This window comes from Achroia grisella, unplaced genomic scaffold, assembly GCF_030625045.1.
Source record: "Achroia grisella isolate CSIRO2021 unplaced genomic scaffold, CSIRO_AGI_Agris_v1 utg402, whole genome shotgun sequence".
Classification (NCBI taxonomy): domain Eukaryota; kingdom Metazoa; phylum Arthropoda; class Insecta; order Lepidoptera; family Pyralidae; genus Achroia; species Achroia grisella.
In genome coordinates, this window is record NW_026712841.1 from 5,886,573 (window position 1) to 6,174,930 (window position 288,358).

The window sequence follows — 288,358 nt, forward strand, 5'->3', positions numbered from 1 at the left end:
GGAAAATCTATTTATTTATAGACAACTTAGAAATTTCTCATACATTATTTCTCACCAAACCATCAAAGTGTAAATTATATAAGTATAATTCTTAATAATTGTATATAAATTATGAAAAATATTAAAATTGTTATTTAAACCTTGTATGTATGCAATCGTAAAAGTTCAAAGGTTTATTTAATTGTATGTGTACTTACTGTTTTATTTTACGTGATATACAAACGCAATAAAACTGAAAAACAATATAAACCAGCTGGTTTTATTTGAATAATTTATTTGGTAAATAATACAGCAGTATATATAACAAATAATATAAATAAACGGATATATAATTTTTGCATATATTAACTAAACAGGTTTATTTATTTAAGTTATACAAATACTTAAACATAAATACTACATAAAACAAAATGCAGTATGCATAATAATAGGTAAAAGATTTATATAAAACCAAATAGTTATAAAAAAACTCAGAATTGCAATATATGTATAATAAAACGGTATATATTTATCATCCGTACTAATATTCTAAATGCGGAAGTGTGTCTATGTCTGTTTCTTTGTTACCTTTTCACGACTAACAGCTTGCAATTTTAATTTGAAGACATGAGTATATTGTATATATACAAAGACTATATAGAAAGAAGGAGATTATTAGTAATGTGGACTAATGACCCCATAGCAATGTACCATGTCAGATCGACCTCCACGCGGTTCCCCCTGGAAACCATCGTGATACATTCCCGGTGACTTTGTCACGTTGGGCTAACTGATCTGACTTCATGTTCATCCTATCATCCTCCACTGGTGCCCCGCCAGCTTAAACCGTTAGCGCAGGCAGATGCAACATTCCATTATCATATTTAAAAAAAAAAGACTGACAAAGGCTATCGTTTATCTAAAACAACGGATGAAGTCGCGGATACAAGCTAATATTATTATGAATGCATATCAAAAATTCAGAAATGAATAATCATAGAAAAAAATACTTAGATATTATTAGTGTCAAAACAAAACCTGACTGAATATCAAAAACTATGATATGTAACATTTAATGAACACAGACTTGTTGTAGTTAGTTTATAATTACTATCATTATTAGGTAATAGTGTAGTAAACTTAAACATTATTGTCAAGCATATCTCTAGCTCCAGATATTTCGTATCGTTATCACCTGATCGAGAGAAACTGCCCTGAATAAAATCGTAAATACATTTGCCAATATAACGTCAACGGCCTTGCTTTCGAAAAATACTGCATCCTCTGTACTATAACACAGAACACGGGTTCGTATGAAATATTACGCCAAATGTGCATTGCTGCATGTTTATAAGTTTTAATTCGATAGATAACACTAAACCAGCAATGTATATATTATAATATTTATATTTAGAGTAGCAGATCAAGTTCTTATAGTATTCTAGCATCTATAGATATTTATAACCTGACTGATTTATTCTCGTTGTATTTTGCATTATTGTCAATAACATGACGCAATAGACGTCGACAATGCTATCAAATTAAGAACATAAAAAATGCAGTTGTACCTTTTTCTTTTTCGTATTATTTAAATTGCATTGAAGCAGTTTCAATAGAGAAAGGCGACTTTTATGACTGCTTCAGAACAGTGCTTTTGAATTTTTAAACTAAGTAAGAAACTAATATATCATAATTTAAAAACTGTGAAGCTATAAAACTGTGCTTTTTAATTTTTTTAATTAAATAGTCTATCGTAACATAAATTTTTAAATGTAAACATGCTCATACACTATAGACGTAACTCTAGATTTTAACAATAAATATGCATGTAAGTTTCTCTTTAATGCATGATAATTGAATAAAACTAGTAAATATAGGCAACTTTAACAGGAAACTTTACTAGGATTACTAAGAATTTCTCAGGAAAATTTCTACGAATATTAATTTAATTTAGAAGCGAACCGCGTGGTCATTCTGAAGTAATGCAATAGGCATAAATAAATAAAATTAATCCATATTACCAACAAATTTTCACAAACGTAAGTTAATACTTACATTTGCAATTTGTACAAACACAATTCACTACTCGAATTAGGTGTTATTTTGCGGGAGTACATTTCTCTACTCGATGGATTTATATTATTTTGTTTATTTCCGCTACAATTAACATGTGTGAGACTCCAAATATTCGGGTCAGGTTTCCACACCGAATATTTGTAGTCTCACACATTGTAGCGGAATTAAACAAAATAACAAGCAAAATAACACCTAATTCGATTAAATATAAAGACAATTAAGTTTAATAACTTAATCGTTTTCCTTCTTATAATTACCAATTTATGTTGAATGACTCCTATTAGTTGTATAACGTACTTACGTGTAGTATCAATAATTTGTTATCTTGGACGCTAGTTATTTTGAAACTAGTAGCTATTCCTCGCAGCTTTCCCCATGCAAATCTATTCAATTCCCATGAGAACGACTCATAGCAGTTGTGAAAAAATATTTAATTTTCAGATTAGATTATAATAAGCATAAGGTAATAGTAAGGTAACCTGTGGTATAGAGTATACTATACTACAAAATTCCTTGTTGCATATAAAGACGTTTATATACAAAAAAGTTACAGAACATATGACTTCATATAAAACTATTGCTAAGTTTCACTTCACTCAATTTTATTAAATATTTGCCAGTTTTGAAGTAAGGAATTGAAATTTTAAAGTAAATGGCTCAATTCAGTTCCACTTATTTTTAAAATTTACATCATTTACGTAAGATTACCAGTGATTTCTTACGATATATTACGATACGGCTTAATCTTATTATATTCTGTTGTAATAGACTTCCTATAAATATTCGTACATTAACTTTAATAAAGCTTATTAAATAAGCATGACATTAATTAATACTTTTTTCTATGTCTCGAACTTTGATAACGAAATTATTAATTAATTATATATTTCCTTATAGTAAATTAAACATAATATTACAGACCATTGCGGCTTACTAATAAAGTAAAATTTTCGATTAAAGAAATAAACTAGTAATGTATACTGTCCGATTAAAAGATCACAATGAAACATTAAAGAAGGACAGACTCATCAAAACTAAAAGGTTACATTCCGAAAGCATTCGAGGAAAGGTCATAGGCCCAATTGTCGTGTATACCCGATTAGCAAACGCTGGGGTCGCACAATAAATACATGATATACCTATTAAAGACAATGTTCTAAAATTTCCTGACATTCGCGAGAAACATCTAAAAGAATATACTGAGAATCCATGATAATATAATAATATCTTAGGACAGTTTTAGCACCATCTAATCTCAAACTATGCAGAGCTTATATTATGGGTATAGAGAAGTGATATATAAAGAATTATATTTTTTTTTCTAAATATTATACATAGAAAACACCAATTCAAACAATCATACTTGAATAAAAATGTTTATACCCTGCGAAGAATTGGAATCCGCGACCATCGGAAGTAAAGCAGTATGCTAAACCACCGAGGTGGTCATAATTTAAATGAAATTGAACACTTTTCATAAAGAAACAAAGTGAATAATTGAATAAAACCCTAATTATAAAATTACGATATGTAATATATCGTACACATGAATACAAATACTTGTATCATGCTATAATATATTCTTTACCTTAGGAAGTAGGGAGCTAATTCTCTAGGCCACCGTAGCGTACCTAGGCCAACAGTAGACTGTTACTGCTACATCTTACCTGTACTACTAAAAGAACTAACCAGTTCTTGTAGCTTTTTTGTAAGTAATGTATCGTCTACTATTCCATTTATTTGACGGATTCGGTGGCCTAGAGAATTAGCACCCTACTTCCTAAGGTAAAGAATATATTATAGCATGATACAAGTATTTGTATTCATATCTACGATATTTTACATATATACAAACAGTATTCGTCTGAGTTGTTTCTATGTATTTCTATCAGTTGTTTAGTACTATAGTGTATAGAGCAATAATAGATAGATAAATAAGAATTTCATTTGTTCAGTTGTAAGCAGTATTATATTACATAGTATAAAATAAAGTCGCAGTTGCTGTCTGTCCCTATGTATACTTAAATCTTTAAAACTACGCAACGGATTTTGAAGCGGTTTTTTAATAGATAGAGTGTTTCAAGTCAAAGTATATATAATGCATGTACTCTCGTGTGAAGCCGGGCCGAATAGCTAGTAAATTACAAAGGATTTAGTATATAATTCAATATCGATAACCTGCATTTATATGTCGCAACAATACAAAATACATCCTAACTATCATAGACCTGTCCTTCTTGTGTCTCCTAACCATAGAGATCCTAACTATAAGTTGAAAATTATAGAGTAATAAAACTTAACAGAGTTTGATCCCTGCTATGTAACACAGGCCCATTTAGTCCCAAATTACTTGACTAAATGGCCCTGTATTAATTGTTTTGTGTGATCGTAACTTAGACTAGAGAATCGTAGAGTAATAATAGGCATAGTTTGGCACTGATGGTGCTGTGTTAATTGTTTACTGTAAGTATAGTTATTTTAATATGCTCTAATAAAAAATTAACTAGTCCTTTCGAGTTTGTATTTAAAAAAATATCTGTTCACGCATTGTGCTTTCATAGATCAGTCAGTCAGTCTCTGAGTTAAAACTTACCTTTAAATAACCTGAACTTGAAATAGTTTAAAACCTGCCTAAACGAGCTTAACAAAATGACATCACAAAAAGCGTAGGTCTTAGTCATCGTGATCTTATCAAATTACGAGGTTCCGTTAAATGATGAATTGATCTAAAATGAGAATCGTTGCCTTGTGTTAGTCAGTCTAGTCGTTATATATGTAAATGATCATCCGAATATCTTCACGTTAAAACTTTCATAGATTTCCAAAAGGTAGTTTTTTTATACTACGATAGTAGCAAACAAGCATACGGCCCATCTAATGGTAAATGGTTACCGTAGCCTATAAATGTCTGAGACACCAGGGGTGTCACGTGCGCTTTGCCGACTCTTAAGAAAGCCTAATATACCCTTCTTGAAAAAATCTATACTATACTTATTTATGTTCATTCCACAACCTAAGTGTACGCGGGAGAAAATTTCTCTAAAACCATACTGTCTTACACCGCTTCAGTTCTAACGACATGATGAAACTCCTATCGATAGCGAGTGACACGATGGTAAAAGGTAGCCGTAGACATCATGTCTAACAAGTACCTTGTATATTCGACAGAACACACAAAGCGATACGTAGTCTTACCTCTAAGATGAAATTGAAATAGGATATTAGCTAACGGCCCACATGATGGTAACTGATAACTGTCGCCTACACGTGAACAGCACAACGGACTTACGTCATTATGTGACGCTTGTGGTAGCCCTCATATGTTTTCTCCTTTGGCTCATCTCATTAATTGAGTCATATTGACGGCCTCGGTGGTCTAGTGGTTTAGCCTCCGCTCTACTTCCGGTGGACGCGGGTTCGATTTCTCGAACGACGCAAAAATTTGTGTTCTTGACTATGATTATTTATATTGGTTTGGGTATTTTATATGTATATTATGTTATAAAATAAGTATTTGTATCAATTGTCGAGTACTTATAACACAAGCTCTATTTAGCTTGGAACGAGATGGTGTAGTGTTGATTGAATAACGAAACGTTCTTTAACAATTTAATAACTTATAATATTAGTAAAATGTAGTACTACAAGAACTAGGATATTAAATATATAGATCTCAAAAGTTAAAAAGTTGGAGCTGAAATGAAACCAAAGATAAATTTAACTAGTTACTGGGTTCTCAAGTGTTTTCTATTTATTTACTCACTAAAATATATAGAAAAATATTTTCTATTTTATACTAGTTAATTAATATAATTACTACGTTGATTATGATTCCATTGTCTAATTAATATTGTTAATAACAACTAATAATTGTAAGAATTTATGCTGATGCATAGAGTCACAAGTCTCAATGTTATAATTGCAAAAACGTGTCTGTTCTGTATGTCTTTCTACTTCTTACTTTCTCACAGCTAACCGGCTCAATGAATCTTCATAAAATTAATGGACTTGAAGTTAGATGGGTATGGATATGAACTATCTATCTCAAAAAAGCAGACGAAAACGCAGGCAACAGGTAGTTACCTATAATTGCACCTCTCATCTTATACCTACGTACATGTTCACTAAGTTACTTCACTACGTTATGTATACACTGGAAACCTGTTCGGCGAGCCTGAGTCACGACTCACGGTTCAAATTTCGAGTAGCAGAGGTCCTGAGACTAAATATGTAACTTCGAAACGTAGCCTGGAGAAAAGGTACAAAAACGTACGTGTTTAGTCTGAATTTTATGATTCATAATGATTCTTAAGTTAATGAACTGCTTGTTGAGGCTAATCAGAAGGTTTTTTTAATATATGTAATTACTATGTTACATATAATGAATAGTAATATTTATTATTGAAAATTAAATCGCAGCTTCATTAACATATATATTAATGCAGGACTTTTTAATCATATATTGAAATGAATTTTCTAACATAATACTAATATATTTCCACATACCTATACGAACTTGCAATCTTATTGATTCTCAAAGCGAGATGACAGCAACTACGCTTCAATAGTAAATAAACAGGTAAATTTCCAACAACTATGGAAAATTAAACGAGACATAGATTATAATGCGCATGGAAGCATCTTCGTGTAGAGGAAAGTAATGGAAATGTTTATGGCCAGTAATAGATAGAGTAGCAATGTACTGACAGTACTCGACACTTTATGCTTGTTTTAATAAATAAATGAAAGCGGTAAAAATTATCTGCTATATAGAATAGAAATCATTAGTTATCTTAAGAAGAAATACCAATATCTTTCTACCGAATATCTATTAATCTCTATACTATTGTTTACCTTATCGTCGCTCTTCCTAAAAGATCTGTACGTGTTTAAAGTAATTTAATAGACTTTATGTATATTTATGTTGTGGTAAACAAGCTAACGGCTCTAACAAAGCAAACTCTTGATTAATCATTTGACGTCCATGATACTACTCATAGTTGGTATTCTAATGGAATAAGATTGCTCTTATCCTGTAATTTCCCTATCTTATCTAACCCTTCAAACAAAATGCAGATTACGGCAGCTTATGTAACTGAGACCAAGGTACCCATACATATATATAACTTTTTACAATGACTACCATAGTTAATTGAAATATACATACGTTTGCAATAGAATAATGTGTATATTTATTGAGATACCATAATATAAGTTACCTAATAAATATATTACTAAAAATAAAATAAACATATGTTACGCAGGGAAATGTGGACATGTCAAGAATTGCATTTACAACTATGCGGACAGTTTGACAAAGCTTTTAACTACTCCAACTCTCATAATAGTCGTGATATGTCTTATTAGTATATACGTCATTTACTCGTTAAACATCTATAAAATCATAAGAGATAACAATAAATGTCGTTAAACCAGTTCAACGGATTTGAATCCGTTCACCTTGACATGTTGGCAGTTGCGAGCAAAGATGTTGGCCACATTATTCGAAGCGTTCAAATGGTACGCCATTTGATCGTATCAAATAATTAATTACATAACTATAATAAATATGATATTTCAGAAACTTATTACAATATAGATATCAAATACAACAAGTAACCTGCCTGAAAAATATAAATTCATAAAAAAGTACTGTAACTTAATTTTTTGGATTTTTAAGTATATATGAGATTGACTAATATATCATAAATTTATGAGATGACGTCAGAAACATAATTATCGTAAAAATGTTTTGCGTCTTAAATTCCCATATCTATAGGTGAATAAAACTCTGAAATAACAATTTTTTTCCAAAAGTGACGGTGGGTCACCCAGATAAACCTTGAGTGAAGACATTCACTAGACTTAGACTTAGACTTCTAATACAACATAAAATGACATAATAAGTATTACAGCTGCAATTTTAATTATTATTTCTTAATCAAGGTCTAAGTCTGGGTAATAGGACATAACGGTGCAGGCCACTGGCGGCTGGCGCATGGCGCTTGTAGAACGTGACCTAACACTGACCTTTGATGGGAGACGCAAAAGTTCAACACATTTCTATAAGTTTCCACGGTCTTCTGTAAGCTATTTAAGCAAGTAATCAACATCAACAGAAAACATTGAGATTTTCTATAAACAAACGTGTAATTATACGTATTTAAAAATAAATGTGAATAAACCACATTTATTTTTATTTTATATTTAAAAATAAATGTGAATAAATTACATTTATTTTGTAAACACGCGCTATTTTTCGCTAATGTTACTTAGTAATTGGATTCAAATTGGACTCGAATCAGATATATGTATTTGTTTAATATATGTACATATATTCGTTTTGTTAGCGAAAGGTACTTACTGATAATCGTATTTACACATACGTATATAAATTAAATGGGCGGTTTTTGTAAAAACATTTGTATCACCTCATTCATCGTCTAGAAATGAGGTATAATATAGAACTGGGTTACTTAAAATCTTAATTTTATTTATAAATGGCTGGATTAAATTTGATAAAAAGCAGATTTTTATTTATTAAGATGTATGTTTTTTCCACAACATAAGAACAAAATAAACTATTTATTCACAAAACATAACATTAAAACCGTAGTCAAAGATTCTCGTGTGAAAATCTCATGATTACAGCTCATTATTAATATTGCCATGGCATGCCCGAAGCCAGAAGAAACTGGTACGAAAACAAGGTAAGCTGAAGAAACAGCGTTTAATATTTCGCGGCTTTATTAAAAAACCATCACAACAAACGAGCGCCATAAGATGACGTCATTAACCGTCGACGAATAAACTCTATACTACATATGCGTCATTTCGACTTAAGGGGGTCTTCCTATGTGACGGCCTGTTTTTTAGGGATATTTTAGGATTTTTTTTCTACGACCAGTAAATATTTAGAGCTTCAAGTTTTTTATCATTTATTAACACATATTTGGACAGTATAAATATAAAATTTCAGCTAAAAATATTCAGTCAAACTAGAGTTACAGCGCTCTGAACACCCCCGCCTCGAAAAAAAGAGCTCCCACTTCCTCCACGATTCCGGCTGATCGGCTTATCTGAAAAAAAAAAAAAACGGCGTTTTAATTTGTAGGCTTAAAAGCACGGAATGACCTATAATCAAATGAATATAAAAAAAATTGGATTTTTGATAGACATTTGAAATAAAAGTTGCAAATTAGGCGTTTTTTTTTTTTGTTTTTTGCTATAAAAAAATCGAAGTTTTGAAAATTTTCGATTGATAATAGTTCATTCCATGCGTTTACATATATTGAGTGTGCCCTGTAAATTTCAAGTAATTCGGTCCAGCCGTTTCTGAGATACAATGGAGGAAAGTTTGAAAAACACAGTTTTGAGAAAAACGCGTTTAAAGTTTCAAGTCCGTTAAAAACTATTAAAATATCAACTTACTCTCAATCGGCGATGCCTGGTCCATAGAGTATTCCTTCCTCTTCCTCGTGAAACTCTTTTAAAGCAGATTGTTCAGCTCTTGAGTCAATCCTGGCTTGTTTAACGACATCACTTACGCGCCGCTCAGAGCGTAAGATTCGCTTTTCATCCCGTTTCTCAACATACGCTTGGGCTTCACGACCAACAGGGCATCCCATAATCGACATAACTTTTAAAATACCTTGAAAACCTTCATTAAAGATAATAACTGCTAAGTAGCTAGCAATTTCAACAACTTTGGGACCAGAATGAAGATGTTTAGGAGCGAAAGTCCAAATCAAAGAATTCAAAGATTCGTTATTGTTTTGTGTCTCTGCTCCTAAACAACGAATTAATAATTCGTCTTTCGATAAATCTTCGAAAACCGGTTTGATAGCTTCTTGGACTTGCGGAATTAGAGGTGGTTTATCGTGATGAAATTGGTCCAGTTCATTATTAGCTTCAGCCTTACGCCATTTACACCAACTGTTTCTTTTTTTACTACGACCAGGATGAACATTTCCACTCGTACTTCCTTTCCGTCCACTCATTATGAAAAAAAATAATTTGTAGCTGTTGCTCTCTTCGAAGTTCAACCAAGACTAAAATAACTTCGGTAAAATATTATAACAATAGAAATTTCTGTTTAAGTCTGTAGAAACGTGTCTAAACTTGTATAAACAAATATATTAATAAAAGGGAGGCCAGGTATAAAGCCGACGGTACACAATAGGCCCGGTCTCTAACTGCCAACTCACCGCTCCGAACCGCTCTTTCTTTTACCTGCTGTATCTTTAAAACGACTTCGAATTTTCTAAAATCGCTTTACTACCGTATTCTAGACATGTTAAGGGAGCAATTTATGAAAAAAAAAATCGATTTTTTCAACCCATCACATAGGAAGACCCCCTTAAAGAAAAGAGATAGGAATATTTAACAATAAAGGATAGCAGGTACTACGTAATAAACACGAAAAAGCTCATCGACGGAAAGAATGGTTTGAGCAAGGAATCCTGGAATTATAACTATTGCAGGAATTTAGACTTCGTCATCTTCATTATAAGGTTCGTAGTGCCTTGATTTTTTACTTGTAGACCCCAATGATGACTCATACTCGACCGTGAAGATACCGCTGACGGTTGGGTTTCACGGAGCCGTGGTTTTTATAAACCTTTTTGTAGCAAACCAACGATCCGGTAATGTTTTGTTTATTATTTATTTACCTTTAGCCTTTAACTTTCATTTCATACTCAAAAATTTTATAATAACTCACCAAACAATGAATCTTTGGCACTGTAATATCACCTTCTTTCACATATACTAATTTTGATATTAAAAAATATTTATATCTGTATAAAAATATAATTTTTATTAAAGTAATATAATTTTATTAGATTAATGTATAACTAACAAAAGAGATTAAAAGATTTCAATCGTGACCTCTTGAATACATAATAATCAATAATCATACTTAAAAAAAAAATCATTTCTATCACATATTACATACACATTGATAGATGTAGTCATACAATCTTCAAATTCATTCATGATTCATCGCATTTATTTATTCATAAACTTATTGTGCAAACAAAGCCCGAATGCTTTAAAGGTGATATCATTGAAGATTCGCTCTCAGGCTCCCTACATCCTCACATGCGCTCGGGCATAGAGATATGACATCGGGTTTGTTCATAGGTCGATTGTTTGCATGTCGTGGTTTGAAAATACGCCGTATTTTAATTAAATTATTGTTACAACAGCAGTAATCAACAGAAGCCCTTGGGATTATACATCAGACCATAAGCATATTGAAAAAAACAATATTAAAATTAACACTAAAGTTTCTATTTAATGATAGTTCTCTTTGATTTTAAGGAAAGTATCACATTCGAATGTGGATTATTCTAAGAGCAGTGGAAGGAATGAATGGACTGTGTGAAAGGTGATATGGTAAGAACGGAAATAAATAATGATAAAACTGCGAACAGGAATGAATGAATGGAAAAATAAGGTTCTTCCCATTTATGTATGGTCGGATGATAAATGGTAGTTTTCTGGGATATCAATTATTTCATCTCTTAAGTATTGCAGTATAGATCTACTGTAAATTATTAAAAGTTTCATAGACACTAGTTATTTAAATGACTAAGTGAGTGCATTCTAAACCATAACTATCTTTCGAAATCCTGTATCTATCCTTTGTTCGAAAAGAAAAGAAAAACTCTAATACGCTCTAACTATAGCAAATTGGCAGGCGTAATCGTATTAGAATAGAATAGGAAATTGTTTTTACAAATAAACTTAAATTTAAGCACTTTTGAATAGTCATATATTTTTTTTGGGGTCATTCGGAAAGCTGTAACTTATCCCATATTTTGTTTAGTACTCCTCTTATCCGTTTAAAATTTGAGACTTTTTTCTTTTAGATTGATTATATTTTCATTCTTTTATATTAAAGTGATCTTGCTGGTATCCACACATCTAATTGACCACCTAGCTGCTAGAAGCATATTTTATTGACAGTTTTAGAAACTCACTGTAATAGTGCCAATGTTTGAGGTATGTCAGGTTAGTGCATAAAAGCAAATGTTATTACATCATCAAGTCGTATAACTGATGATGATGACGATGGTGACAAGTGATAAGCATTGTGTAAATTGTACATTGCGTGAGCGGATGGGCTTGAAACTTCGCATTAAAGTCATGTACATGTTCAATAGTTTTTAATATGTAATTGAGTGGATGACATTAAAAAACAAAATATATCGCTTGGAAGACAGAGACAAAACATAGTGTGATACTACTTCTCATGTTATTCATGACCTAGTATAGAACTCGCCTCCCATATCACGTATCTGGTCCGCTCATCGGCAGCGTCTCGACCGCGCTCCACTGAGCACGCGAGCTGACACCCCACTTGTTTACGATCCCTGACACTTCCTGTCACAACTCAGACTACATTGCAACGTCTTCATATTAATGAACTTATAAAGATATTAAAATCATCTACAAGCATATTATAATAATGAGAGTTTTTTCACTTTCTTGTACATGGAAAAAAATCTGAATATGAAGGAACAAAAATTCAAGGTGATCAAAACAGATGCATCAGACTTTTAATGATTTTATGTCTTAACTAGTTAATGATCTTTTTACCCAATGAAGAGATATTTTGATCAAAATCCGAATGTTACAGCATGTCTAGGAATTTTGAAATTATTCAAGTATTTTTTATCCATTACAAATAAATACACAAAAATATCTTATGTTACCTCTTCACGAATAGAAATCTTAATAAAGAGATAACTAACAAAGCCGCTTAACTGATTAATTTAATGGAATCAATTTTACGTCTCACACAATCAGTAATTCATTTTCCACAACCAATCCTCGTTACATCAGTCAATCATAATTACGTACGGTTGCTGATACAGAATTTGAAAGCTTTCCATCATTTACATCATGACTTGCAACAAGAAGCAATTACAGTAATTTAATACATACAAAACATCAATATTTGATAGTCAGGCCCAGCTATACTCGATTACTTGTACAATATCATGATGCCTTAAGCTTCAAGACAACGCATAAGTACTGTACTAGTACTGACGTCCATTCACGATGCTGTTCATGCTCTCTTCATACTTCTTCTTATTCGATACGCTCTTGACAGAACGGTAGTGGTCATTATGTAGTGGAGTTAGAGGCAGATGTCATCCGCCTTACGACAACTCTTCTTATTGGTTGCCATTCTGGTACAATCGTGGAATGGACCGCCTACTTACCAAGTTGGTATTATTTGTATTTGATTCAAGTAGAAATAGGAATTGTTTTCCGTCCAAATATACAGATTCTTGAGGGCAAAACTATAACTGCATGATAGTACATATGCTTCCTATAAAAATACAAGATCTCTATATTTGTATTATCGGATAATGTTGCCGATTTGTCATTTAATCAATAACGTAAAGTAATTAGTAAAGTAACGGAAAGTTTTACGTTTAGATACGTCATATTTCTTCTCTAAGAATTATTTAAATGTATGTACTTAATATGTTTTCCAATTATTCTCACAATTGACGCGTGTCCTGTATCGATTTGCTTTAAAATATCCACTGCGGTCGTCTTTCTAAGTGCATTGTGCTTACTCATACTTATTCATTGAACTGAGGGAAACAAAAGAAATATAGATATAAATAGCCTTTGTCCGATTTGTAAAGAATGCTATAGAATAATATAATGCATTTCCAGAGGTCGTAATCAGGGGCAATTTTATTCTGAGTTGCTGCGGGCGATAACAGCTTACCTGAGCTTTTGCGAGTTAGACGCATAACCCTAACAAATTAGAGAGGTTTCATATAAGTGTCTGTAGACTGACTTTGTGAGGTTATTTTGTTTTATGAAATAAATAAATTATTCCTATATATATGTAACAGCTAGTATATGGTAAATAAAAAAAGGTTATCTAAGAAATTCTTTCATCTATTTCGAAATTCGAAGATGTCACGTGACTTGTATAGTTTTTATAAAATCTAGCAGTACGCAAATAAACTTTATTTAAATAACAATATAATTTAGATTGACATGAAGCTAAATTTAGCGTAAAACTAAATTCCAATAGTAAATCTATGTGTTTTTTATTTTGTTATACTAATAATAATTTCTATCCTATATCTATAAATAATATTTAATTCTAACGAAATGTTGTTTTGAAGACAACGCTGTGTATATCCTTTGGCACTTGTTAATGTGTCCAATCTCCATATACCAATGTAATTACATATGTAATTTTAATACTACCACTTATAACATACTTATTTATATGTATGTATTTAAAAAAAATACACGTATATAATAATAACTTGATTATGTTGCAATGGTATAAGTATAAAGATTTCTAACGAAATTTCTAATTTATATCATTTATTTATATTGCATTCCTACTAGGTGTAAAAATGATGTTGTATGTAATAAATACACACAAAAACACTATAATAATAAATTATAAAAACTAATTTGTATCCATATTTTTACAAATAAAATATTGAGCTGTATTCAATATTTAAATATATTTACTATATTTTGTTTACCGTAATTACGTAAGAATTAAAATTATATAATCTGAATACAATATTCATTGATAGTATAAAAGCTGTGTAAGGTATGATTATAAATAAAATAAAATGTAAACAAAAAACCGATACTAATTGGTATCAATTCAATCATGGTAAAAAACTGCCATTTTTTTTGTCCAACTGTTGTCCTTGTCTCTGGCGAGATTGAAACAAACAAATTCATTCAATATAAATGGATGTTTTCTTATACATATAACAAATTGTCATTTATAGAATTACTTTCAAATTCAATTTAATTAACCTTGAAACGGCAATGGAAGTGTATTTTAATTTAATCTTTATTCCTTTACGGGCTGCACCTTCATTCGTCAACGTAATTTTTATGGTTTACGTGTATGCCCGCAGTACATTCTAAATTATAAGGATTTTTTTCCAACAAAATAGAACGAGTAATTTTAAACGTCAGTAATTATAATAATCCATTGCAACTTTAAATAACAAATTTAGAAATTATTGCATACAGACTTACAAAATATTTTCTGTTTTAAAACTAGTTTTAGTTTTAAATATATTTATTTTTTATAATTTTTGTACAGTTTTAAGAGCAAGAAAGCAAAGAAGCAAGAAACTATACTAAGAAATGCACTAAGGGGCTCAAGACCGGAAAAGGGAAAAAACCCTGTACGCAGTGCACCCAGGTACCTATTTAATTTAGTAAGGTAACAGGTGTCGCTCGACCGGTGGGCGGGCGCACGTGACCGGGCGACATTCGCGCGCGCACCGCGGACGCAACCGCTTCGAATTTTGAACGCGGAACGTTAACCGTTCCATTTTCAAATATTTTAATTATATTTTTTAGTCCTTTTAATTTTCGTACAAAGTGCCAGTGACACGAACTTATTTAAGGATTTTGTGCCTGTGTATTATTTGTTGTCTATATTTTAGACAGGTCAGTATGAATATTACCGTTTATTTTAAATTATTTTGCCGCCACCCTTTTTTTTTATAATTGAATTCGAATTTGTATTTGAAGAAGATGTGTTCGTTAATTATGATCGATTTGTTAAATTTACACTAATGTATGAATTTAACCAAATCACGGAAATTAAATAATTTGGTGAATTCTACATATTCTATGAATGAATAAAACATGTTTTTATATTTTATTTAACTTAAATTTATTACGTCCATAAGTACTATTTTGTAAATACTATTTCTTTTATGGAATATCCTCGAATATCTCTAATTTTATGGATGTATGAAATCCACATCATTATTTATTAATAAAAAATTATTACAAATATTACAAATTAATAAAAAAAAGTATTTATAGCTAGATAATTATATAATATTTTTGCTGTGACTTTGCTATAATAAATAAGTTACACAACGTATAAAAGGAATGCATTCACTAAATTCAGCCTAATCCTTTAGGCAATAATATCAACTCGCAATAAAAGCTCTTAACTGTTTATTACTCGTTTTTTTTTTATTTGACAGAGTAAATGGGAAAATTGAATGGAAGGCATTCAAACCGTAATCCGTTAGTGATTCGATTACATGCCTACTCGATACTTAATAATAACTGTAGTCCAAATCGTTAGTTTCGCTCTAACATTTTTTTGTAATCGATGATATAATATTCTTTACATTGATTTCAATAATTCCGGTCATCATTGTTCGCTCATTCGTTCTTATTTAATATGATTTAACTCGCACACTCTATAGTAAAGAAATACGGAGACTAAAAAATATACAAAGAACAAATAAAGAAAAATATAACGGCTCTAATTAACCGAGAATACTCATTTCTAAGTGCTGCGAGAATTTTCTGTTATTACTTTTTTGACGCTAAATCCTCTTGCAATCATTTACCGTGATACACTATGTACAAAGTCATCATCATGAATAGGTACAGAAATCTCTCTCATATATTTAATCTGTAATATAACTTGGTTTGTAAGTTATGTTAGGTTGAGATATATGAGTGCAATTAGTGGAGGCATAGCACCTTAATCATCGGGAAACGCATGAGGTGCATAAAGTTATATCATCATTCATAATTTCTTTGAAATATATATATTAATTAAAACGTCCGTTTCAGAATGTTCCTCTTTTATTATTCATATATAGAATGCCAAACAAATAAATGCGTTTTCTTTGAAAAAAAGGAATTAATTGTAAAAAGAGGTTTACTTCCGCATCATTCCTTCCACATTAATTTGAAAACCTGGTAACAAAACAATAACAATATAATATGTTTAATGTTTATATACAATGTACACAATAGTAATTAATAATATATATTACTTTGCCAGTCCAGTTACATATAAAACATCGAGAATATCTAATGTTCATTTTGAAAAGTTGCGATAATTTTGAAAATTATTATTCTTTTGACGCTAAAACATTGCAAACTTGCAATATACTAATTAGTTAATATCGGTTTTATGTATCTAGCAATAATATCGCAACTGCAGCAAACTGCGCCTGCGCACGTATAATTGTCGATTTCAGCAATATTTTAAAATTTCCACACATTATCGTTGTATATCAACATGCAGTTGTGTATTAGGTAAGTTTACTTTCTTAACTTATTCATTACCAAATCTTATCGTAATTTTAATATTTAATTTACACATATATCGTCACACCTATCTGTCATTGGGGTAGACAGTGATAACAATTAGTTTTCATACGTATGATTCATACTTATTTTTCTACGTTCATTAAACTGTTTATACATGTTAGTCACATGGAATTTACTCAATAAAACTTAAATGTAAATATTCTTACAAGTTTTTTTGACCGCTGAATCGGAATGCAGATTTAGGTTATGAATCGTACTAATTACTTCAAATATTTTGTTATTAACAATACAGACATGTTTTAATGGACGTTTTTAATGTACATTAAAATATGTGTATATATATTATTGTGTATAAATATAATACGTATAATATTTATACACAATAATATATATGCACTTAAATAGTTACATTTACTTACACTAACGTTTTTTTTATTATTGTTAGAATATAGTCGTGATAAAATAACCGTGTAAATATCCACAGTTCTCGTGCGTAACTCACCCCTTGATTCCGTATTTCCTGTGTTTATTGACAAAATAAATAGATGACAACGGTGACTGTTGTATCCAAGATTAATTAAAAAATAGTCTGTACCGCACCACTTACAACACATTAATATCGTAGGCACGGCTCTCTCTCATAAGAGGAATTAGCCTGACATTATTTTACTTTTTTGTCATAGAGATAGGTATAGTGTTTTAATTAGTATAAATAAAATTTCTTACATAATAAATTAGATTTACTCAGTCTTGTTTAATTCAACAGAATAGTTAATTATTAAAAAATAATAAATTAATAAATATTGAAGACAGTAAGCTAATATTTTCAGACGTATATGAAATATTTAATTTTATGACATAATAATACTCTTAATCCAGAATTTAACCTTTTGTGGATTAAAATCTATTACAACAGCCAGTATCAGATATTTGGATATCTTTTCAAACAGTTGATTACTTTCATATAATTGATAAATTGATATAATATTCCGTATTTAGATATTTTTCTGATTTTTAACCTTAAATGCATATATCAATAGATAGCTGATTTTTTAAATTAATTATTCAAAAAAAAATTGATGTTTTATAATTTGTCAAATTCGAACAATCAAACATGGCGCCCATTCTGGCTAATTATAAGTTTTATAATTCTTGAATATTATTTTAAATATTATACTTTATGAGTGAATCCTACTATATAAAATTTAAGTAATTTTCGAATACCATAGAATTCCGATCATATTTAATGATATGGTAGTATGGTAGGTAGGTAGTTTTATCCCCATATATGAAGTCTATATGAATGCAACACCGGAGACAGCTGCAGTCAGTAATAAAACTGAATGGGTTCTTTCACAAACTACAGGCCATATTAATTTATCTAGACTATTACTATATTTATGGTTCGGTAAATTAAAAAAATTATAATATAAAATTGACGAGAAAAAGTCGATAAAAATGTATGATCATATGAATAATTTTGACTTTGCCTGTTTATAGTTTTTATGTAAGTATATGTCTAATATAGATACATGAAGTAAGTTAATAATGGATATAAAAATATTTTAATTCTTTATATCAATATTACAAATTGCATACAATTTATAAAAATATATTTATAACGAACTATATACCTATATGGACGTATTTTTTCTACGTCATAATAATTCGTGAAGTATTAATTAAAATTAATATAAAGATCAATTTTGCATACCGCCTTCGAACCATTTACTTAATCTATACGTATACTTAAAAGGAATTTCACACACTCATTCACTCATTGAGTGATGACAAAAAAGTACTTGACCTAGGAACAAAGCAGCAGGTAGATCCTTATGGAGCGTTAGCGTCCATTGAGAAAGGATTTACTGAAATTCCCACGGGAACGGACTGATAAAGAACTTGAATGGATGACGGGATTAACCTGCAGAAAACAGATTAGTATTTTTTTAAATATTCAGCTATTTTAAAAATCAATGGCCAGTCAAATAATATATTTATTTAATTAAAAATATATATAATATGTAATGTCTTCAGGGCTTTTATCAAAGATAGGATAATATATAGCTATAGCTATATAATATATAATAATATATAATATCTTCATGACTTTTATCAAGGATAGGATAATATATTGGTATTACCTTTTTGTATAACAAATGTCACTGAAAATGACAGAGCATTTCGTAACTGTAAAGTTATTTTTATTGGATTTTTTAGATTTTTACATTCTAAAGCTGTAATCGATAAATCCTAACTAATATAGATACGAAAGTGTATCTGTCTGTCTGTCTTTTTATTACCTTTTCTTGACTAAACAACCGAACGAATGCGAATGAAATATGACGTCAACATAGATTGTATCCAAAGAACGGATGTAGAATAAATTCTATCACAAAAAGGCAGACGAAGACGCAGGCAACAAGTAGTAATATATAAAATTAACTTCGTTATGAAAATATGATGTAACTAAATGTTTTTGCACCAACCTACCAAGACTCAATTTATTTTGAATCTGAAAAACTGAACGTCTTGAGAGAGATGCATCGAATAATGTCAAAGCTTCGGTTATTTGCCATCATCATCTCCAAAGTCGTTATGCCTTTCGTCATGGGTCCATAAAAGCGACAAGAACAGGTAGACGGAAACAAAGGGTGTATGAGCGAGACGGTTTATCCCGTGGTAGGAGTGGTGCAGTATGCGTTTTTGCTGTAACGTTTCTGCATTCTGAATTGGTGCAAGTCATAAGCGGATCATCTTTTTGAGATATTGGCTCTTTCTCGAATACGTCTATTTTTTTTGGATAAAAGTTAGCATATATCTCAAGTACTCAAGAATCTGACTGTCTATCTTTACATCAAATTTCGTTAATATCCATCCAATTGGTCGTAAAAATTCACAAGTGTAGTAAATTTAGAAGTTTACTATATTCAGTATGGAATACATTAACTAACTCATGACTTAGTCTATATTTTTTTAATAAAATATAACCTATTTCTTCTCATGATACAATCTAATTTCATATCGAATATTTTTACTTTCCTATGAAAATACCAGTCCATGGGTATCGAATGGTAGCATTCTGTAGAGCTGTCGTACATATAATACTAAGTCCCGGTCTGCTTGTGTGATAAATGATCTAGTTATGTTATTGTATGATGAAATCCAAATAAAAAAACAATATGAAAAAATTAATGAAAACAAGCTTCCTAAAAGCCCCGAAATTAAAAGTTACAGTACTTCCAGGCATTTAGTTCTAACAATATCTATCTGTATATGCACAACACAACTTCTGTATTTATAGAAATAGTATAAAGCAAAATGTTGTGGCATATCTGTTACATCTTTTAAGCCACTTAATGGATTTGATGAAATCTATAGTATGATTTCAAGATGTTCAAATTTTTTTACTTCAGTTACCACTTACCATCTAGATTATCAATAATAATATCAATTCAATCTTGTGATTAGTGTGTTTGCCATTCCAGTGACATAAAAAATATACTTATAAACAGCAGCACCGTAATACTTTAATGCCCACTGCAGTCCCCGCTTCATCTCATAACTTGCCTGCAGGCATTAGACAAAAGCACTCGCCTGTCGGCCTTCGAGCGACCGGTCGCCGCTTACTTTCGCCTTGCATGTACACTGAACCACGTATTTCGTGCGCTTTGCCTTATAATAAATACCTTTAAATACTGTAAAATATGTATTACTTATCATATATTATGAGTATAAGGTCGGTAATTATGTGGTTTGATATTGGTAGTGATATTCTATTTGAACGCCGATGCATTCAAAACTCTATTAGATATGAAACTCGTACGTAATCGACTGCAGTCGGTCAAATCCTTGCATTAAATAATGTGAAAGCGAGGCTCTTTATCTATTTTTTGTTGATTTTATATAAACAAAGTAGGGGAGGTGGTGGCAAGATGGGGTATTTAAGCTTTAAAGGTCTGTAATATAAAAAATTACATAGTGAAACAATCATATTTATTTTTTAAATAACAACTAATTAATATTATTCTTATATTTAGTGTCATTAGGAACTTTAGGTAACACATTTGAGAGAAAAAAAATAAAATAAAAAAAAGGTATTTTGCCCCGTCTTGCCCCATGGTGCTGGTAAGATGGGGTACCCCCCTGAGGTAAGATGGGGTGATGAGAATGATCCTATGATCTCTGTAGAACAATGATTATTCGAGCTGGCAGAACACGTAGACATGGATGACTTCATCATCATCATCATCATCTTATTTCTACGCAGCTATTATGAGTCTATCTTCCACTTAATGAGCATGATATTCACCCTTCAATGGAAACGGAACAAACTTCATCACAATACATACATGGTGTGTTCCCCCATCTTCACTTTCATCAGATGTTGAAACTCTTCATTGTTTTGCTGTTTTCGGTGATCGGCTATTCTTCTTTAATTTTTTATTTTGATCTTTTGTAGTAGTAGTAGTAGAAGTTTTCTTCTTTTTTTTTTTTTATATTCATCTTTTCTCTTTTTTGTTTCTATTTTCTATAGTTTTTCTGTTCAGCTCTGTTTTTTTGTGGGCGATGACTTCTAATTCTTTTTTGTAGGAGGCGACGTGATAATTGCTGTGTGTCCACGCTCTTTAGCAACACGAGAGAATTTCCTTAGGAAGCCTTAACTTTTCTCTCTATAACCCATTTTTTCATCCAAAACCGCTTGAACTCTTCGCTTCCCGCATGGATTCTTCGGATCACGACCGACGACGTTAATCGTAGAATCATTATAAAAAGACAAACTCACAAAAACGAACTCATTTTTTGGAAAACAAACTAGAACCGAATTATTCTCATCAGTTACCCCATCTTGCCTGCAGAGCCCTTTTATATAAAAAAATAAATAAAAACAAAACAGTCAATAATATTTAAAGAACACAATGCCTACTTTTTTATAGATTAGTTTAAGCATCAATCACAACAACACCTCACCAGGTAACGTTATTTAACAAACCACAGTCACGTGTTAAGCCAGAAGAAAATGTGATAAGCAACTTGCAATAAAACACTTATTATGCATTTTTTTCGACACTATGCACTTATGAACCACTAAACACACGGCGACTGATAAGTCTCATGGTGGCGCGTCGCACGATGATTGAAAGAGCGTGATTGATCAATTTGAACTGTAAATTTTGGTGGGTACCCCGTCTTACCCACTACCCCATCTTACCTCCATCTCCCCTATGTTATTTAGATTTAAATTTACATACTTTAAATTCTTAGTAACTATCTGATATAATAATAATAATAATTATTAAAACTCATTATATTATAAAGAAAATATGTAATAACTTTTTAATACATATAAGGATAAAAAATATATATCTAATTGTAATAGAGAAACCAAAAATACATGATCGATTTTTTTTCACAAATCGATAACTACAATATCATAGGTTATCTTATACGCGAGCAGTGTCTCGGGAATGAGCTAGTCAATTGAAAATATAGACTATGTGGAATACTCGTATATAGTTATGTCAAATAATATAACCTGTTCTACATAAGCCAAGTAACCATACTTATGTAGCATTGAGAAATTCCGAAGCTTGTCGATTCAGGGTCATGGTCGAAAGTGCCTTGTATTAAGCTACACCCTTCATATTAAATTCGCGTCCTTATACTGCGGTAACCAGTCATACATTTTTTAACATTGTTTGGAATAATGAACCCACACCTAAATGTCTCTACTCGTGGAACACCAGTAAAGATGAAATCAAGTAATCGATGGTGTTGAATTTACTAGGTAGTAATTAATCGCATATTGGCAGTAGTTTTTACGTTGGACAAATGATCATGCGACTAACTTTATGATAAATGATTGCCTTACCACCGCGACACCTGCTACCCTAAAGAATTTCTTTGCAGGTGTGACCAGGCTTAAGAATGTGTATATCTTATTTCTTTAATAGTAGTTATTTTATTTATTATATTATGTTAGTAAACATATATTATATATCTACATACACTATGTAGATAGGTTGCGATTTATATAATAGCAGCTTGAAGTTTGACCGAAGTTGATTGATATTGTTGATTGTTGATACGCAGATGACTTCGTGCTCACGAAATCATCTGCGTATATACCTGTCTCACCTTTTCAGCCTCCAAGCAGATTACTGTGTTAGCTGCTTCCACCAATGGTTACCACTTACCACCAGGTCTACATCCAACGAGTTTTCATCACATTTCTTAAAAAAATTTGGTTAACTATTCAACTTTTGTACGAATATTCATTTAATCACTGTTTCTTGAAACTTTTAGAAGATTCAACTTGTCTTAAAACATTTAACTTTATCTTAAATCGAAATGTCAGTGTCGTGATGGCCCTATGAGGCGTAAACAACATTTTCCACAATGTAAAATAACAAAACGACTAGAGTTTCACTTACCTTCACCTTTCTTAGGTCAAACCTCTCAGATATATGTAAAATCTATCTCCCTATATTTATTTTTTAATACTTTCGTCTTTAATACACATTATTTCAACAGCAAGGTCTTGGCATGAATAATTTTATGGTAAATAAAGTGTTTTAACTGTTTACCATAAAATTCTCCCTAATTTATTAACAAAACTATTACAGTCTCACCCAAAATCCAAGATATATGTTACATTACTATAGCTTTATTTGTAATATATCTAATATTTAATATAGATTTGTTTTCTGTCAGTCAAATTTTAAAAATGTGTAATATTTTTATAATCTATACTATCTATGGAATTACTATTATTAAAAATGGTTCTCGGTAGCTTTATTGTCTATTAAAATCTATATAAGTTAGTTAGTCTAGCGATAATAAAAATATTTACCGGTTGAGTATCCTGCCCATTATTTTTCTTTCTCAACTGAACCAGATTTCCAAAATGGATTAATAAATATTATAAAAAAATTAGGTGCACAATCGGTTAAAATGTAATATTTGATTAGAAAAATTTCAAACTGACTAGGCGTTACAATTATTATACCAGCTAATGTAAGAGTTTTATTGATATTAAATATACATAAATACCGTCATAAAGTTGTCAATTTTATATATGTATATAATATAATATAATGTGACCATAAATGCGTTCTAAATATATTTCGCATAAATGACCGTTAAGGATGTATTTTCATTTGTAATAAGTAGGTACACAACTGACTCAATACACGCTTGTCGTGCTTACTGAACTAGTCTACCTTCCAAACCCACGCATACTACTAACGTCAATATAAAGGCTGTACTACTTTACTACTCTCTATGGCTATTTCATAATATGTTTGTATGTCTTAATAAAATTATTAATGAAGAATTATTGAATAAAATTAATAATATGGCTGTCTGTTCTTGCTAATCTCCTAAACGGCTGGACCGATTTTGACGATACTTTCACTCGCAGATAGCTAATAATATAAGGAGTAACTTATACTACTCTCATTTTAGAAATTTTTGTAATTTTAATATAAAAAAGTTAAAATTCGACACGGACGAAGTCGCAAGTAACAGTTTATCAATATACTGATAAAGAAGAACACAAGTTCAGCGCGATTGAAGAGAATATTTTATTTTTCAACTAGAAATACCAATAAAATGTTATTTCAGTTGTACTTAAACGAGACGTAGATATTTAATTATCTTAGAACAACGTATTATTATGACATAAGGTATTGTGACTGAATACTACGATAAAACATGAAATTTATTTCACATAAATATTCAATTGTACTTTCCTCGTAATAAATTTTATATCGTAGTGAGATGCATACACCATATATTCTTGTTTTAATGACTTTAATATTAAAATATGTGTACCAAAGAGAAACATCCTTTCTTAGATATAGGTTTTATGTTATGTTTACCACATACCTCATGAGTTGCTGTATCAAATATCTAACAGAATATATTCATAAATATAAATTTGAGATTATGTGTATGTACATATCATTTTCATTCTTTATTTTCTCATATAAAGACTTAAAATAATCGAGTAGAAAGATACAAATCAGTTATATACATATATATGTGTCATCATAATGGATAGTTATTTAATTTTAGGTAACTATTGTTAATGTATCTTAAAACATACAGATAAAGTAACAGATACACGCATATCATGTGACATGGGTCATTATAATAAAATTATTTGCGCAAAGTAATGGCATCACACAAAAGTAAAAGAAACAATATCTTTATTCATGTAGTTGTACTAATGCTAAGTAATCCGCAACTTCATTCATATGCAGAGAAAAACTGACACAATCTAGTTAATCTTGTCAAAACATATTGAACATAATAATATGCTAAGGAAACAATTGCTAAAATATATTAAAATAAATAATTCCACGCATATATAACCGCGAGTAACTGCTAGTTTCGAGATCTTTAGCACAATGTCGAAAGAAAATAAACACAAACATTAAATAGACCATCTACTGAATTAGTTATCAGTAATGCCGGACCGCTGCAAGAATCAATAGAAATGGCTGAACAAACATTGCACGTATTTCCTAAATAGTTACGTATTCTGATTATTACGTAAACTGGTTTTCGGTAATTGTCGACGAGCAGGTAGACACCAGGTCATGCATCGAGGCCGACCGCCCGATTGGCATTTACCTATGTATGGATTATGTGATCGAATGTGGCACAGATAAACCAAAACCGATACGGCCTTGTATAATCTATTTTCGTATTAATTCGTTGCGGTGACAGGTTATGTTACTTTTTAATTATATGGACATTCAAGGCCACGGTACACTAATATACGGGTATGTATGTCGTACATCTCTTCTAAATACGTCAAAAATATGTTTATTTGGCAAATCATTGACATCGTATTGTTATCTGTGATTAATTATTGATAGTATTTCGAGCGTCCTTATCATAAAATCTGAATAAATATAAATATTAAATACACTTGTATAAATATACCTAATCATTATATTATTGTAATATACTGAAGTAAATTCAGTACAAATTCGTCTGCTCGTGAACCTCTCTTTACATCTAAGGAGCTTGATTTTTAAGCTTTCTTTCAGTTAAAGTGTGAGGTTTCGCAGTTAAATTACAGGATACGAGGTAATGAAAATTTGGTCCTCTGGGATGCACGATAAGTCACAAGATCGTTATACTATCTAAGTATATAGTCGACGATTTTTTTACGGATTATAATGGAATAATGTATCCGCCTGCGCTAACTGTTTCAGCTTACGGGGCCTCAGTGGAGGATCATAATATAAGCATTAAGTTATGTCAGCTAGCCCGTTGTTGCAAATTCACCAGGAATGTAGCATGATGGTTTCCAGGGAGAACCGCGTAAAGGTTAAACTAACATATTAATTGCTAGCAATAGGGTTATTAGTCTATATAACTCGCAATCTCCTTCCCTCTATAATCGATTGCCATTAACTATTAGCCAGAGACATCACCATACTTACCAATCAAATTATATAAAACACTTTCACAAATCTGACCATAAGGGACTGACTTGTGCCTAAATCACAGGCATCCATTGTCCCTTCATCTAATATGTCAATAAACACTGTGTTCGTCTAAACGGGGTCAATGAAAAATTCAAAGTTTTCTTTCCCGGTCGCTACCAATTTCTCGAGATTTCATATTTAATTATTACATTTAACCGCATACTTCATATCAAACGTTAATAAACCACGATTATTTCCTTAGGTAGAGTTGTTCGATATCAATATAAATTAAACTGCTGTGTTTCTATTTGATATCCTTACAACAAACCCTGGCTACTTAGGTGCACTAGGTACAAATTTCTCAAGATTTGGAAATAATTAATTTATTCGTTGTAATTTTCGTCGGACCAATGAACAACGTGGAATTGTGTAGGTATTGAGCAAAAATTGCAGAGCAATCAATTGCGTACTATGAGCTAGATGCATGCATTCGATTCGGTGATGCGTTACAAATATGTCACTTACCTAATCATCGAGTAATTATGGATTAATGGGATGATCTGCAAGGCACATCTGCTATAACCCAGGAGTAAACATGAGAACACCAAAAAAATTATGGTAGAAATAGAAATTATTTTATAAATAATTTAAACCAATTTTATAAATGCAAATGTGTGTCTGTCCATCTGTTTGCTAGACGTCATTTTACACTGAATAACTGAACGGACTTTATTTGAATTACGTAAAGATGTATCAGGAAGTTTCAGGAATTAGCCAACCTTAGCCACATTAAGTTTCATTATTACTGAAACTTACTTCAACGATTGTACATAAATACGTATCACTTATTATCTTAATAATTAGTTCATATATATTCGTCATTTCAATATACCTACGCACAATTTACAGATGACTGCGACATCTCCATAAATATAAATAAATAACATTAAGAAAAAACTAATTGCCATAATTTCAATGCCTTGCATTTATAATTCAAATTGATAAAATATATATAAGCAATTTTATAGTGTATCTATTTACCATTTCTAATAAGCTATTAGGCCTACTACGACTGTATTTACAACCGGTATCTATGTAATTACTAATATACGCACCACAGAGCAGCTAACGACTATATTCAGTATAGTGTTGATTATACTGAATTCATTAAAATCATTGGTTGTGTAATATGAATTGGTGTACTGGATTTTCAGTTAACACGTATACTGTAACCATCTATTACAAGTGAACCAGAAATAAGTGAACACTATGAGTGTTAGTAAGTGCCCAACTTCAACAGAAAGCTCCATCTATGAAGATTAAGCATTACTACACTACACCACATTCCAAAGGTTTCACCTTCTTAAAACCGAAAATAGGTTTATTTTATACTATCTGACCCGTGATTTCGGACGAGTATAATTTTTTTTTGTAAACCGAACAGATTTAAGGATTGTACAATGTATAAGTGAAAACCATACTCAAATCGGGTAAGCCGTTTCGGGAATATTGCGCACAAACTAACAGACAAAAATTGTAACTTTCATAATCAACTATTCTATTACGTAGATGAAGTACCCCAATAATAGTTTATTTTTCATACAACTATCATGTACAGGCAATAATAAATTACACTTTTATTATATGTTTACAGACGTTAGATGGAAGATAATCGTATTTAGGAATCATATATTACCTACTTCATTCACGCACCGACATAAGCACCCATTATAGGAGCATTGTTATATATTAACAATTTTTTACCATATTGCTACGACTAACCGAATACTGAACATGTAATATAATAATTGTTAAGTTAATATATTTCGACCATCACCTATATTCTATTAATATTTAATACTATTCAAAACGAACGACAAACTAACAGCTAACCTATCGTCTAATTGGTATACCTTAAGTACCGGCAGCGACGATCTAGTGAAGTGTTTACTTACTTAATTAAGAAGGCATGTTTAGTAATTACTATAATTTCCAAATACTCGCTTACTAAGTAATCTATTCTAAACTTGAATTATTACTTAATACACCAATTTAACGGTCAACTAAACAATGTGTAAACCGGACTTAAAAATAACAGAGATCACAGTGAAATCATATTTTTAATAACTCATAATTATATTGACGTCTTATACTAAAAAATAGCAACGTAAACATGCTGATAGACATAATGATTATATTATAGTATTTTAATGTTTATGCCTAATTAATGGCTACGTTCAATAATATGTATGTATTACTACTATGATAACTTAAAGTGGAATTTTTCTACGTTCAACTGTATTTTTATTATCTGTAAAAAAGAAATCATAATTTAGTCATGCGTAACGATCTTTTATATTATCTGGATTAATACATATATGTTTTGAAAATGTCTTCTTTTTTTACTTTATTTAAACCTTCCAATTATTGGACTTCAAGTTTTATATAAGACAGCATGTAAGTCCAACTTAGTTAAATCCAACTCAGGTGTATAAATAACGAGATAAAGCCTCCTCATCAATCGTCAGTTCGTTGATAATACATCCAGTCATTTGTTTTCATTAATGAAACACCCTCGTTTAATTTTATCAATAATCACTGTGAGTGATGAAACACTTTCAATGCGTAATTTAAACATTGAACAAATCTACTATTGGTGACATAAACATACATACTCGTATAATCGTCTGTTAGGTAGTTAAATTGATGTATATAAATTACAAGATATCCTCGTAATTTATTTTATAGTTAACGAAATAAACCACTTAGCCATTGTTAAAGTATAACTTAAAAATTCTAAATTGTTAAATGAACTTACTGTAAAATAGAATTATTTTAAACCCCAAGTTATTTTGGGTACCGTACGCGTAACGTCATTGCAAATGCATAGTAAGTGTCAACATTCATTAAAAATATAACGTTTCAAAAATGTCTTTTAGCAAATCTAATAGAAAAAATATATAAATAAACGTTAATATTCATAGTATTAAAATCGCGGAAACAGCTATAACACGGTGGTCATCCTACTGCGACTGCGCGCCGTGCAATATTGTGCATCAAATGGCGCATTACGTTTGCGCGGGAAAAATATAAAGGACATACTAATTCTCTTGTGCTCCTAATTCTTATTTGTTTTATACTATTGTTTATATCTGAGAGCTAGAGCCTACTAAAATACCTAACAATAATATCTAATATATTTCGTTTTCTTGTTCCAGATTCTTGGTGCTAATATTCGCTGGCTGTGCAGCGTACAATGTAAAAATCCGAACAAATCGACCGAGTTAACTGTGAATTGAAATTGTGCTATAATAACTGTCTATAACGTGCATAGTGGTTTACGCGTCATCACCAAAAACTGGGATAATTACAGTGAAGTGTATTGAAACACGGATATTGGACCGTGATCATCAATTTGGCGGTATAGCCTTGGTAAGTTCCACTTTATTTTTTTACAGCTGTTTTTTTCCAGCCAGTGCGGTTGGATTAGATTTACTGACGTCAAATAACAAGTATATATATATAAATGTCGATAAATAACTCCAAAATCGCAAATTCTGGTAAATTAACTTTAATAATGTTATCTGTATGTCAATTTTCAAAATTATAATTCTTTTAATTAATGCAATTTGTGTTAAATCTGCTATATAATGTCGATAATATAGATTGTTATAGTCCAGTATATATTAAAAATAATTTATTATATTAAATTATTAATTAGTGGCAGGATTGCTTTTTTTTTATTTCGGTTTTTTCGAGTTGGCGTAGAATAGACAAAAATGAAGGGAAGTGAAGAACATTTGCGAAGCAATGAAACAAAACACATTAAGATATAATATTTCTCGATTTCTTTCTTGTGCAAAGAACCAATGTAAGAAATCTATAACATTGACATTTAATAGAAGAATAATAAATATCAACTTAAACAAACTAAGATCCCGCTAAAAATGGAAAGATTAAAGATGCGCTATCGTGTGATTGACAATCGACCTTCCCATTTAAATCGACTGTTTCATAAATTTATATTATCAAATTCGATCTTTGCTACTGATTTAAAAAGTAAATATTAATGTCTTTGGTAAATATCTTAAAAGATATTTGTTGGCAGCGTTTTTACGGTATTATTGACTTGTAAATATCATATTGCCTTTTATAGAGGATGCTTAAGATAACTTAAAAAATTTGGCTAAGCTACACGTCAATAGCTCTAACATTTTTACTAATATTAAAAAATATCCAAATGTATTTTGGCAAAATTTTGCTATTGTACAGTATTTACGCCGTTGCATAATTGTGGCAATGTACTGTTATGTTCCAGACTATAGAATTCTAAGTGGTATAAAACAGACTACAAAGTCCTAAATATAAATTGAGCATCTCTAATTTGTTAGATACACGTGCTACGTGCTTTCTACTTTGTTCTGTTGATTGTGTTGTCTCCAGGCTAACACTATAATGACATGTTATTGAGCAAGCCACTTTCTTTTTAAAACCAATGTTCAGAATGGCCTCACGTACTGTAATTTCAGTATCGTCTTAACTCTACAGGCGTAAATGTTGTCACGACCCACATACTGAGTACGACAACATTAAGAAAACATTTATCTACAAAGGCTTTCTTATTTTTTATTCGGATAAATATTAATAAATGAACACAATATGTTCTAATAAGTACTCCTAAACTTAACAGATTTCATACAGTAGATACTAAATAACTTTCAAACATACATTTATAGTAAGCTAAACTGATATTATGCACATTTTAAAAAAATACTAAATTTATTTTAAAAAAACATTACAGAAACTTTTTGGTATTTATTTATCAATGTTAAAAAACCCCAAATGTATAATATTTAATTTAAGTTTTTTAATTACATAATTAAAAAATACTATATCGTTAATTTATATGCGGTTGAACTAGGAGAGTCCTGTCAAAAACTGCAGCAAGTTAATAGAATTATATCTAGAGCTGCTTATCAGACTCCTACCAAATTTGACTGGCCAGGTAGAGAAATACGAACAGTGAAGTTGAGTGTTAACGTACTCGACATAAGTACAAGGGGCCACTTAACCTATCCAGCTCACAAGTTCCGGGGACTGCTATGAATGTCCATCTCTGCCACAGAATGGACCCGTCTCTCGTACAGTGAATCAATGTAAAGTTAAGAAGTTCGTCACTGGGTGAATATTATATCCAATCGGTACATTGGAACTCATTCAAACTGTTATCATGCGATCTTGATAAATAATCATAAAATTACTTTATCTAAGTTGCAAAGAATGTGGTATTTCTTTGTATAAGGCAGGTGTACTAATCGTTGTGTGCAAAACGCAACTACAACTTTCATTATATTATAGAAGGTAAATAATCTTTAACGACGCAATTTATCCATAGATACTCTCAAAGTCCCTTGTCATTTCCTCATCTAAGATCTTCGTGATTTGCGCAAATTAATCACATATTTTATGGCTATATAGATGTCCTTGAATCATATATTGACATTTCAAAGTCATATGAATACAATATCAAAATAACAACACAATAATTGCACAATCAAATTGTTTGCTCGTTATATACATATATATGAAATTTGCTTCTGTACGTACGTCAACATCACTTACAAATATTTGTGTAATGTATATTTTCGCACACACTTGTTGAGTATACATATAATATATATAATTATGTAATAAGCTATTATAGTAAAAAACAAGGAAACGATGAGGCAGTTAAAGTTATGGTGTATGTTCGAAGCTTTTTTTCTATAACAAAAACGTTCAAAATATAATCAACATAGATTATTTTACATCTCAAATAATATAGACGGTATTCTTTATAATTAGTACTATAATGTAACAAAATTATAGTACTAATTATAATTAGTAGTTTAAAATAATTATATAAAACGTTTATATAAGAATCGAAATTACTGTAATTGCAAATAGATACTGATAATTCATTTCGTCAATTATTATTTTTTAATTATTGCTACATATCGTCTCTATAAAAATAAGTCTAAACAAATAAAATTAATATCTAAGGGCATATAAAGACAGCCTCGGTGGTCTAGTGGTTTAGCACACCGCTTTACTATCCGATGGTTGTGGGTTCGAATCAGTTGTCTAGTACCCATAACACAAGCTCTCCTTAGCTGGGGACTAGAATTGTCCTGAGATATTATTATTATTATATTAGCACCATCTAGTCTCACATGTAACAGAACCTAAAACGAGGTGTCATAACTTCTGTATCATGATGTCTATTCATCCTTAGTATGTTATGAGGATGTTGTATGTCGTACACAATTTTTTTTCTTAGACTAATAGTTCAGGAGAAACGAAAATATGAATGATACAAACAGAATGGTTAAAGATATCATTATCAGCTCTTCTAAAGCCGTCAATTCTCACAATTTGTATTCAACATGGAAAATGGAAATTAAGAATAAATCTCTATACCTAACCGCCTGGCCGATGTAGTAATCAAAGGTTATATAGTTAAATATAGAAAGAAACCAATACCAACAGTGGATAGATAAATGGCTTGTTGATGTGAAATAAAAAAAATGTAGTTACTCGTGTTTTTTTAATGTGATGACTATGTCATGGTGATGGGGCTGTTCCGGTGTCCGCCATCGGATGTTATTATTGCCCTTGTTCGCACAATTATGGTACAATAGTCAAGGTCGTGGACGGATGACAGACGTGATGGCCCACTCTTCTCGTATGTAGCAGTATGACATAAATGACGTTAGATCCTAGTTAGTGTAGACAGATGCATTATTATCATTTCATCTATAGGTAGGTTGAATTAATAAATTCAAAAAATTATTTGAGTTTCTTACCAATTCTTCTCAACTAAAGTCGCTAGCAGAAGACGGTAGATAGGACGGTAAGTATAGTGATAAAAATTTTCATAAGCGCCTAAAAGTGTATGCATGAATGATTTTATATTTTGTTTAGGTTAAAATGTTACTTATGGCATATGGTACAGTCATCTTTATGTCCTGTAATCTGCCCAACATATGTCTGTACAAACTCCTGTTTCACACCTCCCAGATTAATTTTTGATATCGAAGCTAGCCTATATCCCGTAGTGACACAATCGATCTTCGTGTGGAATTATAAATATAATATTAACATCTGTTTAGCCAGTTAGTTGTGAAAATGTAACAAACAGACAGACAGACAGGCATTCATTATTATGAACGCCTGTCTGTCTGTCTGTTTGTATATATAATATACAGTAATAAGTAATAATATATGTACAGTAATATTTTACTGTAGATGCAGTAGTAGGATTATTTAGCTACTTTAATCACCAAACTTTAAATCAGTCCTAAATTTGGAAACCTGAAGCTATGCATCACACGTTACCTATTACTATCATTAAAAATTCGATTAGATATATATGTACTCTGTAACTTTAGTCTTCTAAAGTACCTAACACTCTTGTATTTTATAGTAGACGTCTGTTATTAACAGTTGTCTCTACAAGTGTATTTGTAAAAAAGATATAGGCACCGCTAATTTCAAACATAAGAACGGATGATAGGTATCCAGCTTTAAAGCCTAAATGTTGAATAAAGGAAATTCTTTTATGGATAGGTCTTAAAGTTAAAAAAACGTAACGGATTTATTAAGTATCACCAGATACTACTAAGTTATTATCTTCTAATAAGAATCTTAAAATGTTCGTTGATTCAATTATTTAAATTAGAATCGAATTGAGTAGTACTTTAGTCATCTATTTATAATATAAATAATTTGTATGAATCATGTCCTAAAATAATTATGAAATAATCTTATGTACATATCTACATAGCACACCTCGTGGACACTGACCTCAACAATACACAAGCTACTATAGTTTTCTCATAATTGTAATCAGAATAAATTACACTATATAAAAATATTTTCCACGTAGATCATGAGAAATACAACGTTACGCAAAAAAAAAATTTTGCGTAACGTTGGTATACTTATTAAAAAAATACACGACTATACTTAATACTTCCTTTTGCATAGCATAGTAACTTGAAATGATAATGATAGACTATTCACATTTGGTGCAGACTTCAGAATTCTCCAAAATGATCACATTAAAAATTAAATTGTCTCCTGACGTGACGTGAAAAATTTTTTTAAATTATGAAGTGTTACAATTTTAACTGATATACAGTATTCATATTTTTCTAAAGTTTAAATAAATAAATTACCTTGGACAATTCACACGCCGGCATATAGTCCCATCGTAAGAGGAGCTTGAGTTATGAGTACCAGACAACTGATATAAATACTTAGTAATTTTGTTTCTTAAAGACATACATAATATACACCCATACTCATGAATACAAATGTTGGCACTGTGCGAGGAATCGAACCCGTAACCATCGGAAGTAAAGCGGCTAAACCACTAGACCACTGTGGCCGTCCAAATGGCATAATATACTGAAATTGGTGATCAAAACAAATTACTCATATTAACGATGCTAAGTCGCATTAGGTAGTAAAAACATCACTTGTAAAATACTATATTTACCAGTAATATTAGCACTTATACTTCCATAGAAGTGTTTTCCTTTAAGCATCTATTTTTTATGGTAGGTATCCGTTGTTTGATCACCAACGATGTACCTTTTGGAGCCCCAGCTGGTCAAATAAGATTAATTTTTTCACCAAACGTGTATGGTACAAAATATAATAATCTCACGACAAATCACACAGCGAAATCTAGTTCCAAGTTAAGCTAACTAAAGCTTGCTAAATTCTTATTCGATAAGTTAACTAATAGAGTAAGTAATTTTAAGTTATTACAATTTAAGAACATAAACGTAAGATCTTTTAAAAGATAAATAGGTATAATTAAAAATGTGTGTGTAAAAAATTGGAGACGACAATAAAATCGAAATAATGACGCTGTATAATGTTTACATTATTGTTATTTACATTTTTTTTAATTAACTATAGTACAATTCCATTCCCGAGGGCACAAACCTCGGTGGAAAGCCTGTCGACCTACATCCGAACCTTCCGATTCGAAACTTGTTTCTTTACATAATACCCACTCTCGCACTTCCAAGTATTGATGTTTCTGAATTACAGTATATTTCCAAATACACTGAGAAATGTAATTACGTATACATGTGAAAGGACTAAATGGTATTTTACGACATTACCTGCAATTATTGAGCAGGTTTACGAACTCTTTTAAGTATTTGAAATCGAAAAGTTACTGGTATATAAGAGTTACTCGATTATTTTTTTATATATTTTCATTAAAAATTTCATATAAAATGGTAGATTAATTTGTTTCTGTAGCGTAGTAAATGCACGGTCATTGTAAATAACCTTTAAAAATTTAATGTATAATTTTTTGGTGCGCATGTAATATATTTTTTACTAACTTCGTCTCATTTTCCCCGTTTTTGTAACATTTTACATGTTGTATTATATTTTTACATATTTGTATTATGTATAACAAAAAATATGTTTACATATGTTTTATATGTGTTATTTTGTTAATATGTTTACATATTTGTATTATGTATTACAAAAAAGATTTCTAACATTATGACACAAAAAAGCCTAAGGTTATAACTTGCTTATTCACGCACTTAACTATACATTAACATACATTTCAATTAAACTTATATAGTTAATACATAAAACCGAACGTCACGATTGAACTGCATAATCGTAAAGTTTACGACCGCTTTGCAATCCGTAGATACCAGCACATCAGAAAGTCAAAGCAAAAAGCGGCCGCGCCATATAAGGAATGGCTGCTTTCGTAAAGCACTCGCCTGTTTGCCACCTGCTCACCTGACAGCCAGTAGGCAGGCAACGGGATACTTAGATAGACATACATTTAAAAAAAAAACTTAAATCCCTTCATATAATCCCCCATAATATAATCGTGATTATGATGATCTGTCAGATTGTTTACTTGTGTAAATATTTCACGTAAAAACATCTAGAGGAATTATCATACAGAATGCTGCGAATACCAACCGAAAGGGAGAATAATAAACTTAGGTATATTTTTAAAACACCACCTATGCCATCTCCTCGTTAATGTGTATTTATTTAAAACAACATTTATCTAAAAGAGAACACGCTAGTTTACTGTCCATTCTTCTTGTGATGAGTCTGCGTTCCGAATGAGTGACAGAATCAAAAAACATGACCATTCAAAAGTGCTTATATTAAGCTTATTTGAAGTTAGATTAATAGTAGTAGTCGACATAGCCAGAAGCTGCAGAGCTATATGCATTGTCATTGTCATTTGGTCATTGATCAACACAAAGCTATATCAGCTTTGTGCCCCACATTTTGCTTGGTATATTTAAATCCTACATGGAAGAAAGTGTGCCTATCGCCGTCTCTCGGATTAATATCAGTGTTTCCTTCAATATATCGAATTGAAATAATATCGAAAGTTAATCTAAAATATAAATTGACTAACAGAGTTTTTGTCGTCGCCTGGATTAAAACTATTTTTTAGCATAAGGGACAAACGAGCTTGCGGCTCACCTGAACGTAGGTGATTACCGCCGCCCATGAGTGCTCGCAACATCAGGCAATTTGCAAATGTTTTCCCGTCCTTTTAAGAATAAGCTCTTTTCTTGAAGGTTACAATATCATATCGGTTTGAAAAAACATTACTGGAAGGTGATTCTATAATGTAATTGGGCGTGGAAAGAAGATTCTAAAAAAACGTACAGTGGAAGACCGCCATTCACGATGGAGATGATCAGGATGGGATGCTATACTACTACCAGTACCTATTTTAGTTTCTGGCGTACTACCCGCCAGAAAATAAAATACCAGTTAGTACTGGTAGTAGTAATGCAGGTGGTAATAATCAGAACTTACGATTTCTTGGGTGTAATTCAGGGTAAACCACTGGGCCACGGCGCTCTCTAATATAATATTTTATATTGTTTGTGTTTTTATAATATAGTTATCAGAACATAAGCAGCGTTTAAATCACGATGTACTACATAAGCTGTATAAATTGTAAATATCCGTGTACTTGCACTTAACAAGTTTCACTATCGTAGCATATTGTGACGCAAAATGGTTTTTGTTAGTGAAATCGCAAACAAGCGGCTCTCGTGATAGGGTGTCGTGATCGGCTCATCATCTGTGTCGACATGTTACGTACATGTTACAATATTTAATACTTTAGTACTAAATGACCTGTGCGACTTCAACTGCGCCAAATTCCCTGTTTCTGCAATATTTTTCACACTCCTATTTACTTCTCATTATGTCTGCACTCCTATTGGCCGTAGTGTGGTATTATATATTCAAAATCGGTTCAGTGGATCAAGAGCCAGAGATTACCCCCTACAACCTCACCCTAACGCCCTACAACCTACATCAAAAAAAAAAATTATATTATGAATATTTATATTTAATTAAGTTTGTAAGAAATATTCATAATTAGCAAGACCTAATCTATGGAAACTTCTGGACCAATATGACGCAACTTTCACTCGCTAACACTAACAAACAAATTAAAAAACAAACTTTCGCATTTATTATATTAATATTTATATTTTATATACCTCTTATCCCATCTATTTGAAAATTTTGTACCTATTTTCATTATTATTACTCGACATACATTGGTTTTATTCTCGAAGATATATGTATGTTTGTGTGTATGTGTATTGTGTATCGGTAGAAATAGGTATACAAAAATTAATGTTTGATAGAATTAAATAATTAAAGCTATCGTAGATTATGGATATTTTTTTTGTAACAAAATATGTAACATTCTTCATTGTACTAGTATTTAAGAGTACTTTAGAAGCTTAACTTTTCCCCAGACAGCCTTTAGTTTACAAAAGTATTATCAATCATTGTTTTAGTAAACACACAGTAATGTTTCTGTAAGTCAGAATTTACAAGCAAATTCTGACTTACAGAAACATTACTGTGAAATAGTCAGTAAATATTTAATAGCATATTATGTGACTAATTTTCAATCATCACCAGCAAATTTTATTGAAGATTTCTACTATAAAGTGTTTTTATGTGGTGTCGTTACCTAGACATCCATCAAAGCCGTTTAAAACGAACTTGTAACAAAACGTGGCGATGAGAGCTCGTGTCTAACATATGTATAGCTTACGCAGCGAAAGTGATTGCTCATTAGCAACTTTTACTGAAACCACTCTGTTACATCTGCTCGTTTCAATTGTAGAGAAACCATAGTATATGTGCAAACGTTTTAAACTTATCATTCACTCTTAGTTACTCCTATTTATTTATATACTCTGACAAACAGACAGACGAAAACAACGACTTTGAATTCAATTTTTTTTTTCTACTATTTCAAGCTTTATACTACTTATTTATAATAAAAAATATACATTTATATTATATTACTTATAGGCAGGATACACGAAAAATACTTTTTTTTAAATTACTTTAAATGTCATAAATAAATAACACCATACAGTAATATAACAAAAAATAGTCTAAAGCGAATGATTATTATTCTTAAACGTAAATGTTTATTTTACATATTAAATATTGATTTTTGACAACCCTAAAACCCGGATATACTATTAACTAATCAAAATAAAAGTAAATATGCTCTTAAAAATAATGCATACATATGCATAACTATTTCATTTAATATGCATCAACCGTATCAAACATGCGGTAACTGTAATCAGACGTGATACGTCAATAGTAATTTTTAATATTATCTAATAATAGTTTGAAGTTGATACTCAAAGCTAAGTAGCACTTGTTAAAGAGTGTCGCTCGATAAGGTCAAGCACCTGTTTGTAATATGTAGTAGACGCAGACAAATTTAAATTTACAAATTTAAATTTAAAAACATAAGTATGTTACACAATTGTAACATACTTGTTTTCAAAGGTGTTACTGTAATATTTATAATTTGATTAGTTTTTATCATGATTGCATGGTAAAAAAGAAACCAAATTTTAAATATTACGGTTCGAAATTCAAAAATCATTACTTTGTTTTCGTCAACATTTTTTCAAAAATAGAAGCCATTAAAAGTATGAGAACTATGCTTCTGACACGATCTTGATCGATCTTCGTGCTTCACTAATGTTGATCACAAGTAAATTATTTTTAAGTGCTTATATGCTGTTTTTGTACAGTATATTGATTAGCATAAATCTGACATAATTTAAATATGTAGAATGTATAATGATTATTATTACATTCAGTGTATTTTTTTCTATATTTTCCTCTACAAAATACGTTAGGTATTTTTTAAAAAGTACTTTCATGTAGTCATACAATTTACGTGTTACCTAATTAACAGTTCTACAATTTCGTAACAAGTTCTTAACCTTATTTCCAAATAATTGATATATGCTGAAATATCATATATTTTAGGAAATACTTGAAGGATATATCTTTTAATTTATATGCTGTACCATGTCATCTATAAACATAACGTGTCTGTATCTATTGCTAATATTACGAGCGTATCAGAGATAATAAATTTACAACTACAACAAATCCAATCAAAACGTACGGACGGATAAACGGACGGAAAGAACATAACTATGGTTATAATAGAAAGAAATAAAAAAAAACTTACGGAAGACAAGTAAAAAAAATAAAAAAGACCAATTATTCTCGCTTAAAAATGAGAATAAAATTCCAATTTATTTCAACATTTTCAAAAATGGAACCTCCAATCTTATTAAAGAAACGTATCTTATATTTTCTCAATTCAGTTTATTTTAAACTTAAATAAGATTCTATTATATTGAGAAAATAATTCTCTATTTTTGTTTCGTTTATACTTATACTAGCTACCAGCTACTATATCCGCTTTTTTTTTATAAACACGACGGCATATCTCCATCTAACAATATCTCCATCAACGAAGACGTTATATTATACAATCTATTTTCGCTTTAAGTTTTATTAACATCTGTTCAACGTTTAATTGTGAAAAGATGACAAACAGATAGACACACATTTTCGGATTCGTAATGGAGTATGATAAAAAACGTATTGAGTGAAACGGAAGTGATCGAATTATATTTTTTGCTAGAGTTATGAACTCTGAACGTCTCGCTGCACTGGGTACACCCATTCTCAAATACTTTCTATAAGTCATCTATACACTAATGAACGGCTGTGGTAAGTGGCTCAACTTAATAATTCATTGTTGTTGTGTATTGTTACGCGATCGCGTAATAGTACACTATAAAACAATAGAAATAAAACAGTTATATAATTGAACAATTCTTTTTAAATAAAATTACACCTAATGTCATTATCTTACTCTTGAGATTCGACCATGAAAAAAAAGCAATCAAATTTGGTTTAAAAACCAACAAAAGGATAGGGGTGTTACTTATATACCTCACATAACATATTGATCTTAAATAACATCACAATGTAACGATTATCTTTGAATCTGTAGTATCATAAGATGGACCAATGATGATACGTTTTTTTTGTTTGTAATCTGAAAAGATCTTCTCTTCTCTTCCGCTTGCTGCGCCCAACAGGCTCCATAATTAATCTACTTTGAATTATACCTATTTATCTACTGTAAAATTACGGAATGCAAAGCGTAACTAAATAAATAAGATCGAAATTGTTCTTAGCTATAATTTATGCATATCTCTTCAGACATTCGAAGTCTATCATCTGTTTTGTGAAAGCAGTAAAAATAAAACGAATATATGATGTTAATTGATAAATTACATCCCTGAATACATTACATTCATCATTATATAGTATAAAACAAAGTCGCTGTCGCTGTCTGTCCGTCCCTATGTATGCTTAAATCTTTAAAACTACGCAACTGATTTTGAAGCGGTTTTTTTAAAAAGATAGAGTGATTCAAGAGGAAGGTTAATATGTATAATCCATGCGTTATAGTATAGAACAAGTCGAGAAATTAAAAAAATTGTTATGAATCCGAGCGAAGCCGAGACGGGTCACTAGTAATATACAAAGTCACTAATAATACAAAAAGAACAAACACCCACAAATTATCAGCTTTACAATCAATCAATCAAATGGATTGTATAATGTATCGATTTTATGGTTGCCAATTGTTAATTGTTTATATTAATGTAAGCATATTCAATCATACTATTGTATAGTACTAGTATAAATTGTAGATTATTAGTGGGATACGGGAACCGTTTACTATGAAGGGCCATGTGCTTGTAGGCCGCCATCGTGGGATAAAATTTAAAACGACGTTCTGTTTGATAGATTTTTTAATACATTTTGTATTATCATAGATTACTATTATTGTATTTTTAATTGAAAACAAAAACTATTAAAACATTTGCAGAGACTATGAGATTCACTATAAGTAAATATTAATGATAAATTTTATATGAAAGTTTAGGTTTTAATTAATTATGTGTTAATTTATCCGATTATAAATTAATGAAAACACACAACATTATTAACGATATTATAATCTTTGATTGCATCTTTTGATAAGATATTCTAAGCACATTAATTTATGCGTTATGGATGTATCAATTTTTTTATTTCTTCTAATTGTACAAATAAAAAGTGTACTAAGAAACTACTGTAAAATGTGGTTGCGTCTAATAATAAGATAATAAGCTAAATACCAACCAACCAAATACAATGATGTAAAGAAAAGTATTTAAATAATATTAAATTTATTTGAATAAATATTATATCTATTTCGTAAACACATAGCTAACAACCCTAGGCATAACTAGCATTCGCTTCTGATGTAACACACTTTCTATGTATATATGATAAATATTTTCGTAGATACGCGAATGGGCATGCTCGTAAAACGTAATAGGTCCGTATCGGTACTAATCACGAAATATTCCAAGTGGACATGTGATTGGCCTTAAGCTTCAAACAAATGACTGCCACAAGCTCTATTAATCAATCAATTAATGTAATAATTACAATATTTCTTTATTACGCTACGCTTTTCTCTAAATAACTTCTGTTCGTAGGCCTCGGTGGTCTAGCGGTTTACTTCCGATGGTCGCAGATTCGATTCCTCTCACAGTGCAAACATTTATTCATGACTATTTGTAACGGTCTGAGTGTGTATGTATAATATGCGCGTATTTACGCTGATATAAATATAAATTAAAAAAACTGTGAAGATAATAAACAAAGCTCTAGAGACAGCAGCTAGTTACATATAAGATCACAACCAGCAATAGATTTGAAAGAGCAATCATGACGTTTGTGTAAATGAGTAAAAGTACTACCAAAGTAATAGTTACAAAGATAAATTAGGTAATTGAACTCTAGCGGGCTACAATAAAACAAACTCGATGCTAACAAAGCCACATTGTTCTTATACTGTTACCCAATCATGCTGAAGACTACACTTCGGGCAAATTCTTTACAGTTAAAATATTGACGACTGAAGAAGTTTCAATCTTATTTCATTGTGATAGAGTGCATTTTATCTGTAAATGTAATAACTTAAACATATACACCTAAGAAAGATTATTTTGATATTCAACAAAATTGAAACGAACTAAATTGTATGCAATAAAGTTTTGATTTCACTAATGAGTCATGTAATACGAATAGATTGGGACATTGGTCCATTGAACTGCACTTTTATATTTCATTAAATTACAGAGTATAAATTTTAATATAATGATATTGCATGATGGTCTTTTTATTACCGCTATAAAATAAAATATAATATATTATAATTTTGTGTATTAAGACGAAAAATAACAAAAATATATGAAAAATATGTCAGGAATTTACAACATTAGTAAAGCCAGAGATAAGATAATTGGTAAAGGTTTCAAACAAAATGTATTTTACTTGTAATTAGTACATTTAGTTTGTTTTTTAATTATATTCTTCATATAATAAGTAAACATAGTTTTTTTTACTGTAGTCTTCAAACGCCTTATTAGGAATGTCCATACAAAAGACCTCAACGATATTCGCGCACGGACGTCAGTGACACTGACATTCAAACTAGGCATAATCAAACGAATAAAAACTCGCATATATGGTAAAGATACATAAAAGTGTTTCCTATTATAACTAGTTAATTAAACGTATATTAGTTATAATCCAGTTATGTAAATGGATTGGTGAATCATTTTGGAGTAATTAATTATCACTAAACTAACACTACACTAACATATTTTTTGACATATCCTATATATATATGAATAAAGTAACAGGTAATTATAAACTCTATAAGATTATTCTACTACAATCTTTAGTAGTTATAATAAACCACCTCTCCTAAAGCATTTTCAATCTAGCAGATCTCTGCTTTTCACTTTTGTAGCTTCTGTTCAAACTGATTAGTTCTAATACATGCAAAATTGATATTATTTCTGAAAAATATTTATAGAATAATACTAATACCTCGTAAAAATATTCTTAAAAAATATAATAATAGAAAATAATACACCTGCTATATTGTAATCAAGATCGAACTAATAGGTTGTTGATTATAACAATATAACACCAAAAACCTATAATATAAACATATATAATTTATTTGCAAGTAAAAAAATCTAAATTATAACACTATTAATAATATAACTCGCACAGGAACTTTAAACTCTTCATTATCACTTATATCTGCTGTTTTTTGTATAATTAACCCAACAAATGACTGCGTAAGCTTTAATAAACGCCATTGAAATTAATCATAGGTTACATTCTTAAAGATCGCATAAACTATGTCATTATTGCCAGTTGGCAATGAACAAGTTTCGTAACGAAGTGATACAGAAGGTTACGGGCAAATTGGAGCTGGCGGATTAAAGAACACCTCCTTTATTAACTATGTAAGATTTTCAAAATAGTAGCCTTGATAACTTGATTGTTTCAAAAACGAAAAAATAAAGGAAAAGTATAAGAGAGTATTTTAATAGAAAAAGTAATATCAAATGTTGATTTGCGTAATATTCGTACATATTAAATAAGTACCTACACAAATATATCAGAAACAGATCCTTAAAAAATGTAATCCCATAATAATCTCATCTAAGTCTAATCCCATACTATTATGTTTTAACTGAGTTATATTATTATTATGAGCAAAACTTGGCTACCTAGCATAAGTAAAATTTTATTAGGTTGAACTCTAAAGGTAAAAAAAAAATACAGAGGAAAATATCTATTGATATGCATAGAATAATAATAGAATCAATTTGTAAACCATGTCGTTTTTGGTCTCGTTTGATAAGAACTAACCAGACTAATAGACGACATTTTAAGGTTATAGTTTTGTAACAATTTCTATCATATATTCAACCCACGGATACTCACGGTACAAAATGTAATTTGAAAATGTGCCAAACTGTATGTAATGCTATTAAATTAAACGGTTCGTGATTGAGTAATAAATATATACTTTGTAAATATTCTATTTTTTTTATTTCATTGTAATACAATATGGCTTGCACCAAGAATATAGTTAAATAATTAAGTTGAGCCTAAATACACCAGGTGCTTAATTATATAATATAATTGCGAGCATTTCTTATTGAAACTAACTTAAATCTCCTGCTTTGCGATTATGTACAAACCACTACGTTGCAATTGGAACCATACGACTTAGTTTGTAACTGCAACTGTTTAATGGTTCTTACAAAATCGTAAACCTACATTACATTTAAATCTATCACGATTGAGAATTGATTTACATAATAAGGAAAAAAGTTAACAACAAATTCATAATGAAATAAATAATATAAGGTATAGTTCTCAATTGATATCCATTTATACCTCAAATGGACACAAGTGACTACATATAGTTGGCTAATGTGTACCCATTAGCTAACACACACTGCAACTCTGTCGCAATCATATACATATTTACATCTGTTGACACTCTCCTTGTTTCTTTACAAATAAATAAATCTATCTTGAGTAGTGGGTCAGGTGCTTTTGTAAATAAAATGTCACTTATGTACTTACATATGTCGTTATGTAAATAGTGTAATGATTAATGTACAATTGTTTTATATTTAACTAGTTTGGACCCGCGTCTGCCTCTGTTTATTTAAGATAAAAATAACCTATCGTATGTCCATCCTCGTGATATACTATGTTCTATTTTGACGTCAATTTTCAATTAAAAACGTAATAAATGGATAGACATAAATACTTTCTCATTTAAGATCTAATATCTTATAGACATCATAGATTAAATTGTATGCCCTATCAAAAATGTATAGCGATAAACTTTTATACTCTCAAGTATTTGTACGTATATAGATTCAAATACGGAAGCGACAATATTTTTATATGCTTACTAAATAATACAAGAAAAAGTATAATTCTCTATAATCTCTCAGTGATGATAAATACCCAACTTAATCAAAATGACGGTAAACTTGCTTTCTTAGATAACCGGTGAAATGTAACGAATCACAACTATTAAGACATTATTACTGATTAATGGGACTTATGAAATAACCCATAAGGTATCAAGCATCTTTAGAAGACGCCAATACAGTTCAAAAATAATAGGCGTGACAAAACCTTATAACTTGATACTTGAGCCTTTCTAAATGATCACCAAGCCCGCAGGCGTCGTCTCACGGCCGTCTAGCGCCCAAACGCCTACAACCCACTCTCAGTTTCTATACATCATGCGTATACCTTATTAAGTCACCATTAAAAAAACTACACTCAAATGTTTTACAAATTATACTGTTGCTTTTTCGACATCATAAACTGTCATGAACTTGTATTTAAGAACATTATTATAATGCCGATACCGATACGATATTGAAACCTTCAAGAGTTTTCTTATTCCTTCTTAATAGGCCGGCAACGCACTTGCAATTCCCCAGGTGTTGCACTCATGGGCGGCGGTAATCACTTTACTTTCATTTCACCATCAGGTGAGCCACAAGCTTATTTGTAGCATAGGGGATGCTAGAAAAAAATGCAAAATATTTAGAATAAGGAAAAACACAGTGTAAAATATTATTTTCATAAGAAACGTCCAAAATATCTACTCTAAAATTATTCATACAAGGTTTTGAAAATCTACTTACTCGTATTTAGCCGAGTATATTCGCGGACCAATCAAGTATCTTTCAGAATTGACTTCTAAAACTTATACATAAAAACTATTGTTAGACTACCTGCTCTTACTTTACTTAAATCTCTACATCGTGAGTCTTGCATAATCATTAGAAACGAAGTTCTAAATGAAATACATACCTACTGAAAAATGGCCGCCTATACAAGTATATATGAATGAAAGCACTACTGTCATTTTTACGACGACGAGTTATCACGTGGTATCCATCATACGTTACCATTTCTAAAAACTAATGTGCCTTGCCCTTGCCTTATAGAGCAGGTGAAAACTTCAATATCTGCTCTTTCAAACCAAACTGTAGTGTTTGCATTCGATTAAAAAATCAAAATAAGTTTATGACATTAATTTTTAAGAATTGAACCTTGCGTATTATTCGAGTTCAATTATATTGTAGCAAATTATCATATAAAAGTGAATAAACCGCATCGTCTTGGTGATCACGTCCACTGTATCCGGCGACGGGAAGTAACGGCTCGCTCGTGCGCGAACGCTCTTCATCAAACGCTGTTATTGTTATTAATTTGCAATAAGTTCGGTCCGGTTCGGACACAAAAATGTATACATGTTGGACTTAATACCTAATGGCATTCTCTACCAGTCAACCGTCACGCTGATCTGAGATAATAAGGCGGCGCGATTTAGTAATTGTTATTAAAATATAAAGACGGATAAATAAAGAAAAATAATATATACAAACATACTAATATACCCTTATAAAATATAAAATCACATAATTAAGCAAAAATTATAAGAACATAATTATATTGATATAATGATTACAGAGAGTATTTTAATTATTTTTAGCAATACAGAGGTATTGCAAACAAAAATTAATATTAATATAATATTAATATTAATATATACAAATCTATTTTAAACAAAAGAATAAATGTCAATTTCAAGATTACGAGATCATTTGAAATAATGTTACTTCTTTTAATAAATCTACATCTAAAACATGGACTTCCAAGCCATAAAATACAAAGTAAAAGCCCAATATCTGATATTATTGTTCGATCGACATTCGTTCTAAGCAGCGCAGCGGAAGTAACGGTGCGCGTGCGAGATATCCATCCGTCTCGAGGTCGTTCGAATATCGACGTCCACTCATTGCCATGTAAAAGTTACATTTCCTTATGTAATTTTATACACGTTCAAATTTATTGATTTCATATGCAAATGATCGCAAGATTATCCGTTTATGCCATTTATTATGTTGACTGCTACTAACGAATTTCAAAAAGTAGATAAATATGTTTATTATTACTTGTGCCCTTGGATAGCATTCTTAAAACATGACGATACTTTCATACAACCTTTCATCTTTCCTTTCAATCCTTTTTTCTTTATTTATATTTAATCAACAGCCTAAAAAATAAGTTTCAAGCTTCTAGCTGTAAAATGACGATACTTTCGTGCAATCTTTCATCTCTTACAACTCTTTTTCGCATTAAAGATTAACCTATATCCTTTTTCAGGGTCTACACTATCTGTGTACCAAATTTCATTAAAATCATTTCATTAATTTTGACGTGAAAGCCTGACCGAGAAGCAGAATATTTTCGCATTTATATATATTAGTAAGGATATCTGATATTGCATATTTTGTATGATTTTGTAATCATTTATTTAATAATTATTATATATTATATTAATAATAATAATCTCAGGATAGTTCACACGACGCCATCTAGACCCAACCTTGGCAAGTTAAGCCAAGCTAAAACTTGTGTTATGGATACTAGATAACTGATACAAATACATAGATTTTTTTTCGTAAATACATACCGATACAAACAATCATACTCATGAACACAAATGTTTGTACCGTGCGAGGAATCGAACTCGCGACCATCGGAGGTAACGCGTTGTGTTAAATCGCTAGACCACCGAAGCCAACGTATATATATAGTTAGGTAAGTAGTGTATAAGCGATTACTACTGTAACCAGTTTACAAACATATTCAAATGAGATTGTGTCAGTAAGCGGCAGTGACTGCAGTCACCAGCCAAGCAGGCGTGACTGCCTCCCCGCCCAAATTCTTTACAACTGACAGCTTATTGCAAGTGTCGATTTCATTGATATGTACTTAACTGTAATTAATCATATAAGTACCTTCTATATAAACGATTTTATAAATAGAACAATGATAATAGATATATTGTAGTGATGACACATTTATTGCTAATTTAAGCAGTATGTGTTTATATCTGAACATTAAAAATTGCTATGTGCGGAGTATGAAACATAAGGATTATGTAATAGTAAGTAGTGTATCTTTTTTTGCAATGCAATACATACCTATCTATATAATAATAACAATCGTACTTAGACTGAAATGCCTTGTTTTACACGCGATTTCGTCCGCGTATAATTTATATTCATTATTATAAATTAATAGTATAAAATAAAAGTAGTCTAAGTTCGTCCTTATAGTATTAGCTGTTTGCGAGTGAATTCTAACGGAACTTTCACTATCTGATATCTAATGTTGTAAGGAATGTAATTCCTTACAACTTATACTTCTATTTATTATAATTTCACGCGAACGAAGTCGCGGGTACCACTTAGTTAGTCATAAAAGTGACAGCGAATGAGATATGGCTGTATATTTTATATTGATCATGACTTATATAAAGTGTCAAGTTGTTACTGTCTATATCAATCACTGTTACCATTTAGCGACTAATGCCTTTGCGATTCCCATCACAAACGAAAGAAATGCAACATTATTCTTCAATTAATAACGATCTTGAATTAATTACATTCTATTCAATTGTCATTTTGTCACGGACATTTTGAGTCGAGTTTTTCTTTAGACCATTACTATGATTACAATAAGATTGTTCATTATTTAAAGTATCTATACCTATATTTTAAACTCGAGTTTATGGTCCACCTGATAGAACAAGGCATAAAATTTGACAATACCACAAACCCCACAAATTGAATTTTTATTCTACGGCCATCATCCTGTTTATTAGGATTTTATTTTAGATTCTGGTAGCTACTGCAATTGTGAAATTCAACTTCTGGTCGGAATAAATCCTCAAAACACTCTCCGCGGTAACGGAAAATGAACAGAGACACAATGTCTCTCCGCAAAGCCAATGGATGGAGTTTGTCACAAATACTTTGATTACCAATGACTATGAGAATAGTATTCCATATGCACCTGGATTATTTTGAAACTAAATCTCGTCGTGCTATTTATATATTTTATTCACCAGTATCTAATAATATAAAATAACAAATATTGAAGAAACATTATTCAATAAACTGTGTATTAAAATAGCTCTCTAACAACTTCTCATAAACTGTAGCAAATGATTCGAGGACCTTGCAGAAACAAAGGAAATACCTGATCGCATATAAGGATTTCCTACTATTCACATACCAATAAGGAAAATAAAAGTGTACCTAATTACTATTAAATGGGTCCACTTCAGATCCAATTACTCTTTGTATGGATATAAATAGATAGGTTTGAGATACTCTTCCATATTGATACAGGCTTAAAAAAATTACACATTTCATTACAAGTACTTAGGCTGTTAAAACGTTAAGAGACAACAAACAATATCACTTTTCAATCTATCTATGTATAACCTAAACAGCATGCCTAATATCCTAAGCTTATTACTTTAGGCTGCATATTTGTAATTTTTTTTTTGTTGTGTTTGGTCATGGTTTGTGTAACAAAAAAACTTTTTTAAATCATAGACATAATAACTTAGAAAAGTACCCTGAAAGGATGATTTGGTCTCATTTTCTTAATTATGGTGCACAGTGCAGTATCAGAGCGAATAACTACTTAGCCAGTAAGAATTACTTAGGATTACTAAAATATTGATAGGACTAAATATAGATATAACCACAATTTTTTGTCATCACCTATTCGCCACACATTCTCTCGCAAATAACTCTTTGAGATCGTAAATCTGGAATCTCATTTGGATCGAAATAAAACACGATTGGGTTTGCAAAAGCAATTACCCACTTTTATAGACTCCCACGCAACTAGGTTCGTTTACCTTCAGATGGTACTCATTACGTCTTGTGGAGTCACTGACCATTTTACAGTTACACCACCCAAAATGTCTACTGACACTAAATGACTAAGTGGTGGCAGTAATGACGATAATCAATCATCATTTCGGTGCTTACTTCCATCTTACATGTAACAATAATGTGACTTGCACGTTATTTCTAATTGAATTAACACATGCCACATAGTGTAAACAAATTTGTATAATATAAAATCTTAGTATAGGTGAGTCTAATACATACAAGAAACTAAACTATAGTAGTATTAAGTAGTAAAGTGTGTGAGTTTAGATGTTCGGAGTAGTCTCTGGCTACTACTATTGATCCGATTTTGAAAATTCTATTAGTGTTGGATCGCCAAGTAATTGAGAAAGACTATATTAGATTAGATTATATTCGCTATAGGCAATAGGACCGGAACCGCAATGAAAAATGCAGACAAATCGCGCGGGTTTGCAAGTCTAATATAAACATGAAAATTTGTATATAAGAGGAGTAAATAAAGAAAAATCTTAAACTTAGTTATTGATAGTTAGAAGTGCTCAAAAGCGCATCTGTCATCTGAAAGTTAATTTATTAACAACCTGTGGGTGTCAATACACTGTTTTTATAAGTTTCAATTCTCATTTCATAAACCTAATTTTTTTAATTTCGTATAGTATATTTATGTAATATATAAAAAAAATTGTATCTATTACCTAATACTGTAATGGCAAATATAAATATCTAAATGCGTATTTAAGCCCCGACAGTCACTTAACACAACTACCAACTGGTAACATTATTCATAGAGGAAATGCTTAAAATATCTTAACAATTCAAAAGCTTCATTCAAGGTTCTTTGGTACACAACTTGAACAGGCATTCAGCACAAACGCATACCACCTGACTCATTCGCTCACTCAGCTGCAGCCCATGATAAAGATATCAGATTCATAACACATGTTGTTAATAATAAATGTCATAATCTGTACTAATATTATAAAAAGGGAAAATTTATTTGTAACATATAGTAAAGAGAAAACAATACATTAAAGAACATACATCAGACAATATTGAAAAAGATTAGATTTATAGTATTTAATAGATAAACTAAAACCAGTTATATTTTCAAAATTCTTTCACCTGAAACGCTATATTTGAAGCAAATAACATGAACTTAAATTATTGACAAATTAAATATTCTTACAATAATAAATGAACCCACATAAAGCAGGTGACTTCTAATACTAATAATTCTTCTAATTCTACATTTGTACATAAACCTTATACTTTCCGATAACATGCATAACTTATAATATATTTACTTATACATGATGATTCTTATAGTAAGTACAAGAATCATCATGTATATCTTTAAGGAAATCAGTTAACGATCAAAAATTTCGTTAAACTAACACGATATCAAATCTAAATAGATTAAAATTGTCCAACATTGAATCAGTACATAGAAATTAATAACTTTCTTATCTCGATTAAAATCATTGAAAACTCAAGGGGATACTTATAAAATATCTTGTAATCAACACATCAAAACCGACTACAATTCGACTATTATGGCTTGGACCGGTTTAAAAAGGTTGACTATAATGACTCCTCTCCTATTAATCATGGGTAGTCTAAAACTGGTTCACATATCTAATGATGCATTAAAAACATTATTTTCATCACTTTTTTTTATTTATTACATGATGCCGTTTGTTACATGATTACTATCTCTTAGTATCCATCTACTCACGTAATACATTTCTAGAAATTGTGCCAAATTTCTTTTATTTTTTTCTATTCGCTCTTATTGAGATTTTTAGACTTCAATATTAACCGCAATCTAAATTGAATCGTGACTTCTTTATATTTATTTATTGGAGGTTTATTTTTTGTTAATACGTGCAGTATGATGTTCTACTAATCAGTTACAGAAACAATTTCATGCAGTTAGGATAGTGACTATTTAATATTCAGGAAAAGAAACGCATAAGGGATACCACTAGTATCACGTGTCGACATGATATCTTTGGTGCATAATGGCCTATATATACGACGATTGCACTTTCTTTTTTTATATCATTTAGTTCTTTATAGTTTTCAAATAAAATTCTTTACACGAGTAATCGGCTGTGATGGAATTTTGCGTAACATATTTAAATATAGTCTAATTAAAATAAAATACAATAAAGGTGTTAATGCATAACAAAGGATCGTTTTCAACTGCGGGGGCAATGTGGGTTTAGCTTAGTGATTCAAAGCGCGAACACAATTATGATGCTGATCCCACGCGCGCACGCGCATACCGCACACCCTGAGAAACACATTGCGACCATAGAGTATAAATACGTAATTAAGCTTTTAGTTGGTATGTGATAAAATTCAATTGTTCCCTATTCAATGGATTTCATTTGAGTATTTGTTGGTTGAATTATTTTAGACAATAAAATGAAATAGATTTCCAATTGACGAGTTAACTGTAAATATAATTATTTCTTCTATTATGCCTTATATTATGTTGTATTTATTACAACATAATATAAGGCATAATAGAAGAAAAAAAGCATAATATAATACAAGAAAATACAAGTTATGGCTGCATCACATTTTAGCTCTCAGAAATGATAATGCATTTGAGAATTTGGGAGTATGTATCATATCGGAAGTTCTTAGCAATGCCACATTTTAGTACATGATCCTTACTATTTTGTAAAATTGAAGACCATACGAGACGACGATGAGACGTATGTACAAGATTTTTCGTCTTAGGTAAATTCGGTAATTTCATTTTATGAGATGATGAGGAATTTGTATGAGATTTTGAAATCGAATCACTGTAGTGTACGAGGTTGAGCGCCAAATTGCACTAATGTACGTTCATAATATTTATATTAAAGTAACTTAATACATTCATATTACATGGTATAATTGCTAGAAATCAAACATAAAAGTGCGTTTGTTCATAAACTACATGAATAACTTGTTTTTCCGGTTCCATTAGTTGTAACACTCGTATGTAGACAACGACTGCATATTGCAACCACTTGCAATACCGCAACTATATAATTACAAATTAATAATATTTAATTTCAAAATCGGAAGAAGAATATAATATAAGGAATACAGATATTATGTATTCTATACTATTACCTGAATTTTATTTTTCTATGGGCTTCCAAAATCAGAAAGATAGACTATATTTGTCATACAATTATGAGATACCTTCAGTGACCCTACAGCAATTATGGTAATTATTTAGAATCTGAGTTTAATGTCGATCTGGTATTATTATGTATATAGGGCGACGGTTGCCAGGTGGGCCGTCAACTTGTTTGCTATTCAAGTTACATAAGGAAAAACAGTAGGGCTTTATTGAGTAAATTCAGTTTTTTATTTTATATAACAGTTGTAAGAATTCTCAAGATGTTTTTGAGTTTGTTTACATCTGTGTACTAATTCTCTTAGATCGCTGGTTCAGTCAGTTTTTAAGGAACAAACCCTTCAAATATAGTACCTATTTATAAATGTGTGCTGTATGTTAATAATTGAAGTGTGTGTAATGTTCCTTAAAATAATAAGGATGATCCTTCTCAAAACAATAGTACGTTCCACATTCCATTAGTGTGGTCTTCACACATCCCAAATCAGTTGTTTCGCCGCGCATTCGTGTGGAACTAACTCAGGAGCGATTGTATGTAGATTCCATCCATAACGTGTCGCAACAGACCTTATAGTACGCGATCGGAATTGCCTAATATTGAACAGTGACTGCAACGCTAACTCCTCTGAATCTTTGATAGTATTTGTTCACTTTAAAGTCATTTGTATGAGTGTAAAACCGAGGTTTATGCAAATAGACCTTATGACCTTGATTGGACGCGGTATGATTCACAAGTTGTTGTATACGAAATTGGTTTAATTTTGAATTTCGATTTAACGCGCAACTGGGTTTTCCTTATCTTAACATTGACTATTGTAGTGCATATTTTTCTAAGGATTTAGTTTAATACTACACTTTATACGTATAATTAGTAAAAATCATGGAATCTTACCACGTTTTATGTTTATTGAGGTCCCGATATTTCGATAGTGTTTCAACCGCCTAAATGACGAGTAAACTAAAGAGCAGCGAGTAGGTGGTAAATAAAATCTTTTATGGGCAGATATATTCGTCTACCGTCAATCGACTTCATTTGTGGATACTGTTGAAACTCGATCAATATTCACCTCGGCAAACTATACTCACAGTATCTTCCCATACACTTAATACACTTCCTGATCACGTATTTCAAATGGCCGAAGTACACTTTGTATAAAGTCGTCCTCTCGTCTTCATCTAATCTAGCCGCCAAGTTGGTAACTTCAAGGTATTTTTCTATATGATTGTCGTATATTTCAATATGACAGTAAAATTACTGCGTACACAGGCATGACACCTTAATACTCGAGAACCTATTTTTTTTATTAAGTATAAAAACATACACTTACCCTTAAACAATTTCCAATTCGAAAATCCTTGGAAATTCCTTGATCTTAATAGGTAATCTGGAAAACCCAGTTTTCAGTGCAGCCTTTGTTTCCTTTTGCATCACAACCTTGTTACTCGACATTCGAAACAATAAAATACGATATCCTATTAACCTGTTTATGATTCAAAGATTGTAGTAACCCAAGATCAGGAAAATAATTAAAAATACCTTGATGCATGACATCATTACCATCTATCATATGATTATGCACTTTCCAATTATTTCAACTGAAATTATTTCCAGTTTTCTCAAATCTTCCAATATTTCTACATACATATGTACCTAATAAAAATTCAGAAATAAAAGTCTTCCGAATTAATAATTGTTTATGTTAATTACATTAGTATAACGTAATATTTACCTTTACTAAACATATAGGGTACTTATTTGAAAACGCAATAGCCGAATTACCTGTTCAATCATTTCGATTAGAACTACTTTCCAAACAAAGCGGTTGGAATAAAAAACTGGTGCGTCATTAGCATGAACAAAATGCTCTATTAGTTCATGATATTAAGTAATACCGTTTTTTTTTATCAATTTAATATAATACCCAGACCAATTCAAACAGTCATACTCATGAAGACAAATGTTTGCACCGTGCGAGGAATCGAACCCGCGACCATAGGAAGTAAAGCGGCGTGCTAAACTACTAGACCACCGAGGCCGTAAATGATGTTTATTCATACAAATTGCAGTATCCATTAACGCGAAAATCTCCGATTGGTTAAAGATGTGACTCGATGATGTCATCGGCTTAAACTATTCATAATTTAAAATTTAATCGAACCCGGATACTGTCTCATGAATTCGTCTCGTGAACTAAAACACTCAGCTCTTATAAACATTGGCTTAGTTATGTGTAACTTAAAAATACCCATATTACTCATAAACTGCACTTAAATTTTTGTTATCTAACTTTAAAAGTTCACCAAATGTTCTGCTTATATTACGCGACAGTCAACAATTGCCACTCGATTCTGATGATTATTTTTAAACAACAGGTTTTACATTTGCACGGTGCGCTTGGCTATTATTGTTAGACAAGATCCTAAATTATGAAATATGAAGATTAACCTCTTGAATGAGTATCTATTTAGCAAAACAAGAGTAAACCATAAGTCAAATCTATAAATAATTATAAAACTACTTATTCTTACGGTCTACGAACTACTTATTCTTAGGATTAACCGATTGTCATTTTAATATATATTTTTTATTTAAAAAAAAAAATATTAATAATTAATTTCTTGAATTTCCTTACTGTAGTACTATTAAGAAAATCACGGCTTAAGTCTTTACTGTTTTAAACTGCTTTCGTCAGTTTAAAGCAGTCATTAATCGTCAGTTTTATGAAATTGAGAAATAATCCTTATATATTTAAGATTTACAATACATGAACAACAATGGTACACTTTAAAAACACTAATACAATAAACTTTATTAAATATATGTTATATAGTCTCAAGTTTATTATATTTATATCATTGTCCTAAAGACCCACTTTTCTCAAATATAAAAACATAAATAGACCACAAAAGTATTGAATACAGTTTTCACCATAAAATAAAACCTAGACCGACCTGACTCGTGACCCCTGAACTCATATACCTTTCACTAAAACGGAACAAAATTCATCTTAACAATAAACAGATTTATTATGCTTTCAACATGCAGAAAGACATTATAGTAACATTAGCCGAAATTAAGAGATGTATCCCACAAAACGAATCCGATGGTGATAATTTTCGTTACGTTCATATGTTATATGTATATATATATATGTATTTTTGGGTTTATAATCAGACCAATTCGCTTATTCTCTTTTTAAGGAAATTATAACAAAGTGTTCAAATTTTATATAATATACAAGCTTATATAATGTATATAAGCGACGATTACCACTAATTATCAGATGGACCGCCAACTTAGTCGGTCATTCTTGTTAGCTAAAAACTAAAAAAGATTGTATGAACAATCGGTTATTTTTATTACGTATCTGTGTTTATTATCAATAATGAATAATAGTATTATTAAACTTTATATCAAAATAAATAATTACAATGATATAGTTATAATAATTTTATGCATTTCGGATCAAACAAATATTTGAAGCGAATTGAATAAAATTATGACTTTAGATTAGCCGTGAAATTACTGTCACGTTTAGTTCTAATCTATTCTTTTCAGAAATAATGCTACCTTTTTATACAAAAATGCTATTTATTACAAATATTAAAATTTCATATAGTTCTATAGAAGTAAAAATAAATATTTTTTTTCTCCTATTATTTATTTTTATGTAATGCAAATAAAAGCTATATATTCTAACTATTTGTATCAATTTTATCTATAATTTTTTTGTAATCCTGTACTTTTTTGATATTTTTTTTATTATAATAACAGACTGAGAATTCGGCGTTTCTTAACATCAACAAGAAACGGTTACATGCTCTTATTCATGAATAGCATTTATTGAGCAGCAATTCGTTGCAAAGCTGGCAACGTTACAATGAAATCTTGTACAGCCTTGAAACGTGATTTGTTTAGGTGTTTCATAAAAGTGTGTACTAAGTTAATTGTATACAGTCCAGTCTAGACCCGGCTAATAGGCGAGACAAGTGGTTTCTACTCTGACCAATAGTCAATTACTTAATTAATACTCACAATTATACATTGTTTTATTTTTTAAACGTCGTTTTCATTCAATTAAATTCAGGAATTCTCTTTGTTCTTATCTTTATATATATATATATATATATATATATCTTCTTTACATGTATTATCTTTATGTGTGTCTTCGTAAACTTTAGGTGACAACTTAACTCTTTCATCGGTTAAAACTGTATCCAAATCGGTTAAGCCATTTCTAAGACTAGCGCGTTCAAAGGTACAAAGAGACAAAAAAAATGTCTTGGTTATGTGTTCCTGTTGTTTTAAAGCTCTCTAATAATAGTTTTTCTCCTATGGCTCTCATGCATAGACAGCGATCATTTACATTTTTATTATATGTATACACTTTTGCAGTTCATATATTTTGTTTATTGGACAAGTGACGTAGTACGTCAACGCTAACTCAAAATGCGGTTTTACTGGAATCCAATGCAGGTATACAGCGGACTGCCTTTCACGACCAGATGTCTAGCATTCTTGCCTTACAGAAAATAGGTGCGCCGGTAGTATAGTGGAAACATTTTGTATAGATTCAGATAATTGGACAGTAAAATATAAATAGTATGCATAGACACATTCTTTGTTATGCTTGCTAATACTATAAGAATATGAGTCAGTCATTAAATTTATGACCGGCCAATTTATAAACACCGCCTTCCGACGGTCGCTGGTTCGATTCCTCGCACGAGACAAACATTTGTAATTATGAGTATAATTGTTAGTATTGGTCTGGGTGTTTTCTATGTATAATATGTATGTATTACGAAAAAAAATATCTATTTGTATCAGTTATCTAGTATCCGTAACATAAGCGTTAGCTAGTTTGGGTTTAGATGGCGCTGTGTGAATTGTCTTGAGATTTTTATTATTATATGAAATAGGCATATACAATCTGAGGATCCCCTTCATAGATAGTTTATATACCCTAAAATACTCTGAGGACTTGCTGCATGCTGCGTAATTTCTGTACCAATATCTCACTTTTCAAATTAAAACTCAGCTTGGTAATTAACTCTTACTAGGCACCAGAAATAGGCATAGGCGTCGTTGCAAATGATAATGTCAAACATATGCCATATAGATTTTCAGGGGCGGATCGTGAATTTGTGGAACCCTGGACTAAAACTATTTAGGGGCTGACCTAATCCAAACTCAACTAAAAAAATACACGGATCAAAAGCAAGGAACTGGGAATTTCTGGTTCCGTTCGATAGACGCGCGCGTGCATGGGCCTTATGACAGATATGTAATATTTTAGATACTTTTTAATTCTAAATATCGCCTATTAGTTAATTTATTATTTTCTATTTAAGTTGTATTTAAATTTAATAATACTTATTAATTAAATTATCTGCTACATACTTGTTAATTAAAATTACTATTTACGAGTATATAGTAGTAATTAAGTCATTGAGTATTGAAAACTGTTTTCTAATAATCTATGTATTTAAATCATTTTAAACATTCCTATTTATATCTCTAATTCGACACAAATAAAAATGATACAATTATATTCTTATGAATTTTCTATTTATTAATCTGTCATTAAAACTCTCATGTTCAAAAGCCATTCAGAATTGACTTCTATTGTCCGGGTACAACGTCACAGTAAATACCCAGAATTGCAAATATGCATGTGAACCAGAATAATTTCTACAATAGCCAACGATTTAAGTACTTAGGCCTAATGATGGACAATAACTGGCTGTAGATAAATGCCACTATCAACGACTATTCTTCGAAAGACACGTCGTATTATGTATATTCTTTCTGCATGAAGTCATCTTGTTGATTGTAGCGCATGTGCATAGGATGTTTCCGGTTTTGTATTCGCTTTTCTATTTACATTTATTGTTTCTATATTATATAAAGTGTTACCAAATTTCTTCTATTGTATATTATGACAATGATTATGTAGTATTCATGCTTAAGAGCTAAACTATTTTAAAAAATAATTTTACCCCAAAATCACTTCTGTCTACCATTAATTAAATATATAGGTACTAGGCAGTTGTTTATCGACTGATTCTAAATGCTAATTTGCACAAAACGGAATTTTATGTATATATTATTAGGTATTTATTAATATATAAAAAATACAATTTTCTTTAAAAAGAATGCAGATAGTTTGGTTCCACTCTAAATATATAATTTACTACATTAATTAGTACTTATATTTAAAATTTATCTTCCCAGCGGTACTTAAAACTTTAATTTTGTTACAGTATTTTTTACTGAACAGCTGCAGTTTCTAATTAATTACAGTTATGAATAGGATCATACTTAATCACAAAAGTGACTGTTTACATTTACCTCAAGTAACAATTATCTCATATTAATGAAACCGCTAAACATCTTGTCCCATTACCAAGTAAGAGAGAATGAGAAGCTATAAGATAGAACACGGCAACTGGTCACAAACCAAGATATTGTTCTAAATGAAAATGCACGCATGCAGTTTTAACTAAAATGTGTTAAACGGGCATCCTGTGTACACAATGAATGCTACAATAATATTATTGTTTACATGCTTGTTTTCTTTGTCACCTGAAAATGAATCGAGTCGTTGGGTCGAGCGCACGTCAGTAACATGACAGAATCTGTGTAATTCCTTTGCCTGAAAGTGAATTTAAAAGCGAAATGTCATCATTTGTGTCTTTTTCTAATCGGTACAATGTGAGTGAGTAAACAAGATGCCCGGTGGTGGGAACTCAGTAAGGGTCGAGAGGTACAAGAAAAGAGCTCGTACTTCAAGGTCGACGCATGCGCGGTACTACTATACCCGATCTTTGGGTTCAGATCAGCCTAAAAATACTATTAGACACAGGTCAAGGTGAGACTGTGGAAACAACTTTACAATTTGCATGATTTTTAAATTCGTAAAAAACATATTGTAAATATTTTTAATTACTGAATTAATAGATCCAACCGTCATTTTCAATTTTTATTAAATAAAAGAAAATTATTAGCAGATTATGAAAAAATCAAAACATATTTGGAAATTAAATAACATTACAAGATGTAGTGTACTGTACTGTCTTCCTCAAGAATGAAACAATCATATGCCTAATAAACCTAATGTCGACTACTGAACAATGCAGTCCTTATCTTTTGCGTTATTATCTTAATTAAAAGGAAAATAACGAAATACTGTTAGAAGCAAAAAATACTTTTTAGATTTTTCAAATTTTAATGTTTATCAATTATTATGTTTGTCAATATTGGAAATGGAGAGATTATTTCTAATCAATTTTACCTACATAATATATAAAGTACTATACAGTATATAAAATATTCTGTAAGTAAATTGCTTACCTCTAGGTAAGTCCGCCATGTGCTCTTTTATTTTTATATATGTGCATTAAAGTTTTAATAAATAAAAAATGAATAAATTTATATACTTCTATTTGCACTATAATTGAATGTTACATGTATGTTTATTAGCTGTTGTCCTTACTCCTAATAAAACAGACATCGTGTCACCAACAAGGCAATCTACCTCTTACTACAACAAAACAATGACCCGAGGGTCAAATAATTAGGACCTCATCACAGAGTAAAGAGTAGTATCGAGTATAGAACGTACAATGTACGAAAAATGTAAATTTTATAACAGATTTTATAATTCTCTAGTTATTCTATTCTTTAACATTCTGAAAACATTGATTAAAGAAATGATACCAATGGTATAAAATTTTGTTGGTGTACTTGTTAGGCCGAGGTCTAACAATCTGTAACCACTAGATAGAGAAGAACTTTACTAACATTAGATTAGAAAAAAAATCTAATAAACGGGCTATTGATGCCATAATAAACATTTTTATTATTATTAATAATACATAAATGAAGTGTCAGAATAAAACGTATTGAGTTACCTGTGAGCGCTTATTACATTGTTAAAAAAAATAAAGATAATCAAGTTAGAACTGGTTATTATAGGCTTTTAAATCTATGTCTAATATTGATAAAATGTCTGTCTACTTAATTTATAATTGTGAACTTGATTTTGAACTGACTTTTTTGGTCACAGACAGATATATCTTAAAGAACTTAGGCTTGTATAATTCTAAGAATATTATGTTTATATAATTATTTTGCTCGTCCAAGCGTAAATATATAATTAATTAATACATGGTTACAAATATTTAAGCTTACGGGAAAAAATACATGATTATCTTAATCTTTAAATTATTAATCGCAACAAATTCCTTTACCTGTCGGAATGTTTATAAACATTTGGAGTATCAGTGAGGGCTTTAACGATTATTACACGCTAAGGAATTCATGTTTTGTCTTAATTGCGGTGTGCATTAGGTAAACGACATTGGGGTTTGTTTGGAAATATCATACAATGTGGCATGAAATTGTTGCTAAATTGCCTAATATTACTATTACCTTAAATGTAATTAAATTTACATTGTCTGACTGAAACTGATAGACCAAATTGGACACTATATTTTATTAATATTATAAACGCAAACATCCATACTCTTTGTGAGTATGGATGTTTGATGAAACTTTACAGTAATATATAGCTTATACACCAGAATAACTTATAGGCTATAAATTCCACGCTGGTGAAACCACGAGCACAGTTAGAAGTTTAAATAATAATTTCATATTCACATTCAGTTAGTAGTTATATTTCGTTAGTTAGTTATATTCTTACTTCAAGTAATGATTGTTGCCGAATTTAGACTTTAAAAAAATATTTGATAACTATTCTGACAACCCAAGACGGTACAATTAGTAGAAATATTATAAAGACGCAAATTATATGGAAATGTCATAGAATACAACTTATACTATACGTTTATAAATCTTAACAATCTACAACAATATAATAAAGTCACATAGTTGACACATAGAGAACAAACAAAATGATATAATTTAGTAGTTTTCTGGGGTTGTCAGGGACATTGTCTATCTTTTATCTTAAAAATAGTACTCCTAGTAAGACTACGCTTAGTCGTAAAATGTAACACACAGAAAAACATAGTTTTTCATATATAAAAATTAAGCATAAAATAATATTATTGTGCTGTAATTAAATAGTCATTTAAATAAAATGCGACTTCACACAGTTCACACCATACATTTAATTTAGCTGTTCCGGGCATTTCACGATACACTGTCATTCTGTAAAATACAGAGAGTAGAGAACACCATTGACTACAAACGTTACACATATCCTTGACCAAGAACAATAATATAAAAGAAGTAAGAGAAAAGCGACACAGAAAATAACACATTTCCTATATCCAAAGTGAAAACACGGGGAAAAACTTACTTTTTAATGTTATTAATTAACAATTACTATTTTCAATTGAGAAGCACTTACCTGTGTCTTAGATACTTACGTATAATTCAACCACAGCTTTATTTGTTGTATTATTTTTGTCTGACAAATGTCGACCAAACCGAGACTAATTTCATCTTGTGGTTATTTATTTGGAGCAATTGAAAGACGAACTGTCTCTTTTATCTATTAGATGAAGTGGCTAAAAACATTTGCTACTTCCTGGAATGTAATATATATTTTTATGATAAATTATGGAATGGTGTACTCACATACGCTACACACTGAGAGGGCACCAGTGAACGATTATTCGATGGGTGAATATAATAAAACACAAACCAAGTTTTTAAATTTTTGAAGAAATCACGCAACATATATATATAGGCCAATTCATATTTTGTACTAATGAAAATTGTATATTATTTCAACACATAAATTTTATGTATATCCATATATAATATGTTAGTGCTTTAAATTTAAAACAATGTACCTTTAACATAGAATATGAAATAAACGTAATATATATCTTTACAGATGTCAGTCCGCTCCAAGAATAATGGATAGTAACAGTAGATCGGCGTCCCCGCGAGACCCTCCGAGACCCCAGCACCGACCACCGTCCCCGCCTTCGCCAACTGCCTTCGACAACCGCGCTTACCAGCACGACGAGTCAGACCCAAACCACAATGATTCTTTCACTTCTAATGGCCCACAACAAAATGGTCACACCAAGGAACCAAACGGCGACACCAAAACATTGGAAGCGGTGAATCTTGAACTGATAAACTTAACTCCCAAGAATGGAAACGCTAAGAAAAAAGACGTGGAGGTCGATATGAGTACCACAAATCCATATGATGAATATTTCGTTCCGGTCAACGAGCACAGGAAATATATGAGGTATGTTGTTCATTTCCTCATTTTTTATAGCAAACTAAAAAAATATTTTATTGCATATTTAATTAGTGTCGAAATTTGCAAATGCAACAACAACCTAGATTTTAATCAAATTTTTACTATGCATAGCTATGGTAATATTCCATAGGTACCTACTTGCAAATCTCTGGAAATAACTGTTTCCTTATTTTGAATAATGACAAATCTCATTATGTATTGAGCACATACATACATACACTAAAAATTTTCTGTTTTTTTTTATGTAATTGTAAAGGCAAACAAGCTTACGGCCTACCTGATCTCAACCTTCAACCGAAATATATCTTACAAAGCAACCTTAGTTTAGTTAGAAACTAAAGTAGACAACTTTTTACTATCTCAGTAAATTGCATTTATTTCTCAAATATCAACAGCAATTAAATGTAAATAGAAGTACACTGCTCTGAATTATAATGAATCCTCATTACTCGTAATACTTTTTACTATCATAAAGAGTGAATAAATAAATAAATAGAGCTAATAGTGCTTCAATTAATGAATAATAGCGTCTCAATCATTGTAATAGAATACTAGAAGGTGTACGTACCAATATACACTAAAAAGGCCGTCAAAGTGTTACGCTCGTAATCGTTTTCGAATGAACAATTGATGTTTATCTATCGGTATACCGTTTCAGCACCGGTATTCTGTAGTTCTTCCTATCTCGATTTTTTATAGTATCTAAAAAACTGTATGAAGTCGCTCCACCAAAGTGCTCATTCATTCCACTCGATACAAAATGATTGTGATCGTTACATTTGATTCACGTGAGAATCGTGGTCTCTGTGAAATCACTTTGATTAGATGAAATATAAATACTCTACCTTCTCTGATATTTGACTTTTTGTCTTTAAAAGGGACCGATGTTATTGTAGCGCGGTGGTATCACCGCACTACTGTAGTGTTATATATAATGTGATGAGGTCTCGCTACATAATATATTATTTATTGTAGTATGTAGTTAGTATAGCGGTGAAATGATTGTACTATTTATTGTACATTAGTAAATTTATTAAATAGTAAGCTACATATCTTATTAGTAACGCGTACATTCGACGTGATTAAATCTATGTTATGTGGAGAGGTAAGCTACTAATAAAAGGGTCTCAAGTGATAACAAAAATATTACAAGTGTAGGCACACTATGAATTGGGGTTATCAGTTCATAAAATAGAAATATGGTAACATATTAAGGGTATGTCTCAATATAATTTGCAACGTCATGATTCTGTTCATCTTATATATAAAATTCTCGTGTCACAGTTTTCGTTCCATACTCCTCCGAAACGGCTTGACCGATTCTCATGAAATTTTGTGAGCGTATTGAGTAGGTCTGAGAATTGGCCAACATCTATTTTTCATCCCCCTAAATGTCAGGGGTAGTCCAACCCCTATTTTTTTTTTTATTTTAAGGCAAAACAACGTTTGCCGGGACAGCTAGTATATATATATATTTGTTACCACTTTCCATCAGGTTAGCCATCCTCTCATTTGCTATTACTAATTCATAAAAAAAAAGAAGACCTGACATCAAAAAGAAGATATTCTCAAAATTCATGGAGTTTGCTTTTTTTAAATCCAAACTTACCTTATTGTAGGTGTTCTCGTAGCAAGTTTTTAAAGTGCTGGCAGGAAAACGACATTTTCCTTCAAATTACACTAAGTACCTACTTTTAAAAAGATATTGCAAGTCACTGATAAACAATGATACCTATCGAATTACAACATAGATCCAACTATAAAACCATGGATGAATTTAAACAATTCGCTGCAGATCCAGTGATCTAAGCTGTTCTGCTTCAATAATATCTTAATTATTCCCAAATAGAACATTGTCCTTGAGGGCCTTAGCCCCGGCGTGAAATTAGCAAAAATGGTTCTTGTACTTGCAAAATAACCATGACACGTTCTGCTCGATGACACACGAACGAGAAGTGAACCGAAACTGGGCTTTTGTTGTTAAAAGTGCAAAGCCATGTAATTAATGGAAGTCATCAGGCCATATGATGTACTTAAGATTTAACAGTAAACACCTATGTTTAACCTGTGGTGCTTTAACACTGATGGGACTAACACTACTACTATATTTGTACCACACTAGACGTACCCCGTGGTTTCCATTATAAACCTAATATGTAGGACCGTCCAACCGAGGGATGAGTTGTGGTCTACTGAGATACAGACTTCGTGCCTAGTTTTCAGTTCCCAGGCTCATACAATCACAAATTGTATATGAAAATAATTTAAGACCTGGATATGATTGTGGCTTAATAAATTTATAATAATTATAACTTTTTTTGACTTAACTCATTCTATTTTTTCTCTATATGTTCGACTACCAAAGATCGTAGCCTGATGTTTAGTAGTCTGTATTCCTATACCTCAACGAATTGGACTGAGCTAGCTAAATACAAAAAAAGTATATATATAATTCGCCTCGTGATTTCAAAGATTAGCGCGCGTTCAAACTTTTTGGAATTATTCTATTATTAATGTTGATCACAAAGACCACATATATCGTGTACAGAATGGCACATTGTTTTATATTGCATAAAAAGGCTTGCCTTGAGTATTAAATTCTGTTATCAATCTGTTACTAATTCAAAAATTACAATTATTTTGTAATAAAGTCTCACGATACCAACGTTAGCTCTAAAGGTTAGATTTTCGACGTAACCTTCTTGTAAATACCACAATTCTATACTCTGTTCTCAAATAGCTAAAGCTCTCATCATGGTGTACATAATAAACAATTTTGGTATGTCTTATTAAATAATTATGCATAAAATTAACAAATACTTATAGCTAGAATTTCAATTTGAATATCCATTATAATACCTAGTATCTGTTTGTATGGCTAATTTTGATGTAGACATGATCATATTGTTTACTAAATACCTTATGATAAACATTAAAACGTCAAATCTACGTATTTTAGCAATTGATTGTCATTATGATAATTATTCTATTCTTACGACTTATTTTCTTGATTTAAAAGAATCTGTAATAATTAAAACGGGTTTCTTCGTTTTTATTAATATATTAATAAGAATAATTATGAATGGTCGTGATTTCTAATCTGGCATATACAAAAACAGCTTTGTAACTCTCGGAAACATCGAGAAGTAACCAGAAGCTAATCCAGGAGACGGTGATTGGATCAACCACTGTTATTTTACATACCGAGCGAAACGCATGATAAGTCATAATAATTAATGTAAATAATCTTAGACAATTAACACAGTGCCATCTAATCCCACGGTAAGCAGAGCTTGTGTTATCGGAACTAGACAACTGATCTAAATACTTAATTTTTTTTAATACGACCAGTCTGATACAAACAATCATATTCCCAAATACAAATGTTTGCACCGTGCTAGGAATCGGACCCGTGACCATCGGAAGTAAAGCGGTATGCTAAACCGCTAGACCACCGAGTCCGTCGATACAACAGGTAATGCATTCACCGTGAAGTATTTCAATGACTTTATAAGTTGAATATCAACACATATGCCACACATGGCTTAAAATCACTTTCCCAGACGTTTACTTTCTAAGTTATGGCAGCATCATCACATCGTACAAATTTTACGGCTAATTACGATTACTCAATCTAACATATTCGACTCGATTCAATCGATTATATCCGATTAGGCATACTCGTTAGCACGTCACTTACGCAAGCTTCGCTGAATTCCCAGCACTTCAAATACCAAACATTGTTAAACAAGGGACTATTTTTTGCAAATTACTAAGATTGGCAAATAAGCTGACGGACCATATTACGGTACGAACAATAAACCATAGATATCATAGATTAGAATTTGATATTTAACTTATATAGGACTGACAACTTTTAGATTTAGATAATTGCAATAATTATTTCTATTTGCGTACATAAACTAGAATTTAAGCTGATACAAACTGTTATTGAAAGAAAAATGATGGAAAGTGGTAATTCAAAATATTGTAATATAAAGTAGATTAAAGAAAAACTTCGAGTCGTGTCATATCTACATTTAAAGACTATAACGGAAGATCCTAATAAGTGACAAAATCGCGAGTCTTTAATTATAAATGAAAGAAGTATACAATTAACCCTTAATATAACGACCTTCCATATGAAACTGACTGTACCTTCTTAGATTTTCTAAGTCACATTTTGTATACATACATTAAATACAGGAATGATTATTATATAATAATTTGAACTAAACTTGCATAAATTTTGCTATTAGGTACTTATTGATTCCATACTCATCCTTAGAGGCATCTATGGAATGTAGTTTGAAACAAAAATGTAGGATTGTAAGTACATACTTGAATAAATTTGTACATTTGGTGTGTTTACGAGACTCGAATATTTTACTTAGCTACTAACTTTAAAATATCTAATATCCTTTTAATTTACTAACCATCCCCGTGGTGACACACACGTGACATTATAGGCTATGTGTTATTTTAAAGTATAAGCTATATTTCTGTACAGTTAAAATCCATTAAATAGTTTTTCCGTGAAAGAGTAACAAACACGCATCCTTCCAGCCACACTCGCAAACTTCCACATTTATAACATTAGTAACGATTTATTTAAGACTACTTAAGCCCGTAACTTCCTACCAGTATAACATTTGTTTATTTGTAAATCGATTAAAATTAAAGAAATTTTAAGTGAAGCTTACCACATACTTAGTTACCCCAAATAGACCCAGCTGTTCCCGAGATTAGCTTGTTTGAGCAATCGAGTTTGAACTCGCAAACCAATAGACAAGAATTCTATAAATCATTGTTTTCTATTACGTTAATAAATTATCATATATATTCCATATGCAATCAGTTACATTTTTATTGTAATAATATGTGTGCATAGGTAATATTAACAAAATGTCGCGGAACTATGAGACATTAGTAAAAACTTTATAACAACTAATTAGAAGTAGGTACTACTTAACCCAATGTTTCATTACATTTATGCATACAATAAACTTAGAACAAATTATTCTCTATTCAAAAATTGACGTTGGAATTCGAAACGGTTATGTAATTGAAATTCAAATACGCCATAAAAGCTTTATTTATCAATCCGGAAAATGTCGCGCGTGTCTTTGAATTGCGAATTAATTCCTACGCACATAAATGCCTGTGTATTAAATCTACGCCTATGAATATATCTGTTTGTTCATATAATATAAAATACTAATATATATCTTTGTTCATTTTACTTATAATAATATTATAAACGCGGATGTTTGTCAGTGTGCATAGATGGATATATGTTTGTTATTCTTTCACGTAAAAACTACTCAATGGATTGTAATGAAACTTTACAATAGTATATATAATACTTCAGAATAATACATTGGCTATAAATTTCTAACAGGTGAAACCGAGGGCATGTATATAATATAATGTAAATTTATATTACAAATGTATATTAGTATAATACATATAAGAAATTACAAATTTTATATATTTGTAATAAAAATGTACTCCATTCGATCGCACAGATTATTAAACAATAGCTTAATTTTTTAATTTTTATTTATTAATTCGTAACTATTGAAAAAACAAGTGTATGATTTAATATTTTTTTATTGTTTAGATACAAATTTCATTACGAAGTTCCAATATGACGTCTAGCATATAAGCATATCGAGACTTTGTATAACGATCTGTCTAAATGCTAAATCATGTAATTGTGCTTTGCAAGCTTTCCAAGCTGAGTTCCGGTGCAAAGGGTGAGAGCTTAGCAGTTATTATCTATATTGTCTACGCCTAAGAGGTCCACTATAATGATCATGTAGGATACCCATGGAACTGCTCGTATACATTGCCAAAATTTACCATTTTCAATCAGCCAAAACGTTATCTTATTTGTCATTCCAATTTAAAAAATAATGTACAGTACATAATATATTTTCTAACAACTAACGACCTCATTACTAGAATGTAGCATGTCAGGTGGGGCTTCAAGGGATGCCATTGCGGTTATTTGCTGGAAAATTGTCCAAAATTGGCTACCTAAGATAAAATCATTTCTATCCTTTTATTCACCACTCCATAAACATAGCACAGGCAAGAGCATCATTCCCTCGTTATTGACAAAAAACAACCATAGCTATAACAAAAGAATTATCTCTGTGCATCCACCCTTGTCTTCCCGCCCGCTGCTGCTGGCTAAGTTACTACGCGTAAGTATAATTAATTTCCTACAAACAGAAGGTCAACGGTGTTGTTTCGCTATAAAATCATAGACAAGGTTATCTTCTCCATAACTACACGGAAACCGGTCACAGTTTACAAATTGTTTCCTTTCTATAATTGAGATATTTTCTTTTTTAAATATTAAATAATAAATTTACATGTCATTATGTAGTTTATCTAATTGCAAAAAATATTCAACTTGTTTCCGTAAATAAATTAAAAATAATTACTTGTTTAACGGGCTACTACTTTTATTTTAAGATAAATTTCTGGGCGACACTCCACGGCTTTGTGTTGACCATTTAAAACTATTAGATAACAAAAGTACGGAAACAATTAAAATAGTGAAACACAGGTTGTTTATACATTGTTGTTTACAATGCTACGATATATTCCAGAAAATATCCAAAATAGCATGTACATTTAGAGATTAACTTGCTATGTCTAATGAATTTATTGTAGATGGAAGTAATCCGTTGAACTATATTTTGAAATGAACACTACGCAATGTCTTTGACAATTCTGCTCCGATTTAGATGATAATTTTGCAATCAATGATTTAAACTAATCTTTGTACTATACCGATTCCGTCACCAGTAAACTCAATTTATTTTTAATTTTATATTATTCACTGTAAAATAAAATACATAAGTTTATGGTCATGGTATAGTTTCCTAAATACTAATGTTTACTCCATAGAATACAATGGATAAAAATGTTGACTAGCTACAGATTTATACTTCTACATTTTTTGTATGAACATTCCGTATACTTGTTGTCGGTACATGGTGTAAACCACGACACTCCCAAACTTAACAATGATGGCAAACAAACTTTCACTTGTAGGAGAATGCCTAAAGATTCGGAGAGCCTCTCTATCCCACGTGTTACATGTTAGCCCGGAAATAAAAGGAAGTGCTCTCGACGACACTAACATCAAGCAATTATGCAAGGCATTGCATAAGGCACGCGCCCAGTTCAGCCTATACAAAAGTGACTAGATCACAGCTTACAGTAAATAGAGTACATTTTGCACTATTGATATTTTTTTCATGGGCATATTTATTAGATCAGTCGTGGATAAAATTCCCGTACTATGCAATTTTGGTTTATGTGGAATAGAAAAAATTTGACAACCTATCCGATGGCAAGTGATACCTATTTTCTACATACAACTGCAACACCTTGGACATCACGTTATCATACAACACTCTTTGTACGTCCCTTCATCCCTTATGCATTGCCAATCGTAAGTAGTATCACAAGTATGGAATACAGCAAGACCCATATAGACGTCTTGAACACAATCTTAGATAATTAATTTTCTTATATCTGTTTATATTAGTGTCTATAGTTTGACTGTTTTTATATTCTATGTGTGTGTTTACGTAAAAGATATAGGTAAGTCTGCCTATCAGTTGTCTAGTACCTAGAAAGTTTGCTTGAATTGATGCACTTATTAAGCACCTATTATGTAGTTATACAACGTTTAATAACAAACAGAGAATTCTGCCATTTTGAGTTTTAAGGTCGATTATAAAACAATGTATTAGATTTATAATTCGAGTAATTTGCGAAATCATTATAATCTAATAGAAACAACAGTCCATATCCTTTAATATCAATCAATTTTGGTAATAATCGAAGCGAATTGATGTATATTTCCATTAATTACGGGATATATAAATTTCATACCTTCTAATTACTAGAAGGAAGTCTCTTGTTTTGTGGTTGTGTAACAAAATTCTTTACCAGTCAAATCCGGCTAACAGCAAACTAACACGGACTATTCAAATAAATAACCGGTGAACTATTGTTATACCAATATGTTTCTAAGAATGCCTTTGCATATTCAATACGGCAAAACAAACCAACGGTGTCGACTAAAAAGAAATTCAAAACAATACACAAGATAATGCCCATACCTGAAATATCTTTTTTAGTTCAGTTTAGGAATCCGTTCGGATAGCTGTCACTGTCACATATTTGTGTTACTTGAAGCAAATACTTTCATAAACAAGTGGGTAATGCATGCATTTAGAATGAATCCGAACTACTCTTTACCTTACCTATTAGTAGTAAGTAAACACATAGCACAACTACCCGTAGTAGCAGCTTCTATATTTATATTTATTGTATATGTGTGTTATTTTAGTGTAAGCATTATAAATGTATTCATTACTGTATCATTCTCTATAGGTATTCAATCCACTATCAAACACCGTTGGGACAGACAGAAATACCATTCCATTATGATTCATACAAATGTATGTTATGTATGAATTTATAAGATAACATATTTAAGTAAAACGTCAATATTTCTCTCCACTCTTTTTGACTATTGGCTACCAACGGCCTCGGTAGTCTGGCGGTTTAGAACAGCGCTTTACTTTCGATGGTCGCAAGTTCGAATCGATTGCTCGCACGGCACAACATTTTTATTCATGAATAGGATGCTTTGTTAACTTAAATGAAAATTTCATTCTGAATATTATTATTCAAGTAATTGCGGAATTATTTTTGTATATTGCGCCAAAATTGGTCACATCATGGTTTAATTTAAAATTTTATTGGACTATTAAGTATTGTATCAGTTGTCTAGTACCCATAACACAAACTCTGCCAATCTTTGGACTGTAGATTGTGTTGTGTGAATTATCCTAGGTTATTATTATTATTAATAAATATAAATTTGACATTTATGAACCTAGTACTTGCAATTAGTCATATCTTTCCTAATAATATACGGGAGTACCAGGATTTTCTATAGATATGACACAACGTAATAACCCAAAAATATAATCCACTGACATCACCTTACTATTTAGGCAAAAAATCTTTTGGCGTATTTATTTTCGTGAGAAACGCGTAATAAGATATTTCAATATTATTATACTTACCACACAAGTTGATTAATTAAATAAGTAGGTAGTCTTATATGTATTTTGTATTTCTTGTTTATTTTAAATCTGTGAAGTAAGGCAAAGGTTTCTCGACCATACTGCTGATTTTCGGTAGGTATATGATCTAAATAATTGGTTTTTTAGTTTTATTTGAAATTTAGATTAGAAATCATTTGATTTCGGTATTATTTTACTGATTTTACTTATACTCGTACAATGGGCTACAACTAACGCTATAAATAAACCATTATTTGCATAAATAAATACTGTTTCTTCTAGATATTTACTATTCAACGCATCTACTAAGTTGAATAAGCAAATACATAAGTATTTGCTTATTTGCGTCATATGTATAATGTTATATGTTTTCTACAATAAACCCAACTGTGCAAGTTAAATAAACTAAAATAAAAAAAAAAATATTTATCAATTTCTTCTAAATATAAATGAACTCTTTGCAATGAATATTGAAATATGTAACTTAATAACCTAATAAGCAATAAGTATACTGTAACCTTTTCATAATACCTGCGGTGACTTTATCATGTCATCTCCAATCAATAGCTAATACGATATGACGAAACGTAGGAATTCCACTAAACAAAGCCCAGCAACAATAACATGTCACACCAGTTTTGTAACACTGATATTTCGGTTCATTCATAATGGCATGCCACCACTCATTAGATACTCGCTTGCCCAATGAGTAGAACGATCGAATGCGTGGGAAACTAGGTCGTAGTACTCCTAGCATGGATCAGTTACCGACTGCATTCGGCCGGTGCATACTTTTAAATGATTCTTAATTTAAAAACTACGCACCGTATTTACTATTTTTACTATTCTCGATAATATTTTTAAAACGTAACGTGAAAATGAAATTTTAAAAATATTTTTGAAATTTTATTTTTGCACGATTTGTTTATTTCATTACTGGGAATTTAATGAAGATTATGAGAAAGATGGTAGGTATAAGAAGTGAGTAAGCTCAGATATGACGGCTGATAAGGAATGAGTAGAAGAACATTGCATACTGCGCCGACCCCAAATAATGGGATAAAGGCAAGACTATAATGACGGGAATTTAATGAAGATGATTTCCGTATGACTTCATAAAATTGTCGCATAATAGGAATACATATATATAATAGATTCCTTACATTGTTATGAAAATTTTACTACTTTAAACTTAAAACAAGTCTAGTTAGTTATTATGAAGACATATAAATATTAAAAAATCAAAAGTGTCTAACAAACAGATATCTGTCTGTTTATTAAGTCACCAAAAACAGGTAGTAATATATATATGTAATTTATTTGTAGTCTTTTTATACAAGGTACCTAAGTTTACAGCAGCCAATACACTTGTTGGTCGTTGTACCGTAAAAACCTATATCTCAAATAGTCACTAAGTACTTGTTTACTATTATTATACCTATACCTGTTTACTACTATTATTATATTCTATGTTTTGAGACAAGTTTCAGTAATTTTGCTATTTCTTTAAACCGGAATTTAGCATCAAACTGCTAGACAACATGAATTAAGGCATACAAATACCCTAATTAGATTCATAAATAAATTGTTCGAAAGAACGATTCATACCACCACAAACAAAATGTTAATATATTTTATAACCGTATCACTGACTGAAGATGATATCGCAGGTGTTAAGAAGTTGTGCCTCAAGCGGTGCAAGCGTTATTCCACAGGTTGCAATGACCAGTTATGGACTGGACTATATGCGACATCGCCGCTCTCATCCTATAATAAAAATACATCACCGTATAAAAAAATTAACAACTCAGCCTATTTACATTATTACAGCAGCTCAATGCATAAAATAAGTAATGAGTAATTTTGCCGATTAACATCAATGTTTGAGTGTCGTGATTATGAGAATAGAAGTTTAACATCTCTGGTTGTTTGAGTGTGTAAAGGCTACGGTAAACGTTTACAATCTGATGAACCATATTCTAGTTTACTACAATTGTAGTAAAAAAAGCAACATGCATTCTAAAAAGGTATGTGCATAACGTAGGTACCTCATAACATCTTACTATCTAATATTATAAACACGAATGGAAAGATAGATGCATCGATATTTGTTACTCTTTCACGAAAAAACTACTGAATTTTAATAAAACTTTGCAATAATATACATCATATTGTAAACAGGCTATAAATTTCACACGGATGAAACCACAGGCACAGCTCAGTAGTTGTAACATATACCAGTTACGATAGTGGCACGTTCATGGCAATATACCACCAGCGCAGACCAGAATAAGGGCCGCGTCAGTCCTAGGGACCATAACAAAATCGATTGTTCCGCGTGCAGGGGGGGCGGCATGTTACAAAAGAGGGGGGAAACATGCGCGAGCGCAGGAACAAAGCACGGGGCATCGACCTGACCGCGCTTGCCGCGGTCCTGGACAGACGGATTTTATATTAACCGACATATCTCGGTATTCTATAACACTTCTGTCGTCTAACCTTGTCGTGGGATTACCAAATCGTCCAAGTGGAAGCGAGATGGCTGCAAACTGGTCTAGCTCTGCATTTATGGACTAGGTTACGCAAAGTTTACAACCGTGTAAAACTCTCGATAAGTTCCTACTTAACAGAGAAAATTTCTTTCGTCAATGTAATTTAAATTCAAAGTAGGTATAACTATTAGAATAAACAATATGAAATACTTTTCATTCCTCTGCCACCTCTTATTTACATAGGTGCATTATGACTTATGGGTACACTGGACCCTATCAAAAAATAACACAGTCAATGATAATGTCCAAATCATTTTCTACCTTGATATAAAAGGCATAGAGATTATCACATTTTTTTTCAACAGAAGTAACGAACGTATATGAGTATCTCGATGTCTACAAGGCGAGGTTTAAAGGTGTTAATTTACCTCAAAAACAACTTGAAACAAGTTTTATACGCATATGATTTTTTATTATTTTATGAATTTAAATGTAAAGATTAGTACAATTAGCAGATAATGTCAGATATTCGTATTTATGGCTGTACAAAAATATTCCTTTGCACGCTTAGAGCTACATGGACCGGAGTTTGCATCAGACATTTTTAAAACAAATAAGAAATGTTACATACGAAGGTAGATAAATATAACTTGGTCCAACACTCCAGTCTCAGATTATAAAAATTAATAGTGCATATAATGGACATCGTATATCTTGAAAATTCTTTAGAACTTGAAGATGTGGAATCGTACGTAAATTCTAATTATATATTTTTCAAACATACAAACAAATACAGCTACTCTATTATTTTCTAAGAATAGTAACTGTTATTTTCTATTGTTCTTGTGATCTCTTTGCAACGTGGTGATGTCGTTGTATAGATCAAAGATAATAAGGGAATAGAAATTTATGCTTTTTATATTTTTACTTCTTAAAATTAATTATGATTATGATAAAATTTAAGATTAAAAAAATAATTAAAAATTAGAATCGATTACGTATCTAAGTAGATAAATGAGTACCTACAAATAATATGCTAAATCCTGCATGCTGGTCTTCGAACTCGAGGCTGTTACTGGAATTTAGATACGTATATTATTTTATTATTTATTAATTAATGACCATAAAATATTACCTACTTAAATCTCATATCTGTTCAACGTTCTACAACTGCCTTCATATACAATATCTAATGTTCTAAATGATCTAATCTTAAAAACCACAATTTAGAAACTATCTATCTATATTATCTATATCTAACTATCTATCTATCTATCTATGTGTATTTGTTTGTAATAGTAAATTACAAACTGTACTTTTTTATAATAACGTGAGGTCCGTAGTTCCGTTCATGTTTGGAGGCGACGGTTACCGAGTACTATCACAAGTACCGTCAGCTTGTTTACCGATCCCATAATATAAAACAATTAACACGAAATATAGTACATCGATTTCTTAAATTCTTTCACTTACATATGTACAAGACTGTATTATCAGCTCGTAACGTAGATTATATTCCACGTGTGCAGCACCTCTCGTGCGTCTAGTATTTAATAGTCGTAGTCATTTATTAATAATACAATTGCGTTAAAAAATTAATAGAAATAAATCGTCTAAACTAAATATAATCATTTTTGTTCCGTGACCATAACATTAAATTGTTTTTATAAAATATATTAATATATTAGTATTGTTTTAAAAAATATTGTAAATTGTTTCAGAGGCGAGAAACTCTACGTAACAGCGGATAAACGTGGCGAAAAAGGAGGTTGCAAGCGACCACTGTGCTGGACCCTGCTGGCGTTAGTGGTCGCCGCCATTATCGCCTTGATTGTACTGGCAGCAAGTAAGTCTCTCTCTTCCTAGCTATGTGTCCCAAATGGTGGTGGGGTCAGTTTTCCTTGTATTTCTCCGCTACTTTACTATGTCCCGGACAACGTCTTTAGAGACCTCTCACTCCATCATGTTTCTAGCAATTACATTATCAACATCCTCTCTGGCAGCAAGTAAGTAGGTATTGAAAGATTTTCTTGTAACACGTGATTACCTACACTTTTCAGTGTGAAACTAATTTTAAAATATAAAAATAATTTAGGTAAGATTTTTCTTTATTTATAGCAAGGAATCTAAGTTAAATATCAAAACAAGACTGGATTAAAAGTATATTACGTATAGGTATTAAGAAAACGGTATATGTACCTGTTAGTCTAGTAAAGATCTATAAAATTACTTCCATGCATGTAATACTATTGTCTATACAGGTAAAAAATAATTATTTTGAAATTAAGATGGTGCTTTTAACAGTTTGTTTTTCTAGTAATACCTATGTGTAGTCTAGTACATAGCCATTCATAGAGCAATCAAAGACTCAAATACCATAAATTCAATGTATGTATAGGTAGCGCAGAGGTCATCATCTGCTTCTTCCTTATCCAATTTATCTGGCATTTGGCGTAATATGTTTTTCTCTTCCATTCATCCCTGTTCGCAGTCATCTCGTTTTTATTTACTCCTAGCATTTCTTGCCATAACATCCTCCACACAGTTCATTTATCTCTTTTTCGACCTTCATCTGCATTATAACCAAATTTATATGGATAAGGGATAAGGGTAGAAAAAGGCAGTAGTGCAGAGAATATTTTTTAATTACCTACATCTAAACATGACTTCTTGTTACGTTTCAGCCGGAATACTGTTTACGAACTCGCCTACGACATTAGAGCAATACAATTCATCGGTCAGCTCCGCGCGCGCGTTGGGCGGCATTACCGTCGATGACGACCATCATGACCATGACCACAGTCACGATGACGGCCACGACCACCAGCACGACCACAACATGGACACGATGACCCAGCACCAACACGGACCAGAGACGCAGAGCGACGAAAGTCATCATCACACTGTTGGGTCGGAAGAGTCAACTGATATGTCTATGTATGGTAAGTAATAATAGAAATAAATAACCCTGGACAACTTACACAGCGCCATGTAGTGCATATCTATACCAGACCGTGTAGGTACTACAAACTGGTATTGAATAAAACATTAAATTAATAATTAGTTGCGACAATTACAATACTTCGGTAATTATATTTCGAAGTAAGACGTGTGTGCTGAACTAAACATCGAAATTGAGAAGTATGAGATTTCGCACACATATAGTTTATGTAGAAGAGTAAGGAATGTTAATTTTATTTTAAATTGTACTGCTGTACCTGGGACTTCTTCCGCGTGGGATGTAACAATAATTAGAGAATTTTTCTAAAGTAAAAGTAGCCTAAGTTACTCCTTATTACATGAGCTACTTGCTTTAAAAATCCCGTCAATATCGGTCCAGCCATTTCAGAGATTAGCCGAAATAAACATAGAGATAAAAATTTTAAAAACATGTTATTTTGGTATATGACCGTATTTATATTTATACCCATGTACTAAATTAAATTATTCAATAAAATACACACACTAGCATATATTCCTCACTCACGCATATTCATATAACTATATACTTTTTCGTTTATTGTTAAATTCTCTGGTCAAATTGAGAATTGATTAATATTGTTTGTCTTTTATTTGTCTATGGTCTTATTTAATGTTAAATTAATTATGGACGAATTTTGACCAGTGGGCAACCACTAGTGTTGTTAAATATGTGTTGACATAGAAGCATATTTATAGAAGTCATTTTATGATTTTTATGAATACTTACAGTACGCCAGCTACTAATTTATTAATTAATAACATTAGATGGCGCAGTAATTGTTTATTGAATACTAGCTGTTCCCGCGACTTCGTCCGCATGGAATTATACTTTATTTATTCTAAAATAAAAGTAGCTTAAGTTACTACTTATTACATTAGATACCTGCCAAAAAAATCCCGTCAAAATCGGCCCAGCCATTTCAGAGATTAGCCGGAACAAACAGACAGACAGACAAAAATCGTAAAAAGTGGTTTTTTGGTGTATGTACCGTATTTATATAGTAAAAACCGGTTATTTCTATATTACAAACAGAAACTACAATTTGTATTTATTTATATGTATAGATAACAAATAGATGTTTGATGTTTATTTAATATTGTCAATAGATAGTAATGAATAAATAGAAATATTTACCTTGTTTCAGTACCAAAAACTGTGGAAGGTGAACTCAGGATCGATAACGAAGAGTTCACTGATGCTATGCGCGATCCTGAAAGTCCTGAGTACCAACAATTCACCAGGACCTTTAGTGACGCTCTGAAGAGGTCGCTTTTCGACAGGAACACTTTGGAGCAAGGCGATAATGATATCACTGTAGAAGTTGTCGGTGTAAGGTCAGTATTTCAGGACTGTAAATCTGTATGGTTATAGATAGCTTACCGTAGCAGCGTAGTTTTGGTGGGTACCTCAGTCTCATCTACTACAATCGCCAAGCAAGCTTTGTAATTTGAATTTCGGCTATAGTCAGATCAGGCAGTGGAATTATAAGATAAGAGGCATGATATCTTTATTGTTTGGAATGGCATCACGGATACTATTAATAACGGAATATACTATTGGTGCATATGGACGAACGTTTACCATAAACTGGGCCGTCGGCTTGTTTGCCGTTCCAATTACATAAAGAAATGTGAAGTTTATTGTTTAAATGCACTAATCTCTGTACTTAGCAATGAGATTTAAAAATATCCAGGGCATGAAGGCGTCTCTCAGAAAAAAGTAGCTTGTTTCGGTGATCCATTACCGGAGAGGGAACCAGTAATATAAATTTAGGTATATACAAACTTTTTTGGTATTTAAGCTAGTGCTTAAATACCAAAAAAGTTGTAGTCACTACAACGATCTTAAATACGTTGTTACTAAATAGATTAACTCGTTATTATATTTTATAACATGCCTTATTTAGTTCCTACCCATATACAAGAAAGCGTGTATGCTTTATAATATTAACCGTCTATATTATTTTATTTACAGAGAGGGTTCGCTGATAGTAACCTACAGGATTCATTGGAAACCGAAGTCTATGGATCGTGAAACTGCTACAGAATTGTTAACGGCCGAATCACTGAAATCTAGCCTCGATGACTACCTAGACAGAAATAACAGGATGATAAACGTCTACCATATCGCCGAAGAAAAAATAGCCACAAGATTTGTTCTTGATCTGTGCAAAGTTTCGAACTACGACTGTCAATACAAATGCGAGTTCGACGAAACTACTCTTGATTTCACTTGCACGTGTCCACATGGCCAAATGTTAGATATAATGAATTCAAAAAATTGTGTGCATTTCCTAGAACAGTCAGTAAATACCAATACAGAAGAAAAACAACAAAATGAAAACGAAAGCTCACAAGAAAATGAATTCAAAGTTCTAAGAATTGGAGAGAATTCAAGTTCCAGTAAACCAGTTTCTATACCAGAAGAAGAAAAACCAAATACTGAGTCGGTACATGTTGTCGAAAATGGAAACTTTGATTGGAAAGAATCTCATCACTTCATTCCAGAAACAACCACAGAATCTGACACTGATATTAACTTTTCGCATGTATTTGGTAAATCGAACGAAGAAGACAACGAACAAACTCCAAAACCAGAACCGGAACCTACCTCTGAGCAAGAAATGGACTCTGTTCCTAAAGTAATTCCTACAGAAAAATCTGACCCTGAATCAATACCAGAACCAGAACCAACAGCAGAACCTCAACCTGCTCCAGAGCCACAACCAGACGCAGAACCACAGCCGGCAGCAGAACCAACAGCAGAGCCGGCTGCGGAACCAGCAGCAGAGCCGGCTGCGGAACCAACAGCAGAGCCGGCTGCAGAACCAACAGCAGAGCCGGCTGCGGAACCAACTGCAGAGCCTCCACCAGAACCAACGGTAGAGCCGGCTGCAGAACCAACCGCCGAGCCAGCTGCAGAGCCAAGTGCAGAGCCTGAACCAGCTGTAGAATCTATAGCAGAGTCAGAATCTGCCAGAGAACGACAACCATCAGAGCCGGCTCCAGAACCAGAGTCGAATGCAGAAACAACAGCGGAATCCGTACCTGAGCCAGAGCCAACTTCAGAGCCTATATCTAATTCTGAACACACAGAAAGTACACCTCCGTCGGTACAACATTATCAAAATATACATCTCGTAGCCGAACCTCAGCCACCTTCTGAACCACCGGCAGAACCTCTCCCATCCACCAGAGAAAATTCTGATATAAGAACAACTACTGACTCCTATTTTAATCCTGAAAAACAGCTAATATCTGAAAGGTCGACAGAACCTCAACACAATATAGAAATACAAGTAGAATCTGAATCAAAACTGGATACTGAATCCAAACATGAATCTGAACAAAATATACTAGAGAAGGTGCATGCTGAAGGATCTAGTGAAATGGAGAATACTCTTGAAACAACATCAATGAGAGTCTCAATATCGGAGCCGAATATTATAAATGAACCGTCTTATGAGCCAAAACCAGAAATAATTTCGATTTTAAGTAACTCTAATAAACAGAGTGATTCATCTACCTATGAATCAGGTGATAATAGTGAAGACTCAAGTAATGAAGATTGGTTAGAAAACGACAATAATGAGACTGTGTCTAATCCTATACAGAATATTAATAATAAAATAAACGAAGAATATTTAACACAACAAAGATCGTTAAATTCTCTCGACGAGTTTGTTCAAGAAACAACAACTGCCAAAGAAATAATAAATAATATTGATGGAGATATTTCATTTAATGATGTCATTAGAAAGCAAGAAACTATTGCACCTTACCAAACCATTACAGGAAGTACTGACAACTATACGGTAACAATAACTCCTATCATTGAGAAGAATGAATACAGTAACCCTGAAGATAAAGTATTAAATAATAATACATTAACAGAAACGACCACAATAGAAGCTAATCACACCTTATTGCACTCAATTGACAACAAAGCGGAAAATAATTTAGAAATATCTGAAAATGGAGATTCTACGAAAAAAGCTGTATTTGACCAAGCCAGACCATTTAACTTTGAAGAAAAAGAGGACACTACAAGCTTAGAGCCAGAGCCAATAACAGAGTATTCAATTAAAAACTATCCTGCAGAATCAGTGGAGGACAGAAACATATTGGAAGCTAATAACAGAAAATATACGGAATCAAAGGAAGTTTCAACAGAAAAAAATATACAAGAAGATGAATCTGACATAACTTTTGATAACATAAATACGCTGTACAATCGCTCATCTAAATCAATTGAAAATCAAAACGCCAGTAGTTCAAATGCTACTGAGTCCACTAATCATTTTCATAAAGATGTTACAACTACTGATTCCGATTGGTTATCAGAATCTGTCACAGAAGTTAATTATGAAGAAGCAGTAAATAAAATGAGTAAGCATGAAACAACTGAATCGAGTGTAAGTAGTAAAATGGATGAAATAATTAATAGCGGTGTCACCAAAGATGACTTCGAACCTGATTATTTAAATAACATGGGTTCGACGAGTACAAAAAATGCAGAATCTGATGTTCCTGTCTATGGTGTCAGACAAGATTATGATAATGAAGATTCTCGAGTCAAAAGAGTAGATAATGATATGACAACTGAATCCCTTTCTAAACAAGGTTCTACAGAAAACATTATTTTACATATACCTTTAAACAATTCAACTCCAATTATACCTACAGAAACTACTACTATAGGTGAATACATCTATCAAGCAGCTGAAAAAAATATAGATGAAACTCAAACTACCAATGAGCCTCTGATGAACGCTAATGTTAATCCTGCGCCGGTCTGGGAGGTATCAGAAACTGCAAATAGTACTAATAGGATACTGCCCGAAGAAATTAATAATAATACCACTATAGAAAATAATCAAACATTGTCAATTAGCACAGAAACCTCAACGACGGTAGTAGTAAATATGGAAAATATGGAAAATAGTGCGTACGAAAAAAATCACAACAGTCATAATTCTACACAAGGAAATAATTTAGGCGTTCAAATATATGAAATATCTAGTCATGTTGGTAATTATTCAAATACTGCCAATCAAACGAATGTTACACATTCCGATTCAGCTGAGTATAATGATCATGAGGTAGAGATGAATCCTTTCTTGCCAGAGGTAGAAAATAATAAACACCTTGTAAAAAAACTGCAAGAAGGTCACGATTTGGAACCAATAAATTTAAATGAGACTCAAAACGAAAATATCGACGAACATATCACAAACTCTTCAGAAAAACATACTTCAACCAACAATGATATGTTATCGGTAGTAACAAAAAGTGAAACTGTAAGTACTACCACAGAGTCTGACGCAGCAATTAATGAGCTAATGAATAACGAACCTCGTGCTCATAACATAGAAGCAAATAAAGAGGAAATCAGTAATAATAAATCAGAGTCGGGGCATGAAAATTTATCAACATTTTTACAAGATACTGACGATTTAGATATTTACGGAACCCAGATTCCTGGAACTAAAAGTATTGTAAATGAAGTAATTGATAATATAACAAATTCTACAACATCCACTTTAGAAACAACGCAAACAGGAAGTGTCGATTCAAATGATTACCTTAGTGTTGTTCCTATACAACTCGAAAAAACAGATGAAAGAGGAGCTCTTAAAAAGGATTATGAAAGTAAGAACCTGCAGGAGCTTAATGATATTAGTGATTCTCCAAAAAAAAGTGATAAAAGGACATTAGATGTAACGAAGTTGGATACAATAACTAAGTATGATGCATAGTATATTTCAATTAATGAGTAACTTTGTATTATATTCTGATCGTTTCCTGTGATGCTGTCGAACAAATTTTTATCAAACAGACTTTTTATACCAATGTATAATAGAAACAAGTTATTGATTTTAATTAGTTGGTTAATCTTCGTAGGTATAGACTCCAGCTACACTATTAATACAGTACCTACCAACTAAAGAATAGTAATTTAGATTTTGTCAATTGATGACACTTAATTTTATTAGACTAGTCAATCTAGAAAAGAGTCATCATCTCGAGGTTTTAGATTTATTTATTGCTTCACATAATACCTATGTAGGTACACAAAATAGTATTAGATATTTCCGAATGTTAATACTGCATACAGAAAGATATATGCACTCCAAAATATCCTATTATAAATTGTTACCATAGCTAAATGTATTATAATAATTATTTTAACAAAATTTATTCCTGATTGGAGAATTCAATTTATGTTATAATGTATTACATAAAATTTATATTTTCTCGTGAATAATGAAAATATTTTCTGCCATGCCGTATTGTGATAAACTCGCAAATAATAACTACATTCCAATCGTACTTAAATATCTTAACTTAGTGATATGCATAAGTGAGGTCTGATTGTAAAATAATATTATGTAGTATTTGTTAACTAAGATATATTTTGTATAAATGGTTGAAATTGTAAAGAATTACTTTGTAAATAAATATAAAAGTATAATAATTATAAAATTTAATATTTTATTTCAACAACAATAACTTAAATAATTTAACAATTTTAATTTATTTGGATATTCTATCTTTGGATATGTATAGCTGAAAGCATATAGATACTTTCATCCTTATAATCTATTACTACAACTTTTAAATAGTATTTAATATGACATTCTTTAATTATCCTACCTTTTTAATTGATATGATCCATATATTATACATAAATATCACAGACATTGATTCATATTAGTCAATAATTATTTGGCTGTGGGGTGATTTCATCAATTTCCTCTGCAGTCGTTGATTGATCATCCAAAGCCATTTTCGCACAAAGACATCCATCACCTATAGTACCATTTCCACTGACTATACATTTACCTAGAACACTCTTACAGCTGTTGAATGGCACAAAAACATTTTCATTTTGTTCTACAATAGTATTTTCTGTTGTCTCCGTATCAAATGTTTGCTCTGTCCTTAACCAACCAAATCCATGTTCTTTTCCCTGTTTCACACTATAATTATCAATGTTAACACAGTTTGTATCTCCTACATTAGTCATATCCAAAGGACCTGCACCACAGTCACAACCTTCACAGAATTTATTTGTAGTTTTTGTATTTACATCACTACCGAAAACATCTTCATTTGCTTCTTGTAATTTTTCTTTTGTATGCGACTTCACTGATTCACAACTATTTCCATCTGGTATCAAATTGTAATATTCGTCAACAGGAGAAGATATTTCGGTACACAAACAACTTTTTGTATCGGTGTCATCATCCATAATGCATCGACCTAATACTGATTTACAGTTTCTAACGGTAGAACTATCGAACTTATTTACACAGTTTTTTTCATAATTTTTAAATGTACTTGAATCAATTGTTTCTTTTAATGATGAATTTATTAAATTTAATGGAACATTACTATCTTTACTTGTAGTTGCTCTAGACTCTTCAGTTTCATTTTTATTTCGTATATCTGAAACATAATATAAATAGTCATAATAGTAAAGTAGATTCATGAATAACACTTATTTTATAAGTATATTTACAATGATATTACAAAGACAGGCTGTTTTCTATGTAGAATAAAATGTTTAATAAGTAAATAAAATATGATTACCTGAAACTTTCTGCCCATACGTAACATCACTTCCGCCACTCGAATCAGAAGATATCCCACTATCCACTTTATTTTCTAAAAGCATAAAGAAGAAAAACATTATAGAATCAATCCTTATTTTTAGACATTTTTGTGTGAATTCCTAGTACTGCACTAGCCCTAAGTTCTCAAAAGTTCGTTTTAGGATTAGCAACAGAAAACAACGTTCAGGGTTCCCCTTATATTGAAACTCTTGTTTGTCTAACACAACACCCATATATCATATAATAATATTTTATTCATTTATCATTTAATGCCCGAATTGTACAATATACTGTATTACTTATATAACAGATGTATGTGAAACATGATCTCTGACTGACTGAGAATCATGGAGACTGATTGGCAAAGTGTCAAAGGGCAATGGAGACGAGTATGATGAGAATCAGACTAAATGACAAAATCAGAAACTGGGATAGCAGACAGAGAAGAAAAGTTACAGATGTACTCTCAATAATAGACCATATAAAATGAAGTTGCACTGAGCATATGCTAAGCTGTAAATAAATGGAGCAAGCAAGTGACTCTCTGGTATCCTAGAAACGGGACCGAAGGACACCAAAGTATTACATATTGGATAGACAACATCAACATGACTCTGGGACCATTTGGAATAGGGTAGCACATTGCAGTAGACAGAGTTCAATGGCGACAGCTGAAGTAGTCCTATGCCAAAAAGCACACTGAGTTGCAGAAAATTTTATAAACCACAAAATTTTCCTAAACTTTGGGAAAAAAGAATACAGGCTACACTATTAGTAATAATTTATTAATACCAGAATTATGTGGGTACTCACTGTGAGTGGCAAGATGGCGTTTTCTTGCATATTCGTTGGAAAATTTCTTGGTACAATTAGGCACAGTGCAAAGCAACTTATTCTCATCAGGTTCATGGGTCTTCATATGGGTTTTCATATGGTGATACTGTATGAAACCTGGTAAATTAAAAAAAAGCATTAGGTGTTGAGTTATGGAACTATATAAACCTTGTAGTTAAAATTCTTCTGGAAAGTTAAATATGATTTAGTAGAATGTGAATAAATGGATTATGAACAAAATAAAAGATACTTTAATTAACTTTTTTCTAAATAGAAGGTCAATACATATAGACATACTCATGAACATAAATGTTTGCTAATTAAATTGTGGACCAGTGAATGATTTTGAAAGATAAACAATAGAAAAACTGAAAATAAAACATTTGGGACAATATTGTATTACAAAAATTAAGCAAAAGCCATTTAGGTAAGGCTATATGTAATAATAAATAACCTTTGCCACATGTTTTACAGTAGTGTTGTTTTGTTTTCGTATGGGTGAACTTATGATTTTTATAGTGATGGGAGAAGTTGAATGATTTGTTGCACCCCTCAACATTACACCGATATTCTCGTTCTGACTCTGGCTTGTGTGTTTTCATGTGAGTACGTAGTGCTAACTGACTGTTGAATATTGTATTGCATTCTGCACAAACACAGGTTTCTGTAAAGTAATAATTATATAAGTCTTCATTGCTTGCTAAAAACAATTTATAAAAGAACACATTGTTATATATAATATATAAAATGTGTAATATATAACAATATATATATATATATATATATATAATAAAAAAATACATATATTATGGCTATCAAAACTGATAGATAATTTTTTTAAGTTTGGAAATTCTTTTAGTGTTGGAATTATTGTATACCATTTCTTGAGGAAGTTAAAAATAAAGTTCATAAAACTGATTACTAAAACCACTTAATAAATATATAAATATTAATGTTGTTATTCAACCTTTATGTGCATATTTCATGTGCCTTTTAAGCAAAGTTTCATCAAGAAATTCCCGATTACATTCGGGGCATTGAACACTCCCGGTTCTCTCATGTTGCTTCTCGTGGCGACGCAGTGCTGAACTATAAACAACACATATCAATAATCATACTTCATGAAGTATATCAATTAGTTATAGATTAGTTATAGGTTGACAGTGTGCCTACACTTGTAACATGTCTGTCAACACTCCCATTAGCTTACCTCTCCAGATAATATAGATTTAAGTTGATTGTAAAGTCCGCATCAAATGTACATGATACTAATAAGTCATATAGCATACTACTATTACTACTTACTAATGTGCAATAAATAGTTTTATTTATTACAAGCTGTTCCCGCGACTTCGTCCACATGGAAATTAACTTTAATTTTCTAAAATAAAAGTAGCCTAAGTTCCTAAAAAAAGTAAAAGTAAGCCTAAATATACATCAGTTACCTGCCATAAAAAGTTCTGTCAAAATCGGTCTAGCCATTTCAGTGATTAGCCGGAACAAACAGACCTTCAGACAGACAGACAAAAATTATAAAAATTGTTATTTTGGTATATGTACCGTATATATATTCATATGCATGTAGTAAAAAACGGTTATTTCAATATTATAAAAAGACACTCCAATTTTATTTATATGTATAGATTATTTCATTTTATTTCATTCTACTCACTAGCTAGAAACTACAATAAACAATATAAATTATGTAGTGACACCTCATTACATATATAACAGTGATGAGGTAATAACTACTGAGCTACAATAGCATTTCAGTTAAAATCTTTATATCTATATGCCTATCATATATCTTACGACCATAGTATTTAAAACTTAATAATTACATTACAATAAAAGAAATGTGTAAAAATTATACACTCCATTACTTCATTTTGTATTTAGAATTAAATCTACAGTTAGTTTTATAGGAACTTAAAGTTATCATTTATTACCCCCGAAACGTTGAGAGTGAAATTAGCTCATTTTTACTCCCACACTTATTACAAAATATTCTACTATAGCAATACTAGGAATTATCAAACTGGTTTCAGCGGGTGATAACGATAAATGAAGAAAAATATAACTTACACATAACTAAAGAGTTTCTTGCAAACTTTGCACTGAAATGGAAAGGAGTGACTTTGTTCGTGCCGTTTCCTTTGGCTTTCGTACTTAAACTCCTTGTTACAGTTAGCACACACTAATAAATTCTTCAAATCAACTTTATCTGTCATATTGTTATTAATTTCAAAATTAAAATAATTTTCGAAAACACAACAGTTCAAGTAATTTATGTCAACTGCATCATTGTTTATTCTATTAAAGGCAACAATAAAAAGAAAAGACAATTTTAAATAGACGATTCTAAATTAATTATTTTTAAACTTTATAATACTTAATAAATCACAGACTAAATTATTTCATAATATTTATAACTGTCCACTATTAGGTATAGATTATTGAACTGAACGTCACATACACAATGATGCCAGACGACAAATATCTCCCAAATTTTGTACAGAACACCACAAACTTCAGGTTTTAAAGAAATATACTCGCAATGAAGAAATCCATAAAAGATCATATAAAACAATGTAGACATTTTGTTTGTTCTCTAAGTTTATTTCGATGTATTTACTCTCCTACTGAAATTAAATCCTCCCTCATTTCGGGGGAAAAGCCATAATCTGACGTAACTGGATATAGAGGCGTTCGATCCACAAAAAGTCATCATTGCCTTGCCTTTATCCCATTATTTGGGGTCGGCGCAGTATGTCATTCTCTTCCACTGATCTCTATCAATCGTCATATCTAAACATACTCTTCTTTTATTCATATCATCTTTCACACAATCCATCCATCTTTTCTTAGGGCGTCCCCTCCCTTTACATCCACAAAAAGTAATAAATTTAAAAAGTCGAAAACAAAAGTTTATTGTCTCTGTTCGGTAAAACACGAAGAACAAAATTTCCTTACATATATTTATGTAATTGATATATTATCAAAGCAACTAACGTTCAACACGAAGGGATACACGTATTTCACTTTACACTGTTACACTGTAATTTCACTGCTTTAAAGATAACTAATTTAAAGCAGTGAAATTATAGAGTACGAATCATGATATTAAATATAGCTGTATATAGCTGTACGCGCGACTTTGTCCGTGTGGGATTTTGTAACAATACTTTAATTTTCTAAAATAAAAGTAGGTATATTGTTGCCAAAAATAAAAGAAAACGGTAATGATAATAGTTACACAAATTTAAAGGGTTCTATGCTCGTCACTAGATGAGTACAAATTTTGCCGTGCCGAATGTCACTTCCCTGGTCTGGTGAGATGACATACGGGAATTTACTGCTGCGTTTGCAGTGAAGGGAGGCCGTGTGCTCTCAAACAGGTGCTACAGGTGCTACTGATTCTTCAGCAATTCTTATGGGGATTCTCAGCCCCTGATCTTGTTTACGGAATACGGAAATTTGCAACATTAATGTTATTTATATTATTGTTGCAAATGTTGATAAAAAAATATAATATAAGGAACTACGACTACCAACTCTTAATATACAATGATGATGATGATAGGTAATTATGTATTATAAACAAGAAGTCTACCACGAACATATATTTTTATTAAATTTTTTAACATCAATGAAAAGACAGATAAATTTATGTAATTTCATAATTCCATATTACCCTATTTTAAATGCTCGTCAATGTCAAATGTCATATGATGTCATTGTCACGTGGCGTATATATACTGTCAGATGTTGTTGACTTTTTCGTTTTCATTTTAATATTCAAAATTGTTTGAATTCAAATATTCAATAATGAAATACTCCGACTTGTAATTAATACTTATTATAACATTTTTCCAGAAATTACAAAATAAATTGAATTTATTGCAGAATAATGGTTTTTAAAATTACGTAAGTTTTAGCGGTATTAGATCAGAAAAAATATAATTATTCCATAAAAAATAAAAACTACGTGTACACGTTTCGAATTAAGAAATCATGCACATATTTGAAATTAATAATACCGTATTTGTGACAGCTTTATTGAATTCAATAACATTTACCTACATCAGCTCTGAACAATCGTATTCAGACAAAAAATTGTACACTTGACAATCGACCGCGTCTCATAACTGATGTGTATACAAGCGCTGTAGGTGCATTCAAGGTGAAAAGTTGGCGCGTGTTTTTTGTAATAAGTATCTTTTAATCAAAATTTCATACAATGCAAGATTGGATTAAAGTTACTCTTGTACTGTGCTTATTTGGTACTTTACGTGAAATTCGACCATCGGAGCCGTTTGTGTCGGAATTTTTGCTTGGAGAATGGAGAAACATTACCGAAGACCAACTCAACCGCGAGGTGTATCCCATTGGAACTTATTCATATTTGGGGCTATTGGTAGTGGTCTTCTTAATAACTGACTTCTTGAGATTTAAGCCAGTTATTATATTATCCGGTGAGTACATTTCAGTTTATTAATTCCATCGCTATACACATACAAAACCTGTATCATTATTAGTATTTGTAATATGTAGTTATTTTTATTTTCATGCTCCATTTGTAATTAAATTTACCAGGTTTTTATTTAGTGGTATATCTATGGATATAATTCATAATTGTAATAATTAAAATAATATTTAATCAAATTTAATAAGTAAGTAACATAGCTCAGAAAAAATACTCAAAAATGTGCAATTAATATTCAATGATGAGTCAATGTAAAGCAAGATGGAGTAATGATCTCAATTGAACTTCAAGAACTGGTTCTTATAACTGTCCATGAGAGAAGGCCATGCTCAGTTTTGAATTTGTAAAGCCAGAAATCATAGTGATCTTGATTATTTATATACTCACCTATATGGATCATGATTTAATAATAACATATGTATGTAACAAAACACAAATAGTTAAGAATATAGAAAAAGATGAGAAACTATATTATGTCATCTATATAAATATATAAAATTGAAGTTCCTGTCTTTCCACATCAAGCATCATCAGCTTTTCACTGAATGCATATGAAAGTATATACAGTACTTAAGTATATTGAAAAATATATTATAAAAATTTTTGACTATACTGGACCAATTTTAGAGGGATTTTCACTAACAACAGATAGTTATTGTTATAAGGAGTAATTTAGGCTACTTTTGCTTTAGAAATTTATATAATAACAAAATTGTATGTGGTACAAGTGCTCGGTAATATATAGTTTCATATAAAATACTATGGTACTAATTTGAATAATGTTGTATCTTATGTTTAACTATAGGTATATTTTTGATATTGTTTTCATTATAATTGATCAAAAAATAGTTTTCTATTCACAATCATTGCACCAAAAATAAATATAAACTTAGGTCTCTCTGTTACTATATTATACTTATACTAGCTGTCCCGGCAAATGTTGTTTTGCCTTAAAATAAAAAAAATTAAGGGGTGTACTACCCCTAACATTTAGGGAGATGAATAATAGATGTTGGCCGATTCTCAGACCTACTCAATACACTCACAGAATTTTATGAGAATCCGTTTCCGAGGAGTATGGGAACGAAAACTGTGACACAAGAATTTTATATATAAGATAGGTATTATAATAACAACTACATTGCAATTGCATTACAACTATTATTTTCATCAATATAAATCAATACTGGACATAAGTCCAGACAAACAAATATAAAATATTTATAGCTTCGAAATTATAGTTACCCATGTATCAATTCTATTTTGCATCATTAGTTCAATTCAAGATCATGGTCATGGCCATAGTAATCTATACTAATAAATAATACTATAGTCTGTTGGTCTCTTGTAACAGATACTTTTAAGTTGATTTTGGTGAAACTATAATAATAATATTTTCAGACAATTCACACAGCGCCATCTAGTCCCAAGTTAAGTTAGTCAAAGCTTATGTTATGGGTACTAAATAACTGATATAAATACATAGATTTTTTTATTTTCGTAAAAACATACATATTATACATAGAAAACACCCAGACTGGTACAAACAGTCATAAATACCAATGTTTGTGCCATGCAAGGATTCGAACCCGCGACTATCGAAAGTAAGGTGATGTGCTACACTGCTAGACCACTGAGTCCATCAAACCAATAATATAACCAGAGTTTGTGTTATGGGTATTAAATAATTGATGTAAATACTTATAGATTATATACATAAAAAACACCCAGACCTCCAACCTCTAAATAGCACCCATCCATGCGATGCCATTCACAGTCGTCGCATGACGACATGATGTCCTTAGTACTGTTTGTATGTACATAGGCGACGATTACCAGTTATCATCAAGTTAGCCGACGGATAGTTTGTCAATCTGACTATTTTAAAAAATTGTCTTGTATGCGACAGTATTTTGTAGATAAATAAAATACAACATGATATTCTTGTAGTGACAATAATTTTGTGTTATCCTTGATCATTCGTTACTTACTGGAGAGGCCTCCAGTATACATAATTAGCAAAAGCGGGGTCACCTTCACAAAAAGAATAAGTCCGGTTACATTCATTAACATAATACAAATGGAAGCTAAAATTTATATGGATCTACTCTAAGATGTAGATAACATTTTATGGATGATAATGAATGGTCCACACGCCTGCGCTATCGGTTTATGCTGGCGGGTCAGTGGAGGATGACAAAATGAGCATCAGGTCAGGTCAGTTAGCCCATAGTGATAAATTCAACATGAATTTATAGTTTTCAGGTGGAACCACGTGAAGGTCGACCTAACATGGTGCATTGCTAGCAATGGGGTTATTAGTCCACATTACTAACAATCCCCTTCTCACCTTTAGATTAAATTAGATTTTTACAATTTAATCACCATTCGACAATAAAGTTGTTGGCTTGTAAAACGTCATTATTGTTTCTTATCAACAATAGTCTACGAAAGGAAAATACCTTGATGATCTTTGTACGAGAGCAAACTTCAAATCTAAATCCTTTTACATTAACATTTAGTAATCTCTTAGTACATAATAAAGAAAATAAACTGTCGTAATGTGTATTATATTTGTAGATTTTTTATTTGTGAATGATAATGGAATGGTGCACCCGCCTGCGCTAACGGTTTACGCTGGCAGGCACCAGTGGAGGATGATAGGATGAGCATGAGGTCAAGTCAGTTAGCCCATCGTGACAAATTCACCAAGAATTTATCACGATGATTTCCTTGGGATGTCAACCTGACCTGGTCTAGCAATGTACCATAAGATCATCAGTCTACATTACTAACAATCCCCTTTCTTGCCTATATTAATAGGTAGACGTTTCTGAGTACCTTCTACTAATATTCATTATACTCGTATTAGTGAGAAGAGTTATTGCCAGTATACCTTCTCAGGATAACATCCACGCAAGGCGGGTGCAGCACTCCGTGTGCAAGTATATATTTATATAATATACTAGCTGTACCCGCGACTTCGCCCGGGTGGAATTTAACTTTATTTTTCTAAAATAAAAGTAGCCTAAGTTACTCTTTATTACATTAGCTACCTGCCCAAAAAAGTACCGTCAAATTAATCGGCCCAGCCATTTAAGAGATTAGCCGGAACAACCAGACAGACAGACAAAAATTGTAAACAATGTTATTTTGTTGTATGTACCGTATTTATATTCATATGCATGTAGTAAAAAACGATTATTTCAATATTACAAACAGACACTGCAATTTTATTTATATGTATAGATATAGTATGTAGAATTCGTCGCCTATATACCTACATGAACAACACCACAGACATTGTCTTTATTCGTCCATTCTGTTCCCTGTAATTTTACTGCCATATCTCTTCAACTGAAACACAGCACACCAAGCAAGCTGCTTGACGATTGACATTGTAGTGACAGCACTGATATCACACTAATATGAGACGCCCGCGATACGACTCACGCGTTGCCATATAACTAAGTAGTTATTATAATAATAAATGTAAATTATTACAAATTATTATGTGTAAATGTATGTTCATATCAATAATGGTTGTCAATAAATGTTTTTCTTTTCTTTCTAATAATAACCGTAGATAATCCACGCTGTGCTAAGCTAAGTAGCTTGAATATGGGTGCTGGATAACTGATATTAAATATGACACTCAGACCGATACAAACAGTAGTACTCATGTATACAAATGTTCATGTTAATGCACTGTGAGGAATCGAACTCGCGGCTATAGCAGGTGAGGCGATAGACCACTAGATAACCAAAACCGTCATCATATAATTTCACTGCTTTATCTCAATGTTTAATCGAATCACATCTGACAAAGCAAACAGCTTGGCGGCTTAAATAATAGTAGACGCAGACAATTTTTTATAGAATTGGTTGTATTGTTAATTATATTAGTTCTTTTTTTGTTACAGGATTAAGTGGTATCGCTGTGTACGCTATATTGCTATGGACAACAAGTTTAGAATGGTTGCAAGCTTCTCAGTTTTTCTACGGCCTCTATATGGCTACAGAGGTGGCGTATCTCACTTACATCTACGCAAAGGTAATTCATATCAATTTAAATATATTGTTTTATTATTATGTCACAGGCTAGTTTTATTTTTAACTAGCTGTGCCCTCGGCTTCACCCGCATGAAATGTATGCCCTGTGTGTTATTCTGGTGATCTATATTAGTGTAAAGTTTCATTAAAATTATTATAATTAAAATCCGTACAGTAGGTTTTGCGTGAAAGAGGAACAATCGTCCATCCATCCATACTTTCTGTTTTGTGATACTAGCGAAATAGCTACAAATAAACGAATCATAAACGTTGTTATAAAAATAAATTTCCAAAATTTTTTTCATCAGCAATCTCTGTATAAATTAGACTTAAAAGTAATATTATAAAATTGAAGATTTTTTATTTGGGTGAACCTAAAAATCCTTTTAGTGTCAGAATATACATAACTAATTTAGCGTGGACGCTACATCGAAACGATGGCATATAGATTCTTATATCCTTGTTGCTTATACTACTTACACCATGTAAATATATATCTAAATAATATATAATACAATAAATTATCTTTTAACTTTATATAATAGGTACGATAAGATTTTTATAAAAACATTTATTTAATTAATATTGTGTGGTGGTTAATATCGATTAATTATTATAACAATATTAATAGATGGATCTTTAACAAATTTTTGCTAGCCGGTTGAGCTAAAGCATAAACAAGGAAAGTAGTATCAATTTTGTATCTACTGAAATTTGTTTATATGTTTTTAACATCCAAAATGTTCTCACGTTATTTATCGATATCCATACAAAAGTATATATTATTTGTGACAAACGTAATCGCAGACGGCTACTAATATAATACGAAATCACAAGTAATAAAGTAGTAATTGAAGATAAGCCGACTATTTATAATAATTACTGACAAATAAATCCTTAATTAACAGAATTCGAGGTAGATAAGAAGAGTACGACATTGAACCGCCTATCAGATTTGAAGTTAATTTGTTTATTTTAGTGATAAGCCTGAGCAACAAGCAACAGCTGTACAAGCTGAGCCCGCGATTTCGTATCTATATTTTTTTATTTGTAAACCTTTTCGAATACAACCACAAAATTTCATGTGAAGCTCTCCACGTTACATCCGTGAAAACTGCACCGAAATCGGTTCAGCTGTTTGCGAGATATGCGAGCACAAATCCATAGATAAAAATTATAAGCACTCAATGTTTTAGGGTTCCGTTACGTTGATAGAGTAATCAATAATAAATTTTCTCATAAATGTTTCATGTATAATTTTTATTATATGAACATTTAATATTGATAATCTTTACATAATACTGATTCACTCTGGGTCCACTTTCTCGGGAACATAGTAATACGTGATAAAAAACAAATATAATGAAATCCAAAACGTCAACCCTTTCTATTTATCGCACATTGTACCTACATATAGCACGCAGCCGCGCACTTAATAACAAATAGCCTTAAGTTCAAAAAACTAATAGTAGGTATATTGGATAGGGTATTGATAGTAATGAAGGCTAGTGGCCCCATTGCTAGCAATGTACCACGTCGGGTTGGCCACGATGGACTAACTCCCCTGACTTTATACTCGCCCTATCATTTTCTACTAGTATCCCGTATAATTTTCCAATAGCCAGCATACACCGTTAACGCAGGCACCATAGTATTATCGCCCGTTAAAAAATAATATACATTTATTTTTTCAAACAGAGACTACCACGATCTAGAGTGTAAGAACATCGCTTTACCTCCGATGGTCTCGGGTTCGATTCCTCACACCTTATAAACATTTGTATTCAGGAGTATGATAGTTATCACTGGTCTGACTGTTTTATATGTATACAAAAAAATATCTAAATACTATATATGTATTTGGGTAGTTGTCTAGTACCCATAACTCAAGCTCTGCTTAGCTTGCGACTAAATCGCGCTGTGTGAATTGTCTCGGTATAAATATACACAATTTTACATTCTCCCAATACATTAGCATTGTAATTATTACTTTTTTGTCAGGTGGACTCCGCAAAATATCCGATGGTGTCGTCGTACACAAGGATCGCAGCGCTGACCGGCAGGTTCATTTCCGGCTTGACATCCCAACTTCTAACTCACTACGACGTTATGGACTATAGGGAACTGAACTACATCACTTTTACAGGTGATTACACGTCATCATAATATCATTATCATCATCATAACAATGGAGACCGTGATATTGTGATATGTTTTCTCTAGAGATTATACCATGGTTATAAGGGTCGATAACTCGTACTTAACACCCTTGGTGTTTCAGGCGTCCATAGGCCATGGCAACTGTTCACCATCAATTGATTACCGTACCGCCGTATTGTCTCTATTGTGATATAAATAAAAATGTATCTAAGTATTTACATATATTACTTGTATAGTACCCTTAACACAATCTGCTTAGAACTAGATGGCGCAGTGTGAATTGTCCAGGGATATTATTATTATTACATTAATTAAACTTCAATGTAGTGTTACGTATTGAAGTTCAAGCCTAGAATAAAATAAAAAGCGCCGTCATAACGACGTTTGTTTCAGCTCAGATCCTGGCAACATTTTGGGCGTTCTGGCTACCTCCCGTCCAGTACGGGATATACTTCCATCGGAAGGTGTCCATCGGCAATCCACTACAGCAAAACTCGAAGGCGTTACATGACAAACAGCCAACGCCTGAACCTAAGGTATTTATGGTTCTATTTCCAAATTCAATATGATCTAGATGTTGCGGTTCGTCGTTTAAATTTATCGTGTGGCGTTTTCTAAGACATCGTTTAGTCCTTTTAGTATTTAATCTGTGAATCTATGTTATGGCTTATTACATGTGTTTATTTAATATAAGCTGTGCCCGCGGTTTCATCCGCGTTAAATTTAAATATAAAATATAGCCTATGTGTTATTATGATGCATAAGCAATATTACTATAAAGTTTCATCAATAATATTATTAAAATTAAGATATTTTCGCACATGGCACCGATATATTTATACTTTATATCTCTAATCGCCTCTTAGGACATGCTGGATTCAAAATCATTAGTGATATACTGTGTACTTACACTATCAACAATCTGATAATAAAATGTATGTATTTATATAATGTTCACAAATAGCGATCTTTCCGAAACAACGTGGTAGAAGCATCTACTCTGATCAGTCGTCACGCCCGCGCTGCGTACACCCGGCCCAAAGTGCTTGCGTGGTCTGCTCTATACGCTGCCGCGTTAGCACTGTTCGTACAAGCTCAAACGTACGTGCAACTACTTTGGAAGCAGATTCAAGAAGAAAGTCATGCACCGGTTAGTACAATTTGGACTGTCTCATTTTATTGATTTGTTTATTTACTTCAGGCAATTTTATATTATTTATATAACAATATTGTTTCATATTATATATATCTTAAGGACTAACATGTATAGAAAATAATAAATCATAAAGTAAAATGATAATATTGTACCACAATCACTACCGCCGTTAACGTGGCAGATTGTAGGTAGCGGCGGTACACCACTCTCTTAGTACGCGGACGGGTCAGTAGTGATGAAGGTGGCGACCAGGGCCACAAAACGTAGTGAAGCTCGCGTTGAGACTCGATTTAGGTTTAGGTTAGTCTTGATCCAGATATAGTCGACGATGTCCTGTTCCTTCCGGTGATATAGCATACATTAAAGCACTTTAAAGTCACAAATATGGCTATATCGTTATATATATCGCAAATAGATAAGATTATCAATAGTATAGATTCAAACAGAATTCCAGCTATAGATAAAATATCTATGAAACTATACAAACACATTAGCATAAGTAGAAGTTAGCGAAGTAATTAAAAGCGGGACGATATATTCTTCTAAAGCGGACTGGAGCAAATTGTTTTTGTTTTATAATATAATTTTTGGATTATTGCAATTCTCCATTGCAATTCATCAAACCTGCTCTGTATGATTTTCTAATACACATAAAACATAATGTTATCTGGGTTTATTATAGCTTATGGCTTATTATATTTTAATTATATCACAGATTACTCATTTTAATTATTCGCCGCTTTATCATGTAAATTATCATAATAATTATTAATTATGATAAATTCCTGATGAATATATCACGGTCTTGCTGACCTGGTGGTGTCCTGGTTCCCCGCCAGCGTATACCGTTAGTGCAAACGGGTGCACGATTCCATTATCTATACATACTAATATTATAAAGCTGAAGAGTTTGTTTGTTTGAACGCGCTAATCTCAAGAACTACTGGTTCGAATTGAAAATTATTTGTGTTGGATAGTCCATTTGCCGAGGAAGGCTTTTAGCCATATAACATTACGGTACGACTAATAGAAACGAGGCATCGGTGAAAAATGTTGCAAAAACGGGGAAAATTATTCGTCATCAATAAAACAAATGGGTCGTTGCGTGCAGGTGGCATACAACGGTGCAGTGGAAGCGGCGCAGACGCTGCTGGGCGCCGGCGGAGCACTGGCAGCATCTAAATGTGCGGGTGGAGTGGTTCCCGCGCCGGCCGCTGCCATACAAGCGTTGGCCGTGCTAGCCGGCACTGCAGTACCCAACATCTTCGTCTCCTACGCCGGCTACATTGTCATGGGCACTCTGTTCCATTACACCATAACACTGGCCAGGTATTACTTGTCTGTAAGGTTGGCTACCATAATCGTAGTATTAAAAAAATGCATTGGTCCAGTGTACTCTTTCCTATTTTATTTTACCCTCTTAAGGGTAACATTTTACAAACTTTGAATGTCATATTTATACTATAATTAATCAAGATTCAAATTTCTAGCTTTAAGAATGACGACACTTCCATACAACTTTCAACTCCCATTTCAACCCCTTACAACCCTTTTTCTTTTTATTCATACTATAGCCTAAAAATAAGTCTCAATATTCTAGCGTTAAAAATGACAACACTTCCGTACAAACTGTCATCTCCCCTTTTAACTCCTTACCGCCCTATTTTCGCATTATAAAGTAGCCTAGTTCTCAGGGTCTAGACTATCTGTGTACCAAATTTCATTTAAATCGATTCAGTAGTTTTGGCGTAAAAGCCAGACCGACAGACAGAGTTAATTTCGCATTTATAATATTAGTAAGGATCATTTATTTCAACATAAGTTTATCTTTTCCAGCGCTAAAATAGCTGGCCAATTAAGTGACGAAAGTTGCTTCGGCTTGATATTTGGTATCAACACGCTACTCGGCACCGGGTTCCAGGCGATCCTCACCTTAGTACTCATCCAGAGCCTCGTCCTCGATATATCGACGCAGTACTTCGTCATCAGCGGACTGTTTCTCGTTCTCGCCGCTGTCTGGATGGTGGGCTGGACTATAAACCAATGCAAAAAGAGACAAAATATAGTAATCAACAATCAGTATTAGATCGTACCTTACCTGGTAATTCATACACATACCATTTCACAGTTAAGTGCTGTCGATATTGTATACATAACCTATACCTTATGTTGTAACTGTTCTTCATTGTGTTATATAGATACACTGGTAATTTATTTGTTTTTATTCCTGATAAAATCATAATTTAAAGAAAATCAATAAATTACCAGTAAATCTAAATGTACAGCCAGTATATCGTTTCTTATCGCATAATAATTATATGTAAAGCTGTAAGCGTCACTATCATTATGTGTTATGGTGTGTGTTGTAAGAAATGTATTGTATTTTATTCTAAGAAAAATTAAAAATTATTACCGATTAAATCGTAATAGCTGTATGAACTATTACGATTTAATCGGTAATAGTTTTTAAAAGAACCAGTTTGATAAGTACTACCGATGTGCAATATGTATATTTATACTGAATACAGAATATTAATTATTCAGATATAATCTGAATATATAAAATAGATATATATGTATAAATTTTGGGAAGGGGGTTTTAGATTTGACTGATACGGGCGTAAGTTACAACTTTAAAACATTTGAAAACTGCGAGCAATTTTTTTTTATAAAGATTAACACGACAATGATATGACTTCAATATAAAGAATAAAGAAAAATATTTGTCATTACGACCCTAATCTATTCTTCTTAATAAAGATATCTGGGACTCAGATGTCCCCATACACGCAGGTGGCTATACATTTAAGTTTCATGACTGTGAACTAAATTCACAGCTGTTATAGTACTTATTATTTATTTAAAAATGGGTCCTTGTTACTTAAATTGACATTATGCTTTATTTTTTCTTTGTTCATATCTGCTATTAGTTTTATGTGATGTATACGATTTGATTTTTTAGATCTATTGGTGATCTCTGGCGGTTTCAATAAGATATTTTCAATTTTAAGAGTAATTTCGTAGCATGGATAGGGTTTAGGAGGAAGTATCCCATTGTTATCGCATATGTACTTATTCATAACTGGATTTGTTAAATTAAAATTATCTAAATTCCTTTTGAACGGATTTTTATATTGTATAATAAAATTCTGTTTCAAATTTCACCTTTTTAGACTTAGTGATTTTGGCTGTGTTGATAGATTTAAGAATCCATTCTGAAGCAATGATAAGACATTATTAAACTTACTATATACACTTATTATTACATAAAACTAACTGGTATAGCCCATAGCCACTGTAGAATGTTATGAAATTATAGAAATACTCTTTAAAATACATTGGGCAAATACGGTACATAAGGTCTATGCCTTACCCGCGAGCAATAACTTAATAAAATTTTATCGCTATTGAATTTACTGCTTGTGGAAGCATATACAATAACAGAAAGTATTCATTTTTATAATAGATTATTATATTAAATGTGTTCTCTGCAATTTAAATTTGATAGAATCTCAATGACTCAAATAGTGCATAGACAAACCTCAGGCCATAAGTTATGCTGCTATTATACGGCGACATTTCTACGTCTCCAAATTCTTCAGTAGTTCCCAAGTAAGGCTAAAGACCTGTGCACTTTTGAGCGGCAAAAAATAAATGTATATGCTGTAGTTTTTATTCCACGATAGTCGCAGAACTGACGCTAAAATTATGGCGAAATGCAATTGTCGTCGTATTGAAACCAGTTAGAACAGTGATTTGCTGCATTTTATGAGACTTTACCTAAAGATCTCTGTGTGAACTTAATAAAAAGAAGAATGTAATGCATTCATAGACTGAAATTGTGAATCTTCTTTACACATTGCATTTTAATGTTGGTCATTTTAATGATTTTATGACCATATGTTATATCGTGTTTAATTAAATTTAGACAATATATAAATATATAGACATATGAACTGACAGACCGATTCTGAAAATTTTATTATAACCGCTTGTTTTAACATTTGTTGTTTTGACAACTTCCTCCTAAAAAGATATTATAATATATAAAGATATATATTTATACTTATTCGACTAGAAGTCACCAATATTTAGTGCATTTATAGTGTATAATAGTATAGTATAGACAGCTTTTTATTATATAATTATATTTTAGATTATCTGTGGTACATGATAATGTCATGTATAGTGATAATAATCATGGTGTTGACCTCAGTGGGAGATCTGCATTGATTTTACTAAATAGCGGACTCAGACTGTGGTTGTTCATTATAGACTTGTTATCGCCACATTCGTTCGTTTTCTAGTTATTCCTAATGCAAGATATACTAGCTTGAGGACTATGCAAGATATACTAGCTTGAGGACTACGCAATATATCGTACGCCTAATATATAATAATAAACTGCATTAACTGAAAAAAAAAAGTTCATCCATTGGTTTCTAATTGGTTAAATCATTCTAAGGTGACATCTTCAGTCTATCTTTCCAAACTTGTATTTTTTTAGTTAAATCAGTTTTAAGCGTGCGATATAGGTAGTATGACTGTATTGCTCTTATAAAGTATGTTCTGTTTTTTTATATGTAATATTTTGTAATACAAGCTTGACATGTTTTATACAAAAGTTTTTCCTTTTATATTTATGATTGTTTTTATAATAATATTAAAGCTCTTTACCAATTTTTCTAATACAGAATGTACACTAAAAGAACTTTACTTGTACTTACTATACATTATTTTAATGGAATGTTCCTTTATAGTTAGTTTCTTCCAATTAGTTATTTAGTATTAAGTCCATTCTTTTATTTTGTTTATAATATAATCTCTATATGATTATAAAAAAGACTACCATGTTTAAAAAAATGGCTGTGGTCTGAATATTTAAATTTATACAGTATTGAAAATATTCTACTTTTTAAACAGTTTAATTTTATACAATATTGTTGAATTCAAAAAAAGTATATATGTATGTTCAAAATTAAATAGAAGCATTTCTGGTGGTCATGACCCTCAGCCTTGAAGAATCGACAAAGCAGATGTACAAAATACAGCTAATAGATCTTTTATAAATATCTTTTAATAATAATTCAGTCTTTTTGGGCTTGAACTTGACTTGATGGAAAGTGGTTAATAATTCCCGTTTTAATCAACAATACTGTAATATACTGTAAAATATACCATACAATGTATATGGTATGGTAAATCATTTGACACAGTATTAATTTATTACTGTAATGAAAACATGTATCTTAAAAAAAATCTTACATTAACCTTGTGCATCATGTTATAAAAAAATGTGTTATAAAATCTCATTTCACTAAGGCTAAATTCATTCATAAAAAAAAGTGAGACATTTTATCTCAACATACTATAAAAATATTTTGCATAACTATGCATAATTAAAATCAAGATATATGAATAATAGAATGTCTTCAGTTATAATTTTAAATATATGAGAAAATATTAAACAATGTATTTTATTTGGATTTATTGGAATTTTATATTTAAAATAAGCAATATGTACTTATCTGATACACACTGCTTATTTTAAGTACATAATTCAGCATAAAATATTATATTCTTTAAAACAGAAACAGTGACAGACTGGCATTTAGATCTAGATAGTATTAGCATAGGAACTATAAATCGGAATATCCACATTATAGCTAGTGAAAGAAACTACCATTTTACAAGCCTATTGGTTCAACCAAACTAAAGGGTAGTTTGGTATGTAGTAAATAATATTACAATATTTCTATTCATTTACTACTATGAATATAGAAACATTGAAACCAATTATGATAAATATTTTGTACAAAAAATATAAAACTTGTTTCATCAATGATAAAAATTAAATTCTACAGATAGTACACATACTTATGAATAGTATCTGTAGAATTGATAGATATTGCCTATCTTTTAATCTCAATTCCAATTATGATAAATATATAACAGTTCAAACATTAGAATAATGAAATTCAGTTTATATTTCTGAATAAATATATTTCATAATCTATTATTTACAATTCATCTGATATGTTTAAAATTATGGAATGTTACTCAAAATATACATTTAATGAAATAGTTTCAAATTGTCAATATTTTTTTACAATACCATTCCATTCATTCCATTTCACAACCATTAATATTTAGTCATATATTTTCGAAAGTATTGGTATCATTCTGAAATACTTTACTATGTAATAAATAATTATGTACACTATAGTATTATTAGTGGTCCCATCAGATATTGTTACGCATATTGTAATGAACTAGGTCTTGTTTTAAAATATACATAGGTGCAAATCAAGATGAATATTACAGCAAAAGTTGGCAAGACAATCGTATGGATCTGTTGCCTCATTTTAGCAAACTCCTGCTTCCTTTCTCGCTTTTGTTTAGCAGTTTCTTTCACTGTTCCTTTAAGTTTCCGCATGATTAAGCTGTAAATGTAAAGAGAAAGTATTGTTGATTTTTTTGTGCCACGTATATTCTTGATAATGGTCAATATCTACCTACCCGAAACAATAAATCGATAACGCAAAAAAAGTATGTGTTTATTCACCTTGTAAGTATACAGATATGTATAATTAAAATCAACTTCAAGATTAATTTATTGTTTTAATTTTGCAGCTTTTCACATAGAATAAAACATTGAAAAGTCGGCGAACTGTTAGTAAATGTGTCATTTTCTATCTACGTCTGACATTGACAGTTCTCACTTGATACAGTTGTATTTTAATTTATTTATGACCACGGATACGAGTCCTTCTGTCAAATAGATCTTTAGACACTCGATAATCGATAGTATTATTGTCAATTCGTAATCGAAAAACTGGTAAGTGGTCATAATAGTGCCGCTATTATTAATTAGCAGCACACCAAGCCATAAAAATGAAACACTGAACAGTATTATGTTTCTTGTACTGAAGTCAATTCCGTCATGTAAACCAAAAGGAGGGGTACCAAGTGTTGATAGGAAAAATAAAAATAATCACAATAGGAGCAAAAAATAAAAAATCAATGCTTTAAAAATATTTACTTATATAAAATATTACAATCGATAACCTTGGCGTGATTTTCAAATTGAGATTATTAATGTACTTAATAAGTAATAAATACGAATAATAAACGAAGAACAATAATTACTTCTTTATTAATTTTTCTTAAACAATGCTAAAATTGGGATCGCCATTAATATAAAATATTATGGTTAAAATTGTTAGCACGCAGTTCTCGTCCACGTAGTAATAAATGAATTTCGACTTTACTTATTTATTCACAAGCGTCTACTACGCCATGTCCACTGCCACCATGGTTTTCAACCAATTCTTTACCGCCAACTTTATAAAACACTGTTCTACCTTTGGTTAGATAATTATAAATCCTATTTTTAAACAGCTATTTATCTCACTCTAAGTTCCATACACAGTTTATATGTCATACAGTATATCTATATTAATTAGAAATAAATAATAGAGTAAGTACTACACAATTTAAATAAATATATAGACATAAGAACAGTATACGTATTTTTGTTTTACTATCGAACCCTTCAAACTTTTTATATTTTTCTGATATATTAATCTAAATAGTTATATGTGGGAGTTTTGTAGAAGAGTTGTCTTTAAAGATATGAGGTCAATTATATACATAATCAAAGTTGTATGTTTTAGGAACACAAACCATTAAAAATGAGTATACATAACATAATTTATACAACACTGACAGTCTCAATAGATGAAAGTGTACCTCAAATGTATATCCTCAGTTTTTTTTAACGTTTTAGGTTTCGACAGCCGATTACAATTAATTCTTAATGATTTCAAAGAAATTTAATATTAAATTCGTTTTCACATAGTCTTTTCCCACTGTTAACGTAATAAATTATTTATAATAAAATGCTACTTGTGGCTAATACTTTAAACATTCTCAGATTATTAAATAGTCTGTATGAAACAGCCATGTAAGGTGATGTAAACATTAATAATGATACTTGACAGGTAGTCAAGACTTTGTAGTCTTAATTAAAATTTAAATTAACATCATTCAATATTTTATGTATTTTAATACTCTTTTCATTCAATTCATTAACGATCATAAGTTACTAAACTTATAACTTAGGGTTGCCATTAGTCCAGATTTTGTACTCTTAAAATGATGGCGATCGACTAGGGCGTTTTACAATATATGAGTTGATTTTAAAAGAACTTTAATATTTTTTGTAATGAATAAATTATTTATAGGATACAACCAGGTATTGGTAGTTCTGATGCACTCTGTGTTCACTTTCATAAAAAGCTATGAGATACGAGAGTACATAGATAAAAAAGTAATGTTAACTTACGGTAATGATTAGGTTGAAGCCTTATCAAATGTTTTTATATGAAGTATTATAAACTAATCTATAGTATTAAGCTCCTAAGGCTAGATACTAGAATCTATTAAATTTCTTGTAAAATGTTTGTTATTTTCCACATGGCAACCCTGGTATAGCATTTATAATGCCGTTTAAAAGATTGCAAGTAAATTAGACATGGTACTCCCCACCATCCAATTTTTCATCAGACAATGACGATAATATACTCGCTGATGCACTTTGTGAAAACCATATAAGTGCCATGAAAAGACCTTCCAGTAGACCCACACCAGCTCCACAAACCACATCCAGTAAATAGTGACGTTCCTGTAATACTCTTGATATGGACACTGCCGTAACCCAGGCCAGTAGGGGAGGATAGAATATTATTGAGATTGGATTCAAACAAATCAATATGAACGCGACTAGTACAGCTCTGCTGGTGTGACCTGATGGGAAAGAAAACTTATCAGGGCCAAGCTCCATCAGCTTGTTCATGGGCACAGGCCTTCGTCTTCTTACAAATGCCTTGATTACTGCTATTACTACTATGTCGAGGATGAGTGCTGAAAATTAAGATTGTTAGTGTTAGCAACAAAGTAATATTGTGGAAATAAAATTAAAGTGATTAAAATGTATTATTGAAAACTCAAAATACATTAAGGAATGTTGGTAAACATATTATTAGAAAGGGCAAATAAAATTATATATTAACGGCATCATATTTTGAATTTAGAATTTTAAATCAAATTTTATTATTTTTGAAGAGATGTTTAGTTTTAAAAATTCTTTATCAAGATTTCTGATTTTATACGTAAACTTAGGTTGTGACACTATGAATAAAATATTTTTAAAACATCAATATATTTATGAATCTGTATAATTTTTATTTTCAAAATGACATATTTGTAACTGTTCCTTACCAATAAACATATTTACTTGCAATTGATACAACTCTTTGTTATTAAACAGCCATATGAAACTGAGCCAACATGCCAGCCACACTATTCCATGGCATGATACCTGTAATAAAAATTTACAGCTATTTGAATGGGTATATTCATTATCAATTTTACTACTTAATGTCTTAACAGACAATTGACTTTCAATATAGAAATATATTTATTACAATGTAGTTATATACTTCTCATAGATAAGTAATTGATTATTTACATTTACTATTCTCCTTTGTTTTTCAACATTTTTTCATCCATGATATATTGCTGTGTACATCAACATTAGATGTTGTGGTGTGCAACAATTGGTATTAACAATACCCCTTTGATTAAGAGTACTTAGGTACATGTAGATTAAACGATAATAAAGCTAATACTGATTAAGATACCATATCATCGACCATAATTATATTTTTGTTTATTATTACCTCAAATAATTTTGCATGATTCCGAAGGGATTTTAGTGTAGTAGTCCTAAGAGCTAAATCAACAAATTTCTTTGTAAGTTGGACATCATATTGTAGAATTCTTTTTAGCATGTTTGGCACTTTGCGCTTCTCTAGGGATGTTCCCAGCTGAAAATATTAAGTTACATTAAATTATTAATATTACTAGCTGACATGGAGATATGTTTTGTGGCTCAGTAGTACTAACATTATATTCTTATTTTGTTTAGTTTAAAAATTTGTTAAATCATTCTGATGATTTGTACACATAATGTTATTTGTAAGAATATCGTAATTGGACAATGTTGTCAATATTTTGCTTTACAAATAGTGTAAATTTAGGCTTAGGTAATCTTTAATTGAAGAGTTTTTCATAATAATTTTTAATACTGATAATGTAAGACACATTAGCATGAGCTACATGGTTCTTACACCATGCATATAGTACTTATACAAGATTTACTAGACTGATAGTTTATATTTTGTTTACAACAGTTTACAATGATCTAAAGAATCAGCAAATATATCATAACAAATTAATTTTCTTACAAAGAATATATATTTTGCATATCTAGTGCAATACTGCTGTAATTAAAAATTTTAATTTTTTGAAATTAGACTTCAATAAAGACTTTTATAAAGTAAACTTTCTAAAATTTGTAATTTTTGAGTTAAGCCAGTATTACAATAAGTGTGTGATTTGTATGTTATATTAATTTTCTTAGTGGCCACAGGTTAACTGTATATAGGTTAATTGATAGTTATAGTATGATTGCAAATTAATTATCATCATATAACCTTTAAATGTTTGTCATGTTCATGCATTCATATAATACAGTAGCTGTGTGTTAATCTATTTAAAACAAATGAAAGATTAATATGCAAATGCAGGCCGCCTACTGTTGGCATCACTTTGATGATAATGACATCATCATTATTGATAGCATATCTATATGGCAGTTAACTGACAGTGACTATGAGCTTGATCACATATTCCCAAATCTAATCTGAGTAGAATTAAAACTGGAACAGCAATAATAACAAAACTGAACAATTGTAACATATCTCTTAATTGAAATTAGTAACAACAACTCTTGACTTATTTGGAAGTGAGAATGACATGTGTGACTCGGATATTAACTCTGGTCATCACAAACAAAGCACGACATCTATTAAAATGGGAATGCATTAGATGAGTCTCTTTGAGGGCTTTTTTCAATATAATTGTTTTTCATTATTTCAACCTATTAAGTTTCTTCAAGTCCTTAGCCATTGTTTACTATAATATATTCAGTGATAATAGATGGAATTAAGTGCTCAGTTTTTGATTGCTGCCAATTAATGTATTGGACCATCCACCATAAGTCAAATAATTTTGAAAATATAAACTGAATTATTTAAAATTTGAGTCGGGGCATGTGCGATAACCCTATCTGCCATATGGATGAAATTACACTAATAAATATATTGGACGATACAAAATAATAGTTGGTGTTATATAGGTCATAATATTGTTAATAACTTACCTCCATACTGACAATGTAAATAAGAGAAAATCTTCAAGAAATATTAAAATATCACGCAAAAATTGTTTAGACAATGAACAGGTGAAATAGCAAGTGATGACTCAATGTCTAGCCGACAAGACTTTTATGATTTTGAAGAATACCGGGGCCATGCACTTTTTAGACTATGAGTAGTAGTTATTCAAAAGACCCTGAAAAATGGCAGTAGTGTTCATGAGAATTTGATAAACAGAAGCAGTCAAATAATTTAGCAATCAATAGGAAAAAAACCACGCAATATTTAAATCATAATTATATTTACTTTTATTTACCAAAATACCTTAATGAAGTATTAAAGAAGAGAATACAGACTATTCAGTAACAGTCAGCAGACTTTGAGTTATTTCACAGACCAGCAGACAGACTTCAAGCAATTAAAAGTCAGAGCACAGATTAATTACTTTTGCACAGATCTGCTCGATTACACAGATCTTAGAGTAATCGATATCCTATTAACATTAAATAAAAACAAGGTACAAAGTTAAACAAAACCAAACGTCTAAGGAATTAATATTCGATTAAATTATTTATTAATATTTTATATACATAATATGACATCTCTACCTGATTAGTATGTATTAGCTACATATTATTATATGTATGGAACGCTCAAAACAATATTTACAGTTCATCGGAGCTTTCGATACACTGTGTATAAAATTACTTAGCTCAAGAAATTTTAAACGGTATCGTCGTCGTTATTTTTCAGTTTAAACCTCTGATTAAGAGGAAACTCTGTTTCTACGAAATCTTTTTTTTATTTTTAAATACATAGTAACTTCAGTAGTGTCAAATAATATTTTTATTAACTATATATAATAATTTGAATTTATATTGTCAAATATAGTACAAATATGGAGTTCTTTGGATTAACTACATATGGCCCTCAAAACTATATACAAGATATAATGAATAAAGAATATGAAGAGCCCTCTAGTAAGGATGAAGTAAAATCGTTAATGCAAAAAATTATTATGTATTCTACAATACCAAAACAGGTACACCACAAATCTAAGACAATTTTTAAGTACCTATATTTTGAATTCAACATGGTAAGCCAAGGCGAGCCTATCGCCGTCTTTCGAATATTTTTTTTTTGTTTGTTAACAGGGTCTCCTACTTATTGTCGGCTAGGTTTGAGCTCACCACCTCTTGTTGTAATTTAGGGCAGTCAACCAAAACCTAAAAATCAATAAATAACTCTTAAACAATAATAATCTTTTTTTTTATAAATTCAAATTGAATTTGAATTTATAAAAAAAATATTAATTTTTGAATAGGGGCTGTTCAAGTATTACGTAAGCAGATTTATCACAATTATTTACCCCTCATCCCCCGTTGTTAGCAAAAGTAAGCAAAGCTCTTACCCCTCCCCCCATGCTTACGTAAACATCTCTCAATTAATGTATTGTTTTTTTAACAAAGACAATGTGAGGGTTGCCATTCGTGTAAAAAAGTAAATTACGACCGATGACGTAATCATCATACAGACTCCCCCACCCCCATGTCATCCAAAATAAGCAAAGAAAAGACCCCCCGCCCCCTTATAGTGCTTACGTAATACTTGAACGGCCCCATATTAATATTTTTTGAATTTATAAATAATATTTTTTTTTTTTTATATTTCTAGATACAGAGACCCAATATCGATGTTTTCAGTTTGATTGATTGTTATTTAGGGAGGGTTAATGGTTTCGCTTACGGCTCTGCTCAAAGATTTATTAAAATGAAAAGAAAAGGTGTAATCAAGCCAGCTGGGCCTTCTGACATGTATAGATTTCCACCTACAACGGCAATGGAGGTAAATATTTTTTTATATTACGATAGTAACTACCGGTTTAACAGCAACTTCTTAAGTTGTACGTATAATTGAAACTTATGTAAGAGGTACGATTATAAAACAAATAAAAAATCATTATTCACTATTTTGGGGTTGAAACCAAAAATTCCATACGGAACCCATATGTCTGTCGTACGACTTTGACGGCCTGTTCAATCTATCAGTCACAATACTGTTTTATAAAGTAGTGATACTATCGGTTTAAAGTTATAGTAGATGTAAATAGCCAACAAAATCTAAAAGTACTATCTACTATGCATAGTATCATTATCCTTGCCTTGCCTTTATCCCATTATTTGGGGTCGGCGCAGTATGTCATTCTTTCTTTCACACAATCCATCCATCTTTCCTTAGGGCGACCCCTCCCTTTACATACATCCACATTCATATTATACACTTTCCATAAGACATGATCCTTGTTTCTCCGCATAACATGCCCATACCAGTATGCGTAGTATGTCGATATATAATTTGTGCTATTATCCAAAGACAAACGTTGGAAGTGTCTATTCCAAATAGTACTACAGACCCATAAAAAGAATTCTTTTCTGTATATGAACATTGTGTTCATAGTCAATGAAATTTGAATTATCTTAGACATTTTTTTTATTTTAGTTCGGATGGTGGCAATATGACCCAGAATTGACTTCTTGGCATCATACTCATCCAAGATATCCACAACCAGCATCACCAAATACTTTAATCCTAGACAAAGTTAGAAAGAATAATAAATATGCTACATTATTCTAATTTTTATAGAATATTTGTATGTTTATGAGAAAAAATCAAAAGTATAAAATATAGATATTATTTGTTGTTGTTTCATTACTTGATATGTACACGTTATTCACTCAATTATTCCGAAATTTAGTAGATTACAAAAATTCACAGTTTTTTTCGGTACTCCACCGAAAATATATTGAAAAAGAATACATAATGAGATATTATATCAGATGGACTTCCACATAGTTTCCCCTGGAAACTATCGTGATAAATTCCTGGTTTCGCCATAATGATCTAAGTAACTTAACCTCATGCTTGTCTTATTCCTTCACTGGTACTTCTCTAGCGGGAACCATAAGCGCAGGCAAATATTCCATTCCATTATCATTAATTAAATGTAAATAGATGGCATCGTTACAATTATTTATTTATTTATATGTCGTTTGATTATAAACAGTAGACTCCACTGCGTTCACTAATTTATACGTGAAAGGTAGGGACCAACGGAGTTCCCAACCTTGATAATGATTAACCTCCCGACCTCCCAGAGAGCAATAATTTCTCCGGTGTTTCTAAAAATAAAATGTCGTTCGCTCGCTCTGCGGCCACAACACTGCGCGCCACTACACTATTGCGTATTCATTATGATGGAACAAGGAAAGAAACCGAATAAGTTTTTCTTTAGTAAAAGCAAGTACTAACAAACTTCTATTTTCCATGTAAAAACTTTTATGATTTAGTCTAACTTCACTAAATCATAAATGCTGCTCAGAAACAAAATAAATATAGATTTATTTTGTTTCCGGGTTGGTCCTTTCGAGAGTTGGCAACCCTAGCCAAAGAAGTCATGACATCATTATTGAAACAATAATATGTAAGATACAAAATTCTTCAGTCCAAAGTCTCATGAGAGAATTTGCTTTCTTAATTTCCGATCTTTTGTATACACTGCTTTATAAATGTATACAGCGTTTGTAAAACGGTTTAATTGACAATGACAAGTATATTTAATTTGTTGAATTTCGTATGGCTGTATGGGTTGAGTTCTTTTGCCTTTCCCAGTGACAGGAAAACGGATCCAAAAAAAATTGTGTATTTCATGAATATTTTCTTTCCTAATTCCTACGTTGAATGTACTACATCTTATAAAAAAGATGTCGTAAGTAATCTTTTAAAATCATAACAATCCTCGAATATTATCATAATTTTTAGTACTATTGTGTAATAATAGATTCTATTTCATTATTTAACTTATATATTGTGTTCTAAAGCAATAAAAAAGTTTATTCGAAGACTTAACCTAACCACACTTGTTTTATAGGTCTAAAGTATCTCGTGATACACTCTACGAGTGTGTAAATGCAGTTCTCCAGTCGTCAAAGGATAAGAAAAGGAATTTTCTGGAGACCGTTGAATTGCAAATTGGTCTGAAGAACTATGACCCACAGAAGGACAAACGTTTCTCCGGCACCGTCAAGTATGTTTACCTGGAAGGAACATTTTTGTGGGAATCTTGAATTTTACAAACTGCTTTCCACAAAAGTGGCTCTGTACAGGGAGTCAGTTTTATCTGACGGGACTTGACCCGAAGTCTTTAAATAATGGGTAGGTAAGCATGTGCTTACCGAATTCTATCACTTCCATGAAGTTCCATGTGGGGTAAGATTTTTAGGACCTCTACTTGTGTTTATTCCGGTTACACAGTATATTAGTATATTTAATATTAATACTTCATCTTCAATCACCCAGTATTATCACTAGATCAGATAACAATTAGATGAACGATTTTTATATAAGCGCAACACTTATGAAATTGTTACATTACATTAACATTCCTATTTTGTTTATACATTATATATAGTCAGCAAACATCTAATATACACACTATTAGACCTAGGCTGATATTAATTTTTAATTACAGTACAAAATTTTTTTTATTAACAACTTTTTAATTTTGCAGGCTAAAGTACATCCCAAGGCCTAAGATGCAGGTATGTGTGCTGGGTGATCAGCAGCACTGTGACGAGGCTAAACAACTTGAGGTGTCATGCATGGACGCTGAGGCACTCAAGAAGTTGAACAAGAACAAGAAACTGGTTAAGAAGCTGGCAAAGAAGTGAGTTATCTATAGATTTATTTAGTTATAAAGCTACTTATTTTTTTATAGGTGAATATGAAATACATATGTATGATGATATGAAATATTACATTATTATGTTTACAATTGAATTGATGTAACTACAGCTTGATAGTTATGCATATAAATGGTATGGTTTGTACTTAAAAAAATGACCATATATTGTAAAACTATTATAATCAATGAAATTAGTTTTGTTAGCAAGTTTTTTCACACAATCAACACTCAAATTATATATAAAAATATATTGAAAAAATAAGACATAACTTGTATTATTCATGGTATGAATGATGAAAAATAATATTAATATACATAAAGAGAGATCTGAATAGCAAGTCCTAATCGAAACACAATACTAATTACTGTAATTTCTCCTATTAAAGCCTACTTTATTTTAAAACTGTGGATGCGACAATAAATAAATATAATATAAATTGTTTTAAATTTACAAACCATATTTTAATGTTACAGGTATGATGCATTCCTTGCATCAGAGTCATTGATCAAACAGATCCCTCGTCTCTTGGGACCGGGTCTAAACAAAGCTGGCAAGTTTCCTGGGTTGCTCTCACATCAGGAATCTATGACTCAGAAGATTGATGAAGTTAAAGCAACTATTAAGTTTCAGATGAAGAAGGTAATTTTAGAAATCAGAATTTTGAAACTCTGATGTTACCAACTTAGACTATACTTTATTGTCTGCTTGAATACCTCTTAAAGTAAATACATTTCTGCTGCCAAGCTATGTGCTAGTATGAATGTTGAGATATGGCAGTGAAATTACTGGGTATGGAGGTATGACACTAGTATGGAATGATAATGAATGACCATGCATGTCCCATAATATACATGGTGTTCTTTATGTATATAAGCAACAGATGCAATGGGAGGTAGAGTGCTCTCTGTTACTTGAATATACCTTGTGAAATTACCATCATCATACCATTAATGCAGTGTACTCTATTCTAGCACTAATATTACATATTAATTTACAGGTGTTATGTCTCTCTGTTGCCGTGGGCCATGTTGATATGACTCCAGATGAGCTTGCACAGAATGTGCATCTTTCCATCAACTTCCTTGTGTCACTACTGAAGAAACACTGGCAGAATGTGCGCTCACTACACATGAAGTCCACTATGGGACCACCTCAGAGATTGTACTAATCTTTTTATAAATAAATATTGACATCTAATATTAGTTTCTGATTTAAAATTTCTCAACATATATGACCTCAAAGATGTCCCATCAGATAAATAATATCTACATCATACAAATAATACATATAATAAAACAGTAGAGGTCGAATTTCTGTACATAGAAATAAAACGCCAAAAACTGATAAGAAATATGTTAGAAGTGAAAAAGAATACATTACATTTTTTTTTAATTTTTGTTGGACCGAGTTAACTGAAATTTTGCACGGAGGTAGTTTGCATTCCTGGTCAACATATTTTATAATTGACTTTTAATCACATGGAAAATTAAAGATCTTCGTGGGATAGTTAAAAATTTATAACTCATTTAGCTCAGTACACAACCTACTTAAGTTATTTTGACCTAAGGCAAAGAGTGAGAACCACGCGTTATTTGTTAATTTTGGTGCAGTATTGCCAAACATAATAAGAGTTACATACGAGTATATCGATACATATTAAACTTACATTATCTGGCTTTCCCAAGTCGAGTAAAAAGATGAGATATTTTTGCAATAATAACTTTAATTTTAGTATTATTTAGTTTAAACACACTAACCGAAGGCTTCAGAAACTGAAACTATATTCTGTAAAATGTTGGCGTTAATTTACTAAACTTACAAACCTGTCAATATTTCAATACTACATTCTGCCTTTCCCAAGGCGAGTAAAAAAATGGAGATATTATTATTGTAATTATAATTCTAACGCTAATTAAAGATTTAGGGATTCTGAAATTATATATTCTCTAAAAAATCAATAGATGGCAACTTCGTCAGTCTTTTTCATGGTGAGTACGGGTATAGCAACGCGTCGTACTCAGCCTGAAGAAGACTTGATTACATCTTTGGGTGATGATTCTGTCTCGCAGTATGGTTTGCTAGCGCCAATAATAGAATTCGCTGCGAAAATAAACTATGATCCAGCGGAACTAGGTTAGGGTTGGGTGGGATCTTTTCTCACTAAAATAATATTGACACAATTACTCAAGGCAAAATAGTTCTTGCTATAACTGCTCATACGATGTTCAAGATGTACATAGATTTGGACATAAGTGTACACCATGGTTGTGGTGTCTCTACAAATAGTGATAAAGCGAAGCTCTTACGCGATTGCATAAAACGCCTTCGCCTTTGTTTAACTTTTTTCTTTTTATTAATTGAAAGACTAATTAATTTTTTGTTTTTTAAGGTTGTAAATAAAATAATCTTTACCAATATGGGCATGTAGGCAAAATATTTATTTATACAATGTCACTGATACTTTTAGAATCAGGATTAAGTATATCATCATCACTATTTTCACTTTCAACATCATCAGGCAATTCTTCATCATCATTTTCAACAGATTGTTCACTTTCAATACTTTCTTGGCTGGCTATTATTTCACCATGAATGTTCTTGTTTTTTAGATTGCCCATCCAAAAAGCTTCAGAACATTTGTTAGCAGCAAGCGCTGCTTTCACTTTATAGATGAGTGTCTCTAGCAACTGTCTCATATATGGTACCTTACTTATTAAAACAATATCTTTCTTTAATCTCGAGTGACAGCATAATGATTGCAAAAATCTTGTAGATTGCTGGAGGATTTTCAAAATTTCCAGCACTTCTTCAGTATTATGTTTTAGCTGCAATTCTAGAATAGGAACTCCTTGAGATAAAAATAACTTTAGGACTGGAAGAGATTTATTGAAAAAACTTGATAAGTTATTTCTGTTTTCAAGAGTTTTTGCAATGTCTGACATGTGCTTTAAAATAACAGCCACATCTTTCCATAAGTCTAAGTGTTCTGTATTAGTCAATCCTTTACTTAAACGAGATTTAGTAGCTTCATGGACTGCTGTCCCTAAATTTCTGTATAAAATAGAAAAATTCCCCTTATTTATAGTTTTCAATGTACTCAGTGTATCATTTCGACCTTTCAGTACTTTAATATCATTTAACAACTGAATAGTTAAAGTTTTCAATTCTAAAATTTCATTGTTAATGAAATAGAGGGCAGCAAATTTGTCCACACTTTGATTGAAAAGTAGGCCCTTTTCGGGTACTCCATCGGGAGTATTCCATTTCTGTGATAAAAAATTGTGAGCCATATCTCTAAGTACCTTTAATGTTAGTGTGTTCTCAGAATATTCTTGAACAGATTTCAGCAATTCTATTAGAGCTACAGCAGTGGTTAATTGAAAACAGTATTTTTCATATTTTAGGAGATGCTTAGCCACTGCTGATACTAAGTCCTTTAATGATACTAGATTTGTATTATCAGTAAATGCTATAGTTCTGAGGGAACTTTTAAGTAAAGAATTCTGATTATTTCTGAATCCAATCCATTTAAAATATGTTGCAAGCATATTAAATATATATTCTAAACAGGTAATGTAGTCAAATACTTCGGGTGTGAAAATAAAAGTATTCTCATTTTGACTGTCATGAGAAGCCATAAAGTCATCAAGAAAAAATGTTATAGTCTTAAGATAATCTACCGTTTTTGGTAATATTTTATTTATTGATTTTGCACATTCTTCTGCTTTTTTTTTATCATAGACAAAAGATTGCTCATGTTTTGAGAGAAATGTTTGTCTTTTTATTTTAGTTATCAGTATATTTTCTATATTTATGTTAACACATTTTAAAAGGAACTTTAAGATTTTAATAGACATATTGATTTCATCTCCTTGATCAGTTGTTGACAAATCATTATTAAATAGGTGAAGCACACTAAGACCTAAATGACGAAGGGGGATATTGTGTATAGCAACAAGTTTATTTTTTACTGTGTTTGGATTATCTTGTGTTGTTTGAGTCTTAATAGTTTCTGGTACTACAGTATTATCTTGTGTATTTACTTTTTGTGCTTTTTGTTTTGATGTTCTAGTTTGTAGTGGTTTTTTTTCATCTGTCGCGCCTGTATATTTATTTATATTAAAATTGCAAGCTGGAGGTTTATATATTATATTTGATTTCAAAATAATTTGCTCACATAATATTTCTAATTCCTCAATTTGTACAACCCTATGCAAAATTTTCATTTTGAGCGCATCATCATCCTGAATAGCAAAAGCATTTAATAATTCTCGAAACCAATTAACACAGTGAATTAAACAATCTAAAATGTTACTGACAGTTGTACTATCCAGATCTTCAATTAAATCTAAAGCAATTTTTGGCATTATAACTGGACATCCTAATAATGCATCTATATTTGATAAATTTCCATCATACTGCTTGCAGTGTAATTTTTGTACAAGCTGAAATAGAGGAGGCAAGATACTCACATTTATTTCACTTTTGGGTTGTAAAGCTAGTCCTGCTATATTTATTGCTATGACTTCGTCCATTTCACTTTCAGCATTAAGACAATATTGGAACGATAATTTTAACTCACCAATTCTTTCTGGTTCTATATTTTCAACAATGAAATTTTGTTGCAAGTCATTTGTTACTGCTTCTGTCAGCCATAACAAAAATTGCTTATTTATATGAGTGGCCTCTTCAACAATCTTTGATAATTCATCATAAAAAAAGGCAATCATATCTGGAAATTGACGTGTGCTTCTGCTAACAAGTTCAATAATTAAGGCAGCTTCACGTAGGTCACCCTCGGACAAATGTGAAACAGATCCAAAACTGTTATCATCTGGTAAATCTGGTGTATGATCATCATTGCAGCTACCCATAAGATATTTTACTGCATGAATGCTAGCCAGTATACCTTGAACTTTTATTTTAGGGCTAGAACTACTCAGTTCTTTCCGTATTATCATGTGAATGTCATCTCTCACAACTGAGTTTTCATAACTATAGGCAAGGCAACACAGTAAATTCATTACAGCCCTAATTTCATCCAAATTCATATCATCCATTCTGTCCAGTAATGTTAACATCTGGACACTTTGTGGCTTTAGTATAGATAGATCTTGGGATGCAACATTATTTAGTATAAATAGTATATTTAGAACACAATGTTTACTATCTAAACCTAATTGAAGTATTTCAGATACAACTGTTTGGCAGCTATCATCAAGCCTGGATAACATCAGTGTATATAAATGTGAAGCAAACGATGCAATAGTTGTATCTGCTTTTACTTTCATTAAAGAATTTGTAAGACATATAAGATGTTTTAAATAATCCTTCAGTATTGGTTTAAATTTCTCAAAACATTCATCTACAAGCACTTCCTTGAGAACATTACATTTGATTTGTTTTTTTATAACATTATCTACTAGTTTCTGTTTTTCTTCTGATGTTGAATATAAAATTAAGAGTATAATAATATCAATTGGTTTATGATCTGTACTACTCTTAACTGTGGATGCCACTTTTAACCATGCATTAGCAATTACTTTTGATGATACCATAGAGTTTCGAATAGCAACTGCTGTAAGTACTTGACTTGTAGCAATCTCCTGCTGTTTGGATATTGAAGTTGACCAGCCAAGAGTGTTCCTTAACCCTTGAACTGCATCTAAGTATGCAGCATCATTAATGCGGGCAGGTTGAAGTAAAAACTTAACAAAATTAGGAAAATGTGCACACTTGGACAAACTCATCAAAATATTTAATGTCTTTTTTTGCAACTGCTCATAGTCCTCCTTAGATAGACAAAGATATGAAAGACATTCTAAAATAGCAGGTATTAAGTCATGATCCTCACTCAGTATTCTACTCATTTCAGCTGCAATATTGCTGTGTTCCTGGTCACCTATAATGTCGGGGATAGCAGATATAATTTCTAAACGAACAATCTTCTCTGTAGTGATGTCTAATAAGTTAATAAGATGTGTAGCAATTTTATCTGTGTTTGACAAGTTATCCAAAGAAGAAAAACATTTGAGTATCATTTGGATCCATGGGCCACATTTCGATTCAGCAGATAAATCTATAGCTTTATCGAATATATAATCAGCCAATTTATTTTGAAGAATAGGAACACTTAGCAGTATTTTAAAAACACTGTCTTGAAGTACATATTCTTCAGAGTTATCTCCAATATTTCTTACAATATTTGGGAATAAATATTGTTTGAATAAATCTAAATTTTGACATTCTTGTTCTAAGCTCGTAAATAAATCTGTTATATTTCGAGGATAGTCAAAATGTTTCTGTACATTTTTCTTTATATTGCGTATTATAATGACAGGCTCATCTGAAGCCATACACTTTTCTGGAGGATACTTCAATATTAAGCCGCTTTCCAATAGAGTTTTGTGTAAGTAACCATTATGATCAACAGTTTTGTGTTTCTTCTGTTGGCTGCCAGTAACACTATTATTAGTTCTTTTAGAACTCATTATATTCTACAAATATGAATATTAAAATAATAAATTGTTAACTGTATAAATTTTTGTATGACAGTTCTAATAAACTAGATATATTTGAGGCAACAACTTAAAAATAAACAACTCAAACTTATAAAGCGTTCAAACTAAATGAACTGTGTATGTACTTTGTAGCGATATATCGGCTAATCGGCATTCATTCATTGATTAGGTCAAGTTTGTTGATTGACGTCACAGATCGAAAGACCTATGGCTCGCTAGGATATTGGTGTTCTGTGCTTATGGCAGACAAACTGTCAAACTTAGTTCTTTATGTACTCTGTGGCCTGGAGTCGCGGGAACGCTTGAAAGGAAGCGCGCTCTTTTGATTTTATATTTTCATTTTCCATTATATATTAATTATTTCTGTATAGTTTACTATTTAAATAGTGTATTGCACCCTCGTCATGGGGAAGAATAGAAGGAAGCGGAAAAAAACTGCATCTCCAGACGATCCTGATAGCGATTGTAAATCAACAACCACGTCTGATTACGAAGAAGCAGATTCAGATCCTAAAGTATTATATAAACCTTATTTTGTTACTGATTATAATCGACGATACCCAGAAGACTCCGGTGCAACTGAATTTGTTGTCTTCGTTGAGTCTACTGATTCTAATACCGCCATAGGCGCCAGAGATCTTTTATCCTTATCATCCTGCTTAAAAAGATTCAATAAAGGGGTAAAATACCTTAGAAGCCTAAATAAATATAAAATCGGTGTTTACTTTGAGAAGCCAGGTCTTGCAAATGCATTCTTAAACAATTTAACATTTTTGAAAGAATACCAGTTTAAAGCTAGCATTCCAGCAGGTTCAACCGAAGTCACAGGAGTCATTAGAAATGTCCCTATAAATTTATCCAATATGAAGATTTACACAATGTTATCAAGCTATAAGAAAATTATTTGTATTCGACGTTTTTTAAGAAAAGTTAAAAATGATGTTACTTTTTATCTACAGCCAACACAGACAGTAGCCATTACTTTTGCTGCATCAGTTCTGCCCGACTATGTGGACCTGGAAGGTTGGAGACATGATATTTCACCTTACATTCCTCCTGTTAAACAATGTTTCCGGTGTTTAAGGTATGGTCATTTTGCAAAGTTTTGCAAGAATGCTGAGATATGTTCCATTTGTAAAGGAAACCATAATTTTAAAACATGTACTACACCAATTGATAATGCCAAGTGTTTCCATTGCGATGGGAACCATATAAGTGTCTCATCACAGTGCCCTGTAAAACAAAAAAAAATAATTGAGAATAGAAATAAAGCACAAAGACCTTCATATGCAGACACTTTCAAATCTTTTCCCACTCTTGGACACAGACTAAATAAACAGAATAATGACATTATTTCAATTTTAAAAAATGATGACAAATCACTAGGCCTCCTTGTAGAGACCATTGTTAAATTAATAACATTAAATAAGACCCAAAATACATCAATTTGCTCTAAAAATGTACTAGAACTGCTTACTGAAAATTTCAGTACTAAAATAAATAGTATTCAAAATTCACAATAAGCAAATTAAACATAGTACAGTGGAATGCTCAAAGTCTGTTGAGCAATCGACATTTATTTTCACAATTTTTATATAGTAAAAATATTCATATTGCATTAATTTGTGAAACATGGTTAAGACCACACCATAAATATAAAATCAAAGGATATAATATAGTAAGAAATGACTCAGGTAACCATCATAATGGTGTTGCTATTATACTGCATAATAGTATAACATATAATAAAATTGATGTAATGTCTGATGATGGATTACAAAATCTGGTTGTACAGATTATTGTTAATAATAAGAAAATATCTTTTGCTACTGTTTATTGCCCAACAAATTGTACCACGCCATTCTCTAAATCTAAGTTCATAAATTTTATAAATAATATACCTAAACCATTCATTATTGCCGGAGATTTCAATGCACATCACACTATTTGGGGATGTGATACCATTAAACCTAGAGGTAGAGATATTTTAGAATCACTAGACGAATGCAACTTGGTTTTACTTAATGATACTCAAGCTACAACTGTAGGAACTCATATATGGAAACCTAATGGTTTAGATTTAACTATAGTTAGTCCGACCATAGCACTTATGTGTGAATGGTATGTACACGATGACCCCATAGGTAGTTATCATCTCCCTACAGTGACCGAACTAACCGTAGGAAATGATTATTCTCCATGTCATAGTTTAGCACAAATTAATGGTACTGTTTCAATTCATCACAGTAATTTGCGTCTAATAAACTGGGATACATATAGTATTTTAGTTAATACAAAATTACAGGATTTTTCTATTAATGAGAATGATCCCATTATCACTTATCAGCGCTTCTGTAAAATTATGCAAGACACCGTTGATATAGTATTAGGCAGAAAGTCAACAATACAGAAAAAATTGTCGCATCCACAAGGTGACAGTATTAAAAAATATAAACATTGTCCTCTTCCCTGGTGGAATAAAGAATGCGCATCAGCTGTTCAAAATAGTAAAAATGCTTATGTCAATTTTAAACGAGATCCTACCATAGACAATTATATTACATTTAAAAGACTGCAAGCATTAAAAAAATTAACAATCAGAAATGTACGTATACAAAGCTGGCAAAATTTCTGCTCAAATTTAAATAGATTAACACCAATTTCAACCATTTGGCAAAATTTGATAAAATTTAATAAAAAATATTCAAATAAAACTTATATAGGTAATAACAACAATCTAATGCCATGGATTGACGATTTTTTGCACAAATATACTCCTGATTTTGTCTCAAGACCTCTTTATATAGATGACACTTTTAAACATACTGATAGTTTTTTTAATCAGCCCTTTAAATTAGTAGAACTTCAAACAGCAGTAAAAAGTAGGAAGGATACAGCTGTAGGATTAGATAATATGTCATATAAAATGCTAAAAAAATTAAATGAAAACAATTTAGAAATGTTTCTTAATATCCTAAATTTACTTTGGCTTAATTCTATTATTCCTAATGAATGGAAAACTGATTGTTTAATACCAGTATTAAAATCAAATAAGAATCCTTCACAAGCTGATTCATATCGACCTATAACTTTAACATCCTGTTTTGGAAAAATTTTTGAACAACTTATAAAACAACGTCTCGAATTTTTTATCGAATCTTAAAATATATTACCGCCGAATCAGTTTGGCTTTAGACGTGGATTTTCGGCTCGCGAAAGTTTATGTCATTTATATATGGACATAAATAGAACTAAAAAAAATAGGCAACATTTTGCTGGTGTTTTTTTGGATATTATCGGTGCTTTTAACAATATCAATCATAATGTTATGTCTGACATTCTAACTTCACTTGGAATATCAAATAAATTAGTACGCTGGATATTTAATTTTATGAATGGTCGTGAAGTATATGTGAAGCTCACTAATAATACATGTCTTGGACCTCGGTTATCGCATATCGGAGTGTGTCAAGGCGGTATATTAAGTCCTCTTTTGTACATATTGTACGTCCATAGATTAAATGAAGTATTGGGTAGAGAAGTACATAATCTTCAATTTGCTGATGATTTGGCAATATATTGCTATGGAAATAATTTAACAGACATTAGTTACAAAATAAACAATGCTCTACGTAATCTATCTGTATATTTTTCATATCTTGATTTAGAAATTAGTCCTTCGAAAAGTAAAATGATTTTATTTGAGAATAATAATCTTAATTTAGATCTTTCAAATTTATCTGTTACATACAATGGATACACTATACCAATAGAATCGGAAGTAAAATTTTTGGGCGTTTTATTCCAAAACAAAATGTGTTGGAAAAAGTATGTCGATTGCTTAGCAGATCGAGCCATGATGTCAACTAATATTCTTAGATCATTAGTAGGCACTCGTTGGGGAGCAGATCCTAAAACTCTATTGATGTTATATAAATCGTTAGTTAGAACACATTTTGAATATGCTTTCTTTTGCTTTTGTGAATACAATGTTTATGTAGAAAAACTTGAAAAAATTCAAAATATAAATCTTAGATTAATTTTGGGTGCTATGAATACCTCACCTATAAATTCTATGCAAGTAGAGTGTTACTTATCACCATTAAGATTACGATTTGAATTTTTAAAACTTACCTTTCTGTTGAAATTACTTTCTGTAAATAAAAATACCTTGCTAATTAAACTACTAGATTCTTCATTTCCAAAAACTTTTCTTTCTGAAAAGGTTAGTGAATTTATTGATTGGGTCCGTAATTTTAATATCTATATTAAACCATCTCCGAGTTATTATGGATACTCATATGATGCCCTCTATTCTCAAATTTCTATAAATATTAATAAAACATTAAAAGATAAATATGACGTATATGAATACCTGTCGCGGTGGAACACATATAGGCAAATATACACCGACGGAGCAAAAAATAAAGAATGTGTTTCCATTGCTATATATGATGGCACAGAACAAATGGCAAGTGGTACCAAAATTTCGAAAAATGCAAGTATATTTACGGCAGAAGCTTATGCGATTATTAAGGCTTTAGACTACATTAAAGAGACTTTTGACTGTGACAAATGGTTAATCATAACAGATAGTATGAGTGTTTTGATGGCTCTTTCGAACGATTCTCATAATAAATTAACCGCTTCCTCTGTAATTCAAAGTATTCGCAGTAAGATGCACGACCTGAAACATAAATTACATAAAGATATTATTCTAATTTGGGTTCCTTCCCATATTGGAGTAATTGGTAATGAGAAAGCAGATGAATTAGCTCGTTTAATAACTAACTGTCCTGTCAATCAAATAGAGAAGAGAATAAAAATTCCGGACAGAGACGTTATTATAGAAATAAAGCAAAGGATTAAAAATCAGTGGATAAAACTTTGGGATGAATCTACTAAAATTAAAGGAAAATGGTTAAAAGAAATTCAACAGGATATTAAATCACCATGGTTTACTAAAGGAAAAATTAAAATTAGAAGATTTTATACGACATTAAGTCGCTTAAGAATTGGACACGGACGATTTAATGAACACTTGTGTAGAATGAAAATGATATCTAGTCCAGTGTGTAATTATTGTTCAAGCGGAGAAGTACAGACTCTGGATCATCTACTCTTCGATTGTCAACAATTCAATATACAACGTTTAGCTCTAATTGACAAATTAATGTCCATTTACAAGGATCTGAATATCCCGCGCACTATTCAGATTTTACTTAAAAATCAAGAAACATACAAACCAATTTATGAATATATTGTCTCCACAGTAGAAGATATCTGAAGAAGGAAAAAAGAAATAAAAATACAGAAATTATACCAAAGACAACGGCTGTATGGGCTTAGACTCTTTGCCTTTCCATTACGGATAAATAAACCAAAAAAAAAAAAAAACTCTGTGGCCTGTCATTACCATTTGCTTCTCCATGTAAAATATTACGAGTACGAAAGAAAATGAATTTAAATATCTCGAATTTAGCTAATTTTATATTGAAATCTCACTCGGTCCCTGGATTTGGGGTATGTTTTAGCTAACGGTACAGTTTAATAGGATACCAGTGAAGAATGATAGGATGAGTACCTAAGAAGTCAGGTCTTACTTACAACTTAGTCTTCTCGCAGCGAATCCATCAGAAATTATCCACGATGATTTCATTGCTAGCTAATTTTACACTAGCCCCTATTACTAGCTATCTCTTCATCCCTTTGCTTGCTTGTATAAACCATTAGAACAAATAATTACATGAGATATAGGAGTATTTTTATTGTAAGCTGTATATTTTCAGAGACTTGATCAAGTATTAACTTTATAGTTAAAATAAATGTTAGTGTTTAAATAAAACAACAAATCAATAATAACTATTAAGTGTAATTGCCTAAGCTTTTATGTTAAGTATGAATTAATTGTTTTGTTACAGTATCAACAGGTAAGAAATAAATGGGCCAATTGGCTCATGATACGTGATGTGAAACGTCGCCGAATGAGTGCTGATAATTACTTGGAGAGGACCAGGATCAATGCATTGAGGAAAAATGATGTGTTACCAGTTGAAATAAGGGAACTAGCTGATAAGGATATTAATAAATTTGAAATGAATGCCATACCACTGAGAATAAACAATAGATGTGTTGTAACATCTAGGTTTGTTATAAATTCACTTATATTATCTTTTGACGGCCCCAGTAGTTTAGTGACGCCACTTCCAATGGTTGCAGGTTCTATTCCTCCCTCTGTGTAAATATTTCTATTCATCAGTATTATTGTTTGTATCAGCTTGTGTGTTTTCTATGTATATTATGTATTTTTTTTATAAAAAAATGTCTAAGTATTTATATTAGTTGTATAGTGTCCATAACAAGAGACTAGACTGCTTTTAATCAAATAAAAAAAAAATCTAAAGTAAAAATAAATAAATACCAGCATATATTTATTTTTCCTTTTGATTTTTTATTAATCATTTTCAAATTTTATATACTATAGGATATTGATGGTGTCCCAACAGTTATTAAACTACTGTTAGGATTTATTTTTGTGTTTGTTGTGTGATTTATTTCAAAGGTGTCCAAATACTTATTTGTTTTTCAGGCCACGCGGTATAGTCAAGGAGTGGAGGATGAGCCGTATAGTTTGGCGACATCTTGCTGACTACAACAAACTTTCCGGAGTACAGAGAGCTATGTGGGGATAGACAATTTTATTAATTACTTATATTTGTATTATAGTTAGAACTCGTAATTAAACTTCAGAATTGTGTTATTTGTTTACCTCTTATTTATTTCACACCCTCAACAATAGTGATGTAGACGAAAAAAATCAGGAATATGAGAATAACTTATTCAAGTAAATTACTGTAATATACTAATCTATTTTACTTTTGCTTGCTTCATACGAAACTTTCATGCGCATGACGCGTAGCTTTGCTATAAAATGTCATTATGAAATACATTTTTATACAATTAGAAGACAAGCTGACAGCCTACCTGATCATACCTAAACGGTAATTGTCGCCTATACACATCAACAGTACAACATCACATTACCATTTGTGTACAGATCTTGCGTTGCCATTATACAGGAGTTAGAATCTTTTATTTTTAAAGCCTAATCTCACCCTAAAACTGAAACAGAACAAATGTCTCATATGTGGTTATACATTTCGTAACAAGTGATTTTAGACATTCCAATTCTATAAAAATGTATTAAGGCTGCTTACCCGTATTTGACTGTTTCCATACCTTTTCTACATTAGCCTTTCTAAAATTCTTGAAAAACCCTACTTTCTACTGGATCTGGTCATGACAGTACATACATTATTATTATACTACTTGTTACTGCAATTTCAAAGCACAATCTTTGTACTCTATTTCAGCCTTCTCTAGATTACTTTTAAGATATAAAATTACATTAACATCCATTCAGTAGTGAAAAGGTGAATAGACACTTTTTTGGAATATTTGTATAGATGCAAATCCACTTGAAATAGTCTTATACTTACCAAGAATTAATATTACCAATGAAAGGATATTGTTGAATTACCTTTTAATAAATTCCAACCATAAGAAACACTTATTAAATTAAATAGAGCCTTTTCATAAATCTTTTTGAGACTTAGCTGCCATTTATCCCAGTTATCCAGCCAAGAATTTTCAATATTTTAAATATTTAAACATATACACTATCTTAACTGATACTGTTATTTTCTTTTAAAGAATGATAAAGTTAATAACAGTAAAATTGTACCCATTGAGTTTCTTTCTGGTTCTAAACTGAAGTAGCTACCTGAACAGGATGGTAGGAATAGTGCAAAAAAAATACAAGTATAGGCGGCCAAAATAAATTATTTTGAAATGTATGTTGAGGGATTTGTGATTGTAAAATAATAGAATAAAAATCAGGGTTTTAATATTTTATAAAACCATTTTCTTACAACTAAATGCTTCATAAAGCTTACAAGGGAATAATGCAGCTTTAAAATAAAGCTTTTTAGTCAAACAGACCTGAAACAAAGCAGAAATGTGAATTAGAAATATATATAGTTTACCAGGAAATACATAAAAATATTTGAATTTTCTCAGTGGAAAAGTATTCAATCATTCATTTTCTGAAGCTAATACATGCTAAAACATCATTGGAAACTATAATAAAAATGTAATAAATAATGCATGTAATGTTACTTATAAATACTTAACACTGCTTATATATGTCTAAATGTCACAGCAATTTATAGGGAATGGCAAATAAGTTTATAGTTTGTGTTATAGTTAATAGTAAGTGGTAACTATTGCCCGTATTTTTGAATAACCATGTTGGTTTTAACATCATGTGCACAGATGGTACCATTACTGCATTGTCAATATAGAAGACTAATGCCATGTCTCAATATAAAATAATTGTGTTGTTATATCTTTAGTGTGGACATATTTAACATTTTTGTAAATTAATCTTTGATTTTAATGTCTATTTTAACATCAATCTTTCCTTTCATTTTAATCTATACTAATGTTGCCCAGATTAGAGTACTTAGCGCTTCCTGACAGGTAATTAAGTAATGACAATATACATACCGAAGCCCATATCATCATCAGACTCCTCAGGTTCTTCTTCCTTCTTCTCTTCCTTGGCCGCTTCAGCAGCAGGTGCGGCGGCGGCAGCTGATGGTGCACCAGCAGCCGGCGCAGCTCCCACGCCAGATCCGATGTTCGTGATGAGATCTCTTACATTGACACCTTCTAGGGCTTTTGCAAATAGACCAGGCCAGTATGGCTCTACATCTACACCGGCAGCCTTTAGGATAGTTGAGATTTTCTCACCCTGTAAACAATAACATTTAAGTTGTATTAACTAAGTTCAGATTTAAAATAATAGCTTCAAGGGATGAACAGATGTATACAAATATAATATCCATATCATAAATATGCATTGTTAATGTGAGAATAAAGATGTTTGTGGATTAGTAAACATGCATTTGATGACATTCCAAGCAGAGACATAACCTAAAATAGGAAATAATAATTTAAGACTTACAGTGACGGCGACATCATCATCAACAAGGATGAGAGAGGAGTATACGCAAGCTAATTCAGCTTTCGTTGCCATTTTTAATAAAATACGTGCAAGTCGCCTTTAGGCCTTAGCTACGAGAGAACAAGCACGTTTCACTTCTCAATTACGAAGAGAAAGAACTAAAACATGAAATGACACTATTTTTTTTTCTTAAGATCACTGTCATATGTAACTGTCAATGTCACTAGCTGTCATTGTCATTATTTTTTTTGGATAATGGCAGTTCGGAAAACGCAGCATGGTAAGGCTTCTAACAAAGTGGACCGACGACTCGTCGAAATCGCTGGAGAGCGTTAGATGTCAACAGTGCAGGACCGATCTTCGTGGATATTTTTGGAAGAGGCCTTTGTTCAACAGTGAATGTCTTCACTGTTGAACAAAGTCCTCTTGTTGGGTTGGCATGCTGATGACAGATCTTCCGCACACTCCTATCGTAATAAAATGCCAGTTGAAGCCTTAGGGCTGTCCTATTTAGGGATAGGTTTTTTGTTTTATATATATGTTATTTTTTATTATGTTTTGTCAGTATATCCCAACCTGGTAATTTGTACCGGCAGAGGGTGCCACTGTATTATAACGAACACAAATTTCGTTCTTATTTGTAAAGAAAGGTGTAAAACAGTAACAATTAGACTAAGCTAGACTATTTGTAATAATTTAGTGATTTGTTTAAAAATTGTTCAAAAATGGATAAATGTGACCATATTAAGTAGGTCTCCCTGGTCTAAAGGCTTAACTTCCACTGGATTCGTTTCCTCGCATGATGTAAATATTTGTATTCATGAGTATACACCACATATATACCCAATGTACTATATATATTATCATGGATGCGTTGCATGCAATCATAACATGAGCTCTGCTTTGCTCGAGGGCGGGCGTGAGCGGTGTGCTAGCTGGCTAACTAGCATACCGCCTTACTTCCGATGGTCGCAGGTTCGATTCATCGCACGGCACAAACATTTGTGTTCATGACTATGATTTTTAATAAATTGGGTTCTTTTTTCAGATTTATAGCCATATAGTATGTGACTACTAATGACCAGCACAGTAAATGAATTTCTTTTCTTTGGTACAAAATATCGTAGATAAGAGGGAGAGGATTTTTAATAATGGCTTCATTGTTAATAATGTTTCTCATCCCTAGGAACCAGTATGGATAATTTCTAGTGATTAACCAGACTACTTTAACTTTAATACCTATGATGACGGCCTTGTTGGTCTAACGGTTTATTTTAGCACACCGCCTTAATACCGACGGTCGCGGGTTCGATTCATCGCACGTCACAAATATTTGTGTTCATGACTATGATTGTTAATATCAGTCAGGGTGTTTTCTATAATAAGTATTTACGAAAAAAAAAATCTATTACCCATAATACAAGCTAGCTTAACTTGGATTCAATAAATTATTGTATATATTAAATTCCTATGTATATATATAATAATATCCCATTGTCCTGTAATGGCATTTTCTGTATTCATAAATAAAGGTAAAATTAGTTTCTATTTAACTCGTTAAATTAATTAAAGTTATTAAAAGTGTATAATCTAGATAAAGTAAGTAGTTCTATAATTTTACAAGGTTGATTTTTTAAGGTTTCATATCATATGAAACCTTTTCAACTGAAATAGATGGCCAAAGACATAATCGGCTAAAAGTATCATATGATTTATTAATAAAAGTATCATATTAATAAAAATATAAAATCATATTATTGTATGATTTTACTATAAATTTGTTTAATAATTTTAGATACCATTCTATTTTTTTACAATTATGTAATGAAAAGGCAATTAATCTTGCATAGAATTTATTAAGTACAATAATGACTGCCTAAATCAATAATATAGATTTTAACAATTAATAATATTGTATATATATATATGTATGTGTAAACAAATGTATATTAATTAGGCAAGCTTATTCTATTAGAAGCAATAATTTAAATACATATTACAAATATTGCACTTAAGGAATGATATTTAAAATATTTTTATCTCTATTTACAGATCCCATGAAAATAAATGATGTTTTACAAGCATATCTCTAACACCTTCTTTAAGTGGTTGATTTTGTGTGTCTTTCTTTAAGGGCAACTCCCATTCTGGATTCAAATTAAAGCCAAATTGCGAAAGTATTCTCAATTCACATTTAATTTGAACCCAACCAGGGGAATTTATAAAAGACCATGGATGATACCATTTTTGAACAACATCCACACAAGAACATAAAACTTCTAACCACAAATGTAATGCTTCTTCATTCAAACCCATGCATATGAGTGTGCGCAGTTTTACATCCATTTGAGCATGAGCATTATCATGGGATAAGTTGATAGCTTGGACACATCTATACAACAATTCTTCAGGTGTCAATACTTTCCCATCCTCATCTAAACGATATGTCTTGCATAAGACTAAGCGGCTATATACAGAGTTAAAGTCCTTTTCCACTTCTCGTGATGATGCCTCTTCTATGAACAGCCACGGGTGGCAGGGACCATCTAGAAAACTAGGTTTTTTAATACCATGTAACAAAACTCTCTTAAAAGCAGGTGCAAGAACACCTCTGACTAAATGTGCTGCTTTCTCTGTAACAGAGTCATCTCCAGCCCTGCTATACTTGACTCCCTTTTCATCCAGTAACTTGACAAATCGAGCAGGAAACCAACCACGTAGGCCATTTAATTCACCAATCCAACAATGCTCATCTCTAGAACTGATTACTTCAATGACATCATTCTTTCTAAAGCCTAATTCATCTCCATCCCTTCTTTCAAAATCCAATAATGCTTTTGCTCTCCTCCTCTTACTCCTAGATACATTAACATATCTTTCTCTATCTGCAGCATGACTTTGCATTGTATAATCAGCTGTTAGTTGTATCTCAGAAGCCAACTGTGGCTCAAGTGCTAGAAAATGACGAGCTACCTGTAATATTGCTTCTCTGAGATCAACCAATATTTCTGTTTGTTTAACATTTTTTGAGATTGCATCTTCATTGTTACTATCCTCTCCAAATAGTATAGTTTGAATGACTGACTTGTTCCTTTTAATTTGACGTCTTTGTAGTTGTTGTTTAGGGAGATTGGGAACTGCATTTGGATTTCCAACTAAAGCTCCTTGATCAGCCATAAGATACGCCAAGTGCCTTCTTCTATGTGTATCTATTAGAGTAGGGCTTAATGTATCACCACACACTTCATCAATTGTCTTAACCATGAGATCTACATCATCAATTTCACCAGGTATGTCAGACAAAGCATTAAAAATCTGAGCTGAGTTAGATATTTCCGTAAACCTATTCTCTTTTATTTTCAGCATAGCCAGTGTTACTTTAAACAATACTACAGAACCATCTAGAAAGAAAAGATCCCAAATCCTCAGTAAGATTTTCATATGTACAACATTGGCATAAAGTGTCAGAAACCAATGCATTGTTATAAGAGAGAGCTCTATATCATGGGCATTTAGAACCTGGTCTATACCTGGCAGATATGTTGAAATTAAACTTCTTAAAACTTTCTGGTCAGCCTGAATGCCAATCAGAGTTGATGAGTAATATGAAGCTGGTAGAAGATCCTCCACAGTGGTGCACATTATCCAGAATGCATCTTCTTCTTCTATTAAAAGTAGTAGGGATGCTGCAATCATACCTGTACCTTGACAATAGCCTATATCAGGATACAACCATGCCAGAGCCCTCAAAATTCGCCTAAGCCTTGGTACTCCTGTACTAGTTGGGTGGGAAAAGCAGACATTGTTTGGCAGTATTTGGACTAAATCCTTTTCAATTTGCTTACTAGTCACTAATCCATCATCACTTGAAGCACGCACAATTTCATGATATGTAATTTCTGTTGTTGCCCTCTTCTTGTTAGCTCCACAGAGATGCATCCAAACTTGTGGGCGGAGTGAATGTGGTACCCCATCTTTAACCATTTGTTGCAATTTATCTGTTTTTTCCATTTTTCCTTCTGTTGTGGAGAAACTGATTTCTTTACTGTAGAATTCCCATTGCAGACGATGCTGGTCATCTTCAACAAAGTCATTAGCTAATAATTTGTTAGTATTCCGTTCGGGTCCATCTTCTTCTTCGACACAGAAACCAAATTCGTCGAATCTGTAGTCAGGCAAGCCTACACTGTGTCCTTCCGATTCAGGCTGCGCTAGTTTAGCCATTATATCCTGAGGTACCATACTTGCTGTGAGCGCGGAAAATGGTCCTCCGGGGGACGGGAGGAGTTCATCAGCAATATTTAGACCACGTATTGAATCAATCACATCCTCAGGATCATCATCTGCTAAAGCTGCACTAATTTTGCGCTCATGATCTTCACGGCCCACATAGCCTTCGTGGTCACGGGAACTGAAAAATGACTTCGCAAGATCCATTTTCTATTATAGCCTCATACAAAGGGCAATAAATTTGAAATGTATATTGTAATTTTATTGAATAGTGGCAAAATTAAATAAATAAAGAGTATTTATTAGTGTTACTTATATTTTTTATTATAGTTTTTATTTTAGTGGTCCTGGGTACAAGCTCTACAAGTATGCTGTAGAGTGTGATCAGTGTAAAATTTGTGATTGTGCTATATTGTCGAATAAAAATGCAAATTTTTTTAACATTTTGCATTTAATTAAATATAATAATTGTTTAATTTAGGAAATGAGTGCATGCATTCGTTCTATATACAGCTTGGGTACGAACTTTCTATAATTATGAAGTTTTCAATTCAAATTCGTACTGTAGGTTAAAACTGATTGAGCACATATGTGAAGAGGTTTAAAAACTTTGCTTCCAGGTCAGTAAAACAAATAAAAGCAATGACGTCTAATATTGGCATAGATACATTGTCAGTGATCTGTACTACAAATTCATATCAGAATTGAATCAAACTGTGTTAGAAATACTAAGTAAAACAAATAAATTATAATTTATTCATTTATGTTCTCACTCAAATCGATGCAGTTGTCTTTTGTTTGAATAATAATAAATAAGCATCTTCGTACTCCCTACATTATCTATTGAACGTTGTACATATGCCTATGTGTTTTTGTATTTATAAGATGCATTATTGATTTAACACAGGTTAGTATTGTCATTGCACGGTAGATTTATCATTATTATATTGCTAACAAGAATACTTATTAATTGACAAACTTTTATATAGCACATGTTATGGCCTTGATTTTGAAGTACAAAACAGAAATTCAATAATAAACGTCTCCAAATAACCTGGTTAAAATAATATTCTAACATTAGGATGGCTGTAAAAAAGTGTTGTATTGAGAAATGTAGATCTTGTTCTACAAGAAAGGAAGATTTGGGTGTAACATACCACAGATATCCTAAAGATGTAACATTACGCAACACTTGGATACAAGTTACACATAATAATTTTACTAACACAGACTTGGCAACCTATGTGTGCTCCCGACACTTTCGTAAAAGTGATTTTCAAATGTACAAGGACTCAAAATATGTTTTGAAGTCAGGTATTTCGTAGAATCTTGCTAGTAGCTTGAGTATGTAGGTGTTTTGTGATCTGCTCAATTTACTTTGCATTTTGTTTAATTTCTATTTCATTTTTATATAAATTGGTTTTCCTTCAATTCACTGATATGTTTTTATTTATATATTTAATGTGAATGACTTTGCTTTTGAACACATGAAAATTTTTGCTAGTAGATTGAGCCAGTGGAGGATTGTAGTTGATGCATGGTTCTTAAATATATAATAATAAATATAAATGCATGAATAATTAAAATTGCAGATGCAGTACCATCAATATTTCCTTGGTCGTCAATAAAAACAAAAACAGTCAACATGAATGTTGTCGATATTAAAAAGGAAAAGAGTGAGACTGATTCTTATAAAGACAGTAAAGAGTCTGAAGTAGAGAATTTGGATGCCATTAAAAAGTTTATAGAGGAGCAAGAGAATGAAATATTTGAAAAGGACAAATTAGACGACAAGGATATAATAAACAATGCAAATGTATTAGACAAATATGATCAATCTCTGGAAGAAAGAATGTCAGTTGCTTCCAGCATGATGGATGTAATACTTAATGAATCAGAAGCATTGATTGCTAAGAAAATTATGAAACCAGGAGCTAAACAGAGCTTAAATTCATCAGACAGAGGTGAGTAGTAACTAAGCTAGATTATTAGCATGTAATAGAATTCACTGCCTTAATTTGGTGGATGTCAGGTGTGAATTCAGCATGATACAAACATTTGTGTAACATATTGGTGGACAATATGGAAACACATAGTTTATAATAATATAATATATTAATGTGCAGTTACGAACTATCAAAAGAACAATAAATCAATAATTGAAGTATACAAAATAATATCACATATAGAAAGATAAAGTTAAAAATGATAAGAATATCAAAAGAGTTTGTGACAGTCAGTCCCCAACAATTTCTATTTATGAATATGATCTTTTGTATATGTCTGTAATACAACAGCTGGATAGTACAGGAATATTTATTTTCCTATTAACAGGTTGTCTACATATTATTATACTACTAAATACAAATTGTAAGTAATAAAATCAAATTGTTGTTTTACAGGTACTGCCACCATGTCTCTGTCAGTTGGCTCTAAAGTGGAGGCAAAGGATTTTGGTGAATTCTGGCATGAAGCTGAGATTGCTGAAGTTGACTATGATGAAATGGAGGTGCTTGTACATTATGAAAACTTTAAAAAGTTAGTTTATATGCATCTATTTTTTCCTTCTAATTTTAAGATTAAATTCCTACCACCCAAAAAGACACTGGCACAATACAATATTCATGGGGTGAAGCCTGTATTCACTCTAAGTATTAATATACACACTTAGTCTCAAAAGACACTGTAGTATCTGTGTATATTAGCACATTTAGTCATAATTTAATAAAACGAATTCTACTTCAGAAACATCAGTATAAAGTAACAACTTCATCTGTATAAATTTTGATAATTATATTTTCAAGCTTTTTTTTTTGTATGTAAATTACTATAATTATGTTATAGTCATTTCTGAGAATAAATCATAATTCTACTATAGATGTTTAAAAGTGAAGGCTTACAACAACATTAATAATATTACTAATCCTTGTACATACAATATATATCAAATTAATCTTTAAGAGCGAACATCCTAATTTTTTGTGCTTCATTGTGGACAGGACTTTACATTGTTTATAGATTCTACATACCACCTGATGTACCCTGAATATATACTTGTAATAATATAATATATACACTGTTTTCCTCTGCATTTAGCTTCTCATCTGGGCCATTGTGCATGTAAAATATATACTTTATAATTGACATATTTGATACAGGCATGACGAGTGGATTAGTGTCAGCAGTCCCAGATTAAGACCGTTAGGTAGTGGCGATAATGTGGCTCCCTCTGAGTCTGCAAAAGAGATTCATGATGCACCACCACAGGTTACAATTCCTGTAACAGTTAAGGAGGAAATTAAAATAGAAGAAAAACCTAAACTGACATTTGTTGAAGGTGAACGATGTTTAGCAAGATGGAGGGATAATCGAAGATTTATGGCCACTGTTACTAAAGATTTAGGAAATGGTAAGGTTTGTTCTGTTATATTTGTTACAAATATTATTCTGAGAGTGGAAGACTTAGTAATGTTGAACTGTTATTTCTATTTATTTTGTTTTTTTTTATCAACAGGACATTACGAGATAATGTTTGATGATGGGTTTCAATGGCAATGCAATGCCTCCAGGATGCACAAATCCAGGGTATCTACCACTGACCACTTAACTGTTGACACTACAGTACTGACAACTAATACATCAGTGCCCTCGCCAATCCAGCAAGGTGGCCCAAGTAGTGGATTAACACTCCCATATCATACACATCTGTTTGATCCAAATCGTGATTATTTAGGTTCCAAAAGTGAACGTCGAGAAATGAAGAGAAAGCTGAATATTAAAGAAATATTCAATATTGGACAAAAACGACCAAAAAAGCAGCCTTCCGAGAAATTGAAGGTAGCCGTGGCGACGCCACCAAAGGTTGTTAAAAAGAAAGTAAAGGAGACTACGAAGCATCCAGCTCAATGTACTGTTAAAGAAAAAATAAAAAATGAAATTCCTGGTAAGCATCCAATAATAATAATTTTTAATTGTAATTCTTCAATAATATTTGTATGCTATATAAATTGTTTTATAATTATGTCCAATTTTTCTGTTCAAGAGTTATAGCATTTTTATTTTCATTGTATGTAATTAAAAAATAATGGAAAATCTTCCAAATAAATAAAATTATTTTACATAGTTTTCATTATCATTAAGATTAATAGTTTTCTACATGCATTTCTGTGACTACTGATGTACAGTAAAGAAATTAAAGTATTAATAATAAATAAATACTACTTACAATAATGTATATTATCACTAAATCTACAGAGGCAGTAGCATCTATAATAGGTACTTTTAAAACTGAGCAAGATGTTGAAGAAATAGAAGAAACTTCAGAAGAGACTAAAACTTCAGAAGTCACTCATGAACCAGTAGAAGTAAACACTCATAGTCAAGAAATAGATGTAACTACTCATAAAATAGAAGAAAGAAACAGATGGGAAGAGGATAAAGTGCAACAAGACATTAATGAGGAAACAACAAGTCAAACTACAGAGGATTTAAATAAGGTACCAGATACAATAGATACTTCAGATCTGTCTGACACGCAGATTAGTAAAATAGAGGATGAACATGTGAGTTTTATAATTTTATAATTGATATTTATTTTAATAAAATTTTGAATATAGTAATTAAACAACTTTAGTTTGCATTATATATTATTTTCTATTTATGTAACTATATTTAAACAAACTATTATTTTAAAAATTGTTGTTTACATTTATTTACTGAATAGTTTGGTAAATATTATGTTTATTCTAGTGATTATTATGTTTATTCTAGTGATAAAATTTATAACGTAATATGAACACTTAAAACTGTTTTGATGAATATTATCAAATCTAGGTTTCAGAAGAAGAAATGAAGCTGGAAAAATTTGATAAAGAAGATGAAATCCGACATGAAGAAGTGATAGACAAGATAAAAGAAGTCATTACCAAAATAGAGGATGATTTAAACAAAGCTGAAAATACAAGTTCCCCAAAACCCGAGATAAAAGATGAACCAATAAAAACTGAAAATAGGATAGAAATAAAAGCTGATAGAGATGATGACAAAGAAAAAAAGAAATTGGCAAAAATAAAGAAAGGTAAAAAGTTGAGATTGTTGCAGGAGAGAAAGGTAAAGAAGCAAGTGGAGAAAGTTAAGAGTGAATTAGAGGAGATGAAGAAGCAGGTGGAAGAGATGAAGAAGCAGATGATGATAAGAGCAGAGGAGCTGGCTGAACAAAAGATATCCGCGGGTTTTCTGCTACCGGGCGAGTGGTGCTGTAAGTGGGTGAACGGGCAGCCGGTTGGTAAGGTTAGCGAGCTTGAAACAGAGGTTAAAGATGGGAACACTAAGCCAGGCTTACCAAGACGGAGTGTACAGGTGAATATATCTTTTATTTTTTAAGTGTCTCTAAAATCTTTTTGTTAGCTAATATGAAAGAAGAGCTGTACGATAGCTAGTGACTTGGACAATTAATGTTGTACAATAAAACAGATTGAAAATTTGAAATGGAATTTACTTTTTTTTTTATTCATCTTAAAGGTAATAATTATTGGAATATTTAATATTCGTAGTAAAGAAAACACACAATTACGCTATGAATGGATATTTTTACTTTATGGTTACTTTCACTTTTCTAAAAATTATATAGGGTTTTTTTTTAATTTTAGGTAGAAGATAATAGGTTACCTCAAGGTTGGACAAAGCACATGGTCCGTAGGAGTTTCGGTCATTCAGCCGGAAAATGGGATGTTGTATTAGTGAGGTAAGTCACATGTTGCGATGCGTAACGAGGAATAAAGCTACAATTAATTAAAATAGAAAATTTTAATGTTTTCAAGCTTAGTGTAGTTGCATTAAAACTATTTTATAATAGTAAAGAATGCGTATAGGTCACCTGATGGTAAGTGGTGACCGTCGATATACATGAACGTCATCATGTGATAGCCAATGATATTACTCATGCGCTGCCATTCCGCAGGACTATGATATTGCACTTCATATCCTGTAATCATCATTGCCTTATTCCACCCTTCAACTGAAACACATCTTACAAATGCTGTTTGGCGGTTGAAATAGATAAATAGAGTACTATTAGGAAAGACGTAAGTTGACGACTTTTAACAAAATCTACTTAGGCGTCTGAAACCTGTGCCCAGAAGCATTATACTTCAGGTTTCTCTACACAATAAGAGGAAAGTTTATATTATTAAACACTTAGTAGAAATCAAAGTAGAATTTATAAAATTTAATATGTGCAGATTGTTATTAATGTGGCTCCCATTGCCAGCAGGTTTTACGCGATCCTCCCTGGTAATTATTAACTCCTGGTGCGATCGCCACTTTGGGCTAATTGACTTAACTGCATGCTCATCCTATTGTCATTAAGACAGGCGAGTGCACAATCCTATTAAAAAATAAAATTCGTAAGTGATAATAATGCGTTTATTTTGTCGGCAGCCCTGACAACCGTAGATTCCATACTAAAAATGAGATGCGAAATTATTTCGAGAACAATCGTTGTGAAGATATACGGTCGTATGAACATGTTTTGATGGACTTTGGAGTTCACCTCAAGTTGTCTCGGCGCATAGGATGGGTGACCACCACTCCAGGTTTTATACGTTTTATTTATTCTACAAGTCACCTCCCCCAACGAAGTAGAATGTTAAAAAACTGAAATAGAAATGAAAATAGAAACAATCTTTATTCAAATAAACTTGATATAAATAATCGCTTTTGAATAGTCATATTTTTTTATTTTACCACTCATTCAGAACACGACTCATCACAAGAATGATGAACAAGAAACTTGTGTGTTGCTATTTTGAATAAATGTTGTTCTATGTAAATACACATTAATAAGGCGTGCGACAAGCAACATAGAAACCGCTACACACTCATTGTGCAATCAGATAATCAGCATTATGAATTTTTAACTACAAAAACAATATTATAATTTCTGACAATGACACTTTTGATGTAGAGCACTAATATATAAGTTTTGTGTTTATTTATAGGTGAGGCTGACACTACTCCTGTGATCACGTTGCCAGCGGGCACACTTTACAGCACGTCTCCACTTGTGAAACAAAGGAAACTGAGCCTTAAGAGCAAGGAGCACCGTGTTAAAAGTAAAAAGCGCAAGTTGGGTGTTAGCAAAATACGTCGAGAAGCAAATGTGAGTAGATTTATAAAGATATGTCTACTTTTTATATGGATCTGTATGAAATTGATTGTACATGCAAATTTAGGAATCGCGCATATTATCTATACATCTATACATATAAATAAAATTGGAGTGTCTGTTTGTAATATAGAAATAACCGTTTTTTACTACAGGCATATGAATATAAATACGGTACATACACCAAAATAACATTTTTTACAATTTTTGTCTGTTTGTTTCGGCTAATCTCTGAAATGGCTAGACCGATTTTGACGGGACTTTTTTGGCAGGTAGTTGATGTAATAAGGAGTAATTTTATTTTAGAAAAATAAAGTAAATTCCACGCGGACGAAGTCGCGGGAACAGCTAGTAAGGAACATAAACTCTGGAGTCACATTGTTAGGTATTTCAAGCTTGACATTCTTGAGGATTAAGTCTCATTGACTTTAACAGTGAACAGATTGCAAATCGAATTTACAATGTGAGAGAGTTCCCGCAAATGACTTTGTACAAAATATCCTTGTGACATGATTGATAGATTGAAATATAATATTTCAAGTTTACATAACTACGAGTATAAGCCACATGATTGATTGATTGATTGACACAGAATTTTTGACAGAGTTTTATGGTATAAAGTTTTTGACCGCCCCCCATCGGCCTTGTGACTTCTTTTATGTTTGGGAGCAAATAGTATATATAATAATTTTAGTATTAATTTCGTTTTTTACAGCTGGTTATTCCTGGTGTAGAAGGCACCGTTGAAGGTGTAATTTCAGTTAAACCAAAGTTAAAGAAACCAAGATCCAAGTTAAAGACCATAGTAAACGCAGAATTAAAGCCAGTAATTGAACGTATTGATGCTCCTGTTTTAGAAGATGGATTTGGTATGTATATAACTCGAGTTGATATTGGTAAAAATATATATTGTGTAATTTATATGTATGTCATAATATAGTGTGAATGATAATACTTTACACTGTATTCGAAACATATATAAATATATATTTAATTAATATAATAATCAATTAATTCTGCAAATTATGATTATTAAATATATTCACTTGAATATTGAAACTTCATTTGAATGTTTGAAGAATATAATGTTTTCATATAAGGGATATGGAGAACTAGGTTCACCCAATAAGAGAATCTTTAGACAAGTTAACATTGGTTGATAACGGCGATTTAATATTGTTAATATTATACTAGTGTGCTATACTCTAGTATAATTATGTGCTATAAATACAGTATATTCTATTATATAATAATAATATAATTGCGTATATTGTACATACCTGTAGCATATACGCGTATTTTAACCTAATATAGTACGTACGTATTTCCTACATGTATACATATTACAACCTATACCCGCGACTTTGTACCCATATAACAAGAAAGATATATGTTACATTTTTAATATATGTATAGACTCTACGTCATATGTTATATGATAGAAATTAATTCATAACATTTCAGTGTATGTTGGAGCACTAAAAGTACAAATAATAGACAACCTCCTTCGCTGCCCGGCCGAAGGGTGCTTAAAGAATTTTCGTAACAACACACTTCTACAAATGCATATTAAGCATTACCATCGAGAATTGCGTAAAATGATGGGTCGAACACCCAAAGTATTGGACTTAGCTTACGCTAGAACTATGCCCACCGATATAGAACCGCCCAAGACACATGAACTGAAAACCGTAAAAGTCAAAATACCAAGACTACCAAAGCGTTACGATGAGGTAAAACATGATTTACAAGAGCCAAAATTAGAAATACCCATAGAGACGCCAACCACACCTGTGAAAGCCGAAGTGGAGGTACCAAAACAAGATTCTCCTAAACTGCGGCACGCATTAATTAATAAGCCAGTGAAACGACCGAGGGTTCTATTGCCAGTTAGAAGGGTTGAAAAAGAGGTTGAAATTAGTCAACCGAAAACAGAAGATGTTGAAATGGAATTGGATAAAAATATTACAGATTCACAGATATATGAGCCACTTATAGAGCCTTTAGATTTCGAGACCGCTATCTCCACTCATACTGTGACGAAACCTTTTGATCGTAAGTTAAAAGAGAAGAGGCTTTTAACAAAGTTGCCTATAAGCGAGGACGATGAATGGTTTGGTGGCAATTCAGATATGGAAACGAGATCTAGTTTCCCAAGATCCGGTACTCCAGATTCGAAATATATGGATCAAAAGCCAGTGTCGTCAGAATCGAATGAGGAGCAGAAAGAATCAGACATGTATATGTACACAGAGAGTAAGTAGCATTCTTTTGTGTTTATTTACATCTTAAACAGTTGAAAACTTCAGTCAACTGCGAAACAAGTAATTACATATTATTCTTGGTTATAAGTATAAAGGGCGGACAACCCTTATCTCTTCGGGGTATGAAAAGTAGATAGTAGCCGTTTCTCAGACCATGTATATAGAATTTCACAAAAATCGGTCAAACCGTTTCGGAGGAATTTGGTATCTAACATTGTGACACGAGAATTTTATATATAAGACTAGTTGACACGGCAAACGTTGTTTTGTCATATAAATTGATATCGATATTAAAAATGGGGTTGGTGATAGAAGGGTGAAAATTTAGGGCTGTATGTATTTTTTAATGCCACATCTTTAAAATATAAAAAATAAATTGTTTTGAGCCACCTGAGTGTTTAGGGGTGAGTCACCCTTAACACTTGAGTTATAAAAATTAGTTATAAGCCTCAGGCCTACTCAATATAGATATAAAATTTCATCAAAATCAATCAAGCCGTTTCGAAGGAGTATAAACCATGTCACCATGAGAATTTAGATATCCTGATAAAAATGAAATAACTTGTGACAGATGGGGAACGTATAAAGATAGTGCACATGAAACGCGAGGAGATCATTAATTGTCACTGCGGATTCCGCGAGGAGGACGGCCTCATGGTGCAGTGCGAACTGTGCCTCTGTTGGCAGCACGCGCTCTGTCACAACATACAGAAAGAGTCAGAGGTATGTTCACGTCTCATGTGTCCATTTGCGTCTTTTGTTACAAGTAGATTAATATAATTGGTATGAGCAAGAACAAAAATAGGTAGCTATTACATGCTGATGACAAGTAATTAATGAAGCGCCATCTAGCGAAAGGAGTAAATATTTAACGATATAGTACTTAGATAGGACTGTGCGAATTGATCTTGATAAATGAATGATTGATATGAATTTGTCTTCAATAGCTGCCACTCTTTTAGTGCGCTCAATCGTGTGTGGTTGCATTTTATAATATTTTTATGATCACTCTAGCCCGTATGTCATTTCACTTTCTTTGTTTTTTTTAATTTTATTCCATAGATTCTATTTTTCAAAGTTTTAATACGTTTAAGTTTTATAAATTATCAATAACTTTATAATTATGTCTATGTTACATAGTCAGATGTCTGTAATTTTGCAATGATAATTAATTATTACAAAAAGTCGCGATAGTACTTACGATTGGACAACGCGGGAATGCGCGAACTGTCGGCGTGTAGTCTTTCTCGTTCTCTTTGTCATTACATACATGTACATTTACTGCGTGAAAACATATTCCCTAGTGAAAGATTGTATGTATAAAGGCAGCTAATAATTGAATGGTATGTGATAGGTGCCGGAGAAGTACACGTGCAGCATCTGCCTGAATCCGCGGCGCGGGCGGCGCTCGCAGCGGTTCCTACACGACCAGGACCGGCTGTACGAGGGGCTGCTGCCGGGCGCGGCCGCCTGCCCCTCGCTGCGGCGCTCCCATGAGCTCGCCGGGAACCTTCTACGGGTGCAAGACGCTCTCCACGCCTGCCGCCTCAAGTACCACGTCGCCACGTGAGTCTATACTAATAATAATATCCCTGGACAATCCATATTGAATATGATATAGATTTTTCTATATATACACAATATATATAGAAAACACTGCGACCGATACAAAGAAGAAAGTTAGACCATCGACCTTTTAGGGTAATCTCCGGATAATCCGTATACTGTTTGTCTTCCTAATTATCGGCTCTCAGAGTCTTCACTCGCCATTCTCAGGTCACAGCATAATACCCGCATGACGTCAGCAGTGTGCTTTAGAGACGACATAATGCTTCCTTCTCTTTCCCACATATATTACAATCCGGATACTGGACTACTCATCCGATTTTGAGATTTTTATTAGTGATGGATGGATGGTGCGTATAATATATAGCCGAATACTATAATATTCTAGAATATGATCTAGATACTTTAGAGTAGTTTTTAGTAAAAGAGTAACAAGTTTCTATCCATCACCACAAAACATTCTCGTAAATAATATTGATATGATTAGTAGGGCTAACAAGTTAGAAAAGATTGCATGTACAAGTAATAATATTAACTTTCGAAGATTCTTACTACTTTTTCAAAATGACCACCTATCCACCACTCCCCTTTTTATTTCAAATAAACGTGATAACTTATAATGAAAGTCAATAGTATATAATGATAATGACATAAATGATTTCATCTTGTTTTGCAGCAAGAAGAATCACCCGAAACTGTACCTGTGGGCTCAGGATTGGGAGAATGGTGACATAAGTCAAGACAAACTGAACTCTGATTACTCAGACTTAAGTATCATGATCAACAATATTGGCAAGGAGAATCTTCCAGTGAAAGACGACATGAGGGATCTGGATATGAGAATTGATGAAGACAATGACAGGTAAATGTTTTAAATTTCTATGTTATACTAATATGTATATACATATTTTTATGATACCGCATGCACAATATACACTAAAGAGTTGCATATTCATAGTGTATTGTAACCAGAGATGCGATTTATTTGAAATACTTCTATTTAAAATGCAAAATACCTATTTTGTATTTTGCATTTAAATGCCTTTTAGCAAAAAGCATTTTGAATTTTATTTGAAATACCTTTTGAGATGTATTTTGCATTTTTAATATTAATTTCTAAATGAATTTATACAGTAAACTTATGTTACAATTTGTAACATAAGTTGACTGTATAAATGTACTGACAACATAATACCTACCTATCTCTTTGTTACATTGCAGCAAACCATCTGTGTCTAAGTTTTATGGACCAATGAAGTTATAGGGTACGAAGGCATATACCTAATTCTCAGAGTGGCAACACATAAATGGTACCACAAGTGTCACCTGACGTTTTCATGTCTGTGGTGCTCTTCATGTACGCTAGTGACGGTTGATTCAGTTACATAAAAAAGAAACGGGCATTCTGCTGATTTGAATCTTACTACTTATATTATTGTGATTACCCGAAAATTATGTTACTGGCTGTCGAACATGTTGCACGTTTTTTATAAGGCCAAGGATAAAATTAAAACTATTATTTTGTAGATTCAGTCAGCGAGAAGGACCGCTGGGTCCACAAACTCTCCTCAGCGGTTTGCTTTCGAGTCCAGGTGGAGCATCTCTCGAGTTGTCCCTCACCTCTTCAGAATTGGAGAGGTTGGCAAAGAGTGTTCAAGGTACACAATTTGTTTTTATAAATATAGTTATAAAAAAGATTACCAATGACTATAATATTTGTCAACCTCTGTGGGTCAGCGTTTAACACTGCTTTATTGTTGTAGGTCTGATCCTCGCACTATACATTGTACTTTTTATATTTACCTATGTATTTTTTTTTACAATAAAAGAATTAAGTATATCAGTTATCTAGAGTATAACTTATTGCAAACTGTGCTTACTTTGGGAATAGAATGCAGTGTGTTAATTATCAGTATAACATTATTTTCCTCTTGCCCTTCTCTGTGAACATATTAAAATATTGCCTAACTCATTAGTTAGGCAATATTTTAATATGAGACTGAATTAATTTGACCTCAATGGAGTATTAGGTCAAATTAATTCAGTCTTTAATTGTTAAAAATTGTTACAGACTTTTTGTTATGGGTACAATATGTACGTTTAACCTAACTTAGGAACTGTGTCACAACTTAGTGTCACATTTAGGGCTTTTTATATTTATTGTTTTTAAAAAAACATATTGTTTACCATTTATTTTATATCATTATTATTAATGAATTGATTGATATAGAACAAGACATACCACGAGTGACAGCGCCGCAGCCAGAGCCGGCCATAGAGAACAGCGTCTGCCGGGAACGTCTGCTGCGACATATCCAGCGTTGTCAAGCGCTCATCGACGCGAGACTAGACTCCATCGAGGCGCAAGTTGCAGGTAAATTGTACGAAGTAGATGTTGGAATAAAGCTGCTTAATTTTTGTTGCCAACTGTTCTAATGTTGTTGGCTGCAGCTGGCCTTTACAGCATCACCGGACGACAGGGACGAGTGGACATGGCGCTCCAAGCCCGCAGAAGAACTTATGGAGCGGCTGAAGACCAACTCCCCGATTTCTTTTTATGTATGACTTGTGCAGTAACAATAGTGTAATATTTTAAAAGCCATCATACAAATTTGTCGTTGTTACAGCTCCTTTGCTCAATGTCACGGTTTATCAAATTTGAATTTTTTTACTTTACAGAGTTAGAATCTCAAGACCCATCTTTCGAGGACGACGAGACGGCTGACTACTTCCCGCGCACTAAACAGACCATTCAGATGTTAATGCGGGATCTTGATACTATGGAGGAGTTAGGAGCCAGTTAGACAATTTTGGACTTTAATTTCATAAACAAAATTGTCTTTTTTGATAATTCAGCTTTAAATATAATTTAGGCAGATGTTCCCTTTTACATTTAAGTCTTTATGGGTTTCCTTTATTATATTTTGAGAATCAACGTAAATAATAGCCCAGTACTTATATCAATATTCACTATAATTTTTGGCATTTGATTATTAAAAGTATGTATTTTAAGAAAATCTATTTTAATTACACATAGAATACAAGGAGTGTATCTATAATATATATAATGTTAGCAAAACAAATGCTGTTTATATTGTACTTTTAAGGGGACAGTATGATTTAATTTTATGACTTGTGTAATAACTTTATTATTCTTAAACATTTGTGTAAATAGTACAACAAAATAATTATTGAAATAAAAGCATTTACCAAAAAAAATTGTTTATACTTGTATATTCACAATTATATACGAAACTATGTTACCTGACATTTAATTATTCTTTATACTAGAAGTAGATTAAGAAGAACGTAAATATGGTACAAAAGGCGGTATTAACGCATAAACAATCTCTTTCAGTGTAGAGGAGAGAATCTACCACTTGTAGGTAGCGCAAGAATGAACTAGAGAAATAAAATAAAAAGGGATTGTTACATTAATATTAAATGAAAACTTGTTAAAGAATTGAAAATATTTATTATCTTATATACTTGCAAAATACAATATTAACCCTCATAAAATTTAGGAAGTTGATCACCTAGGATTACTGATCTCTCTACACCAGCCTCAGTTATGACGCCCAGTCTTACAACACCTCCAGATGACCCGTCACGGAGCATGGCCAATGTCAGAGTGTTTGTTACAAATTTAACCGCTTCCTCCTTGGTCATGTTAGGCTTGAAATTGGCATCAACATATCCATACACATAGCTGGATCCAGAGCCACCTATAGATACTGCTTGTCGTTGTACCATACCACCAATAGGCACTGAGTAGATTTGTCCTGTAACAGTAAGTTTATTTATTTTCAAAGCAGCCGGTTTATAGTACACACATTCCATTTAAAAAATGAGAAAAGGAGCCAGAAACTTTCATGTTGCTCTAGTATTTAAAACAGTTAAAAGCAAGCAACACTATTAAAGGTTTTAAATATTGCATATGATTTTCTAAAGTCTGTATGGTAATTTCATAGTAACTTTAATTTATAAATAAATAAATAACCAAGCTAAGCAGCGCTTGTGTTATGGGTACAACAACTGATATTAATACTTAGAAATATATTTTTTGTAAATACATATACATACACAGAAAACACACAGACCGGTACAAACAAACATACACATTAATACAAATATTTGCATATTTGCGTAAAATCAAAACTGACCATCAGAAATAAAGTGGTGGTAAACCGCTAGACCACTGAGGCTGTCATGCCTTTAAAACTTTAATGGAGTCATTATAGTACATTTAATTGCTGAGTCCCTTTTTCTTATTTAAAGTCTAAGAGCAACAAACAATTACTACATTCTTAGGTATGAAATATTTTTAAGTAAAAATAATTCAAGATGTATAAGACCCACAAATATATAAATATTGATTAAAAAACAATTTAGGTAACTGATTCCTGATTATTACCGCCTTTCTTCTTATCCCATCCAGCTACCAGGATTCCAGCCACAAGTGAATCACGGTAGTTGTAGCAGAGCTCCCGGAATATGGATGCAGCAGTTTGCACCAGAGGAGGCTCGCCCAGTTCCATCTTATGGAAATCTGATTTAACAAACAGGATTATATGTGTAAAAATATATATATAGATCAAATGAGAATTGAGCTTTTACATTTACATTATTGAGTTTCCAATATGTCAGCCGTATTACACATTAAATTTAATAAGTTTAGAAGCTATTATTTCAACCTATAATTCACTATATTATTAAAAAAGTTGACTGGAAGATTTCCCCAAATGAGGGAATTTTTCCTGTCAACTTTTATACCCCCATTGTACAATTTATTTTATAATATTGTTTGTTGGGAGTCCTTCATTTCTGTGATTATTACAAACAAAGAATGAAATCAAAGTTTTCTTTATAAACAAAAATAAATGCTTGTGCATTCAAGACCACAAAACTTTGCAAAATGTTTTGTGGTATATGGAATAAAAAAATTTGGCATGACTAAAAAAATTAGAATAACCAATGAGCAATGATATAAGGTACTATTAAATCGTAAACATATTCCAAGGCTAACGAAATTAAATTAAATTGCTGGCAAGAGATACTGACGAATAAAAAGAAGTACTTACTCAAATGGTATGTAACAATATCGGCAATGGCTTGCGTGTCGGCGGCGGAACCCGATCGGCAACAATAAATATGGTCCGTAATTCTTGTCAGCTTGTCCGTAACTCTGTTGGCAATGTAAGCGCCTGTGGTAGTTCTGGAGTCAGCGCCAATGATAACACCGCCGCTGAACTCACAAGCCATGATGGATGTACCGGTACTATGTGGTGCACTCATCCATTCTGGGATGCATGGATCCGCGTAGGTGTTTATTACAGACGCTACCATATTTTCTGGAAGATATAAAGACAAATAAATGAAAAATACTACTCATGGTTACATTGTTTTGTTTTTACAAGTCCAAATAACCTTATTTAATTGTTATGCGTGTAAATGTACGGTTTAAATGGTTTATAATTATATTTATAATAGTAGGGATTACTTACATAGATAATTATCGATTTCTAAAATCACGAATTAAGAATTTATTCCGGTCTGAGAAATATTAAACGATAATTTGTTTAAGTGTCAAACTGTAAGTAAAAGTGTCAAATCATTGGGCATTGTGTGTTCCGTTATCACTAGAACAAGGAACTGAAGTTGCGATCTTATAATCAAAATTTCTTTATAATCAACATAGACAAACAAAAACATGTTGTATTTATGAATTTTGAGTATTAGTATTAAAAACACATGATATTATCAAATACTTATAAAAAATTAAGAATTTACTGTATATTTGCTGTTTCTGTAGCATTTTAATTTATGTTAAATGGAATGTAATCTAAAATAATTTCTTTTCACGCATATTTACTATGCAGTCGCATAAAATTATAATTTAGAATAACATGTTAACCTGTCTTAAAAAATGTATTAATATTAATACATTGAAGAAGATACAATTTATAGATACAAATGAGTATACAATATGAAGATATTTTCTCGCAATGTTTGTAATTAAATTTGCAGGAAATAAACGTAGTGATTACTTGCTCAGTGGTTTTTGGGTAAGTCTTCAACCACTTGCTTAACGTTAGATTTGGTCGATATTTTACAGATATCTTGTCTTATTATGTATACCAAATTAACATGTAACATATATGTTAATTAAGTAAGTTTTGTCACAATACAATACGATAGCATTGGGTGAACTGATCATGATATTATATAAGTATTCTAAATACGATATTTTCCGTTTCTTGTAGAGGTGAACACAGGAACTTCTAAGCTCTTCAATAACGACAATGTCGTGTTAGGCTTGTTTAATTTGTTTTGATAATTATTTAATTATGTCAATTACTTAATCAGCGACTAATCACGATCAGCTATAGATATAAGATATAATTAATAAAATAGGTTACATTAATTTAAAAAATGATGTATTAGAGTAATGATTAGTGGGTATATATTAGTCACCTATTAATATACAGCTGATATCCATGTTGCTCAAAGGTAAGGACAATCACGAGCAACAATACTATGTAAACAGTTAATTCATCACAGTCACTCATCATTAACATGTTCTATACTAATATTATAAAAGTGAAAGTGTTTGTCTGTCAGCTTTTTATCTTTTTACGAATAAACCGCTGTAACTTGATGTGAAGGTAGCTGGTATCAGTAGGCTGGGAATCGGCTATCCTGTCTATAGTAAAATTAAAAATCCAAGTATCTGTCCTCTTATTCGATACGCTCCTCATAGAACGGTCGTAGTCATTATGTAGTAGAGTGAGATGTCATCCGCCTTACTACAGCACACTATTCCTCCCTACTGGCTGCCATTCTGGTACACTTATGGACCGCACTGTTGGTTTGTCTTGGTCGGTCCATCGCATAGGTTATCGTCTGGTTAGTTGTTGCCTTTTGACGATTAAACGACTGAGTTTTATTAAAATCTATAAAACTTGATATGAGATAGCTGAACATTAAAAAAATTTGAGTACCCAACTAGGGAATGAAAGTTAGTGCAGCCGAAGTTACGGCTAGTATTACATAGGTACAATGGTATTTTCGCAAATATTGAATAAAAACGCACCATCACCGTAGCGTGGGTGTCCTCCACTCATTAGCACCCCTTGTCCCACCAAAAGCGTAGGTCCTCAGAAAAAAAAATTGAATTCGTTACGCGCCATTTTGTATATCATCCCAAAAATGATGTTTATTTAAAAGTTATAAAAGACCATCCGATTTGAGTGAGCCGACGTTTTTGATAAATCACCATTTTATTCGACATTTTTATTCAAAAGGAATGGTTTTTAGTTAAAATTTATTTTATTCATGATTTTTGCGATTCGCCACCGTTGTTCAAAAGAAACAAGCACGCGTCTTTATGCTGTGCGCGACCTGCGATTCTGATTTTAATAAACTTAACAATCTTGATACTTTATTAATAATAAAAAAATATTTTTATTCTTATTTTCAAATTTTTATTATCTTAACGTAGTATATCTCATATCTTTTTAATTACGCAACGGATTTTAATGCAGTTTTCAGCAATAGATAGTACATATAGTGCGTGTATCTATAGTATAGAAAAGCCGAGTAATTCAATGATTTGTAATCTGTGCGAAGCCGGGACGGGTCTTTTGTTTATTGAATAACTGAATTAATATTATTAGTTAAGACCTCAATATTAACCTATTGAAAAAACATAAAATAATCCTGTTAGATGACATTGTGACTTCAGTTTAACATATCTCATTGACGGTTTTACATTTAGAATAAAATACACTAGCCACACTAAAATATAATTAACGTACGTATCTATCGTATAACGTAGATATTTATATCAGGTTTTCAGTTTATAACACGAGCTCTGTATACCATACAGACTAGTCCCAGCCCTGTGTAAATTTTTCATGGATATTATCTGTATTATTATAAAAGGGTAACTTTTTTTGACGGAGGGGGATAATGGGATATGTGAGATTCTTACCCATATATATACTAAACCGGCATACTTGCGTGTGCTAAACTGCTAGACCACCGAGGCCGTGAATCGAAATCGAATTAACAAAGTTGAATGGGTTTCCATGGGACCACTAGTTTGTATTATTATCTTACCTGTGCTGTTTATTTTCATTACTAACAATCCTCTTCTCCTAGCGTAATATATTCAATTTCATGAATCGTGTGTCTTTTGTCTTAGATATTGATTCGTTACATTATGTCTCTAAAAACTTATAAAATTTAATACTTTGCAAGTATCAAATCTTGTTAATCGTTATAGGAACGATTGCTCAGCGCCAATAAGTAGGCGTATTATTGAGCCAAGTCCTGTACGCAGTCGACACAGAACAAAACCCATGGAAGTAGCTGTCAATCGCAACTGAATAATGACGCGTGCGGTGGCGACGTTTTGTTATTTATTTATTTTATTTTATAGCGACTCCCCCGCGACCCGCGAGACAATGGCCAGATGTTGATATTTTTTCTATATTACAATGTATTTTAAGTTTCGATATCCTTTGTTGGATGTTTCCGTTGAACGGACGACCCTTGGTCGTTGCTGCGTCGGTTGAACTGTCAATGTAGGGTCCTTACATAAAAAGTAGGTAAGTACGTTATCTAAGCAATACATATAGACAGTAGGTAGGTATTAGGTACCTACACTCGAAGGCTTTTGTATGAAAATGCTGTAATTTTTAATTATTATTGTACTAGCCTATAAGGTACTAACTTCATTTATATTCTAGAATCAAGAATAGTCAACGACCACGTATAGCGTTAATTTTTCAGGCAAAGGATTTTCTATTTTATAATACCTTTTAAATATTTTACAAATTAATTTACCATTCAAATAGATGTATCATTTTGTTAAAGACTAGTTTGTAAGAAACAATAATAATAGACATAGAAAAGTGTACCTTTACACCAGTTCAGTTTCTTATAAGTTTTACTGAAATGATGTGGCTACTCGAACTGAATGATAGGGATAGATATGGATACACAAATATGATTTGCAGAAGTGACCCAAAATATCCTATATAATTAAATAGTTTTGATATGAATGGTCTGAATTTCAATATTAGTTAGGTACCATTGCACTATTAAAGTCACCATTGTAATTGAGGAGTGAAGGACCTTGTTAGATTGTTGGTAATGTTAGACTTATGGTCCTATATCTAGTAGTATATCATGTTGACCTCCACGCGATTCTCCCTGGAAACACGATGGGCCTGACCTGACCTCTAGCTCATCTTTATGATGCTCTACTGGTCATGAACTGGTCATGCCAGCGTAAATGAAAGTAATTATAATGTTTTTTTTGGATGGAATGAAATCGTTAGCGTATGCGGATGTAAACAATTAAAATAAAAGAAAAAAAAATTAGTTTAGTTACCTATCGTATTTAATATTGTTATTATGCAATATTGATATAAAAATTATATTGGTGAAACATTTAATTAAGGAACTGTAATGTATTATTGCTTTGCTACTTGTTATTCCAACTCATTCGATACATAAGATTGCTATTTCAACATAACTTTACTAAATAATACATAATATATAATAAAGAGTAATAAGTCATATTACTCTATAGGAAAACCAATGAAAACCACACTTTGATCTATATACAATTGACGATACTGAATTTAGATCTATGTTGACTATGTGTAGCTAAATATTATACCTACGGGTCAGCGCAGGCGGTTACTGGCGTGTGCACAATTCAAGCATCCATAAATAATAATTATTCGTCATCATATAGGTTTACGTGTACTATTTTACATTCATATCTACAGGAATGATAGACAGATTTGTTAAGTTATTATTCTATTTGTCAGTATAGATTTAACAACGTATAGCATAAAATATGAGAGACAAATATTTTAGAGCAAGGATGTTATGGATATGAAATTTCGGATACAGATAGATTTCGGATATAGGAAAGATTATTATACTGTATACGGATACGGATGCGGATATGAAATTATTTCGGATTATCCGATAGTTTCGGATAATTTCGGTTACGGGTATAATTTTTGTAAGGAATTTCTAAAGTAAATTACAAATAACTAATAAAATGGTTACATAACGTGTCTCAATTAGACTCCGACTTATTAAATTTAAATTAATTATCCAATATTATTCGAAACTTTTATTTCGGATTCGGTTACGGTTACGGATATTTTTTTATATCGGATATCCGATAGTTTCGGTTACGGAGCTCCTTAACATCCCTGTTTTAGAGTATGCAATAGGAGTCCTCAGCACAATAGGTAATATGACTAAGTAGTGTTTATTTTATAAGTAGGTAATGTATAATTAGGATATAGGGTAACGAACAATAAGTAGAAAGTAGTACCAAATATAAAAAAAAACTGATGAATAGGTACACATACATTAGGACATAGACCAAAAGGATGTCGCCACAAAGAAAGCGACAGACTCTACAAAAAAAAAACGCATCGCACAATTTATGTAGTCATTTATTAGTCAGTTTTCAAAACAAATAATTTTCTGAATTAGTTCATTGTCGTACTTTCAACCACAAATAGTAGGTATACATTAACAGTTATTTTTCTACAACACTACATTAACCCCACGAGGAACAGATCCTTGGTGTGTGTATGTATAACGTAGAGTACACCCACTTAGGTGTACGCTCTAACACCCTAATGCCATCAAAACAGCCCTAATAGCTCGCCCCATTCACAAATTCGAATCAAAAGATTTTTTCCACCTTCCCGTGCCAACAAAAGCTACGTGGATACTTTTATATAACTTTGATTCGCTATTTTATTATCCGCGTATTGTATCCACGCGCCAAAGCTACCTATTAATATATAAATAGTATAAAGGAAAGTTGCTAGTTTTGTCCGTCTGTTTCACTGATCTAAATCAAGGAAACTAATTTAGATATAGTTTTCACTTTCATTTCGAGAATTTCCTCAGCAGTTATTATAATATGTAATATAATATACTTACCCATTTTAGCCCGAAGAATTGCGACTTTGAAGTGGCAATGGGCAGGGCACATAGCTCGTAGGACAGATGGCCGTTGGGGCAGTAAAGTCCTCGAGTGGCGACCACGGACCGGAAGACGCAGCGTGGGAAGGCCTCCAGCAAGGTGGACCGACGATCTGGTCAAGATCGCTGGAAGGCATTGGATGCGAGCAGCGCAGGACCGATCGTCGTGGAGATCTTTGGGGGAGGCCTATGTCCAGCAGTGGACGTCTTCCGGGCTGCGATGATGATGATGATGATGACCCATTTTAAGAGGGTAGGGGATTGTTAGTAATGAAGATAGAGAGAAGATAGTAATAAGATATGGAGATACCATTGCTAGCAATGTACTATGTCATGTGGACCTCCACGAGATCCCCCCTGGCAATCCTTGTGGTCACTTTTTGGTAAATTCGACACGATGGGCTAAATGACCTAATTTTATGCTCATGCATCATCCTTCAATGATGCCCCGCCAGCGTATACCGTTAGCGCAGACGGGTGCACCATTCCATTATCATCCCTTAAAAATACGAACATATACAACCTAGGTAGCTATATGACCTTTATCATATACCTACACTGTAAGTGCACTCGTGCGACGCCGAGGTGGGTCGCTAGTATTTTCGTATTTTTTTATTCATGTGCTCTTATGATCGCGGGGCCGAGCTGTAGGGTGGGGATCGGGGAGATATACGGGACCGCAGGGGGACGGCCGGCCCCTAAAAAGTTATGTATTTTTTCTCCTCCTTTTTCCCATCGACATGATGAAACGGCTAGCGTTATTGATCCGTACCACGTCCGCTGTTATAGTACAACTGAAAATTTGCACGTTTAGTAAAATCTTATATAATTTATTGAGGTGAGAAATGTTTTAACTATATAGAGATGTATATATAGTTTGTGGGTGCAATAAATGTCTTATAAAGTCTAAATCTTAATTTTAATAATATTATACCTAAACGTGAAAGTTTGTGAGTCCGGATGGATGTTTTGATGACGCTTTCACGCAAAAACTACTGAACGGATTTTGATGAAACTTTACAGTAATATAGCTTATACATCAGAATAACACATCGGCTACAGTTTAAAAAAATATTTATTTATTTTATTTTGTTCGGAAAATATATTATGTAAAATGGCCGAAATATAATGATAAATGTTATTTAAGTAAGTGTGATGCAGACGAAGTTTTGCGGATCAGTTAGTATTGATATAAATATCTTATACGGAGGTAGTCTGTGTACCTGTGATTTGCGTGTATACCTCTTTCCCACCTACTTCAGCGACTGTTGCCACCTACCGTCAGTTTCGTTTCATAATAAATCTACAGTGGGGCTTGTATCGCGGTTAGGAAGAAAGAATAAATAGTATTTACAGAATGGCTGCATCTTTATGCAGCCATATAACAATTATTAGCCGTATAACAATTATTTTTAAATAATAACGAATTCACTGAAGGTGTAAATAATATAATAAAAATAAATATGTTTATTATAGCATCAATGACCTATTTGTTAGTATTTTTTTAATCTAATGTTAGTAAAGTTCTTATCTATTTAGTAACAAATACACTAATTAGACCTGTGCCTAGCAAGTACACTAACAAAATGTGTCATTGATAGGTCGAATCCTTATCAATGTTTTCAGAATGTTGAGCTACAGCGCATTCTGATGAATAAAGATGCAGATGAATGTTCTAATTGAAATGTTCGAGATAAGCTGCCGTTGATCGCAAAATCGATGCAGATATTCGGTAATGCTTACTTTTTATAGTGAGCAGGTGTGTCGCATCGGCGCGCGTCCATCCTTTTTGGACAAGCTGCTGTATACGTCTGTACCTACCCTTACAGTGGGCACCCATCGTGCACATTGTCCACATATACAGCGTGATACTTTTTGTAAATTGATTTTTGGATACAAATAAATGTATAGTAACTTATCGCAGCTAAAGTACCTATATATTTCATTGTCAAAAGGTAATTTAAACGACTGAAATTTAATTATTATAAATTATATACGATAAAACACAGCAAAATTTAGATTGAACGACGTAGCAAATAGGAAAACACTGTCTGCTATTTTTCACCAACTGTAGACACGGGTTTTAGAAATAAATCCAAATTGTTTAGTTGCGTAACGTCAAAGATTTGGTAATTAATATGTAAGTAGATCTTATGAAATATTACCTTTTTTAAAGTCGGTTAAATGTGGCTATACTCTTGAATTTTAAATTAATACTTTAGTTAATTTTTGCATTATTACTATGACGTAAATGCACAAAAAAAAATGAAAAACTAATTACATATGTATGTAATAATCAACTGTCTATCAAGCGGTAACAACAAAGCATCATTACTTAAGAAAACAGACTTTAAATAGAAAATAAATACTTATAGAAGTAATATATCTATAAAGTGAAAAATTGACAAAGACATACAGAATAATTACTGACATGTTGTGTTTTCAGTTTTTATATCTACCTATTAAATCTATGAAGCAAAAATATATAAATTTGCGTCATATTTCACACTTGTGACAACAACATAATAAACAGCACGCATTCTCCAATGAATGAATAAATAAATAATATTTTCTTAAAATATACTTGGCTAAGATAAAGTTTACAAAATGTGAGTCACTGCATGACTTTGCACAATTTTTAGGTAGGTACATTGGTAACAGTTAAAAACGTAATTCATGTTTAAAATAATGATTTATGACCCACTATACCTATTGAAGCATTAAACATTGCTGTACACGTGTACAATTGTTCTGGAATTTGTTAATTTTGTAAAAAATATAGTTATGTTGGTACTTATAGGTATACCGACATTTCTATTTCAAACTCTAATTTTCTAACTCGGTTTTTAAACACCCTCTATATACCCGTGTGGAGTATGGTCTACACGATACGCTTTTTTTCGTGGACCATTTTGCCCGATTCGATGGTCCGCATTCATCGGCACAATTCCGAGTACTTTTGGGGTCACTTTTTGGAGATTATTTCGCATTGTGGACCGAAGTCGAAAAAGTGGGACAAAGCTAAGGCCCTGTTGACTGACCGTAGTATGCTTTTTGTGCAAAGGATAAAGTAACGGCGGATTATTTTGTATCCAATGCCGCAAAAATTCCAACTCACACTTCATAATATGAAAAACAGTCTTTATGTGCTACAATTTAAAGGTAAATTTATTATATGCTCATTGTAGTCGTCGTTTGCCTAGTACTAACGTGGTTCTGGTCATACTGATTGCCAGGATCGGTTTCACATCTTGATTTGAATCTTTCAAAGTGCAAATCGGCTAGACTGATATAAATCTATGTTATAATCAAGATATCTGTATTGACGGCACGTGAAATTGGTTTTGGACGGTTATTGAACATTCAATTGAACGATAAAGTAGATAGAAATGGAAACGCGTGTCTTGGCAGCTGCTACGCGAATATAGTGGCATTTATATAATACTGTTTTATATTTTATAATACCTAACTGTCTATGCATTTCCATGCTAGGTCCTCTATATAATAAGCAGTGGGAATGGAATGACAAAGACCTTCATACAGACTCATGTCTTTTACATTACCCGTTTTCCTCAGTCATTTAATGTACATATATCTGTAACCCGGTCGTACATACTCTCAACTACTCTCTAAACTATTTTTCGTTAAAATCATTCAAGTAGGTATATTTTTTATATGTAAAGATTATTTTTTAAAGTAATTTTGTTTTGAAGCCATTTACTTTAAATATTATACTTACCTCTTACATTAAGTACTAGAGATATATAAGCCCTCAGAAATCGCAATACATACATGCCTGTGAAAATTTCATAGCGCCACTTTTGGTACACAGATTTTGTAATGTCATATTATAATTGTAATTTTATTTCCCTGTTGTAATATTTTTTAAAACCCATATAATTACACTATTATCACGTTTTGTTGCCGCCTTTGTTAAAAAACCGCAGTAAAAAGTCCCCCAAGTTTTTAAAGAGCCGTCATAATTGTGCTCATTGTATTTAGGGTGTTTTTTTAACAAGTTGACGGAAGTGGGTCAGGGTGTGTTAAAACAAGTCACTTTTTTATAACATTCCTAATAAAAAATAGGATTCATTTAACAACGTGGGAGACCGCATTTATTATATCTAGGAATAAAGGCAAAAATAAAGTAGTACGTTGTGCAAAAAACAATGTGCCTTTTTGTTTTAATTGTATTCGTAATATGCAGGTGGGTAAGTTATGTAGGTACTGTACTTAAAATTACAACAAAACAATGACATACTTTTTTGTTATTTTATTATAAAGTTGTGGCTCGCCGGCTACGTGTGAACTTACCTGTCTTAGTGAGTATTTTAAAAGGGTAATTATAATGATAAGGTACTGTAGTACAATCAGTTAGCTAACGCGCTGGCGGGCTACCAGTAGAGTACTTTCAAATAGTGTAAGGATTCTCAAGTCCCCGAACCGTAGCACGGTTACGGGCGTACTTTCTAAATAACCTAATACGCTCTCTATAATTAGGTACTAGTATAAATGATAGATACTGTGAGCTAGTAGATATATAAAAGATAATAATTTGGTATTACCGTTCGGAAATTAAAAGATATAGGTAACATTTAAATTGAATAATTTTAATGTTTTAATAGAATTAAAAATCTTGATATTGTATAATATTAAGATAATATATAGATTGTAAGTAGTTCATTATTACAAACAATTTCCTTTCTCTATGCTTTTTTCCATTGTAAAAAATAGGAAAAACATATTTTCAAATTCCAATAATCTCAATTGTCATACTTTGTTAATGAGTGTATCATTGTTTATTTTCCCACAAAATAAATAAATACCCAATTAAATAAACTATCATCACCTGATACCCAACCACAAATTGACGTATAAAACATACGGTGTTTTTTTACAAAAACAACCACAAAGTGCGTGCGCGTGCTTCCGTAACTAGGGGAGAATTTAAAAAGGTAATTCGAGTTTTTTGGACGTCACGTGCGCAACGCGGGGCGGGCAAATGTCAAGTCAACACGCTTCCTGTATTTTGCGCACCCTACTTAAGTTAAAGTTTCATAAGATTTCAATAACGAGTTTATTCGTAAATACTAAAATCTTTTGCCAAGTATAATCTGTTATTTGGTTGACTTTTTAATGATATTGTAGTGTTAGTGGTTTACTAACGTATATACCCACGGTCTATATTTAATTATTTGTATGTACTATATTTAACTACACTACTATTAATACTACACGACTATATTTAATTAGTTGTAGGTACATAATTTTAGAAAAGGTCATGATAAATAGTATTTGGTATAAGCGTATTTTATTGGTATATCTTTTAAAGACTTTAGGCTTTCTTAGGAGGGAGGGCCCTCCGGTGAGTGGAAAGCCTGGGATGTGAGATGGGAAAATGTGGGATATTTACCCACTAAAAACCAAACGGTGTACCTACTGGGATGTATCTCCGAGCCGCCTTTTACGTAGTGGCGGGGTCATGTCAGCATTTTATAGGTTTCGTTCGCCGTGTAGAATTTGACTTATCTCTGACAGTACCTAATATTATCAGAAATTAAATCATACGATTTGGTGAAACAATATTTCTAGCTATTCCCATATGAAGGCGTATCGCTTGACGTCGCCGCTTTAGTTGTAGATTTCTATTGCATTATTTTGTACTTGTATTGTTTTTTATTTTAATACATATTACCTGTAGGTAACCTATACAGTGATGAAGGTATGTACAAAATGAATTATCTTAGATATAACTAATATGTTCGTACCTATAATAATGTACAGAATACAAAGGCATCTTAGAGAAGAGTGATTTTTATTTACTAATATTATTATATAATACACATGTACTCGTATAATTGGTATTTTTGATATCTTTAAAACATTCTCCCACACTAAGACACACGCATTTTTAAACTTTGAAACGGTCACATGTTTCATTATCGAAATAAATAAGCAAATATTATTCCGTCTTTTTAATCGATTCGGAGTAAGAAAACAATAGGAATGTAGCACTCTTGTGATAAGCAGTTGTTGAAATTAGGTAAGTGCCTACATATGTTATAAAACTATTAACATATTTTATTTGAGAACAAACAGAAGTGGACAAATACTAATCATAGTTTTAATTATTAAATTAAGCCGGCTGTGCCCACAAAAACTTAAATAAATATTAAATGGAATAAAGTCACAGGCATTCACTAGCTACATATTACATAAATTAAATACCTAGGTACCTATGTAATTTAACAAAGTTCCAGAGGTGCAAATGTTATATAATATTTAATTGTATTTTATTCAGTAGCATTTGACATTTTTTTGCACCAGTTAATACCCACTCATTACCACCTATGCCACTGTTTTAGGTTGACTGGAAGAGATCTTTTTTAAGGATAAATCCTCCTTTGCTCACATTATCTCTAAATTATAATATCTTTGTGTTATCTGTGCAATAAAGTATATATAGGTGTATTTAAGATAACTGAAAATCTATTCTGCCTATTATATTATAGATATTTCTTTAAAACGTCGTGGGTGGTTGAGTATCCTGAATTACAATTACATTTAAGAGATCTTAAGTTCAAATTTAGCCGACAGCAAAAATACATTGTACTCGTATGTCAATTTTGTATCACTGTTTGGTGAAGTAATCACGGATATCAAACAAAAAATAAATTGATTTACCATGTTGTTTTCAAATATATCAAGCAAAATGTGGCCATGCATGCATGGCGTTTACCACAGCAGCAACAGTTGACAATACTTCTGACTCTCCCTATCTTGAATAACAGTGGCTATATGTTATGTATAGTACAACTGACTACAATTTTTTATACTATACAACTAAATAGATTTTTTTATAGTTTTCGATAAAAACTGATTTAAAATAAACATTATCACTTTCTAATTCAACAGGTGGTCGGATATGGCACACATACACATACCATAAAATGGTTGAAATCATTGTAACTTATTAATGACTCATGATTGCATGTGTATCATCAATAAAATGATAGTGCATATACCTAGTATCATCAACAAATGTTGATTCATACAATAATCGTTGATATTATAACTTTGTACTTGTATTGAACATTGAACTTTATAATACAACTTGTATGGATTTTGAAAAACTGTATTTTTCTGCTATAAAAGTAAAATTTATCGTAATAACCTAAATCGTTTCACATAAAAATTCGTAAATTACTTTTTCTTTAACGCAGACATTAAAGGTAAATGAGAATCCCTTTCCACAAAATGAAGAATATATAGGTACTAGTATTTAGATTTTAAATAGTATTTCACCCTTCTGGTCCACTTTATTAATCTCGTCTATCTACCGCTGTGGTCCGCTTTTTCAACACACAATCTTTCTACCTTCTTCACATTGCTTGAGGACCAAGCATCTTTTATGACGATTCATTGATTGTAACATCCATTCTACAGGGGGAAGGGAATTGTTAGTAATGTGGACTGTATGCCAGCAATGTCAGGTCAACCATATCAGGTTGACCTCCACCCGATTCCCCCTGGAATGCATCACAATAAATTCTGTAAAAAAATACATTCTTGATTGACAAGTTACACTGGCTAATCAAAAATGTATTTTTTTAATTCCAAATTTATACTTAAATTTATAGTTCCTTTATAGTACATTCTTTTATATACTTTATTCTGTTGTCAATACTTTCATAATATATTTTCTCCGTACCTATACCTAGTCTTTTTCGTTTTACCTATACACAAATAAAATATATAACTGATCTGACTTCATTTTCATCTCATCATTCGCCACTGGTGCACCATTCCATTATCATCCATTAAAAAACTATATCGATTCTACACAGTGTCCAACTAGTGCTTACTGGGTTGACTACGATTCGACCCAGGTTTAAAGCCGTCAACAAGACTGACACTGTACGAAAATTAGTAATTTAAAATTAGCAATGAAAACATTTCTTCTATATGTCATAAATTATTCACTATTTGTTGTTATGCCTTTCATGTTTTTATTAGCATTTCGTGTTTCAGAACGCTCGGCGGCAAAATGAAAGTAGACAATACGCCGTTACTTTACGTTAATTGTGCTCAGGCCTATCTAAACAATGTGTAAAAATTAATGGCATTGTTCCATTAATTGACTAAAAGGATTTCATTGCAAAAACTGCCATGAAAACCAACCCTTTTTAAGGAGGCCGATTGTGTCTAGGTACCGTTACCGTGGCAATATTTGGAACAAACTCATTGTTATTTTTGTAAGCTTTTTACGACGGTCCACCGCGTCGGGTGCCTTTTGTGATGCTTAGTTTGCATTAGAAATTTGCATATTGTTCCTTCGACAATTGACGGTGTACGCCTCGTGTTTGTCGACGACAAAGAGTTAAGTAATAAAATGCAGATTTTCAAAGAGCATTTTATTTTTACTGTGTTTTACGAATAGGTAATTTTTCTATTTTTCCGTTGACGTTTGACAAATGTATTAGCATTACAAAACAAGAGAGACAAATGTTTCTGTGACACACAAAGGCGAATCGGTGCCACAAAACTAATTTGACAACTTTATGAAATAACACATGTCATGTGCTAACATACAAAAAAGGAAAAAAACATATTTCTGGATCTGGTATTGGAATACAATTAAACTATCAAAAGTGCCCTTAATTTTGATGTGTTCAATTAATTTTATAGATATGTAAATAATGTAAATAAAATAATCATTTTTTATTTGTAAATACATAACATATACTAATTATATAGAAAACAAAATGGACCAGATCAATAAAAACAGGTATACCTTACAAATTCGGCTTACAGGGCAAGAATCAAACTTGCCACCATTGCAAGGAAAGGAGTGTACCTTATAACAGCTAAACACCGAGGTCGTCAATGTTAATGTTTTTTAATGGATATTAGTAACGTCGTTAATAATATTCCCTTTGCTATTCAAATTAAAATATAAATAACAAATATTTTAATAACATCGTCGTCCTATGATTAAGAATTGGATGTTTGTTTTGTTAATGTTTGTGGCCCAAATAGAATACTTATGTGTATAAGTTAGCTAGGTACAATAAAATATTATAATAAATGTAATTAGTTCGTTAATTACATCCCTTATTGAAGTTTATTTATTGATAAAATAATGTTATTTTTATCATACTGTATTCATGATATATTTTCAACGACTTTAAAAGGGTTGTCTGTAATTCGAATGTATTTATTTTACCTTGGAACCTTTTCCTACGTGAACCGAATTTGATAAAACTCTTTTTTATTTGAAAACTGGTATCTATCATGTGGCATATTAACTTGATCTAGAAATGACTAGCACTTTTCGGATTATGGTTAAAAATGCGGTACCTATCTGATTTACGGTGGTTAATATAAATAAGTTTTTTCCTTAGCACTGTAATAAATGTGGATACTTTATATAATGAAAATTGATGCATATTTTTTCCTCTAACAATATGTTTTGTAACAAAGAACACAGTGAAGATGGTCCAAGTTAAACGTAAAAGGATTAAATAAAAACCTCGACCATTTAGGCAAAGAAATTGCACTGAAATATGACAAAAGATTTTTTCTCACGCATCATAGATAAGGATGAAAAATAAAAATCGGCAAAGTGGGTACCAGACTTAATTGAAAAAGGTTTTCACTACTAATATTATTATATAATGAATGAATGCTGTAGGTAATATAGTTTTTAATAAAAAAAAAAATGTTAATCTAATTTTCTTATAAATTGACATTAATTTTCATACCTCCTAGGTCCACCCCAATTCTTTTATATTTATTCTTTGGGCAATTTTTTTACTATTCGGTATTAATCTTAAATTTACATCCTTCTACCAATGACCACCATTTTTTAATAACGATATTAATTTATATGGTAAAACAACGTTTGTTGGGTCAGCTAGTATTATTATTAGTAACAATTATATTATTGGAACTATGGAATATGAGTCTATGGAATATAAACTCATGCGTTGTCATTCTTGAGCACTACGGTGTCTGTAATCGTTAGACCTACAATGAGATCACTGGCAGTTTTTATTTATCCATATTCAAAGTATGATGTTCTTTATATACATTTTGTTTTATAACACTTCTGTCACTGCGCTCTGCTGTAATAAACGTCTACAAAGCATCTATATTATTTTTATTAAGTTTATACTGTACCTAATGCTAATATATTCTAGAGTTTCAAATATAAAAAGAAACTAAAATGAGTACAGAACCCTAAATATATAAATAATTGTGATAGTACTTATTTGAATCTTTGTGCGGGTACAACGCAGGCACTGGCAGGTACTCGGGTTTTTGCATTTCCTTTCCTCTCTTTTTACAATAAAAACTTTCTTCTAAATAAATAATACCGACGTCGCTTGACAGGGATTCATTTTAAAATAATATCTGTGGAACAGTTGAAGCGTTTTTTTTTCTAAACAATATAATGGAAAAGGAATTTTTGCTGCAAAAAAAAAAAAGAATGGTTTATATAATTTTAATGGATTTATTTGCTCTGTAGAAATGTTGTTCATCTTAAAAAGTTCATTGGATGTCAAATTGACAGAGTACATATATATTGTACATGTGTAGATATTATTTGTTGATGGCTGGTAACTTACAATCCTGTATAAGATTTAAAAAAATAGGCCGTCTGTTAGAATCTATCCAATACCACATAATTTTTTAATTATTTTTATTCTATAATTTAATGGTAAATAAACTGACGGACCACCTGACGGTAAGTGGTAACCGTCGCCTATAAACATACATGAACAGCAATACAGATATCACATTATTTTGTGACACCAGATCAATTGGTATCAACCAATAAGTAGTTACCATTCTGGAGGATTAAGATGTCATGACGTTTGTACTATAATTTCACTGCCTTATCTCAGCCTTCAATTGATTGAACCACCACAGATTAAAACAAAGATGACAAAACAAGCTGAAATAGGTAGTTAGATATTATTATAACCATTGGTTTACCACCAACATCAAGCCTCTATACAATTTATTAATTTAGATAATAAATCTAATATATGTAAATATAGAGAATAGGAATTTTAATATTTCTATATTATACTGCCTCTCTGGTGATAGAGACATTGATTTCTGACCAACATTAATTCTAGACATCAGTAGGCTTGTTCCCTGTCAGGCTGGATTTAAATATATTTGTAAATGGCGGTCGTATCAACATTGGCTTCACCATGATATTTGATACGCCTCTGACTACCACACTGGGACGCACAGTCGTGAAGATATGATATACATATATATTATTTACAAACTTCATGAAAAAGATGTGGGGAATGTATATTAAAGATACAATATTGAAGAGGGTGTAATAGAGTGAATGGAGTACGAGGGATATCTGGCCATAAATTCGGTTAGCCTCATTTGAATTTCGAATCAGTGCGCATTTATTACGGTTCTGTGATAGCTTGGGGTGTTTTGTATTCTAAAAACACTATTATGTACCTACTTACAAGAGAAAACTGTGTTATATCTACATATACATATAAGTGAATTGCTACCAAAATTATTTATTATATTTAAAGGTTATAAATAAAAGATGATACAGACAATGATAAATAAGAGTGAGATCGTTATTAAGTTAAGATATATAACTATGTATAATGTATATTGTAGTAATTTAGGAGACGAAGTCAATACGGAACTCTACCATGGTAGTAACTATTGCAGTATATAATAAAGGATTACCTTATCATTATACATATTAAGTACAAAGTGTATCTTCTGTTTAATCTTATATATAAAATTCTCGTGTCACAATGTTACCATACTCATCTGAAACATCTTGACCGATTTTTATGAAATTTTATATTCATATTCAGTAGGTCTGAGAATCGGCTACTACCTATTTTTCATACCCCTAAGGTGATAAGGGCTGTTCACCTCTAACATTATTTTTTTATTTTTCGGGCACTATTTTTACTTATATTTTTTTATTATGAGTCATTAAAAATACATACAACCCTAAATTTTCACCCTTCTATCGCCAACTCCTATTTTTTATAGCGTTATTAGTTTATATAGCAAAACAATGTTTATCTTGCATTACGATGTTCATCTAAGATAATAGTAGAATTACTTTCGTAATTTAAAATTTGTCTTTTTGTAAATTGGTCCCATATATAAGACAGGATAGACAAGACAGCTTATTGACCTCAATATTAGAAATACTTACCTGAGACTGAGAGGAGGGGTGGGGGTTATTAGTATTTTTTATAAGGGTAGGTACATCTGTTTTTATTCAATGATTCGCCAAATTGCAGAACCGTTTGTTAGAATGATATAGTTCAAATTTCTTAATACTAATACTTACCTACCTAGATATAATACATATATACACATTTAGACAGATATTTAACAATAATTTACTTAGAATTTATTTTTAAACATTATCTAACAGTACCTTTAATTTTGACTTTATTACTGTATAAAATTACCTAATACGTTTTTAATTTTTTCTTCAGTACTGGTCTGCTTAAATTTGAACTATTTGTATCACATCTAAATTGATATATATTTTTGGATTGCTAGTTTATGAGGTCAACCGCCCCTTCATAACTCTGGAATCATAAGTTCATTGTTTTGTCTTGATAGGCTATCTGACGTCCTGTCAGCATATACCATTAGCATGCGAGTACATTCTGTAATTGTTAAATTAAAAACCTATCTAAGTACAAAGATGCTTCAAGAAAGTTTTTTTGTGAATAAGACCGTAACAGTCCAATTGCTAGTTTATGAGGTCAACCACCCCTTCATAACTCTGGAATCATAACTTCATTGTTTGAAGTCCTGTCAGCATATACCATTAGCATGCGAGTACATTCTGTAATTATTAAATTAAAAACCTATCTAAGTACAAAGATGCTTCAAGTGAGCATTACTATTTCTTAAAGCGTTTTACGAGCCCAGAATGATTTAATCGACGCATTTCGATTCAGTTTTGTTTTGTTTGCATAAAAATGAAGGGAGAATTAACGCGGAACACGTGTCGATCTGAAATAATAGAGTGCCATGTGACGTGATGGCAGATTAAGCAAGTGTCGCGTTCCATTCGTTTCCTAGAAGGCGGTAAATCGATTTTTATTCTAATAATATCTCCCGTTCCCGCTTATTTTGGGGATTATGAACCTTGTTTTTGTACCTTTTTGTCGTTGTCAGCGAAAAAAATCACGTGCGTTTTGTGTTTTTGTGCGGAAGAGAATGAATTTGTAAATTTGTGCTTTGTATTTTTAATCTGTGGCATTCTAATCTGCGGATTTAAATAAAGGCTTCCATCGTACATACTGTTCTATGATTAAATCAATACAGTTTTTTTATAAATAACATATAAACATTTTTGTATCATTTCACAATAATATTGTATTCATATTAGTTTCTAAATATTAAGAATTGTCAATAACGTCATTATGACAAAATACAAAAGTTTAAACTGTTAGTGCTTAAGACTACCAATTTATAAAAGTACGAAACTGAAATTAAATGTAAATAGATGACGAAAGCATCTGGTGTCTCATTTCTTTTGATATTTTCCTGGATAGACCACTTCAATCACAGTATCGCTAACACGGTCTTTGCACTCTGAACAAAAAATCGTACACCACGAGTGGTCATCAAACAACAGCTGGCATTGTGAAATAAAAACCTTTAAGTTCTTAGTAAAAACCGAATTTGAAAAAAGAATTAAGTATAATAAAAAAACGGTACTTTTCGAGGTTTCGGAGCGTGCCGCCTACAACGCCCACATGAAGTTTTTATTTAACGATTAAATATTTTATTTTTAAAAGACCAGCCGATATCACTAATAGTGGCCAGTATGAAACATATGGGACTATTTTATATAATAACTATTTTCATTTTAGTCATTATTATTTTACCGAAGTAATTTGTAAGCAGTCATCTGGGTAGGAACTTCTGACTCATCTATTTTAGCCGCGAAGCAGATTGTTTTAGTAGAAGGGTAGTAGAAGGGGTAGTGAGATATGGCAATAATTTTACAGGAATGGTAGGTAATGCCAGATGATGTGATGTTCGTGGTGGCCTTCGTAAGGGCGTCAGTTACCACTTACCATTACCATACCGGCGTGCCGTTATGTTTGATATTCTAGTTACATAAAATGTACCTATATTACCTATATACCCATTGAAATTCTGATCTATCTACGTAGGTAAGAAATTCAATGACTGGAATATTTTTTAGCTCCCTATATATATGTATAGTGAATTGTTACTCTACATCTTTTTTATCTCCAATTGTCTCACGCAAACGACTGCAAATTTGATAAGGTCTCTTTGTTATCATAAAATAATAATAAAAAAACACAAAAATGTTAGAACAGACTCCGTGGTAAACCGCAAGAGATATCGAACTTCCTACTTCGACTTATATCACATTTTTTATTAATTTAACCAATATATTAGCCAAATTTTGATATCTGTAAAACTAATTATTGATATGATATATCTTGTACTACCGAGTGAGTCGGTAATTAGCTAATTTATCGATATTTAATATGAGAATTTATTTACTTCATTAAGAATATAAAATTGCTGAATTACATAGATATTATGTTTTTAACTAAATATAGCCAATACCGCAAATATGAGAGATGCAATGTTCTTTGTGACAAATAAAATTAATACGTATGACAGTAGTTACTCACAAAACAACGGTAATGTATGTAATAGTACCTAATATATGAGGTATGCAGTTATGAATCATAATGTAGTAATTATATAATTGCTTAAAAACTTGCACAAATCAATCAGTGATACATCGTTACGTTACAATAAAACATCCGAAGAATGTAACCGTTTTTTTAATAACAGTGATTAATGGTTTTATTATGAAATTTGGTTTTGTACAAAACCAAGTTGCGAAGGGAGAGTGTGAATAATCACAAATTAGTAGTCGATTGTAGGTGGTAAAAGGTATCATTATAACACTGGCGCCGCCTTTTGATAGATGAGAAGAAATCAGTACCCACCTATGATTTAGTGTTTGCAATTTTTTATATTGAAATATTGCGAAAAGTTTTATTGAGTTTTTTAAAGTACATTCTGCCTTCTAATATTCTTATTTTTTTTTTATTTGTTTATAAAATTTTAATTATTATTTTCATACAGAACGATACTATGCTAATACGAAGTTGATAATGTTGCTGTTCATGTATATATGTAAATAAGTGCTTGGTGTTTCCGTATAAGCATGAGATATGGTAGTAAACGAAGTATGACATCGTAGTCATTTGGAATGATAACGCATGAGGAGTTACATTTATTTATGGTGCTGTTCATGTATATAGGCGACGGTTGCCACTTACCATCAGGTGGTCCGTCAATGTGCCATTCCATAATATGCCGTTAGATAAAAAAGATCATGAATTTTAAGAAAAAATTCAAAGTACTTTATTCAAAAACTTTTAGGACGATAGGTGGGTATAAAGTATACAAAAGTTCGCATTAAAAAAACGATAATGTCCATGAATGTATATATTTTGTGACTCACAGACGCGTGTTTTGCAGGTTTTAAATTTTTTTGTAAGAGCCTGCAAAGACACCTGCGTGGAGTCGGCACGAACCTGACGAAAAACTTTATTCTTTATTCCATTCAGTTGCAGATATAAGTTTTATTTAAAAAGTTATAGGAATAGAACATCTGTAGAGTGGAAGTAAATACTGTGTACTGTGTAATGTTCTAATTTATTGTCTATATTGAGTAGACAATAAATTAGAAAAAAAATGAACTGAGTTATTTGTTTTTTATTTTTATTGAGTTTTATATTTTGTACTTTTTTCTTAACCAAGAATCAACATGCTATGGAGTTCTAAAGGATGATGAGTCTGTATTGGTAATACTAGATACTTAGTAAACAGTAATATATACTAATATATACTATGTTAAATACTTTATTATAAGTATACATACAACATTTATTTCTAATAGTTCTTGTATTGTTTACTTACTTGTAATAATTTTAAATCAAGAAAACTTAATAGAAGTAATTTTCTATCGTATTTTTTATAATTTTATGTTTTTACAGGTTTTTATGTTTGGTTTGACAATACAATTCAGTACATTTTGCTACTCCACGCTGTTTTTGTTCCACACTACACCTATCACACAGAGAATTCTTTTTATCAGATTTTTTTAATCTCGTCCATTGAAAACTGCAACATCCGCTGGATTTGGGTCACCGACAATGAAGCATTCGGGTAGTGGGTTCTATCTCAACGCCATACATTTATTATTATGATACTATGCAAAAGAAAAAGTGCATCGAGTAATTCTTGGAAAGGCTTTGAGTATGTTATTTGCGTATTTTTTTATTTCTGTACAGTTGACACGTTTTTATTCATGTCCACGAATTTGTATAAATCCTAGGTAGGTATAGGAATAAGATTTTATTTAATATATTAATTTTAAACAATATTTCTACTACTAAGTATTTCTGTAAAAGGTAATATTTATTGGTATCGAAATATAATTATATCATTTATGGTCCTCAAATTTATTTAGTTACTTTATTATAAATTAATTATAGGGGAAGAAGGGTGAACGGCGTTCACTTAAGGAAAACATGATGTATTTTATTAATTATTTATTGCAAATCAAAATTAAGAAAAGTAACAAGGTCTTTAATTATTGAGTAACGAACAATTTTACATCAAAAGCGTATAACTTTATTCTACTAGTAGTAGGAAGACATTATTTAAAAGTTTGAGCGGCATTGCCCCTGACTATGGGTAATGCCGCTTAGGGTACGGGGTAATGTCTAATAACCAGTAAAATATATTAATTAAAGAAATATTCATAAGATCAATCTTAAATAATACAACTTCAATGTTTGTAATATAATATAAAATAATAATAATTATTAGAGGTAAGACAAATTAGAAATAAAAATATTTTATCCTTGGATACATAAGTAATATATGTATCTATCGAGCCCACAGTCCACAGATGGTGCAGCGATATCAGAATTCTTATTTTTTCCAAATTCCTGTTAAATAATACATTTGTTATAATTTCTATCATGCACATTCATTTTGTCGTCACTGTCGTCATCGCAAAGGTGCTATTTATTTGAAGAATTTTCATGTAAATTTTTCTTTTTCATGTAAATGTAAGATTTTTTATCATGTTTTTTTCATTCTTTTGGACAAACTTTATTTTAATCATTGTTTTAGCTGATTGGAGGTCTTTTTCGGTCTTTTTGGTCTAACAACTTTAGAGCCTTTGACGTTTTCTTAGCATATCTACAACAATAAAAAATTAAGTCACAAAGGGGTAATGGCGCCCAACCGGACGTTTTGTAATTAATTATAAATTTAAAAAATTTATGATCAATTGTTAAAAATTGATTGCATTATCATAAAATAGAATAGTTTTATTATCAGTTTGGCCGCAAACGTTAATCTGCACTTCGCGGTCACATGACGCGAGCTGACTGTCTGTTTGCATTGTTGTCTTTTAGAGGCTACCTATCCTCGTGCTTTAAGCAACGTAGCGTGGTGCTACATTCCATTTTGATAGAGTTACAGAGGTGAGCGCCATTACCCGGGGAGCGCTATTGCCCCTGCTTACCCTACTATATTATACATAGAATATTACTGTGGTATAAGTTACTTAAATACTTACATAGTGCATAAACTAAATAATAAGCATGTTAAATGATATATACCTACAATGCTTAATAATGTTACATTGACTGTGACTATGTAAGTAGGTACTATATAATATATAGTTACTTGGTAGTTAATATAGAAAAACTACAAATACTGCATGAGACCAGAAAAAATTGATTTGTCCGCTAAACGCAATATTTAAATTTAGTTACAAGGCATATAAGTCATCGAAAATAGATATTCAAATTTATGTTCTATATTTATCAACGATTACCGTGTAATTAAAGCAATTTGGATGAAGCAAAAAATAGACAGGTCACATTGCTTAAGTCATTCAAATATATATTCGGCGAACGCGAAATTCATGAATATTAATACAAAGTTTTTACCCGTAGCGGTGACAAAAATAGTATTGTTCCGTAAAAAAATAGCCGCTTCATAAATAACAATCAGTTTGAAACAAAAGAATATGTTATTTTTATACCAAGTTACCACTAAGTATCGGCTACCGTGCGTTCGGCAGAATGTCTTTGTTTCCTTTGTTATGGTTGACTATTTTGAATAAAAAAGTAACGCTTTTCGCAATCTGTACAGACATTGTTATGATTTGGTACATTTTACCTTGGTACTGTCCTACTCTAAATCTGTTGTCTTGTTCTATGTGTTCAATGGAACATTTAGAAAATGTATGGAATACTCACCATGATATTTACGGATCTACAATAGTAGGTGAAGTAAGTTGCATGATTTTATAAAATAAAATACGAAAGTCAGCGTAAAACTTTGATTTTTATTGTTATGTATCCAGCACACAAAGGAATCTCTCCAATAATTATAATAATAAACACGATTTCTTTCAATAACTTAAATATCATACACAGATATTCTATTGGATTTTTAATTACACAATTTTGCATTTTACATTTTGTGTACATTAAAGAAGGTACATAATATGGTACTTAATAAGAAATTCAATTTCGAATTTTAATGCCAGTTACCACAGCTGCTTCGACTTAATATTTATAGTGTATAAATGTAAGAAACTAAGAAACCTTTGGTTGTTAAATAATGATTTTTCGGTAGATATATGTAAATTGTGTTTCAGACATTTTAAAAGTTTGGATATTATAAGTAGTCAAATTAGACATTGTTATTTAAAATATTTAATCGACGCAGCAATGTAACTTAAGCTGTACTAAAATAGTCTATCAATTATTACAACCTGTAACCCAAACATGGAATGAAGAATTGTACTTACATATCGCATTATGAAAAATAATTCCAAGCCAGACATCCGCAATGACAATACAACATCTTCACCATTGTGTAAACGATAGTTCTTAAAACAGAAATTCTCAGTACCTACGTACCACCTGACAAGTATGTAAAACAACATTATCACACATTACACCATTGGATAAATAAATAAAATAAATTCTTCTCGGTTCATATAAATACACTCTGATTCGCTTAATTAAATAATTATTACATTACACCTACCTTGCTACTCTTAGCATATTCCTACGTCTTTTATTAACTAATAGGTAACTTCACCGTTTTTAAAATATTGTACAATGTTTTTAAATAATCTATTCATATTATAATACATTTCAGACTGATTATAAATTGTTCAGTTAACTATTTTATCATTAATTGTTGCTCTAAAGTTCGTATAGGTATTATTCAAACATGTAATATATCGATTAATAAGAAATTAAGATGAAATTCAGGTAAAACAAAACGGAAACATGTTCGTTCTTTTGTACTTAATCAAGATATACAGTCTTGTTTACATATTGGTCACACGTTTCTAAATGCTATATAACACAGGGTTAAACACATGTCTATGTATTCAATCTAACCTAATTATCTTCTAAACTATCTACTAATGTCAAGCTTACCGACATTTACCTATTTAGATACCTACTTATATACAAATTAGAGGAACGTAATTTTACATAGTCCGAATTTTTGAATACAGAATAAAGAATAAATATTTATAACAAACACACCGTTATTACTATAATTACGTTCTCTTATAAAATAGAATAAGAACAGATTGTATTCATGATTCTCAGCTGTACTTATAATCTTTGGCCGTATAAATCAATTTAGAACTCGTATCAAATTAAATTCTAAATTGACGCTATCTACATTTTACCCTTTTCTACAACTCTATAGTTAAACGTCATTTCGGCTCACATAACTAGATAAGAATGTGTTGACTAGGATTATTACAAAGCGACTCAGAAAAGCTAGGCGTGTTGAGCTCGGCCGAGATGAATGAAAAAGGCGACGCGGTCGCCGCTCCTCTCTCCGCACTTGTTACACATGAAGGGATCATTGTAACCATGGAAACCCATATGTATCGTGTGCATTGTAAGATCGCCGAAAGTAATATCGCAGTACTGACAAGAGTAAGTGTTTTGAGCCGTGGTTGGTGGCGCTTCTTCGTCGGATTCAGAATCTGAGGCTTCTGCTTCACGCATTTTTTCATCTTGATGTTGTAGTCTTAAAGCTGCAGGTTGCAGTTTAAAAGCACGACCCTTTCTTCTATTTTTGAGTGCCGTTGTAGGTGTTACAGGCGCATGTTGTTCTGTAGGTGGTGGTGAGCCTGCCTCGCTACTTTTTCCATTAGTAAGATCAAGAGCGTCGTTTGTTTGTATTGGAGAAGAGTTTCTTGTAGTTGGTGTGCGAGGTAAACTCGCTGGAGATGTTGCGGGTGGTGTGGTAGTTCCGACCTCTGATGGACGCTCTCCGTAAGAAAGGCGTTGGTGTAAAATTGAGGGAGGCGGTGACGTCGCTTGCTTATCAGGAATCATCTCACATTGTTTCGGTGATGTTCTTTGTTCATAGTTATTGTTTGGAGGGAAGAGGAAAGAGTGAGGTAAAAGTGGTGGCAAGTAAGGTAAATTTACTGGAAAATGACTTCCGAATAGAGGATGGGTTGGTGGCGGGGGCTGCGGTTGACTGCTATTGTTGTTCATGGATACTTGTTGTTCAAAGATCTTTGAAAGTGGCTTCTGTTTAGGACCACGTCGCGTTCCGTATACGTCGATTATGGGGAGGGGATTTGGCGTGCCGTCTATGTTAAGTACCATTGCAGGGTTGTGCTGATATTTGCGTAAATGTAGTTTTAATGAATGGCAATACTTTGTTGCATAGTTGCAATCCGCGCAGCGGTATTGATAAACATTCGAATGTGATTTGAGGTGAGAGTTAAGCATGGATTTGTTGACGCACGAATACGAGCACTGACTGCATTGAAATGGCTTTGATCCTAAATGATTCCTCATGTGGTACTCAAGATGGTGTTTGTATTCGGTTACAAACGGACATTTGCGGCAGCATAACATTTTTTCTGGTTTAATATGCTCCTTGCTGTGCTCCCAAAAACTAAGTTTCGTAACCGCTACGAATTCACACTGCTTACATTTGAATGTTTTCACTTTACCATGAGAATTTACAGCTGGAACCCTGAGTCCTGGTTCCTCATCAAAGTCATCCTCAAGGCCTGACCCATCGCGACCATCGTCAATATCTTGTTTATTCTGAACACCATCAAATCCAGAATCGTGAAATCTTTCAAATGATCGTCTCTCGTGATCCCGTTCTGGCGAGGAAGGTGTTCTGGGTGATTTTGGAGGTGTAGCATCTGCACGAGCTAGGGGCGTGGAAACGTGAGCAGGCGGTACTAGTGATCTCGGGGAGTATGAAGTATCAAAACCTGGTGATGGTTCACGTCCATCGTTTGTTCGATGCTCGAAACTCGGAGGTGTAAGTAAGCTGTAAGGTACTCCACCGCGGTATGAATCTAAATGTACTCCTAAATTGGCCTTGGCTTTAAGCGGCAGGTTATCATAGAAAGGCGATGGTTCTCCAGCGCTGCCGACGCTGCGTGGGGAGTGACCGTTGGAGTCCTTACTAGAGGATGAAGGAGAGGCGCTGTGAAACCCTTCGGAGTAAAATCCACTGGTTTGTTCTTTTGAATAGCTGGCATCGTCCATTGGTTCCGCCTTCTAGAAAGATATTTAAAGAACATTGGTCACGGTGTTCATGTTGTTATATATATGATAAACATAAATTATAAGGGATTATATTTGTGTAAATAAGATCAGCTTACCACAGCAGGCGGTTGAAGAAGGGGACCCCAAGGCTGGGTGTGAGCGGAGTGCGGCGCTGGCGGCATGCCGGCGGGGGATGCGCAGCTTATCATACCTATGATAAAGAAAATTACATGTATTTTTTTAATTAATGGAATGGCATACTCATTATGGTCAGTGGAAACCATCTCTAATATTATAAACGTGAAAGATTGTAAGTATGGATGGATGTTTGTTACTCTTTCACACACAAACTACTGAACGGATTTTGATGAAACTTTACAGTGATATAGCTTTTACATGAGAATAACACATAGGCTATAATTTAAAAAGGCATTGGGCGAAATATAATGATAAATGTCAAGTAAGTATAATGCAGACGAAGTTGCGCGGGTCAGCTAGTAGAATATGTAATGAATAGCACCATGGATTTTATGTCGTAGACCAGACATGCATTACTCCGTGTGCATATAGGTCTCATGCCTCCATACATACAGGTATACATTATTATGCATTTTCATTTACCGCCAATATTGTGTAATGTAAACAATCGTAAATATTCGCTTACGAAGCAAGTACTTCAATGTAAAATGCGGAAAGGTTTGATCACGTAATATGGCGTCATTGTCGCGATTTTTGCACCTAATTACTTATTAGTTAGTTACTAATGATGGGTATTATTTATAAAAAAGATTCCAACAACTCTTTAGGGAACAATAATGTACCTAATTACATGATTATTTTTTTATTTTTGAACTATTTGTGACAGGAGTTGTAATATTATATAGAGTTTTTTTGATAATGCAAGTTGTTTTTCTTCTAGCTCCGACGGCAAAACAAATTGTTACTATTAGCCATAGAATGCAAGATATATAAAATAGAATAATATATTTATTTCATGTTTATACATTTATATAACATTGACAAGTTAGGTACTTAATTAAGCAATTAAAACAATTTCTTTAAATAACGCAGTAAGTAAGTATATAACTTAATCTCCATGATTGTGTAAATTTAGATGTACCTACCTACTTAAATAACTACTTTTATGTAATAATATTACAGAGAGTATTTTAAAGATATTCTCTCAAAGTAGCAATTAAACTAAATGATAATGTAACTGTGTATAGATACACGAAAAATAATTTAAAACCGCTTAAGTATGTCCCTAGTTTATCTATTAAAAACAAACACATTTTTTTTTATACAAGTAATAATAACAATAATAGTAATCTAGACCAAAGTATATAACTGTCAGACTGTCCGTGAGATCTTTTGAGAATAAAGGCATGATACAGGAATATCGTTATAGGTTTATTAATACGCATAGGTGATATTAAATATAATTTGGTTCATTCATCCCTTACAAATGAACCTATTTATATATGTATTTTCGTGATGATAACCTTTAATATATTTGAATTAAGAGTGATTTTATGCCCTCGTTCTATGTAGGTAGGTGGACTGGTATGATAATATAGTAGTAGAGGGTAAAGTTCTTTTAGTTTAAAATTTTTGAAAGTTAGTACTTGTAATGCAATCTATTTTGGGTCAAAACTATATAATTTTTGTTTCTTAAAATAAATATATATATTATACATGTATACCTAATACCTAGACTATATATTGAGAATTGTAAAAGAAATATTTAACTTGGTTTAACTGGGAAAACTAGAAAAAACATTGGAAAAAAATATCTACGAATAATTACATTCTTTTCAAAGGTATTATCTAGTTGACAAATAAAATTAAATAACTAACAATATAATCTTCGTTTTAAGTAACTGAAGTTCTATTAAAGTTAGCAGCTACTAACACCCTAAGTATTACATATAAATAAAAATATGGTTATACTTAATATTAAAAAATGAAATGTGATAAAAAATTTAAGTAAAACGATTAACACCTACCTTTCTTCTTTGCGTATGTCTCTAAACACAATGCACTAATGTAGACATTAATTTGTAATCACTATAGTCTTAAAGTCACTATTTAATAAACACAAATAAATAAGCAACGTTTTTTTGGGACAACCCTTCAACACGCGCGCTCGGAGCGATATGGTCTAACCGGCACTGCGTCTTGCAATCAACTGAAAAAAGCCTGTCAATTTTTATGCCCCAAACATCGATAAATGTATTCTACATTCGAAGGCGACGAGTTTTGTGGTGTAAGCAAGAGGTCGATATCTACAGATATACACGTCTCTGTCGCGCCCCCACAGCCTATTTTTACTCGAACCAATACGACGCGAGCTACTGTGGGGTGGGGATTAACTTATTAAGTTATTGTTTATGCGATATTAATAATAAAAAAATAAGCATCCCTTGGCAGAAGTTGTTATTGTAATAAACTGAATGCGTTATGCTATCGGTTATTATTAGACAATAAAATATTGTTATGTAGGGAAATGAGATTGTTTTTCTATTGTTAATGCGATATTTGTGTTATAGTCTGTTTATAGTTATTTTATTAAATATATTAATTTCTAATTCGTTTCAGTAATAAATTTATTTCACTAAACAAGTACTAATAAAGGAAGGAGCGAACAAATAACTTAAGTAACTACATACTTTACTGATTATAATGAATATGAACACGATTTCTATTTTAGACTTTCTGTGATATTTCCCTTGCCACATAGAACTTTTTTATGAATAAAAAAGCAGCGCGTATAAAAAGGAGACTCATTGGAAGGAGGCGCCGTGAAGGGGCGTCGAGCTTTTTATGTAGATCGATCAGCCAATCGTGGAGTTGCTATTAAAAAAGAAACGACTTTATATTTTTTTGTTATTCATATACCCGACCAATAAAACGCGGAGCTCTTTTAAATTTATGGTACTGAGTATGATATCCTATGTTCACTAATACTTTTTCTTTTTTTAAGTAATACTGTTTATTGAATGAATATTATATATTATTAATAATTACGAATTTAGAGGATTCATTGGATTATTGAAGTAAAATAGTTATCTGTAAGAAATATGTAATAATATACTTTTAAATATTTCTGAACATGGCCCACTCACTGTCGCATTCCGAGATTAGTCAAAAATCAATTATAATAATAATCAAAAATAATAGTCAAAAATTCTGTTATTTTACTTCTTTAATTAAATCTACAAGTATCTAGGTTGTAGGTAGTGTAGATATGTGTTTGTCTGTATGTTTATTTGTATTTATATTGTAATATATAATCTTCAGATAGACCTAATTTGGTGGGAAAGTGTTTAAACAAACAAAGCCTAACTTATAGTACCTACATGACCAGTTACAAGGACTAAGATGCCTGCGTACCCTGTTATTTCCCTGTCTTATGTCATAGTACAACAGAATATCTTACAAAGTAAGCTGCTTCACACATATGACAGTATGACAAAAGACATTATGACGACCATGTTGGTCTAACGGCTAAACCGTTAGCTCACCACTTTACTTCTGATGGCCGCAGGTTCGATTCATCGCACAGTGCAAATATTTGTATTCAAGAGTACGACTGTTTGTATCAGCCTGGGTATTTTCTATGTGAGTATATTATGTATACATTTACAATAAAAAAATATCTAAGTATTTATATCAGTTCTCCAGTACCCATGATAACCCATGACAAGCTCTGCTACCGTGGGACCAAGTGGCGCTATGTTCCAGGATTATTTATTTATTATTAATGAAAGTAGTAGACCTAAACTCCATGATATCATCATCATCATCTGCTTCTTCTTTATTCCATTTACTTGTGGTCAGCGTTATTACGCCGTTTCTCTCTTCCATTCATCCCTGTTCTTACCTAAACATAGTGATAATTAGTAAGATATCTCTAAACCTCAGATATTCAAATGGCTCCTAACTATTGAATCAGTATAAATAGAGTACGTGTACGTTTGCTCGTATTCTATTATACAAATATTTATTAGCCCATTTGTAGAACAATTTCCTAATTTATCTTAATCAAACTTAAACAGTTTGTACAAAGTCATTTACGTGGGTACTTTCATGTCACCTAATTTTGATAGCAGTTCGTTTTTTTTTTCTCTTTGTTCATTTGGGAGCTTACGTGTAGGATTACAATAGTGAGCATGTTAGTCCGTCTTGGCTTCTTAATTAGTTACACACATACATCTTACTAATATTATAGATACGAAAGTTTGTGAGTATGGAGAGATGTTTGTTACTCTTTGACGCAAAAACTACTGAACGGATTTTGATGAAACTTTACAGTAACATAGGTTATACATCAGAATAACACATAGGCTATAATTTAAAAAGATATTATGTAAATTGGGTGATATATAATGATAAGTGTGATGCACACGAAATGGCGCGGATCAGCTAGTATTTTATATTTAATTAAATTTAAACACAAATATTAGTGATATAAACTTTTAACTACAAATTTATAAATTAGTACAGATAATTTCGTTACAGGTTTTAATAGAATAATCTCAAATATTCCTAAATTAATTTTGTTTAAATTTATTTCTTTCAGCAAGATTTATCTTTCTGTTTCATTCTTGACTCAACAGCAGCTTCGTTTGCAAGCTTCCATTGCAATTATAAAAAGAAATGGCTAATATATTAGACACCATTATGACCATCCATTAAGTAGTTAATTATTCCACAATTGAATAAATGATCACTTTATGAACGTTCTCAATACATTACCAATATACCTAATTGGCATATCATGTCAGTCATTTGTTGACTGCAAAATGTTTCTCAGATTTTTCAGTGTTTTCAGATAAATAGGTACATAAGGTTGATATTATTTGCGTGTTAAATTTTGAATAGCTTCTTTACATAGTATAAAACAATGTCGCTGTCTCTAAGGTATATCTTTCAAATTACACAACGGATTTTAATGCAATTTTTAGCAATAGATAGAGTGATTTAAGAGGACGGTGTATTATTTTCTTTATATGGTTTTGTTTCTTTTTTATAAAATTAGGTACACCTAGACATTCATCTCGTATATTATAGTGCGTCACCAATAAAGAAATCAAGTGCAGAAATGATTTTTCATTTCTTTATTTATGTTAAAACATATATAAATAAAGAAATGAAATACAATTATAACAATTTACAAGTGACAACCCTACATAGGCGACTCCTTATCAATAGGCATTAAGCAAAGTAACATTTGAATTGTAGGAAAAAATGTTAATTTCTATTAGTGAGGCGCCAGTATTAATGTTTTTTATTATTATTAAACGATTAACCTAAGTAACGTTATGTTAGGTAATGGTTAGAATACACGGTTATTATGTAAGTACCTAAGTACGTTGTATAGTATTACTGCGGTGTAACATTTATATTTGGACATATTATAAAGTGGCCAACGAATATTTTTTGCCGCAACACAGTTTCATATTTTTGTGTAAGTCATCGTTTTTCTATAATATTGTGTATCTTCATGTTTCTGGTACAAATAAATATTTACTAATAATAAAAAATTAGACACCAAGCAATTGATAAACAAAATTTAGGTAGGTAGGTATTATTGTTCATATCGGTCTGGGTATTTTCAATGTATATTATAAAGATATTTAAAAAAATCTAAGTATTTATATCAGTGATTTAGTAGGCAGGTACCCATAACACGAGCTCTGCTTTCCGTGAGACTGGATGATGCTGTGTTATTTGTCTAGGGTTATTTATTTATCTATACATCTATACCTACATATAAATAAAATTAGAGTGTCTGTTTGTAATATTGAAATAACCGGTTTTTACTACATCCATATAAATATAAATACGGTACCTACATACACCAAATCAACACTTTTTAAAATTTTTGTCTGTCTGTCTGTCGGTCTGTTTGTTCCGATCAATCTCTGAAATAGCTGGACTGATTTTGACAGAACTGCTGATGGAATAAGGAGTAACTTATTTTAGAAAAATAAAGTTAAATTCCATGCGGGTGAAGTCGCGGCTGCCGCTAGTTTATAATATTTCCCTTATTAGAACCCCTTTAATATTATTTTTATATAAAAAAATGGGAATGAAAGTCAAGTTAGACGAAGTCGCCGGTGATAGCTGTTATTAAATATTGTAAACTATTACAACTACCTTACATAATCATTACTCATGTCTCAGATTAAATCACTTTTAACCTTAATTGCATTGATTGAACCCACAGAATATTAACGATGTTTTTTTAATTAAACTAATTGTCCACCACTATTCACAAAATGTCTATCGTTATTTGGGTCGATATGTTAAACAACAATATTATCTAATAATGGCCATCCAATGAAGGTAGTATCTACTGGCTAAACTTATTTAGGTTATTAAAAATTAAATTTATTTAGATTATATTAAATTAGTGATAATTTATTTATTTATTTCAGGATAGGATTATTGGAATTATTTTGGACAGGATATTAATGGCACATAATTATAAATACCTTATACATTAACATATACATAAAACAATAATATAAATATAAATTGTCTCTGTGGTCACGGTACAGACGACAGCAATCTGCCACAGTAGCGCCGTTACACGCCTTTGCCTGGTAGTCCTCCTTCATGAAGGTGATGTTGGTGGGGACTTGGGCCCCAAACACCTTGAAACTCGACTCCAGCAATGTCACCTACCTTCAATCTTCATTTAGATAATTTAAATTTAAGTAGGTACTTTTGAATAGAATAATATTTGTTATACCAAATATTATAAATATTTTTTTATTTATAAAATAAATAAAATATGATATACATATTTTATTTATTTTATTGGTATCTAATATATATATATATATTAGATACCAATCATTCAGAAAGACTCATTGACTCAGACAAGAATGAGAAAAAAATGCGTTACTGTTGTTGCTCTTTTAAATAAATGTTGTTCAGCATTATAGTAATACTGCAAGTATATACTAATCTTATATATAAAATTCTCGTGTAACAATGTTAGTTACCATACTCCTTCGATATGGTTTGAGCGATTTTTATGAAGTTTTTTATATCCATATTCAATATGTCTGAGAATCGGCTATTATGTATTTTTCATACCCCTAAGTGTTGTGTGAGGGTTGTCCATCCCTAACATGTTTTTTAGAATGTGACATTAAAAATATATACAATCCTAAATTACCACCCTTCTTTCACTAACCCCTATTTCTTAATTGCGATTTATATGGCAAAACAACGTTTGCAGGGTTTTTAGATTTTAATGAGATTTTCATTTCGGCAGTTTCATTCGGAATGATCCTACTTCTACTAACATCGTAATATATAGGTACTGTACCTAAAATCTCTAATAAATATATTTAGGCAGCTGGATTAGTATTTCCCTCTTTAGGTAATTAGTGATTAATTAGAAGTAGTACAATTTATTTTCTCCCATACAAACATACTACTTTGTAAATAAATATCTCTATCTGTAATCCTAAGAAAGAATATAGTAGTAATGTACTTACCTATTTAGCTTTGTAACTATTTTGTCCTTTGAGGTATTTTCTTAATCCGACAGAAAGTGACAAGCCTTTGTAGTTAAAATAGATTTTGTAGGAAGTTTTAGTTTTCATCGATAAGGCTAAGGGATTTAATATCTATGGGTGGGGGGAAAGGGATTGTTAGTAATGTGGACTCTCGACCCCATTGCTAGCAATGTACCATGTCAGGTTGACCTCCACGCGGTTCCCCCTGGAAACCATCTTGATAAATTCCAGATGAATTTATCACGATGGGCTAACTGACCTGACCTCATTCTCATCTTATCATCCTCCACTGGTGCTCCGTCAGCGTAAACCGTCAGCGCAGGCGGGTGCACCATTTCATTATCATCCACAAAAAAAAAATATCTGTGGGTGTAAAATAAAAATGGCGGCCATCATGGTGGCTATAAAGTATCACAGGGTTACAAAAATAATTTGAATTTAGAATTTTCACATTAGAAATTTATGTGATTAACACGTCTCCCTATTCTGAGTTACAAGAGAAATTACACGATAAGAGGCATGATATCTTAGTCATCTGGAATGGTAACATACACTGGTATCATATTATAACGTGATGTCCGCAGTGCTGTTCATATAGTTATGGGTATGAAGACGCTTATTGCTTACCACCTTGCCATTGCGATTACCTACATAAAAAAAACACAAGAAAGTAACAAACTGTAAGCCATATAGGTTAAAGTATTTAATATGGCCATTTCAATTAGCAATTACATAAAAAAAATCACAAGAAAATGATAGCTAGGTAGAATCTTCAAGGTAGGTTGAAGTATTAAATATATGACGTCAGATATAAAATAAAAATGGCGCCAAATTTATTTGAATTTAGAATTGGTACATTCCAATTTTATGAGACTATCACACGTCCCTATTCTGAGCTATAAGCAGTCAATAGGTATATATAGACGGGGGAAGAGAAAATGTCCATTTTCCGGTCAGCGCGTAGCCACGTCGCGCCACGGGCCTAGAAATATGCGTGGGGTGTACTTTCGTGCCCTTATCGCGACGAGTAAAAAGTAATGCCGGTCTTTATAGCAGTTCCGAGACACGCTCTTTATTACGGAGGGCCGGTGTAGGCTGCGGACGCACTGAGTTACATTTCTATTATATAAATGGTACGCATATTGAGAGTTCTCCTGATGATAAATCACCTATAAATAACATCACGAACATAACGTCATGGTATTTCTCATGCTGTGCTATAGCATATATAATAGAATGTTATATACTCATAATTATGGAGAACTTACATTGTAAAACCTAATAATTTTGATTTGAGATTGCTGAAATGTAATCTAATTCTCAAGATATCTAAGTCTAGTCTAAATCTAAACGAATCTAAAGGAATTATTTGATTTTTCATTTATAATGAATGACATAAAAAAAAATTGATTTATTTTAAGAATTAGACATTAGATATCTACCTTTTTAACTTTTTGACCCCCTAGTGGTTTAGTACACTGCTTTGGTTTCAATAGTTGCGGGTTCCATTCTCGCTCGATACAAACATTTGTTTTCATGAATAATTATCATCGTCTGTACATACATTGTGTATGAATTTAACGATTTCTAACAGTTGTTTAGTATCCATAGTAGGGTTTAGTGAATAAATGTGAATTGTCTGGGTAGTTCTTATGGAATTTGTCATTTTTGGCATTGATATATCTACTTCTCTGTATCCACAGTAGCTTATATTAAATTCTACCCACCTATTTTTAAAATATAGTTAGGTACCTATTTTACTTGTGATTTGAGTTTACTGTTACGTAATCTTTAGTGACACGTAGATAAACACTCCAGCATCCCACTCGGTGTAGACCGTCCTCTTCGGACATTATTTCCCCTCGCATAAAAAATGATTGTACCTTCAAATCTATCCGAAGGGCCGCTCCCTCAGGTCAGCCTCCCCCCGTCCCTTTGTAATGTCCTCCCACGCTAACCTACCTATATGAATGACTGGAGTTATAAAATGCTGCGCAGTAGGTTCTCTGTTTCTCTGATTTGTATAAGCATGGTAAGGTTTCTGTAAAGTTTGTTACATAAATACTTTGTTGCTATCGTTGTAGTACTCTATAAACTACGAGCTGTGCCTGCGGTTTTACCCGCATGAAATTTATAGCCTATTTGTTCTGATGTATAAGCTATATTACTGTAGAGTTTCATCAAAATCCATTCAGTAATTTTTCGCGTAGAAGATAACATATAATAATACAATAAATAAACATCTATTTATACGTCCATGCTCACAAACTTTCACGTTTGTGATATTACTATGATTAACAACAAATCACGTAATTCTACCACGTTTTACTGTATTTATGAATAATGACCTCGTCAAATTTAAAACAGTAGGTATACGTCTGTCTGTTTGTTTACTATTTCTTCATGACTCAACTGCTGAAGTATTGTATCACGGGGATAGACACATGTTACGAATATGCAGGTTACAGCTAAACTAAACTCTCAATGGTTTAAGAATTTCATATACTTACTTCTGGAGATTGTTCTTCATCAACATTGAACTCATATTAAGAAAATGTTATTTGTGTGTATCTAATAGATAAGTAAGTACAACAATAGTTATTTATATATATAGATAATATTTAAATTTATAAATAACTAATAATATCTATATTTATTATTAAAATATATTTATTAATAAATACTTAGAAGATGTTCTCGTAATGTAATGTAATAAGGACTCTATTCCCGCATTTAGCTCTCATCTGGGCCGTTTATCGTGTAAGATATGCTCTTATTGGCAGTCGATTGAAAATTCTTGAAATTTTATTTACCATATTCGACATTTTGATTGATAACATTGATAATGCGACGATCGAAAGTAAGACGGTGTGTTAAACCGCTAGATCAACAAAGTCGTCAAGATTATTGATCTAACTTCATCCTGCTCCTATATCTGATACCTCATCACATTATAACTTTATTATTTATTTACTTCAGGCAACTAGCCTCATATTATAAATACCTTATAGATTGACATACATATGAAATAATATTTAAAAAGAGTATTAACTAGCTATTCAAAGAGGGAACGCTGCCAGTATCTTCGGAACGTGCCTAAAGGGACCCCTTTTAATAATATATTTTAGTCATCATATTATATTTTTTTAAGCTTTTTAATTTTAGTTTCTTAGTTGTACAATTAGGTTATGTAAATACTACTAGTATTTGCATATATATAAATATATTTAAAAAGTAATATATTGATTTTATCTGGGTAGTCACGGCACTTTAGTAGGTACAGGCAGGTTTAGTAGAACGAGTAAGAGCTCCTCTGACCCAGGCCTAAATGCGAAAAGGAAAGGCGAAAAATCTTACATGAGGTATCTGCAGGAAGTTCTTTATTTGAATATTTTGAGAGATTATAAAAAAGAATATTGTTATTTTTAAACAATTTGAAGAATAAAAAAGGCGGGTTCAGTGTTTCATCGTCATCCACTAGTCAACCACATATTCTGTGTCTGTGGTGTGATCTATAAATAATTTCAACTTGCTATTTGTTCGCGCCACGACAGCGCTGGCTCGGCTTACAGCTGTATCAACTATATTTTGTAAATTACGCACATACATGTAGTATTGTTTTTATTTAAAAAATAAGCAAAGTCTTACTTGTGTGGTGAGTACACTTACTACGTCACGGAAAAATCTACAAACGACACATACAGGGCTGGCTATTTCAATTTCTGGTTGATGTCCTTGAGCTATGAAAGAATCTGTATAAATAAATAACCCTGGACAATTAACACAGCGCCATCTAGACCCACGGTAAGCAGAGCTTGTGTTATGGGTTCTAGACGACGATGTAATACTTCGTTTTTTTTGTAAATATATATATATTGGGGGTTTTTTCTATGTATATACATAGAAAAAACCCAGACCAACACAAACAATCACGACCTATGTTTGCACCTTGCGAGAAATCGAACCCGCGACAATCGGAAGTAAAGCGGTAAACCACTTGATCACTGAGGCTGTGTATACATATGTAGAGATACGTATAATGTTATATAAATGGGTCATTTACCATTAGATGATGTTATTGAAGAGCTCCCGATATTTCGACGCTATTATCAACTGGTCACGGGTCGATTGGAGATGGCGGAGATGCGAACAATTATTTTGAGCAGATCTCTATCTGTCTATTGTCTATATAATCTGTCTATTCCCTTTCTTAACCTTTTTGTATGTAACACCGTCGCTACTACTACTGGAAAACACTTGATAGTCACGACATAACACTCACTGTATCATTTCGACATATCTGACTTTACAACACGTAAAAAAAGTTTAAAATGGTGTTTATGAATGAATCTTTAGCGTCTATATTGTTACCGCTATTATTTATATTTATGTTGTGTTCGTGTAGAAGCAGTATCAGGAAGATGGAGGTGAAGAGAAACCAGTCGTGATTATTTACATATTTATAATATAGAAGTATTTACAATTAGTATATGTACAAGAAAGTGATTCGGTCTCGAATGACAGGCCTGTTATTTTATTCTTCTGTCGTAACTAGGCAACGGTGTTGCCGCGCGATTATAATTAATTCGCCACACCACCCCCCCGCGGAGAGAAAAAGGTGAAAGAAAAAGAAAAAACACTATTAATCTAAAATATCATCAAATAAAACTCTCCGTTCTGACCTGGTAACCGATGATTTTGCGTTGAGGCAGGTTGATTATATGAAGTGGTGGCGAATTGAGATGAATATAAATGATGAAGAAGTGAAAGGAATAGAGGAAGGGTGGATGGTAGTGAGGGCTCATGTAAGTAATGAGCAGGACTCAAGCATCCCGGCTTATCCTCATTCTGTTCTTCTTCTAGATGAAGTGGAAGGAACAAAAGATGACACTGTGGACCGTAGTGAGGGCTTATGTAGGAGATAAGCAGGACTCACAATATCCCGGCTGATCATCTGTTCCGTTCCATTCCAGATAAAATGGAAGGAAATAGAAGTGAAAGTGTGGATCGTAGTGAGGGCTCATGTAGGAGATGAGCAGGACTCACAGCATCCCGGCTGATCACTGTTCTTTTCCCACACGATTAATAGCTTGGTGGTAGATGACTGATAATGAATTAAATGTGATAGACTCAGCCATGTTATCTCAACCTGTGTGAACTGTAATGCCGTACAGGTCAGGAGGGAGGTAATTAAAAAAATAAAATATTTAGGTACCTCCGGGGCAGATGATGTGGTTACGTTGAATGTGCCGAATTGATCATTGCGAGACGAAAAATAAATCAAAATTTACAAATAGAAAAATATACAAATTTACACAATGAGTAACTGAAAATGTTGTCCATCCGGGAATCGAAGTCCAACTCGTAGTGTATTGACTGCGTCGTACTGGCCCATGTCGTAGTTTCTCAATAAGCAACCGCAGATACGACGGGTAATACGAGAATGGTCAGTCAATAGTGCCGGTGCTATCATCGGTGATGAAGTTGAAGCGATGATGTATGTTCTCCGGTATGGATATGAAGGCGGAAAAAGGACATCTGGACTGGAATAGGTAGGTACTTCACCATGGCTGCAGTGCTGGAACGTCGGGGTCACCAATTTAGCGTCTATATTGTTACCGCTATTATTTATGTTTATGTGTGTTCTTGTAGCAGCAGCGGGAAAGAAGGAGGTGAAATGATGAGTCCAGATTGTTGTTATGTACATATTTATAATTACGAAATATTTACAATAAATATATAGGTATGTACAAGAAAGTGATTCGGTCTCGAATGACAGGCCTGTTATTTTATTCTTCTGTCGTAACTAGGCAACGGTGTTGCCGCGCGATTATAATTAATTCGCCACAAATCTGTGTAAGTAGATCTTCGTATAATAATGAAAAATATTTGTTTTTTTTTAATTATTCCCAAAATGTTACATGAAAAGAAGCTGTTTATTAATATTAGGTTACTAGTATTAAGCTAGTCGTTGTTCTTCTATTCTTAAGATTAACTGTTATTAATAAATCAAAATTTTTGAGTATATTTTTTAAATTTAGCAATTAAATATGAAACCAGTTGAATTATTAGGTATGCAAGTAAGCGTACACCAAAAATTTAATATGTAACCTTGTATTTATTATTATTAATAATGTGTGGAGAAATAAATCGTTATTATATAATTTTCAGAATCGTTCAAAATTTTAGTACGATTGTGAACCCTACTGAAATAAACACAAAAGACTCGCAGCCAATTGTATAAATATTTCCATTGATCCGTTTAAATCGTTATATTGTGCCTACACTGTTATACCTGCATGATAAAGATAAAATTATAATATAGCTAAATATATTAAAATTATAGAAATCAATTGGTATTTGGTATTTGCGTTTATTTATAATTATAATGGCAATATATCACACGATTTATAATACATATTTATAATTTTAACTTTTAGTAAATCTTATTACGTTATTAATAAGACATGATAATGAGACTATTGCTGTCGAGTGGTGCTGTAATCATTATAGACCCAATGGGTTGTAGGTAGTAAGTTCGAATTTTGACGCCACTGAAATATCTTTTTTTTAAAAAATTCTAACTCACACACCTGTGATGGAAACACACACATAAGAAATTGTTTTGAACGATAAGGGCGCCGTTTGTTTGCATATTTTTATATTGTTCCTTTTTGTAATTATTTGTTTTTATTATTTTATAATAAAAACAAATATAATTATATATATAATTTATAACGCCATTTTTTATATATCTTGTTAATAAATTTGCATACATGACTACTGTGTCCATAAAAACAGTAGCATATGCAGATTGCACCCGAGCGAGACAACACGAACAACGGCCACGTGTCGTCATCTCACGAACAGAACCCGGAAACAAAAAAATCTACTGACAAAAAGGAGAGTGCCCTAAAAGTGTTTTCTACTGAACTAAAATAATTTATTGCTCAACCCTGCAATTGGCGATTGTTTTGCGACAGGCAAATGTGGGTCGCTCGGACCGAATTCGCAATGTTTTCTAAGGATTGTAAACCATTGTCCGTGACAGTGTACGTTTTACAATACTCACAGGTTGTTTGAAAATATTTTTACACAGTTTTTTTTATTTGTTACTTAAAATATTAAACAACTATATAACAATTATATATTTAATTCTTTGTTAAGTTTATTGACTCATAGCTTCCAAAGGTCTAGGTTTTTTCACAGTTATCTATAATAATAATAATAATCTTATTTACTGCTCACAAGGAACAATGTTAAAAAAAACAAAATTATATATATTCCTTATGAGAGTCTGGAATCTGAATTAACAATATCCAGTTTCAAGCAACTAAGTATATATGTACCAGTTACATATTTAATTCTTTACTAAGTGTTTTCACTCAAAGCTTCCAAAGTTATAGGTTTTTTTCAGTATTTCTGAAAAATGTTTATTTCATGAAATCTAATTTTTCCAGCTTCTTCTTTGATGATATCTTACACTTGTAAAATTTGATATCTGATTTGAGTCCACTCTCTTCTTCCAGCACAAATAGTAGAAAAGATAAACCATATTTAATAAACTTCCTTGTGCTCAAGGTAGTTGTTGAATACCGCAATGTTTTGAAAAATTGAATTATAATAAAACTTACAGAAACATTGCGAGATGAAAATAAAAATAAAAAAAGCGTTGCCAAAATAGTACCTATTATTACTAGCTGGATTAAAGGATAGGATTGAAAAATAACGATAAGTAACTAGTGTACATAACATAGTCAATAACTAATATTTATTAGTTATTAACTATTAATTATATAATATAGAATTATTAAACGTTATAATGAAGTAAATAAAATCTAATTAATAAAAATAAATATATTAGAAAGGTTGGTACTTGGTACTCCTAAGTAACCTGGTAATAATATGATCGTTATTAATATGTCCTCAAGATATAGTATTTTAAATAAAACGTGCTATGTAGCTTGTATCACTTTTTGTAATTGAGATATTGTACCTACCTACATTAATACACTTTATTAATCAACAAAGTATAAAAGTAAGTACCCACATCTATATATGACATACCTCCCCTCTAAGATAGTTTAATCACTTTGTAATTAAGTATAACATAATTAAACATATTAATATTAAGAATAAACAATATCTACCAATAGTATAACTGAAACAATGATCACTTATATATAAAACACATTTAGGATAAATACATATTGTCTATATGATCTTGTGGCCTTTGATATGGAGTTCTGGAATGTACATTTAACGTAGTTCTAATTTTCCCTGGAACTGGCAATGTTGATTCCGAAGAAGGAGGGATACCCAAAATCTCAGCCCATTTCTCGGCATCTGGTATTTCAATAATTGTCTCTGACTCTTGACTCCTATTTTCCTGTTGCCCATGTTGGTAATTCGTACCACTACTGCCTGTGCTATTAGAGTCTTTATTTGCCTCTGACGTTATATCAGTAATCCCTTCTTCCCCTTTCTCTAGCCTTGGTTTATATTTAATCAACTGATCAATATGCCGATTAACTGCTACACCGTCCTCTGTTTCGATTTTGTAATTGGAAGGCCCACTTTTCTGCAAGACTTTGCCTGGTAACCATTTAGGGCCCTGATTGCTATAATTTCTGAACATTACATTTTGTCCCACAGTAGTTTCTCTGCCTGCTATCTGTTTATTGTTGTCAATTTGTATTTCTGTTCTTTTATGTTTCAAATTATCTGGATGTATAGTATCTAACAATGTGCGCAACTGTCTATTCATTAATAGTTCTGCGGGGGTTTTATTGGTTCCTGTACATGGAGTAACCCGCAAACCTAACAATAAATTCGGAATTTTGATATCCCAAGATAAATCATTCATTTTCTTTAGTTTATCTTTGACTGTCTGTACCATCCGTTCTGCTAATCCGTTGGTCGCCGGATGGTAAGGTGCTGTAGTTACCTGACGAATTTTATTGGCCTGCAAAAAATGCTTCATATCTCCTGATACAAACGATGTACCATTATCCGATACTAAAACTTCACATAGACCATGAGTTGCAAAGGTCGTTCTCAGCAATCGTATTACCGTGGCTGTTGTTGTATTATTTACCATGAATACTTCAGGCCATCGGGAATATGCGTCGACTATAATTAAAAAGTATTTGTTGTGATACGGTCCAGCGAAATCGATGTGGATTCTTGACCAAGGTCTCGAAGGTGTAATCCATTCATGTGTAGTCTTAGGAGGCATATGTCGATTTTCCAAGCACCTAACACAACCACCAACTAGAAGTTCTATGTCATCATTTAGTCCAGGCCACCAAACGTAGCTTCTAGCCAGTGCTTTCGTTTGAACTATACCTGTATGTGTTTTATGTAGTATTTGGAGCGTTGCTCGACGAAGAGTGTGAGGTACTACGACGCGGCATCCCAGAAGTATGCAATTTTCTTGCAGTGACAGTTCTGTGCGATGTAACCAGAATGGTCGTAAATCAGCGTCGGTTTCTTTTGCAGGCCATCCCCTTTGTATGTAATAAATAACTTTAGATAAGATTTTATCCCGATTTGTCTCTCTAGCTATATCTTCTGCATCAAATGGAAAATCTTCTGGAGCTTCAGCCATTAACAAAACCTCACCAATATGTGTTTGAGGTTCACTTTGTACTGGTTGTGGCCAACGACTTAAATGGTCAGCATTACCTATCTCTGGACCAGGCTTATATTTTATCTCATAGTTATGAGATGTCAAGGCTATGGCAATTCTCGTCAACCGTGGTGAAATCATATTAGGCATTGGCTTCTTCGGATCAAATATACCAAGCAATGGTTTGTGGTCTGTTATTATACAGAATTGTCTTCCTGTGAGATAGTTATGAAACTTTTTTATGCCAAACATAATTGAAGCGGCTTCTTTGTCAAGCTGTGAATAACGCCGTTCATGAGGATGTAAGGTTCTAGATGCCATAGCTATAGGAAATTCGTTATTATCTGTTACATGTGACAATACAGCTCCTACACCATATTCTGAACTATCACAAGTAAGTGTTATAGGTTTAGCTACGTCATAATGAACTAACGTTAAATCAAATGTCAATAATCGCTTTGCCGTCTCAAATGAATTTTGTTCCCGTTCAGTCCAATGCCATTCTTGCCGGGTATCCAGCAAACGATGTAAAGGCTCCAATAAAGTGGCTTTATGAGGTATGAACCTCTCATAAAAATTATAAAGACCAAGAAAAGCTTGTAGTTCTCGTTTGTTTTTAGGTTCAGGAGTATTTGCAATAGATTCAACCTTACTTGGTGCAGGATGGATGCCCTTCCCATCAATTACAAAGCCTAGAAACTCCACTTTTTCTTGACCGAATTTGCATTTGTTTTTATTTAGACGTAGTCCTGCACGTTCAATTCTTCCTAGTACTTCGTTAAGTCGTTCTTGCATTTCCAGCAAAGTATGACCCCCGATTATTATGTCATCAATTAGAACAGCGATACCTGCGATACCACCCAGTAAAGATGTCATCAAACGTTGAAAAATTCCGGGGCATGCTTTAACCCCGAAGGCCAGGCGATGTACAGTGTAAAGGCCCTTGCAAGTATTCAAAGTAAGGAGTTTTGAAGTCTTCTCATCTACCATAACCTGGGTATACGCCCGATCTAAATCCAAGGTGGTGAAAAATTTACAACCAGCAACTGCAGCAAACACTTCATTCGCTGTAGGCATAGGATAGGTATCAGATTCAGTTGCCTCATTTACGGTGCTGCGATAATCTCCACACAACCTTATCTCCCCTGACTTTTTTATTATTGGCACTACCGGTGTAGCCCAATCTGAGAAAGACGTTTGGCGTAATACTCCTTCACTTTCTAATCTAGCAATCTCAATTTCAACCCTTTGTTTTATAGCGAATGGCACCGGACGAGCTTTAAGGAACTTTGGAGTTGCTCCTTGTTTCACATGTATAGTCACAGGCTGTCCACGGTAGGTACCGAGTCCATTTTTGAAAACTTCCTTATGTTTAGATAGGATTGCATCTATTGCTTTGATATCTGTATTTGATACAAAATTAATATTCATTGTAAAGTTAAAAGCAGCAAGCCAGTCTCGACCAAGCAGGTTTGGTCCATTCCCCTTGGCCACAATAACACACAAATTTTGTGAGACATCCTTATAACATACAGGCAGTGTTACTTGACCGAGTATTTGGACCGGTGTGTCTGTCCATGTTCGTAATGACAATGTGCTAGGTCGCAGTACGGCTTGTGGCATCTGTGTGCAAAGTTTGTGCCAAGTTTGCTCCTTTATTATAGAATAGCTTGCTCCTGTATCCAGTTGCATACAGACTGGCACTCCAGCCAGTGAAACTATCACTTCATAAGGCGGCGTGCGACTCACACTTGACATACAGTAAATTCCATTCAAACAATCATCTGATTCTTCAGCGAAATTAACAGTATTAGTTTTGTTTTTCTTTTTACTAATGCAAATCTTCTCAAGGTGACCCTTCTTCTTACAGTAGCTACAAATGGCATTTAAAAATCTGCATTGTCCATTGTGCCGGTTACCACATCGGTAGCAAAAACGAATGGAAGCTCTTGACTGGACAGCGTTAATATCCATCGGTTCTGAACCCAAAAATGACGTTCCGCCGGACCCGCGAGAGGAACCGGGCATGGTTGTGTCGTCCGCCGCGGTCGCGCCAGAAGACACTTGAATCATGCGTACATCTCGCCCCGCACTTTCCGATGATAACATAGCATCCACTACGTCTTGATAGCGTAATTTGTCCCGTTTCAATAGTTCGTACTGTAACCGGTCATCACGCATACCACACACGAGTCTGTCGCGTAGCATACGTTCCAAATCGACAAAATTGCAACCCGAACTAAGTTTTCTCAGGTGAGCAATGTAATCTGCCACTGATTCATTATGTTTTTGATCACGTTTATAAAATTGGAACGAAACCGATATTTCGTTCGGTCTCGGGCTGTAATGTTTATTTAGAATAGTTTCTATTTCCAAAAATGTCACTTCACTCGCTTTTCTAGGTGTAATTAATGCTAGTAACGTTTCAAACACTCGTGATCCACACACAGTAAAGAAATTTGCTCGTTTAGACGAATCGGTTATGACGCCATTTGCCTCGAAACAAAATTTTAGCCGGTCAAAATATATGTCCCAATTATCCGTTTGAGGATTAAACTCATCGAATTTCACAGCTTTTGTGTCCATTTTAGTACTTTTACACTACGTCGCCACTAATATGTCCTCAAGATATAGTATTTTAAATAAAACGTGCTATGTAGCTTGTATCACTTTTTGTAATTGAGATATTGTACCTACCTACATTAATACACTTTATTAATCAACAAAGTATAAAAGTAAGTACCCACATCTATATATGACAGTTATATTTTATTAAAATCTGTTACTTTAAAAGATACATTTTAAGGCATTGAAATAATTATATTTTGAACTCATAAATACATGTTGCAATTCACAGGTTTATTTATAGGGAAACTGTAAATATCTACATATAATGAAATAAATAAACATCCTGTATTTCGTACGTAAATTGACCAACGAAAACGAACGTTTTAGTACAACCGTTTTTTTAAAGTGAAACTAACTAAATGGTCTACTCAGCTGCCGCTCATCATAAATCTACTGTCGCTCATTCAGTAGCCCAAATTGGCATAGCATTGTGGCATTATTTGGCCATTATTTCTTTATATGGCTTTTAAAATATCTTGAAAGATTTTAAGTAGGTAGGTACATAGATTTATATAAATATATTTTTATATATATATTTATTTTATTATATATTATATATATATATATATATATATATATATATATATATATATATATATATATATATATATATATATACATACTGCTCTGTAAAAATGTAATTGCTCATTATTCATAAGACTTTTTGTTTCTTGTGCCATTCTTTTATTTATATGGCTTTTAAAATAATATCTTGAAAGTTGTTAAATATATGTATTCATGTAAATATATTTTTATATAAACATACACAGTGTTTTGTAAAAATGTAATTGCTTATTGTATTATTATTATAACATTTTGATGGTTTATAATAGGTATGATGAAATAAATTAATTTTCATAATAGTAAAAGTAACAGAAACATCAACTTAATATGTAGTTGCATTGTTTTTATTTATTAAAAAATATGCAACGAACAATGGCGGAAGGCGGTTTGATACAATTGATAATTATTTTTTCTAGAATAAAAATAACTTTTAGTCTTTATATTTTCTTAAATATAATTTTCATATGAGAAAAAGTAACAGAAATCTCAACTTTGAATGTAGTTGTATTATTTTTTTTATTAAAAATATTCAACAAAAAATGGCGGGTGTATATGTGGTAGATACGAGAGTAGGTGGATTGCAAAAAGTATGGTCGTAAGCGCACGTTGGCACGAGACGCAGCTGGCTGGCTTCCTCTTCCGAATCGTTTAAAAAAAACAAAACCAAGTATAAGATATCAAAGCTGTCACCAATAATATTCGAAATCTATATTTTGCATGTTTTAACGTATGGGTAAGTAAATGTGTAACCAAAGTTTGTAACTTAATATTTTCGTTTCAAACTAGATTTTAATATTATACAAAGACAGAGTGTGTCGATTTTGTCATAAAGAAAGTAAACTGTATTTATTCACTTTTTGAATGTAAGTAAGTACTGGAATGGAAGTCCCATGTAACTCTGGAATGTAAATATTTCCAGAATATGTGTATTGCACATAATATGTATACTATATTCATATACTTGTATGCATATATATACTCGCTGTGCCCGCAGTTTCAACCCCGTGAAATTTATAACCTATGTGTTATTCTGATTTAGGTAAAACGTTTGAGATGTGTGGAGAGCGGTGACTGATTTTGAAATACACAATTGTATATCACGACGTTTCCTTAAAATCCATTGAGTAATTTTTGCGTGAAAGAGTAACAAACATCCAGACATCTATCCACACGCATAAACTTCCGCGTTTATAATATTAGTAAGATCATATACTAGAACTCACAAAATTATAAACACCCAGGCGAAGTTGGTGCTTACTTTTGTTTTTATTAATATATACTTTTGTAAAAGGACAATTAAAAAAAGGAAACATTGCTTTGGCTATGTATTCTTTCAGTTGTGAACACTTTTTGTTTCTTTTAGCTTTTTATTTCACTAAAATTGTTGCGAATACAGTAGCACTTTTTGTGTTCTTGGAAGGACCTTGACAAAACAATACAGAAAGTGAACGTCAATGGAGATTCAATTCTGGACTTTTTGCAATTCCTTATGTTTTATTCTTCTAGCATTTATAAGGAAATAGAAAGCATTGCGAATTGTCGTTACAAAAACGTCAAAATATGGCACGTGAAATAGGTACATATGTATATATATTAAAACTAATGTATTATTTGATACATATGTATCAAATAATCCATTAGTTTTGATTATGTACCTACGAATCAGATTATTCTTCTAAATTAAATATACCTATCGATTCGTGCTGTTATTATAAATGTGAAAGTCACTATGTATTTTTATTTTACTCCTAACCACTGAATAATTTTGATAATACTGTCTATAGAGATAGTTTGAATCTGGGCGAATAATATAGGCCCGTAATTCTTGTGAAAATAAGACTAGAAAGGGAAAAGGATGACAGTTTGTATGGGGACACAATAATTTCTCAAGTAAGACACATAAAACTGATCATAATTAGATGAATAAGTAGACACTAATTAATTCTACACAGGAAAAGACATGGGTTTAAACTAGTGAATTATAATAAATTTGCACAAAAGACTATTGAATTAAAAAGTCAAATCACGGTCCATTGTAGGGAGGTGAATCATCAGGTTCATAAAAAACGTAACAGGTATTTTTTGGCAGTTACTAGCGATAAAACGATCCGCGCGATCATGGGGTGTTTTTTACGCACCGTACAGTATTTTTGGGGTTGGTTTTTGTCGAGATAGCGATCTCTCTCACGTTTTTTAAAAGGTTTTTATACGTGTATCGTTTAATTCCACTTGATTAGGGTATGTTTACGCGTGTAAATTTTTTATCCGCCCTTTTTAATCGCCATTTCTTGTGTATACAACGCAACATTATGTGGATAATGACATTTTTTATCATATAATATTTTTAGAGGTGTCAAGTACTGTATACGTAATTTTTTAAGTATTTTTATTACATTTGAGATATTTATTATACTTTTATACAATTGTATCTATTGAAAAGAGTAATTTATAATTTATGGTATTACAATTTGAAGTATTATAATTGGAACTATTACTAGGGGTCATCTGCCCTAAGACGTTGGATACTTTTGTTCGAACCCCAATGGGGTCAAAATGGTCAGAGGGTCAACGATTTATTGCTTTTAGAGAAAAATTACACCCGTGTTATTGTTGTGAAATTGTCAATGTAAGTAAGTTAATGTCCAATGTTATAATTTCGATTTTGTATAAAAAAAGCACATAATTGAATTGAGACCATTTTTATGAGTAGTTTAATAAAATAAAATTTTAGGCATGTTCTTATTCCTAAACTGTACTAAACATACATTATCGATTTTTGCAGCTATTAAATTAAACACAAAAAAAATGCACTAATATACAAAATTAAAAATACAGGCATTGAAAATAGTACTATTTTAAACAGAATGGTTAATAGAAATTGTATATAATTCTTTTTTGGTAATTATTCTACTTTTTGCCATTTTATAATACATGGCATTACAACTATCGCTTAATGGTAGGTACTGGCAGTTTAAGGTATTTTCCAAATAGTTGAATAATTCTATGAAGGGTACTTCCTACCGTCTGAAAATATTGATAGGCGAGAATAGTCGTACAAAACACAATTCTCAAGACTTACGACCGTTAACCTCCGCTCCAGAGACGTGTGCGACCTTTCTGACCGTTATATAATTTATATCTCAACACAATCGAAACGTATTGACCCATAACCTAAACATTTTCCCATCCCTACGTTCCAATTTCAAATCCGCAGTTTTCAACATAAATCAATGTTCGAACAGAAGAAGTTCGATATTCGAAAATACGTCAAAATCCAAAGCAACGGTCGAACGGACAATGGCCGCCGAACATATTCGGTTACATTTTATTTTATTTTCAACAAAAATGTAACAATGTACAATTGTTATCAAGGAAAAAGGGTAGATTTTAGTAATCTTCTTAATGGTGTGTGTGAAAAGATTATAAATTAAGTTTCTGTAACAAATAAAAGTGACCCCTGGGCATTGTCGGGGTGTCAATATGTGTGACCGAGCTATTGTCCATGACCCCTGTAGGCTTAGCGCCAATTTGCGACCGCTCCGATTCAGTCGTGACGTGATCGCAATGGTACTGTAAGGATTTCTACAATTTACAATTCGATATCATTACAATAGTGGAATGTTAGAAAAACTATATTTTTTCATGTAACAGATGTTACATTCGTATATTAACAGTTTTATTAAAGTACGGAATCCATCAACGTTATGTAGATACTTAAAAAAAATATAAATCATATATAGAAGATACTAATAACATAGGTATAAAGGTAGTTTATGAGTTTTTAAAAATCTATTTTTTTACGTAGATTTTCTTATTCATGACTATTTGTTTGTCATTTCATTGTCAATGTTACTTTATAACCTAGAAGTAGATAATTTAGGCAGATACCAAGGTAGAGTTTGTAGAGTCGTCACCGTGGGTACCTCAGTCTCACCTATATCAGCCACCAAGCAGCTTAATTTGCAAGATGTACTTTGGAGGTAGGGTGAGAAAAGTCAGTGACATTACGGGATAATAGACTTAACATACATTTCAACTTAAAAATGGAAAGTTATAACTAAATTATTTAAAAGAGCGACACGCAAGTTTTTCCCTCGTTCTTCTTGTGGTGATACCACTTTGCCGAATCGGCGGTAGATTAAAAAAAAAGTAATGACTATCCAAAAGTGCTTCAATGTAAGTTTATTTGAATAAGGAATTTTCCATTCTATTCTAGTATTTTGGTCCTAGTGGTATTAAATAATAACATGATGTTTGTGGTGCTGTTCATGTATACCAGCGACGGTCACCACTTACCATTAAGTGGGTTATATGCTGGTTTAACATTCCAAATACATTAAAAAGTTATATAAAGATATATTATATTTGATAGTAAAATGTAGTTTCGAAATGTAATATATAAGAATATGTAAGTAGATTTAATACAATTTGTAAATGTTAAAAATAAATAACATACATATATTCGTGGAGTGTTATTCTATAAATGAATAACACAAAACATATGTTCGTAGAGGTCAGGGAAATGTTATGACGTAATATATATTTATAGTTATGTGTATTTACTCTCTCGAGATCGCCCGTGACAGGTATGATAACTGGAAACATGTTATGCCGAAATTTCAGTGATTTCGTAGCACTAGGTCGGCTAGCTCTGGGCAAGAAACTGATCTAAAGTAATATATAGTCATAATATACTCGTATTTACTTATTTTAATCTTTTTTATTTATTATTTAAATAGTAAATTTTTGTAGCGATTTAGGATATTTATTACGATACTTCTAGAGTAAGTTTTTAGATACTTATATTAGAATAAAGACTGCTCCTTCAAAAAATTTGGTCTGTTTTGTCAAAATTTTCGTACATAACATTTATATATTTTTAACATTTATTAATGAAATAATAAAATAAAATGCATTTTATGAAATTTAGGATATTAGCTTTTAGAGTAAGTTTTTAAATAAGTATATTGGAATAAAGATTGTTCATTCTAAAAATTTGGTCTGATTTGTCATAATTTTTGTATTATCTTAAACTATTTATAGGTACTTTCAAAATGTATTAAATTACGTATTATGCAATTTACGGAGTTATTTTCTAGAGTAAGTTCTAACTACTTTTCTTGGAATAAAGATTGTCCGTTCTAAAAATTTGGTCAGCTTTGTCCAAATTTTCGTATCTCACATTAAGTTAAGTCACATTATGATCTAAAATTTAGATCGGCAATAAAACGCACTCACACAAATGGACAATGCATTGTTCGCTTGACCCCTCGCCTAAAAATAATGGCCGGGGGCAGATAAATTAAAAATGCCTCAAAAATACCCCTTGACGTGCTGTCGATTTATGTTATGTGCAGCTTCCCGTACTAAACATTTCAAAGGGCGGGTTCCACTGAAGTGTGACCGTACTAAAGTTTTCTATATAACACACAGTTGATATCTATGTGTACAAGAATAAGTATTTAGTTTTTTAAATCGACTTTTATAAATTAAAGGCTTTCATTTGATTTATATTTTTAGGTACATATAGGTAGGTATATATTAGCATACTTGAGAGATACTGTCCTGTCAAATGTTGCCTATCGTTTAGTAGGGAGATGGTAAAAATTAAAAATGACATATCCTGAAAACCGAAAAGTCCTAACATTCATTGAACTCTGTAGCTTTGAGTTCTTACAAGTCTAGTACTCCACAAATATATCTTAAACAATTTAATAAGTACAGAAATAGTTACATTACACAATACAATCGGTCCTGTCGTAATTCACAGAGTAATAATATTTTTTTAACCTAATTTGTTTTAACTAAAACGGATTATCTTAATTTTAATATACCTAGCAAAACTAAGTTAACAATACGTGTAGTCGATTATGTAGTTAGTTTTATCTCAACATTATAAAAAAAGGTTTTCAATTCATCTATAAATTTTATGTAGGTATATATTACGCTATTTTATAAGCCTTATAAAATATAATACTGGTCGTACACGCACAAAGCACGTAAGAACAGGACAAATGTAATCTTTTACTGCCACAATGATGTAAGATCGATGTGCTTTTTTACTTCTCCATTTATATTTTTTAGCCGGCAAGTGTTAGCGCATACACCTACCTGAATAAAATTGCAAGAATAATTGTCATTCAAATTTGAACTTTAAACCGTTACACGAAAGAAAAAGTGAACATTATACGGTGCGAAATTATTTTGTTTCCTATTTCAGAGAAATGATTTTTTACAGCATATCTATTGTAGTGCGTTAAAAAGGACAAGCGATTAGGAATGTCCATTTTTATTGAATTTTATCGTGTATTGGAATATATTGGCGGCAGTAAATGCCACAATTGATCGATGGTGCTATACACCTGCACTTTCTTTGCATGGCGATGTAATTGTTGGAAATGCGATCGTCATCTTGACGCTCATACCTCAAATGAGGGAATGTTACCAGGTTTATATTTTTTTAATATGTGGTATGTTTTTGCATGTATGTTTAATAATATTACCTCTATACTAGCTGTGCCCGCGGTTTCACCTGTGTGAAATTTATAGTCTATGTGTTGTACTGATGTATAAGCTGTAATATATTATTGTAAAGTTTCATTAAAATTTATTCAGTAGTTTTTGCGTGATAGAGGAAAAAAATCCGTCCATCCATCTAGGATGTTGTCTACTTACATCTTTACTTTCCATCCATATTGACAAGCTTTCGCGTTTATAATATTAGGCAAATTTATTTTTTTTGTAATAGGAATAACAAAGTATTTATCATGAATTGTAATCACAATATAAATATTTAATCGATTAAATTAAATAATATAAGGTTGACTTACATCAGCGACTAAAAATTTCATATATGAATAATTGTTTTTAACATCGTCTTGTTTTTCACTTGAATGGTATTATTGTGAAACGTATATATTGTGCCTACATTTGTTTATGTCGGACAGACGGCCTCGGTGGTGGAGCGTTGTAGTACACCGGCTTATTTCTGATGCTCACGTTTGATTTCCCGTACGGTACAAACATTATGATATGATTGTTTGTATCGGTCTGGGTGTTTTCTATGTATTTACAAAAAATAATATGTATGTATTTATATACCTACGTTCTCTAGTATCAATAACTCAAGCTCTGCTTAACCTCGGATTAGATGGCGCTGTGTGAATTGTCCTGAGATATTATATATATTATTTTATATTTACTGTATAATTACACAAAATATTGCGAATATGGTACGTGATGTCTTGATACATAAATGAGATGGTAACTACAAATTCGGCTGATGCAGCAGACATGCAACATATTTATTATCAATTGAATTAAAATGATAAATAAGATAACTTATTTTATTATATCTTCTATTTTTTTTTGTGTATATCTTAAACGTCTTTCAATAGATAGTTATTTCAATTCTGTTCACCATAATTGAAAACAATACTATTACATTTGATAACCTAAGAATTCAGTAAAACACGAACTAAAACGAAATCTCAATCTACAAGAGAGGTAGCCTCCATTTCCCATAAAAATATTGATGCAGCTTTTAGCGAGTGCGCGTAGGTGGGGCGTACACCCCGTTGCCATGACAACCGACGACCCTCCGAGGGGAAAAAACGGGTAAAAATTGCGGGAGCGAATGGACGGTGATTTTTTATGGCATCGTACATTTTTTCCTCCACGCCGCGCCGCGACGCCGGGCGTCGGGTTGCTGTAGTGTGCGTGCCCGATCCATATACAGGCTGCTCTTTGTATTCCTTATTTCAAACTTAACTAAAAAGCCTGAAGGTTTTTGAAATCTATATCTATCATATTAAATTAAAATGTCATACTGTCTGCCTCTTATATTGAGACTTAGAAGCTCTTTAGCATAGGAACCGATGGAGTTCTTTTTATTTATCTTATATTCATATCTTATATATGTTAAATGCATATTTTTATTGGCATTTTATTCTAATACTAATATTAGTGAATCGCAGTGCTACAGGTGTTACACATCTGACAATAGCCCAAACAATCCAATAAAAAAAAAAATTAGTGAAAAGTCTACATTCGATATGGTAAAATTAATCCGTGAACATAACACGTGCATATTGATTATATCTCTAATTAATACTGTAGTAGAGTAGTCAACTGAAATCTTAAGTTTTAATGCCGTATTTAATTTTGTTAGCGTTAGTATGAATATATCAAATCATGGAGCAGCATGTATGATGTCCGAAACTCTCGGTGGAGTGCTAAATCGTGTTTCGTATGTGTGCGTGCCGAGTGCCGGAGGCTGCAAATATTATAAGTATGGATTTTATAGACATCTCGTTCTAACGCCACCTCCCGTCCCTTTTTAACGTTCGCGGGAAAAAAATATTCTCTAAGGGAATCTAAAATTATGAGTGTGAGGGAACTCGCCCGTTATATGAAAAGGGAATCCTGAAGTCATTTTGCTCCATAAATCTTATGATACTCTCTCTCTGATGGCATTGTTTGCTTTCCAAAATTGTTCCCGTTATTCATATTCCATTGTTATTTTATCATTTGATATAGTGTTTGGGGGTAAGCAAGTCTCCGCTTATAAAAAAAATATATATTCTTCATATTATGAAGTAGCAATAACAATAAAATTACTACTATCTTTATGCTACGTATTTAATTTGGTGGTAAGGGTCATTGATCTCTTTTATGAATTAGTATGACTAATTGCTAGTACCTATATAGTCAGTAGGTATGCATTTTTTTAAACTCACCTTGCAGTGTTTTTTTTAATTGACGATAATGGTTTGGTTCCTGCGCAAACGGTTTACTCTGACGGGACACCAGTGAAGGATGATATGATGATAATAATCCCATACCCCTACTTTCGGGAGGGACCACTGCACCAAATTGAAAATTCTTACACTACTTGAATGGCATTCATTATAAGGTATTAAAATTTTTCAAGAGTCACATAGCCTATATAATAATATAATATATATCTTAGGCCAACTCATATAGCGTCATCTAGTCTAAAATTAAGTAGAGCTTGTGTTATGGGTGCTAAAAATTCATATAAATGCATAGATAGTTTTTTTTTGTAAATACATACTTAATATACATAAAAAATACCTAGACCGATACAAACACTCATAGTTTTGAATTTGTAATTCATGTTTGTACCGTGAGAGGAATCGAACCCACTACTTTAGAAGTATGCCTGTGTTATAAAACGCTAAACCACCGAGGCCGTCAATATAATATGTTCATTTATGTAAAACTAATAAATGTTATGACATATTTCTTTCCTAAGACGATCTTCACGCAGACAAAGCAGGGGAGGGTTACTAGTATGTTACTACTGTATTCACAAAAAAATGTTTTTAACTTTCTCTATTTCTTTGTTAGTAACTACAGTACAAGCTCTGCTTAGTTTGGGACTAATAGCTCTGTGTAACTCCCATGGGTGTTCATTTATTATTTATTTATTACTCATTTGTGTTAAGCCCGTCTATATACTGCTAAAACCGGTAAATAACGAAAGATTTGATGCGAAGCCGATACCACGTTTCCGATTCTGTCTCAACGTATCATGAATTAAACATTGCTACGGGGAGGCGCGGTGGGGAGAGTGGGGGAGTTAACCCTTTCCCTCAATTTAATAAAAGCAGTCCAACCCCAGATCACCCCACGTTTTTTTGTGACAATTCAATAAAAGGGTAGATGCAGGGTCGATATGTCGGGTCGAGATCGTACGTTCTCTGCACATAAACAAGTCCGGACCTCCGGATCCGGACCCGATTCGAAAAATCGCCCTGATAGGTTGGGAGGTAAATCGTGGAGTAGTCTTTAGTTTATTTTGTTTTAGATACCTATTTATACTTACTAATGTAAGAAATTTTGAAGAGTTTGTATGTTTGAACGCGTTAATCTATGAAACTGGAATCTGAAATATTCAATATGATAACGGAATTTTTTTATTTTCGAATGAATATTAACCCAAAGGTTTTAAATTATTTACTATCACGCTACGATATTTTGGAATCATACAAAAATAAAAAAATGCTAAATTAAAATAAAAGAGATATGGAGTAGGATGTGCGATTTTTTTAGAGTTTAACAGAGTAGGTACTGTTGAACATTAAATATCATCGAATAATGTGCGATTTATACATCGCAATTGCAGCACAGCAGCAATCACAGTATTATTTTGAGCATAAATATATATGTAATCAAAATAATAAATATATAATATAACGTTGACAACTGATGCAGTGATTTGCAATAGGGGTTGTGAACAAAAGACGTATTATTATTTTTAAGAGTAACCCTTTTATTGTCATCCCCTGTGCACGATGATCACACCGTGTGAATGCGACAAACGATAATCATCATTATTGAACAACTGTATCGTATATGGTAAAAGGAACTTATATTCGCCATTTTGTTTAGCTTTATTATTAATGTGTGTAGTAAACGAGAAATTATAAAAATAAGTATTATTCTGTCACGGCCTAAATGACTTTATTTAACTCCAATTCTTTCATTCTTTACTAGCAGTGGTGTGATATTTTTTAATGTATGTTAATGATATGGTTCACTCGCTTGCCTTTATGGTTTTACCCTGGCGGGGCACCAGTGGAGGAAGATAGGATGAGCATGATGTATGAGGTCAGGTCAGTTAGCCAGTCGTGGTAAATTCATCAGGTATTTATTACGATAGTTTCCAGGGGGAAACTGCGTGGAGGTCTGATAGTACATTGCTAGCAATAGGGTCATCAGTCCACGTAACTAACATTTCCCTTCCCCCGGTGGTGTAGGATTGAATACGCTATTCTGAAGGAGATGGGGAAATAAGTTATAATAAAATATACATCACAATAGTACTGAATTATTGTGATTATACGTATAATAATAAAAACCACTAGATCTTACCATGTTTTATTTTTTATTTAGTTCCCGATATTTCGACAGTATCAGCAGTTATGATCACGAGTAAAATAACCACAATGGTTAGCTTTAGCACATTTAAACAGCTTCATTATCACTTCAATGCATTCTTTCTTTGTACAACGTACTTATCCATTACTGTACAAACATAAAAGTCTAAAGCATTAGAGATTAATTCTAGAAATAATCGCTACGAACTCGGTAAATAAGACATATCTTCCTCACAAATAGTTGTAACGACACACGAACAACATTGCCGGTAACTTAATATTTGGAAATCATTTATCTATAAGGAGTATTTGTCACGGGAAAATAATAGTATTAGGGAAATAATATATGGTATTATTGTCAGTGTTTGGAAACTGTTTTCTTGACAACTGAGCTGAAAAGTTTCGCTTTATCTGCTTCATTCCAGTGATCCTGTGGGTATACTGTTGTTTTGTATTTTGGTAGTTCTTGCTTTACTTGCTATAAATAAGAACTTACTGTTTTCTATGTAATCGGAATAGTAAATGTTGTAATAACGTAATAATGAAAGTAGTAATAAAAATGGTATCAATTACCTTTATGCATTCAAATCAAATTAATTCAAAATTAATTTATTCATGTAGGACATTTTTTTTATATTATATTGATATTCTTTATAGAAATCCCAAGATACTATACTACCTACAGCAAACAAAGTGATGCCTTACCTGATAGTAAGTGGTAACCGCCGCCTATATACGTGAACATCACTATGGATTGCACTTTATATGTAACTCCACTGCACGACTCATGCCTTATAGAGGATTGGATTAAGATGTTATACTTCTTACGCTGTAATTTATTATGTATCTATTCCACTGAAACACAACTCACAAAGTATGCTGCTTATTAGCTTAGAGATAATTAAGATGGCATGCTTCTTACTCTGGTTCTTTTTTCGGACTACTCTGATGCCGTTGGTCGCAGCTGGCCTTTATAGCTTCACCGGACGTTAGGGGGCGAGTGCAGATGGTACTCCAAACCCGCGGAAGGACTTATGGAGCGTCTGAAGGCCAACTCCTGCCTGACGGATACGACTTTAGTATGAGGGCACCACTAGGGGTTCGAACCTCGGCTCAGGCCGTCGTAATTTCGATCCCCGTTGAATTGAACGGGGGATCGATCGGAGGGGATCTTACTCTGTGATTGCACGCCTTATCTATTCAACTGAAAGACAACTCAAGTAAGCTGCTTGGCGGCTGAAATTGGTGAGACTGAGATATTGCGACTTTTTACAAAGTCCATCTCGATACCCCTGTATGAAGATGTAATTATAATGATAAATATTCCAATTCGGTAGATGTACCTATAGTAGTTGTCGGAAGTTATTTTATTTTTATCTCGAGTTTGATTATTTAGTACTACATATTTATTTATTACAGTAATACGGACGAGAAAATGTCTATATTAATGTTATATAGCTATTTCTTAGGAACGTAATCGTTATGCGTTTGTATTAAACTTGATGCAAACTTATGGTCTACTCTATGTAGGTACATAGTATATAAGTATAGGTATACTCTTAGGAATTTTATTAAACAACGTTTACAGGTTAACTAGCTGTTACCGGCAGCTTGGTCTGGTTTTTTTAGCTAAATTATAATCGTGAAACAATTCATTCATATCAAATTTCATTAACCTCTATTTTGCCTTTTAGTCGTAAAAAGGTATCAAACAGAGAGACAGACAGAATTTCAGAAACAAGAACATTGAGATATTTTAATATGTTCAATAGACCACGTTTATAATGAATTTGTATCTCCCTTATAAAAATTTTATCATATCATACCTAGTTAGATATACAATATACTTAATTATTTTAAGAATAAATTCATTATCTATAGACATACAGTTCAACACACGCCTACTTCTATAAAAAACATAGGTGTGTAGACACCTATGTAGTTATGTATCCAATAAAAAGCTCCCCTAACTTTTTTATATTTATCGTATGCTTTCCCATTGGTCGAGTTCCCCCAATAAAAAAGTCGAAGACGCGTGCTGCGCGCACGCATCAACTTATATTCAAATAGCACGCGTTCATGTAACATACGGGAGCGGCTGTTACTTATTATTACATGCCACCAATTTTAAAAGACCTACCCCACCCGTCTTGCACAACACGAAAATAAACGCAACAAGAAGTTTTATAGGCAAGTTCAGAGTTCGAGATACACTGGAGCATACGCGTAAAAATACTCAAAGAAAAAATATAAAATGAACAGTGGGGAAGTGTTTTAAAAATAGTCCCCCTTACTATTTAGGGGAGTGACTGGATTGATATATTGCCGGAGTTACTTGGGACTTTAATAATAACAACGTGTGTTGGTTCACTGAGGCTGCAAGATTTGTCAATATGGCATACCGTGGGTGCTATTTCGGATCGGTCGCGTGTCGTACGCTCGTAGCAGGGTTGCCAACCTTAAAACACTTAACCTCGTACGAAGAAATCACTATACTCTTATATTACCTGAACCACATAATATCATTGTAATCACGTAAATGTCAGGATATAAATACATTCAAAATTTTGATAAAAACTTACTTTTAGATTTTCTTTCATGCATACGTTGTATTCTTGCTTACAGTATGAGTAGCATGTCTCTTAAGTAACAATCGTGCGATAGTGCTATATCGTTAACGATCATAACCTTTGAGAAATCGTAATTGTCACAACTCTCCTCGGTCCCCCTGCTTTAACCGATTTTCGTAGTTCTAAATTTCGTACAAAGATAAAAATGACTTCGACCCTATGGTCGAAAGGCCACCAATCTTATTTTTGTACAAGGATCCTTCTACGGTTGACAACCCTAGCTCGTAGGGAGATCTTGTTACTAGATATTGTAATGTTTACCTGAATTGTGTGCGATCTAGTTACCAGCTTCCGGTCTGCAGGAGAATTGGGGTATATACTGCAATGTTTAGGTACCATATATATTCTAAAACACAAGGAAGTGCAGAAAGTAGCCAAATAATGTATGTAATATGAAATCATATGCATCATATTTTTATATAATAATAAAATCATTACTATTGTTATACATATTTCAATAATTGTAATTATAAATTTAGATAAAGATTTTTCTTATTTACATTCCTGTTCTTATATTGAAATTATACAGAAAACTGTTATACACTAATATACCTACTATAAACCTTAGGGAAAGACGAAAATAAAGATCAATTTAATTATCATTACTCACACGCATCTAAACCCAAGTTAAAACCGTCAATTTATTATTATGGACCCGTATCCAATTTAAAACAACGCACGACCGAATGGAGCCATTAGGTACGAGGGGAAAACATTGTTTTCGAACGCAGAACATAGGGGAATCCTTGTGGAGTAGAAAAAACAATTTAAAAATAAAATGAAATAATTATAAAAGGGAGGGAGCGCGGCGCGTGTCATGCTGGCCTTATTTATTTCTATTCTCTCAGCTGCTATTTTGAATTTGGAACGCCTTACGCCCTTAACACTGGCTTACGAAGGTGGGACGACATGTGGTTGATAAAAAAAAGGTAATAGTACATAGGAAAGAAGCGAAAAAGTTTTATTTTTGTGAAATTTCTTTTATTTTGCAGCTATTTTAGTAAATTAGTGTTATTTAATACAGTTAGTTATCTATTCGTGCTCTATTTACACTGATATTGTATACCTACTTAGATGTTTTCTGTAGCATATACCTCCAGTATAAAAAAAAATTAATACTATGTAATTCAACAAATAATCAAACGATAATTAAATTATTTTATAGATTTTGATCTTGAACTGTAGCTGAATAGTTCAAATCCTATTTTTAAGATGGTTCTACTCTGCAAAGCCTAAATGACAAGGGCTGAAAAATTTGAATATCTTTTTTTATGATATAAGCATCTACTAAATCTTTATCGAAGTCCTATATATAATATGAATATTAAGCCGACAAATATTCAGCAGCGAGATATATATATATATATATATATATGTAATGAAGTACGTCTGTTCATCATAAAATCAAATAGGAAATCAGTATGGTCAACCAGATGCGGGTAGAATATTAATTTAATTAGCCTAGCGGTCAACGTTATCAGAGATTGTTCAATGTTTTAACAATATCGTCTACAAATTGGACATGACAGTATTGAAATTGAGGGGACTGGATTAGATCTAGGAGATAATGGGTCGATAATATCCGTTGCGACACTACAGATACATATATAGAAAAATATCTATTTATAAAATATTATTCTAAACCTGTTTCCCATCTTACTATTTCTAAAATATAGATTTTGTATATTTTTTATAATGGATATACTCTAAAAATACTTGATTGATGTTAATAATTCTTTTAACAATAGATTGCCGTAACATAGTATATATTCGTAATTGTATTTTTTTATGTAGATATTAGGTATAAATAAATAATATAAAACATATAAAAATAAAACCTCTTATAAACCATTTCAAAAAATATAATAGTACTAGAAGAGCATATATATAGAGTAGGTATCAAATTTATTTTGAAGTTTTTTTTTAATAATAGATGTCTTCTAATATCCGAGTATGTAGATGTAATTTGAATCTTGTGTTACAGCACAACGTTATTTACTATACCACGATTAATTATTATAATTGGTCAGATTTGATGAAATTGTATACGTATATTCGGTAAATTTGAGAATAGGTTGATATCTATTTTTTATACGCCTAAGAAAAGGTGGGACTCCAATTTTTTTATTTTTTTCATGATGTGGCTTATAATATACATACTTTTCTAAATATTCATCCTTCTCCCTTGAACCCCTATTTTTTAATAGCGATATTAATTTATATGGCCAAGCAACGTTTGCGAGGTCACCCACCTAGTGAATTTATAAATTTTCTATTTAATGAGGTGTCAATACCTATATGTAATCTATAACTATATGTGACCGGTAAAGTTCAGAACTGACTACTGCGTATCCAAGATTAAATTTTAAACTATTTAAATTGTTGTCAAGGCTCATTTATCTTAAAATGTCACAGCATGCCATTTTCCGTTATCGGCGGCAAACCATTCTACGGTAGTCAAGTTTATCTTTGCATCTTGCCACCTACGAGACTTGCCAGTGAATTATGTTAACCTATTTTATGGTTTCTAATTATTCACAGAGATTGTTGGACCACCCTTAATAGCGTGATTATATTACAGTGTCATATTGTCCTTTAAATGAAGATAAAAATAGGAAATAGTTCTTATTATACAGAGCAAAAAATTGAGTAAGTTCTTTTTTTTTATTCTTCAAATAATTCAACTATTATGTATACTACTAAGTTAAGTATTTATTGATAGTATTCTATTTTTTTTTATATATAGTTCATATTTCAAATAATATTCATATTTAAAAAGTGTTTAATAAGTATTAATTTGATTCTTAATTAATGAAATAATTGTGGATAGGTAACTAATATATGTAGTATAACAGGGATATTCATATATTTTTTTATTAATTGTTAGGTAATATTTATTAAATTAATTTTAATTAGATGGTTAATATAATTTATTTTTCATTGCAATATAATACATATATTAATGTTTTACATGTCCTTGGTAATTTGGTAGTTATTCATTTCAATATGGTAGTTTTTTAATTATGATTAAACTTAATGAATTGCACTATATTACACATGTACTTGGAATTCATAATTCTAACCAGGAAACATTTAACACAACCTAATAAATATTTGACCGTGTAAGCTTGTAATTTATACTTTCTTCAAATAATGCACATGTAAAATAACAAAAACGGTCCTCAGCTGCCCCATTAGGGGGACATTTGTGACATCTTTTTACAATAGGCCCCCAGAATGACCAGAAAAAATTCACTCTTTTTACCAACAATGGCCTCATGAGGCGAGGGTGGACGATCAATAATCTAAAGAAAAAACAGTACGTTTTAAAATAATTGTAAATTTAGTGGAAAGACATTTATAAAGGTTGCGGTTCGTCCACTGAGTGTCCGGCAGGGTTGTCAACAGTACAAGGATTCTGGTAAACATATTATATTTTTGGTTTTTGGTTCGAGAACATTTTCACGATTTTTAAGAAATTTGAATGAGATTTTGACTTACGATAATCTATAAAAATACTATGATGTACGCGTTAGTTAATCAGAAGGCCAAATTGATCTAATTTATACTTACTAGATTTTATAAGATTTTTTATTTGATCATACAAGGCTTTAGTATTTTAATGTTGCCAACCCTGGTGTCCGGTTGCAGATGTGCAATAAATAAAAAATGCATTGTGCGAATGAAAGTCGTTAAGTAAAGAATAAAATGTACCTATGAGTTTTTGCAGATCAACCATGCTTTTTAAGATTTAGGGTCGCTTGGTTGGACGTGCTTAAATATCATTCTTTCGGACAATAACCAACTAATAACAGGCTACTGTTAGGTTTAGCCGCCTTTTTAGTTATTTCTTCGATTTTAGCGCCTCGACGGAATGAAAGGTATTGTTCTTCTTAGTACTTTGAACTACTTAGTATGTGACAGTAGTATATTTACTCAAGGGTCAATGTATCTTGTATACTTTATATAGGTATATTACAAATGGACTGTATAAAATAAAACTTTGTTTGAATATTGAAACTTTGTTTCAATATTTACCAAATATGACAAATTTAAATTTATTATTGAAATAAAAAAAATTACCTAACAAATTTTAACAATTAGTCTTTTGTTTAAATAATTGATTTAAATAAATTTTAATAAAAAATAAAAGATGTTAGAAATTTATATTTTTATATGCCAGTATCAAAAGAGGTAATAGTAGTATTACGTTATTTATTCATTTATAATCCGTTTACTTACTACATAAGACAAATTTAGATATTGATTATAATATAATGTTTCTTTACTCTAACACGAAATTATGACAAATAACAATACCATATCCATATTTAAAGCATATAGTGGAATTTAACACGTCCTCTCATGTTTAAGATATGGGTCCCAATCGTTGACAGTGCGTGTCCACGCGTTAATTTCGATACATTTTACAAGATGCATACTCCATGTGTTAGGATGTATCTCATATTGATTCAATGAAAGCGGTAAGACTTTTATGTATTTTAAGACCATAATAAATAAAGATGGAGATTCGATTTCTATTGTTTATTTACGAGTATAAATATATTTAATAGAATATATCTTATATGGTAATTTAGACAATAGAATTAAAATACAGTACTTACCTATTTGTATGTTTACTTTTGTAAACCCAAGTAAAATCATATTATAGAAGTATTTTATCTTTCTTGTGAACAAAACAAGAGCTCTTAAGTTGTGAAGGAATGAATTAACGGTAAATTCGTCTTATGGCTAACATTACTATAATCATGTTATATATATTTTTTATGGTGATAATGAAATGGTGCACCTACCTACCCAAATATGCGGGCACCAGTGGAGATGAAAAGATGAACATCAGGTTGGGCCAGTTAGCCCATCGTGGAATTTATCATATTGATGGTTTCCAGGGGAACCCTTCCGTGGATGTTAACCTGACATGGTACATTGCTAGCATACTTAGGTTTATTAATCTACATTACTAAAAATCCCCTTTCTCCCTCTATAATTATATTCTTGAGAATCAAAGGCACAAGTAACTCGCTACTCGTATTATGCAAGTATTTGCAAAACACCTCATAAAAAATAAATTATTAATTCATAATTTGGTGATATTGCCTGCCAGTAACCTAAAAGATGCTATTACGTTACTATTAAGAGTAAACTTTTTGAACTTCTCCAATGCTAGCTCTGAGTGTAACATAGAGTTCGTTTAACATTCATTTAAACAGTAAACTATCTCCGTCACATGCAATGAAGATGAACGACGCGGCTAATGAACGACTCGCGTATGGTAGAGATCAATTGAGAAAATAATGCAGATATGCAATCGACATCATCTGTTTCTACCTAATCCCATTCATTTGGGGGTCTATCTTTTTCTCTTCCATTCATCCCTGTTAGATAGATAGATAAATTTGATTGTTACTAATCACACAAAATTACAATGGACACTATATAGTACGACATATGAATAACAAGTTTTAATTATGGGTTATCCGAAGCAATACAAAAAGGTTGTAAGCTTAGTGTGGAAGATTGTTCAGAGAACATTCGTTTGCAATCGTCTCAGTATTCACTCTCTTTCATCCTCCATTCCATCCTTCCATAACCATCCACATTTATATATATTACTTTCTTTAAAATATCCTCTTCATTCCTGCGTATTACATGCCCGTACGAAAACAAACGATTACTCTTCAGTTTCCTCTGATATATTAATTTTTTATCTTGTCCATTCCTGTCACATCAGACATCCATACTACATTTTAACTCTTTTAAATCTTGCTGTGGTAAAAATTGTTTATATGTTAAGATTTCGCGTAAAACGGCTGGAGGAATTGGGATTAAGTCATCACATTTTCACAGAATGTATTGTTAAAAATGGGTGTTATCCTTTATTTAGGTAAATTATTTGCTACACTTTTCAATATTCTAAATACGTATATGAGATGAAATTTATTACTTGAAATTTAAAATAAGAGGTTTGCAGATGTTTTGCAAATTATATTGTGTCCTGTACTTTCATACCTTCCTGCTACATTGCTAATCTTTGGTTTATATTTTATGGGGCGGCGCGGCGGGCGCGGTCGTCGCACTTGCCGTATGTAGCCAACTTTTTACCACTTCTTTTTTATACGCATAAAAAAATTCTGTAACACGAGCCGAACGGTATGCGGATGTCAGTTGGGAACGGATTCTTTTGCCAGTCCTTGAATAAATCAGTTGGACTGACATTCTTAAAAATGCGACCCAGTCCCTCTAGGAACTATTATATTTTATGGTATTGGCATTTTTAATGAAACAATGTATATTTCTATAGTTTCAAATCTTTTTTTTTTATTTCTAATCGATTCAGTTTTAGAAAATAAACAAATTTATTTATATATGAACAGTATATGATAGTACCCACTTTAATTTAGAAAATACGTTACAAAATTTTTTTGTGTATATCATAGTTCATATTACATTAAATCTAAATCATTACAATAATAGGTAATTTTTTGGTCATTTTATATTAATCGAAACCAAAAAACCTTCGTCTTTACTCCAAGTTACATTATCCAAAAGGACATGAATTTATATCTGTCAATAAAAAACTTTGTGTCAATTTATGTTTACTGACACTTCGATAAAGGAATCATTGATATGTTATATTTGGTCTGTTCGGGTTACTGTCGCTGATTAGATTATTTTATTTTGATAAATAAGCAATAGCATACGCTGGTGGTCACTATATTATCCCTAATTGAATTTAAAAATGAATCTGTATTTTTGTAAATATCAAGCTCATTTATAAAGAATAAAAGCTAAGTTTCTTGTCAGTTATTCTTAGCACGAAAGCACTCCGAAGCTTTATTCAAAGAAGAATTTTTAAATATAATAAGACTTCGTTGACCTACATGAATAAAGATATTTCGATTTGATTAGAGATATTTAAACCAAATATAATCGAGGAGCCTCGCGCTAGAATCGCCAATGTGTAAACATTATACAGTATATTCCCTGCCAATATTTTGTAGATTCAAATGTACCCAGCTTAACGTGGGCATGTTATGTGTTGTTTTAACCACGACATCAACAGTTGACAATATCTCTGACCTACTAACGAAGTTCATACCTATACAAAATTATGTTATACTAGCTTTTGCCCGCGGCTTCGCTCGCGTTAATTTATCCTCTTAGGGGTGGAATTTATCAAAATCCTTTCTTAGGGGATGCCTACGTCATAATAGTTTAATGCATGCAAAGTCTCAGCCCGATCGGTTTAATATAGACAAAGTTTCATACAAACTTTCATCCCCTATTTTATCCCCTTGGGGGCAGAATTAATCAAAATCCTTTCTTTACGGATGCCTACGTCATAACATCTACCTGCATGCCAAATTTCCGCCCGATCCGTCCAGTGGTTTGGGTTGTGCGTTAATAGATCACTATGTCAGTCACCTTTGAGTTATATATATTTAGATTCTTTTATCTATGATAAAATTATATTAACATAATAATATGTTAACATAATTTGTTTGACTTTATTATTATAATTCAATTATTGAAACAAAATAAGAAGATAACAGTGACATACTATATAATATATAAATTAAAAAATACGCAACGTGAAACAGTGTATGAACAATTTCCTTGTCTTATAAAAAAAGTTCGCTTGTTCGCAGTCGCTCGTTTAGCATTTTTGCTCTATTTTTTTCAAATTCCTTCAGCTCAGTTATAAGTTCGCTCTAGCAGGAAATGATGTTCAGGAATGAGGATATGTACTCGTTAATTTGCTCCATAAATCATCGAAAATGTACGGTTTTTGGCGGGTGAGCGCCGATAACGTTTTTGTCGCCGCATTTTCTGCCATCGGCACATATCGGGTTTCAAAGTTTTTACTTGTTTTTTTGGCTTGCCAGCGCGGTTGGCTCATTAAATTGATGTGTAATATCTACCGTATGTCTATATATGGTATCTGAAAGATATAATATGATTAATAGAATTTATTAAGTACATAACTAAACTGGGTAAATGTTCCCTTCAAAAAGTCTAACAGAAAATTTTATGGACGGTTGATGATTTAACGTTACAATTATATTTTCATAAAATTGTTAAGATGATGATGATGAGTTGTAGCAAATCTGTAAACTAGTATCGATCTTAAACTGGAGAAAATTCTTATAAATTTTGAATATATTTAATGAATTTATTTTAAAAAAAGTATTAGCCTCAGTTATGATATTAGCTATCTGTGGGTGAAAGTCCCGTCAAAATCGGTCCAGTTGTTTTAGATATTATCAAGAACAAACAGACAGACAGGCAAATTTTTTTTAAGTTAATAATTTGATGTAAATACTATATATATTAGATTAGATGAAAAAGTATTCTAAAACTATAAATTCAATAATAAAAAGTATCTAAAAGAAGTTCTTGTTGGTACGAGAACATATTTATTAGCTAATTAATATATTTTTAATTTATGATGTCACGAATTTATGATATCACATTTAATTAATATATATTAACTTATAAAAGTTGTTTTGTTAAATATTTCTTTTTTTATTAAACAGTCGTCAAATTTATAGCTTTTCTGCTATTATTAAACTTAGGTATGTTTACTTTTATATTATAAATGTAATAATGTTTGTTGATTAAGTATTTCATATATATAGTTATTTATATATATGACATGGAATGATAAATGAAAATAATTAGGCTTCTAGAAAGCACGAAGTAAGAAACTTATAGGAATGACCCTATTTAGTTTTAATGGTACCTACGCCGATAAAAGATAGAGCTTTACCGAACCTTGAATAACGATACAAAAGCTTTTATAAGAAATAAATACTGTGCGAAAAGTTATGTTTCCACGGATAATATTATGATTGTTTTGGGAATAAGCCAAGTGGTCCCGGATTCGTGAATTATTTGACCCGGGAGAGTTCGTTCGTTTCCGCCATTGTCGATGTATATTAATATCGTTTTTGAGGTATTGATTTTTTTAATGCGTTTAAAATCTGTTTTGTTTTTTAATTAACGGACGGTGACGGATGAAAATATTATTTGTTTTACGTAACCTAAACTATGTAAAACATATATATATACAATTTACAATCACTGAATATTTCTTACCTCTCTTTATTTCTCTTAATCGATTACTTTTTTAATGATACAATTTCATCAATAATCTAATTTCTGAGTTTTATATTGTTCTGTCCTTAAACTATGAAAAATCCGTTATAGGTAGGTTAGTAGGTACACTGAACAAATGTAACTTTCTATATTTTATTTATATTAATTGTGGTCCTCCCCTGCTTCACTCGAATGGTCATAACTATGACAGTTTTATACATATAGATATAGAATTTATAGCCTATATGTTATTCTGATGTATAAGTTATATTACTGTAAAGACCATCAAAATCCGTTCAGTAGTTTTTGCGTGAAAGAGTTAACATCCATCCATACTCACAAAATTTCGCATTTATAGATATAGCCTCTAGAATGTTAGGTAAGTTTCAAACAGTACAGTACTCCTGTCTCCTCGCCCGCAAATATTTGAAATATGCATATTCCATACATTACAATCATTATAGTTGTCACGGCTCTGCCAATTAGTGGCTGGCCAGGAAGCAGGTTCAGAGTTGGCGTCCCGTGGGACCCCGACACCACCTGGCATCGCGCCCGCACGTGGACCCTCGATAACTTTTTCTACACAACAGGATTTCACACTTTCAAGAACTACTCGACTTGTGTTCGCACTTCGCCGTTTCTATTTGGAAATAGTGTTTGTTCTTTTTTTTTATGTAATTGAAATGGAAAACAAGCTTTTGGCCGTCTTGATGAAAAGTCATATTAATCAGTAGATACCTGAAGAATTAGACTCAAGTATATATATATATATATATATATATATATATATAAGTAGAAGAATCAAATCAGTAAAAAGTCAAATCTTGCTAAATATGATAGTATGGTATGCTAAAAATTAACACGTTTAAAAAAACATGTTCTTCGTCTATATTATATTAATAAAATAATATTTTGGAATGATAAATAAACTTACGGCTTACCTGATGGTAGGTCATCATCGCTTATAAATTTGAACACCACCATGTCGATGATACCACTTTGTGAGGACTAAGATATGATGATTTTTATACAGTACTTTCATTGCCGACCTTACCATGTCCTTACATGTTAGCAATGGGGTCCTAGACCTTATTACTAACAATCATCTCCCCCAGATATAATGATGCTACTGAAAAAAACTCAAGACTTTGTTGAAAGCAACAAAGTCGTCTGTGTGAGTACCTCTGTGTTACGTATTTATGCCGGCAAGCAGCTTGCTTTGTAAGCTATATTTCGACAGAAGGGTGAAATATGGCTGTCAAATTTCAGGACGCATTATAAAACATTGTATTCATGAGTATGATTGTTTGTATCGGTCAGGGTGTGGTATATGTACATTATGTATGTATTTACAAAAAAATCTACGTATTCATATCAGCTGTCTTGTACCCAAAACACAAGCTCTACTTACCGTGGGACAAGATGGCGCTGTGTTAATTGTCCGGGGTTATTTATTTATACATCTTCAGAACATCGTATTGTCGTAACAAATCCAACGGTTGAAACAAAAATGTTGTTAGTCCAACATCAATAGATAGGCAACAAAATTAGAAAATAAAGTAGGTAGTAATTACAAAAACATATTAATAATAACATATAGCAGGAGATATAACGTCACATGACTTTTCCTCGTAGGAGTCGGTTAAAAATAACGAAATAACCTATTTTGTATTTAATATTTATTAATAATAAATATAGACTTTATTATAAAAGCAACAAGTTGTAAATCTTTATTGTCATTTGGATGGAAATTGTTTACGTAGTTGGTTGCGATAATTCTGTATGTAGCAGCTGATTTATATGTATATATGTATGGATGTTGTATGTGTATCAATGAAATATAATTACACAAGTTTTATAATTATGGAATTCTCGAAAACACATTTTTATAAGAATATACATTTCAACACATCTCTAAATATACTACCTACCTATATAAAATTAATCCTAATTTTATATAGGTAGGTAGTATATATAGAGATATATAGATATTGCTCACGGCATCACGCGTGAATGGCTGGACCGATTTAGGTAATACTTTTTTAATTGTACAATAGCAAATACTGTCAGGAGAAGGTTATTATAAAAGAAAAAAATAAGAAAGTTGCGCGGATTTTGTTTTTATTAATTATATCAATGCGAATTTAATATTTATATTTAGACAATGTCTGTCGGGTCAGCTAGTAGATAATATTTCTTAACACTTGAAATAATAACATGTATTTATAAATTGATTGAGAAATTTAATTTCCACTTTTGTTCTAATAAGGTTTAATTTAATATTCAATTATTAATCACAATGGGAGCAAACACTACATGTATTGTCAAAATTTGTTCAGTTTCGAATTTTCCTACTTTTATATATGATAGAGGTTTGAAAAAGTACATATAGGTAAAGTCAATAAGATACCGCTAGAAGTAAAATTTTGAAAACATAATTTAAAAGTATATATTTTCTTTATTACACTTGAAATACAGTAGTAAACTTAATTAGGTATATAAAGTTAATTAGGTATACAAAGTGAGCAAAGGTGGACTTATCTGTAAAAAAGATTCACTTACATAAAAATATTAAAATAAAACTGTTAAGTCGTTAGTGTTTATATATTATTTTCATTTTGAGTTATTTTAGATATTGTTTTCATATTGAGCTCCTAAGATACCTACTACTACTTCTTCATTTTTTAAATTAGTATTTATAATTAACAATATCGGCTAAATTATGAGGCACGATTGCCAGCTTTTGTATAAGTCACAGGTTCGCCCGCACATAGAGTACTGCTCTTATCTTTGGGGACGAGCACCTCGATACTAGGTCGGCCCTCGGTTCAGAGACGTGCTATGAGAATTGTCGTTGATCCCGATCTCTCTGGCGGTATCAAACCATTTAGCTTGAGGCGAGACTTCGCTTCGCTTTGTGTATTCTGCCGAATATTGCTGTAACAGATTTGCTAATGAGTTACAACCTCCCTTAATAAGGATTGTACGAGCTAGCGTCTTGCATTATTTCGCAACAATAGCATTTTATTTTACATTTCATATTTCATTTAAAATCAGTTCACCAAGAGCGCCGCGCGTACTCATTTCATAATTAATCAGTTACATTTTAAGTTTCAATATACAGTTTTATTCAAGTTTCTTTATCAGTTTTACCAACCAGAATCTTTGTATTATCAGTACCGCCTGAACATTACGGTCCTTCGAGCTGAATATTTATTTTATGTACTTTCTAGCAATCAAATTATGTGATGCACGTGACACTATTTATGCATTACCATTCTAGAGGACATGAGAGAAGTCATGCTTATTATTTATACATTAGAACAAAATGTCCCTAATAAATAGGCCAAAGATGCAATATTAATCATATAAATCAATAATAATCATCATATTAATCATATAACCAAGGACAACTCACAGGGCGCCATTTAGTACAAGCTAAGCCTGACAAATTATATAAATATATATATATTTTTTTCGTAAATACATATATAAAATATTTACAGTAAATACCCAAAATGATATAAACAACCATACTTATGAATATAAATGTTTTGCATCGTGCGAGGAATCGAACCAGCGACCATCGGAAGTAAAGCAGTGTGCTAAACCAGTGAGGCCGCTAATAAATTTATTATCATTATTACTTTGTTACACATGAATTATATGTGTAAGTAAGTCTTAGGGTATTTGAGGACGATGTTAGAGAAACATTGTTGTAACAAAATAAAAAAAACTTTCTACATATGATAGAGTATTATGTGATGTGTAAATAGTAGTTACACCTTGAGGATGTTACTTCACGCCAGTCACAGTTTCAATGAAACTCAACCAAAACTCTTTAGATTCCACAATCCTTCATATTTTTTTCCATCCTCATTGTTGTCTAACTCTCGATACTTGCGCATACGATTATTTGGCAAAATGTTTTTCTGAGAATGTATTTACTTACCTGTATCTACTGTTAAAGGTGTTCTATATTTCGTAATGGGGTGAGTGATACGATCTTAGAACCTCATGACACAAATGTATATAGTTAATTTGTAAGTAGGTATTTAAGATAAAAATTTATTTTTAAATTTATTCTTATTGTTATAACACAAATATACGTATAACATTCTTGATTCTTGTACAATACGAGTACAGGAAGTTTGAAAACACCTGTGTATTATAATTTTATATAAATTCTATTTTTAAATAAGAAAAATGGTAATTATTTAATATAATATACATGTAATATATATTTCGTTATTATTGGTAACTGTAATAAAATATTGGTATTTAGCATTACATAACTATATTTTTCATTCCATGAGTGTACTAGAAATGGCATGTTTATTTATATTTAATCAACAGCCTAAAAATAAATTTCAGGCTTCTAGCTTTAAATATGACGATATTTCCATACAAACTATCATCACCTGTTTCAACCCCTTACTACCCTTTTTCACATTAAAATGTAATCTATGTTCCTTCTCAGGGTCTAGACTATCTGTGTACTAAATTTCATTTTAATCGGTTCGGTAGTTTTGGCGTGAAATCGAGATATACAGACAGAGTTACTTTCGCATTTATAATATTACTAGCTACTCGCCCCGGCTTCACCTGGGTGTACATGTATTATACATATAAATCTTTCTCTAGAATCACTTTATATATTAAAAAAAACCGCTTCCAAATCCGTTGCGTAGTTTTAAAGATTTAAGCGTACAAAGGGACAGACAGCGACAACGACTTTGTTTTATACTATGTAATGATGATGATGATGATGTAAGGATTAATATTAATACAATTATTTACACTGCAACCAACTGATGTAATTTTACCCGATTCAAAGGTGTTCATGGGTTAAAGGGTAGGGGCACTCATCGCTCTATTTAAAAATGGTGAACCAAAAACCAAAGCTTTTGCCAATAAGTGTTTATTTGTTGAAACGCATCTGCCGCTTGAGCATGTGAATATGACAAACGATATGACAATCTTTTTGTATTGTTACCTGTGGTTTGTGAAAGGACAATATGTTTCGGTTGATATGTGTATCATATTGATATAAATAACGATGAAGAGTTATTTGCTGATTCACATAGAAAATACCTCATGTAAAAACAAAATTAATCACATATTTGTATGGCTTAAGTCAAAAACTACAAATTCCGCCAATGTCGACTGTGAGTTTCCTTATAGAAAGTTAATATTAAAAATAACATTCACCCTTTTATTTTATAGGTACTCATCCTTCGCTGGTTGCGCACCATTCTCTGTTCAAAGTATTCTAATTATAACTGGCCGTAGTTAGTGTTCACAGTTTTACTTTACGAAAATGGATTAAAATGCGAAAATGATACTCCAAACACGCGGTAAGACTTATGGAGCAGCTGAAGCAATACTCCTGTCTGACGGAACTCAAAGTATGGACCCCACCAGCATAAACCATTGACGTAGGCTAGATCACTGATCCATCATAATGTATATATAAAATAACGTTTACAAATGCTTTTCGATTAGAATTACGTATATCGAATTAAAACGCTAACAAATACGCGAACATCAGAATGTATTTTAAAAGTAACCCGAAATAATTGTGTAACTAGGTGCAAAGTTTAATTAAAGAGTCATGAATAATATAATAGGTATTGAATAAATTAATAGGTATTATTTTCATTGTCTCACTAACGGCAAACACTGAAAATAAATACATTTTGACTTTGTTGGTAACACGCGTCGTGGATTCGCTGTCGTATATAACAACGCAGTTATGTTATGTAACTAGAATCTTAAGTAGGTACGTAGTAGTTTAAGTTAATAATTATGTCATCATTTTTAAAATAACCATAAAAGGTTTTAACGGATATGAAAAGAGCGCCACTATAATACACGAGCTGTATTATTACGAAAAAAGCGATGATTTTTCTATAAATGATTGTATTGTGCTTGATTTTGGAGTTTTCTGATTTAACAACTAGTTTATTGATATTAGAGCTTATTGCTTTCAACTTTTACTTACGTACCTTCAGTACTTTCGCTCAAAGTTCTGAAGAGCCGAAGTCAATGGTAGAATAGAATAAAATAGAAAATAATTTATTCAAATAAACTAAACCACATTACTTATTTTTTTAATCTACCGCGTTTACAGAATGATGTCTCATCACAGGAAGAACGAGCAAGCAACTTGTGTGTTGCTCTTGTAAACAATGAAGTTGTAATTTTACATTTTTAATTTTGAAATGTGTGTTGTGCCCGATATGGACACATGTAGCGAAGACATGTAATGAAAATATGGAACTTTGCATCGCGTGTTTGAGGTTAGTCTGACAGAAGCATTATGTGATTAATTTAGGCATGTAAAAAACGTAACCCAAAATTAGTATACAAACGTAACAAGTTTGTTGTATTCTTAATTTTAAATTACTACGTGTAGATTTTTGTAAATAGGATTATATGGCCTCTGCTGACGCATATCCACTCTATTTATACATTTAATACATAATTAAGTACATTAGTTATTCAGTGCGATCTATTTTTAGCGGCAATTAACTTAGCTCCTGTATCTAATAAAGTTAAAAAATACATATAAGTCATTAACATTGTATTGGTTTGGCCAATAATTGACTAATATGTTTGATACGATATAATTAATAAGTTATAGTATAGACAATATAGACATAGACAATGACGTGGTTACAAAATGTGAATTAATCTATTGCGTCTCACACAACTAGTGTTGTGTCCACATGATAATTTCCTTAATTATATGTACTACGTATATTGTATTAAAATTGGTACAAATTTAATAATAAAATACTTATTGAAGAGATAATTGTTTCAGCCCCATGAATTAAGCCTTGCTGTCGAAGTTGGAAACTCAACAGGAACTATTAAAGACAACTATTCAGCATTATTTTGCAGCAAACATACTAAAGTTTAGTAGCAAAATACATCTTGTATATTTGACTTTTCCGGCAATACCAAGAAATCTTATATTCTTATCTTTTTTTAAATTCTTTAGCAACAACATAATATTGTTTTGTGTATAAATATAGCTGAAAGCTGAAATAATAGTATTATATTGTCTGTGTATGTAGTAGCATCCACAAACTTGTGGACACACAGTATTTCAATTTCCGAACCTTCGATCATTCTTGACGTTGTCTCCAATATTTAATAAAATAGAATTTTGTTGCTTTTACTATAATTTCTAAGGTCCTCAGTATCAGGACCGTTAGATAGTTAGAGATAATAAGCAAAAAAATAAGACTTATAGTTACTGTTTGTAAAGAAGACTTTATTGTTGCACTACCATTATAATTGTTTCGTGGAGGAATATTTCTCTGTTTGTATTATTAATAATACATATATAAAAAATATACTATATCATTACACTCACTGAATTTACACGCATTGAATGTTCGAGGAAAAGTAAATAAATTTTATAAAAATAAACAAAACAATACCGACATTCTATGCATGACGTTCTATTTTCAAATTGAATGATTTTATTTTTAAATATGTACATTATAAGGCTATTTGCGATCACAGACAATAATATTAGATCATAAGTCTTTGTACATAGGTATTCAGATTTCGGTGACGCTGTAAAACCCACTGTTTATTATAATAGTTTAAAAAATACATTATTATAGTGAATACTGATCCATGTTTTTATCACACAGTTCGAAAGGACTAAGACCATTTTGATGAATCGTCTAAGCTAAAGTCGTTTGTCCTAAATATTTCCAGGAAATACGATACCAACATTACTGTAATAATTAGATAGAGTAGGTAGTGATAAGTACTGTTAAAATAGTGTAAAGTTATGGGGGTAGCTGCTTAAGTATACTACATTAATGTTTTAACAATAGGATGAATTTTATTACAAACACAGATAATTGGCATTGTTAACGGTTGTTCATTCTCTGTATCTTTTTAACCTATGCACTATTTCTTATCAAACTCTTTGCTGCTACCGCTTTTGTGTTTATAAAAAAGTATATTGCACCTATACCGTTGACCCTACAGTTGCTTTTAAACACGTTGCTTTTAGAACAAAACATTAACAGTAAGCAGTAGTAGATAATAAAACATATTTTGTTCAGTTAATAGGTAGGTACTCCAGTTCTCACAATATGCCTCTACCTCTTTCGGCAGGTAAAATTTTTTCGCAAAAAAACAAAATAAATGGTGCACGGTGAAAGTTTTGTACAAGAATCACGAGCAAACAGACAAATGGATTTTTTATATTGATATTCGCAAAAAGGACCTTTCTCCGAAATGGTCTATGGTCACAAAAGGGTTTTGGATTTCGTAAACAGATGTGGTTTTTTTGTTAGATACATTTCTGTACTTGGTGATGTGCGATGCACAGAAATTATTTAATGCAGATGTCACATTTATATATCCATATAGAAAATACATCTGGCGATTTATTTTTTTACTAATATTATAAATGCGAAAGTAACTCTGTCTGTCTCGCTTTCACGCCAAATATACTGAACCAATTTAAATGGAATTTAGTAGACAGATAGTCCAGACCATAAGAAAGTATATAAGCTACTTTATAATGTGCAATAAGGGTTGAAAGGGCATATTAAAGTTTTTATTTAAAAACTAGAAAGTTGAAACTTATATAATAGGCTGTAGTTTCAATATAAATAAAGAGAATAGGGGATGAAAGGTTGTATGGAAAATCGTCATTTTTGAAGCTAGAACGGTGAAATTTTATTTGGTTTAGATTATTTAATATATTTTGTTTATTTGATCTAGGTCACTATAACACGCAGACGAAGTGGCGGGCACAACTAGTAATGAATATATAAAGAAAATAACAACCGTGGACAATTCTCACACGTCATCTAGTCATTAGTTAATACTTATATGTGTCATAGTTTAAAGAGATACGGTAAGAAACAGTATATGACATCTTGATCGTCACTTTTTATCAGGTAGTCCATCAGCATGTTTCAAAATAAAAATAATCTGGAACAAAATAACGCTTGCTGTTATAATTCAGTAGGTATCAGAGAAAATACTAGAGCTGTTAAAATAGTACCTAATTACTTATTTACTAACTAATGTACACATACAACAAGATTTTTAATAATATAGGTACCTACCGCAAATCAATATAAACAATTATATACGTGTTGTTTCTTTCACATGAAAGAAACAACACGTATATAATTTTTTTCTAATGCTAAGGTGAGTACATTTTACATATTCATTTGTCTATGATTATTTATTTTACGTTTGTGTATTGTTTATTTCTTAATGCCAATCAATGTCAAATTACCTTTTTAAATTTAGTTATATATAAGTACTGACGTATACCGGTTTTACGATTATGAACTGTCTATCATTAATGTGTATTCGCATCCAGTATTACATACCTAAATGAAATAGACATATGACAAGGTATGTCGTGACAGGTAACTTTATTCAAACGACTAATTTATTCATTTATGAATATGCTGTCAAAAAATATTAATTACATTTTTTTTATTGTTTTGCTGTTTACCTAAATACCATTATTCTGTCATAGGGAAGCCTACAGATGTCGAATGAATAGTTTGAATTACTAATTTAGTAGTGAACAATAAGATCTCTACAATAGTTCTGGTACCTACACAGTGCCAAATAACGGAATAGTAAACAAAAACGAAGGTACTCTAAATTTAGTAATATTTACTTTGAAGCAGGTAAGATAGTATTCGTTATCTTATATTGTCAAAAAATATTTATTCACATACGACATTTAGTTCTAACGTTTAGTTCTCGCATAGTTTCAGTAAGCTGCAAAAAGAAACGATTATTTTAAGCAAATCTTTTTTAGAAAGCCGGTAACGCACTTGCAATTCTCCTGCGGGGGTGGTCATAGACGGTAATCACAAACCATCAGGTGAGCCACAAACTCGTTTCTTTCCTATGCTATAAAGAAAATATATAATCATCATCATCATCTCAGCCTGAAAGACGTCCACTGCTGGACATAGGTCTCCCACAAAGATCTCCACGACGATCGGTCCTGCGCTGCTGGCATCCATCGACTTCCAGCGATCTCGACAAGATCGTCGGTGCACAATATATAATGAAGGAAGAATATTAATGAAATGGCTCAGAATAGGCCAAAGCTACCAACTCCGCTTTATTATGCAAGAATCGTTTATTTTTTCATAAAAACAATTTCATATCAACCACGAACCCCGGCCGACGACAAGAAAATGAACCGTGTCACTTTGATCGACACTCACCTTTAGGGCTCGGGCCGCACGCGCGACCTTTAGTATTATATAATATTTATACAATAATTTCATGTTTCACCATTTTTTTTAAATGACAGCTCAATCTTTTGTTCGTATGTCGTAAACATCTGGTTAGAAGACTTTGAATGTATTAGCAATGTATTATTATTTAAAAATTCAAAATTCAATTGCGTATTTAGATAGGTGAGTACATTTTTTATGTATCTACAAACAAAAAGTAACAATGACTTCAAGTTAGTCAGTACAAAAAATAGGATTCTACAATCCTTGATGCTGAAAATAGTTCATTGTAATCCGAGAAAATTATCTCTTTTTGACAATCGGGTAAAAAGGATATCTGCATTTTTATTGATATTATTAAAATAATATATGTCTACTAGCGACCCGTTACGACTTCGCACGGATACATTACAAATATTGGAATTTCTCAGTTTGTTCTATACTGTAATACGCATCTATATAATACATATAAACATTTCTCTTGAATCACTATATCTATTGTAAAAACTGCATTAAATCTGTTAGGTAATTTAAAAGATATATGCGTACAGCTACAGCGACAGCGGCAGCTACTTTGTTTTATACTATGTAAAGATACCCGGGAAGAATCAAATAGATTACTATATATATTATATATCTATCCATAGATAATAGTATGTACAATGATCTTATCTGTGATAATAGTAGTTGCATTGCTCCGGTGAATGGTGTCATTTTTGCATTTTTTTAAATGAAAAAACTATAGTTGTCAAATCATAGAAAATTGTCTAACCTCAGTTTCACATTCTCAGCCTCCAGCAGCTTGCTTTTTGAGCTTGTTTGGTTGTAGGTAGTAAAATTATAGCTTAAGAGGCGTCATCTTCCTCTTCTGGTACAGCAAACAGTGGTATCACAGACGTCACATGATAACGTGATTCTTTTTAGGTATATATATTAGCGATACTCACCTCTTACCATAAGGTTTACCTTATAGCAAGTAACTTATGACTTGCTAAGCCAATGGCAAAAGAAATGTGTCTGCCATTCGCTCAAATGAATGACATGCAGAATTTAATAAATTTATTGAAAATAAAAAACAATTCATTTTAGTCAATTTTATTTATGACAAAAACCTTAGAATTAATTATTACTATAACAGAATCTAATTAACTTACACATAAATGCAAACTGTTTAGTTTAATCTCAACAGGCAACATTTACTTCAACATTCTTTTATAAATGTGCTTGCACTGATATGATAATTCTGTTGAAAAATTGATGATATTTATCATCAGAATTACGTAGAGTCCATTATTCTATGGACATGTAATATTCAATAATACTACATAACTATATTAATTATTCATTAGCCATAATTCCTTTGCCTTTCCCTGTGTAATAAATGTAACATACAACTATTGTATTATAAATTACACCAATAAGTATTGTCATCAAAAAGCTACGCTGATAAGCTTGTTTGACAAGAACACTGGTTTGCTACAGAAATCATAAAGTTTTGTTCAAACTTAATATAAAATTATTAATGGTTTATCTAACTAATAATTTGAACATATTTTAATGTTTGATGGATGAATATTACTTATTATGTTTAAGTATTAATTAAATAAAAAATAGATAAAATTGACTGTACACTGAGTTGACGCCGCGGAATGTTCCAGAAGAAGTGAAAAAATGTAAAACAAAACAATACCAATGTTCCATGCGTGACGTTCCATATTTGAAATTTTATTTTTATATGCATTATTTCGCCATTTGCGTTTTACTCTATGTAAAACATATAGGTACAAAGATTTTTCCACTACATTTCCGTATATGCAAATATGAACCTTAACTGAATGCAGTAGAACAGTAGACATTTTAATTAGCTATTTAAATAAAACGTTTTATCTGTATGAAAATATCAATAAAATAAATTAAAAATATTTTCATATCTATCATAGCCGCTTTTAAATAGTGCTGTAGTTACATTGTTATGTGTGTGTATAATCATTGAATATAAAAAAATACGATAATGTCGTGTACATGTCCTTGTCTGCCTTGACATTGTGTATTAACTAGTTATTGTTAATTATTACGTTTGACATGTTAGTATATGTCTGCTCGTGTCAAATGAACTCGCAAGTGGGAATAACACCATATTTTCTCTTTTGCTATACTTAAACAACAAACAGATGCGCTTACTATTGTTGCTTGTCCAATAAAATGTGTTAATTTAAAAATAGATACATATTTGCTAATGAAACATGTACCTAATAATAAAGAAATTAATATAGTAACATTTATGATCGTAGCAAACCTCCCTGATATAACCCACCTGATAATTTACCTACTAACCAAATACCATATTTCAATTAATCAACTATTTAGAATCACGGTTAAACGTTAAAACGGTAAAATCATGATTTATATGAAATAAGTTTTCTTTTTTGAAATCTTACGATGCAGTGTTTACTATTTATTGTCCCGTATTTATACATATAGTTGTTATTTAGTACTTTTAAAATGTATTTTGAGAATTATATGTTCTTTATACTATTATATATAAAACTTAACTACATAGCTTAGAACAGAGTTATAAGTTACTTCTCTGTTAGTGCTACATATTAGGGACGGATTTTAATCCACAATTTGTCGAAGAGCATTGTATCAAATTTGATCATTTAGAATTTGTTTAAAAGAATAATTCATTTCTTAAAATTGTCGTCTTTTCATTATAGACAAGTTTGTTCATTAGACAAATTTAATTTTAATTAAATCACTTATCATTAAATATGCACTGTTATAAATTTAAACAATTCATAATTTCAAAATTTCAAATAATGTTAAAGTACTGGATTTTCTATAAACGATATTCTATGATATTATTTATAAACATATGTCCTACTTCTATAAAGTATTATGATCATCATCATAAAAATTAAGCACCTTGGATTTATAATAAATTCATAAATTTAAATCTATAAAAAAATTTAATTCCAACTGAAAAAAAAAAATAATTTCTGTCCAACCAGATTAATGTGTTGTTTGTATAATTGCAAATTAATGTTAATAAATGCATTTTAATGGCAATTTTTTATACCATATCATTATTTACGTATACAGTAAATAAAAATAATAAATTAAATACAAAATTACGAATTCTATGTAATACTAGCATTTATTTAATTAAAATGAACTTTAATTTAAAGAAATTTTATATTTCGGAACTTTAATTTGTCTAGAAAATATTCGCTGTATTGTTGTATAAAAAAAATATATGTTTTATAAATATCTATAGATCCGGAGATCAATAAGAACTTGTTATTGTCATTAAAAACAAAAATAATTTAAAATGACAAGTGGTACGTATATTGAAAAAGTACGACTGTAGGATTTTAAATATAAATTATTTCCTACATTCTTTGTAAACATTTAAAAAATCCAGATTAATAAGATTGTACTGTCTAGAGATGATAAGTTAAACATATTTAATAATATAAACATGTTTTTAGACGATGCATCGTCATTTAGGCAAGACACATCTTTTATAGAAACTACAATCTATATACCTAAATACTAGTCCAGCTATTGGAGAAGTCAGTCTACATGTATAAGTCGAAATCGAACCCGTTACCCCCGCTTAGGTAATCGTATAAGTACACTGCCATCTCGTCGAGGGCTTCAAACCTCGGATCACTGAGTGGGTCCTCGCGGGCGGATCGGGCTGACCTGGACAGCGACCTGCTGAAAATAAAGGTGATTTACTTAGACTGAAACAATAACGAACAATATTTATATTATTCTTACTTAAAAAAGATTAAGTTACTTAATAAAGATCCACTTATCTTTTCTAAGTTACTATAGAATAATAATAATACGCTGGACCATCTTATCCCAAACTAAGAAGACCTAGTGTTAAGGATACTAGACAAGTGATAGAAATATAATAATATTTTTTTCGTTAATGTATTAGGTATACGTGTATTATGTATATATTCATTTTATACATAGAAACCACTCAATCCAATACAAACAATTATGAATAAAAATATTTGTGTCTTGCGGGAAATTGAATTCGCGAACATCGGATGTAAATCACTGACCACCCAGCTCCTAATTGTCAATTGGGTTATCATGCATCATTGATCTTTAAAATTGACTAAATACCGTATTGGAATTATCTATAGATTAAAGTATAGAGCCGACTGAATAAAAACGTGTCACAAAATTGACAGACAGTCATTTTTTTTTTATTTTATTCCATTGTTCTTGTTCTGAGGTTTTTCAGACTTGATGTTTTATTTGAAAAAATATTCAAATCAAAGTCAAAGGTTTCACTATTTTAAATTGTTTTGGCGGACTTAATGGGTATAAATTCTATTTTATATTACCTAATACCGTGACCTCGTGCATGTGGCATATGATCAATGAAAACAGTATATAACAGCGCCATCTAGTCCCAAGCTAAGATCTTGTGTTATAAACTGATACGACTAACTGACTAGACAACTGATATAAATAGATAGATACTTTATTTGTAAATACAAACATAATATATATATGTATTTATAATAAAAGAAAACTCATCATGGATACAAATATTCAGCCAGGAATCGAACCCGCGACTATCGGAAGTAATGCGGTGTGCTAAACCGCTAGACTACCGAGGCCGTCATGCTGTCCACATTATGGTGTAAATTACCTGAAGTCAGTATCAGTATCCAACTCGTCCTCACTGGTGAAACGCTCCCGGATGTCCTTCATTATACAAGCTTCCAGCTTCTTGTGCTGTAAACATAGGGCACGTTTCATAGATCAACATTTTTGCTAGAGTTTGTTAGTAATACTTTATTTATTCGATTTAATATCCGACAAAATACATTAATAAAGTTTACATTTTATACAATCAGGGTTTTAACCGGAACGATCAATATGCACCTGAATTCAAGTTACCTATATAAACAGCAACAGGGACATAAAGTCGTCATATGTCTCAAACGTCATTCCAGAGGGGTGAGGTATCATTCTTACTTCACTCATTCATTTTGTATTCGCACAAAATCTTAAATATGTAATGCTGAACAACATTTATTTAAATTAGCAACATGCAAGTACTTTGCGCGTTCTTATTGAATGAGCGGTAGAATAAAAAAATATTGTATAATTATTCAAAAGTTCTTATTTTAAGTTTATTTGAATGTAGATCTATTTCTATACCTTTGTATCCTGTAAATTCACTGATTTAATTCTCTCATCAACGAAAACACAGTTTATAAAGGAAGTCACTTGATGAAATACAGTTGCCACGTAGGTGACTTTGTGCAGTCTAGCTCCATAAAACGAAAATATAAGACTTCTGACTTTTCAAAGTCGACCTGACCTTTTCTAGTCTCCTTTACGAATATATATATGTAGTATTTTAGGATACAATAGAGGACAAAAGACGTGAGATAAAAAAATTAGGATAGTCTAATATCTTGAAAGGAAAGGGGATTGGGAACTTACCTTGTAACATCGGAAGAAAAACATGGGCTTGATGAGCTCCTGCGAGAGAGGCGCCACATCACGCTTCACGTCTGGTACGCATTGCTGAAACCAAATACAGAAACAATGATTTCCTATACATAACCATGCTTGGGTATATAAGACTGTGCTCAACTGTAGATGAATCATTAATTGGGTTTCCTGAGTCATAGGTTGATAACAATGTGTTGTGTGCGACATATTGCCTGCGTACTTTAATGTACCCCAGAGAATGTTAATCTAACCTTACAACCAAAACACAGTTTACAAATAGGTGAGATTTGAAATAGGTGAGACTGAGGTAGACGAATTCTTATTTAATTTTTAAAAAACAATTACAGTGGCGCGGTTTGGTCGCCGAACAGTCAATACTAGGCTTCCAAGCTGTATTCGAACTCTATGCAATGCTTGGTGATGCCTCGTTCAGAGGCGAAACACGTGTCGCAATACGGGTGTAGATTCAATAACCATTAGAGAACCTCATAACGGTAGTCAAGTTTTCGCACTATAATATTTGTGATCTCACATATGCTAATTGCAGCGGAATTAAATAATATAATGAATTTATATTATTTAATTCCGCTAAACACTAAAAATAATCACAGTGGGCATATTAAATGAGCTCACCGAAAACTTCTGACAGAACTGTAGCCCGTCTTGTATGTCGCCCTTGAGTTCACTGGACACCGGAAGGTTGGCGATCCTTTGCGTGATCTGCTCATAGTTCGGCTCAAGGGTGTGGTCGATGTAGCCAAGTTCCTGCATCACGCATGTGATGTTTTTCACGCGTCCGCCAGAAGGTCCACGGGAGATCATATCCAATCGATCACGAAGACCCAAATCGCGCTAAAATGAATTAAATTAAATAATAATTTATAAACACTCTGTTCTGTACATAAATTATTAGATTGATTGATTCATATTTATGTCCTTATCTTATTTATTTTTGGAATCTAGAGTTATATTATAATTATATAATATTTATTGTTCATATACAAATATGCAGATCTTAGTTCTAGTGATAAGAGAAGAACAGATACTCGTATTTAGGAGTACAATTATTTCAGTTTAAATTACAAAATATATGAATGGCTGAAGTACATACTATAGAGCAAATTATGGCACATGAATAGATTATGTTCTGAAAAACTGTTCATAAACACATAACTAAGTAAAAGAGCGTATTAGCTCGTAATGTATATACATATTTTAAATGTATATTTTAGTGAGAACATAAAATAACAAATTCAACGATTTGGAGGACAATCTAAATGATTAAATACATTATACTTTCCAAGTTTTTGATTTTTTCTGTTAAAATATAACTATAGTAAAAAATATAAATCGCGACCTTCATAGATCAATTGTGCTCGCTCTTTCTTCAGAGTTACCCACCAGTTAGTTGACGGTCTACGTCAGGGACAAGAATTGAAGGATATTCTTAGGAGCGATGGTTTTCGATGGTTGTCATTTCCTCAGGTGTAAATTTTACAAAGGAAATATTTCGTTTATGCATAAATGGGCTGCAACCACATAGGATGTGTAGTGGCGTTTCCTATATATGTAATAATTAATAAGTTTATTAATTTTCTAAACGATCGATTTAGCGACAATCGAAAGTACACGACCCTGAGCAGAGGTTTTAATCCCTCAGCGGCACTCTCAAATTAAAGTCGTAGCTATCCTTCGAACTGTAGTAAGTTTACAGCTAATCCATAAGTCCTTCCGAGGATTTCGCTCGCCCTCTGGATTAGTTCTCATTTTCTTTCAGTGAAGTTGTAAAGACAATCGTCTAACAGCATTAAAATATTTCAATAAAATGTAAATAAAAACAAATTGTATTCGCCCAGATACTTAAATACGTTTTAGATTACGAAATTATAATTTGTATAGAACAACGACGTGTAATTATGCACGCCGTATAAAATAAACAGAGAAATATTTATTCCTGATGTAATGGAAAATTTAAAACATTCATCACGAGCGTGACATGTCTTACGTTAACCTCCACAGAATGTAAACACATAAAAATACATTATTAAATATAATGAGACAATACACGGTGGCTATTGAAGACCCACGTAACATATTATATATAAAAACACTTGAACAATCATTCTTTTTATAACTTTTCTACAGCTATAAAATGTCAGACCGTTCGGACGCTTGCGAGTTCCGATTTCTATGTAAATTTAATGTTTCAAAAACAATTACTAGATATATACCGCGGCTTTGTTCGTACATTTTTATTTTTGTTTTGACACGTTTCAATTGTAATTTCGTTTTGTACTTGGAGCTGTAAAGTACGTAAGATACCTTTTATACATAAAAAACCGGTCAAGTGACTCATACGCCGGAGTTCCAAATTGAAAAGCTAATTCAAAATCTTTATTCGCGCAGAAAATTCTAGTATCTATTTAAAAAAAAAACTAACTAAAAATAATTGAGATATCCTCCTTTTTCAGAGTCGGTAAGAAACAAGAAATAGTTTCCAAGAGCAATATTTTTAGTTTAAGACTAAATACCGAGGTTTTCGATAACATAACTAGATCTTGAAATATTTTTAATAAATACAAATCAAAAATTTATCATTATTACTAAAGTAGTATTTCTTTTATTATATCTAATTGAAGCAACAGCATTTAATAGCACCTTATTCAGAATTTTAAATCGATATTATTAGCTGTTAAACATTATGTAGTATAAAACAAAGTCACTGTCGCTGTCTGTCTCTATGTATACCTAAATCTTTAAAACAACGCAACGGATTTTGAAGCGGCTTTTTTTAAAGATTGATTTAAGAACAACGTTTATATGTATAATACATGTACCACTCGCCAAAGCCGGGGCGGGTAGCTAGTAAAACATAAAATTATGACAGACGGACGGACAAAATCGTATCAGTCTTTATAGTCTATTACCTAAATCACGATAGTGAATGAATGAGTGAATCAAAGAACGAATGATTAAACATATAACTCACCGACATTCTATTGGACCCGAAGTAAGGTTGTTGGTAATACCCTTGCTGCTGGTATTGCTGGTACGCGTATGGGTTGTACTGTGGTCCTGGCGGGTAGAACCCTGGAGCGCTGTACGGGAACTGGTAGAACGGTGTGGCGGGGCTGAACGGCCGGAATTGTGGATTCATTGGCATCATGTACGGCGGCAGAGATGGTTGCTGTTCGTATTGAATAAATATAATCATTTCAATAACATCCACGTTGTAATTGCACCTAATTTTGATGGCCTCTGTAGTGTAGCTATTTAGCACACTGCTTTACATTCGATGTTCGCGAGTTCGATTCCTCGCTCGATACAAAAATTTGTATTCATGGGTATGCTTGTTTGTATTGCTCTGGGTGTTTTCTATGTGTGTTATGTATGTATTAACAAAAGAAATATATCTAAGTATATAGGGGTTGTCTAGTACCCATAACACAAGCTATGCTTAGACTGAGACTAGATGGCGCTGTATAAATTGTACAGACATATTACTACTAGGTACTTTAATTACTATTTATTTATAATTAATTGTATAGTAATAATAACAATGTAATAGAAATAGATATAATTTAACTTAATTTACATTTTTTTATGGAACGAATGTGTATTAGATACTCAAAACATAGATATACTGAACTTTGTGTGAAGATGATGATATCGCTGGTAAACTTGTATAGTAGGTATTATGTACTTCTAATATATCTTACACTATGTTAACAGGTCATTCCTGAACTTCCATGGACTAAGGTGTCATGCTTCCGGACATTGTAATTTCAATAAAACTTATCAGCCTTAAAACCTTAAACATAGCTTACATAGTAAACTGTTTCGCGGTAGAAATAGGTAAGAGACACGCAGACGACTTTCTTCTGCGTTTCTAAATATATAGGTATAAACATTAACATGTACACTAATTAAAAGCACGTAGTAGGTACCTATGTAAAAAAATATATAGGCATATATTACTATTTACTTTGTGCTATATCTACTGATTATTTTATTAGGTTACAAGAATTTATATTATAAGTAAGGAAAAATAGTAAAATACAAAACTTTAAAAAAATTATAAATTTTTTTGCTTTAACATGTTAGTAATAAAGTGAACGTATATTTCGATATAATGTTTATCGCCTCTTTAGCTCAGTGGTAGAGCACTGGTCTCGTAAACCAGGGGTCGTGAGTTCAATCCTCACAGGAGGCATCTATTAAAATAATTTTTTGTTACTTTTTTCAGTAATTTAGACATACTTTAAAATGTTAAAAAAGATTTGTTTTATTTTATAACATTTTTTTAAAAATTCTAAGATTTAAAAGTAAAATTTTATTGCCAAATGTAATATATAATTTTTATTTGTTATTGCGATTATGTTAATAATTGAAGTGATTAATGATTTGTATGAAAATTAAATTACTTCAATTTTTAAATTATTTATCTAAAGTGCAGTTAAATGTAATTTCGCTAGTAGCGCCATCTCTTGGTACAGACCAGTATTAAAAGTGCTAGGCGGTTCATGTATGTAAGTTGATTTTCCAAAAATAAATACTTACCCCATGCGGTCTAAATCCGAAAATGTTCCCACTTCCGGAGGCAGATTTTAGGGGCTGGCCTTGTTGTTGTTGTCCTTGATCTAGAATATTATCATTTCCAGAACTATGTAGAGCGCCATCTGTCGGCTTAGTGATGGTTTGTGAGTTTGGGTCCATAGAGAAACCGGGTGGCAGTTTGCCGAGGAAAATAGGTGGTGGCGGGTTTGGCGGTTCGTCAAAAGATGGCGGCGCTGAGCATTTAGCATAGGCGTCCTTCATTTCGTTACGAATCTGTTTGACAACTTCGGGACCAAAACAACTTTCATATATCTGTAAATTAAAGATAAAATTAATAATGATTTGTTTTTCTTGTATTAGTTTTAGATAAAATTACTAGAATAATATTGCGTTAATAATTAATTCGTAAGCAAATTTTTATAACCGATTTCGTGACTTGGCATCAAGAGTAATATTTTTGTTTGATACAGTATTTAATATAATTACTATATGTTTTCTTCTGTTCTTTTTATCGTATTTGTGGTTAAAGTAAACAACAAAATATCTTTCGATTGAAATGTTATTGGAGAAGAATTGAAATTAATTTCTAAAGGTACCTAACCTCATTTTTATCTTAGAAACAAAAAATTACTTGCTAATGAGACGAATGAATGAAGGAATAAACACATTAAACAATAAATTTGTTATGAAATAAAGTATTCATAATACTTTGCTGTATACGTTTTTGGAAAAATATAGTAATTACAATATAGGTTATATTATTCCAGTATATATTTTAGAAGTTTAAATTATATTAAATAAGTAAAATAAATATAGAATTATTGTATATTTGTTATAACAAATTGCTGAATTTGAAGTATGTTATATTTGTGCACCTTTTAAAACGAATGTCATTCGTTTATAATAAATTTCACTGTTGCTTTATTGTATGTCAAAGTAATTTTCGTAAAACCCTCTGTCGGCAGTCGTGGCCGAGCGGTTAAGGCGTCTGACTAGAAATCAGATTCCCTCTGGGAGCGTAGGTTCGAATCCTACCGACTGCGAACTTTTTTTTGTTGTTATTTTCGTTTCATTTGCACCATAGAGAAATATTAAGTTACGTAGGATCTGATTTTCTTATATGAGGAAAATTCAAGGTAAACTAAGATGATAATATTGTTTAAGTTCTGCGGCAACAATGATCAGAAGATTGCGTAATTCTTTTTTCTACTTATTTAATTATTAAAATCATTTTACCTTCATCATGGCATATTTCTTGATGAATCTGTCGTCACTGCTAGCGGCCGCATGTGCCACGCACGCAAGGCACAGAAAAAAGAGGTTTTGAATCATTTTGTACCTGTGGACAAAATGTATGAAGCGTTACTCAAAATCTTATAAAACAAACAACAAAATATATCTTATATCTATTTTAATAAAATTAAGGATATCTACCAAAGTAGACTTTGTAATTCGTCTATGTATGGGTACACCTATTTTATAAACAATAACCGAATGCAAGAAAGAAAGATGCTTTGTAATCGAAATTTCGGATGTATATAAGTAGAGATTAGGTAGTGAAACTACAGGTTAATAAGCAACACTTCGCAGTGCTCTGGAATGGTAACGCTGTATCTTGTGTGTCACACGATTATATTTTCAATCGTAATATAAGTACATAATATATTATTTTATTTATTTAATGTATAAACCTACATATTTCAACACTTAGTTAATTTAAACTAGTTATAAGTATTGTATTAAACCCGTTTATAATTCTAAATAAATAAATAATGTGATGGCAGTGATGCTGTTCATGTATTGACCACGGTTACCGTTTACCATAAGGTGGACCGTCAGCTTGCTCGTATATATTGCTATTCCAAACGAGCATGCGGCTCACCTGATGGTAAGGGATTACAACCGCTCATAAGCACCCGCAACACCATGGGAATTGCACATGTGTTGTCGGCCTTTTAAGAAAGAATAGCTTTTTTCTTGAAGGTTTCAATATCGTATCGATTCGGAAATACCACAGCTGGAAGGCGATTCCACAATGTCCTATATGTCCTACATATAGATCTTTATAATTTCTATATAAGATTACATGGGCGTTTGTACCTTACATTAATATAAATACACATTTGAACGCGGTTCATTAACATTGATTACGAAACACCGTTAAAGCCTGCTACGTGAGATGCCCATAATTTAAATAACATACATTTTAAATTATATAATTAGCTATTCTAATTAACCTATTGTCTTTTATGTATATTACTTAATTAAATAATTATTTTATTTGTAGTGGTATGGTAAAAAATATACCCAGTTCTAAAAGGAAGAGATTTTCAATGTCAATTCGACTATACTCTATTTTTCGACTATAATTCGATTACTTGTGTATATTTTTCGTGTGTTCCTACGAGTAGATATATTTTTGGATGTTTATTAAAGAATTAAGAATAATATTTGTTTTAATGAAATCAGTGTGATTGCAATAAAAAATACATAAAAATTTAATCTTTATCTTAGCGGGGAAGGGGATTGTTACTACTTAATATGAACCAATAACCATAGCTAGCAATGTACTGTGTCATGTTGACCTTGTGCCACGTGGTCCCCCTGGAAATCATAGTGAATTTACCACGTATGGCTAAATTAAATGCCTTGACCTCATGCTCGTCTTATCATCCTCCACTGGTGCGGAAACCGTTAGCACAGGCGGGTGATTTCCATTATCATCCATAAAAAACCTTCATCTAATCCTAATACTTGAATTATTAGATGAAGGTTTTTATGGATGATAATGGAAATCACCCGGATGGATGATAGTGAAAATTACACAATAACCGGTTAAACCGTTACTCAAATTAGCGCGCACAAATGTATAGACAAACAGACAAAAGTTGTAACAATTTTTGCTAATAAAATGCCCTAATAAGAGTTTTATTCATATATCTGTCATGTAGAACATAAATCAGTTACATTTTTTAATATGTTTACATTGAGAATGATAAATCTTATTGAATAAAAGATTATGTTATTTACATATAGGAGGCATGGCTTCTTCATCATTTTGCTGTTACGGTACGATAAAAAACTTAAAATAAGAAATGTAAGGATATACCGCTTTTTATTAATGAGGCAGTTATTTTATCTGACGTCTTTGTACTATACTGGTAGGCAATTAGTCCTTAATTACACCAAAGACGTAAATAATTTAAAAACTACAGGGTTACACATGTATTTCAATATTATATTAATTAAATTCAACTTATGTTGCGTGAATTAGGTAAAAAGTATACGATGTTAATAGAGACACAATTTATTAAAAAAATATATGTATTTGGAATGGCAAACGAGGTGACGGCTATACTGAGGGTAAGCAGTAACCATCGCCTATATACATGAACAGCACTACAGACATTCTTCTTGTATTTTCTTCTATAGCAGTCGGTTGTTATTTTTACGACCATTTATGCCAGCCTTATATATCAGAGACACGCAATGGAGACAGAAAGTATATCCAAAACACCAAGGAATTTTAGTTTTTCTGGTGTAGAAACTGGAAAGGAGACTACAGATATGTCATGTTATCGTGAGACCACTCATGCGTTGCTATTCCCGAGGACGAATATATATTTACGATATACATTCTTCTTATACTCACATTATGATTTCACAGCCTAATTGGACTCTAAAATGAGTCATTGTCAGTATCATTCTGTTGGCTAAAATAGGCTTGTTTGCCACCTACGTTGTATAAAAAATAAATAGGTGAGATTGAGGTACCCACACTGCCAACTTGTTACAGTCCACCTCTAGTAAAGTCAGTATTCTAATCTGTTCAATTATATATCGAGGTAGTAAACATAAAACATACCTTTTGATATCGATAACATTTCCAGATATAGTCAAGTAGGTATTTTATCGATATTCAGCCCTTCGTAATCACTATAAACGTATCAATTTAACTTAATATAATATGATAACATGTTATGTTACTTTATATGTTTATGTTTACAATTTTTTTTTATCATCACCATTTTTTTTTATTTATTACTCTTTATTGTACCCTTAATAGGTTGTCTTATTATCAGTTGAGCGAACTCTTCCAGACAACTTTTGGGTAGAGGAGAGAAAACAGGTGTGTGGTGATTGGCCCGTGAATGGAATGAAAGAAACATATATAATAATAATAGTAATATATCAAACATACACACAAGTAATAAACGTCATACGTGTATAATAGTTTTAATAGAAAAACATATCTACCAACCTTAGTTGCATATCATATTATACTTATATACCTACATCAAGATAACGCAAGCAATGGTTTACAAATCACCGGTGGTTGATAAAATTAATATTTTATTAATCTGTCTGTATATTTAATAGGAATGGCTTCAGGGGTCTAATTATAAATTACATATATAATGTACGCATAATGTAGAATGAATAATTAAAATATTGTACAGCCTGTTTAAAACCTTTTTTATATAAAAATATTTATAAACATTATAAAAACAATTGAAATAAATTCATATATGTCAACAGACAACAGTGTTTGATTTTTATCCGTAATAATATAAAATATAGTAAAAAGAACCGGCAAATACATACATTTAGTGGTCCTTCGAGCCGGATAATAAAGGCAGGCTTTGTAACATTATCATCAACCTAGTATTTAATAATTCATAAGGAAGTTACCAGAAATTGTCCAGAATGGTTCCTAGGGTTCCTTGAAACCTCTCCACGCGTCGACTTAGGACGCTGTAGAGGTTAATCTGATTTGGTATATTGCTAGAGTAGCTACCAGTTCCTCCATTTCTCAATATCCTCCATCCTTTTACCTTTTAAGTACCTATTAGAATAGTCCAAAAAGACGTTCGTGGTAGCCCTACGGGCAGTAAGTGCAGGGCATCGCCCCGGCCTTGTGCCTGCTCCTGGTATGTACGAGACGCAGCATCTGCCTGTACTTGCGTAATGTAATTAGTGTTGCATGCCGGTCGATGCATAAGTCGATGCTATATTTGTACATAATTTGAATAGTAGGTACCCACCTATGTCTATTACTAGTGAATGTAACTACATTTCTATTTCTTCGAAACCACTACTTCAATTAAATTTGTTTGTTATTTATGGATGTCGAAAGTATAAACATCAATAATTTTTATATATATTCTTTACTATATGCGCCCGCGACTTCATTCTTGTATTACTTTGATCAAATAAAGTAAAAATATTCAATTGGTTTATTGAATAAAAAGCCAAAGAAAAAGTTTCATCAGTCTAGCTTCAAAAAGGACGAATTTCCATACAAACTGTCAAACCTTAAAAGTAACATCTTAACAAACTTCGAATATAATATTTATTTATATTTAATCAATAGCTTAAAAAATAAGTTTCAAGTTTATAGCTTTAAACTGACGATACTTCCATACAATCTTTCATGTCACCTTTCAACTTCTTACAACCATTTTTCGCATTAAAAAGTAGCCCATGTCCTTTCTCAGGGTTTAGATTCTGTGTACCAAATTTCATTTAAATTGGTTCAGTAGTTTTGACGTGAAAGCGAGACAGACAGTCTGTCTGTCTAGAGTTACTTCGCATATATAATATTAGTATAGATTACACCTATAGATATTCATATATGGATTGTATTTTATAATATACTAAATATGAAAGTACGTCTGTCTGTTTGATTGCTACCTTAACACGACTGAAACGGTGAACGGATCTTAATGATGTTTGATGTTAATATAAATTGTATCACGAAGATGTTGTGAACATAGACTATCTTTGATCTAATACGGCAGACATAAGCACGCCGTAACAGCTAATTTAGTAATTTTTTTATTGTTCTAAAAGGTGTGTAATAATGACTCATAGAATATTTTTTATTGAGAATATATAAAATTATTAGAGTTAATAATTCAACTAAGTGTTTGAAAATTATAGTACTTTGTTTTAAATGATTCTGGTCTCACAACTTTTTATGGTATCTGTAGAGTCTTCAATGCGATGTCAGTATTATAAGGTCACATTAGTATTACATGTTATGTTATCTATGGTATTAGTAATATTTTTTATCTGCGACAGTGTTATGTTACTCTTAGGCATATAGATCAGATTTAAACCTAGATATGACCACTATTATTAAATATTATATTCAATAATACGGTAATATCTAGTCATAATTCATGTCAACCAGTTTATTCAAAAATATTTTTATTTTTATGAACTTAGAGCGCAGGGAATTCACCCCCACACGCAGCTTCCTCCTGCGTACACTTAGATTATGGAAGGAACTATCTGCCGAGGTTTTCTCTATTTAAATTTAGACATTTAAAATAATAATTATTATAACCCCAAACAATTCACATAGCGCCATTTAAACCCAAGCTGAGTATGTATTATGGATACTAGGCAACTAATACGACTGCTTAAATATTTTTTGTAAATACATACTTACTTAATATATATAGAAAATATTTAGACCAATACACACAATGAATACAAATGTTTGCACCGTGCGAGGTAGTGATGAACCGAGCAGCTTACATTTAAAATAAAAAATAAACAGTGAATAATATAAGGAAATGAAATTATCAATACATTTCGATTTCCTACTGAAATTCAATCTGAGATTTAAATTTGTGATATTCTAAGTTCGAAAAACTTATGTTTTTATTATGTATGTACCCACATATTAACGTAATTGGTTGTTTCTACATATATGGGTTCTACGATATTAGATATAATTAATAAATATTTATAAAACTTGACCGTACTCGTTGAAGATCTGGATCTAAAGATATGCAAGTTTTTAATCATACCATAATGAATACAGGATTTCATATACTTTTATTTTAAAACAGAGAATGCGGTCTTTTTTTATTCAATACTGATAGATTATCTAATGGTAATAAGTTCTCATGTCACTAGATAATTGTCGTCTCGTTTATAGCTGTCATTTATGGATACTACGCTAAAAATAAGATTATACTTATAACTGGTTTCCGTTTCCTTTTTTTAGATAGAATATATTTTTTGGTACCATAAAATAAAGAAAAGGCATGAACAATATATTAAAGGACACATATATATATATATATATATATATAAATATCCCCTTGGGCACTTTGTGGCTCAGACGTGCCGTATAGGTAGTTTTTTGTTGATCCATTTTCACTTGTTGATCCGGAGGCCTTTTGTTGATCTAATGCCAGCTGACCATATATAAATGTTGATCCGTTTTGAGCCACAACTGTCACGACGGGTAATAATAATAATTAAGCGATTTATACACGATTTTATACAAATCCACCTTTTTGGCATACGACCACTTCTTGATCCAATTCAAACGGGCCAATCAGGGTGCAGCATTTGCCAAGGGCTTCCTCATTGGCACGTTTGGGCTACTACATTATGGCTACAGTAACTTAATAATGTCTAGCTAGTATTTCAAGAATAATAGTCTATCTAATCTAAATATTTATAGAAATCAGTCTGGAGTAACGTGACTCCAGATCAAAACTCAATACTTGTTATTTTTTGGACGGGAATCTTTCCTTTTGTAACAACGTACTGAGCGAATGAAGAGAAGACGCAACAGCGGATCTAGGGGGGAGCGTCATGGAGGTCTTGGGAGTCATGGGGGGTCATGACTCTCCCCCCCTTAGCCCAGGACTTAGGTAGACCACTAATTGAACTAAAAAATAATTAAACAGCAAAATTTTTTGCACGATCGGAGTGTTGGTGCAGTAGTATTAATTATAATTAAACATTGTTACTTAAAATATAACACTTAAAGTACTATAACACTAAAAGCAAAATGAGTATTTTCAAAATACTTTTACAGAATAAATTACTTTTGAGTTTTTGTCCAAACCTCAGATATTTTATTTATTTTAGGTATATCAATCATTACATAGTACAGTATAAAACAAAGTCGCTGTCGCATCTAACAAGTACATAAATAAAGAAAGAAGACTTTTTGGCTCTGAATATATTTCAAAAGTCAATTACTTGTGTTAATCAATTTATATACTCGTTCTTATTTCATAGTACTTGTTTTGATCCGAATGTATACAGATACCGTAACGGTCTATTAATTATGAATTTATTATACCTAACCTAGATATTTTATTTTGACGAGACTCCGTGTAGTAGTAGTATCCGATAAGGGTATGCGAACCCTAAGTATTATTTCAAAATGACCAGTAATTTCGAAGAAATAAGCCTTTGAATTTCAAATCAACTTACCAAACGGACGCTCAAGGTTCGATTCCCGCCACCGATTTTTTTTTGTTATTTTTTTTTGTTTTGTCTTTATTTTATATTTTAAATTAACTATTTTAATAATGAAATGAATTTAATCGAACAAAAAATTGTTAAGTATTAAATTAATTTTAATTTACATTACCTAGAAAGTATAATCTTTCTGAATTGTAAAGCAGCTAACAATTATAGTAAGATCTTATAAATAATTAACACAACAAGTAAAACATTTTAAATGTATTTTCTTTATTATCACAAAATATTTTTTATGCATAATATAATAGTTAATATCACTTAAAATTAATTTAATACTTAACGACGTTTTTATCGATTAAATTCATTTAATTATTAAAATAGTTAATTTTAAATATTACTTTAAAAAAAAAACAAAAAAAAGCCAATGGTAGGAATCGAACCCGGGATGGCTGTGTGGTAAGTTGGTACACAGGTACATTCCTAACTAGTAAAATTAATTTAATGCTTAACTACGTTTTTATTATAAATTAATAGTCGTATAAATTAAATTGATTATTAAAATATTAAATTAAAAAAAGAAAACAAAAAAATAAATAATAAAAGTAAACGGACGGAAATAAATTCGAACTCGGAGTGTCTGTGTGGTAATGTGGTATTGGTACACAGGTACACTACTAACTAGGCCATATTGGTGTTGTTTGTTATGGTGAAAAAACTAGTATATATATAAGTTACACGTACAATTTCAAAGACTTATTTCTTCAAAACTACTGGCCATTCTGAAATAAAACTTTAGGGTTTGCATATGTAATGTTTGCATATAAAATAGGATTAAAGGTTACCAGTGTATTTACACTTTTACTGAACAAACAGAGTTGTTTAATACTGAAAATATTGTGTGGAAGGCATCAATTACTTTCAGTGCATTTATAGCTTTGCTCTTTTTTCTAATTATTATTATTAAGTTTTAAAGTGGTTGAATTTTACGTAGAGTGTTTTTATACGTTATTTCTAATTTACCATTTATTTTAAGTTTTTTAAACTCTATTCATCGAGACCTATCTAATGAGTCCAAACACGATATTTCTGCTGTAAGTTTTCGAAGAGTATGTTCATCATCTGATAATACTGGTGCCAGCATGAAGTCAAGGTTAACAGATAACTAATTACTTTTATTTCGTCAAAATTTTTAGATTACGTATAATAAATTCATAATATCGCTACCTATTCAAATCAAAACAAGTATTAGGTACTTCATGTACTAGTATATAAATTCATCAACACACAAGTAAATGATTTTTAAATATATTCAGAGCCAAAAAATCTTTGTGCATTTAAAAAAAATTGCCGATACGGATTCACTATTGCAGGAAATTGTTGAAAAAATATATATCGAGTATAGGTATCTACTACTATCGACGAATACATTTGGCAACAACGCATGGTCTCGGTCGGAACGGCAACATCGCATATTAGAATACAAAGATAGTGGTAGAACGCGGAACGGCAACATGTTGCCGTTCCGCCACGCTACCGTTATAGTGGTAGAAAGAGAGAGATAGTGGAATCAGCAATATCTACGGATCGTGGCTGGATCAACTAAGTGAGCAAGTGTATATATATATATATATATATACATTTGTCTTTAATTCAAAGGAAATATAAATAATGAACGCATCACATTTAAAACAGTAATAAGTACGTACGTAATATTATCACATGGTAACAGCACGTATTATGGCAAAAATAAACATCGGCTGATTCGAAAAGATTTATTATAGTAATAATAGTAATCTCAGGACAATTCACACAGCTTCATCTAGACCCAAGTTAAGCTAGCTGAAGATTATGTTATGGGTACTAGACAACTGATATAAATACAAAGATTTTTTTTCGTAAATACATATATATTATCTATACATAGAAAACACCCAGACCGTTACAAACAATCATACTCATGAATACAAATGTTTGCAGCGTGCGAGGAATCGAACCCTCGACCACCAAGCAGGAATCAAAGCGGTGTGCTAGATAAATCGCTAGACTACCGACAACTAGCTGTACACGCGACTTCGTCCGCGTGGAATTTAACTTCTTATATTTTAGAAAAATAAAGTGAAATTCCACACGGACGAAATCCCGTGTACAGCTAATCATCAATAAAAAAACACGTAGGTATCTCTAATATATTATACACTAGCTGTTCCCGCGACTTCGTCCACATGGTTTTTAACTTTATTTTTCTAAAATAAAAGTAGCCTAAGTTACTCCTTGTTACATCAGCTACCTGCCAAAAAAAGTCCCGTCAAAATCGGTCCAGCCATTTCAGAGATTAGCCGGAACAAACAGACAGACAGACAAAAATTGTAAAATATGTTATTTTGGTGTATGTACCGTATTTATATTCATATGCAAGTAGTAAACAACGGTTATTTCAATATTACAAACAACAGGCTTCAACATCCTCAAGTACCACAAAAAAGATGTTTTTTCTATCAAATAAACCGTTTTTATTAAAAACAAGCTGTTCCCGCGACTTCGTCCGCGTGGAATTTAACTTTATTTTTCTAAAATAAAAGTAGCCTAAGTTACTCCTTATAAATCAGCTACCTGCCAAAAAAAGTACCGTCAAAATCGGTCCAGCCATTTCAGAGATTAGCCGGAACAAACAGACCGACAGACAGACAGACAAAAATTATAAAAATTGTTATTTTGGTATATGTACCTTATATATATTCATATGCATGTAGTAAAAAACGGTTATTTCAATATTACAAACAGACACTCCAATTTTATTTATATGTATAGATTATTATTTATTTATTTATTTATTCATCCAAAATAATACAAATTGTGTAGAATAACGTAGTAACATTACAGTAAAATTACAGTAAAATTTTGTCAACAACATAATAGCAACTTAAACATTAAATCTCGGTATATCTATAGACTAGTTGGCCCCAGCGACTTCGTCCGCGTGAAATTTTATTTTATTTTTCTAAAATAATAGTAGCGTAAGTTACTCCTTATTACATCAGCTACTTGGCAAAAAAAGTCCCGTCAAAATCGGTCCAGCTATTTCAGAGATTAGCCGGAACAAACAGACAGACAGACAGACAAAACTTGTAAAATATACCGTATTTATATTCATATGCAAGTAGTAAAAAACGGTTATTTCAATATTACAAACAGACACTCCAATTTTATTTACATGTATAGATGTATAGATTAAAAAAAAAGTAACAGTCACAAGGCTAGTCGTATGCCTAATATATATAATAATGTAATAAATTCATTTAAACAGAAATTGCGGGAACATTATTTAAATTTCTAACTTTTTTACTGTCCTTCTCCTTTTTTCACATCTTTCTAATATATCCCTATAGTTCTGTCTATATTTTCTGTTTTTCTTACTTTCAATTTGAGACTGTACTTATAATTTGATTATCGGATCATTATGTATTTATTTATATAGAATATTTATACATTTATGGGTTATATTTACATATATATTTATGTATGTATATTGTTATTTTTTTATAAAAATTTATATTTTTGCTTTGTTGATTTATATATCTTTTTTTGACATTTCTTATTTGCACTCATAGTTGCCTGGTAATTAACGCGGCAAGATATTACGTCCACCACATGTACAAATTTTTTTGTGCATTAAAGTTAAATAAATAAATAAAAATACACTACTGTTTAATGAAAATGCGTATTGTCTAGTGCTTTGAGATGTATCAATATAAGGTCAACAAAAAAGTCCGTGATGGTATATGTCCATCTCTTAAGGATAACCAACAATAACCATTTATCTTTTATATTTTACGGGAATTTTTTTTATCGTATGTTTCCCTTAAAATCATGTAAACTATGTTATTATGTCATAATCTAAAGAAATAATAATATTTTATAGTGATATATCCACTATAAAATACCAAAAAGTAGCAATGTAATTCGTTACGCGCGAATCAGCTGTTATAAGGTCAAAGGTCGGTGCACCCCGCGTATTTGATAAATAGTGCTTCTCTGGATGTCTTTAAGAGAAAATGGCAGTATGTACGTGTATATGTACACTGTGTGTCCTTAAGTGTTAAGTTTTTCAAATGTACAATAAAGAATAAATATTTTTAAGTACAGTACTTACGTACATTAATATAATACCTACTTTTTACTTGTATCTATTGTTATCAAAATTAAATTATAAGTTCTTAAGTTGACCACGACTATGTGACCCTCTCTTGGTGCCAAAACGAGTGAAAAAATGAACAGCATACGACGACGACGCAGTACCTATAGAGTGGAGCAACTGCTTATTCAGTTTTATTCAACTATTTAGTTCATAATTGATAGACCGTTACGGTATCAGAGCCAAAAAGTCTTCTTTCTTTATTTATGTACTGTTAGATGCGACAGCGACTTTGTTTTATACTACACTATGTAATGATTGATATACCTAAAATATCTGAGGTTTGGACAAAAATTCAAAAGGTACTTTATTTTGAAAAAGTATTTTGAAAATACCTATTTTGCATTTAGTATTTGAAATACAAAACACAAAACTATTTTTGTTTTTAGAGTGACATTTCTATGAATTCACTGTCGATAGCGAGCGGTGCGATGGAAAAAGATAACTGTTTATAAAAAATATAATAAATAGCCCTGGACAATTAACACAGACTGATACTGAACTGATATAAATAGATATTTTTATTTTGTAAATACATATAAAACACCCAGACCGATGAAAACAATCGATGACCGATGAGTACAATTGTTTGCACCGTGCGAGAAATCGAACCCACGACCATCGGATGTAAAGCGGTGTGACCACCGAGGCAGTCGAAATATATAAATAATCTTATGAATTTAATTTATTCTAATTTATTTGTGTGCGCGGGGTGCGGTGTACGGTGCTCCCCCCTGCAACGGTGGAGTTACTATGTATGGAGCATTGCGAATATAAAATATCTAGATTAGTAAATTCAAAAATTCATAATTGATAGACCGTTACGGTATCTATATATATTCGGATGAAAATAAGTATCGCAGTAAGGACGAGTATATAAAGTGATCAACATAATTAATTGATTTTTGAAATATATTCAGAGCCAAAAAGTCTTTGTGTATACCAAAAATTTAGCCGTTCGGAGCCAGTCATGCACGAATTATTAGTAAAAAATGTGTCGAGTATATCGTACTATCGACGAATATATATGGCCACATCGCAAAATAGAATGCGACGTTGCCATACCGCCTGAGATATACGCGATAGGAGTCAAGTTATTCAGTGCAAAAGGTGGAATCAGCAAGTGTGTAGGTTGTGGCGTGATCAACAAAGTGCCCAAAGAGGTGTTTATATATATATATATATATATACCACGAAATAGGAACAAAACGTTTTAGTTTTTAACAATTAAAGAATAGACACGCGTATAACATGTTTTTCTTATATTCTAGATAGTGAATTTAAGAAAAAAATATTTATCATAATAAAATAAATCATTCGGTCAGTGGAATAAAAGACAGATAAGCAATTTTACAAGTATAGACCTCCGAGACAATAATTTTCTATCCCATTCAACGGTAATCTGTGTCTAGAAGACGGAAAATTGCGATGCGATGCAATAGTACGTAGGCATGTCTTCTTCATTCCAGCAATGCAACTTGTACGAGAACAATGCACTAGGAATTGTTTTATTTCGCTTGTACTTTCACTGTATTTTTTTAAATTTTCACGAAATACTAAGAAACTGTCTATAAGGTAGTACATTGTCTGTTATGTATGTAAGTGTAACAGTAGGAATGTTTAAGACATAGAAAAGATTTCTCTGTTCCATGATATGATGCTCTGTAATTAAAAAAATATGTATAAATATTTCATTGTTTATAAATTTATTTAATTTGTCAGATATTTGTATACCAAAGCTAGCAATGTTATTGTTTTCAAAACTTGGTTCTAATTACTTATTTTCCCTATTCAACTACCTTTAACGATTCATTCAATATTATATTTGTATTATTCAGTACTTATTTCTTTTAATATAACACAATTTTCAAATGTGCAGAAGATTTAAGGCATATATATTATTGTTCTATAAGTTATACCTATTATGAGTTATCTTTATTTAACAATGAGCTTTATGGTCCATTGCTTGATTATCTAGCTTGAGTCCGGCTACTGTATCTCAAGATATCATTTTACTATACAAGTATTTACACATTTTTGTATTTGACTTATAAAGATATGTGGCACTAGGAAATATGGCATTCCTTTTTTATAATCTTTGCAAAGTATTTCAAGTCTGATAGCATCTGTCTTATCCTGATCAATTATCATTGCCTTACTTTTATAAAATTATATGGTTTTAGCGCAGTGCGTCGTCATCTACTGGTCCGTATCAGTGTCTGAGCTTACTCTCCTTTTATATATATATATATTCTTTCTATATATATATATATATATATATATATATATATATATATATATATATAGTTACAATAGGGTAGTCTTATCGCTGAAAGCAATATAGCTTTTTTATGTTATACAAAGAGCGAAAAATTTATCGGCGCACCTGATGGTAAGTGCTAACCGTTGCAATACATAAACAGCACCACGGACATCACGTTCCGATCGATCCCCGTCTAATTCAAACGGGGATCGATTACAACGGCTTTAGCCGAAGTTTGAACCCCTACCTGTACCCTCAAAGTCGTATCCGTCAGGAAGGAGTTGGTCTTCAGTCGCTCCCTTTGGAAGTAGGTTTTGAATTTTAAGTGGCATATCTGTACTAGCCGCCTATCGTTCAGTGAAGCTATAAAGGCCAGCTGCGGCCAATATTATTAGAATAGTTTGAAAAAAGGACAACACGTTATCATGTGACAGCCGTGATACCACTGAAGCGTTGCCATTTCTGACTAATATTCCATGTCTCTGGAGATTCATATATACTTCTTAGAAATGGCAAAGCAAATAGTAATATGATTGATTGTTATACCTATATAACCTTGATAGATAAATAGATCATTTCCTTCCTACCTTCATTTTTTCAATTTTTACATTATTTACAGCTTTTAGGTTTGTCTGCAGGCACATAGTTCCCCCTTATCTACTTACTAAATATGCATGTATTATTTTAGATAATATTTTAACGCATACATTAAATTTAGTAATTCGTTTTACAATATTTATATTAAATTACATACTATTAAATTAGGAAAAGAATTTCTAGCACACATGTTTTTAAAGAAATGTTTTATAATTTATAGAAAAGGATTTAGATACCTATATCTATTTTGATTTGTAGAGGCATTTTATTAATGATAATTTCACATGATAAGAACTCATCGCAAATAACGATAAGTGAGCGGGTTTGTATGAGTCCCATATGAAATACCGACCGTTACAGTTGGTTCGTTGCCGAGGCGGATTTGATGCGTGGGCGTCGACCTTAATGACTCATTCAAGTTTATTTCCTTTGATATTCTATAAGAACATGTTCAATCAATATTTCTCATTAAAACATATCTGACTAGTTCTGCAGTAAATTGTATACAGGAATCCATATTTACTTTTTACTGTACACCAAAAAACAATTTCAATTATGGCAATTTACTATAAAATAAATAAGAAACTAAACTTTATTATAATGTATTCAATGAAACAAGGTAACTTTTAGTTCAGAATTATTGAATTATTATAAAGTGATTGCGACGCGATTGCGTCCGTGTCAAACCAAATTATTTGATGCCAAATGTAACATTTGGAGTAAGATTAATAAATACTATCTGTTAAGAGTGTATTAATTTAACCATATTTAGCTATCTCAACCGAATAGAACCTAACCACATTACTACTTTTAGCATATATCTACTTTAAAATTCATAATGTTTGATTAACGCATCAACGCGTGAAAACAAACTTCGAATCTGTAATATTAATTAGAATTAACTCATTATAATAAAGTATTTCTGCTACTTAACTATAAAGCTTGTTAACATCTATTTATAACACAAAAAAAGTACAGTACGCTTAATATCCTCATTTACAGCAGCTTGAAAACTTAGTAACGCCCTCAACTCGTTTAAAAAAAAAGATGCACCTTTAAGAATTACCTTCCTATAACCCGTGCAAGAAATAGTTTCCAATCGACATTTATTACTGTTAAATAGATATTAACTACGTACAAAACAATTATAACTTCAAGGTACCGGGATGAATGGTGGGTGCTTAGTAATTACGTCAATTTTCTGGTCGGAGAGCGATTTCAAAATGGCGCATAAAAAATACTTCGGATCCGTAACAAAACATCGCCATGGATGAGTGCGTCTCGTGTGGAAATTGGAATAGGTGGTTATACTCCCAGTAGGTAGTCGTGTGTAATTCTAAGTTGTCCAAATCAAGATTATCTTTATACAGATAGGTATATTACAAACGCTTACGTTAAGGCAAACTAATGTCTTAGTTTGCAATGTAGCCGAGAACTGGCAGGATACTGCGCACTTACATATGTACTATTTTCAAATGAGATTATTAAAATAAAAAAAGTGAAGCATTATTGAAAGTGTTTGGACCTGCAAATTTTTCAACTTCCAATAGGATTTTACCTATTGGACTTACGATTACAGGTTCTTTAAATTTAGGGACGCTACCACTGTTAGAAGCCGTACAAAATTGTTAGTAGAGACGACGTAATAAGTATAAGAATTCATTTAATTTCTTTTAAATGAAACAGCTATTGAGACAGCTAAACAAATGTAGTGTTTATAGAAATAGTAAGTACGTTTTTGTGAACAAAAAAAATATTGTTATTATTTGGATCTATATACATTAATCAATCAGGTTCAAGGTTGAAAAGACTTGTAGCAATCTTTCTGTTTTTTGCGCGTAGATCACGATACATTTATACTAATTTATAGAGGGATACGTCTATACGATACTTAATATAGTTGGTTTTTATGTGAAAACAAATTACCACTACCCCACAAGGGCTTAAGCAAAAAGCACATACAAAAGGTATACTTGCCACAAAGAGCCCTTTTCTACGGACGCGGTGAAGCAGATCGTAATAACGTATAGCTTTTACAATTATAATGAAGTAATTACGACCCGGTGCCCAGTCATCTATTTTTGTCGAAGCACTTTATCATGGATGATAGTTATCTGAGAAGGACGGGTTGTACCATTAACGGCGAGTACGATAAAGACAAAACGATTGAATCGAACTATTACACTATCTGTGTACAATCTTGTTGAGATCAAGATTAAACTAAAAATGGCAAGTCAACGAGGTTTTGAGGTTTTTGGTGTCATACTTTTGAATATTTTAGTTTAGAATAATATCTACGCTTGTTCAGGCCGCGATAGTATTCAACAGATAATGATCAAATTAAAGGCACAAAATATTATAAAAATACTAATCATATCTAGATAAACCATAAACCATGTTTAAACATTTCATAATAGTTTTTTTGTTTATATTATACATTTCAGACATATCACCGATATATAATTTAATTTACTTATTTTTAAACACTTTTTAATTGTAATGGAATACTAATAATCTTTATTCAACTAAACATAATATAACAACCATTGAATTCTCATATTTTTTATCATCATAAGAAGAATGAGCAAAACTTGCGCATTGTGCTTTTAAATAAATATTGTTTTAAGTAACATATTAAAAATAACTATGTTTTTTATTGTGTATTAGGAAATAGGTAACATTCATACCGGTTCATTTCATGTTTAGTAACGAGTGAACTTATGGCCTGGGTAATACTTGCGTTCCGGGCTCGTGGTAGAATGCTAACGCGACCCTATGACCCCGACATTGGTGCTTCTAAGCACAGTACTTATACAGCGGAGGTTTTTGTAGGTAAAAATTCCAGACTACAAGTGGATTTTCTTATAAAGGTTTGTTCCGATGTAGTAAAGTTTATTTTTATGTAATTGAAGTGATAAACAAAGTAACAGTTCGCAGTTCGTAAGTGTCAAATGTCACTAATGTACATGAACAAACACACAGATCATGTCATCTTGTGAGACCCCTAAGACTCTTTGTATTGTGGAGGATTTATGTCTCATGCTTACCCTGTAATTTCACTGCCACATCAAATGTCAATTATGTCAAACACTTTAACTGGAACAAATATTAAAAGTCACTTGCTAATTTTATTAAATTAGTGAAACTTAGTGTGTAGTTACAGTGTAACTAAAATAGTTTGGTTATTTGGTAAACATATATTTTTTTAATATGATCAAAACTTCCAAACTTGACGGCCTCAGTCGTTTAGCACAATGCCATACTTCCAATGGTTGCGGGTACGAGTCCTCGCACGATATACAATATGTACCTATTTATAAAAAAAAGGACGCATAACACAAGTTCTGCTTAGCTTTCATGTCCCGAAAACCACTTTAATAAATCTTTGTAACTCAACAAATTTCATTTATAAATGCTTACGATCTTAAATAGTATGAGAAAGGGATACATATCATCTAGTTCAACCATTATTTAATCTATTTCAAACACATACGACTTTGTATAAAGTATATCTTGATAATTTATGTATCAAACAATGTATGTTCTCATGGTACATTCGTTACATTAAACACGAGACTAGATAGCTGTGCTGATCTGTTATGAGAGAAACGATGAACGAGCCAGTTCTCTTGTGCCCGGCGGCGGATACTGGAGGTGAGATTTCTTTAATAAATCTCTACGCACATAGACCCCACAGGCGAAATATCTCCATAGCAAACTATGATAAATAGCACACTTAATAATAAACTGTATTAACTAAAAACACTAAATATTAGAATTAGACTTTAAGATTTTATATTGAAAGTTGAATTTCCAAAAAGAGAATGTTTTCGTTAATGCAGCTTATTATTTTACAGTCGAATTATGATTGTGTATATAATAGAATATAAATGATATCATCTATACATATAAATAAAATTGGAGTGTCTGGTTGTAATATTGAAATAACCGCTTTTTACTACATGTATATGAATATAAAAGGGTAAATTCACCAAAATAACATTTTTACAATTTTTGTCAGGGTTTCTGGTATTTATATAAATATAATAAACTATTTAAATTTGTTAAAACATCCTATAACTAAGTATATTATGTCCGACATATATATAGAGAGTAGTTAAATTAATAACATTATAATAAAAATGTAAATTGATAAAGATGTGTCAATGTTCGATGTGTCGGGTTCGAACTGATCTTTGTGATCCATACGTCGCGACGTACCCTGCTCCTTCAAGTGTGAATGAGCTGAAATCGGCTTTGATAGAGGAGTGGGAATGTATCCCGCAAAAATCTATTCAGAAGCTGATTAGGTCAATGAAGAATCATCTTCGAACAGTTATTAAGGCAAGGGGAGGGATCACAAAATATTGAATCTTAATTTTAAGGCCAAATAAAGTTTTTATCAATTAATTGTTATTGTTTTCTTCATTCATTATTTTTCCATTATCCTTATGTTTCCCTAGCTCCCTTACTCAATCCAAGATAGCTCCTTAAATACTGGTGTGATTAAATTGAATTTGTATCAATATCAAGTATCAATTTAGAGTTAACAGTTTAACCTTTCAAATGGAACCATTTTTATATTCTTAACTAGTTGTTAAGTATTCAAGATCACGCGGAATTAATTCTATACTTTTGCTCGCGAGTGTAGTTAGAAGTGATGCTAGATCAATTGACCGTTCTATTCTATGTTTATGATTCAGAAATGCGATATAATACAATACATGATAATGTAATATCCCCCTAAGACTATCATAGCCTCTTGCAGTTACAATCTTGCAGAGTTAATAATAAACAAGCAGACAACCGACTCCTTTGCATTTAATGGCTATATTTCAATGAGGCCTGTTACTTTAGATGCGTAGGCAATTTCTGTGACACTGTTTCATATCGAGGAAACATCAAGTGGCCAGGGGAATGTTGGAAGGTATTAAATTAATAGTCATGTACCGATATGAGTTGAGTATAATTAAAAGTAACTGTCGTCAATACTTATAGATAAATGAGTAACACAAACCATTATTGTAACTGTACAGTGAGTGTATGTGAGTGTGAGTTTTTATAAGTCTGTTTCAACTGTGAATGACTCGGAAGAGATAAGTACTTGTATATGGCGCTAACTGTACCATGTTGTTTTTCAGATATCACAGGTGTGGTGTTTTTCGACCGTCGATGGAGCGTTTAATGTTATATTCAATAAAAAATAGATTATTTTGACTAATAGAGTAGTTGTTGTCTTTCAAAATATATATAGGACCAATGTTTTATATAAAAATAATTAGTACTTAATAGTAAAAGATACGAAATATAAACCATACAACTATGTGGCCAGTACATCAGCTACAGGCAGTATATGTTTCCCATTCCAGTGTAAAAAATACTTGAAGATTAGGTACAGCAAGTAAACAAAGAAAGTGAAAATACTACAAAAATACAATAATAACCTTATTGCAAATAAAAACAAAAAATAAAATTAGCCTAAAAATATTTCAATAAAATTAATTTGTAATATTTTATTTAATAAAATTAATTCGTTAGCCAATTGATAAATGAATATAAAATACTTTTTCCTTTTATTTAAATTTATTTCAACTCGTTCGAAGAGCCTGCTAAAAAAGGAAGGGTAAGAGCTAATAAAACATAATATACGATTACGTATTATCAAGGATTAATACATTGTAATAAAACTTGTTTTGATAACTTACTTATTAGCCATTCTCGCAAGTACGAAATGGTTGAATCGTAACGAAGAGAAATCGAACTTTTTATGTAATGTCGTTCACATAAAATGTAAGTTTTGATTTTGAATCACATCTTCTCAATCTACAGGAATACATATTACTTTTTAATACTTATTTGTTATCGGAACGCGCACAGTCAGTTAATTATTAATATTACTATATATTGATTATAAAAGCGACAGTCTGGCTGTCTGTCTGTTGGTTACTTTTTGAATGAATTATCAGAATAGCCCAAAAATAACTATATATGTATTTACTGTAATAAACAATAATTGGAGTAGAGAGCAACATATATATTTGCGGAACAATTTTGATTGAAAGTATGGGTGAGAGGAGACGCAAGGTCTCTGAATAGAGATGGGTATGGATATGGTATGCTTATGGGTATTCTTAAGGATAATATCGCGTATTAGATCGTAATTATATATAACTATCCTGTATACACTGCCCTTAATGAAAGATATGAAGATAATTTGTATCAAGGGATAATTTTAACAGACTTTTATTATACCTAAGTAAAGCAGACGACTGCTAACAATATAATAAATAAATTATTATCATATAAACTTCACTTGTCTTATAATATTGTGGATAGTACAGATAATAAACTAATTACCGCGCGACACCGATACAAAACTTTTTATAAAAATCGATTCCGCTGCACCGCCACCGCCACGCCGAATCATGCACAAACAAAAAGTTATTATCAATTATAACGGATACAGTTATATAAATTTACATCCGCAATGTGGCTTTTGGTGTACGTTAAATACGTGAGAAGCGATTCACTTAAATTGCCGCAACCGTTACATTGTTGTTGCGCTACTTGCCTGTCGACTTATTGTAACCCATAACGAGATCACCAGATAAGAGTGAACTCGTGGGGAGTAATGAAGGGAACGTTGCTGTAATTAATAACTAGATTTACACCTTACTACACTTACTAGTGGCCAGCTCCGTCTTAAACGTTTACAACGTATTTGCAAATCGTTGTAAAGCTTTGAGCCGTCTTCCTTAATATAATATTATAAACGCGAAAGTTTGTAAGTATGGATGTTTGTTACTCTTTCACGCTAAAATTACTGAACAGATTTTAATGAAACTTTACAGTAATATATCGGAATGTGTTATTCCGATTGGCTATACTTTATATTGAAATTTAACGCCAACAAATTTTATATTAACCGCTAAGCAGCATTCTTTGTAAGACACGTTTCAGTTGAAAGGTAATATATGGCAGTGAAATTACTGGTTACGGAGGCATGAGACATCTTAGACTTTCGGAAGGGCAATAAAACAAATATGTATATATTAGTCATAATTCTAAATTTTTTACATCTATATATACCTACAAAAAATATATAACTAATATTTATACATATATATATTATATCTTGTACTTGATATGTAAATACATAGTTAAAAGGGTCATTATTCCGAAGTGACATAGGCTACAATTTTTAATATAATTACAATGTAATGATATAATGTAATGCGACATAATAATAAACGAGATGATGTAATAATATAATGATACAATTTAACACAACATACCTATTTAAAATGACAAACAAGCTGACTGGCCACATGATTGTAAGTGGTAACCGTTGCCTGTATATGGGGGGGGGGGGGAGGGGATTGTTAGTAATGTAGTTTAATAACCTCAATGCTAGCAATGTCAGGTTGACCTCCACGCGGTTCCTCCTGGAAACCATCATGATAAATTCCTTGTGAATTTGTCACGATGGGCAAACTGACCTAACTTCATGCTCATTTTATCACCATTTACTGTTGCCCCGCTAGCGTAAACCATAGCCTATATATTCGTATCTATAGTCTTATACAGGATAAGAGGTATCACGAGATGAAAGATAATCTAAATCCGTCATCCTAACACAGTCAAATTTTATTAATATCAGCCCAGCCATTTAGTGTATTGGTTTTTATATATAAACAAAGACTTATTTAAACTATTATACTTTACTATTAGATAAGACTATAGACTATTACGTTACCTGACTCTACACAGAATTTACCATAGAAAGCGTAACTCAAAGACAGACAGTACAGAAGTGTGTAGGTATCTAGTATCCTATACAGTACAGTGCGGTCAGTCTGACATTATACGTCAGTAATGAATAATGTCAGATTGACTTACACGCGAATAATTCCTGAAACCAACGTGGTCAATTTCTGTTGCATTCACAATGGTCACCTTTATAGCGTGACTTCATTTTCTGTCCTTATCGCATCATCCTCCACTGATGTCCCGGCGTATACTGTTAGCTCAAGTAGATGCACCATTCCATAATCGTCCATTAAATACTGCATTTTTTACCCAGAAGGCTATAAACTAGTTCTATCGTAGAACATCATCGCTAGATATAATCTGGTAGGTGTTTTTGTTGAGCAATTGAAATAAAATAACGGTACACACACGAAACACTCAAGATTAGCAGCCGGTTAATTAGCGGTTGTAAAAAAACTGTTAAGTGCGAGTTGCGAATAATGAACATGTTCTGTTTATATTGAAACTATGTGTTATCTGCGCCTCTGTCTGCACAATCATTCATCTTCTTGTTTTATTTATTCAGTGATCATTTTTAGAGATAAAAGATAGTCTAAATCCGTCATCGTAACACAGTCAAATTTCATTAATACCAGTCCAGCCATTTAGTCCGGTTTCTATTATATAGTTGTATTGGTTTTTATATATAGACTTATTTAAACTATTATATTTTACTATTAGACAAGACTATGGACTATTACTTACCTGACTCTACACAGACTACACCATAGAGAGCGTAACTTAAAGACAATATTGCATATTTGTTTATTTTAAGGGCTGAATACACAACATCGCGAAAAGGTAGATAGGCAGATAAAGTTCTTTTACTTCTATTGATTTTTATTTTGTTAAATAACACGAATATACGTATAGGCTATTGCACTTAGCAAGTAATCACTATGTCATTCGTTTTGTTGTAATGTGCTTGAATCAACCGGCAATTCCCATATTCCCAACCAACTGCCTTATATAGAATCCGCAAGATTTACGCGCGATGAACGTTTACCAGAGGTAAAAAGTCGTAGCATAGCCGTAAATTAACAGGACAGTACAAAACAGTTCAATGGTTAAAGTATATTTATTACATGGTTCGCATTTTTATAACCTTTTACTAAGTCAATTTCTTTAAAAATCACTTTGTAAAAAGTCGACTGCGTGTGTGACTCAGTCCCATTTATTTCAGTCCTCAAGCAGCTTATTTTGTCAGCTGTGATTCAGTTCTGCGATTAGGCTGTGAAAAGAAATCATAAGAGGCATGACATTTTAGTTCTCTAGAATGACAAAACATGAGTGGTGTCACATGATAACGTGATATCCGTAGTAGGTACTGTTCATGGATATAGCATATAATCAGATTTTTTGCTATTCCATTTACTTGAAATAAGTAATGCCTCGTTGGTTGAATTACGGCATGCGACCGGAGCCACTAACAACTGATCGTTATGATAAATTGGTGAAACGCATAAAAATTGGATAGAATACATCTTATAAAAATGTTTTTATGACAAGAAAGTTTTGTTAATTACATGCATACTTATTGTTCTATTTGAAGACGATACCTTTTCCCAATATTCTTAGTGTAATACCGTTGTAGGAGTTGACATACGTATAACACCTATAAAATAAAATATTGTCAACTGGTTGTAGTATTTATTTTCGTCTTAAATAACTTAAATAGTGATTAATCCCATTGATCAATCACAAAAGCAAAATTTTGTTGAGTGTTTGCGCAGTAAGTCATATAAAACTTTTTATAGAATTATGTAGGTGTTATTTTGCGTATGTCCATTTCATTACTTAATGGATTTATATTATCGTGTTTAAGTTCACTACCATTAGCATGTGTGAGATCACAAATATTTAGCGAGGAAACCTGACAACCGCTACTGGAAGCGTTACCTTCTATTAGAGATCAAATTCTGACCGTTATTGAGTTTACACTCATAGTGTAATGCGTGTTTCGCTACTGAACGAGGCATCATCAGGGTTTGAATAGAGCTTGGATATATCTTAGAAGCCTAGTGATGACTATCGATGATCAAAATGCGAATTTGACTGAGTTTAATATTAAATAATCCAATAAAACTATGAACACATTACGCGGTGGTAATTGTTGATTATTAGCTATACATTATAATTTTATCATTATTATTTTTACACATATTAAAACGAAAATCATATCGCTAATGTAATCTCTACCAGACACCAGTAATCGATAACTACTAGCTACATTTTATAATAAAACTAAATTTTATAATAAAACTCAGAAGTGTTTAATTTTATTATTTTTATTAGGACAGTCAGTCTCAGTCACTGCTACAAGTAATTTTTAACCAACTTTAATAAAAGGAATATGTGTTTCATATATTATTGCATGTATGTTAGTCTTTGATTTTCAAACTTATTGTTTTATATTTTTATTCAGCCAGTTTTACTACTTTTCTTAATAGAAAGTGTCGTCTAAATCAGGCGACATTTTCAGTGGAGTATACATACATCTCTTATTTTTTAAACTTATTTTTTGTGTTCATTAGGTGTACATAACCTTATAAAAATGAGTACGTTGAAAACTTACGCCATGCACGTTTGTCATTCAAGTAATCGTTTAGTGAGTAATATGGTATTACTGTTTAAGAGTTTGATAGCTTGATATGCTCTGCTTGTATTATACAATAAAAAAATATACTTTTTTTTTTATATTAAAATTTGAGCGCGTTTTACCGCAATCTCACCTGATGCGATGAATATTATTATTGTATAAATAGTATTATTAATCTTATATCAGCTATCGAAATATCTTAAATAAAGGATTACTAAGATGTATAAGTACTATGTATAGTTAGCTACCTACAGTAGTAGGTATTATATAGGTAGGTTCTTTATTCCTTTTCAGTAGAAAAGGAATAAAGAACTATGTAGGACCTCTGGCTTTTACACGTAAAGCCAATAAATTTGTTTTGCATGAAACGATTTGATTGAACTGTTCCTTGAAAAAATAAATCTCAGAAATACTGACTATATTTCTTAGAATACTTTTTTCTAGAAAAAGATATCACGTACGTATTTTGAAGCAGAAAACATCAATTGCAGACTATAAAGAGCACCGCAAAAAGCAACTGAAGGAAATGTATTTACTTTTTTAGAGCGATCATGACCAAAGTCAACAGTCATCGCATTCAATTGAAAAGCTTTATAAATACGTGAGGGTATTTTAAAAATAGTCAAATTCTTTGATGATTGGTGTACATTGTAAGTGATGGCGGAATATACCTATATAGCTAATTAATGTAATATTTGCAGAGATGATATAAATAAAAAATTAAGAATAAAATTTCAATAATTGTAATCACGGAAACACTGCTAGACGGATTCACTTTTCACAACATTAATTCGGTAATTCTTATTCTTATTTTTCTATCATTTGAACAATAACATTTTATGTATAAATCACATTGATTTTTTATTTGCCAACAGATTAATTTTATATTCGTTTGAATTTTATATATTTCATTTTAAAAGTAGGTATTATTGACAAGGCGACGCGAATCAATACCAAAATACAAATCAATGCAGATAGTTTTCTGCCAGTTCTTCTTGACTGAAGTAGCCAGCCGAACTGAACGGGATAGTGATAAACAATTTACAGGCATAAGTAGACGAAAGTATCCTACATAAATAAACAATTTTGACTTTGAAATCTATCGGATTATTTTTAGATTACATTTCTAAAAATTTTATCGATCTAGTTCTCACTGGTATTTGATCTAATTTGAAGTCTGTACCTTGCCACATACCATTCAAAGTAATATAACTTCTATATCGAACATCATACCTGTATGATTACATCAAATCTAAGTACACATATACCGGGTGCCATAATCTCTATTCGCTTACGTTTCTAGCAGCTAACGTGCGAATTGCAGTAATCAAGGCTTCGTAAGGTGTTCTGCAACAATATTGATCCCATCTCATCGTCGCCAGATCACCTGTAGCCAGCAACTATAACATTTTTAACCTTCTACCTACGTATTATAGTTCAAAATTCCATTATAATATTCCATATTATATTATTGTAAGGTTTCTAAGAAATAATTTCAATTACGTTTTTCATATAGCTATCTATAAATAGCTATATATATTTTTAATGGATGATAATGGCGTAGTGTTCCGGCCTGCGCTAACGGTATATGCTGGCCTGGCACCAGTAGAGGATGATGAGATGAGCTTAATATCAAGTCAGTTGGCTCATGACAAATTCATCAGGAATAAACCACTATGTAGACCCACTGACGGGCGCGGTTGCCTAGTGCCTAGTTCCGAAGGTTGCGGGTTAGATTCCTCGCACGGCACAAACATTTTATTCATAATTATGATTGTTTGCATCGGTCTGGATGTTTCCTCTGTATATTATATATGGATTTACAAAAAAAAGTATCTATCTATTAGTATCAGTTGTCTAGTACCTACCCGAACACATGCTCTGCTTAGCTTGGCACTAGATAGCCCTGTGTGAATTGTCCTTAAAAATATTATTATAATCGTTACCAATGTACCGTGTCAGGATATCAGGGTTAAATCCTGATGAATTTGTAATAATTCCCAAGTCTAATAATTCCTCCCTCCCCAATATACTCGTACATATATGTGTATTACTATTACCTTTGCGTAATATAGTTAGAATATATTTACTATTAATCCCAATTGTGATAAAAAATATGTTGCTTAAAATAAATGTGCATTTGTGATAAAATCGTAAACTAAGGCATCTGTTACATGTTCGAAATATTGAAAAATAGATATTTGTAATGTATATATTCTACTCAGAATTTAGGATTTACTCTATACTCTACCAATTATGGGATGAAAACTGTGTTCGACAATGCGATAAAATTAATATGGATTTGTATTAATTCAATTAATAATAATAATGTAATAATATTCGAATGATAATAATGTAATAACAGTCGCATCGCCATGTATACATAAACAGAATTACGAACATTATGTCGTTATTTGACGCAAGTGGTATCTTATATGCAATGTCACTTCAGTGCATTGAGGATTTACTTAGATTAAGGACTTAAAAGTTTTGAAAGAAACCGTTTTGGACGCTTAAATAAGTACATACATGACTTTATACAAAGTCTACACCGGTTAAAAGTTATGCTGATATCAGTATATACATAGATACATATATCTATGTATCTAGGAAGTGGATTATTGATTGATGATTCATTTTTATAATAGGCTAATTTTTAATTAAAATAATAAAACAGTTGACAGAACGATGTAAAGACGTAAATAAATAATTTAATAATATAAGACTATTCTTCAAGTCTTACCCGCGATATTCCCACATATATATATATATATATATACATATGTGTATCCATAATATAAGTGCTTGTCATTATTATAATATTAATAATACAAATATCTCGAGTTTACAGAAATAGTATTCGGGCTACGAAAAATCTGCCTCCATTCACATTATTAGGGATAACTCAAAAACTGCTAGTTAAATCTTGATCTAACTTATATGACACTATACGAGGAGCACCAGGTTTCAAATAAAAAAAAAGAATTATCAAAATGGGTTCACATATTACGTGTAGCGAGTTTGAAAATCGGAGTTAAAACATATAAAAAATAAACAGTCATATTCAGAATCTCAGTTTTCTTGTATGTCAATTGAAAAGTAGCTACGAGGATGCCATTTTTATTTATTACCTAGCTATAATATGAAAGTATAAATACTACTGTACTAGATAGTCCAGTTCTGTATCTTTAAGTTATTCACACGTAATAAAATACACTCACCATTCATTAAAATAATTATATCATATAAAAAATAACTGTAAAACCCACGCTCTGTGCATGTAACTATTTTTTAAAGATACTATCTTAAATACCTACTACGTATATTAAAATATGTTCTTCTATTCGCGAAATTATAGTAGTTTGCAAAATTATATTTTATGTAACACTAAGTTTTTGTTACTAACAGCAAAGATATTAGGGTATTTTAAAAAATATTATGATTTAATAGTATGTCATTACTATACCTTAATTAGAGGTTATACCAAATAAAGTACATATATCACAAGAGACACTAAATTAATAAATCTACGTTTGACTTTTTATTACTAACTTTTGACTTATTGTTTTTATACGGAACGTAATCGCAAATTGTTACTATTATTATTATAACTAATAATATTTTTACAGATTTATAATAATTTTTAGATATTGTCATATAAACAGTATTTTATAAACATATAGTTGCGGTTAAATAACATTTATTATATTATAACATAATTTATAATGTAGTATGTTTACATCTAAAATTGGACTTTCAGAAAGAACTCAGTATAATCTTGTTAAATTTTTAGTTGTAACTACTTGAATTTTGTATAATATTATAACAGTTACTAAATTATAGATTATATATCTTCATGATTAGATATTTACCTTTGCTTAGATTAAGTTAAAGCTAAAAATAATCACGTATCGTTTAGTTTGCTCGTTGATGTCTTTTATATGCAGCTCCACTATATAACGTTGTCATATAAATTATGCACATGCGTCTCGTATTTAATTAAACTTATGGAATCAGCTACTTAATTTTAATACGAAATAAATTAGCTATAACTTTGTAAATGTACATTGTATTTTAAATGTATATTATATACAATAGAAAAACGAATTCACTGAGAAGAGCTAAAAAATTAAAAAAACTCATTTACCTTTTTATGTCGACATAAAGTTTTAATATTATACACATTTATAGACTTCAATATTAAACCGTAAACTTTTGAACTTCTTGTTTGTCTGTTGGATTAGCTATTTACAAAACAGATTATTTCAATAAGAAAAAACATCACTATAAAATTGGATTGATAGAAAGTAAACACTTATGAAAACATAACAAAATTATCCCATATCGATGCTATATTTTGCGAAGCTTTCTTATCATCACATGCACTGAGCTTTTAAGTTTATTGTACGCAGATATGCTCAAAACCTTACTTATTGTGTATATATTTTTTTCACATAAAATTAAGTAACATAAGTAATGTTTATTTTTAGTTACACAAAAAAATATTTCTTTAAATGTAGTTTTAATTATTTAAAAAAATAAATGTATCACTATTTTTCATATTATTTTATAAAGATATCATAGTTATATTTTGACTGGTATAATAATATATATATATATAAGTAAATATTAGTACAAACTTACCGCGATCGCAAATCCGTCGGTCAGTGTAATGCGGTCGGCGCAGGCGCAACTATGCGACGCGCACGCGAGGAGCAATGACTTGGACGTTCGCACTTGACCTTGCGCGCGGCGAGTAGGCACCACACAGCCGCCGTACTCGTTTTATACTCACTTTATTGCTCTGACACAGAGCCTATAAGATCTATGTACATACTACATGCAATACATATAAAAATAGTTAAAATAAAAAAAAGTGGATCGAACTCCGTCCACTCTCTTTATTATACCACGTAAGTGGTAAACAAGCACACGGCTCATCTGTTGGAAAAGGGCCACCTTAGCTTGTGGATACCTGAAACGCCAGGGCACATGTCACATGCGCGTTGCCGGCTCCTAAGAAACCTTAATATACCCTTCTTGAAGAACTCCACTTCAAATCTCTTCAAACGTTCAAACCGCTAGCCTTACCTTCAGACTAAAGTCGTATCCGTCAGGCGAAGGTTGGCCTTCAGCTCCATAAATCTTCTGCAGGTTAGAAATACCATCTGAACTCGCCCCCTATGATCGGGTGAAAATGTAAAGGCCAGCGGCATTAGAGTAGTCCGGAAAATACATACAATAACAAGTTCTATTATGTATAGCTAATTATAGAATCGTAACTACTTGGTACCCAAGACAAGGACAAAGAAGAGGACGACCATATAAAAGATTGAAAGAGAGTTAAAGAAGTTAATTTAAAGTTAGTTAAAGAAGAGCAGGAAAACTATGGATTAGTATCATTCAAGACAGAATAGAGTGGAGGCCTTTGCTTGGAAGCAAGCAGACGACCAAGAACTTATAATCGGTGTCGAGACCCTTGGTCCGTGGGGTCCTAGCGCTATAAGACTTTTCAAGGAAATAACAAAAAGGTTAGTCGACATCACAGAAGACCGAAGGGCTACAGCACAGCTACCTCAGACAAAGAATTAGTTTAGCCATACAAAGAGGGAACGCTGCCACAATCTTCGTAACCTTGCCTAAAGGGACTCCTTTTAATAATATATTTTAATTATTATATTTTATTTTTTAAGGTTTTTAATTTTAGGTTCTCAGTTATACAATTAAGTTTTGTAAATATGTAGGTAATACATTATTTTGGAATAATAAAAAAAGGAACTAATAGATATACCGTGAACAGAAAAAAATTACAGTGATTTAAGAGCTATGATAATAGTTATAGAATCGTAGCTACATCTTCCAGCGATGGTATTTCCAAATATGACCTACCTTTTCTATGTTTCAACTTAAAAAAACAATCTTATAGCTTCTCGTTCTTGCTTCACTGTCTTGTCACTTTAATCGAAACACAACTGACAAAACAGAATGCTTAATAGCTGAAATTTGACTGAATCTTTGTAAACAAAGTCTATCTCAGTACTTTTTACGTCTCCACATTTGATTTTATTATAGAGTGTAGTATATACCCTTTTATTAAGTATAAGTATAAAAACTTGAATATTATAGATTTGACCAATAATATACAACATTATAAATAGTAGGTACGATGCTAGACTGCATTGGATTGAATTCAATATGGAAATAAGTTTTCGACTAAACTAAAGGAATATGTTCACCAATGTTCTTCAAGATCACTTCCCTGATATAGAAATTTTACTAGAATACCTATACAAGTTACTTACTTGGTTTAAATCCACCTTAATCAACAGTTCGACGAACGATACAGCAGTATGTGACCACTGTCCAATGGCCTATCCAATTTACATTGATCCACTCCGTCCCGCTTCCTCCGAACGAGTATGAAAAAATAGACCGAGCTTAGGTATCTCACTAAACTGGTTACTTCTTATACCAACCCCATAGTAATGGAGCTTGAGAGGTGGGATGGGAACTGTGAGGTAATTAATAACAAATAAGGATAAAACAGTGTAGATCTTGTTTAACGATTCGCAACTTCCTGGTAACAGACCTCCGGAGATGCCATCAGGGGCTTAATACTACTCATTTCAACAAACAGATGTAATTAGTAAGCAATTTATCGATATGTACTTACATTCAATCAATTTTATTCAACTACATACTCCTAGAATAAAAACCACAACCCACCTGATGGCAAGTGGTAAACCTATATACAGGTACAGTACCACGGATACTACGTCGGCATTTGATGTCCGTGGTAAACTTCATGCCTTACCATTCATGAAGACTAAGGTATCATGCCTTTTTATACTATAATTATACAACTACATATATATCACCCTTCAAATAGAAAAATAGTTAAACGAACACAAAGAAAAGTGCTTGCCGGTTGTAATATATAAGACAGTTGTGTCCACGTAGACGGCTGTTAAACTTCATGACTTACTATTCCTGAAAACCAAGGTGTCCTGCCTTCTTACGCTATTATACTACCCTTCTTATATCCTCTTCTTACCCTTCAAATGGAAACACAGTTGAATACAAAGAAAGTTACTTAGCGGCTGCAAAGGATGCCCATACAGACTGCGCTGTAGAAAGTCTGTCTATTTTATTATTTCATAATGTTAAAAATATTATTTATATAATTTTATATTTATAAATTCTTTATTGCAATAAATAGTTACAAGAATTATATTGCCAAGAGATATAGATGTACAAAAGGCGGTCTTATCGCAAGCAAGCAATCTCTTCCAGACAAACTTAGTTGTAACAATATAACAAGAATACAATGTATTGAACACCAAGAGCATATAAATAAACTATATTTTCTAATTAAGAGGCATTCTACTGAAACTGATTAAAATAAATAGTACATCTATTATTCTTATTTACGTCTAAAATCATTTTAACATTTTCTTTCATTCCATTTATGCGGTTCCTTTTGTACTTTCTTCTTTACAAGCATAAAAAAATCGTTGCTTAGACCTTTTATACTAACGAATTTTTATGAAATAGAGAGCAAGGTTTATATGTAAATACAATACATGTGTAGTCGTCATGAAGTAATCGCCTTAACCGAGATCAGGCATGTCCTACAACATCTAGAGCAGGCCCTGCAGGTAGTGTTAACAACCTATGAATCCGGGAATGGTGAATCCCATATATATTTGTAATAGGTATGATAAAATAGACATTAATCTGTTGTAATACATTATATTCATTAGAATTATAATAGTAATGTGGGATAGAGTGGCTCAAGAAAGAGGAGAATTGAGAAAAGAGAAAACGATTGGAGGAGGCCTTTACCGATTGGCAAACAGATCTGCAGAAACTAAAAAGGATCCAAATATTGTTTTTAAAAAATTTTAAGTTTTAATGTTTTTGTTTAAAATAATGTAATTTAAGTTTATGTGAATAAAAGCTATAATAATAATGATGAGACACTAGACCCATTACTACTCATGCGGAAACTATTAACCATCGACTACTGTATTCTGCTGCGAGCAACCAAACAAACAATCCGGCAGTTGTAGAACGTATAAAATTTAATATTCCACCGAATTACGTAGAAGTATCACCGGTCGCCGTGTCTGACTGTTTGCAACTCCTGTTGTGCGCACAAGCCATCCTAGTATGTAGGTACCAAATTGTCCCACTGTTCGAGCATTACATATGCTGACGAAGCCTTTCCTACTTTAATAATAGTTTTAGCGCTTAGTTGTAAGTTTACATTCCTTTTATTTGATATACAAAAATAAAATAACGTTTCGAAGGCGCACCATGTGGTTTTTAGTGTGTTAAAATCCTACAGTCAATAAGCGGCTGGATAGTATCAGGAAATTTCCCAAAAAAGATTTGGACGAGCGGCCCGTGAGGCGAGTGGGCCTCAACGGTAGACTTTCACCACACTAAATAAAGGTATAATTTGATACCTATATTAAGTCTCATGACCATACCCAATATGTTAGATCCTGGTGCCCAATAGGTCTGTACAGGATTGCAATTATTATTACCCACATTAAACTATGGCTACAAGACGTCGCCATTAGATAACAATCGTAAACACGATGCAGCCTAAAAAGGACCTGATTAACGTACTGGTTACTGGTTCCAAAGATCTGATAGCAATCTGTGGAATAACAGTATCTGTTTAGCTGTATCTATTATGATATAAATTATTTAAAAAATACTAATGCGGATTTACGAGATTTGCTTCCGAATGAATAAAAATGGAATGGTGCACCCACCTGCGCTAACGGTTTACGCTAGCAGGGCATGAGTGGAGGATAAAACGATGAACATGAAGTCACGTCATTGTGGAGAATTCCCCAGAAATTAAGCATGGGATACCATGTGGAGCTCGACCTGACAATCATTGTATGTACTTTGCTAGCAATAAAACTTCTATAACTGTAATCACAGCTGAGTTAATCAGATGCATTATCAAATTCACAACAGTTTAAATTGTATGTTACGCCTGACTGTTGTGAACATATACAATTTGAACGTCGAAAATTTGTTAGGACTAATTGAATTAGAAAATCAGTAATCAGTTTTCTCATAAATTTGCATTGCATCGGTATTTCTATTAGCAGACAGTTAGTTAAAAATGTGGAAATGACGGCCAGAACGAATCTGAGTGCTGTAGACGACTCAAAAAAGAATAAAAAATCCGATACCCCACCCTGCACCCTGGGTGTAAGTCAAGGCCCATCACCAGTTTACGAATGACAGACTAAGAAACACTGAAGAGATAATGGCACTAGTACTAATTTTACATAAGTGTGTCACCGTTATTCCACTTAGGTATTTATAGGAACTTTAGTCTAAGCACTGTGGGATATAAATGAATATGAGTTTTACGGTGTCACTTTCCCTGTCTATGACAAAAGAATTCGTCGCGGTATCAGGGTTGCCAACCTTAAAATACTTAAGCAAGAAATCATGAAAAATTTGATAAATTTGCTTTCGTTCTTTTTTGACCGATTTTCGTATTACAAAATCTTGTACAAACTTGTACTAGGATGAAAATGGTCTCGTACCGAATGCCAAAAACCCAGTACTTGTATGAGAATATTCGTACAGTTGGCATCCCTGTACGGTACTCACAATAAACTTGTGCACTATTAGTCAACACTGGTTCGTCTGCATGTGTCCTACTTGCAACTGGTAGGTATTAGAAATGCTCGGTTCTCATTCAAAATCTCTTTTATGTATCTAAACATAAAAGTATCTATTATATGAAGTTTTTTTAACCCCGTAAAGCAAATGGATTTCACTATTGTATTACAAATCGGCTTACAAAGGGTCGGCTGTAGACATTTCTTTATATACTTGAATAGCACTACGGAGGGGGGAAAGGGATTGTTAGTAATGTGGATTGATAACCCCATTGCAAGCAATGTACCATGTTAGGTTGACCTCCACGCGGTTCCCCCTGGAAACCACCGTGATAAATTCTTAGTGAATTTGTCACGATGGGCTAACTAACCTGACCTCAGCCCCTCCGATCGATCCCCCGTCCAATTCAAACGGGGATCGAAATTACGACGGCCTGAGCCGAGGTTCGAACCCCTCAGTGGTGCCCTCAGACTAAAGTCGTATCCGTCGGGCAGGAGTTGGCCTTCAGCCGCTCCATTAGTCCTTCCGCGGGTTTGGAGTTGTTGTATAAATATGTAATAAAACTATTAATGACTGAAAATTGTATTTTAATGGTATGGTAGATAGAGAAGGTGACACAATATAATAATTTGTTTTTATATTTTTGATTATAGAATAGAAAAAACCTTTAGATATATTAATATCAAAAGAGTTTTCTCAACATATCCTCCCGTAATCAAAACATATATATAACAAAATACAACGTAACAAAAACAACAGTATCAAAAATACAACATAGTAAAATATATACACGGTTCCTTTTCAACCTCCGTGTACTCCACTCAAACGGCTAGACCTTTTCTGAGTAAGTCCATACCGAATCGACAATATTTCTTCAGCCATTCACCATGTGTGAAGTCATATATACTGATGTTCCATAAATAAATTATCCATTTGTCACAATTTCTGTTTTCCAATCTAGATACAACTACAGGACAAAGGTAATCCGTTGTATCTTTAATATCCTGTTCTATTTTGGATACATTTCCCTTCTTGTCCCTTTTAAGTGGACATTCAGGACTATGTCCATACTAAAGAAGAGCTAAATCGTCTTTTAAATTGATTTATTCTTCGTGCTGATAACGAATGTTGTATAAATATGTAATAAAACTATTAATGACTGAAAATTGTATTTTAATGGTATGGTAGATAGAGATGGTAGACAGATGTCGCTCATGCGTTGCCATTACAGAGGTCTATGATGCCATGCTACTTATCCTGTAATCACTGCCTAATATGATCCTTCTACCGCGTGGTATCTTATATTGTAGTTGTACTTAAATATAATCACCTATTTTCTAGAAAATTAGCAATATTCTTATAAGTTTATAGTTATCTTTACGTTTTGAATCGAAAATATATTTTATTAGTTGGTAATAAACGGGATCGGAAAATATATAATTTCAATAGATTTTATTGGTATATATTGTGGATAAATATAATTACAATCTTATTAGTGAGTACAAACAAACCTCCATAGACTCTAACTATAATTTATTATATTAATAATAATAAATACGTATTAGTCTATAGAAAATAAAACGTTTGTTAGACGACATCTATAGTCCATTACCTAAATACAAAATTGAAAGCAATAAAGACGATATGACAAAAGTTACTTAATTCACATCAATAGATGGCACTAAGACTCTTTAATAGTTTTAAACATTTGTGATCTTGTGACAGAACTGAGAGATTAAATCAACATTAAAATTATTTTCAAAACATTATTTTTAATATACATCTGCAATTAACATAAAAAATTGTTACACAAGTATTAGATTAATTGCATAAAAAAAATGTTTCCACTCCTAACCTTTTTTTTTTCTAATTGTTGGCACTCCTTCAAGATTAATAAACACAGATACTACTAATTGCAAAAAGTTGCTATTTAAATTTTAAATGGCGTATTAGATTTATTTTCGATGTATGTACCTACTTCATTTTTTCTTCTACAAATATCAGTCTTATCAAAATTAAAAAAAATCTAATATTGCTATTAAACAGCATATCATTCTATTTTTTTTTGTTTGAAATTAGAACTCCATTATAAGTAGATATTTTAAAGAATATTATACTTGCAATCTATGTTGTTTCAGATACACAGCGGTGAAAAACCCTACAAATGTCAATTTTGTGACGCCAGTTTTGCTATCAAAGGCAACATCGGTATCCACATTCGTGGCAAACACAGAAATAGTCTAACAAAGTACATGTAGGGAAACAGTAATACAAACAAATTAGATAGGCTTAAAATGTTAAAAGATATCAGGAGAAAGAAAAGAAAAACATCAGATACTGTCTATGATTGATTTATTTGAAAAAATGTTAATTAGTACATACAAATAAGATGGGTCTAAAATGTTCTAAGGTAACAGGAGAACGAAAAGAAAAACATCAGATTCTGTCTGTGATTGATTTATTCAAATAATGTTAATTTGTGATTGACCTCAAATTTTGTCATTTTGGAACATTCGTTGTTGATGAAATATGTTTAGTTGACATGGTGGTTTTTATTCATTACAAGATATATTTCTACTGTATCTGATTACTCTGCGTTTTCACAATGAGCCACTGTTTTTTTTGATTTGCCATTGGAGCTATTAATACTATAAAATACTAAGGTGTTTTTATTTTAGGATTTAGTTTTGACATCCACATTATTTCCAATCACGTACAGAATACTTTTTCGGCATTTAAAGAGTATAATGAATGTAGCTTAACTATGTCTGAAAATGAAAAACTCATATTTATCATTTTGTATGAATACACATTAAAGAGGTAACTGAACAATGTTTTATAACTCAATTGTATTACGACAATCATACCACACCATAATATAGATAGTGGTGTACCACATCACAAATATGTAATGGATTTATGCATATGATACAAATATATATATATATATGTTTGTGAGTATGGATGCTTGTTACTCTTTCACGCAAAAACTACGGAATAGATATTGATGAAACTATATATTTATAGGCTACTAGATGTGCCCGCGACTTCGCCCGTGTAAATTGTCGATACTTCCATCTCCCCTTTCAACCCGTTACATCCCTTTTTCAGATTAAAAAGTAGCTTATGGCCTTTCTCAGGTTCTAGACTATCTGTGTACCAAATTTCATTTAATAATAGTTTTGGCGTGAAAGCTAGGCAGACAGACAGACAGAGTTACTTTCGCATTTATAATATTGTAGGGATATTTTTTATTGATATATAACGAGGGTGAAACAGCCAGTGTTTATATATTTTTCTTTGTACGTGCATTTGTAACTAACATCCATTATTATATTGCACCGGTTAATAATCTCTGTTAGGCTAACTGTTGACAAAACAGACTTTCCTTACTTTCTTTGTACCTTTGCTTTATACACTGTGTAAAATGTCTTGTGGAAGTACTATTTGTTCCAATTATATTTCGAAAAATTTTATCTTTTATTAAATTACTGGCAGTACTTACTTATTTCGACATGAGTCTTTGTTTTGCTGCTTGATATTCGTCAAGTTTTGCCCTTAGAGCAGTAATTTTTATGATTAAAAGTTTTACTCTTTTTATCCTACTACTCATTTCATGCTGGTATTTCATATCTGAAAACAAAATATATGTATTTAAATAATAAAAATAGGAACCATGTGGGGTGGATGGTTTTTTTATGGATTATAATGGAATAGTGCACCTGCCTGCGCTGACGGTGTACGCTGGCGGGGCACCAGTAGAGATGATAAGATGAACAAGAACTCAGTCAAGTTAGCCATCATGACAAATTCAAAAGGATTTTATCACGATGGTTTCCAAGGGCAACCGTGTGTAGGTCAACCTGACATTGTACATTGCTAGCAATAAGGCCATCAATCCATATTACTAACAATCCCCTTTCCCCCTGGGGCAGAGGGTTGAGGATAGGTGAGCTAAATCCCCTTTCCTGAAAATTGTACCCAACTTAAATAAAGATTACTGGTTCTCACCCTCCACTTCAGAATCAACACTGACTTGCCCCTTCGTCTTGGGTCAGAGGGCTCATGAATACACAAGTACCAATGATCAAATTATAACAACAGCTATCTGTAATAAGGACGTATTTGTGTACAAATACATACATAATGTATGATTATGACAACAGTGATTGAGCTATATTCTGGAAATCCATCATAAGTTTTCGGAGTGTTCGGATAAATTCAGTTCAGCAGCTGAATATAAATGATTTATTAATAATAATTAATATTAAATTAATTTATGATAAATCAATACTATATAATACTTATAAATAAAAGAAACAAAGTTTTTTTCAATAATTTTTATAAGTTACTCAAAAAACCTTTTTGAATATTCTATATGTTAGTACATATTTGTTTTTATGTTTAAATTCCAGAAATGTTACATTATTCATCACTTGCGTAACATACATTCCATTTTATGTAGCTATGTTACATATTTCTCTATGTGTGTATAATAAAATTATAATAAAGCATAAACCATCTGTTTTTCTGTTTATCTACTAAGCTTTCATATAAAAATAATCAGTATTATATACTCTGTTATATGTTATTAATTGAATATACGTCAAAGCTAATTAAAGCAACAGAAGTACTCCACAAAGGAATAAGATAACTAATTTTATAATATCTCGCATACACCACATACAATTCTAAAAAACTAATAGATAGGCCATTTATTGTTATTTTGCATCATCAATAGATATAATCTCCAAATGTATAAGCAGATAGTTCCAGACACCATGTACCACTTAGAGCCTGCATATGAAGGGGTTTTTTTTTTATGAATGATAATGGAATGGTGAACCTGCCTGCGCTAATGGTTTACGCTGGGGGCACCAGTGTATGATGATAAGATGAACATGAGGTCAGGTCAGTTAGCCCATCATGAAAATTTCACCAGGAAATTATCATAATGGTTTCCAGGGGGAACCGTATGGAGGTCAACCTGACATGGTACATTGCTAGTATATGCATGTATATTACATATATACATTTGCTAGTATATTATCCCCCATATGAAGGGTAGCAATGTGTAAGAAAATATAATAAGAAAGAGATATACAAACTTTTTGATAGTGGTAATTGGATTATAGGCCGACACATTATGTCCACGCCCTGGTTAGATTCACAGATTTTGAAATGACTAGCAGCGTTGTCTGCAACTGTAATAAATATATTTTTTTTCAAAGAATGTCTAAACAAAGAAAATGTACATATGTGATCATAAAAAAATTACGAGCTTCTTAGTAATATTATAAACGGGAATCTTTGTTTGTATTTATCGATGGAGGTTTGTTACTCTTTTACGTAAAGTACTGAACGGATTTTGATGCAACATTACAGTAAAATATCTATATATCTAACTAACACATAGGTACTCTATAATTGAAAAAGATCTGTATATTGGACGATATATAATAAATTCACGGGTCAGTAATTTATATTTTAAATAAATATTATATACCCTATTGGTGACCTAACTCCTCCCGATGTGCCGATTTGAATGAAATATGTGTGAATTAATAGTTTCTGTTTAAATAAACATTTACATTTATTATTACCACATTTAGAAACAATACAATTTGTTAATACCTATTTCATTATTTACACAAATATAAAATATACAATTACAAGATATTATAGTTTACTATTTAGTTATTGAAAAAGTAAAATGTTTATATACAATACCTCAAGCACCTCAAAAACCTTGTTCTTTATTTTGAATGGCTGCCACCGATTCGAAAAGCTTTCAGATCAATAAAACGATTGACCACCCCCCTCACCTCTCTCTCTGATTAGCGAAATTACATAGATGACATATTGACATACTCTGCGACTTGACGTTTAGAGACACGTTTATCCATGTATGCAGTATTGATTTTAGAAACTATTAGGGAATTTAATAAGATTTTTTGGACTTTTTGGTTATATTATATTACTAATTCAAGATATATAAAATGAAATATGAAAGTTAAAAATAATACAATGAACAGATATGGCTGTATAGTCAAAACTCCCTTTGCCTTATCTTTAAAGGGTAAACAGAACCAGAAAAAAAAGCATTTCAATTTTTAAGTTTTGAATTGTGAAATATTTTTGTTCAATTTGGTTTGCTACTGTTTTCTTTACCTATTTTAATTGTTCAGTGATTGTGATTGCAAATTGACTGTTTATTAAAACCTAGTGATTGTTTTCGGATAATAGGTTACATAGTTTAACACATCTGTTATGGTCCGTTTGTTAATCATAACCTAGAAACATACAATATAAATAAGACCGGTACCAATAATCTGTGACTACAATGACAAGTAAACCGAATTCTAAAAGGACTGTGTACGTCGGTGGCTTAGCAGAGGAGGTGGATGAAAAAGTTCTTAATGCGGCATTCGTTCCATTCGGGGATCTCGTTGATGTACAAATACCATTAGATTACGAAACAGAGAAACACAGAGGCTTTGCTTTTATTGAATTTGAAAATGCAGAAGACGCTGCGGCCGCTATTGATAATATGGTTAGATACAATTTAGTACTACTATCCTAGTAAGTGCAAGAATAGCTCTGCGCATTGCATGTCTACATAGTAATAAAAATATTCCTACAACAAGTTTAAAGTTTATTTATTTATTTCAATTTATATATTTTGTAAGGTAATGTGTTATTTCTATTTGTAAAAGGTAATCTGTATTGATATACTATTCTATGTATACTATATACAAAAAATGTTTCTTTATTATGGGTATTAGTTGTCTAGTACCCATAACACAAATTCTAGCTTATCTAGATGTTGATTGTTGATTGATGATCCTGCGATCAGTCAAAGACTATAAACTGATGTAGAACGTAGCATGTGATTTACATTATTTCTTTAATTGGACCTGATTTGTCATCGGTTTCTAGTAACCTATGTTTTTATATATATCTTATATATATATTATATATTATCTGGGTTATTAAATGATTTGCCAGTATCATAGTTTCACTCTTGTTCCTAGTACTTGTAGTAGCATTATTTTATCTCTTCAGCTATTGTATTTACATTGAGATACTCATAAACTGTAATAGGAAACTTAACATTTTTCCTAATCAATGTGAAAGATATTACTTATTTTCATTTACATTTTATAAGATATTCAATTCAATTAAAATTATTTACTAACTACATATTATTTTGATCCCTTAATATTATGCTTATGTTGGAGTTTGTTGCTGAAAACCATTAGTAAATATCATATAGATTATTTTAAAGTCAATTACTACCATATAATTTCAGAATGACTCGGAACTCTTTGGTCGTACTATAAGAGTAAATATAGCAGCTCCACAGCGGATCAAAGAAGGCTCCACTAGACCTGTATGGTCAGATGACACATGGTTGCAGAAACATGCTGGTGAAACACTGGCCATTGAGAAACAGAAAGATGGAGAAGAAGATGGCAACAAGGAGACTAGTATGGAGGTTGATAATGTAAGTGTATATTATTTTTTATTTTGCATTTATTGAGCACAGGAAATTTTAACTATTTTATATAAAATAGTTAGTTTTATTATTAATTAATAATTCGGTATAGAATAAAAAAAATATTTAATTGTTTTTTACAGTAATTTGATATATTCATATACATATATTGTAAAATTAGCTATATTCCAATATGTGTAAATATAAAAAAAGACATTTATTGTGTTCACAGAAATATTTATTTTTAAAATCATTGAGCAATTTTTTATCCCCAGTTGTAAAATGAAGTGAAAGGAAATAATTAATTTTATTTGTGGTTTACTTAAAATTTCTGATTTTATAATTAAGGAGTTCATTTGTTACAAAAGTATACAAAATTAAATTTTATATCTCTATGATCGAGTATCATCATAGGCTATAATAAATAAATAAACATATTCTTTATTTCAATTTAAATGTATTTAAATAAAAGAAGGACTTATTTCTAAAAGTAGTCTCTTCAATTCAATACCTGGCATAGGAAGTCTTGAGTTGGTTGAATTATCATGGCAGTGCCCAGTTTTAGTAATCACCTTTAAATTTCATTTTAGGAAACAACTACTGTATCAAAAGAGAAACGGAATCCACAGGTGTACTTTGACATTAGTGTGGGTAAGCAAGAGATTGGCAGGATAATCATGATGCTACGAGCAGATATAGTTCCCAAGACTGCAGAGAACTTCAGAGCGCTGTGCACACACGAGAAAGGATTCGGCTACCAGGGTAGCAGCTTTCACAGGATTATCCCTGACTTTGTATCCTTTTTTAAATAGTAACTAATATTGATGAGCTGATAACATGGACATGTCAGGTTTACATGTCCTGTAATTTCACTAGCATATCCTTCCCTTCTTACTCATATTTCACATTATTAACATCTTACAAAATAAGGCGCGACAGAGGTACACAAAAGACTTAACAAAGACTACCTTGTTAAAAAAAATAGCATCAAGTTTAATCTTATTAAGATTACTTTTATCATTCTTGCTATTTGACATGGGTATTCACACATTATCATTGATATTTGTTGAAACAGAACAACACACAAGTTTCATGTTCATTCTTCTTGTGATGAGTATGCTTGCTATGCTAAATTAAAGGTAGAACAAAAGAATATTATACGGCGAATAAAGATTATGCCTATTCTATTCTAGAACATAATACTTTTACAATTTTGCTTTAATTTTTGGGCTAGGGACTAGGGAAATTTTATAGTTGGAGATCTCGATATATCTCCTGCATGGGTCTGCTGGTAGATGATGTAAAGGGACTTGTTTTGAGTACTATTAACCCAGAAGTCATGTCCATTATCACAGCCCTTTGTACAAAGTATATCTCATTTTTTTTCCAATTTAGTAAAAGAACAATATTCCTTATGAAACCATTCAGATGTGTCAAGGCGGCGACTTCACAAATAACAATGGTACTGGAGGGAAATCAATATATGGACGAAAATTTGAAGATGAGAACTTCAAACTGAAGCATACAGGACCCGGCATATTGAGTATGGCTAATTCTGGACCCAACACAAATGGATCACAATTCTTTCTGTGTACAGCAAAGTATGTTTTATTTTAATAACAAAAATCTACTTTAACCACCGATCATCTAAAGTGGCAACCGTATTATATATACATGAGCAATACAGTTAATAATAACCATGGACACTCCAAAGAACGCCGTCTAGTCCCAAGCTAAGCAAAGCTTGTGTTATAGGTAATAGACAATTGATAGAAATACTTAGTATTTTTTCTTGTAAATGCATACATACATAATATAATACAAACAATAGTACTCATAAATACAAAATGTTTGTAACGTGTGTGGAATCAAACCCGTTAATATACTATTGGAAGTAAAGTAATGCACTAAACTGCTAGACCACCGAAGCTGTCAATTGAATTTGTATTGGTCTGGGTGTTTTCTTATGTGTATATTTATAAAAAAAAAGTTAAATTCAAATTCAAAATATCTTTATTCATGTAGGTCTATTACAGACTCTTATGATATGTCAAATCTACCGTCAGTTCGAAATGATCTCGAGATGAGAAGAGCTGACATGTATTTATATCAGTTATATAGTACTCATAATGCAAGACCTGTGTAGCTTTAGATTAGATTTTGACGACCTCGGTGGTCCAGCGGTCTAGTACACCGCTTTACGACCGATGGTCGCGGGTTCGATTCCTCGCACGGCACAAACATTTGTATTCATGAGTATGATTGTTTGTATCGGTCTGGGTGTTTTCTATATATAATATGTATGTATTTACAAAAAAAAATATATCTATGTATTTGTATCAGTTATCTAGTACCCATAACACAAGCTTTAGCTAGCTTAACTTGGGTCTAGATGGCGCTGTGTGAATTGTCCTAAGATTATTATTATTATTATTAGATGGCGCTGTATGATTTGTCCAAGGTTATTATTTTTTCATATAACTTCCATGTACAAACAGCTTCATGTTAAATTTTTATTGTATGTAATAATCAAATACATAAATTATATTTCCTTTTCAGAACTGATTGGCTCGATGATAAACATGTAGTGTTCGGTCACGTTATATCAGGATTAGACGTATTGAAGAAAATGGAGAGATACGGTACGAAAAGCGGGACAGTTTCATCGAAAGTCATTATTAGTAATTGTGGAGAATTACAATGATATGATTAAGTTGTTGTTTTATTAATATTAAATTAAATAATAAACTTAAGTCCACAATTTAGTAGATAATAATATCACTGTGACAAAGTACTAAAGAGTTTACATTTTTTTAAATGGATTAAATCTACACCCGTGTTATAGTCTCGGGATCTGCTCGAAATTTCTCTCTGCTCTGAATGAAGTAATAAGTCGGATCTGTGGGTATATCGTGCTCAATGCTCTAGGTCAGTTTTATATTCTATAAAAAGCATATATGTTTTATCGGTTTACTATCCTGTACTTTTTATCGGTTTACTATCCTGTACTATACTAAAAAAATCTGTTTAGCCGACACAAGAATTTTTTTTTTATTTGTGACTAACTCTCCAGTGAAGCAAATACCAATAACATAATAAAAGTATTTAACTTAAAACTAAAAATTCCATGCTTGTTGGTAAACAAGTAAATGTGTTAACTAAAATAGACATTCATTATAATATTTGATTTTAATTTTCCGTTGTAACAAGTAAATCTATCCCAAATATTGTATTATTCCCATATATTTTAGTGATATTATATGAAAATTGTGCTTCATTTATAAACATATCTGTTCCTCTATTGTCATGTTAGACTGTACCTGTAGAATATTTCAGTCTACATGTCAAATGTTAATGTATAGGTGTTTTTTTTATAAGTTCAAGGTACTGAATTTGTGGCACTCCGTCCTCATTTCATATTGCATAAGTTTTTGGGGAACGTTACAACGGAAAATTTGATAGAATGCCCATTGCATTCGTCATACTGTTTTAATAATTCAAACTTCAAAGAACGCCTCCGATCGATCCTCCGTGTCTAGCGGTGCCCTCAGACTAAATTCGTATCCGCCAGGCGGGAGTTGGCCTACAGCCGCACCATAGCAG

At 31.7% G+C, this 288,358-nt stretch overlaps 17 protein-coding genes, 1 long non-coding RNA gene and 2 other non-coding genes across 26 annotated transcripts; 9 read left to right on the forward strand and 11 right to left on the reverse strand.

The window, feature by feature from the left end:
• Positions 1–15,363: 15,363 nt before the first annotated feature.
• On the forward strand, positions 15,364–85,238 carry LOC131844244 (probable serine/threonine-protein kinase DDB_G0282963). 2 transcript variants are annotated; one of them, XM_059193076.1, is made up of 7 exons: positions 15,364–15,528; positions 29,834–30,047; positions 63,773–64,138; positions 77,492–77,616; positions 78,455–78,712; positions 79,898–80,087; positions 80,728–85,238. In XM_059193076.1, the coding sequence occupies exons 3-7, from the start codon at positions 63,795–63,797 to the stop codon at positions 84,509–84,511; spliced, it is 4,701 nt and encodes a 1,566-aa protein (XP_059049059.1). In that variant the 5' UTR covers positions 15,364–15,528; positions 29,834–30,047; positions 63,773–63,794; the 3' UTR covers positions 84,512–85,238. The 2 variants fall into 2 exon arrangements, with proteins under 2 accessions (XP_059049059.1, XP_059049060.1); XM_059193077.1 differs by lacking the exons at positions 15,364–15,528; positions 29,834–30,047; positions 63,773–64,138; positions 77,492–77,616 and adding an exon at positions 77,773–77,776.
• On the reverse strand, positions 84,778–89,618 carry LOC131844245 (zinc finger protein 569-like). The gene is made up of 6 exons (XM_059193078.1): positions 89,291–89,618; positions 88,173–88,294; positions 87,660–87,869; positions 87,164–87,322; positions 86,349–86,423; positions 84,778–86,204 (listed from the first exon to the last, which is right to left on the reverse strand). Exons 1-6 carry the CDS (start codon positions 89,434–89,436, stop codon positions 85,471–85,473), a joined length of 1,446 nt encoding a protein of 481 aa, XP_059049061.1. The 5' UTR covers positions 89,437–89,618; the 3' UTR covers positions 84,778–85,470.
• Positions 89,619–91,023: 1,405 nt separating this feature from the next.
• Positions 91,024–103,407, forward strand: LOC131844182 (thiamine transporter 1-like). The gene is made up of 7 exons (XM_059192987.1): positions 91,024–91,680; positions 95,615–95,745; positions 97,746–97,890; positions 98,298–98,440; positions 98,869–99,054; positions 100,172–100,389; positions 100,897–103,407. Exons 1-7 carry the CDS (start codon positions 91,446–91,448, stop codon positions 101,144–101,146), a joined length of 1,308 nt encoding a protein of 435 aa, XP_059048970.1. The 5' UTR covers positions 91,024–91,445; the 3' UTR covers positions 101,147–103,407.
• A 1-nt stretch (position 103,408) lies between these two features.
• LOC131844185 (single-pass membrane and coiled-coil domain-containing protein 4) lies at positions 103,409–105,780 on the reverse strand. The gene is made up of 2 exons (XM_059192992.1): positions 105,626–105,780; positions 103,409–105,503 (listed from the first exon to the last, which is right to left on the reverse strand). The coding sequence occupies exon 2, from the start codon at positions 105,494–105,496 to the stop codon at positions 105,314–105,316; it is 183 nt and encodes a 60-aa protein (XP_059048975.1). The 5' UTR covers positions 105,497–105,503; positions 105,626–105,780; the 3' UTR covers positions 103,409–105,313.
• Positions 105,781–107,099: 1,319 nt separating this feature from the next.
• Positions 107,100–110,726, reverse strand: LOC131844183 (polyisoprenoid diphosphate/phosphate phosphohydrolase PLPP6). Of its 2 annotated transcripts, XM_059192988.1 has the most exons (5): positions 110,649–110,726; positions 110,348–110,538; positions 108,804–108,950; positions 108,343–108,442; positions 107,100–107,985 (listed from the first exon to the last, which is right to left on the reverse strand). In XM_059192988.1, the coding sequence occupies exons 2-5, from the start codon at positions 110,351–110,353 to the stop codon at positions 107,591–107,593; spliced, it is 648 nt and encodes a 215-aa protein (XP_059048971.1). In that variant the 5' UTR covers positions 110,354–110,538; positions 110,649–110,726; the 3' UTR covers positions 107,100–107,590. The 2 variants fall into 2 exon arrangements, with proteins under 2 accessions (XP_059048971.1, XP_059048972.1); XM_059192989.1 differs by lacking the exon at positions 110,649–110,726 and having other exon boundaries at positions 110,348–110,627.
• A 300-nt stretch (positions 110,727–111,026) lies between these two features.
• Positions 111,027–113,014, forward strand: LOC131844184 (uncharacterized). Its single transcript, XM_059192990.1, has 4 exons — positions 111,027–111,072; positions 111,234–111,384; positions 112,017–112,187; positions 112,842–113,014. The coding sequence occupies exons 2-4, from the start codon at positions 111,241–111,243 to the stop codon at positions 112,974–112,976; spliced, it is 450 nt and encodes a 149-aa protein (XP_059048973.1). The 5' UTR covers positions 111,027–111,072; positions 111,234–111,240; the 3' UTR covers positions 112,977–113,014.
• Positions 113,015–114,035: 1,021 nt separating this feature from the next.
• LOC131844212 (large ribosomal subunit protein uL1) lies at positions 114,036–116,281 on the forward strand. Its single transcript, XM_059193034.1, has 5 exons — positions 114,036–114,108; positions 114,271–114,426; positions 114,910–115,065; positions 115,558–115,723; positions 116,082–116,281. The coding sequence occupies exons 1-5, from the start codon at positions 114,104–114,106 to the stop codon at positions 116,250–116,252; spliced, it is 654 nt and encodes a 217-aa protein (XP_059049017.1). The 5' UTR covers positions 114,036–114,103; the 3' UTR covers positions 116,253–116,281.
• Positions 116,282–117,506: 1,225 nt separating this feature from the next.
• Positions 117,507–121,731, reverse strand: LOC131844259 (Fanconi anemia group D2 protein). Its single transcript, XM_059193094.1, has one exon. The coding sequence runs from the start codon at positions 121,573–121,575 to the stop codon at positions 117,526–117,528; it is 4,050 nt and encodes a 1,349-aa protein (XP_059049077.1). The 5' UTR covers positions 121,576–121,731; the 3' UTR covers positions 117,507–117,525.
• A 5,279-nt stretch (positions 121,732–127,010) lies between these two features.
• Positions 127,011–128,363, forward strand: LOC131844481 (small ribosomal subunit protein uS14m). Its single transcript, XM_059193386.1, has 3 exons — positions 127,011–127,128; positions 127,527–127,750; positions 128,195–128,363. The coding sequence occupies exons 1-3, from the start codon at positions 127,063–127,065 to the stop codon at positions 128,295–128,297; spliced, it is 393 nt and encodes a 130-aa protein (XP_059049369.1). The 5' UTR covers positions 127,011–127,062; the 3' UTR covers positions 128,298–128,363.
• Positions 128,364–129,500: 1,137 nt separating this feature from the next.
• Positions 129,501–130,796, reverse strand: LOC131844292 (large ribosomal subunit protein P1). The gene is made up of 3 exons (XM_059193136.1): positions 130,634–130,796; positions 130,174–130,420; positions 129,501–129,606 (listed from the first exon to the last, which is right to left on the reverse strand). The coding sequence occupies exons 1-3, from the start codon at positions 130,703–130,705 to the stop codon at positions 129,593–129,595; spliced, it is 333 nt and encodes a 110-aa protein (XP_059049119.1). The 5' UTR covers positions 130,706–130,796; the 3' UTR covers positions 129,501–129,592.
• A 1,722-nt stretch (positions 130,797–132,518) lies between these two features.
• Positions 132,519–135,191, reverse strand: LOC131844175 (small G protein signaling modulator 3 homolog). The gene has a single exon (XM_059192980.1). The coding sequence runs from the start codon at positions 135,068–135,070 to the stop codon at positions 132,680–132,682; it is 2,391 nt and encodes a 796-aa protein (XP_059048963.1). The 5' UTR covers positions 135,071–135,191; the 3' UTR covers positions 132,519–132,679.
• A 342-nt stretch (positions 135,192–135,533) lies between these two features.
• LOC131844293 (PHD finger protein 20) lies at positions 135,534–149,204 on the forward strand. Of its 4 annotated transcripts, none has more exons than XM_059193137.1 (19): positions 135,534–135,770; positions 135,853–136,177; positions 136,456–136,827; positions 137,266–137,401; positions 138,022–138,272; positions 138,378–138,806; positions 139,118–139,425; positions 139,697–140,221; positions 140,512–140,606; positions 141,302–141,456; positions 141,862–142,022; positions 142,744–142,897; positions 143,493–144,284; positions 144,864–145,015; positions 145,647–145,858; positions 146,535–146,720; positions 147,386–147,516; positions 148,089–148,232; positions 148,538–149,204. In XM_059193137.1, exons 2-19 carry the CDS (start codon positions 135,946–135,948, stop codon positions 148,660–148,662), a joined length of 4,560 nt encoding a protein of 1,519 aa, XP_059049120.1. In that variant the 5' UTR covers positions 135,534–135,770; positions 135,853–135,945; the 3' UTR covers positions 148,663–149,204. The 4 variants fall into 4 exon arrangements, with proteins under 4 accessions (XP_059049120.1, XP_059049122.1, XP_059049121.1 ...); XM_059193139.1 differs by having other exon boundaries at positions 139,118–139,359; XM_059193138.1 differs by having other exon boundaries at positions 135,945–136,177.
• Positions 149,205–149,240: 36 nt separating this feature from the next.
• LOC131844294 (proteasome subunit beta type-6) lies at positions 149,241–151,462 on the reverse strand. Its single transcript, XM_059193141.1, has 4 exons — positions 151,363–151,462; positions 150,940–151,209; positions 150,273–150,407; positions 149,241–149,640 (listed from the first exon to the last, which is right to left on the reverse strand). The coding sequence occupies exons 2-4, from the start codon at positions 151,202–151,204 to the stop codon at positions 149,363–149,365; spliced, it is 678 nt and encodes a 225-aa protein (XP_059049124.1). The 5' UTR covers positions 151,205–151,209; positions 151,363–151,462; the 3' UTR covers positions 149,241–149,362.
• A 23,916-nt stretch (positions 151,463–175,378) lies between these two features.
• Positions 175,379–180,703, reverse strand: LOC131844251 (protein hunchback-like). The gene is made up of 3 exons (XM_059193085.1): positions 180,579–180,703; positions 178,689–178,783; positions 175,379–178,584 (listed from the first exon to the last, which is right to left on the reverse strand). The coding sequence occupies exons 2-3, from the start codon at positions 178,779–178,781 to the stop codon at positions 176,821–176,823; spliced, it is 1,857 nt and encodes a 618-aa protein (XP_059049068.1). The 5' UTR covers positions 178,782–178,783; positions 180,579–180,703; the 3' UTR covers positions 175,379–176,820.
• A 13,601-nt stretch (positions 180,704–194,304) lies between these two features.
• LOC131844551 (uncharacterized protein K02A2.6-like) lies at positions 194,305–198,327 on the reverse strand. The gene has a single exon (XM_059193464.1). It carries the CDS (start codon positions 198,325–198,327, stop codon positions 194,305–194,307), a length of 4,023 nt encoding a protein of 1,340 aa, XP_059049447.1.
• Positions 198,328–235,056: 36,729 nt separating this feature from the next.
• LOC131844326 (uncharacterized) lies at positions 235,057–272,365 on the reverse strand. Of its 2 annotated transcripts, none has more exons than XM_059193184.1 (8): positions 272,242–272,365; positions 243,133–243,235; positions 241,900–242,208; positions 240,329–240,526; positions 237,973–238,191; positions 237,328–237,411; positions 236,525–236,610; positions 235,057–235,563 (listed from the first exon to the last, which is right to left on the reverse strand). In XM_059193184.1, exons 2-8 carry the CDS (start codon positions 243,226–243,228, stop codon positions 235,425–235,427), a joined length of 1,131 nt encoding a protein of 376 aa, XP_059049167.1. In that variant the 5' UTR covers positions 243,229–243,235; positions 272,242–272,365; the 3' UTR covers positions 235,057–235,424. The 2 variants fall into 2 exon arrangements, with proteins under 2 accessions (XP_059049167.1, XP_059049166.1); XM_059193183.1 differs by having other exon boundaries at positions 235,057–235,566; positions 272,242–272,364.
• On the forward strand, positions 241,481–241,552 carry Trnat-cgu (transfer RNA threonine (anticodon CGU)). The gene has a single exon. It is a non-coding gene; the product is annotated as a tRNA-Thr (tRNA).
• Trnas-aga (transfer RNA serine (anticodon AGA)) lies at positions 242,858–242,939 on the forward strand. The gene has a single exon. It is a non-coding gene; the product is annotated as a tRNA-Ser (tRNA).
• Positions 272,366–279,592: 7,227 nt separating the features above from the next.
• On the reverse strand, positions 279,593–283,097 carry LOC131844480 (uncharacterized). The gene is made up of 4 exons (XR_009357593.1): positions 282,988–283,097; positions 282,366–282,461; positions 280,763–280,890; positions 279,593–280,025 (listed from the first exon to the last, which is right to left on the reverse strand). It is a non-coding gene; the product is annotated as an uncharacterized LOC131844480 (long non-coding RNA).
• Positions 283,098–283,518: 421 nt separating this feature from the next.
• On the forward strand, positions 283,519–287,459 carry LOC131844163 (peptidyl-prolyl cis-trans isomerase E). Its single transcript, XM_059192963.1, has 5 exons — positions 283,519–283,810; positions 284,570–284,764; positions 285,346–285,549; positions 286,184–286,356; positions 287,315–287,459. Exons 1-5 carry the CDS (start codon positions 283,601–283,603, stop codon positions 287,457–287,459), a joined length of 927 nt encoding a protein of 308 aa, XP_059048946.1. The 5' UTR covers positions 283,519–283,600.
• The last annotated feature ends 899 nt before the right edge of the window (positions 287,460–288,358 follow it).

What these genes read in the sequence shown, in the direction of transcription:
- LOC131844244 (XM_059193076.1), top strand. Translation starts at nt 63,795, where the DNA reads ATGGATAGTAACAGTAGATCGGCGTCCCCGCGAGACCCTCCGAGACCC. An exon ending in GAGCACAGGAAATATATGAG is followed by an intron (nt 64,139 to 77,491) that starts GTATGTTGTTCA and finishes AAATTGTTTCAG; the next exon opens with AGGCGAGAAACTCTACGTAA. An exon ending in AACTGATATGTCTATGTATG is followed by an intron (nt 78,713 to 79,897) that starts GTAAGTAATAAT and finishes ACCTTGTTTCAG; the next exon opens with TACCAAAAACTGTGGAAGGT.
- LOC131844245 (XM_059193078.1), bottom strand. Translation starts at nt 89,436, where the DNA reads ATGACAGATAAAGTTGATTTGAAGAATTTATTAGTGTGTGCTAACTGT. An exon ending in CATGAAATATGCACATAAAG is followed by an intron (nt 87,870 to 88,172) that starts GTTGAATAACAA and finishes ATTACTTTACAG; the next exon opens with AAACCTGTGTTTGTGCAGAA. An exon ending in GTATGGGCAGAAAGTTTCAG is followed by an intron (nt 86,205 to 86,348) that starts GTAATCATATTT and finishes ATTATGTTTCAG; the next exon opens with ATATACGAAATAAAAATGAA.
- LOC131844182 (XM_059192987.1), top strand. Translation starts at nt 91,446, where the DNA reads ATGCAAGATTGGATTAAAGTTACTCTTGTACTGTGCTTATTTGGTACT. An exon ending in TCACTTACATCTACGCAAAG is followed by an intron (nt 95,746 to 97,745) that starts GTAATTCATATC and finishes CTTTTTTGTCAG; the next exon opens with GTGGACTCCGCAAAATATCC. An exon ending in AGCCAACGCCTGAACCTAAG is followed by an intron (nt 98,441 to 98,868) that starts GTATTTATGGTT and finishes GTTCACAAATAG; the next exon opens with CGATCTTTCCGAAACAACGT.
- LOC131844185 (XM_059192992.1), bottom strand. Translation starts at nt 105,496, where the DNA reads ATGCGGAAACTTAAAGGAACAGTGAAAGAAACTGCTAAACAAAAGCGA.
- LOC131844183 (XM_059192988.1), bottom strand. An exon ending in ATCATGCAAAATTATTTGAG is followed by an intron (nt 108,443 to 108,803) that starts GTAATAATAAAC and finishes TTTTTATTACAG; the next exon opens with GTATCATGCCATGGAATAGT. An exon ending in GCAAGTAAATATGTTTATTG is followed by an intron (nt 107,986 to 108,342) that starts GTAAGGAACAGT and finishes CTTAATTTTCAG; the next exon opens with CACTCATCCTCGACATAGTA.
- LOC131844184 (XM_059192990.1), top strand. Translation starts at nt 111,241, where the DNA reads ATGGAGTTCTTTGGATTAACTACATATGGCCCTCAAAACTATATACAA. An exon ending in ATTCTACAATACCAAAACAG is followed by an intron (nt 111,385 to 112,016) that starts GTACACCACAAA and finishes TTATATTTCTAG; the next exon opens with ATACAGAGACCCAATATCGA. An exon ending in CACCTACAACGGCAATGGAG is followed by an intron (nt 112,188 to 112,841) that starts GTAAATATTTTT and finishes TTTTTATTTTAG; the next exon opens with TTCGGATGGTGGCAATATGA.
- LOC131844212 (XM_059193034.1), top strand. An exon ending in CGTTTCTCCGGCACCGTCAA is followed by an intron (nt 114,427 to 114,909) that starts GTATGTTTACCT and finishes TTAATTTTGCAG; the next exon opens with GCTAAAGTACATCCCAAGGC. An exon ending in GTTAAGAAGCTGGCAAAGAA is followed by an intron (nt 115,066 to 115,557) that starts GTGAGTTATCTA and finishes TTAATGTTACAG; the next exon opens with GTATGATGCATTCCTTGCAT.
- LOC131844259 (XM_059193094.1), bottom strand. Translation starts at nt 121,575, where the DNA reads ATGAGTTCTAAAAGAACTAATAATAGTGTTACTGGCAGCCAACAGAAG.
- LOC131844481 (XM_059193386.1), top strand. Translation starts at nt 127,063, where the DNA reads ATGAATTTAAATATCTCGAATTTAGCTAATTTTATATTGAAATCTCAC. An exon ending in ACTCGGTCCCTGGATTTGGG is followed by an intron (nt 127,129 to 127,526) that starts GTATGTTTTAGC and finishes GTTTTGTTACAG; the next exon opens with TATCAACAGGTAAGAAATAA. An exon ending in AGATGTGTTGTAACATCTAG is followed by an intron (nt 127,751 to 128,194) that starts GTTTGTTATAAA and finishes TTTGTTTTTCAG; the next exon opens with GCCACGCGGTATAGTCAAGG.
- LOC131844292 (XM_059193136.1), bottom strand. Translation starts at nt 130,705, where the DNA reads ATGGCAACGAAAGCTGAATTAGCTTGCGTATACTCCTCTCTCATCCTT. An exon ending in ATGATGATGTCGCCGTCACT is followed by an intron (nt 130,421 to 130,633) that starts GTAAGTCTTAAA and finishes TATTGTTTACAG; the next exon opens with GGTGAGAAAATCTCAACTAT.
- LOC131844175 (XM_059192980.1), bottom strand. Translation starts at nt 135,070, where the DNA reads ATGGATCTTGCGAAGTCATTTTTCAGTTCCCGTGACCACGAAGGCTAT.
- LOC131844293 (XM_059193137.1), top strand. Translation starts at nt 135,946, where the DNA reads ATGGCTGTAAAAAAGTGTTGTATTGAGAAATGTAGATCTTGTTCTACA. An exon ending in TACCAAGACGGAGTGTACAG is followed by an intron (nt 140,222 to 140,511) that starts GTGAATATATCT and finishes TTTTAATTTTAG; the next exon opens with GTAGAAGATAATAGGTTACC. An exon ending in TGGGATGTTGTATTAGTGAG is followed by an intron (nt 140,607 to 141,301) that starts GTAAGTCACATG and finishes TTTTGTCGGCAG; the next exon opens with CCCTGACAACCGTAGATTCC.
- LOC131844294 (XM_059193141.1), bottom strand. Translation starts at nt 151,204, where the DNA reads ATGGTAGCGTCTGTAATAAACACCTACGCGGATCCATGCATCCCAGAA. An exon ending in TATTGTTACATACCATTTGA is followed by an intron (nt 150,408 to 150,939) that starts GTAAGTACTTCT and finishes TTGTTAAATCAG; the next exon opens with ATTTCCATAAGATGGAACTG. An exon ending in ATGGGATAAGAAGAAAGGCG is followed by an intron (nt 149,641 to 150,272) that starts GTAATAATCAGG and finishes TTACTGTTACAG; the next exon opens with GACAAATCTACTCAGTGCCT.
- LOC131844251 (XM_059193085.1), bottom strand. Translation starts at nt 178,781, where the DNA reads ATGATAAGCTGCGCATCCCCCGCCGGCATGCCGCCAGCGCCGCACTCC. An exon ending in TTCTTCAACCGCCTGCTGTG is followed by an intron (nt 178,585 to 178,688) that starts GTAAGCTGATCT and finishes ATATCTTTCTAG; the next exon opens with AAGGCGGAACCAATGGACGA.
- LOC131844551 (XM_059193464.1), bottom strand. Translation starts at nt 198,327, where the DNA reads ATGGACACAAAAGCTGTGAAATTCGATGAGTTTAATCCTCAAACGGAT.
- LOC131844326 (XM_059193183.1), bottom strand. Translation starts at nt 243,228, where the DNA reads ATGATTCAAAACCTCTTTTTTCTGTGCCTTGCGTGCGTGGCACATGCG. An exon ending in TTTTCTTCCGATGTTACAAG is followed by an intron (nt 236,611 to 237,327) that starts GTAAGTTCCCAA and finishes CTATGTTTACAG; the next exon opens with CACAAGAAGCTGGAAGCTTG. An exon ending in GATACTGATACTGACTTCAG is followed by an intron (nt 235,567 to 236,524) that starts GTAATTTACACC and finishes CTTTATTTTCAG; the next exon opens with CAGGTCGCTGTCCAGGTCAG.
- LOC131844163 (XM_059192963.1), top strand. Translation starts at nt 283,601, where the DNA reads ATGACAAGTAAACCGAATTCTAAAAGGACTGTGTACGTCGGTGGCTTA. An exon ending in CGGCCGCTATTGATAATATG is followed by an intron (nt 283,811 to 284,569) that starts GTTAGATACAAT and finishes ATATAATTTCAG; the next exon opens with AATGACTCGGAACTCTTTGG. An exon ending in CTAGTATGGAGGTTGATAAT is followed by an intron (nt 284,765 to 285,345) that starts GTAAGTGTATAT and finishes ATTTCATTTTAG; the next exon opens with GAAACAACTACTGTATCAAA.